The following is a 242287-nucleotide window of genomic DNA, read 5'->3' as shown; positions in this document are numbered from 1 at the left end:
TGGACGATGGGTGCACTGTCCTTTTTCAAATCGCCTGCTTCGTAATGACAGTAATTATCACAACTCGAGTCTTCAAACAAGGCGTTTTTGGCCAGCGCCGTCCATTTCACTCCCCAATCTAGAGCCTTGTCATTAGGTCCTTTGGACTTAAAGATGAAGTGTGTGTGTGTGTGTGTGTCTGTGTGTGTGTGTGTGAGCACATGAGCTTGGTCTGGGTCCCAGAGTGTGAACCAGAGAAGGCAGTCTGGAACAGTGCCAGGCTGTGAGATCTTATCGGCGGTGCCATGACCTCATGCTGTGTTGAAATATCTTCCCAGAAAATGTGTTTGTGTGTGCGTGTGTGTCTTCTTCAAGTGGATATACATATATGTGTGTGTGTGTGTGTGTGGAATAAGGGGGGGATGACAAATGTGGATTAGAGCTATGAGAGTGTTTGAGGTTCGGAGGATTGTTTTATGAAAGGAAGCTCTTGAAAAAGCTGAGAGGGGTTTTGTGACTGTGATATGCATTTGTACCTATGCACATTAATGCATGTCATTATTTCATCAGTATTTGTGATGTCATCTTTTATGTGTGTATCCCTGTGGGAAAACACACATACAACTGTACATACTGGTCTTTTGTTTCTATGTGTGCACACTTACATGAGTGTGTTTTCTAAGATATGACAGATAAAATAGAACCTTTTTCATCCTGAGGGAACTTTTTGTGCCAAAGATGCATTTCATAATAAATATTAAATGTACACACTATATATACTATCATAAAATGACATATATATATATATATATATATATATATGGTCAGATAAAATGAAAATAGTAAAAGAAATAAATGTATGTAGAACAAAGAGAGGTACAAATTACAAATGACTGTACAATCTATGAACCTGTTACTACGCTATAGATGATGATGCATTTTTAAAAATGTACATAGGCGCATTTTTTCTTACAATATGATAAGTTTTACAAATGTTACTATACTATTTGTATGTATAAATCTAACTGTATATTCCTTGTGTATATATACAGTAATATAGTTTTCTTTTTTAATCATTATTTCTGCTACTTTTATATACTTTGTTCTATTTTATTGCCAAACAGATTGTTTATTCTATTGTAATTTGAAATATTTTAATATTTGTAAATACATTGTCCATGTGTGTATTGTTGACGGGGCTACATCTGAATTCAGTTGTGCAACCCTGAATTTTATAATAACAATTAAAATAAACCTTGAGCCTTGAAATTAAGTTCGAAATCAAATAGCAGATATAATACAAAAAAATAGTAGGAATAACAGCAGTGGGTCGAGTAAATGATTACAGTCCATAATATTTATCAGTGTCCAGCAGCGCAAGAGGAGATTTACAGTCTGATTTATGCCCAAGTGCCCTTAAATATATGTGCTTTTGTGATTGCAGCATGTACAGAATGCATGTTGTGTAAGTACATAATAACAGGATATGTGTTTTCTCCACATATAAACACAGCACTCTGTACCGTTGGGTGTACCAGAAGTCCGGTGTCCAGCATGTAGCTGTTGCTGCTCTGAGCCCACCGCAGCAGGCTAATGGATCACTGTCAGTGTCTCCTGTAATTACTGAGATATGACTGTGTCTTTATAGAAACAGCGCCCCTCCTCCATCATTCCATAGCCATTAGAAGCATGTGTGTGCGTGCGTATGCACTGCACATACACATTAAACCGTGACTGTGTATCTGCACAGGTTTGTATCAGGCAGTAGAGTGTAATGTTATTGTGAATACAGATCTGCACACTAGGTTGTAAATGTATATTGGCTGCAGAGAGCTGCAGACTGACCCTCCTGCTAGCTAGTTTATGAAAAAAACCTGTTGAGTTAGAAGCTACTGGAACAGTTTGTTTTATCAACTCTGAAGGTTTCTGTCTGTATATCAACAAGTCCTCCTATTTATTTATTCACTCAGTCACCTGCTTTTTAAATCACCATCGCGTCTGTGTCTATATCTGTGGTGTTTTGATTGTGTTTTAATGTCTTACTGGCGTTTTTTTCATGTATTTTTGTCATCTATCATGGCTGCTATGACAATGCAATTTCCCTTCGGGGATTAATAAAGTTTTCTATCTATCTATCTATCCATATTAAAGGTGCAGTGTGTAGAATTTAGTGGAAGCTAGTGGAACGGGCTTAGCAGAAATGTAATTTCATATTCACAAGTATGTTTTAATGTGTGTATAATCACCTGTTACCTTAGAATGAGCCGTTTATATCTACATAGGGAGCAGGTCCTCTTCCACAGAGCCCACCATGTTGCACCGCCATGTTTCTACAGTAGCTCAGAATGGACAAACCAAACACTGGGTCTAGAGAGGGTCTTTCGCATTTTTTGTGTGTTTCGCCGCCACTGTAGGTTCTCCTACACGCTTGGAAGGGGAGGGGGAACCTCCTTCAGTGTTCGCATGGATACCTCACTATTTCATTTCATTTAACCATTTAATGCCCATCCAAGCCTTGGAAGACCTCTAAATGTCAGTTACCTAACACCATCATTTATATAGAAAATGACAGTGTATCATACCTGTGTGACAGGTATGATATGGCAGACTAAGTTAGAGGAAAATAACATCTTGTGGCAGTAATCTTGATATTTTAAGAATGTACAAAAACATCTCGTTGATTAAAATTATTGCTCCGTTGCCACACAAACATAAGGTTTCACTTTTAAAAAGTCCTCTCAACACATACCACACTCTCTATATCTCATTCCCCGTCCTCTCACACTCACTTACCTGCTAACCGAAAACACCACAAACACCCTCCCTATAATTAATGGACATGAACTAGCATTAGAGTGATTTATTGGGCTGTTATTGGCCTTTTATTAAATCCTGATTAATGGCTGTGACTACTTGGAAGTACTTGAATGAAAATGGAAAAAAAAAAATATATCAAGATGCTGAATATTTGCATGAAATATCAGCTATGAGCAGCGTCCAATGCAAAAGAAAACTGTTGTCATCAGTCTAAAGCTCTGATCTAACGGAAGTTCTTGTTCTTGTTTTGCAGTTTGCTGCTGTACTTTGCCACTGATGCTATTTCAGTCATGCTTGGCAGTTGTGAGTATGTTGTGCTTGCCAAGCATTTTATATTGTCTCCACTCCGAAGAATAGAAAGCACAGTAAAGAATACGAACACTAGAATCTCAATAAGGTTAACAACTGAACGCTGACTGTAATTTACCACCATCATTTTATTCTTACTCATCTCCTGAGATGCCGGCCTTAATCTGAGCGACTGTTGAAGTGATTTAACAGCAGATTCTCGACGAGGATGCGAACACTGACACTCGCAAACTAAATGGCTCTTGATTGCAAAGAGCAGAGCACAACAGGACGTTTCTTAAAGCACGCAGCCATAATGAATTACACTGCATTAGTACAGTGTGGTGAGCAATTAGTGAGCTCTTATAAGTGTCTGATAATCATATTTTTTATCTTTATTTAGCCGGGGAAGTTGTGCTGAACAAGCAAACTCTCATTAATTAGACACAGTTGCACCTGGGAGATAAAGTCTTCCGTTGTTTACCGCAGAGAAACATCCCCGCTCGCCTGAAATAAGATTTATTTGGGCGTTTTTGCCTTTATTTTATGGTTGAAAGTGCAGAGAGACAGGAAACAGATAGAGACATGCAACAAAGGTCAGCATCCAAATTCAAGCCATTGCGGTAAGGTGATAGGCGTACCCCTCCTAAAAAACAGTTTACAAGCTAACAAATTTAAATTTAAAGGTGTGATATATATATATTTTTTGTCAATTTTATCTTCCTATGTGATGGTCTACAATGTTGTTTCAAAGTCTCTCAACACTGCCAGGATATAATTTGGCTGTAGAGATACTACATCCCTGAAAAAAACATCTTATTTTTTTTGCATTAACAGCAAAATTTCAAGATAATTTGTCAAAAAATCTGTCAAAACAAGCTGTCAAAACTCACCATGTTTACTTCGTCATTAATTACTGAATGTAAACTCTTTGGCAGGTTATTAAAACTTCCAAATTTCCTCCTTGTCCTCAACATGGATGGTAGCCACGGCCCTGACCTCCACTTGAGCAACCAAAGTGCTTTGCTTAAGCAACGTCTGTTTTGTGTTTTATGTGATGTCACTTAAAGATCTAGTATTAACCAGTGGCCTCAGTGGAGTCTGATTGCAAAAAAAAAAAGGATTTGGTGATCCAAAAACCTTTAATCTAACCATGATGTCTTGTTGTCAGGGGCTGCCAGTTTCCACCAATGCCAACGATCACACATCCTAAATCTGTCATAGTAGCTCCAGTTTTAAGATACCAGTTTCTCGCCAACATTACCTTCAACTGATCAGAATTTAACGAAGAAAACAAAACATGATGTGTTTTTGGGTGACTGTTGCTCCTCATCACTATCAATATTGCTAAACCGACACGTGTGTATGCAACAAGTTCAGGCGTGTTCTCTGGTGGTTGGTGCAAGGCATTCAGGGAAATGAAGGAAATCGCTAGCTTCTGCAGATGAAGCATATTTAGGAACAAAATAACTCCTGTAATGCATTAAACATTACTATTCCTGACATTTATTTTATTATTTTTAAAATGCATGAAGTGCTTAATGTGTAATGCTACATGCTTACATACAAGACTGAACTAAAGGAAGAACTAAAAATACTTGATGAATGAATATTTTTTTAATAAATGAGCTCTTTGTCATCCAGTATATGATACTTCCTTGTGCAGCTCCCTCTCTGAACATGTTCATCCTTTTTAATATCCTATCATGTTAATGTGAATCTTAAGATAACCCAGTTCTCTCTAATCAGTATTCATCAATATGGCAGGAAGGCTTATTGATTCTTATTTAAGCTTATTTAAGATAAAAATAGGTAAGGTACGAAATCCATTAAGGGTCATTTAACATACTGAATGATGTCAGTTTTCAGGACTCTTCATACTTGAGGAGATCACTTTTCAATGTCTCAATCAGTCTGCATTGTGTGAGAGACACATTGAAGTCAAACATCCTTAGTTTGAATTTTGATTCATTTTATTCAAATGAGGTAAAATCGAAGAAAAATCAACCACATGTTTTCAAGTGTTCAGCCTGTATCTTTAACCTTTCTTGTACAAAATGTGCGTATTATCACAGGAACAAAGAGGGACAATTATGGATATATCTGACAAACGGTATGAATGAACAGATGTAGATCGCCAACGAAGCAACAAATAAATCTCTCCCTGATCTTTTGCTCCTTGTTTTTTTTTACACCGGACTCACCCAGCTATATGGACACTGCCCACACCTTGTACTAAACTCACATGCCAACGTGAGTTTGCGTGCGCAGTTTCCCCTTGCTCCAGCCCTGCATGCGTCGGGGGCGCACAGAGGGCGCACCGGTGTCAGTTTGCTCCAGCTCCTTGTAGCGGTCGGTCGCTGCTGGTTGCGCGCTGTGGCGTCTCGGAGCTGGAATTTTTTTTTTTAAGGGGGGGGGGAGTGGAAATTCCGCTGTTACTTTCACGGCTCGCGTCGTATTCCTGACATTTCTGCTGTGACGGTCAGCCAGTCGCTGCGAGAGAAGAGAGGCGGAGAAAGAGCTGAACTGAAATAAGGAGTAAAGATCTGGAGAGCCGCGTTCCGATGTTCCCCGCGGTTGGTTGTCACTGAATACCGGTTAACTATTGATTTCTTTTTTTGTGTGTGTAATCTTTAACTTGGAAGTACGTGTAACGTCGCTGTTTGGCATCAGAAGTGAGAGATTGATTAAGAATCGAGGGCGCACAGCTGCCACTTTTTGGCGAACGGATTTTTCCTCTTGAATCATCGTCTTGTTTCCTGCGTTTGGATTATTTTTTTTTCCAGGAGATGGCAAGTTGTTCTCTGACAGACGCGGGGATCTGGTGCTGAAGCTCATAGGATGCTGGGGAGCCTATAACAACCAGATCTTTTTACTTTGAGACAATTTTCGGTCATTTTTTCTCTTTGGACGTAAACTCCCTGGACATTTTCTCCCTCCGTTTGTTTTTATTTTTTTTTTCTTTTACAGAATGTCTGTGTTGTACAATCTAAGGATGCGTAGTGGATTGCTATTGTTCCTTTGCACCCAAGTCATCTTCGTTGCTTCGTTGACTCAGACTGGTAGGTGTTGACTGGTTGTATGAATACATGTGGCTTTACAACAGGCAGCCTGGCTGAATATTGATCCATTTTGCATCATTTTGCACCATTGTTGCCTCTCACCTGTTATACCTCGGCTTTCCCCGTGAGAGCACGTCTGCAGGGGTTCAAGTTAGACCATGTAGAATATATATGTTTTTACTGTAATGATCCTAATATGTTAAAGAACTAGAGATAATGTACAAAATACAGCAAAACAAGATTATTGTAGGAGTGCTTAGTGATACGAGAAGACGTGAAATAACACACAAAGTACGTTAGAATCAGTGGAAACTGCCAATTTATTCCCACAGACACAAGTCACTCTATTAAAATGCTCTCATTATTATACATATTGATGATTTTCTTCTTCCTCTTCGCGCTTCAGCCATTCAAAGACGCATTTTTTGAGCGTTTGCGCGTGTTGCCATTGAAGCCTGATATAAGCTGCGTAGCAATTTTTAATAAATCATTCATTGAGAAAATTAAATTCCATCATCTTGGCTGTTTTGCTTGAGACACGGCAGCCAGCGCACCTCACCTACATGGGCGTAATCACACCTCATGGTATGGATGCGAAAGAACCTTCCTCATTTTTACCACACCTTTTCTTAAATGTGGTAAATCAGTTTTTATCACCTTTTTAGGGTAGTAGGAAATTCTGTGGTATGAATTTATAGTTGCAGTGTTAGAACTGGTGCTTGGCGAAAGATTTAGTGCTTTTCTGTCAACATATTTTTTGCTCCAAGGGTGGATATTTGGATTTATGATGATCCCCAGCTGGAGGTCTTAGTATCCTCACTCCATCTCTGCTGATTCACTTATTTTTACAAAGGGGATGTGCTATCTGTCAGCATCTAAGCGCAGTTCAGTGCCCAGAAAGTCAATTTCTCTCCACTAACTGAACAACTTTCTTCTGCTTTTCTCTTGTGGTGCAGATAAATGCGGAGGGAACATAGAGATACACACCGCGGACTACCTGACCTCTCCGGGCTATCCCGGCGCTTACCTGCCCTCCCAGCAGTGCGTGTGGGTGATAACAGCCCCAGAACAGGGTCAGAAGATCCTCATCAACTTCAATCCGCATTTTGATCTGGAGGACAGAGACTGCAAGTAAGAGTTCACTCCTCTTTCTCTCTCTCTCTCTCTCTCTTTCTCTCTCCCCACTCTCTCTTTCTTCCACCCTCCCTCACTCTCTCCTCAATCCTGCCCGGATACAGCGTGAAACTCTGCCACCTATTGGTCAAGAAGTTATACATCTGCTCCCAGGGAACTGGGGGTATGAGGATGAGATATGGCACTGAGGCTGCTGGAAATTACTTCAGAGGAAATGGGGTTTGATGGGTTTTGTAATTCATACTTGATAAGGATGGAGGGTGTCGTATGGCATTTGTCTCTTGCTTGGGGTTTTTGGCAGGAATTTAGAGGAAAGTAAACCCGGCAAAACTCAGTGTGCACCGGCTTTTTTTTTTATTATTGATGGAGTTCAGTTTGCTTATTGCAGGAATGGAGAAATGGTGTTGACTTTTCATTTGGAGGCAGAGGTTTACCTGTTTGTATTTGAAGGGAGGAAATCGAGTTTACCTGACTTTTTTTGTTTGCAGGAACACAGCCTCAAGGACTTCATGATTGATTGTAATTCCTAAATCTGCAAATTATTATAAGTGCTGTCAGGTTTTTGCAAGTTAATGGATGTTGAAATATAAAACTAAATCTTCCTGCTCTTGTTCGTCTTAGTAAATAGTTTATATGGGTGTGGGACTGTTGGTTGGACTAAACGAGCAGTCTGATGATCAGCTTTAGCTCTGTGGACTTGCAATGGAGATTTTCACTGTATTCTGACATTTTATTGACCAAATGATTAATTTAAATTAACATTTCTTGCAGCCCTATTTCAACACTTGCTTTTATGGCTCTGCACTGGCCCGACAAGAGGCAATTTGGGTTATAGACATTCAAGAGGTTTTCTTACATGACTGCATGTTACACACAGGCACTCAAACATGCACCACAAAACATTCCTGCATGTGTCTGACGGATCTTTCCTGTGCGTAACCATACAAAACATATAAACAAGCAACCATCCACGGCACACACACACACACAACCCCCCGCCTCACCCCCCCCCCCCCCCCCCCCCCCCCCCCCTCCCTCCTTGACCCAGAGACACTCACTGGATTGTGTGCGTCCACACAACAGCCCATGTGTTTGCTGCTCTTCCATAAATAAGCCTGTTTTTATGTCGGCTCCTCTGTCTTTTTTAAAAGCTCCATAAACGGCTCCTGTGTAAATCACGACTGGCTGTCCAGCGCTGTCTCACAGATGGGGTCCTCCAATACTATTGGATCATGTTTCGCCACCAAGGGACTAATAAACCATTAGCGTTCTGGAGAGATAGTGGATATTGTGTGTCATTCACTGGATTACACACCTACTTCAGTGTTGCAAGCTAAAGTGCTGGAAAGCTTTCTTCAGGAAAATCTCATTTTGTAGTTACCTTATTTTGCGTAATAACCCAGGGAGCAGTATAAGTATGCAATAATGCTGTTTAAGTACTTAATGAAATGTTAATAAATCCAGGTGATAAAAGTTTCAGCGGTGGTTGGCACTGTGGTATGCCACCAACAGAGTATTATTGTCTGCTTAAATTACTTTTCCATAGGTTAATGTGCTGAAATAAGGTGCTTGTAAAGTAAAATATTACCTTTTCGCTGGTATTTCAGAGTTAACGTGAGCCAGTTGTTTTAGTTTTATGATCTTATCCAATGAGCAGACAAGGTTCCTGCATCTGACGATGAACCAGAAGAGGTTGCTCAGATAGAAAAGACATGTTTTATGTCTAAATGGTTGAAAAAGAATGTGTAAGTTATGTGTGTAGGTTATGCATCTGAGGAGTCTCTTCTAGTCCAAGTGTCCAAGCTATTTTTCCATGTGACTGTCAGTGTCACTTTGGCTGCAAGTCACTAATTTCACCTCTTGGTAAACCTTCAGTCAAAATAGCAAATATTTCCACATTAAGACTGAAACGCATTCACAGCTGCAGGACCCAAACCTGTGACTGCTCAACAGCCTGACCACCCTGCAGCCACTGTAACATGTCATTTGGCTGTTTTCTTAGGGGCGTCCGTTTTGCTCGATTGGTTTCATTATTTGTTGTGTGAGTTTATGTTGGATGATGATGGGGTGTAGCTCATAGCTCTCTGACTTGGCAGGAGCCGTGTTGTTTTTGGGCATGAGTCAAATGTTCGAAATATGCCCATTTAGGGGGGCCTTAAGCCTTTGGCGAGACCGCAGTCCCACTTAAAAATTTCCTGAGATGATATTTAAGAGTTTTATTTCACTGTTTGAAGCCGCCGGCTTCAACGTCGGCTCCAGAATGTGATACTGCTGTTAGCAAGGCCGTGATTGGAAACAGCACCTGAATTCAATGTCTTAAAGGTTGTGCATTAACCTCTACTGGTGGACTCAACTTGGACACTGGTGTCCAATAAGAGGACAACTGGAACAGTGAGCATGTCAGAATGTCTTTACCATTTCCAGATTTGACCACTGACCTCTGATGTCTCTGCAGGGAGGTGTAATAGAAATGAAACAATTAGTCGTAGAATTTGATGCTTTTCTTTGTTTCATATCATGGTAAACTGAAAATCTATGGGTTTGGGGTTGCTGATCAGATAAAACGAGCCATATGAGAGAGAACGTTTTGAAAATTATAGTAAGGAAAAAGCTTGTTTTCACTTTTTTCTGATATTTTCTGGGCCTAAAAATCTATTAATCAAGAATATATTGCACAGTGTGAGGTTTTGTGAGTAAAGATCATTAACTGAACCTAAATTCTCATCAACAGTTCATCACTGTTTAATTTACACAGTGATGAAATGTGAGATTTTAAACTAGAGCTGCAACAAAAGATTAATTTCACTAGTTTAATTTTCAATTAATCAATAATTTGTTTTCTCTATGATGTCAGGAAATTGTAAAGCAAGCACTAATAACAAATTCCCAGAGCTTTAGAAGATGCAAATTGCTTGTTTTGTCTAACCAAGCTGTTTCAATTCACAATCAGAGGAAAAGCAGCAAATCCTTACATTTCAGAGTCTGAAACCAGCAACAGTTTGGTATTCTGCTGCTTCTTTTGCCCGATAAATGACGTAAACGAGTAACTGATGATCACAATTGGTCTGTCGATCAACAAACCAATGAATTGTTGTTAAGCCACTTGCATTTAGGTTACAGGACAGTTTCTTTAATATCCTGCTGTCCCACTGCTTCACTTCAAACATACTCTCCTAATTGAAATGTATTGTTGGAATGGCACCCCCCCTCGCCTCCTTCATCAGATAACATGTGGCCACTTGCCCATTTCTCCCAGTCCCATAATTAAATTACTGGACCAAAATGGAACAAACATGTTCCATTGCTGTGAAACATGTCTGCAGTTAACTAGCCAAACAAAGAAGCCATAGCACAGGCGTCTGTGAGTAAATGCCGGCTTCATTTCCGACATCTGCGTCGCAAAATATCTTCCCCGTGCGCCCTCATGACCCAGGGTTTGTAATTATGTTCCCTAATTACAGCGTGTTTATAAATACATATTTGTTAGCCGGGAAATGCTTTTCTGCGTGTGTAATTCATGAAGAAAGCAACTGAGACATTGGAGGACTTCTGTACTGAAATTAGATTACTGACCATCCTAGAAACAATGTCACCTAAACACAAAAAACAACAATATTTAAATGATAGAGCTTTATGTAACAGAAATGTAATGGATCATAAACTTGCTGAAAATACAAAAATGATAGTGTAGCATCTTTAAAGATAAACTTGAGGGGTTAAATCGATTAATTTGTGAGTCACAAGGCCTGTAAAACAGTCAGTCTGGGTGATAATTCCAACGACGACCTTTTACTTCCACAAACTCTCAAGTGACAAAATCTGCGCTCAGTGAACAGACGGTGGTTTAGACGAGAACCAGTAACACTTTTGTTCAGACACACACTCAGATCTGACGGCTCTGCCTCCGTAGCCAATCTGGAGAGGCACCAGAACAAGCCTTGTCTCACGTCCACGTCTGAAATAGTGTGGCCGACAAAGTGAATCCCTGCGGAGCGCGGTAAAATAGAGCAGAGGCATTGGTAAGGAACATGCGTTGGTGGCGGTGTAATTTGGGACATCTTTTTAGGAGTTGGCTGAACTGTTTCCTCCTACATGAGGCTGTACTGGCATAGTCTGCTCCTCACACATACACACACACACACACACACAATCACACATAACACATACACACACACACAGGCAGCCCAAACTTTCTGTCACTTACAGTATGCTTCATGTGCACTCTTTGGTGCACACACAGCTACAGCGTGCACGCTCTGCAAGTTCTAATACCTACAGAACTCCTGTGCAGTATTTTTTGTAGAAACAGGGACACACAAAGAGACAAACACTGATACGCTCCAGGATAAAAAGAAGATAAAATCCACCTTATCTTCCTGATTTTGGTGATTTCATTGGCTTCATTGTTCCATTTTGTTCATCTTTTATCATTCTGCTGAATAAATGACATAATCACTTGTACAGTATATAGGTGATAAACAGGAAATGCCAAACAAATGACTGGAGGAACAAAACAAATTCAGATGTTCCCACACAGGTCAGGAGGGGCCATTGAATTGTTTCACAGTCACCTGATCTAAACCCAGCTGGGAGATTTTAGACACTAGCATCATCAAAGCCCCAAATGAGGAAATACACTGTATATTTTTGGAAGAATGGTGCTCATATCTCCTGTAGAGTTCAGAGACTTGGAAACTGTATGTCAAGGAGCACTGAGGTCATTCTGGAGCTTGTGATGGAATATCTTACTTCATGTTTTTCCTTGTCACCCATCTTTATATAAATAAGATGCATCTATCAGCCACAGGTTGATGGAGTTAAAAAGCTTTATGGTCATTTTGGAGGTTATAGTGCTGTTGAATTTTATTCTTATACAGACAGGTGTTTCTAATATTTAGACTATTTTGGGTCAACGTAAGTGTGGTGGCCAAAATATGGGAAACATTTTAACCTTCATGATTAACATTAGTTTTAGCTAGATGCACATAATAAACTGGTTACTGAGTGTAAAACCCACAAATTAACTCAAGTTCAGACCACTCCTGCATGAGGCTTGTTGAGGGAAAGTGGAAACAGCAACAAAGTTAATTACAGCACTTCATCACAGAATAACCGCAATGCTTTGACCACCACATGATGATAAATAACCGTGTAAAAGAATCTAAGAGGGAATTTTTTTTTTTCTTTAAGTCCTCTCCTCCCAGCGGACCATAAACTCAACAGATTCAACATTTGCTGCATCCTGACATTTCAGGGACATAAGCAACAAACCCTTCATTCCTTCCCAGAGAAGAGAGGCCGCAGGGGTTAAAGACAGAACAAGAAAGAGGCAGAGAGAGAAAAATGGAGGTAGATGCTATAAATTCCTCTGCAGTGCGTTGGAAGGACCAGTTGTTCCTCTGGTATGTCCCCAGGCAAAGTGCTCCATGATTAGTCAAAAGATGTTCCCTCAAGCAGAGACACAGGACCGACATCCCACAGCCTGGAGGTGTCACATGAGTGGAAACGCACACTTGGAAGGCATTTGTGTGTCTTATATGTGCCGGAGGTTGTAACAGTAGATGTTATTTTCAAATCACTTCCTTTTTTCAGTGTTTTCATTCTTAACTCATCAGTGTGGATTTAAAGAGATAACCAAGCATCTATGAAGTATTTCAGACATATTTCAGTAAAGGTTTGGTACAGAGATGGATGGATGGATGGATGGATGGATGGATGAAGGATGAATGGATTGTTCAATGATTATAGAAAGATGAATCAATAAACAATAATCAACAGATGGATGGAGGGAATACTAGGCTGGACTGATGGATCAGCTGATGGATAGATGACAGATGAATCAGTGGATGACTGGGTGGCTTGCTGGATGATGGATGGATGGATGGATGGATGGATGGATGGATGGATGGATGGATGGATGGATCAAATGTTAGATGGATGAATAGATGGACTGCTGGATGGATGGATGGATGGATGGATAAATAGATGGACTGCTGGATGATGGATGGATGGATGGATGGATGGATGGATGGATGGATGGATGGACGGACGGATCAAATGTTAGATGGATGAATAGATGGACTGCTGGATGGATGGATGGATGGATCAAATGTTAGATGGATGAATAGATGGACTGCTGGATGATGGATGGATATATGAACAGATGGATTGATGAAATATAAATGATGAATGACAAAATGGGTTTTTAGGTTATGGATGGCTGGATGTCAGGATGAATGGATGAATCAATGGATGGATAGATTGATGGATGGCAAACGGAAGACTGGCTGGAAAGATGCATAATTAACAAGTGGCTGACTGGCAGAATGGATGGATCAGTGGATGAATGAATGGATGGATGTTGGATTGTTGAATGAGAATGGAAAGATGGCATGATGGATAGATGAATCAACAGAGGGATCAATGGATGAATTGGTTGATTTGTGTAGAGGTGCAACAGTCAATTAACCGATTAGTTGATCAACAGAAAATAAATCGCCTATTTCGATAATTGATTCATCTTTTTTAGTCATCAGTCAAGAAAAATATGAAAATTCTTAAATTAATATAATACAAATCATATTTTCTGGTTTCTTTACTCTTCACCAATAGTAAACCGAATTTGCTGGGACAAAACAAAACATTTGAGGACGTCACCTTGGGCTTATGGGAACAGTGATATTTATGATTTCCCACAATTTGATGACATTTTATGGACCAAACCACTAATTGATCAATTGATATGAAAATAACTGTTAAATGCAGCCCTAGATGTGTGGATATATTGATTGTTAGATGGACTGCTGACTGATGGATGTGAATGGATTGCTAGGTAATGGAAGGATGGCAGGATTTATGAACGAATTGATGGATTGATTTTATAAAACCGGATGGATGATTGGACGGATAAATTAGTTTTTGGATGATGGATAGAAGGATGGCAGAATGGATGGATGAATCAAGAGATAGATCAATGGCTGAGCTGATGGAGGAGATGATGGAAGAATGGCAGGACAGATAAATGAATCAACAGATGGCTGGAAGGACAGCGGGGTGTGAGGACAGATTGCTGAATAGATAAATATACAGTTGAATAAACTTTATTTCTCTGCACATTCTTGATGACCTCCTACTGTCACGGTGTCAGCGACTCTGCCATCAGTTGTTCAAGTCTTGTGTTTGTGCCACAGCACAAAAATTCTCCACATCACAAACACTCTCTTAAATCTCAGCTTTTTTATGTGGCTTTTTACCGAGATGTTGTTTCACCAGTGGTCATGTGCGCAGCATTCAGTCTGACTTTGCCAGTTTCAAAGAAAAATAAAATCGTCCCTTCCAGATGGTTGTATTTTTCAGTTCTACAGCGACCAACAAAACAGGAAGACTAAATGCACTGCTGTCACAGAACGGTTTAGCCTATGGCATTCTTCCAAGGAAATTTGAGGCATGAGCCTTCAAAAATAATTTGGTTGGTTGTTCTGTGTTGTGCAGCGACGTGATACTTACATTTGTTACTTTGACGTAGAAAGGAGCTGTGAGAATTGGGTCAATGAAAGATGGATATTTGTGTTGTTTTCCTGTTTGTAGTCTGAATGAGCAATTGTCCTGTTTTATGTAATCTTATTCCCATTTATTCGTCTATATTGCACTGATGTATTTGTAATTTCTCATGAACATTTATTTTAAAATGGAAAACATTCACAAAGCCTTGAGAATATACCAACTGTAGATTTCAATTAGGACCTCTTAAAGACTAATCTTTTATTTCCCTTTTTAGCTTTGTTTGGTTTGGTTTGGTTCAGATACACAGCAATTAAACAATAGAAGCATTAACAAATCTGTGCAAGAGAAATTTAAATACTCAAAGGGTTTTAACTGGTGAAAAGCATGATAATAAGATGTACAGATACATTTCTCAAGCCATTTCTGGTTTCTAAAACATCCATTTTTCCCAGGTGGCAATGGGGTAGTTTGAGGTTCCCTGTTGTTGAGCTAAAACTTAGGATTTTATCAGAAAATCATCCTGGTGATTAAATGTGAACATCTTCACAGAACTGGAACTATTAAACTGCTAAGTGGACACCAAAGAGACAAATATACAGAAGGAAAAAGAAGACAAGAACAGAAAAGAGAGGTGGCAAATAATGTGCTATATAAGAAAGAGTAGGGTGTGTGATCACTGAGATGATAAGCAAAGGGCAGAGAAGATGAAGAGAAAATAGAAAAAGAGGGATGAAAAGGGGGAGTAGAATGGTACAGACAGAGAGCTTTAGGCTGGTTGGCATGGTCTGTCTAATCTTGACCTCAGTGACAGACCTCTCGCTGCCTCTTCTCCTCCTCCGGCCTCAGGCTGTTTTGTTGCTTTTTTCATCCCATCACCTCCTCCTTCATCACGTTCTCTCGCTCTCAGTCTTGTGTCATACTCTCTCCTCTCCTCACTCCTCCTCTGAACTCCATGTGCATTCATCATGTTCCTGTTTTCATCCCATTTTCTCCTCTAGTCTCCATATGCTCTCCCTCTTTCAGTCTTCCTCTCAGTTTTTAGATAAATGATGGCGAACTTTAAACTTTTGTGTGCAACCTGAACTCTTGGTTGTGAACACTGTGTCTACAGCTGCCATTGTGGTTAATCTCTGAACCACATCATCAGCAAAATCTGTTTGCAACATTACTGGTGTAAAGATCCACTTGGTAAAGAGTAGCTTAAGGTACTCAGTAAAGTTACTCATAAGTACTCCACAAAAACCACAAAAACAAAAACATCACTAACACACTGGCTAGCTATATGGCTAACGTGTTAGCAAACTGACACCTATTTCAAGCAGAGAGGGACATAAACATTCATCTGTTTCTGGTGACCTCATGAATGAAAGGCCATAATTCACTCTTCTTTTAACTGTTTTAGTCTCCACCAACTCCTGAGAAATTTAACTGTGTCTTTAGCTGCTTAAATCTCCACTGTTCACCAGCTAGTCTTTCATTTTGTTAGCCATTTGGTGCTAGGTATGTTTACAGAGCTTTTTCACTGCTATTTACTTACGGTTGATGAAAGCCTGAACCAAAACACTGTTTTTACCTTTCCTGAACTAAAACTTCATGGTTCATCTGGCTATTTAATCTGTGAATAAATTCACCAGTTAGCTACTAGCTGTGAGACTAGCTAGCAAAGTTAAACCAGCTAGCTAGTCAACAACCAGGCTGTTTAGATACTTTTTACTTTGTATTCCTACTATGAGAAATACATTTTAGCATTTAATATTATTTTTTAGCTAACTTAATGTTTCCACTATATGCCCATGCAGGTATGGTAAACACCTCAGGCAAAGTTATCATAATGTTACAGCCTTACATATATCCTGTATTTATTTAAAGAACAAAACATCACAGTGCTTTGCAGTCTGTGTCCATTAATACTGCTTCATGTAGAGATGAATATTATGTCTGGTTTTGACCTTTGGAAATCATAAATCAGAAGAGAAAACTGTTGAAAAGAGCAGACTTTCACCAGCTGACTCTTTCTTTTAGTAGCAAATATTTGTCTAATGGAAAGAAGGGTGAACTTTGAATCATGCTATTGTTGCTCTTATACCACTGCACGGTGTTTGGATTTGCTTTTCTAAACAATTATAGCCACAAACTATCCGTTTCATATGAATCAGCTCACACATAGGGAACACACAGATGCACACAAAGACAGAATAAATAACACGTATACAAACACACACTCAAGCACTCGCACACAATGAAACCAACAAATAGCTGTGAACATAATCAAACCTATTGTGGGTTCATTACTCATCAGTGAACCGCACACAAACACACACACACTTACACACACAAATGAAAACACATGTCAGATTAGATCCTTAACGAGCAGATTAACGAGGAGAGAGTTTGGCAGGGGGAGAGAGGGGGAAACCCTGTCAGCAACGTCACACACACACAAACACACGCACAGCTGCAATCCCAGGATTTACAGGATGCACTCGCTGATACGTTCCAGATGTCCTGAAAGCAACTCACACTCCTGTGCACAATAACGGGGCTCCTATCAAAGTGAACGGTTGGATTTTACTGAGACGATAAAGCTTGTTTTGAACTATTTTTGCGCTCAGCTTCTATTGGCTGTTATTTAATCTTGTATTAAAGCTCAACATATTTAGACCCACTGTGAATATTTAATATGAAGTAAGCATGAAAATGACAAAGATGTCAGTAAACGGGCGGCTAGATAGACTGCTGGATTTGTCGGTTGAATAAGTTTCAAGAATTTATCCAACGAGGCGTAGGCATCACATTTGAGAGGATATTTCTTGTGATCATGGTCGGACGTGGCTACTTTTAAATCTTCAAGTCTTAGGGAGTTTTTTCGGGCTTTGGCTCAGGCTTCATCCATCCTGCAAATCTTTTTTTCACACACATGAATCCTTCAGAAACATAGATTGCAACATATATTTGTGACAACATTATCACATCCCTGGAAGAAAATATACTTTTTTTTTTTGGTAAACACAAGTCGCTTCTCTTTATTTTACCGTCACTTTGGTCCTGATTCCACATAAAAGCAAGGAAAAATCAGTCATGCCTCGGTGTGTGGCATGTCATAATGCAGCAGCAACTTCAAAGGGAGAAATCCATAACAATGCAGGCATTCATCAGATGAGCTCTTTCAGCGCGCACATTTGCAGTAGGTGAAATGATTGCCGTAATCAGTCCCATCGAAGAGTGTTCTTAATGCATTTTTATACATGTGCATGCTGTATTTTTATGACAAATGATGCTAATGTGACACTAATCATGTTATTCAACTTCTAGTTTGTGAAGAAATCTGCAAGCAGTCCCTGAGATTCTACTATAGACTGTTTTTTCTGGACTGCAGTCCAGCTAGAGCAGCTTTAACACCTCAGCAAACGTACCGAGCTCTCAAGGAAAACAGCCTCAGGTCCAGAAAAACCTGTCCAATTGGCCCTAGTGTGAAAATGGCCTTGCATAAACATTAAAGTGATTATTTTTAAAGGGACTGCATCAAAGGAATTGCAAATGTCTGAGGCTTTATTGCAGTTTTTAATCAAGGCACTTAGCAAAATCAAAGAATAAAGACAGATAGACACATAAATAAACCTTTTATGAAGCGTGTAAAAAATTTAATTGACCTTCATATTTCTGAGTTTCCCAAAAGTCACAAGACACCAGTCAAAATCTTAGTGATTCACCAAATATAAACGACTGTGACTTCACTCCATTCATGTGATTCGGCCGTTCCGCTCAAATCTGGCTTCTTGTGGACTTAAAAGGCCCGTGAAAACACGATGTCACGGTCGGGACAGGTCACCGCCGGGATACGAGGGTCGCAGGTCAGTCTGCGGGTGAAACTGTTTTTTTGAGCTTCTCCGGGGAGGACGAGCAGATGGGGAAGCTTTGTCCGTTTAAGTACGTACGACAGGAACCCGCCCCCCCCAGTAGAGTCAAGATGGTCGTTCACCAGCAGCATGAACAATAAAGTCTTTTCTTTCTCAGCTTGTAGAGGAATGTGTTGTATCTGTCTGGGTAGAAACGCCCCAGGATGACCTCCACCATGTAGGTAGAAGATACAATCACATGTTGTGGGCAGATGATAAACAGATTAAAACGTGTGGGAGGCACACACACACACACACAGAGATATATGCATACACAACAGAGGAAACAAATAAATAAATAGATGTAACAGACAAGAAATCTATTCTGTCTCGTGACCCGAAGACGCTCTAAAAGTCTGTCATCTGGTTTTATGAGCAGAGGGGCGTGGTCATGTGTGTTTTCGTATTGTCGACTGTCTGCTTGTCTCAGTCTGTGGAGCTTAATTGGATTGTATTTACTTTGTAAGGAGTACAGTGAACATCTAAGTGACTCAGTGTTCATCTGTGTCATGAGCTCTCAGTTATTTTGAATCAGACTGCTGACTAAAGGAACAAAACAGGTTTCAAGGAAATGGCTCCATGAAGCAAGAGATGGGAATTTGTTCTAGTATTATACGCCAACACTTGAGTGTATTGTACCCTAAGCTGAGCGATTTAAACAGTAGTAGTAAGGCTGCTGTTTAGGTCCTTTATCCAGGTAAAAGTAGCAGTACCACAATACTTTCCATGCATTAGACTTTTATATTAGCAGAAAACTGCAGGGTCTTGATTGTGAGAAATGGTCAAAGTATTGATTCATTAATATATAGCCGTAATTAATGTGTCAGCAGGTCCTTGTGGATCTATGCCCAACCATATTACGATGATGTTGGGAAGTTAAATCAATGAAAATGCATCATAACTTTTGAGTTCAGCATATATGTGAGATGCAAAATCGGTAACCTGTGAAGTAAGTACAGCTGTTGTTTAAATGGTAAAAAAAAAAATTACATTTCTCTGTGAAATATAGTGGAGGGAAAGTATAAAAAAAAACTGCTGACTGAAGTACAATAAGTGCCTTATATTTTAACTTCAGTGAACACTATATCTAAACTAAGTAAAGTGAACATTCAGCAATAAAACATCATGTTGTGTTTTATTTCATTGCCTGTACATTCAAAAATATTACAAGAGAAAGTCAATATAGTAGATACAGTATAGATGTGTTCAAGTGTATAACCTCATATTCTTCAGCTGTGGTTTTTAGCCACTCCCTGTAAAAGCAGGTTAGTTAATTAAAAACAGGGTAATTCCTGTTTGGTATTTAGTATTAACTAAAACTTGGCAGACGCTGCTGCAAGTTCTTGTTGATATAGCTTCTATTACTCATCACGCTAAAGTGTTAGCATGGAGCTCCAGAAGCAGTGATCCACAAAGAACACAAGGATAATTTTAATGTTGTCATTACTGAAAAGCTAATTTGGCAAATGGGTTTATCTCCCCTATAACTTTAATTCTCAAATGCTATTCGTTAATTCACAACACCAGCAGGCATTTCTGCTCAATAACATTTTTTTTTTTGTCAGAACGAGGGCTGTTTCACAACGTCCAACTGTTTGCTCTTTATCTCTCTTATCTGTCTGTCAACTAGACTCTCTCATTGCCAAACTGAAGCAATCCCCGCTGAGGTTTCTATATGTGTGTCTGAATAAGAGTGAGCTAATTAATGTCACATGTTTTTGGGGAACAAGAGAGGTGGATGGTATAATCAAGTCAGGCCTCTCCGTGAATGCAGATGAACTTGTCGAGGGTAAACGCATGTCAAAGTGCAGTGGAAGTGACACAGTGTTTATTGCTTTGCCCTTAACTCACTTTAGGGAGGTGTGGATTGAGTGTCGGTTGACAAAGGGCCTTTTTCCTCTCAAATCTCTCAGGTACAGACAAAGACGTTTAGCCTTACTCTGCATTCAGACTCAGAAAACGCCCTTCTGTGTTTGTTTAAGTCTAAAGTTACCACGACCGACTCCATGTAGTGACAAACTATATTTGTCTGATTCGACTTTTAGTCATTTCCTGTGCAAAATCTCATTTGCACCTTGGTTTCTTTTATTTTGTACCCGAGACATGAAGGAATTCAATCTCAATTTGACTCAAAAGTTGCAACTCTTTGACCTCTCAGTGCAACTTTTTCGACTCCCAAAAACCGTCGACTTTGACTTTCATTCTTTTCAGCTTTTCCACATTAAACCCCAATGAGTTGGCACCAAATCTCATTTCATCCTTCGGGGTCCCCAAACAGTCTAAGAGAAGAAGGGGGAGAAAAAAAAAAAACGGCGTTCTCCTTCCCTCTTCTGTGGGATTAAGGCTTCCTAAATGAGAACAAATTCCACCACCTCCTCCGTCTCCGTTTTAATTTCCCAGCAGGATTGCGCTGCCGTGGCTTTGTATCAGCGCGGTCGAGGTGAAGGATGAGGATATTCATACTTTGGCTGCTTGGCCCAATTTATTTTTTGGGCAGAGGAGTGTTTTGTGAGAACATGTGATCTGACTGGTTTTAATAGGAATTTCTTCAATACGTGTTCTCAGTTTTCTGTTATTCCATCAATACTTGAATAAACAAACTTGTTTTTGTTTGTTTTTGAAATTTGTGTTTATTCCCCCTGATAAACAGTCATGCTCATAAAATGAAATTGAATGCATGTGTGTGGGTGGATGGGTGGCATGAGTTAAAGTGATTATCTCTGTAAATATTTCTGGATATGTGTTTGTTGTATTTGTGTGTGTATAGTTTGTAGTTGATGTGAATGAGGAAATAACATCTAGTGAGTATGTCTTCCACCAGTTTGTTTGTCTATGTGTGTGTGTGTGTGTGTGTGTGTGCTCTTCTGTCTTTGTGAGGACCGATTTTAGACCCTCATAGCGAGGACCTTTTTGGAAAGTGGTCGGTCTTCGCTTCTTCAAAGGTCTGTTTGGCTTAACAGTGAAAATATTTCAACTCTGGACGCCTACCTTCCTCACATCAGTAAATCATAAGCCACCTGCTCTCCCACAATGCCTTGGGAAGTGATTCACTCACATCCCATAGAATATGAATGCGAGCAGACATCCTCTCTGATCACACTCAGTGGGTCTCTATCACCGGGAAGTGTAGTTGTGATGATTAAGGTTTGAGTTAGGGGTGAAGGAATGTTTTTTGCGTCGATGAGAATTCCCACAAGTAGAAATGTGTGCGCATGTGGGATAATTATTGTTTGTGTACTATGAGTAAGAGTAAGAGTGAACGTGGGGAGATGACAAGAGTGAGTGAGTGAGTGAGAGAGTGGGAAATGATGTAGATAGATTTTGTGGTGAACACAAAGGAGGTGAGAAATGGGGAGGGATGGACTGGTGTGTGTGTGTGTGTGTGTGTGTGTGTGTGTGATGGCAGGTGGCATCGTAGTGTGTTTTTTCTGCTCACACACTCTGATACAACACACACACACACACATCATGTGCCATCTGTAGCCTCCCAGCAGAGCTCAGAACGACTGGTTAGACTGGGTTTATCCACACTAAAACACAGAAACCACTCATGTCTTCTAAAATCTGTACATTCTGGCCTACAGCATCCCGTCTGTGTATGTGTGTGCGTGTGTATGTGTGTGTGTGTGTGTGTGTATGTGTGTGTGTATTAGAGTGGATTAATTCACAAGACTTTCACACCAAACGTGCAGCATTGTGCAGAGGAAATAGTTTTGATTGGATAATGTGGCTGCTCTCTTTTAAACAGATTATTAAACTCATTCGTTCTAGTAAGGCACACTGTATCCTACTATTAAAAGAGACTTTTTAAGTCCCAGTATAACAGTAATTCACACAAAATCGTGCAAAAAGAGTCATAAGCATGTATCCAAGAGGACATGGACACCAAAATAGACATTTGATATTTTGTTTCACATTTCTCTCCTTCCAAATGAAGCTTAGATGGCATCTGAATGTGGGTGATTAAGCTTGCCTTGTGTAAATTTAAGGCCTGAAGGTATAAACCTAGCACATTATTCATATCACTAGAGTAAAATCCTCGTGTAATGCACACATGCATCAAACTATGTATGTGCTCAGCTATTTCTGATGTGAGAGCCCCTTTCAGGTTGCACCTGTAATGACTAATAACAGGAAACAGGAAGTAACAGAAGAGAAAAAAAAATGACCTCATTGGCAACGGTTTTTGCATTTTTTTCCATGTTTTTTTTTATTTGGTGCAGTTTCTCGTTTTCATGCATAAAGGACAAAATCAATGCACACTGAGAAATTCCCAAGGCGTCTTCCAGGACAAGTGATCTGATAGCAGAAAACGTTTCAGCAATTCAAAACATCGACAGTTAACTTGAGGTTTGGTTGCAGTTCCTCTTTTGCACTGACTTTCAACAATCACACAGGTAGAACGCATTTTGGCTGTTTCTTCATAACAGGAACACTACATACTCTCGATTGTGCAGTCACACTCTGTCTGCAACAAGTTCACACCTTTTTCAAGAGAGAAGTGATTCTGCTTAACACAGGAAATCACTACATGAAGTAGAACTGAAGCGAGATCTGTTGGATAAGCATGCCTTAAAGCTTATTGCAGTACTTGATCAAAGGAAGATTCAGTTTATCGAGAAATGCGAAGGTTTTTGGAAGAATATGTGAATGTCTGGAGAGGAAGTTGGAGAGCAGACAGCGTTTGCACACACAGATCCAGATGAAGGGAAAGAGAGGTGGATGGAACAAATGAAAGACAGGGAAAGATGTGGGACACTGTTCTGCAGAAACCCTGAGTCATTCCCGGCTTCGGCTGAGCTTTGCAGGAGGTGAATTTAACAACAGCTTAAACTTCTCTCCATAAATGCTCTCATGATACCTTCCAGATGTGTGTGAAGAATTTAACCGTCGGGGGGAACGCAACACAGCATAACACCGCGAGCATGTTAATGAGCTTTAGTGTATGAGTGGAGTAGGGCGAGCGTGTCTGCTTATAGCTCGGTACACCAGTAGCTTGGGAAAGAGGCAGAAAGGAATGCGGGGCTGTGTGAAAATTCCTGTTCACCGTCTAGATCTTATTTATTTAAAGAGGTAATCTGCCACATCCTCATTTGCTTTAAATTTGGCAATAGTGTCGGTGCTAAACCATCACCGCTGTGGTCAGTTTGTGTGGTAGTGTTTATCAGAGATTACTTATCCAACAGTGTGAGCGATACACTGATATTATTGATTTTTTTTAAAAATTTGCTTTTCTTTTGAAGATTATGGAAATTGCTGCTCATTCCACCAGTTGTTATTTCTATCATACCAAATAAAACACTGGTGCTGTTGCTTCAGGGGTAAGGTCATGAATTAAGTTGTTTTCAGAAGTCCTTGGTTCTCGAAAAAAAAACCCCTGAAATGATCTGAATGCTGTTGGCAAAACAATCTCAAGAGCAGTCAAGAGCTTTTGACTCTATAACACAGTCTGCCATGGAACTGAAGATTTCAACTCTTCACTATTATGAGCATGTTTAGGACTTCTTGTGTATGTTGGCCTTAAAGTTGAGCTTCAGTGCATTTTCTGCTTTTATAATGATTTACATCAACCTTGAAAATAACAGATTATGAGGAATTTTGGTTATTGTGCCTTCCATAATAATAGAAATGCTGCATAAGCTCCTGTTTTATTAATGCTGTAAACTCCTCTAAAATGGTTTACATTGCACTTGCCAATAGATTATGTTGCATTAACATTAGAGCTGCAACTAATGATTTTCATTATTTATTAATCTTACGATTATTTTTTCAATCATTTAATCGTTTTGTCTATAAAATAGTGAAAAATGTCAATTAGAATATCTTAAAGTTCATTGTGACGTCTTCAAATGTCTTCAATTTGTCCAATTAACAGTCCAAAAGCAAAATATATTCTGTTTACTGTGTATGTATGACACAAAAAAAGCCTCAAATAAATCCTCACATTTGGGAAGCTGCAACCAACAAATGTTTTTGCTTAAAAAATGATTATTCAATTATCAAAACAGTTGCCAATTAATTTTCTGTCAATCAATTCATTGACCAATAATTGCAGCTCTAATTAGCATCTCTAACATAACATCAGTTCTTGTACCAAAAGTAATGATGTTTTTTTTTCAACCTTAATAGTAGAAGAAGTCATGTTTAGTTTTTTCAGCCCTGAATATTATATGAAGAGCTGCTTCATGTCAGGCTGCGTAAATACAGTCTATAATTCGACCACAACAAGCTCCACCAATCAGATGGTCAGGGCAGCCTGCGAGGCAAAACAAAGGGCACAAAAAGTCTTTGTTCGTTGGCTGATCTGCATTTTTATCAACTCGCTTCTTTCATGTGCGGTGAGACAGAAAAAAGACATTTATGGCAGCTATAAAGTTCGAAAACCCACATTTGTTCAATGATTATTCAGTTTAACCAGAACTTCTTGAACACCCAGACCTTTTGACACTTGAACCTTCCGCTACTGGTTGCTTATTAAGCTTGACATTTAGCCCACTTGCACTTACTGTACCGTACATCATTGTGAGCTAGTTAATAGCAAAAAAATGTTCATTTAAAAGTCTGCTGTTGGGCCCCCAGATGGTATGGTGACTATTTTGCCCTAGAGCAAGGCATTTGTTATGGACAGCTGCATTTCGAGGGCATGAATAGCTGGTGTGGTTAATGAGAGATGTGAGGGGATGGTGGAGGCTGCGGGGTTGCAGACTGAGAGGCTCTCCTTAACTAGAGTGTGAAGAGACAGACCCACTTCATTAAACGGGCTGCCTCTGTAAACACCGACTGCCTCCAGGACTGGTTGGAGTGAGCGAGTTTGTGTTGCCATCTGCATGCAGTCAGAAAACACACTCTCTTTCTTTCTCGCAGTCTGTCTCTCCCTATGGTTCTTACTTTATGAGCCTTTGTAAGACATGGCAGGGAGAGGGTGGGGGGGGGGGGTGGTTGTGTTGAAGTTTGACGCTATGAATAAAAATGCCATCACCTAAACATCACCGTCGGCACTAAGACTTTTTACAAGTGAGCAATTGAATCCATTCTCACGGGGCACGTAAAGCCTTCCGCAAACACATCGAGTATAAGATCGAGAGACAGACAGGAAAAATAAAACCAGAGAGAGAGAACAGATTTTGTATACCTCCGGCTCAAATACCTCGACTTAAACATGAAAACATTGTTTATGCCCTGAGCTCTCGGCACTGCTGATACATAATATGTGTAAACAGACTTTCCTGAGAATAACTGTATGTTTGACAGTGTGGCAAGTTAACAAATTTTTTTTTGCTAATTGGTAATGCAGTTTATTCATCTTTTTTTTTATTATTATTACGTATAATATGCATTTGAGTAAGTAAATAACTTGCAGGATGTTAGTTTACCTCAGGATTTTCAGACAGTCGGAGAATTGAGCTTGAAATGTTTCAGAAGATATTTTTAGGTTTGCGCTCCGCTGCTGCTGCTGGTGAATTGAATTGTTATGGATCACTTATGCTGTTTTGATTGTACTTTTGCATGTAGATACATTTATTACCTGTAACCACTTCTATATTTTGTCGTAGACTCTGCTTTGATCGTGACTCTCAAAGGGAAACATCTTATTGCTTGTGCCTGGTGAAAGTGAATCAGCTTTAAAAGGGCAACGGTTTGCCTATATAAAGCTTTAATCTTTAAAAGGGGACGTATCACTCTTTTTGTGACTTTTATACTGTTATGATGTCAGTTGTCTGTGTTAAACATGGACAAGCTCCAAAACTTGAGGTGAACATACGTAAAACAAATGATGCCTTCAAGTCAAAAGTCAGGGTTTCAGCCTGTTGTGAACTCTCCGTTTGTAATGTTACCTCTACTTCCCATCGCCCTGATGTCAGACAGACAGTTGTTTGTTGGCAGCCTTTGTTGGCAACGTTGTCCCCCAGGTTGTTCGCTTGTTTGCATATTTCGGATCAGATTCGGGCTCGAACATGTACAGATGTATTTCAGACGTTTCCATTTTGAGTAAAGAACAAGAAAAAGAAGCGAAATCCTGCTGGCCAATCAGAAGAAAGTGGGCTCATCAGGTCTTAAAGAGACAGGAGCTAAAACAACCTGTTTCAGACAGAGGATCAACTGATGGGCTCCTTAAAGGGCCAGTATAAGATAAATAAGGAGTTTTATGAATTGTAAGTCATGCAACAATATTCCAGTACATCCCCAGAATATAAATGTAAACCTTGAAAAGTGCATGATACGTCCCCTTTAAAGAATTTATGTAAGAATTATTTTAAGAATTTAAGATTTCTAAAGAGATTCAGACGGTCGTGACATCTGCTCCATCTGCTCGAGACCTTGGAAATCTTAAAGCTGCTATGTAGGATTTGAAAAGTCATTACTTTGGCACCTCAGACCTTCATGGACTCAAGCGAGGACACAGAATGAATGGGCTAAAAGCAACACATAGACTGCAATATTCACCTTTTTTTAACCAAGAATGGATAATTTTTCTATAAACAAAACTAACTTGAAAGATTCTATAATCACATAAAAATCCTACGCATAATAACTTAAAAGCTCAAGTTTAAGAAGCATGAAAATCTGCCAAATTAGATGTACAAAATACTGTAATGATATACAGATACATTAAAGGACAAACCGGTGCAGGCCTGAATGCTTGGCTCTGTTATGCTGTGGGAGGTATTTTTTGCTGGCATGGATTGGGTCCACTTGTCCCCTTAGAGGGAAGGGTCACTGCAAATCAATACAGAGTTCTTCTGAGTCATCCCTTTTATCCTGTGATGATACATTTCTATCCTTATAGGAGCGGTCTCTTCCAGGATGACAATGCCCCAATCCATAGGGCACGAGGGGTCACTGACCAAAACCTTTAAATCAAGATGTCTGTAAGAGATTTAGTATAAACACATTTCCCATGTCAGACTCATGAAGAGACTTTTGTCTCTGAAAATCAGAAACCAACAAGCTTTTTGTCTGTCCGCTAACGTTGTTAGCCATGAGAAAAATCTGCAGTCAACAGTGTAATTCGATGAGACTGAGACAAGCCGACTCTCTGAGCTTCAGTCCAAACCTGCCGGAGAAGTTTTGCACCATTTAGAAACGCTTTAGCTGTTTGTAGATTTCAGCTTTTATGGTTCAGCTGTAGCAAATACATTAATATGCATTAGCACTGGTCACTAGCATTGTTCAGGGGTTGTTTTTGAATCTGTTTTTCTCTTGGGAAGGGTCTCATTAGACATGCATTCCTGTGACTCCACACATTCTTACCTGGGAGCTACTACTGCTCTGTATTTTGATACCCTACCCAGCTTCCTTAGGGAAACTCTCTGTTCTCTCTTGTCCGAGAGGTCAGAAGTCGGGTTCAGCTTCAACACTGAGACCACAAGGCTGGAATAGATTTTCTGTCTTGTTCAAGGACACCAGAGTTGATATGGACACTCAGCTCGGTTTTTCAAATTTACCCTTTTCAGCTTTAGGTACTCACAAAGCAAAGCTGTTTCTACAGTTTGCTGCAAAAGAAGAGGAATGTTATATCATATATTAAGTTCCCTATAATATGCTATATGTGTAGTACTTATAAAATGGTTACAAAGTGCTTTCAGGTTGTCTTGCAATAACAAAAGACAGACAAACATGAAAATCATGGTATATGAATGTCAGCAAAACACTTAAAACCAATAGAGGTGATTTGCTGTAAATCTTGATTTTCCCACCCTACATGTTCAGGGATCCTACAGCTAGATTGTTTTTCACCTGGAGAATGAAAATATGGAGGCTGGGTCCAGACTGATGGTCAGCACAGATTATCTGTTGGGAATCGTTACAGTCTGATCTTACATGTCCTGATAACAGCAAACATGTCTGATGTGTGCGACCTGGAATGCAAACTCCTGAACAAATTATGTAATGTCGAGGGACGCAGACAACCAAAATTTATAAGGTTTACAGGGAAATGGGTCTGCTATTTTGATTGATTTTCCATTGTAGAGGTCCAGACAACAGAAGTCAGCCTGCTAATCGCAATAATCATCTCAGGCAGATAGATCGACTCAAAACACAGCATGTTATCTAGCTGCATTGCATTCTGGTCTATTGATGTTACTGTCAGAAGAAAAATTAGGTCTTTATTTTTTTTCAATGGTGAATTTTTCATTGTACAATTTTACAACGAACGCCAACACAGATTGCAGCTGTGTCCAACTTTTATTGTATATTAATCCTGGTTAAGGCTGCTAGAAATACTTGGACATGACATCTACCATACACTTTTGCCCTTCCAAAATGTTTAAAACACACAAGCAACTAATAAAATGCACCTAGAAATTCAAGATATGTGATCCTTAACAGTTTTAAAACACATTTTGTGCCTTTACTTCTTTCCTCTTTGTTTAGTTTTCAGACTTTTCTCAAATTTTATCTTTTTTTCCTGGTGAAAACTGGAGAATTTAACATCTTCAGAACTTTAAAAACTATGAAAATGAAACTATATGAGAGGGGAACATCCCTCTTTGATTGAACTGCTCACAGTTCTCAGACATCAGGAACCTGTGACGAGGAGTCATTAGTTGGCATTACTTGGCTGTAAAGGGTTACAAGAGTCAAAAAAGTTTGGGAGCCAATGGACAAGTGTAAAAATTTACAACTGAGACACAATTTACTGAATGCAAAATGCTGATTTTTACTCTTCTGTTCACGAAGGCCTGGTCACCTTTGATATCTGCACTCTGAATCCTACATATCAGTGCTGCACAGAGAGAGAATGGCTGGTGTTTATCAAGACACTTACGGTACATACATATACATATAGACACAAATACCTTCTTTTGAGTTACTCACGCACTGAAAAATGCACTTGGACGCATGTGAATTCTATATATATACATAGCACAAACACATCCTACGGAGAAACATTTGCTCATGCTGTGCGCGGTACACATTTTACAGCAGTCGTACATTAACAGCATGCACTTCCATGTACAAAACATACACCACACACTCACACACATACACTTGAGATGTTGTGAAGCGGACAGTGGGTGGACAGAGGGGTGTCGGCTTGTAAAGGATGAGGTCCTGCAGCGGTGGTGGGAGGTCCACACGGACAACAGAGACTGATGAAGTCTCACAGTGCGCTCAGTGGGATCCACAGAGCTTCCTTTGCCTCATACCGTCATGTGTTCATATTTCTGTCATCACAGCCTCCCTCTCTTCCTGCTTGTCCCTTTCTTATTCCTAGAAAGAGGTAGCCTCTGTCCAGTCTCACAGACTCTCTGACTCCCTTCACACCCCAGTTTTCTAAATCAGATTTTTTCCCCTCCACATGCTTGAGACTGAACTTTCTCTTATCAGCATGAACAGAAGCAGCAGAAGGTTATTCTGGGCAGAAGGTGATTTTTCACTTCAGATTTAGACCAGTGGATATGTAGAACAAAATATCTATTCACATGTCTGACTTGTACTTGTGGGAGAAAACGTGATTTTCTCAGAATGTGCAGGCAGTCGGGATTCACAAGAAGTCAGCTCACATGTTCCCTACACTATTTCTTTGGGATTGAAAGTACATTACATCATGGTATGTCACAAGCTATCTATGATATGAATCTGCTCAGATAACTGACTATAAATATTCATCTTTTCACCATGCAAAGGAAAGGAGAATACACAAACAGATGTTGACGTTGAATAATTGACTATACAGTTCCCGTCTATCTTCACAGTGAGATTTGCTGCTGCAACGTGGAAATCTCCCGTCATTCACTTGAGACAGCTGTCATTATTTAGCAGCTTGGCTTAACCAGCATCAGCTATAAGGATGAGAAGACAAAACATTGCAAACAAAGCCAACCGGCTGGCCCGACTCACTTTGGGGTATTTGCGGAAATGCCTCAAATTCAGTCACAATAGGGAAAGCACTTAGTGTCAGCAAAACATGTTGTTTGAGAAAAACAGATATGACATCCTTTGTTGGGGTTTTCACAGTGTGGGTGTGTCTTTGAAGCTTCACTAGCAGTGAAATGTGCAAAAGCGTGTAGCAGGAAAAGTTGAAAGTACATGACACGATGTCAGTGTGATTACAGTAAGACCTCACATGGAGCCGAGACGGTCTTTCGCCTTTACACCAAGACTGTTACACCAATAACTCACCGAGTACTCCATTGGTTTAGTATTGTAGTGAGATTAACAACATAATGGTCAAAATCCAAGCAGCAGAGGCAGAGATATGCTGAATTTTAGTCCCTAGTATGGGTCCAAAAATGCCAAATCCTACCATATACAGAGATCAGACCATCACTGCCTGGTAAAAGTTCCTGTTTTTTAAACTCCACCATCAGTTTGTAATACACGCTTTTTTGTTAAGAATTTGAAAACTCGAGCACAAACCGAGATTACTTTAGTGCTGCCACTTGAGTAATTTTCTTGACAAAGCTCCTCCAGAGGCACAGGCTGCGTGGTACTCCCTCTGACAAGTAAATTGACCCTCTTGAGTAAAATCAGCAGAATGGCCCTTAAATTTGCATTACCAGCAATCAGAGAATAACTAATCAACTTTTGATTGCCTTCAATAGCTTTTTGGAGGGATAAATTAGGATCAGGCACAACAATTACTCACACATATGCTCAGCAGCTGTGTGCATTCAAGCAAAAAGGCACAACATTTTTTCATTATTTTTGCAACAACATGAAGCTAAACTGTATCTCCTCTGTCTTCACAGATACGACTATGTGGAGGTTTACAACGGCGGGGACGAGCTTTCGCCCATGTTGGGAAAGTTTTGCGGGAAGATCGCACCGTCCCCGATCATCTCCAGCGGCACCCAGCTCCTCATCAAGTTCGTCTCCGACTACGAGACCCACGGGGCGGGATTCTCTGTTCGCTATGAGGTCTTCAAAACAGGTGTGTGGTTGTTCTTTAGATTTTACACCAGACACAGCGAGTTTCTGTCCATCAGCTGACTTTTTGAAATGTCCTCAAACGCTGAACTAACACACTATTCTTGTAGATGCTTGTTTCTGACAGCAGCATCCGCTACAAGCCTAAACTAAAACAGAAGCGGAGCTGCAATTGCTCTGTTGTTTTCTATACACACCACTGAATGTGATGAATGACCTCATGGAAAACAGCCAATTTGAATTCAATTGTTGTAAAGCCAAGTTTCCACAGAACTCTGTCGTTTGTTTTGTTGCTTTTAGATCAATGTCATGCATCACCTTGCTACACCTGATGAAAAACAATCAATAAGTACTTCTTTGCCCTTTAAAATACTTCAGGCTGGCAGACTATTCAGGGGCAGCAAGTGATGATAATACATTCAATAGACTAAAGCTTTAATAGGAAAAAGGGGAAATAGGGAAATCTGATGTCACACAAATTGGTTCTTGTTTGCAGAATTTTGGCAATGTACTCTCCAAGAAGAGGTCCAGGAACACAGCAACATTGCTAAAACGATCAGACAGCTTGTAAACAAACCCCAAACTTATTTTGAAGAGAAAACAAAGGTAAACTATTTCCATAGCTGCAGAAACATGTTTGTATTAGGAGGAGAAAACAGACACATGACTAGATTATTGCACAACGCAAATTATATCAGCATAATAGTACATCATGGGGTCCATACATTGTAAATCACATCTTAACAGTGCTGTGTGATGTTAAGTAGGTCTAACAGTAATTGGATGTTAAGACATGTAATAGTAATCACGCAGAATAATATTATAGGACACTATACACCATGTTTTAGGAGATAATTCAATATTTAAGGGCTGCTGCCCCCTCACTAAGATTATTCCCAGAGTTGTTGTAGACATCCATTATTGTTTATAGATCGACTTTCTAGATAAAACGTAAACCTGCCATATCTGGCCGTAGCTGTGCAAGAAGGGATTTTGACATTACAGGTGCTCTCGCTTTCAGTTTTATCTCCAAATAAAGTGGTTTAGATAATCTGTCTGACCTGTTGGCTAAAACCTGTCTGACAGCTTGTTTCTTGGCCTGCTGGACTTTATTGCAGAGATGTTGTCATTGTTTCCAGATCTCAACAATCACTCTGTTGTTTACAGTGTTATCATAACCGATTGAAATGATAGCCTAAATAGGCCGAGTTAAAAATTAGAACGACCCTTTATACTACTCGCATTTTGCACGCATTTTGCATCTGTTTTCCCAGATGTATGATGCACCCTAAGATAACCTTTTGGGAGAAAATAGTTAAAACTGTATCCCCAGTCACGTCCGAGGACCAAATGTTGTCCAAGGTTGTCCAAACAGCCTGAGCTGAACCTCTGGTACACTGACCTCTAAGCTGCAAGCCAAATAATCTCAAAGACCCAGAGTTCCATTGGAGGAACAGTGAGTCCTAGCTGGGGCAGGATGCTAGCAGGATAGACCTACATAAACACTGCCTGTCAAGGAAGGAACCTTGCTCCCGTGTCCTACATTTGTATGTGCTCTTCCCTCTTGGGTCCACTTGAGAAGCCGCCAAACAGGGAGTCTCCTGCGACCACTTCAGTATCCACCAGTGGGGACCAGAGATAAATCAGATAAAAAGGGAACATGCGTTTACCTAAGATTCCTCTTCTGTTTTTTTTTTGTTTTTTTTGTTTGCACCCCTGAGAGCAATAACCATTCACAGAATCACGGGATCCAGAAATAACAATCCCCAGGTGTGCTTATGTTAAAAAATACAATGAAAAATGGATAAGCAAGTGCTTTTTGTACTCAAATGAGGAGCATGGCAGTAATACGAACAGGGTTAGGGGCCCCAATTCATACTGGAGCTCCTCCAGGCTCTGCACTTGCTTTACTGGGAGCCGTCTGTTCTCTGAACTACAAAGTACAGCTCTAATTCTTCTGATCTCGAAACTTTCAAATCCGCTTGTATTGACTTTAATTTCAAGGTGCAAAGTGAAGCTGTGAATGATGAATGACAGGAATATTATTGTCAGTGTAATAAATCTTTAGAAGTGGGTCAGCGACGTATCAGCTTAGAAGGAAGGTTCGTCCTGAACATTTTCCTGATGGGATTTTTTTGAAAAGATGTTGTGATGATTTATATTTGAGCTTTGATCTATAATATAATGATCCGATCGGGATTCATAGACTAGAATCAAGGTCAGCTTGCCTTTTACTTTCAGAAAAGGTACAACTTTATTGATTTTTCTTCAATTTCTCTGATTCTACACAATGCTAGAACAGCAATAAACTATTCATTTAAGTGTGTAAATGTAATATAATTTAAAGAGTATCTAATTCTAATACTATCTAGCCACACAAATAAAACCAAAATTATCTGCAAAGCTGGAGGTAAGAAAGAAAAATATGTTATCTTTGTTATTTGAATGAAGCAATCCTTTCAGCCACCAGCGCCTGATGATGATTTTGAAGTTCGAAGTTCTTTCGTGACTTTGAAAACAGCAATTAAGAAAACAATCTCACCACAAGATCAATCTGGTAATTGTCCTGGAGCTTTTGACTCTTATCGCATGATCTTTTTCTGAAGAAGGAGTTTGCCCATGTCGTCATGGAATGCCCTGTCGTGTTTCAGATTTCCTTTTTTTTTAAGCACTTTAAGGACTTATTGTCTTTGTTTGCGTAATACGTGAAGAATAGCTCTTACTGGATAAACAGCTCCTGTTGATAAGGATCATGTGATATAATCAAAAATTCCAGATCAGCTGAAATAGACTGTGGACAATGGACATCATGATGAGATTGTTTGACCGTCTGAAAGCCGAGATATTTCATTTAAAAAAAATTCAAATCAGCTCTAAGTTGAACAGAGCGTTGACTTTTCCTTTTTTAAAGTAGTTTGTGAATTAATAAAGTTTGATTCTGGTCTGATGATTGATTAAGATGTCAGGTTTGTGAGTGTCTGCACGCTGTACCTCCTTGTGTTTGTCAAAAAAAAAAACAGAGCAACTGTTTTCCTGTTGTTGTTGAGCACATCCGGGCTGCTGTCTCCTCTCTGCCGGCTACCGTTCAGCTGCACGGACGAGTCGGGAATTTTCCACTTGTGTGCTTGCGTGTGTGTGGCGGTCAATCATTCTAGTATTTACACAGATTATCAGTCCCTCTGTGCACGTGTCTTTTCCGTGTCTTCTGTTTGTCAATATGTGTCTATACTGTATATGTCCATAGTTGCAATTCAGTGTATAAATATATATATATGTGTGTGTATGTATCTCAATTCCTTTGTGTGTGTGTGTGTGTGTGCGTGCGTGCAGCAGACAGGTGCATGGGACCCCAGGCTCATTTAGCTAATGGGCTGTTTGTCCTTGAAGGCAACAGGGGTGACCTGCAGATGAGATGGATGCTGTGGCATAGAAGAGGGGCTCTGAAACTAGGACAGCATGTGCATTGGTGTGTATATATGCGTGTGTGGGTGTGGATGTGTGTGTGTGTGGGTGTGGGTGTGTGTGTGTGTGTGTGGGTGGGTTGGGAGGAGGGGGGATTGTAGTGGTATGTGTTGGCCTCAATATGGGTCCTCTACCCTCTAACAAGTTAAAAACAGCACTTGTACTCACTCAGGTAATCCCCCTGTCATGTTGCTGCCTTCCTTCTCGCCACATTTAAAATCCATTACAGTCAGAGCAGCATATTGAAACTCGCTGCTAAATGGAGCCACTGCTCTGGTTACAAACAGGCTTCATATTCTATCGAGACCTCCCTCTTTGTCTCTGTGGATCTCTCTCTCTCTATATCTCTCTCTCTGTTTATATGCTTTGATCGCAGCAGAATGTTTTTTTTGCATCTCATAATGTGTCAAATTGTAATGCTTGAAGTATCAGAGCAATACAATTTGATAACAATTACACATTTTTAGATGTCAGACTTGTAGCTTTTTAAAGTAAGTTTGCACTCATAACAAAACAATCAAATAGTTGGTAGTGAACAAGCACAAACATTTGCAAAGAGGCAGGAGCACTGACTTTATTCTTCTTCAGGGTTTAAAAGACAGAACTCAGATTTTATGCTTGTCGTTGTTGTGGTTGTTCTGTGGGTTGCGTATGTTGTCCACTCGCATATTTCGGATCGGATTCAGGCTCAAACATGTACGGACATATTTGATAAGTTTATATTTGGAGTAAAGAACCAGAAAAAGAAGCAAAATCCTACTATTATTGTTTACGTAGCTGAGGGGCAACTTCTGGAAGCTGGCCAATCAGAACAGAGTGGGCTCATCGGGAGGCGGGCCTTAAATAGACAGGAGCTAAAACAGCCTGTTTCAGAGGCGCTGCGTAAATGGCCAATATAAGATAAATAAGGAGTTTTTTTTTCACCTGTAAATCATGCAAAAATATTTCAGTAGAGTCCCAGAATATAAATATAGACCTGGAAATGTGCATGATACATCCATTTTAAGCTCTGAAGAAGTCACACTGTTGCCGAAACATCAGCTTAAGGAATGAAATCAACACCGCGTAACCGTTTAAGTCCTCCTGCCTCGTTCCAAGTCGTTATGCTTGTTTGCTGCCTACAGTTATCATGACATCTTGTGTGGTCGAACACACCTCCCTGCAGGTTTGAGCGTGGAAACCACACAAAAAAACCCACAAAACACTTGTAGCAGTGGAGGCTGCAGATCAGAACATGCTCATACTATTTTTCTATATGAGTCATATTTGAAGGTACTGACAAACGATCTGTTTTGCTATTTAGGAGACTTGTTTCTTGTTTTTTTTATTGCAACATTCCATAAGTCTGTGTAAAATCTGGTTGATGCCTGTCTTCTCCCTCCCATGTCCGTGCCTTTCTTCCATGTCTGTCATTACGATGAGAAAACCCCGAAACACCACCACAAAAATCAGTAGCCCTCATTCAGAGGACAAGCTCTGTTTAGCCTTAAAGATCTAAAGATAGCGTTTGGCTATAGTGGGGAGATCTCTTGACTAATGAGCGTCGGGCTGTTAAAGCTCCGGCTCGACCGCTTCTCATAACCATAACCATCACCATAACTCCACCCGAGCGAGCCCTCTTCAATGTCCCGGATCTATATTTGCTCCGACTCTCTCGTTTTATTGCAGGTTTCCAAACCAGAGACATATGTGTCTGTGGTTTAGTCAATGCGGGTTTTTTTTGAGGCGACTTCAAGCCTCAATGCAGTTGATTGAAGGGTCGTTGATTAAAAAAAAAAACGATGAATGAAAGAAAGATTGATGACACAAGATGAGCCGATGAGAGATGAGAGAAATGTACTATGTTGTTTGATGAAAGTATATCCTCATGTTGGTGACATCACACAATAACAAGAGACAATATATGCAACCTTTTACTCTCGTTTGATGTTCTTTGAGGCAATTTTGTCTTTTTTGACACATTTAAACTGTGAAAACCTGGATTATATTAATATTGCTGATGCAGTATAAGTAATGCATCATCAATATTGGTCGAGCTGGAGCCAATTTTTACTTAACAGTATACTGTTGGTTAGTTTAATCTATTGAGGTGCATGATACAGAATATAAGAATATTCTATATAATGTGAGAATTAGTAAAGTATGAAAATCTTGGTAACAGCTACAACTATAGCTGTAAAATAAATGTAGTGAGGTAAAAAAGTACAATATTTCCCTCTGTTGTAATGGCGTTGACGTGTAAAGTGGCATGAAATGGAAATACTTTAGTAAAGTACTTGTATGTAAAATAAAGAAGAGCACTTAATCAATTGTTACTTTCCACCACAGCTTGAATCACATTTAATCCAACAGACAATCAGTTTGAACCTCCAAGATTTGATTTGTCTTCTCCTCTTTTTTCTCTGCTGAGGAAGTGATGTTTTTGGCTTCAGCAACCTCTTTTTTTATAGATTTAAATACAATTCAGTGGGGAGTTTGGCCGTGGGAGAAGGAAAAAGTTTTGTATTTCTTTTTTGATATATATATTTTTTGTTCTTTCTCATGAAAGTACTGCACAAACTCGAATAAAACAAAGCTTTTTTTTTGGAGGTATATTGACTCTGAATGCTTTCTAGCTTATGTCATTGTTTGTTTTATCCTTTGTTGATGTGGCGGTTTGTGTGTAGTCAGAATTGTATTCCACTTTGTAGATGTTTACTTGCTTGTCTTCTGATCAAAAACTGCTCCGTAGCTCTCATCCGCAGCGCTCTGCAATGAATCATCAAGTTACAAGCTAAAGTGGCTCATGAGGCTCAGCACATCAATGCATGACAACAAAAAATGTGTTCAATGTGTGTGTCATTTATTTGTATTTACCAGACATTATACAGTATGAACATTTAAGGATATTTTTGCCCCAAGCTCACATTAATATCTTACCTTCATAGATGGCATAGATATCTCATGAAACACAACCCATCTGCACATTTGACACACATACACACACACACACACACACACATACATATACTCGAAAGTGTGCCAGCTGAGCAGGATTGAAGCCTGCCTCATCCCTCGCTGCTCATCCTTCCACATCGTTCATCATGTTGCCCTTTTAATGACACCACCTGTGTCAACAGCAAGGGGTCCACTGGAGTGTGTGTCTCTCTTTGTGCTTCAGCATGTGTGTGTGTGTGTGTGTCGGGGGTGTGGGTGAGAGTGGGGGGGAAATTCATGTTTACAGGCATGCTCAAATAACATGCAGGTCACATCTGGCCTGGCAATATGAGAACCCCCCCCCCGTTCAACACACACACATAAACACAGACACACACACACACATCATCATGCCTCCGAGGGATGCTTGACCCTCGTCCGCGCCTCGTGTCGTCTTCCACCCACAGAGATCAGTCACCGTCTTGTAACCTCGTGTCCTCATGTCACTGTACAACAAGCGAGGTGTGAACTGCCAGCGGGGGCTGACGGATGCGAGACGACGCACAGATTTTTTTCACGGAGCGGTATCGACAGCGTCAATGTGACCGTAGACAAAACAGCTTGTGTACAAAGACGACAATGACATAACATCTGCTGTGTTAGCCAGCCGCTCCGTCTGCACTTTTATCAGGAGACATCTGTGTCACATGTTGTTTTGACTGAGTGAAATCGTAATTATTTTCAACTTTTTTTGTGCGTTGAAAACACTAAACCCAACCCTTTCATTATCCTATGATTTAGAGGAGCGTGTGGTGCTTGAGAGGAGGATTTATTGTGAATGTTGTGGGTGCAATTGGGTTTTGTGTTATGTAGAAGAAAAGAATCGAGTGCAGTTGTAAAGAAACAAAGCATTTACTGCGTCTCTTTTGCGAAATCTCTATCTTTGTAACATCATGAGAAAAGTCAATAAATACCCCACAACATGGTCTCCACATGGGAACACTGTCACATACATTCTTGAACAAAATCCTCTCATATATAATGAATTTATGCATGAAAACAAATAAATATAGCTCCAAAATATAAAATGTCAATATCATCACTTAACATATGTAGCATTTAGCAAAGAAAATGCACACCTTCCTTGTAATCCAAGAACAAAAGATGAATTAAAGCTAGCAGAGACAATTCTAAAAACACAGAACATTACTTTAATGGAAAGGTCTTATTTAAATAAGCAAGCTTAAACCTGTAACTTTCATAATAAAAGTCCTTTTCATAACCAGCACAACAAGATCACACTACTACCCAACAATGGTGAGAATAATATGGTCTCCACACTGTCACATACATTCTTAAACAAAATCCTCTCATATATAATGAATTTATGCACGAAAACAAACAAATATAGCTCCAAAATATAAAATGTCAATATCATCACTTAACATATGTAGCATTGAGCAAAGAAAATGTACACCTTCCTTGTAATCCAGGAACAAAAGATGAATTAAAGCTAGCAGAGACGACACTAAAAACACAGAACATTACCTTAATGGAAAGGTCTCTGAATATATGTACCAATGAAAACAATAACATATCTTATTTAAATAAGCAAGCTTAAACCTGTAACTTTCATAATAAAAGTCCTTTTCATAACCAGCACAACAAGATCACACTACTACCCAACAATGGTGAGAATAATATAAAAAAAAAAAAGGGGGAGTCATGTAAACACAACACAGCTGACGATTTCAACACTAGAAGGTGTTACAAGCATGAATGAAAATGTGAAAATATGAACATCATTGTCAAAAAGGTGCAAAATAACAGCAGACAAATACGCCGCACCGTTTGCTCGTACACGTCAATCAAAGAACAGCAGGAGCATAAATGAAAACCACATCAATAAAACACCTCAGAGAAAACACAGATCTTCAGATGAGATCGAAAGAGATGAACAAAGTAATAAAGTGGATCCACGAAGTACAAAATAAAATGGATATTTGACTGCACACTGTATGAGATTGTGGTTGACTGATTATGTAGGTTAGTGTGTGTGTGTGTTAGTGTGTGTGTGTGTGTGTGTGCGTGCTGTTTGTTAAGCTTGATCAGTCTCTGTAAACAGCCTCGGAGTGTCCGGGATAGTCAATAAATACCACTCGAACACCTCAGTCACAACACAGACACAGACGGCTCCGACAGGGGAGGGGGACCAATCACGGCAGAGTTTGTCTTGATTGGATGGAGATGACATGTTGTGGTTGTGTGCAGCGTCTTAACGAGCCTCACAAATTGCTCTGGGATTATTTTACTTGCTGTTTAATACAGTTTTGTTAATGTATTATATGTTATTATCTGTATTCAGTGATGTAATTTTTCTTATTCGGGATAAAGTCGTGTTTCTTCTTAAAACCAGTTCAGAAACATTAAAAAAAAAGGAAAGTTTCCTGTCTGATTGAGCTGTTTTTCTCTGAATTTCATCATTGTTTCAAAGAATATCTGGGTCTTTACAGCTGGGTCACAGCTGTAAAAGTGTTTGAGGCTGCCAGTGTTTGAGACACACACAAAAGCCAAAAACTAAGGGCATTTCAGTTTATTCTCTAAAAAGCCTTTATCCTTTTTTGCAGCAGCAGGAAAGACAAAAAAGGTCAAAATTTTTTAAAAGACAGAGGACACAGTTTAAACTAACAACCTAAACAGACATATTCTGGCACGGCGGTGATTCCTATTTTAAAACAGATTATGAAACTGTTTTGAAGTGCTGCATGAAAGAGGTGTAGATAAAGACGTGTAGCTAAAGACATTTTCTCAGCTTTTATGCAACCTTGAATTTCTGGCAGGGAAGACACACACACAGTATTTTTTTCTGTTTCATAGTTCCACAGATGGCTCATTTTGCAATAAGAAAAACAAATGCAAAAATGATTGGAAGTCATAATCAAAGTGACAGTTATATGAGATCATGTTATGACCCCTCTCTGCGCTCTGACCTCAGAGAGTTAACACTTCTGTCCGAGTGAGTATTAATTACACTGTCCAAACATGCTTTGACACTTTAAAAACTCATTTGTATCTTCTCCTCACAGGTCCAGAATGTTCCAGGAACTTCACGGCTCCCAGTGGCACCATCAAGACGCCGGGCTTCCCCGAGAAGTATCCCAACAACCTGGACTGCACCTTCATGATCTTTGCCCCCAAGATGTCGGAGATCGTGGTGGAGTTTGACAGCTTCGACATGGAGCCCGACACCACGCCGCCGCCGGGCGCCCTCTGCCGATACGACTGGCTGGAGATCTGGGATGGCTTCCCTGCAGGTAAGGAGGAGAGAGATTAGATTAGAACTTGTGGGAGAGAAACCAGTGAAGGGTGGGAAGGTAAAACAAAAGAAATATTTCTATTCAAAGCACCGGATATGCAAAAATACGATCTTACAACTTGAAATTCTTCATGTTTTTTTCACTTGTTTAGACTTACACATTAAATATGGTGATCATAAAAACTTTTCCTAACTAGCTAGCATTAAAAAGACAACAATAAGCTATTTTTTGCTGTTAAATTATAATTTCTAAGCATTTTGTGAACTTTTCAAGGCTTTTTTTTTGAGCTTTTGCTTGTATGTCCAAAGTAAAAAATACAAAACCAAGGAAAGTACACTAAGCAAATAGTGGAGAAAAAAGAAAATGTCCAAAAGATAAAGGTTCAAAGCATTGAAGGAGAAACAAGATTACAGTCTGCAGCCATGCTAGCAGCTCAGTGAAGCTGTATATAGGGAGTTTTGAGCTAAATGCTAACCTTAGAATGCTAGCGTGCTCACTATGGCAACGCTGACACACTGATGCTAACCAGATGTAATGTTTACCATGATCACCCTCTGTGTGTTAGCATGCTAACTTATGCTAATTAGCACTAAACTCAACAGCTGAGACTGATGGGAATGTTATTAGTAGTTTTGCAGATATTTGGCCAAAGTCCAAATACAATTCATCCTGAGGGCGACATGAATATCTGAAGATAGATAGAAGATGTGAGCAGAAAAAATGGGATGCAGAGGTGGATGTAGGAGAGGATGAGGAGGAAGGTGGTGGAGGTGAAGGGGTGGAGGAGGGGGAGGGGAAGGGGATAAATATGCGAAGCTGTGCGACAGCGGAGAGGAGAGAAGGATGAGAAGAGCTCGGGACGGCTTCCCCCTGCAGATGTTGACAGAAAACAGACAGAGATACAGACAGGGACATGTGGAGGTGAAAGAGAGGAGGAGGCAGGACAACAGAGGATGGATGGCCTCCCTGCAGGTGTGACGAGCTCGGATTGAGCGATGGAGGCGAAGGAGAAAGCAGAGGAGAAAAATAAGTTGATAGATGAGAGGAAAACAGGACGGAGTAGGGGAGTAGGGAAAGCAAGACGGGATAGATATGTAATTTCACTTTAAAATTCTTGCGTTTATGTCTACAATAACAAGATAAATCTTTAAACAGGATGCATGTATCACTTTCAAAATAACTTTATCCAGCTTGATCTCTTTAGTACCTGGAGTCTTGTATTTAACATTTGTGAACAATCGTCAAAAGGATTTACAGGCTGTTTCAGGAATTTGGCACATGAGGATAATACGGTGATTAATACAGTAATTCTCTGTCCTGATTGGCTGGATGAATAAAGTGTGATTGATTCTTAACACCAGAGCCAAATCTAAATGGTAAAAAGGGATTATTTTTACTTCTTTACATCTCAAGAGTATGAAAAAAAGGATTGCTCTGCACCTTTAAGACCTTAAAAAAATGATGATTTAGAAAGTGTTTTAAAGGTTTATGAAAATGCAAGAGGAGAGATTTTAGATAAACCAAAACTCTAAAGGTGATAAGCGGGTCAGCTCTCTGCGGAAACGTCTGTGGTTTCTGTTGATATGTCAGAACTTCCTAAATGATTTCACCAGAACGTCTTGATCTGTAAGATCAAATGCAAAAAAAAAAAAGAAAAGAGGAAGCCTCATTCTGACAAGAGTCAACAAAACACAGAACATGCTTATGTTCTCTAATTCTAACCAACTAAATCTTCAAAAGACACTGAAAAATGGTTGAATTCGAAGCCCAAATTGAGACACGCCAAATGAAAGATCACTTGCTTCTCATCAGGCGCCTGTGGCAGAAGATCCGTGCTCCGTCTCCTCAGAAGATGAACTCATTTTCACCTTATGCTTCACAGCGAAAACATTTAACTACGTTGGAACGCTATAAATCACATTCTTCCACCGCAACAACCAGCCAAGCCAAATAAAGGCACTGAAACATTACTAGCATAGAGAGGTTTAAAGTAAATAATAATCGTTAGATCTGATTATTTCAGTCTTGAAACACTTCCTCCTGTGCACACATGGAGGCTAAGTGAGTAAAAGAGAGACCCCTTCAAGCAAACATTTGGTTCACAGCTCATTGTTCCTTCACCAGCCACATTTGGAAAATTGTCTCTCTGAACACATGAATGACAGAGACGCAACCTGCTCTACCCCCTGTTCACACCCCTCCCCTCGTTTGGAACGCCGTTTCTCAGCCTCCATTGTTTGTCTAATTAGCCGTACAGCGTGCAGATAATGGCGGGAGCTACATACCTTAGACAGGCCTACGGAGGCTGCCAGGATGCCCACAATACTCGCCGCTGTGCCCAAAGCTTTGCCTGATATTGCCAGGGAGGAGACTGGCATGGGAATATGAGGGACACAAAGACTGGCACAGGTATACAGACAGTGACATACACTTTAAAGCTGTGCCAGTATACATAACATGCCAGGGCTCCTCCTGTCAAATGATCTGTGTGTGTGTGTGTGTTTGTGTGAATTCAGGTGTGTGTTTTTGCATGAACGCCTGTGTGTGTGTGTGTGTGTGTGTGTGTGTGTGTGTTGGTGTACTATGTTGGTGTGTGATGCTAAAGCCCCCCGTACTCCTGTGTTTGCTAAGTGAACATGTGTGTCAGCGCAGATAACAAAGCATCCCCGTAGCAGGGTGAAGACCAGGATGTAATTTTTCATCTCATCAAACGCATCCGCAGCGGTAACACAAACACAAAAACCTTCCCATCATGCACTGCTGTTTTCTTTTGAGAGCAGCAAATCTGTTCTTCAAAAGGAGAATAGAGTTTCTTCTCCCGAGGATGATACTTGTGCTGAGATTGAATCAGACAAATTAATATCAAGGGCTAGTTTTTTATTTTTTATTTTTTATTTTATTAGCAATAATATTTTTTTTGGTTTTAAGTTTGTTTAGAAAAATAATTCACCAAAAATTATTAATATAAATTGCTTTATAGATATTCCAATCAGCCTGTTTTGAGCATCTTCTAGACATCTTTTATCTTCTTATCACAAGGTCCACGTATTCATTTTTTCTGCAGCTTTCACCCACATCTCATGGCCTTCATTAGCGGATGAATTTTGCTTAGTTATCATATACATGATGAAGGCTACAGATCTGAAAAAGTAGGCTGAAAAACAAGAAAGTAGAGCTTGTGATAAGATGTTTTTGTCAAACTGCTATTTTCAAGGTCAATAACGAAGCTTCAGGCTATTTTTTTTTTATCTTGGTTGTGTGGCTTTGATACTCTAACATGCTGATTGTTTATGATGTTGAGAATGCTGGAATCGAATCTTCTTCCGTGTCTTCCCTCGTTGTTTACTTCAGATTTGATCATTTCCTAAATAAATGTAAATGTAGCAATATTGCCTTGTAGGATTTCTCCGTTTCAGAGGCGATTGCATCAACAACAACACAGTTTTACAGCGTAAACCATTCCACACTAGCTCAGATAAAGCTGAAACGACTCCAAATATAATCCGTCACAGATTGTCGACTACCTGCTTCAAACTGAAACTGATAAACATAATCCGCCTGATAACCGAAACTCGGCGCTGCAGCGTGGTCGCCTACTTTAGTTATTTTGTTTGGACAAGATGAAGGAAATTCGCTAGAAAAGTATAATTTTTGTAGCATGTATGATTTCATCCTGGACTCAACGTTCGCTCATTGAGTCCTTGAGAGGCTGCAGATACAGTATCTCCACCAAACAGGAGGCACCACAAGTCTGGCATTGTTTCTCACAGATGAGAACAGGATGAAATAGCCAGCAAACTGTGAGGGACATCAGCACCCACAGCGTTTAGACACGAGAGAGTCTGTCGCTGTGTACTGCACGTATATATATATCAAAATCATGTTGTCACAGTAGATGTTAGCCTCAGTTTGTGCATCATTGTATTCAAGTCACAGAGCGATGAACATCTGTTTTTATGAAATACGTAACTACTTTAACAGTTAATGATTGTTTTTAAATATTTTCCAGAATCTTGTAACAATCTGGACCAAAAATAATCCCTCAGCTGCACAATAAAAAAAAGGTTTTTAACAAGACAGATGTAGCCTGAAGTGACATCCTGTATCATGTCTATTGGATTTGTGCAAGTTTTACTAAGAGGTATACTGTATTGTATACTGTACTGTACTGATATTTATTGTAGTCATTTAATTTATGCCTTTTTTAAAGTAGATTGATGACAGTGAGTAAAGGGAGAGAGAGAGAGAGAGAGAACCACACACAAGTTGCTTATGCATATTAATATTGTTTTGCATAATAATACATTTTCATACATAATAACAAGTTTCTATTTGTCTTGTCATACAAAACGAGCAGGGAGACGTGTCACTTACTGCTGCATTTTATGCCAAGAGAAGCGAGAGATGGGGAGTGACATGCAGCAAAGCCAGAATCGAACCACAAATGTTGTGGTTACATGGCACATATGAGCTACCGACGTGTGTGCTGCATTTCTCCTTTTTTTTTGGATTAGGAAATAGAGTTGCAGTTTGGGAAAATGGTTAAAAATCATTTTTATTGTGCGACAGATGGATTTTTTTTTTTTTTTAAATCCAGGTGGGCAGAGGAGTCTTGGTGGATTCTGGACGTACCTTCAGATCTGTGCTAACTGTTGGATTACTTTCTGGGTTTTTGAAAGATCTACAGGGATTTATCTTTCAGAAAAACTGATGCACAGCTCCGTGACTTGAACGTATTAATACTTGAGGCATGAAAATATGTTTTTTTTGGCTGGACTGCAACAGCGAGACCAGCCCTATAGACCGAATCACTGTGACGTAGCGCTAACAACAACCATCACTTCCTCCGTAGATGAACTGGCAGTCGATGTGAATTGCGCAAATATGTCATTTTCAGCCTTAACTGTAATGTTTAAAGATATGTAGCTTCGATATATCTGACGTTTCCACTGTGATAAACCAAATCTACCCAACAGTGACACCTCACCACTGGGTCGGACTAACTGGTGGCTGCCTTTGTTATAATGGGAAGCCGCCTTACCACTGCTTTACACATTTATACTTACTCATACACATACTTACCTTTACTTACTTTTACTACTTACTGCTTACACTTACTTATACTCATTTGTATACACTTGTTTGTTTTCTTCTTTACTTGCTTAAACTGACTATTATTTTTGCTCTTTTTACTCTTGTTTCAATTTAAAAGCCTTCATAAACAGTCCAGCCATATACAAGGTTTTGACCTAGTCTTGTTTAATCCATCTGCAGCATTTTCCTCATCTTACAACACTGCGTCTGATAATCTGAGGACTAATCTTTTCATTTTCAAAAAGTAATATTATATCATTGTTGTAATTGGATCACAGTCATTCTGCTACATGTAGTCTAGAGTCGTGAATATGAGAGATAACAGGATGACAAAACATGCAGATTTAACACATTTAACATCCTACAAGTGATATTGTGTCTTAAAATAGAAGGGTTGCTCTTCTTCTCTACCTGATGTGATCTTATATATACAGTTTATATATAGCGTTTGGATAATAAGTGCCAACGTGGAGACGAGTGTTGCTGCTACCTGCCGTCTCAACCTTTATTCTTGATTATTCTTTATCATTGAAACGTGTCACGTCACTCATGAGAAGGTGAGAGATTGGAGCTGACAGGAGATCAAGCTGCTCGCTGTGTTTGTCTGAAGGCTTTGAACAGAGCAGATTAAACAAACTGAAAGTTTTTTGTTTTTTTTTTAAATCTAAATTGGACATTTATAGACTTCTGAGAAGATATAACAGATTTAAAAAGCGAGTCTCAAGCGTGCGTGTTTCGCTTGAAGTCACGAAACATTTCCCAGAATAGTGAGGGCAGGAAAGGACTAAGTGAATAGTAAAAGCTCTCAAGCAGTTGATGAACGATGAAGCTGATGTTCTTCTTTTTTTTTCACCTCCTCTTCTCGTCTCTCCTATCACAACTTTTATTTTTCTCTTCTCTCTCCCCCACCTCACCTCCTTCTGGCTTCATCTCTCCTTCTCTCTTTCCCTCGCCTCCTTCCTCGTTTCCTACCTTGAATCACCTTCCTTCCTCTCACCTTTTTCTCCCTCTCTCTCTTTTTCAGTGGGTCCCCACATTGGCCGCTACTGTGGCCAGACCTCTCCGGGCCGTGTGATCTCCTACACGGGCATCTTGTCCATGACCATCACCACTGACAACGCCATCGCCAGAGAGGGATTCTCCGCCAACTACACCATCCGCGAGAGGAGCGTCCCTCCGGGACACACAGATGAGGGTGAGCAGCTAAAATGAATTCAAAAAATGAGGGGGTGATGGGTGTGATGTGGTGGCTAGAGATGTCATTTGGCGTTAGAAAGGACCGGGGTGCATTTCCTGGCTATTTCTTTGTCTCACTCGCCTTGTTTAAAGTGCAGAAATGCTTCAAAATTCCCACACTGACTGTTGATACTGCTCACAGTAAACGAGAACTGAAAACGAGTAAATAAGCAGTTTGTCCATCAACTCCACTTCCACCAAAAGTGTCCTTAAGCAAGAATCTGTTCCAGCTCTACAGGAGCTCATCTCTATCTGACCTTTGACCCTGTGAGTTGGAATGAAGGAGAACCGAAAGAGAATTTCTCCTGAAGGGTTTAATAGCGTGCAGCAAAGGGAAAAAAAAAAACTGACTATTTCTGGATTTAGAGAACATTTTACTTCATTGTGACACCATGTGATTGCTTCACGTAAGCAACTGTGTACTGACTTTTTGATTTAAGAGGAAGAGAAAGACATGATACCTAACCATCAATTAAGGAGTGCTACTAGAATTGCGGTTATTGATTGTTGATTCATCTTTGAAGCTGTAAAAGGACAGTAAATCAAGGTAAAAACCCGAGGTGATGTCTCAACATTGCATGTTTTGTCTGCTCCATAAACCAAAGATATTACACCTAAAATCACGTAAAGCAGAGAAAACAAGCAATTCCTCACATCTGAGAGGCTGAAACCAGAGAATGTTTTGTATTTTTGCTCAATTAAGTGACTTGAAACAAATAGATTCTTAAAATTGTTTTGCATTAATTTTCTCGTGACCAACTAATACAATAATCCACTTACGGTTTCTACTTGCTACAACGTCTAGAGTCTATTTGTTTTGTTTCCTAACCGTTTTGGGCTTGTATCCCTTTAGAGCTCTTTAGAGTCACAGTTTAATCAAAGACTGATGTTCCCTTTAACATAGTTTCAAGAGTCCCCAAGAGATAAAACTCCCCAGGTTTTGGGAAAAATTAGAAAAGATTATATTATATAGCAGTAATTCTGTCCTTACTTGTTAATCAACCATCATGGCGACTGTTACAATTTATCTGCTGACCCCCTTTGGATGGTTGAGGTTAGTTATTTGCTGAGTGACAAGAAGTGTAGCTACATGGGCCTTTCCAATCTTGCATACTTTTTCTATAATTAGTACCTTTACTGACACTGTCTGACATGATCCTGAGATGCGTTACCCCAACATCTGCTGAATTTCACTAAAGCAAAGTGAAGATTTAATCTTATCTCATCGATTTAACTTTGGATTTGAATTATGATTTGGTTCTTGATAAAGACTGCTTACATTTTTGTCCTACTTTTAACTCTCATCTCGTCCTGTTGAACAATGCATCAGGCTATCAATGTTATGACAAGTCGAAGAGTTTCTCAAGCTCGGTTATAGCTCCTGTTCTTGTTCATTGTTTTGTGTGTCTCCGTGTCCACATGTTCTTTAAAACAAGCCGTTCGTCTGCGTCAGTTGACTGTATGACCTTGTTGGAATGTCTGTAGAGATTTCAGTCGTGTCGGCTCGTATGGTTTCTTGCACTCCGGTAACCTCGACCTCAGTCAGCCGTTTAGGGAATGTGCGTGTGTGTACAGAGGTGAGTTTATACAAGGTCCCGCCGTGGTTTACACGGGCACTTTGGGAGAAATTAAGTTAATATTCTATGTGTTGGTCTTCTAAATTAAATCAGCTGACTGTGAATGTATTTGTTGTTTTGGAAAGGAGGATCTGTTCACATGTTGCAGCTGCACAAAGCGGTCAGTCAAGCTGTTTGAATTGTTGTCTTTTCCTCATTTAAAATGGTAAAAATCAAAAAAGCTGTCTAGGTTTGAGAACTTAATCATGTTTTTTGGGGTGTGCTGTGCTACTTGTAGAGGTTGCTACCTTGTGCTTTTATTGTGTTTTTTAAGTTGAGGATCTTTTTTTAAACTTGTTGTGTAAGGCTTCTTTGAGTATCTTGAAAAGTGCTTGATAAATAAATTAACAGATAACTTAGACAGCCTTTAAAACTCTGACACATGCCATAAAATAGCACAAACAATATCCAGTTACTGACAAACCAATCTCACCTCACAGGCCATGATATTTCTTTCCTCTTGTCTCTTGGTATTGAAGTAATCCAAAAGTAACGGAAAGTAATCGAGTTACCTTACTTTAATATTGTGATATATGGATTAAGTTACTGACTACATTTTTTAACAGATAATTAGTAATTGTATCTGTATATATTTTTAAAGTAACCCTCCTGACATCCCTCCTACACCATCCCAGCTCTCCTCCTTCTATATTATCCATTAAATCCATAATTTTGTTGGCATGGTCTTTGTTAGAGACCTTTCTGTTGATCCTCTAATCAATTAATTGCTGCAGTTCTAGATCCTTATAAACAAAAATTGAATATCTAGTTAAGATGCACATATAAGTATTTGGATTTTCACAATCTAAACTAAAAAATGACAAATGACAAGTTAAAGGAAATGTGTACGTGATATTCACACACCATTCAATCAGACTGCAACACGCTGTGTTAGGGAAGTGTTTCTGAATCACGTGTGTATGATGACTTTTCTCCAAAGGGGTCACAGCAATTACAGTATCTTCACTTTCAGTTTGTTTTTGCCGTGGGCAGAAGATGTGGGTGCTGCTGTGTGGTATGTTGTGTGTGTGTATGTGTGTGTGTGTGTTTGCTATCTGATGTTGATGGTGAACATTTGTGACAATGTGATAATATGTGGAGGTAATCTACATGTATCAAACATGTCCGTGCTGTATGTGTGTGTGTGTGTGTGTTAGAGATAAATCTGTCCCTCTAGTCTTAACTGGGATGGCTGATAGCAGCACTGGTGTTAAACAAAGCTCTAATTAGTTGAGTTTAAAGGACCAGTGTGTAAGATTTAGTGGCATCTAGCTGAATCCCCCTTCCCTTCCGAGCATGTAGGAGAACTTACGATGGCCACAAAAAACTTGCAAAAAAGGCATAAAGTCCTCTCTAGAGCCAGTGTTTGGTTTGTCTGTTCTGGGCTACTGTAGAAACATGGCGGTGCAACATGGTGGGCTCCGTGGAAGAGGACCTGTTCCCTATATAGATATAAAGATCACAAAAACACAACAACTCATATTTTCTTGGGATTATATACTAATTAAAACATACTTGTGAATATTATATTCCATTTCTGCCAAGTCTGCTCTGCTAGATGCCGCTAAATTCTATACACTGCACCTTTAAATAACACATCTTGCTCAGTAGATTGAATTAAACACTCTTAACAAACCAAATTACATTGTCTTTTTTCTAAATTTTACAGCCAGTCTGATGTTATGAACGTGTTCTGTTTAAACAGATTTTTTACACCAATATTCTTTAGCCTCTAAAATCCTGCTTGTGTCCATTCAGTCTTTGCTACCAGCCACACAGGAATCAAATTCTGACATGAAAACCCTCCTGTGGTGAATTTACGCTTTTTCTCTCCCTCCGTCGACTCAAGAAACGGCCTCCAGCTGGGCCTTTGATCAGCCGAACTCGTCGGTGGGGCGTCGGTTTACGTCCCGTCTTTCATTTTTTTTGGATGGAGAGGTGGAGAGGGACGGGGTTGAAGTTTGTCCCTCACGCCTGCTGTGAGGGAGACGAGGGAGGTCATCTCATGAATAAAAATGAGAAAAGAGCAAAAAAGACAGGTTTTTGGACATGGGAGCAGAGGAAAAACAGAGAAAGAGAGAGAATTTGAGGCAGATGTTCACTGTCTAACTGTAGTTTCAGAACATTTTCAAGAATACTCTCTGGGAAACGTCTGGATTGGAAGATTCGGGCCTGAAAATTGTCAAGTTAACAAATACTGATGATGAGCACAGCTTTCCGCAGGCTTTTGGTGATGTCGCAAGCAAACTTTCACCCTTATTTATTTATGGAACTTGGAATGATGTAGTGTGTTTGTGTCACTCTGGCAGACCCTGTGTCTCCAGACAGCTCTCCCACATACAAAGACACAACACACACACACACACACACACACATTTCCTCTCTGTCCTCCCTCCCTCTTCCTTCCCCAGGCTCCCCTGCTGTTACAGCAGAGTGGACACTGCTGCATCAGAGACTCAGGCATGTAGTTTGAGTTTGTCCAGATGCCGTTTTGAAATGGTTTCGTGTGTCCAAAGTATTATAAAATTATCCAAGGAGGAGTGTATCCCATTTACTTAATACGAAAAGAAAGATGGAGTCTTCAAGAGCAACAAGTGTCGTCGTGGATTCAATGTATTCGTATACATACAGAATTAATAAACTGCTGAAGCTAATTGACACATAATCAACAGTTCATCGTTTAAAGAACATCTGGCTCCAGCTTCTGAAATGTAAATATTTGCTGGGTTTCTCAGTTTTATGTCAATGCAACTTGAATATTGTCATCGGTCAGACAAAAGGAGCAGTTTAGGTTTGTGAGTGTATGATTTCTCATGAATTCTTGTGCTTTTGTGTTTGTGTTTGGTGGGTGGCGACCCGGCTCCGACCCTTAATGTAAAGGGAAGGTTGCCAAACAGTCTCTAACGGTGTTTTTAAATGACCCCTTTACTGCTGCGGCTGACTGCCCAGCAGGGAGCAGGGACAGACGGTTTACAACGTCTGGGCGACACTCCAATGTCACTGCTCGCTGCATGTGCAGGGGGAGGGGGGTTATACAGCTCCACAACAATAACCTGATGATTATTTACACATTTGTTGATATTTTGGACTTTAAAACTTAATTTCCAACATGAGACGTATGAAACATTTCCTGATGGACGATTCAAGACACATCCGCTGTCCTTTCAGTATTTAGTTTGATTATATCTTGATTTTTTTTATCTAGATTTTTTCTGTTGGATACTTTTTTCTAACTGTGTCCTAAAAGTTTTGCCCTTTAAGACCGATATGGTGTCCTTCACAGCAGCTGAAAGAGAGTGACTTGTCACATGATTGACATCTATGAAGTTAGTCAGCGTTAGGAATTTGCTCCAGCTGGGTTTGTTGTGTTGCAGCATCTAAATAGTTTTGAGTCATGTCGTTAGCTATGACAAAGACTGGATGTTGTCATTTTAATGGTTTTCAGTAAAAAATTTAAGTAATCTTGGCAACATTTTTGACTCTTCATCTTTCTTTTACCAAAACATCACTGGCTGTTTGTCTGCAAAAACATATTTTGAGATAATTTTGTGGTTTTAAATAAAATTTCTACCTTTTAACATTTGTTAATAATGTTTCCTTTCTGCGTCTGACAGATTTCGCTTGTATGGAGCCACTGGGTATGCAGTCCGGTGAAATTCCCTCAGACCACATCACCGCCTCCTCCCAGTACAACTCCAACTGGTCCCCAGAACGCTCCCGCCTCAACTACCATGAGAACGGCTGGACGCCTTCAGACGACACCGTCAGGGAGTGGATACAGGTCAGAAAATGTTTGGTTATGTTAAGAGTTAAAGAGATGACTTCCTGTGGAGAGTTCTTCAAGTCCTGAAGGATTAGAAAAGCTGAAATTATGTCACATCGGTCTCATTTTCAAGTCTGATCTCAAAATGAACATATGCTCATTCGCTCGTGGAGAAACGTAGTGTTCCTCAGTTTGAACTCGACTGCACCGTTGAGATCTTGCTCACATCTGGTCAGAATATTGTTCACTCATTTGTACCACTTCTCTGCACGTTATGGGGACACAGGATGAAAAAAAAAAAAAGTCAACATGCATTTTTTATTAAACCTGCCTCTTCAGCACAGTTGAGATTTCTCATCTTCCTTGTTAAACCTTTACAAAACAGTGTTTAATCTCAAAATGCGGAGCTGGAGCAGGTTTTCGACAGGTTACAAGAGAGGCCTGCACACTTGAGAGCGGCGAGGTTGCAGGTATTGAAGTAATTATACGATCTGACTGTTTCAGATTTATCCCTGCTGTGTTTCCTCTTGTTCATATTGAATATTGTATTTATTTTCTCTGGTTCTGGGTTCGTATTAAGATGATAATTTATTCAGATATTACTTTTATTTGGATAAACCTGAGAGACTGATGTGGGGAGTGTAGGGTGATGGGAGCAACTCAGTGAGGAGCACAGATCACAGATCTTTTGTTTTGAAGAAAAAAATTGCTGCCCAATAAATAATAAACACAAATTAGCAAAAAGAAAAAGTCTTACGAAAAAGGTGTCGGTTCATAAGGTCAGAGAGAGGTCGAGTGGGTCAATTTACCACGAGTAATGCTCATTTTATTATGCACAAAAATAAGTACTACTAAAATACCCCAAGCACCCCCCCACCCTCCGGGAACAAATCTCACTCCAAGTTCATTGTGACTAAATTAGCTACTGCCTTATTTAGCTATGTTGAATAACAAACTGAATTACAAAGATGTCGGCCCATCAAAATGGATGTTTTTTTAATTATAGAGGCGAGGAAAGTTATTTGTATACCACATTTCAACAACAAGGAGATTCAAAGTGCTGCACACAAAACATAAAAGGCAGCAAGACAGAATGTAAAAGCAAAATAAGATAATAAAAAAAAACATTTAAATACAATTGAAAAGAGTTATGTAGAGAATAAAAGTAAGCTAAATTAGAATAAGACAGAAAAAACAAGATGATAAAAGTTACAGTGCAGTTTAAGATATTAATCAAAAAGCCTCAAATTTGATTTAATAAAAGGCAGCGGATCCATGTGTCAATGTGTCGTCTCATACATGATCCAGATATGTGGAGCATAAAAACTGAAAGCTGCTTCTTCATGTTTAGTTTTGACTCCGGGGACAGAAAGTAGACTTGTCCCAGACGATAGAGAGCGCTAGAGGGGGAGGAAAGCAAACTTATCATTAGGGAATGCTAACCGTGGCTATCTCACCAGCTAGCTTTAACTTAGCTGCCTTGGTGTTAGCATGTGTGTTAGCTCTGTTTTGTAGTTTTCTAGCAAATTTAACATGCCGTTTTCACAGATATAACTCAATTTTGACCAAATACAGCATGCAGCTATTGCGTTTTGGCTTTTGTATGACCAGACTGTTGGTAGTAATGACTTTTGAAAAGCTGCAAATATATGTCATCTATGGACAAAGTCGTACCACAGTCTGACCAGTGCTCACATGCAACTGTTTTTTCCTGTGAACCCCTGAAGAAAGCGTGCAGTCCATCACGTTTGACTAAAATTACAGGAACTTGAATCAGATATGTTTGGATTCCTCATGGCGCCAAAATATCAGACCTGACAGGATGACAAATCCTGGTTCAGTTATCACTTTCCTTTGTAACCCTGAAAAAAAAAAAAAAAAAAAAATCTACTATGGTTTGGACCAAGAAACACAAATTTTGGGTGAGATCTCCCCCTCAGATAGACCCGGTATTAAGGTGCGGCTGGTGTGCAGGACTGTCCCATTGTGCAGGGCAGGAACTCATAGAGGAAGACTCACAATGCCCCTCGCAGTAAAAACCGACCCTCACTTCCTTCCTGTGGAGGTAGAAGCAGGAAGTAGACAGGAAGACAGCCTCGGTGCTACATTAGTAATAGTGGCTCTCTATTGTCTGTCTGGGGACGTCTTTTAGCTACTGGGCCACAGCCGAGCCCTCTGGGATATAATGATATAATGACAGTGTTTTAATAGAGGTTAATGGGTTAATACAATATGGGGAGAGCTTAAATTTACCTGAAGGCTATTCAGCACACCTAAAATATACTAAATTAATCGTCCAATCTGTTTTAATTATCACATATACCTTTTAAAAGTGACATTATTTTGTGTTAACTTGTGTATTTTTGTAAGTGTTGATAAAGGGACAAAACTCTTTCTATTACAATTTATTAAACAATAAATGGGCTAACATTACATATTATAATGTTGCTATTAAATGTAGCTATCAAGCTAGCAAGATGATGAACACGACGTTATTGGCTTGATTCTGCTGTCATTATTTCATACGTTTTTGTTGTAGCGGAAATCCTGTAAAGTCAAGTAAAGACAGCCAATTTAGCAGTTTCTATACACACATATATATATATATATAGTCATACTAATGGATTGGATACCAAAGTAACAGCTATATAATCTTATTTATTTGCATTACAGACTGCTCTGTGCTGTCAGAAGGTAATTGTATTGTCCAAGTCGAGCTCGGGAGAGGAGGAAACTCGTCATTGAGTAGAGCTATTTTTAGCTTGTGTGATGTGTATCTTTTTATTTAAGTAAGAATTAAAACAACAATAGAGGAAGTCATACTGTGATGTTCCCCAGAGTGACATTTGAACATTACATCTTTATCAGGTATAGTTTTCTCTTTATTGCCAACTTTTGTCTACTGCCAACGTATCTGATACAACATTAGGATGTGCATAAAATATGTTGTAGCTTTATTTTGAACTTGGAGCTTGTATATTTTTTTAGATCCTTCAGTAAATCTTTCTGTTTTAACACCCTTGATTGCAGTTTAAAATGAGCAGATGTGCTGTATGCTTTAAAAAATGAACTATACCATTAACTTCTGATTTACCTGCACCATGAACATCTTTTGTCTCCTACCCTACTAACCTTGAAACCAAATCAAAGTCGCAATATCAAAAGGTACAGAAACTTTCAAACCTCTCAGGTTTAACTGCCCCGAGGCCTGAAATTAAAAGCTAGCAAATCTTTTAACTTTCCCACTCTCCACTTTTTGATTACAGCAACCACAAAAATTACAGTAAAAGCAGATGGATGCTCATTTGTCATGATGTATTATGTTAAAAAAAAAAAAAAAGAAACGGAAAAGTAAAACACCTGGTAGAGTCTGCTGAACATGTCTGCGCCTTCTCAACAACACCGTGCTAGTGATTCTCCGCACAGAACTCCAGCTGTTGACCTCTGACCTACACCGTTTTCCATAAGGATTCACATAAACTGACTGTAGATACCGCGGGAGGTGACGACACTCCTCGCTTCAGTCTCCCTCGCCAATTTCTGCTCACAAGTCATGAGATTTTGCACCAGCGACCTCTCGGTCACACGCTCACTCTTCCAGCCCCAAAGCTAGAAGCTACAGGGTGTGTGTGTGTGTGTGTGTGTACAGATTTCCATGTGTGTGTGTGTGTTCTGTTGTTCAAGTAAAGCCTTGTTGGCAGTCCCTCCTGAAGTAGCAGCAGACCATCCCCCTGCCACATTGATTTATAGCCTCAGAATCAGTACTGCCGCTTGCCCCCCCCCGCCTCCCGACTCCGTGAAGCGTTTGAGTTATGACTGGTGGATTTTGTCAAGAGAAGTTTCCATTTTATTTGATTAAGTGTGGTGCGTGGCCGGCTCCGCGCGGCGTGGTTTTGCCTTACGGCTTTCCATTCATCTTACTTGAGAAGAAAATTATGACTTAGTTAATTCTTGCATGCTCGCCTCCCCCACTGCAAACACCTCTATTATTCATTTAAAAGCATTTATATTTTATTGATGCTATTTTCAGGTTACTATTCATAACGTTGTTGGGGTGATGTCACCCAGTGGCAATTTGGATGGCGGCAGACACTGAGCTCATTATCTAGCTTTATGATGAATCTGTAATCATAGTTTGCACTGTAGAGACTCGTTTCATCATCATGCTGGATGTAGTAGTAGTTGTAGTAGTAATAGTAGTCGTTTATATCAGTCGTTAACAGTTTTTCAGAAAGAATGCACATACGTAGAAGTAAATAAATAACAATAAGCTATTAAATTAAAAGGACAACAATAAAAAATATTGACCGAAAAGGTGTAGACTGACGATTTATCTTATTGTATCTCCCCTTTTTACATTCTAATAGGCGACTCTTTCACTACTAGGTTTAGTCTATAGAAAAATAAAGAATAAAAACCAAAGTTCCAGATGTTTCATACACAATAACGATCATACCTCAGTTTTATGTGTCTATATCTGCAATGAAATGGAAAACCTCCATATCTGTAAACCACATTTTATCCAAGTGAGGATTGAAAGTGGAATTAACTGTCGTGTTCAAGGAGAAATACTAAAAATTTGAACTGAAACTTGAACTAACAGTAGCTGAAAATAAAAGATTGATCGTTTCCTTTTAATGAGAAAAAGTAATGAAAAAGAGAGTTCAGAGTATCAGTTAGTTAGGTTGGTAGTTTTAATTAATTACTCAATTAAAAAACTAATTGAAATGCACAAACAGAGTTAAGCATCCAATTCAAGCAGCATGACTGCATTTGGACATTTCACACACACACGCTAGTAGAATTAATGTCTTTAAAAAATGCTGAGCAGATAGAAAAACTGCATTCAGGCTCCATTTATATGAATGCGGCTCATACATGGTCAATAGGTGCAGCTTTACAGGTCGTAGTAAATTGACTTGTTATTGAAAACCATGATGTAAGCCCAGGAAAGGCTTCCTTCCCCTCCTGGCTACAGGTATTTATAGACGCCCCTGCCGTTTGTCTTCAGGATCTCTTTGACGCCACCAGGAAGAAGTTGGCGGTGTGCATCTGGAGAACACATTTGGGCCTCGTGTGAGCGAGGTGTGTTGTGGAAGCCGGGGCAGGGGGAAAACCGAAAGACAAAAGATCCTCCGGAGAGCGTTAAAGCGTCTCGCTATCCAGAGCAGGCCTCCAGAGGAAAGCCCCGTTGAACTTCCAAACCCGGGAAACGTCAATAACCGAGACATACCTCAACACAAATCAGACTTAGTTACACGGAAACTTATAATATATGAGGCTTTGTCTGAGTTTAGTGGTTGTGGTGGAAGAAGTCAAGGGGCTTTGTATGCTAATCATACAGCTGGTTTCTTAATTAATAAGAGAGGAGAGACAAAAAAAAAAAAAAAATGATGAAATAGGAGTTATGTCATTCATCAAAGAAAATAATGCCCTAAAACCAAGTAGATCTCATTAGTCTGTTCATTTTGGATTGAAAGCTCCAGGCTGCAAAAAGAAAGTATTTCAGAGATGAGAAACAGTCTTTAAGAAATGCTGTTATGACATTTTACAGGCCCAGTGGTTATAAAAGTCACTCAGCAGATACATAATCATGTAAAACTTTCAAACAGAAACATCATCATGTGATTTTCCAGCGAGGATTTAAAGTTCCAAACGTGTTTTTGCAGGTTTTAGCTCTTTAACTACAAACCGTATACACATGCAAGTTTGGCTGACCATTTTCCTGCATGCATGTTGTACAATCTGAGATATTTAGATGTATTTTTCCAACTGTTCCTGACAGCTATTGCTCTCAATTCACTTCTGGAAAGCATGAAAACCAATTGACAGACTCATAAAGCTTGCTTGAGTTGTGTAATCCAAAACCATGTTTGCTAATGTGAATTATATGATATATCATACAGTGAACATCATTTTTCTTGGAGACAGTGTTGTCTATAATTGTATAGTGCTCATTTAGTGCTGTTTTGGCTGTGTGGTTGGAGAAACAATTGACCAAACAGAGCCTATAATACACAGGAACGTCATCTTCGTCCTTTATCTACTGAGCTACATCCATGAAAAATAGTGACAAAGAAAGGCAACAAACGTGGATTGACGCAGGTTTAAAAGTGGTTGTAAGTCCATTTACATTCTTTAACTCTCCTAAATGGACATATTTCTTTTAATAGTATGAAAAATGTTAAATGAACCACCAACACAGCTTCCATTTTAACCGAAAATGACGTCAGCAGGACAGATACAATACGTCGATTGTCACTGATGGTTTTTCCACTCTGCCAACAAGAAAACATCCAACATGAACACAATGTGAGGCTGAATAAATGCGACCTCCAAAACAGCGATTGAATCCTTTCTTCTGTGAAGACCAAAGCATTTAGTTGTTGTAATTAGTAAAGAAAACCTTGTGCATGTAGCGAAAACATTTTCTCTCTACATGCCATCCGCTGCATCGACAACAGGACACAGTACCTTCTTAAGAAAACTGTAAAACCTCAGATGAGAATTAAGTAATAGAGGCTCATTCTTTCACTATCACTGTTAAAGCAGTATCCTGTTTTGGCAGGAAGTAGCGGTGTTTTTGTTCAGTCTCATTTAGCCACACTTCTACTGAATTATGCCCCCTTCCTGCATTTTGTTCCCTTCATTAAAAAGCTCTAAGTGTGACTATTTACTGTGGCATCCATGTAGGCACTGCCAAGTGCTGAGTAATTAGAATATGGAAGAACAATTAGTCTTAGTCATTTGATAGAGGAAGTCTGGAGAATGGAGCTTAGACCGACCGATACAGAAGACATGAAACGACTGCAGCGGCGGGCCAGAGGAGTACTGTAAATGCTGAGGCTTTTCCTGTTTAAACTGGGACAAAACCATCAACTCTATTTCAGTTAAACTGCGGAAAACTGTCTGTTTTTTCACTTTAAACCTTTGAAGCTGCGCACCTGAATGTGTATCTGTGCAAAGATGTCGGTCAAGTTACAATATGCATTTATTTATATCTGCACAGATGTAACAGTGAAGGGGGAAAATCCCTTTTTAAAAGACATCTTGAAGGTAGTTTTTAAATGTGAGAGAAGCTTTTGTCTTATTTTTTTCTCCATCCAGATTTTTTAAGCTAAACTTCAGGCCCAGTTTTCCAAAAGCTAAGCTGAAGTTCAGCATTATATAATTTAAAAACACTAGTATCCAGTCAGCATCAATTATTTAATTCAAGAGAAATAATCCACCCTGGATACCAGAAAGGCTGCAACCAATGACTCCTTTTAACTGTTTAACCTCTCAGTTAGTTGAATGTTTTGTCTATAAAATGTCAAAACATCGTGACGCCCTCGTCTCCAAAACAGATATGCAGTTAAATATCACAAAGCAGCAAAGTGAGAAGCTGGTATTTGGCATTTTTACTTGAAAAGTGACACGAATCAGTGATTGAAATAGTTGGAGATTCATTTTCTGTCATTCAAATAATCGGTCCCTGCAGTTTTCCATGATTTCTTACATTATATTCTGATCTACTGAGGCAAATATCTTCAAGTCTCTGTTGATGGATGACTCCTTGTATGGTTGTTGAATGTCAAAAATGCAGCTCCAGAGAGAAATCTTTGCTCTTTGAATTTCAGAGGACTGATACAGAAACTCGGTGTTTACAATAAACTACTATTTCTCAAACTGGAGTCGGGATCAAGGTGAATCGTAGGGGGTCACGAGATGATTCAGAAGATAAGAAAGAAAAACTATTTCTCTTACAAAACGTCATATTGATTTTTTTCTGACTTTCTTGTAGTTTTTGCTTTTTTTCTCGTGAAATACTGGATATTTTTTTTATCTTTCAAGGCCTCAAAAAGCCTTCAAATCAAACAATTCAAGAGAGAAATTGCTTCATTTTAAGAGGTCGCAAAATGGTCAGAAAACACCGGTAGAAGCTTTAGAAACATTTTTGACTCTAAAATTCTCTTTTCTGTTAGAAATATCTTTACATGACACCATAATTCATCATTTTTAACCCACCTTTGGATGATGTAATGAACAACAGACATGATGTAGTAGCTTCTTTATCTCATTTCACAACAAAACCTACTTATGCAGAGTGTCTTTGTGACATATAGTATGCGTAGCGTGTTGTGGATACCATCTCATGGGAATTCAGATGAGAGCGCAGCTGGGAACGCCGGTGAACAATCCCACGAAACAGCGTTTCCCAGGGGTCTTCCTGTCAGTCACAGAGCCCACACAGACCCACGGGAAGCTATTTTCCTCCCTTTTCCTGAAAAAGCAACAGTGGGAGAAGTTAAATAATGGCCTCTGGTGCTTTCCCATGTACAGTATCGCAGTGGAAACGTCTGTTTGGTAATATAATTACACACCATATATTACAAGCATCCCACATACTGAAATGTTGAGTGTACTTTGGTATGCATTTTGGTCGTTTCCTAACTCAACAAACAAGAGATTTTGTTTAGTCTTAGTGGAATGAAAATGGGAAGTTAAATGGAGTGTCCTCACTTAATACATAGCTGTAAAAATAAATTGATTTAATGTCATGCATTATTATTATGGTTGGAAGGAAGATTATATGATAATACAAAGGACAAGATGGAGCTACAGTCTGACTTTGTGAAGTATTCTTAATTTTAGATAAGTTTCAGTATTTGTGAAACACTTAAAAAAAAAGACCACTGTAAGGCTTTCTGTTATCACCGCCGCTCTCTTTTTGATGATAACTATCTCTTCTCTTAATAATATTTCCCTATCTTTTTCTTTTCAAGCATTTTGAAGAGCCTCGTTCTTGAACGTTGCTTCTCCTGCAGTCAGATAAAATGTCTCAGCCATCTGAACAAGTCTTTTTTTTTTATCTGTTATTTAGCCCTTAGATCATAATTTCATAAGAAAACTGGAGGGGGGAGGGGGGAGTGTAGCCATGAGATGTGATAATGTCACTGTAATTTCACTTGGGAGTTACTTGTAATAATTTCTTTAAGCGAGTAAAAACATTTTGAAAGCGAGATTAAATCACTCTCTGATATGGACATTTTACAAGGTGGAATTCGGTTTATTTTAAGGATGTCTGGTGAGTGTGTCCTGGGACTTGTTTTGCTACTCTAACTCAATCAGACACAAGACAATAAGTTTAGTCAGTCTAGCCTTACAGTCAAACTGGGAAATTACCCTTGACCGCCAGACAAATGTTGTCTATTTTAAGCCGTGACAGTTAAATCGCCTTAATTTAAGAAAAAGAACAGCCGTAGTCTGTTATTAGGAAAAGAAAGAAAATATACAAGCAGATAGCAACGATAGTTTAAGATAAATTAGCATTCTGGCTAATTAGCTAGCTAAAAGTGTGTTTTTCTTTTAAATATGTTTGTTTGCTATTATCAATCAGATTAGAGGATTTATATCAGCGTCACCACTGTGTGTTCAGTACAGATGTTTAGCCAATCATAGCACAGACTGGAAGCAGGAGGAAACTGTTCACCTTTCTCCGCCAAAAGTAAAACAATACACTTCCAACAACCTCAAAACTGTCTTAACTATTCAAAACTATAAGTGATTAGCAAGGTAGCCTCTAATAAATCCAAGGCTGTTTTGTTCATGTGTGACAGTCTGCTTCTTCCGTACCTCAAATTCAATCTTTATGTTTATTTAGCTTGTTTATTGTAATGTAATTTTCATGTTATTTGGGATTATTTGGGATTAAGGTCCGTGCATGAAGTGTCATTTATTTTCAGTTGTCAACATGGTATTTCCTAACTTCATTGTCCTCAACAAGACTATTTATGTATTGTGTAAAGTACCTTTATTTGTAATACTTATGCTTCATATTGTAGTAGATACTCTCTTATCTATACTATGCTGTTTTTTTACTTCCTTTTGCTGTCATGACAGAATGAAAAGCATGAGGAACAGATAGTTTTGTAGATAATAAGAATACACTGTATACGCACATACATGCGTAATGCAGTAAGAAGAGGAAGTGAGCTTGAAAACCCTTTGAATCATTTTCAGTCCATACCTACAGTGTTTACAGATTTCACATCATATAGTGTTTTCTCTCTTTTTACTGTAAATCTTAAATCATAACGGAAGCTAAAATGGTCGAGATGATTTTAAATTTTTAGCTAAATTTGCAGCTGCTGGTGGAGCATAATGTTCCTGTAAAGGTCTTTATTGTGTGGTAGAGACGGGGGCTGCCCTTCTCTCTAGTGTCCTGCTCTGATTTTTCACTGTCTACTTATGGACAGATCATGGTATAATTAATGAGATCTGAGCCTTTTGTTTTCCCCATATGCTTCAAGTGAAACATCATCCAGCACAGTGTTTTATTTGTAGGATGATGTTTTGCCTGTTTATGTTTAAGGTTTAAGTACTAAGCAACATATTCAAACCTTAAATTGACATTTAGCTTGCAATGCTCAAGACAAAAATCTCAAAAAAGTGCTTCTTTTCATCAAAAAATTAGCTTCTTTTTGATGAAGTTAGACACTTTGACACTTTAGTTTCTGCCCTAGAACAAATGATGATCATTTGCTTGAGCAGAGTGGTCTTAAATCAGGACTAAAAGCTCAGAACTTTTGCATCCTCAGGCTTTCATTCCCGTGCTTAAGTGCTTTTTGACATTAAGTGTTGTTAGAGGGGAAAGCTCGTTCTCATTTGCTGCTTTTCGTCACATAACCTCCAAGCGACCTCACCTTTAATCCTATCTGAATCTTTCCATTGACCTGTCCTTGTATTTCCTGTGTTTCCAGGTGGATTTGGGGTTTCTCAGATTCGTCACAGCCATCGGGACGCAGGGCGCCATCTCAAAAGAGACCAAGAAGCACTACTACGTTCGCTCCTACAAAGTGGACCTGAGCTCCAACGGAGAGGACTGGGTCACCATGAAAGAGGGCTCAAAGCAGAAGGTAATGATGAGCAATTTATGCCGTAACAGCCTTTATCTCTATCTAACATCGATGAGTAATGAAGGACTCTGCGTTCTAATCAATGGGGAGGACAGTGTGGATGGCTCAATCAATGCTTTCCAAGGTTGACAGCATTTCGCAGCAACGCTAATCTGAGCCATGATGGGAATCAGTTTACTGAAACACAGAATCAACACTCATCTTCTGGAAGTTGTCCTTATAGTAACATTGGTGCAGAGAGAAACTGGCAGCTTCCAGAGTTTAATATTAGGCGGCGTATTGATAGATGTGATACAGATATGCCTTGTATCAAATAAATAATGCCAGTGTCTAAAATACTGCTTTAATAGAGCCTTTTTTGTTTACTGGAGAGCTAAATTTGGCTCCTGTGCCTCGTGTCATCTAACTCAATACTGTTTTTCTTCTGTCAAGTTGCTTAAAATAAAAGTTCAAGTCATGCGTCTTCGGTCACATGTCAAGGTCAAACACGATCTGATTCGGCTTAAATCTCAAAATACCAACAGTTTTTAGTAGTAAATTTACAGTCAGCTGATTACTACGTGTGTGATAGATAGATAATAAAGTATCAGAACTTGAAACTAATTTGTATTTTTTTCTGTTTTTTCTTATCTTCAGATCTTTCAGGGAAATCACAACCCAACAGACGAGGTTCGCTCCTTCCTCCCCAAACAGACTCTGGCTCGTTACATCCGCATCCGCCCCATGTCTTGGGAGCAAGGCATCTGTATGCGCTTTGAGATCTACGGCTGCAGAATATCAGGTGATTGTTAGGAAACACACAAACTCACACATACAGTAAATGATATGATGCTGAACTCACTCGTTTGAATTCCTAATGCATCGATTTAGGTTTTACAGTAACTCCAGCAGAACCATGGTACTGCTGGAATCCACATATTTCATCATATTTTCATTTTCACATTTTATTCTTAATCAACTGTCCCTACAGGGATCATTAAAGTTTAATGTAATCAAAATCTTATCTAATCTGACACACATACAGTATGCTGTATACATAGTAGGCATTTTCTCACACCCACACTCATTTGATTTATCATTTTTACATCCATTTCCTGACATTGTAAAGCATGTAAACACAGCAGAGGGACATGATTTACAGTCTAACTTTTGTTGTAAAAATCATATCACACACACAAAAGAATAAATGCACTTACTGCTTACTATTTTTGGCAAACAGAAGACAATTACCAAGACTTAATTTCATCATATTTTATTAAAGATATGTATTAATTCTAGATACTTTCATATATGTCCCCTAACCTGTTTATTTTAACAGTTGATGAGCATTTTAATTCATCATTACACTTCCTTTTGTTGACCTCTGAAGTCATTCAATAACAATAGTGAACTTTGTCACTAAACCGTTTTACTTTTTTACCTTTTTTTTACACTAAACCTACTTTAACAAACTGCTGATGTACTTTTAGAAATGCAAAATCAACTTATTTACACATTTGATGCACTTTTACAGACAAAAGTGTCCATTTACAGACATTACATGCACCTCCTTCAACCTAGGAGACATTTTAATGCAAAATAAATAACACCTCATGCAAAAAGCCTTTAACTCTGGAGGAAGTGAGTGACAAGTTTAACCTGCTTCTGGCGTTGGGCCAGTGTTCATTTTGGACCATGCACTCACCAGTTAATAACATTTTCTCACTTTTGCACGTCGTGAATCAAACTAACATCCTTTTGGCTGTCGGATGAGAACCTCCTGCTGCTCTCTGTTGATTTAAAATAATCACTGCTTCCAAGGGGAGCACAAACTCCCACAGAAGGACACAGTTATTCATTACAGAGGAGCAGAGGAAAATCATGCTGCCTCATTACTCATCCTCTAACATTATATAAACCTCAGTCCTTCATGTGCTACAAGCAATTCTCAGTAGGAGAGCTCCATAAAGTAGATATTAGGCTCTTACTCATAGGAGAACAGGCTGTAGAGTGCTGGACAGGTGATTCAGGAAATATAATGACTCAAAAAGGGGGGGAAGCTGTGAGTTTGGGTATGTGTTTATGCAGGCATTGCACATGAAACAGAACTATAATTCACTCCAGAACGCATAACCTTAAAATTGACCCTAAATTTAATCCCAAACCTAAGTCGTAATCCAAACATGCCATGTAAAGAAGTAAATTGTGCATGAAACAAGCTCACTTTTTGCACATTTAACCTTTTTTTCTGTCCCCTGTGAGGACATTTTGTATCCATAATCACCGAAAAACACGAACACACACACAGACAGTACCGTAGGGAATTTCCATAAAGGACAGTGAAATGCTATAAATTCACGTTGTGGAGGAATTTACATCCTCGGGAGCTGTTGTTAAGTGCCAGATATAACTCTGGAAGCATTTGTCAAATATAAATATCACACTGAGAACACAACTGTTTCAGCCCGGATATTAGATCTAGCTTGTTTTGGATAATGGATTTCACTTGGCTGGTAATGACCAGATCATTGTTTCCATGTATTATTGAGTTCTCTAAAAGTTTTCTTATTCCAAGAAAATGAAAAGCACAGCCGAAGTCTCCCAATTATACGGTAATTATCCCAGTGTACTTCCTGACACCTAAAATAGCAACATCAGAGAAAGCAGACTGGCCTCGCTGTTCAACAGATTGTATTGTAGTCTTAAGGTCACGTACCCTGCAGCAAGCTGGGAGTCTGTCAGTGTCAAATACCCACAAAACAAGACTTTGAACTTCCAACATGTTACAGGGATTCGGCTACTGGCTGCCGCATGACCTCTAACCTCTGCGGTTGAAATGTGTACATGTATGCAAATCTCAGACAGACGAAGAAATAACACAAGTTCCAAAATGGTAGTAATTGGTTGTAATAGTAGCAGAAGTGGGCATGCAGATGGAAAATAGCAGATAATTCAAATATATGACCCATGAAATAGGAGTTTAAAGGCTTATCAGATGCCTTTGTGTAAGAAATGCATTCTACATATAACTATTCTTGCCTTGCCTATTGTTTTTTTTTTTAATTTATTTATTGTTACTGTGCTTTTTGTATTTACTATTTGTTTAAGTGCCGTCTGGCCATCAGGGACATTAAAGTTCTACTCAAGTCTAATTTAAAACATTACACAGTGGTGTATAAAACTATGAGACAGCATTTTACAGCTCTGAATCATTTTTATCCATCACAACCATCATAAAGTCTGCACAATTATGCCTTTCACCTCACAAATCTTAACAGGAGTATGCACTCGCATGTATTTGTTTGGCCAACAGCCAATGCAGTGTGTCATAAGATATACTGTATACATAAGCTTTATTTAATCAGGTAATCTCATTGGGATCAAGATCTCTTTCGCAAGAGAAAGAAAAACAAGCATAGCAACATTCAGTTTTTTTTAAATCCTCTGTAATTTATTTAATTTCACTCCCCACACGGACTGTTTACCTGCAGGCAACCAAAGCATGTTCCTGTAGAAATCGCTGGAACGGAAACGGAAACCAGAACACTTCTGATCCCAAAAATCTAGTCCCTTGCCCACAGATTCTGCATTCATATGCAGATATCTGTTTATTGAGATTACCCGAAGGGTAACTAGAATTAAACAGTCCTGAGATCTGCTCTGGTGAGAGATTTATAAAAATAAAAATGATAGAATGTAAGTACTGTTTCATATAGTAATGAAATGCAAAGCACATAAACTGCATCAAGTTGTGTTAAGGTAGATGGAAATGCTTTGGGTTGTAGCAAAAGTTGAGTCAGGTTCAACTTTTTCTCAGGACTACCCAGTGTTTTTTGGCCAGAGCCTTCTGTCTGAATCATATTTTCTGTAGCCACAAGTGTTTAAGAGACATAAATTGTCTTCTGTCCGTACATGCTGACAAACGTGTGAACACCCCTGTGCATCCAGACAGCTAATGTTGTAAAAACAGAAGAACTATGTGGGTGTCTGCTGTCTTTCTGGCACAGCAGTCGAGGCAGTATTAGTAATTGTATTGGTAATAATAGCAGTAGTTATAGCAGTTCTAGTAGTTATAGTGGTATTAATGGTAGTAAACAATACAATAAGAGTCCCTCCCCAAACAAACAAACTAGTATTACCTGGAGACCTTTAATAATTTGTAATAATTGCAGAGGTCGTCTGTGATCTTAATCCTGTGCAAATCTGCCATGTCCATAATGTGTAAAATAAAAATTCCACCGCAAATTACCTACCATATTTCGCCAAACACAGAGGTCATGTGATAATATTAGTCTCATGTGAATCGGCATCTCTGTGATTTGGGTTCGTATTTTTTATTTTAGTAAAGTTTTTTGTTTTCTCTGTACACCTCCCAAAAGTTTCTTATCCACCGCTCACTCTGTCTCTCTCCCTTTTTCTCTTTCTGAACAGACTACCCTTGTTCAGGGATGCTGGGGATGGTGTCAGGTCAGATCACAGATGCTCAGATCAGCGCCTCGTCTTACGCCGATCGAGGCTGGGTGGCTGAGAACGCCCGCTTATTGACGGGGAGGTCAGGCTGGACCGGACAGCAAACCAAGCAGCCCTTCAAAAACGAGTGGCTACAGGTGGGTGGTCTGCAGCATACACATCTGCTCTGTAAATCACATCAGGTTTTGTCTTTTGAGAAAAACTCAGGAAAAAAGGCAGGAAATTTATATTTTATATGTTTTGATTATGATAGCCTCCCCTATAGTTGCGTTATTTTGTGAGAATAATGTTAGTTCTCCATCTACGTAGATAAAACACAACTCTTATTAAAGAAAAAACATCATCTACAACATCACACATTAACACACATCTTGTCCTGCACCGTAGCTTGTTGAAGGAAACAAACATTCACAGTTTTAAAAATGTGCCGCTAACATCAGTTAGCAGGCTAGATAGCTAATTAGCTGCTCAGCTGCAGCACATTAAACAGCATGTAAACATACCTGCAGATGATGTCACTTTGGTCCAGTTAGAAGCTGGTGTGATTCTTACTCTTCAATACCGCTGCTAACAACACACTATCCATGGCTCATAAGCTACAGTACAAGTTTGTTTACTTTTTCATTTGTTCGCCTGTCAATCAAACACAGACACCAACACACATCTTAAGCTGCTGAGAAGAAAAGGAGCATTTTTCCAAACTACCTTTTTTTCTTCCTTTTGAAAATAAAAACTCTTGATAATAGATGAAATAGAAACTGACATTTTTTTTTACTACAAAAAGGGATGACTAAATGTGATTTAATTTGCAGCAGGGAGTCAAATCCGATGTTAGCAAACATCCACCGTACCTTCATATCTGTTTATGGAATAATGGTTTGATTTGATTCTATAATCTCATTGGATTTCTGCTGCAAGAAACAATTTATTTAACGGCAGCAATCAAATATCATTGACTGCAGTATTGTAACATCCCATCGTCTAGACAAATTCATGCTATTAATGTTGAACTATAATACAATTATTGAATTATTCTGAATTATTGAAGTAAGTTGGCTTCTCAGTCAGTTTGTGTGTTAACCAGCTGTTCACTTTCCTGTGTTCCTTGGTAGGTGGATCTGGGCCAGGACAAGTTCGTGACTGGTGTGTTGATCCAGGGGGGGAAACACCGTGACAGGAACGTCTTCATGAAGAGGTTCAAGATGGGCCACAGTATGGATGGAGAAGACTGGACCATTGTCAAGGAGGACAACACCACCAGACCCAAGGTCGGTTGACTGAGTTACACAAGGATGCAGGACACATGACACAGTACAACTAAACACATTTAACCACATTTGCTGTCACAGGTCACTTTTTTCCTCTTTTAGACAAGACAAGGACACAGTTAAATAACATATAAACCTTACTGTGATCTGTAATTCCTGGAAGCCATCAGACAGGCGCTCGAGTAACCACAACGCTGCTCTTGGAATGAAATGTTTAGCACTCAAATTACAGACTACTATTCATATGAACTCTGTTTGGTGGGATATGACTGCTGTGTTGTGGATGCTTTTGTGTCTGAAGTACTCAACAAAACCTTGACATAAGGAAAGATAAAGCTCACTAGGAAATAAATTCATTTATCTTATCACTTCACTTGCTGATCGATTGGTTGGGTCACTCGTACACTCGTACACTTCACAGCAGATCAGAGGTCCCATTATTCTCATTAACTTCTGCACTGGTGTTGCAAAGACACATTCAGTTGTATTAATCAAACTTGTCGATAGGTTTGGGTGTTCACACCTTAATGATATCCTTATCATCCTTCCTGTTGCTATGAGAATGACCAGCAATCACCTCTCTAATAGTGTCAAGCCTACATTCTTGTTCAAATTTTATTTTTTTGCGGAAACAGGTTCTGTCTCAGTCCAACAGTAGCAGAACAAAGTTGACACCAGTACTGTTACTCATGAACCCTTAATCCACCTGGGTCTTTTGATTGATAAGCCCTGCCCACTACCAGCCAGCAAAAAAAGAGCAAATTGATTATATGAGCCTTTTATTCAACCATACACCTGTATACTATATTTTACCTTAACGGCACTGCTAAAATACTCTGATATAGTATGTAAAAATACAAGTTTTTACCTGAATCAAATTGATTGAAATTGATTTTTTCAAATAAGAATACATTATTATTGTTATTTTATAACATAAAAATTTACTTTTAGCTTTTTGTCTCCTCATATGAAACCATTTTCACTACCTTTGAATGAACAGAAGAAGAACTGTCTCGTTAACACGAGTAATAATAGCCATCACTGACTGAACCAATGAAGAAAAAAGTTCCACCTGCAGAAACTTCACCAAAAGAAAAATGTGCTGCTCACATTGTTTGATTGACAGGTGTTATTTGGGCACAACAATGAGTGCTGAGTACAAAAGATGGAGACAAGATCAAAAGTCAAGAATGTCACTGACTACCACGGGAAATACAATGAAAAACAAGAGCTGACTTTTGATCTTCTCAGCTCTGGAAATATCAGAACCCACCACTCTCGGTTTCTAACCCTACTTGACGATTTGAGTGACTTTGATTCTGATCCTCCAAAGGAAATTCATGTCATTGCTTTCAAGAATCCACTTCCTGTCTTCAGCCAGCCCCATTGGTGCGACATCCTCCTCTATGTGTTCCAGATGGCAGGGCAGAGGACGAGATTAGCCATGTGACTCCTGCTGCTTTACTGCAGATGGAGATCTAGATGCTCTTCTGTCCCTTCACTCCGCCTCTTTGCTCTGTTTCCTGTGTCTTTTTATAAAACCTCTTCAAAAGACAAGGCAGGAAGCCTCAGAGAGGCCCGGCTGGTACATACATTTACAAATGCCTGGCACATAGACCCTGTCCATACAGTATGCTCATGCTTAAACATGAGTCCATATATAGAGTGGTAGACTGGCTGCTACCTAAACATAAAAATCATCAATATGCACCAAGAAAAGGGACATTTGTGTTTCATATAACATTTCATATAATATCATATTTTATGGTAAATAATAATTGCTAAAGTGAGGGGGAAAACCTTTTAGGAATTTAAACAGTGATCATACTGTAGTTTTTTCCTAAAATGTCAATATCATTAATGAAATGTAGCTGGTTTAATTTGGAAATTAATTGAGAGAGTCCTCATAGTCACCCACTGTATAGTAGGTCTCTCAAAGTAGACATTAATTATAAACACGTATGAAGTGCAATGACACTGCAAAATGACAAACTGAACTATACTTAAACTTGTCAGCTTAAAATCCGAATGTGCGGTGATGTAAAACTGTTGAAATGAAGGATCTAAGCATAGCTCAAAAGGTTTTTACTGCCAACATCTTATTTTACAAGTAAACAACATCCCAAAGATTTTGAAGAAAGTTTTGTTGAAAGTAACTGTATACTTTGGTCCTATTGATGGGAAAAATAGGAATTTCCTTGAAAGAAAAGCTATTTAAGTCTATTTAAACCCAAGTAAATATTCATTTATTATTCAACTATTATTGGAAACTTCACTCTCCATATATGTCGAATAGTATACTGGCCTGAAGACAAATCTGTAATTTACAACAATTATGAGCTGAGAGTTAAAGACTCTCTAGTTACACTTGTAATTATTTTTGATGGATTGGAAGTGTACCAATTAAACACTGACCCAATTTTTCATATCATTAGTACTAAATTACGTAGTTCTTTCCAAGAAACTTCTTGGAAATCATTGGGAAATCATCCATAAAGACCTGTAAAATAAAACACTACCAAATGTGGACAGTGAGTAAATTCTTGGAAAACAAATCATTTTTGTACAGTTTTCAAATTTTTCGATCGGCAGACCCACAGTTGCAGTTTGATTGATGAGCATTTGTAACACTTCATGAGCTGTTAATATGAATCAAATAGTTCTGACCGCTATAATAAAGCAGTTCCCTGTCAACATTAGTGCATACAGATGGGTGACTAATTAAAGAAAAAAACCTGAATAAATGAGCGGAGAAACATAATGAATGCAGATGCTTCCACACAGGTGCGCTGCATGGTACAATCAAGCAATTAACATCCAATCATGCTCTGTGGCATGTATACAAATGCTGAACAGGCCCAGTTGATTCTGATTTTGTATCAAGATGGAAACAGGAAAAGATTTAAGTGACTCTGAAAGAGGGTTCATCGTTGGGGCAACGGATGGCGGGAGTTTCTGTCACAAATACTGCTCGACTGGCTGGTATTTCAATCGGAACAGTTGCTAAAGTGACATCTGCATTTAGATTTATGGGAAAGACATCAGTAAATAATGTCGGAAATTGCGGTCGACGGCGTGCATTTGATGACCGTGATGCTCGTACATTAGTGCGATATGTAAGGAAAAACACAAGAGCTGACTGAGAATGTCAATGCAGGACTGTGTCAGCAAGAACAGTCCATAATTACAATTACATAGAGAGGAATATTATAGTAGGGTTGCAGTGCATAAACCCCTCATTACAAAGATGAAAGGACATTTGAGAGTTCAGTGGCGCAAAAAACATAGGCACTGGTCTGCAGAGATGTGGAAAAAATTGATATGGACAGATGAGTCATCCTTCAGCATACTCTCGACAAATGGGCGAGTTTGTGTGTGGCGTACACCAAGAGAACGGTACAGGCCTGAATGCTTGACCCCTACAGTGAGGGGATCTGGGGGCTCTGTTATGCTTTGAGGGGCATTTTGCTGGCATGGTTTGTGTCCAGTTGTCCCCTTAGAGGGAAGGGTCACTGCAAATCAATACAAAGTTGTTCTGAGTCATCACCTTTATTCTGTGATGAAACATTTCTATCCTGATGGGAGTGGTCTCTTCCAGGATGACAATAGGTCAATAGGGCACGAGGGGTCACTGAATGGTTTGATGGTATGAAAATGATGTGTGGCCTTCACAGTCACCACATCTCAACCCAACTTATGGGAGATTTTGGAGATCTTGAAGCTGTTCTGGCAGTAAACGGTGGCCCAACACCTTAGTAAAACACTATGTTGGTTTTTCCTGTAATATATCACATAGATTTTGTTTATTTGGATGAAATATAGAAAAAATTGTAAATGAGCCAGAGTTCTCTTTGAAGTCTAATTCTGTCTTGTTTTTGGCCACATGTTGAAAAGCATCCTGCGCTTAGAGCAAAACAACATATCTCATAAAGTGAACATATTCAAAGGAGCATAAAAAAAACACCATCATGCAGAAGACAGTACAGCACACATGCACCAGTGAATAATGCAACAACAGAACAATTGTATCCTTCATATTATTAACATGTAGCATTTACCTGGGAGACAGCGTAGTTAATTTCAGCACCACTATCTTTCCTTGCAGGTCATTTTTTAACTAAAAAGGGAAACTAATCCTTTGCAACCCTTTTGAACAAAATGCATTTTTGTGGCACTTTTGTGTGGATTTTATGAATTTCTCAAAGAGAACTTCCAGGCTCAAACACATAATTTAGAGCTTAAAAGCTTCTACGATTATATACTACAATTATATACATGGTAAATGCTGAAGAGTTAGCATGGTGGTTAGCGTTACTCACATATAGTATTCTAAAGTGTTAACCTGCAGCCGTAGGTATCAATCTATTCCAGCAGAATGAGGATGATTTTGGAGTGGTTTTTTGCTCCGATAGAGAATCCACTATTCTTAAAAAGAGTGGAAACAAAAATTCCCTGCACTCTACATGCACACGGTCACATCATCACTGCATCTATAATGCCAGACTGCAGCTTTTGATGAATCAGACAAGAGGAAACCTCAGCAGTTCAGACAGCAGGGTTGCTTTTGGGTTTCGGTGTCCCACTACTTGGCTCCCAGTGTGACAGTAAGCATTTTCATCTGTGCTGCTTCCATGTTGGAAATATGAAAGGATTGCCTCTGGTTCTGGTTTCCTGGCTTTTGGTTTTTGTTTCCTCCTTTCATTTTGTTTCAGCTTCTTATCAAACTGACCGATGTTTGATCAGAAGCAGACTTGGATTCAAACAGTACATGTTATTGTTTGTCTTGTTCTGCACCAGATGGATGTGCTTTACCACCACAATGAGTGGTGGAGAGTTAGAACAATAGCAGGGAAGATCCAGGGGCTGATACAACTGAAACAATTTTGATGATCAAATACTCTTCTGAGTTATTTTTTAAGCAAAAAGGGTAATAATTCACTTGCTCCAGCTTCTCAGCTGTGAACATTTTCTGGTTTTCTTCATCTTCTACAACAGTAAACTTTTAGAGAAAACAAAACATGTAAAGAAGTGGACTCAAACTCTTTTTCTACACTTGCTGACATTTAATTTTAATTAAGAGAATAGTTAATAAATAATGAAAATAATGGAGTACAACTCTAGATAGAATAGTCAGATTTGTCCACTGTTCTTGCGTTACCTAATGACACTGATCTGATTTGTCCTGATAAAGCAGACTTTCCTTAAATCCTGAGAGAAGTTATCCAATTTCAAGGTCTAAGAATTCATTATGCTGTGTATAATATAGTCTACAATTACATTTAAGAAGCTTACCGATCCCTCCTCTGATAGACTTTTCCAGTTTTATGTTCATTTAATTTACAAAACTAGTCTCTCTAACCTACACTAGAAAGGTATTTGAACTTGCTTTGATTACATTTGCAGGCATCCTGTCAACTCCATTTGTCTTGTTCTCTGAGTTAAAATTAACACAAAGGATGTTTTGCTATTGCACCAGATTAGATCAGACAAGTATTTTGCAACTTAATGGCCTCTCATTAAATCTCATCCTCAAAATCCACAGACCATTCAGTTAATTGAACTTTTTATAATAGAATTATCGCTCATGTTGAGGATTTTAACTGGTGAACTCTTCCCCCTCCCCTCTTCTCTCCTCCTTTAGGTATTCATCGGGAATCAGAACCATGACACCCCGGAGCTCAGGTCCATGGGTAGGTTACTGAGCCGCTTCATCAGGATCTACCCAGAGAGAGCCACCGCCGAGGGCCTGGGCCTCCGACTAGAACTGCTGGGCTGTGAACTGGACGGTGAGTGACTGAGCTGACTTAAATGTACTTAAGGCTTAAAATGACTCAAAATTACTGCAAGTGTCTGCAATATTCACATCAATATCTTCTGATATGACTTAAAGTGAATATAAAAGCCTTGAGATACAGTACAGTGAATCCTTCCATGTATTTATTACCAACGTCGCACAAACAATAACAAGTAGAGAAAGCATGAATTGAATCAGGTTACTCTGGAAAACTTAACTGTCATCCCCAAGGCAATTTGTCTCAGCATATTACATATTTATATTGTGATATTAAAGTGAGGTTGATATTAAGCAGAACACTCCTGTGGTTTCTGGCTTTTGCAGAGTTGTTCTTGGTTGAGATTAACGCTCAGCTTTCACAAGACATAAAAAAAAATAAAAAAAAAATCAAACACAGGCAGCAGAATTACAGTAGGCGACACTACCCTGCAGATACAGTAGTCGAGTGACTCAGAGACAGACTGCTGTTCAGGAAGAAGGCAGTTACTGCAGCTGCATATGAGGCCGGTTGGTCTCAGTTTCTTAGCTGGCTAAAAAATCAAGAGAACAGCACAGTAGTAGACATTTGTGTGCCATGTGTCATTTCTCATCATATTCTGATTGGTATGTTTGTAGATGTGGGTCATAGCAGCTTAAATTTCTGACACTATCAGTATTTTGCTGCAGGTTGTCTTTGATTGCCAAAGCTCCCAGTTGGTCGTTGGTGGACATGTCTCACAGTGAGATCTAGGACCAGTGTCGTTTTGGAATCCAAAGATTTTACCAAACCAGAACAGCATGAGACCAGACACAGTCCAGAACCAGTATACTAACTAGTCATTCTGAAACACAGTCACCTGTTAAAACCACACAACCATATTAAAGTGATAACACGCGCTGCAGATGTGATGAAACCAGATGTATCATGACTTCATACCTCAGACTGCCAGTCCGCCATTCGTTTTAGGCTTCCAACTACAACATCTCTCACCAACAAAACATTCGGTACTCTCTCAAGTGGATAAATTTGAAAACTCAGGTCTTGCATAGACAGAGAAAACAGTACTTGTCAATATGATTTAGATATGATCAGCAGGTCATTGTCATGTGATCCATTTTTGCTGCTTTGCTCTCCTTTCTTTGTAAAACAGTATTTTTGTAAAGATCGGCTTCCCAGCTTTACCGTGCTTCACAAAAGCAGCTATGCTAGCGTGTTAACATCCCAGATACTTTGTCTATTTCTTCCGTCTGTACTGTCTTGTGTGTGCTGTAGACATGAAATGATGTGACACTATGTGGATGACATTTGTTGCCTGCATCCTTACTTACTTGTTGTTTCATAAAAATACCAAAAAAGTGCTGAAGAAAAAACATTCAACGTGCAAACAGTGTTTTCAGATGTTTTTGCATTAATGTGCACAGAGCCTCAGTCAGTCAGTCATTAAACAGTGAACTGCTTACACTTCAGGGTGCTTATCTACACTGTTTGGTGTAATGAGAGAGAGAGAGAGAGAGAGAGAGAAAAAGAGAGAGAGAGAGAGCGGAAAGAGGAGAGTGAGCAGATAAAAGGCTGACGCATGCCATGGCAGGCTACTATCTCTATTGCAGCAGTGGTCAGAGCTGGATGGTGTGTGAGTGAGAGAGAGAGAGAGAGAGAGAGGAGGGTTCGACCTCACACAGTAGGTGAGGGAGGAACAGAAAAAGGGAGAAGGGAGGCTGTCTGGTGGAGTTTGAGTATCTGGTTGCCCTGTAGGGAAAAGGATAAGAATCAGCCAGAGCGGCCGAGATTGCAGAGTAGACGAAGAGAAAGAGAAGAAGAGGATGAAATAAGAGCAGGGAAGGCATGAAGAGTAGTAATGGATAGAGAAGTTAAAGCAGTGTGCAAAATACAGAGGATCTCAGAGGGTTTTGGACCCTTTAATCAATACCTGAGACGCCCTGAAAACCTTAAAATCTAATTTTGGAGGAACCTCAAAAATTAAGCTAACTGTGGTTTACGTATTTATACTGTATATATTAATATTTTATGTAATATTTGATGATTCTGCATAAGCCCAGACTATGTTCAGTAACATCATGTTTTTGTTCTTTTCATCTAGTGCCAAAGTTTTTTGTTTCAGCGATATCTGCGCATGGAAACTACAGTATGGTTAAGGTTGGGGAAAGATTGTGGTGATTAAAAGGCAAACATTAAAGGATAGGGTTATAATCTTTCAAGTCTGTCCTAAAGCAATAATCAGGAGCCCAAACGGACATTGAAACATGTTTTTCTTGCTGTAATCATTCCACCAGTTCATATTGATCATTAAGAGATCCCTTCATACTGCACTTTTAATGTAAGTGATGGACAAACAATCTACAGCCCTCCTTCCATGCAGAAATGCATTTAAAAGTTTATTTGAAGCTAATATGAGGCTTATATGGATATAATTCCTTTACTTGGCTGGATAAATATACATCTGTCCATATAAGAAATTAAAGTCATTATTAATCCAAAGGAAAAATCAATGCAATCCTTCAACAGTCCTCGTATCACTTAACAAACAAATGTTAAAAATGAATAAGTAAATAAAACCACTACTCTCACTATTTTGCATACTGAGAAAGGGAATTTTAAAATGAATAGAGGGAGACTGTATGTAGAGAGAGGAGGTGAAAAGAAAGAGAGCAAAGGGGAAAAAAAAGGAGATGGAAAGAAGGGAGGAGAGAGAGAGAGAGTGCGGTATTTGAAGCAGGACGTCTGCGTTTCTCCCACAGTGAACACAGTTCAAAAGAAGAGAACAAAGACAACACGCACTCTGTCACAGGAGACGAGACACAGACTGAAAGACGTTAATCAGACCGCTCGAAGCACGGACACGCACATATGTACACATGCACATGCATGAAAACCATATGTGTTCACTGGAAAAGGCATACACGGTGTAGAGCCCACACACACACTCTCAGAGACATTAGCAATCACGCCCAATTATCCAAATCGCAGCTTTCTCGTACCTTGATGCTCACTGAGGCAGTTTATCTCCTAATTAATGTACATAATGATAAAGCTTTGACCTCAAGTGCTCTTAACAGCTAAACAAGCTGATTTCATGCTGTTAAATTATCAAAAAGTATTAATACCGTTATCACCAAAAGTCCTTTTCATATAAGGTGCTAGATATGTACAATTAATTAGCAGTTCATTTGGATTTATTGAACAACTCCTACTCAAAAAGTGTTTCTTTTAATTAATCTAAGATCCTACACAAGAGTCTCTTCCTGTTTTCACGAAAAACATAATCAGATCCAAATTTAAGCTCACACAAACCTGAGGAGGAGAATCTAACACACGTACAAAACGCCTGCAGATCGGTTATAGCAGTTTAATCAGCTGATGCTGCTTTAAGCTTTGAATCCAATCATTCATTCTCTACTTACAGCAAAACCTTCATCCCACTCAAAACACTGCAAATACATTTTCCCTACAAAGTTTAATTACATGCAGACCATCTGTGATTTTTTTTTTTTTTTTTACATACCCTACTTATGCTAATTCAAGTTCAGTTTTGCTTCATTTCCATAAAAACACATCACCAGACATGGACTGTATGGAAGAGTTTAACAAGATACAAGAGACTCTGTCGTTATTACTTTGGTCCTTGATGGGGAGTAAGAGTGCCAGCTCTCAACTTCAATCTTCAGAAAAATCGAGCAAATCGAGACACTTGAATTTCACAGGGTTGTTAATGAGAGAGTCTGGTATTCAACCTAATATATCTGTCTCTAAAGGATACACAATTCTCCTGCATGAATAAAGCGAAACCAAAAGGTCTTATTGAGTTTCTGATCTTATTACTATGCATAGATGCCTCCTGAATTAAGCAAAATTACACTCTTGTACATGTCTGCCTGTCTTTTGCCCTCTTCCTCATGCCCACTATGGGTCACAAATATAAATATACTCTATCTAATATATAGTTTCACGTTTCTTATATGGTAAATACATCCTGAAACAACTGGGTACTGTAATTTTTTAGTGCAAATTTTAAGGGCTATTTTAAGTGGTGGATTAATCCATGTTTCAAGCTGTAGCGAGTGTTTCTGGCAGCATGATGGTTTGTGTGGGACTGACTCAAAATAAACTACAGTGTGTGTTCGTGTTAATGAAGGAGCATGTCACCCAGTGCAACAGTGTGGCTCATTAATGTGTTCTGAATAACAATGGAGCTCTATGGCACAGAGGAATGAGATATATTAGGCAGGCAATACTAATGTTAATAGTAATTTATTGTTGGTTTTGGTCTTTTCTTGGGGTTTTTTGGGGTTTTTTTTGACAATACGAAAAATATAGAATATCAAAAGGCTTATTGATTGGCACTTTGAAGACCAAAAAGTCCCAGGAACTGAAAACAGGAACTAAATTAGGAAATAAGAAGAACAAGCCATGCAACAAGCCCTGATCTCTGTTCCTTCTATTTGTTTTTTTGTTTGTTTTTTTTCTTATGTTTCTGCTTCAGCACATGACTCTATTCTTCTACTTTTAGTTTGTAATTGCATTAAAACAGTCTGTAAAGAAAATGTTTGATCGGTCAGCAAGTTTTGGTACTGCAAACTCCACCCTGATAGTTCCTGGACTTTCAGAAAGTACTCCTCTCTCAGATGGGAGTTTTGGCGGGGCAGATACACTAAATTTAGACCCTTGTTCCTCCAGTTCAAAAGGGAAGTAAAGTTTCTGGGTTTTTAAAAAGATTTCTGAGCTCCTGGAAAAAATTTCTGCCTGCGTATAGAAAAAGGACACAAAAAGACTATAAAATAAGTTTGAACTGAGCCAAAACACACCTCACTGGGTGTATAGACGCACACTTTTACACACACACACACACACACTCAATACCACTGTGTATATACTGTATTCTATGTCTTATAATGTTTTAACTTTCTTTATCTATCTTTATTTCCCTACGTACCCTTCATCATCAACCTTTTCTTTCTATTTTATTTACTTACACATTGTCCCTTATCTTTCTATATATTCAGACATTACAACCGCGGCACCCCCCACCACGCCAGTCGCTTCTACATTTCCCATGACCACGTTTGGGGCGACCACCACCGCGCCAATCACCGTCCCCGGCACAACCATGACTACCGACTGCGATGAAGGACAACAGGACTGTGCCGACGAGACTGACGCACTTGAGGACTACAACACAGAGCTGGGTAAACCACCAAAACTTTCCTGTACTTTGCTCCCAACCCTTCTTCATCTCGCTTTCACTCCCCAAAGTTTCATAGTGTTTGTCAGGCGAAATAATGAAAAGTTAAATGTCAAGTAGAAAAAAACAACAAATTATGCATAAGAATAATTTATGTGAGTCAGCTTGCCTGTAGTGTTTTAAGAGGAGATTCAGAATAAAACACTTGTGAGTGCCTTTTTTCTTTTTCTTCCTGTAACTTAGTTGTGACAGAAGGAAAACATGTTGGATTTAAACCATGAAAAATTCTCCCTCATCTTCCCTCATATGGTTTAAGTTTTGACTGAATTGTGTCTTTTCCTGTTAGATTTATTTATTTTTTTTGCTCTTCTTTGTAAATGTAAAAAAAGATTTAACTGCTTTATCCACATTTAAAATTCTCCTTTATCTCCTTTACTGTCATACTTCATCAAATGCATCATCACTATTCCCTGAAATGTGAAAGCTTGAACGGAAAGATTTTCTCTGAAATACGTTTTCACTCAAAAACAAAAACTGAATCCTTTGTATTTGTAGAATTATTTTTGATTTTCTCTAAATTGATGTGCATCTGACAGGAGTTTGGTAATGATTTCAAGTAACGTGAGGTGTGTTGAGTATGTGTTGGCATCTGTGTGGGTGGGACCAACACACCTCTCTTTTGACCCCACTCTGACTGTACCGTCTGTCTATAGCAGGAGGCACCACAGCGGGCATTCCCATCATGGACTTACTACCAGGTGAGGATCTGCTTCCACCTTTGCAACCTCCTTTACTCGCTTATATTTTCATATGCTCTCGTGTCATCTGTTCCAATCATCTTTTCTCTGGTTTCTCATTTTTCATCTATCTTTCTTTTTTTTTTTATTTTCACATCTATTTTTTGTCACCTCTCATCTTGTTTTCGTATTTTCTTCTCGTCTCTTTTCAAATGGTTTCTTTTAAAAGTGAAGTCGAGCCGTTTCCCAGGCACATGTACAAATAAATGCACCACTGCAGGGTTGCCAGATCAGCGCATTAATTCAGCCAATAGTACCCATCATTCAGTGTCACCAACAGTACCGACTGCAGTCACAAAGAACAATGAAAGCCGACATCCATGGGAGTAAATGGCTTTTTCATCGCCCCAGTTCACAAATGAGACTCTGCATTTACTGCTTAGCCCTGACACGACTGGACTGCAGAGAGAGAGAGAGAGAGAGAGAGAGAGAGAGTTAGATGTTTTAGAAACAGGAGAGAAACACAGATGAAGAAAGATGGGAAAAAAGAAAGCGAAACAGGCAGTAAAAAGAGAGACAGAGAAGCAGAAATAAAGATAAATTTGCTCCTGGAGGCATTTGCAATATTGGTAATGTTGTGTCTGAGGGGTGGATGTTTGGGTGTAAAAAGTCCGTCTGATTTTTGACATTTGAGACTGAGGTTTGCATCCCGTCTCCTGCTAACGTCAGCGTTGGTTTGTGATCATGACTATGATCTTTCTCTAACCTTTAAGATCCCCTCCAGCCATGTTTTAGGACATAAAAAAACCCTCTTCATGTAACAATAATTTGTATCTGAAATGTTTTTCACAAAATTCTTGAAATTACATCTACTCCTTCTCCCTCATTGAAAAATCCAAAATCTGTGAATATGCAAATATTGTTAGAATTTAGATCAGAAAACATTAATACTCAGTTAATACCCACTTACTAGATTAGCATGAAGCTTTGAACCAAATACTTCTGCAGTGAATGGAGTTGTCATCTCATGTCATACAGCCGAACTGTCCCCACCCTCTTCATACATCGCATAGAAACCATGTATGTCTGTACAAAATTTTGTGCCGATCCATCAAGTAGAGAGATGTTTCACTGGATAAGCGAAAAACTTGACATGCGGGTGGTATATGAAAAGTTAGGGGGATCACCAACGTAATGGGATTCATCCCTCAGGGCCACAAATGTCTCTAAAAAGTTTCATGGCAATCCATCCCGTAATTGTTGAAATATTTCAGTCAGGACCAAAGACTGATATTGCCATCTACAGAACCGTGCCGCCAGCATGGCTGAAAAAAAAAATCAGTTGGTGAGCCTGCATTCACTGCAGCTTTCAAAGCCAAATGGAGTAGTTTGTTTTGGTCACCTAGCTGTTTTTCTGCTTGAACATCTTTGCACCCTGACACTGTTTATCATCCCTTGTGAATAGACCAAATTCAATACATTTGGAGTAGACTACCACCCCAAGAAGGGGAGGGATGAATAGGCAGAAAGGTAGAAAAATAGTAGCAGTGACAGAGAGACAAAGAAAGAAAGAAAGGGTGAGTTGGCAAGGGGAATGAATAGAGATGAGACAGAGAAAAGGGGAGGGTGAGAAGGATGAAGAGACAGGCGAAAGGAGAAAGAAGGAGGGAAGCAAAAAAAATAGAGACAAGGTAAAAGAACCGAGAGAGGTATAGTGAGAGCTGGAGAGAGAGAATAAAGGCCTCTTGGGTCTCAATTAGCTGAGCCAAAGCATCACATGAAGACAGCTTGGGGTTGGAGGGGGTTACCAGCTTCATGGTCATCTCTGCATCCTATTAGCCTCTCAGAAACAAAATGTCCAGTGTTCTGAGATTTCTGGATTCATTTGGATGCTGTGGTGAACCACTGCCGCCAGTCAAATGCTGGCACAGGGAGGAGAACAGGGCAGAAGATGTAGTTTTTTTTCTTCTGTTAGGGGTTTTTTTTTTTTTTATGGAGGGGGCCACATCCGCATGTTGGTGGCATCACGCCCTTCTCTGTGGAAGGTCTCTCCATTCCTTTCTGTCTCTCTCTCTCTCTTGATGTCCTGATCCCAAACATATGTACGAGTTGGCGCTGTTTTCTATCAGTGGTGACGTCTTAGTTCCTGTGTTTTAGTGAGGCTGTGGAGCAAAATGCCCTGCAGCACTGCACTGGGTGTACAATCACAACTGTCTCTCTGTTTTTCTCACCCCATTCCATCTGCACAAGGCTTTTGTTTGGTGCGACATGCTTTCCACAAGCTACACAATTTATACTGAGTGTACAATACAGCATGAACAGCTTTCTAATATTGATGTTACAAGACTCACAGTTCCTTCTTCAGGCTGTCTCCACTCCCCCATTCCAACTGAAGCAGATTAGTCTGTGAAAATAGTGGGTTAGTTATCATCTTTTTAAACCTTTTAAAACTCTATTAAGCTGGAATTATGCTCCTCTGCAAAAACATGTAAACAAGACGTTGGTAAATGGGTTACAGAGGCTCTCAGAGGAGCTGACACCCTCACCTCCCAAATCTCAACAAGCTGACTGGTTGATCTAATACCTGTCAGGAAGCAAGTTCAAAAAAAAGAAGAAAAAAATGTAATTATTTAACAAGTTGTATGTTCAAGTTTCTTTAAAAGAGGCATAAATGTCAAAGAAATACACCATGTATGTTGGCCCTATAGTAGCGTTCAGACCAATGTTAGTGCAGTGCAGTGGGGGTGCCAACATAGGGGGCTCCAGGAAAACAACACAGGATCATCCAGCAAAAAAGTTTAACCTGGTTCATATTTCACGGAAATGACAACGTCATCTGTCAAGGTGCAGAGTTGGCCAATCATCTACACGCAAGTGCACATTCCTGGTCGATGACTTTGTAACGTCAACGCTGTTTTTCTGCTGTTTACCTCGAGATCATTGTGACAAAAGACAAAATATTACATTTTGGTGTCTGATGAGCATTTAAACACATTAAACTGTAGCCCTAACTCAGCTTCCTGGATTGTATTTCATTGTCTCACCAGTATCTCTAACAACACCACCAACCTTGCTTTGTTTTAACGCAGGACTGTTTTCAGTCTGAATGCAACATACGTGTAGCCCATTGAAGCATGTAAAAAAAAGCTGTATGTAGTTGCTTTATCTTACGTGGAAATAAGAAACATATTTGACTGTATTTGCGGGTGGGAAGCCAGTGAGGGATCATGTTTTTAATGCTGCACTAGCTGTGCCGAAGAAGGCGGTAGGATCTTGTATGGAACATGACGATCTGCATGACAAAGCTCTTTGCCTTCAGGTGAAAAAAAGCCGCTAGTGACAATTAATCAATAACTGATTAATTGTTCCTGGCAATTTGTCAATTAAAAAGTTTTTGGTTCCAATTTCTTACGACTGTTGTTTTCTCTTTAATGCAGCGTTTGTGTGGTTTGCCTGTAACTTCGACTCCTCGTCGTTCTGCGGCTGGACCGGAGAGACCGATACGGGGGCTACGTGGCTCATCCAGATCAACGGGGCTCCTGCCGTCCACAGAGGACCAAACCTGGACCACACAGGTAACAGATGTGTGTTCACCTTCGTGTTCAAGAGTTTGTTTTGAACCAGCACCACTCAACAGATGCTTTGTAACAGCACTTTGTGGCTCTCAGTGTTACTATGCAGCTGTTGAAAGCCTGTCTAAACCTCTTTTGGTGGAAGTTGGAATATGTTTAGACAAAGCTTTGAATAACACACTGCAGGGAATTCAACAACCTTTCTGTTTTAAAAAATGAGGAAAAGATGCTTACGATGCAAAAAAAAAAAAAAAAAAAAAATTCCCATCAGACACTTTATTCCTGCTCTGAGGGACAATCCAGTGAGTTTGTGCAAGTTAAACAAGCCTGATCTGTGGTGTCACGCTCATGTAGACGCTGGAGCCGCTCAATTGGATATGCATTTTGAGACAGGCCAAAGACAAGAGCAGAAATTTCCATAAGTTGGTCCATATTGATGAGAACTTCCCCAGAAGAAATTGGTGACATTCATTCAGACTGAGCTGGTTACCAATGTAAATCTTTTTTTGACTGAAATACATCCTCGGATAATTAGATGCCCCTTCCTGACAAAAATAGGGTTTTATAGGAAGTTTCAAGTCAGAGTTCAAACTAAACTTCAATACTTTTTCCTGGCACTGATAAAGCAAGAACAACAGGAGCCAGCGTTGCAAAGACATGCAACAAAACAGAGCTCTACTCACAACTTACTGTGAATACTGTTGCTGTATATTCAGCACTGAATAGAACAGAACACACTTTGCAGAAAATATTTTTGAAATGAATGGATGGCCTTCAAACATTTGACTTTTTAAAAAGAAAAAAAGTAGCGCTCGCATTCATCAGTATGCTTCAGCTCTCTGGCCTTCTCTACATTCATACATCCTGTGATGAATGTTTTCATAGAGACGGCAGCAGCAGCTCTAAAATGAATGATTTCATGACTTAACCAGATCACAAGTTAAAAAAAATGTTCACGCAAAAATGTTCACGCAAAACCTTGTAAGGTCCTTGTAAGGTCCTTGAATTTGATGTTTAAGTGTGTGTGGGAAGAGGGAAGATGGTGAAACACTTCAAAGTGCATATATCACTATAGGTTTTAATATTAAGTATTCAATTGAATATAATAAAAGGAATGTATAATGAACCCCTGAGAGTTTTGAGAACCATTCATTGTCATAATAGAGCCTGATATAAAGCAGAATAAGGCTTGTGTTCATTGAGAATCCACAGAAAATTGGATTGCTGAGTGTCTATTTACCTCTCTCTAAGTCCTATTTTGAAAATATAGTAAAATAGGATTTCAAAGAGGTAAAATATCTGAAATGATGTGTTTACATACCATCAGGAGCCCTTTATCCCGCTACACAGTCACTTCTTACCTTGTCTTATGCTGTCCTCTGCAGGAAGACCAGGGAACTTCATCTACATGCAACTGAGTGACACAGACACACCAAGTAAAACCGGTGAAGGCGAGGACCAAGAGGAGAAAGTGGCGAGATTGGCCAGCCCGCTTGTCACAGAGCCGGACGCTGACCTGTGCATGTCCTTCTGGTATCACATGTTCGGCGAACACGCCGGAGCGCTTCACATCAAGCAGAGGAAGGAGGTGGTGGAAGGGGAGCAGATCCTGTGGACGGTCAGCGGTCATCAGGGCAGCCGGTGGAGGGAGGGACGAGTGTTACTGCCGCGCTCGAGTATCCCCTATCAGGTAATACAGAGTCCTGGCAATAACACTCTAAAAAAGGGCTTATCACGTAACTGCAGCACTGTGGCTTTGAATCTATTCTGTGACAAATATAATAGCGGTGAAATAATGTTTTTAAAGCAGTTCCTTTCATTTTGGTTGCGAACTTATATTGCTAAAAGTAATTTGCTGCTTACGACAATTGAGGTAACCAGCATCTGTAAAAACCCCTACATGCATAAAAGAAAAAGAAAAACCAGGAAATCATAATGTCTGTTTCCTCAGGCTGCTCCAAGTTTCCTCCCATAGTCTAAAATCATGCAGGTTAGATGGAACTGGAAAACCAGAAATTCATATTTGCTTTGTAATACACCGGTGACCTGCCTTGGGTGTTCCTTTCCTCTTGCACAATGCATGCTTGGATATTCTCCAGCCTGCTTTACCCTGAACAGATTAGCTTGTGTAGAAAACTGATGAATGGATATAAATCCTCACCTATTTTTTTATCAGGTCATGTCCGATGCAAGTTTAGCTTCACTTCCCATAGCTTAGTTTTCCCTCCCAGTTGAAACAAAAAAGTATGAATAATGTTTTCAGGTAAAGAAGCAGAGTTGTGCATATCAATAATAAACAATAAAACAGGGGTTCCCAACCTTTTTTGGCCTACTATGTCTACTCATAACCATCTCCACAGTTCCTGTATGTCTGTACATCGTGAGCAGTTCAGACAAAAAGTATTTTCTTGCATTGTCTCATTTTAATACATTTTTGAAGCCTGAAGAGGTAAGCTAGTAGCTAGTAAGCTACTAGTAAGCTAGTAGACGAAATGTATTTTCATGGTAACCCTTCAGGCTGGGAACCACTGATGTAAAAGTGGGTTTATTATTGTAATTTAAAGAAAATATGCCTTTAAATTACAGTTTTGGTTGGCTGGTTGATTCTATTCTATTTATCTTAAAACAGAAACCACATCATTGAGTACCAATGACTTTAAGATGACTTAATTGAGCTATGAATAATTATAAAGCTCCGATTTAAATGAATTCATTTGACTGACTGTGTGTTTTTTATTTGCAGGTGGTGGTGGAAGGTGTTGCAGACAGACGTAGCACAGGCCACATAGCTGTGGACAACATCCAGATCATCGATGGAATCAACATTGAAGAGTGCAAGGGTGAGTAATATATGGTCAGATGTCATTTAGGACAATTATTTTTACAGTTGTTTCAAAGACAATCCACTAATATGCTGGCAAACAAATAAAATGTCAGGGTTCATTGTTCTATATGTTAATGTTCTATAATGTTCTTTGCTATGTTAAACTTTCCTTACTTTTTCTGTTAAGTTCAGTTCTGTGCTGTTTAGTCACTGTCACTAATGAAAGGTGTTTTTCCTTCCTCCAGATCCAGAAGCTTCTACATCTCCGCCCACTGAGATCTTCATCCTACGTACGTGTCTTGCTGATTCCCGTTTTGTAATGATAGTGTCAATATTTGAATTTTGATAGAACATTATCAGTATCAGCAGCCACTTGAGCAACAACATTCAACATTTTTTTTTTATCTTCCTTTACACAATGAAAGTGGTGTGTGTTGCAAAAACTAAACATTTTTTTCTTATTACAACACATATAATTAACACCAGGGTACAACTCAAAGGGTCACACTTGTAATAGCTTTCTACTGGCTTATTTCTCTCTCGCAAACTATGCAAAAGTTGACCTGTCTACTTCACACATATTTCTGTTTTCATTCTGAACAGCTTAGGAAAATGTGTGTGTTACTCATCTGATACAACATGACAACCTGCTCAGAACCAATTAAGAAAGATTTAACTACATTCTCTCTTCCCAGCTGATGAAAATGCATCTAGTGGCATCTTTTTTTTTTTTGCACATTGAAGCAAATGCAAATTTAACATTAGTGCTGGTCATATTTGCCAATACAATAAGTTTTACCATTGATTTTCTTCCTCTCAGTCAACCACTGGTTTCCATTTGTTTAACTGTTCATTTCAGCTGGTACAGGCTTGAAACATATATTCATCTTTCTGTAAAAGTTATATCATCATTCATGGGAAGGCAGGATGAGGGTGTGTGTTGAAAACTTCAAGGAAGATCTGACATTCATGATTTAAGAGTCTGCTGCCAAAATGAAATGAAAAATATTCACATCCAGCAGACAAACAACATGTCAACGAGGGATCAGCTGAATTTGGTCATTTTTCATGAAGCCTGTCCTTTCGTAGTTAATGGTCCAGAACATGCAACATCACCAGAATGATCTTTCAAGCCTGCAATTAAAATTTGTCATGTTTCTCCCCCTCTTGCAGCGATGGACTCCCTCTCACAGGAGACTAGCGAGCTCGGGGGTCCAGGCAACATGCTGAAGACCCTGGACCCCATCCTCATCACCATCATCGCCATGTCCGCGCTGGGCGTCTTCCTGGGCGCCATCTGCGGCGTCGTGCTCTACTGCGCTTGCTCACAGGGCAGCATGACGGACAGGAACTTATCTGCCCTGGAAAACTATAACTTTGAGCTGGTGGACGGCGTGAAGCTAAAGAAGGACAAGATGAACGGACAGACTAACTACTCAGAGGCGTGAGGGGCAAAGAGGGACGGAGCTGCGATGCTCCGCTTAAGGACATGAGATGCAGTCAATCAAGCGGGAGGAAACATGGGGCTGAAGCCACCAATGGGACAGCAGAGTGGGCTGACAGTGAGCCGATGTAATTTTTTTCTCAGGAGCGGCAGTGGAAAGGACTGACCTGCAGGGGGCACTGTGTATAAAGAATCTGTACAGCAAAAAAAAAAAAAAAGAAGAAAACTAAGGATTCTATTTGTTTTTTGGCGTGCTTTGTTGATTTCATGTAATCACATGCTGGTGTTGAGACCAATTCAGATGAAAGTATTTGTTTGTGTACTTTTATGGAAAGCTAAGTTTTTTTGTTTTGTTCTGTTCTTGTTGTTTTTTCTTGTCTTTTTCTCCAGATGTCATTGTTTCACACAGAGAGAGAGCAGAGATTGTGAAATTTGCTGTTCTGATATCTGGCTCTTTAACTTGGCCATGATAGTGTGTGTGTGTGTCCGTGTGTGTGAGTGTACATGTGTCACATTCATATACATCTGCATTTAAGGTGTGTGTGTGTGTGTGTGTGTTTGTGTGTTTGTGTGTGTGTGTGTGTGTGTGTGTGAAGCGGGCACCGTCCCGTCAACCTGTGTCTAGTTCCGACAGTGCCTTTTTTTTCCTCCAATTTTTCTGTTGCCTTGTTTTTTCGGCTGGTTGTTTTTCTCATCGGCTGGCGTTTCATCCAGGGCTCCTACATAAAACCTGGAAACGTCCAGAAAATGAATTTCAAGCTTTCTGATTAGTGATTATATTTTGGATTTGCAGTATAAATGTATGACTTTACATTTTAGTGACATAGTCTTCTGTCAAATATCAAATTTGTCTGGAAAGCTTTGGAAAAAAATTAAGGAATCTCAAAATGTAAAATGTTGTAGGAGCCCTGCAAGTCTTGTTTTCATGGCACATGACACATCCAACATATTGTACATAGGTTTTAATATATTTGAGCGCCCTTTTCTATAGAAAAAGACACCAGTGCCGCAGTATCCTTTCTATGTTGGAATCAAGCTCACCCTAATCCTAAAATTCAGAAAGTGTACAGAAAATATTTTAACAGACGGAGGCACAAACTTGTCATTTGTGTTTCTTTTGCAAATGTGATCTGGTTGCCATTTTGTGAATCTTGTTGTCGTTTGGTTTCTGTTTGTGTTCTGGGAAAAAGGATGGTTTTTGTGTCGATGGAGACGGCTTTGAGATTACGGAGAAACGCCTCGTGGGAAGTGATGTTTTTCGTACAGGGTAAAACGGACAGCCTCAGCACCCGCTAAGATGAAGATGCTGACAGCATGTCACGGATGGATCCGTCTGGCACAGAAAATGACTGCTAAACCTTTAACCTAAAGTGTGGCCGGCGGGTTCAAGAGAGCCAAGACCTCAAGTATCTCTTTTCTGATCCATCAGCCGGTGGAGTGTGCGAGATCCTGAATGTTAATGCTGACTGTCTTGGCTGAAAACCAAGAATTACTGTTTGCCGTGACAATGCTGTACTTTCTGGCAGTGTATTTGTAATGTTGACTATCAGAAGAAAAATCTTTGAAGGATCTTTAAAGGAGTAAGATGATGTTTAGCGAATTAAGACTCAGAACTGCAGCAACGCTAATTAAACACACATATTTCACTGTCCTCCTCCCTTGAGCTAAATTGGCTTGTAATTAACACACACATTTGAAGTTTCAAAGACAAGTTCACTAGTGAATCAGAGGAGAGCAAAGATCCAACAGACATGCGAAGTAAAACCTAATATAGGGTTCATTATTCTCACTTTTATTTAAAAAGAATCTGGGTGTCAGTGTGTTCATTTTGATTACTAAGACTGGGTGAAAATTGGATTTTTAGTAAATCAATAACACAAAAATCTGAGTGAAAATTGGATTTAGAAAATGTTATTTGCAGTACCAGCACTCTGAGTTTTTTTTTTTTTTTCTGTGCAATTCCGCCACATAATCAGCACCTCATTTGCATTGTATCCCCATTTTACTCATTACTCTGTATTTGCAGTAGCATTTTCTAGCTTATCAGCTTTGCAAACTGGCCTTATTTGTAAACCATTGTGATCAGGAAACTCAACAACTTTGGGATCTATGAGGATCAGTTTTAAAATGATCGGCTCCTCTTAAAGAAAAACTGAAAATGTTGAGCCTCGTGCTAATAATACTGCTTTGTTGTGTTTTATCTTTTGTAGCTAAATGTGTTGTGATACTGGTCGCTTGTTCATAGCACTGTTTAAAAAAAAAAGAAAAAAGAAAAGTCAGTTTAGGTGGGAGGATTGAGTCTTGGGAAGCCAGAAATCTCACCGGTCACTAACTCATCAATATCAATTAACAATCTATCATCTCCGACAGATGTTTTATGTTCAGTCTGTGACATTAAACAGGGCGATTCCTACGTTATGGTTTTTCAAATTTACAGATTATTCATTTACAAAGATTAAAAAGCCATTAAAACAGGTACAGCATGATTGATGATGATTATTATGTTTGTCTTAGTGTCTGTACACTGCACTGTGGAATTTAAATCTGCCATTTTTTTATGTAGCATTACGTGGCATCTCGTGAGTTCAAAATGTGAAGAGAAAGCGTCGAGACAGCGGTCGATTTAGCGTCAATTCTCTGTTTTGTCTTTTAAGGTGAGACGTTTAGAGAAATTGTAAAGAAAATCCACAACTGAGCAAACGTTTCTTATCAAATGAAGGTGCTCTGACTGTTGAGAAGTTCACTATTAGCATCTTTGTTTTCTCAGTAACATATCAACTGCATTCGTTTACAGTTAAAGAACCAGACAAGACAATGGCTCATCAAAATGTAACTTCAGTCCGACTTTACAGACAAGAATGTGTGTTTCTGACGTTTCAGCAGACGTTGATAAAGCTCCTTCCCCTTTAAACAAGAAAGGATGCTGCAGCACTAGACGTGAAAACAATGTTGCACTGAAATATTTAAAAAATCTATGTGTTTATGATGTTGATTTATGAAAAGAGAGAGAAGGAAGGAAGGAGAGGACAGTGTTATTGTTGATTCTTTTTAACACAGTTTCAGATGACAATGTTATAATTCTGAAATGTACAATTTACAGAGATGTTTTTCATTCTTGAAAAAGCTTATATGCGTCTCTTTGAAACGTAACAATTTTATTTACTTGGTATAATATCACCTTGTGTTTTTGTACTGTCACTGATGTACGTGCCATTGTTTTATTTGTTTTGTTTTTTCTTTGTATGACAAGATTTGTTTTTGTTTTTTTTATTTTCAATACTGCTTCTGTAATTTTGCTGTCTCAGATCCAGAAAAAAAAAACAAGAAATGAAATATGGAAGTAAAAAAATGGAAAAGCAGTGAGGCCTTAAGTGACTAAAAGTATTGTTTGTACTTTGACTTTCTGGTCAGCAACCATCATCCGTCTCTGTTGTCTCAGACTGATCATTGACTATTACATTCCAAAGAATTGGATCAAATAAATGTTTTAATTAAAAACTGCTCTTGTGTTTGTTTTCTTTTTCTTTTAGACAGAATGGCTTTTAAAGGGTTGATTCATCCAAATTACAAAAAAAACAACCATTGTCTTGCTTATCTCTAGCGCAGATAGCTTTGGTCTGATTTGCCCAGGTTTTCCTTGGAACTACTTTGTACAGATCAGGGCCGCAACTAACGATTGTTTTCATTATCAGTTAATTGTTTTGTCTATAAAATGACAGAAAATTACGGAAAAATGGCTGTAATGATTTCTTACAGCCCAAGGCGACGTCTTCAAATATCTTGTTTTGTCTGATCAACAGTCAAACAGCCAAAGATATTCAGTTTATTATCATGTATGACACAAAAAAAAGTCTAAAATCCTCACATTTGAGAGGCTACAACCAGCAAATTTCTGTCATTTTTCCTTTAAAAATTACTTAAACAATTAATTGATTATGAAGCTACAGCCAAGAAACACTTAGCTCAGCTTAGCTTAGTGGAGAAACAGATGACTAGACTGTCCAAATATTAATCTTGTTTGTTAAATCCATTCAATAAACCAACATGAAGTTGTGGTTTTACAGGCAAGTTTATGTGCTGAATTATTTCTTGGTGAATTTTGCTTTAATCTTTCTTATTCATTACTAAGCTACTGCATATTCACCATGACACTAAAACTATGAGATTAAAAATAGTTAAACTTCTAAATAAAGTTAAAGATGGATTTACTTTCATATGACATGCATGGAAATTACATTCCTGGCATGTGTCGTATCATGCTTTGACCACAGAGTGGCTCTATTGTCCCTCGAAACATTTACACATAGCTGCAGTATGTGCCTGAGACTAAAACTAAATGCATTACTTTTCTCATAAAACTGTCCGCCTCAGCTCTGTGAATATGTTTTATGAGATACATTAGATGGTTTCGCCCCCGCTCAGCTCAGCTCAGTCTGATCTCATGTGAAAATTAGTTTTGCGGCTGTGGTTTAGATGAGGTTTCATACCCACATTGGCGCCACAGTACCACCTCCCCATATCCTGGTAGTTTCAGTTTCGCTTGTTTACCTTCTCATGGTTGCAAAGGATTGTGCAGTTATGCTTTAGGCGGCAGTGACTTATTGTTAGTGCAGCAGGCATGTTTCTCAATCTGACTCCACAACTTCATGAGAGAATGCTGTAAAGTGTGAGAGGCTAATACTTGTGGTTTTGATCATTTAGATCATGAGATATGTGGCCTTATGTGGCCTTAACTGCAAACACAACATTGTAAATGCACGCTAAACATAGAAAACAATATGGTTTCTCCAACCAATCACCTCTGCTGCCCCTGGACTCTTCACAACACCAGCTATTAATTGAATATATCAGGGCTTTTTCTCATTATGCATAATCAGTTTTAAATTTTGAGAAACACTAACACTAATTACTCCAGTGGCAACAAGGCTGGATTATCAACTGGTTGGTTTGACACTCTACTTTAAGTTCCCCTATTTAGCATTTAGAAGCAGTACATTAACAGTTAATACATTGTTGTAACGCACTATCATGTAGTTTTAAGCAGATATAACTGTTTATTAATGTCTTTGTCAACAAATAACCCCTCTGGACATCCATAATTGGAGGCTGGTGTATAAACAGATAATCAATGACAGTTATAATGATATAAAATATGTCATTATAGGAGACGATTATAATTGTTGACATATACTGTACATATAAAATGCACTTTAAAATGTATTTAAATATATAAAACAATTTTTAAATGTGCATTTACTGCTTAGAGATGCTAAATAAAAGTGTTAATCGCAAATTTGTACCACTAAAGTAAACTATCAACAGACAAGATGGGTCACACACAGTCTTGTAGAGGGTTTCTGTGCTAAAACTAACTTTCATGGTAAATATTCCTAAATAAGCTTATAACTAAAACATAACATAACATACGATTGGAGATAAATTAGATGACAGACAAGCACTATAGCCATCAGTTCAAGTCCAGACTGATTCAGAATACCTTTAAAGAGAAAAGCAGCAAATACTTTCCCCCACCTCACCATGTCCTTATGATGTGTGCTTGGGCCAAACAACAATTTTCAATGGGTTGTGGGTGCGTTTGGGTTTTTCCCAGATATAAATGTGTGTGAAAGCGATATCGAAAAAGAGCACAAAGGCAGTAGCAAAACTCTCTCTGGATGGATTATCAGAAGTATGTGGCTGGATGAGTGTGTGGTGAAGTAAAGATGTGAAACGGGAATGGCAACTTCATGTGTCATTTGGCCAGCTGAAGGCATCAGCTGTTACATTCTCATCATGATTAGAGAAGCTGAATGTGGGAAGCTGAGTGTGAACTCTTAGTTCCCTCACTGCTTCACTGTAAAACAGAGAAGTGACGTTTTATGTATATATACATATATTAAACATCACTTCTCTGTGACTTATATAGGCCTATATATAAACATAAAATGTCACTTCTCTGTTTTACAGTAAAGCAGTGAGGTTTCAGAAACATTTAAAAACACCAGAAGTTATGACATGTGAAATGAAGAGGAAATATTTAAGATTCTGCGCTATTTCTAGGTCAGCAATCTAATTTCAGCAAATTTGTGGCATTAAAGATTGAAGATGACATTAGGTGGATTTGATCTGCTCATCAGAGGCTTGTTTAAGTAATTCAACTTGCAACCAGTGATCACCTGTTATAAATATGGCTTTGACTTGAGTTTCCAGAAGATCATTGCTTACTGTAAGCCCCTTTCACACATGCATCCCTGAAATGTTCAGGAACATTTCCTGCATGGAGTCATGTGTGAACGGGATCAGGAATGGATGGGCGGGGCTTGGTTTTGGCCTTTCTGTTTTCAACATGGCGGCCGCGTGATAAAGTTTCTCATATTACGGCTAAACAGTACAGTGAAAACATTTGAGGCGAGAAATATGCAATGTAGTAATATAATCTTGATTCTTATGTTTAGGTTTATTGCGGCTGGCATCCATAAGTGTTGCATTACCACCATCTGCTGGACTATTCCTCGCCCCAGCTATTCCGGCATTGCCATGGCATGTGTGAAAAGGCGCAATACGGAAATGTTCCTGAATGTAGCTGCATGTGTGAATAGTGACAATCACTTACAGTGCCTGAAAGGTTATGCCAGTAATTTACTGGGAACTATGTGCAAAAAAGACTTAAGTAACATTGGGATAATAGGAAACATGGCATCAGATGAGTAACTTTATTTTAATACTTTAACTACATGTTGCTGCTAATATTTATGCACTTTTACTTAAGTAGGGTTTTCCATGCTGTACTTTTATAAAGACTCTGAATATTATTTTCACCTGTGTGTGTAGGCGTGTAGGTGTGTAGGTGTGTGTTTGGGTGCGAATAAGGACTGTTCACCACATCCTAGGTTAGGGCAGGTTCACAGCTCTCCGGTGTGTTTGTTCCTTTGCCCTGTTCGTGCCGCACACTTCCTGTGTAGGCGGGGACTAACTTAGAAGAAGAGGAGGTTTGTGGGAGTAAGGCATAAAAAAACCACTTACCAGCAGCACCAAAGCCGCAGCTGTAACGTGTTCGGGCGAGCCGGGGACTCCTCGTCCCTTATCTGATTTGTAATAAAGCCTCTGTTAATAAAGTTTAAAGTCAAAGATAGCCCAAGCCGCGTTTTAATCGGAAACGTTACGTGGGTGGCACGCTGAAGCCGTGCGGTTTATTAGCTAAAACAAAGCGGACCCTCAGACCAGTCTTAGCTAGCAGTCTTCGCCTCAGTAACGGTCTTAGTTCGTTAAAAGAGGACACTTTTCGGAGGCAAATGTCAGTCTGAATCAACGGAACAACATTAAATCATCAGTATAAGGTGAGTGTTGTTGTTTTTTTAACATACATTTGTCACGTTTAACCAGTCTGCCATGTTTAGGGCGACTGAATACACAATGTAAACGACAAAAGGGGAGAAGGAAGGAATGCTTGTCTTCAGGGGAAAAACTTTGGGTGTGGATTAACGTTAACTAACGGTCGCAAGACAGTTTCATTTGTTGTACTCATAGAGCGTATTGTGCGGTTTTCTAGAAACTTGACATGTGAAAATGTTGGTTTATTTTCAGTCTAAACCTCAAGTCTGTCTCTCAATATATTTTAATTTGGGCTTTGTACAGAAAGTAGGCCACTGAGCCGCTTCATGACCAAAGAGGGCAGTAGGGGTAGTTAAAATTGTGTGATTCATTACTGGTAAAACAGTTAGTCATCATGTTGACCCTCAGTCTGAAGGCAAAACTAATGAGGAGACTTTTACAGACCTTACTTGTTAAAAACTTGGGGGACATATATAATATTTAAACAGACTCACATCTTTCTGTGGCTTTCAATAGTGATTTTTCTTCCTAACAGTGCTTTTGTCATCTACTTTAGCATAAATAGTATATTCCTGTTGTCCTACATCCCTAAATGACACATTTACAGACATACTAGTCAGTAATTAATGCTGCAGGATTTATTTGGAATATCTTTTAACATATAAGTGTCTAGCTGCTTCATTTTCTGAAGTTTTACTGTCATATGTTTCTCTTTCAAGATAATTTCTGTATTTTCCTTTTAGTGAAAAGCTTTTAAATTGTGGAGACATGTTGAATAGTGCATCAACTTAACAAGACAGGAAAATGAGCACTTTGTTGGTGTCCACAGGGTTGCTTTTTTAAACTCTGAATTGGTTAAAATAATGAGTAATGGTTTCAAAATTGGTTTGGATTTCTTTCTCTCCCTTCCTGGAAAGTGAAGATTGTATTTCCAAGCATTTGGATCCATTTGTCCAACCAGACTTTTGTCAAAAAGTCTTAGCAGCTGTCTTTAACATTAGCGGTTGTAATTGTAGTACATTCAATTTATAACATAATACTTTTTTACTAAAACAAACAAGAAGAACAAAACCAAATTACATCCGTTTGTAAACCAAAACATTCAAGCACAGTTCGACTTGTAAAGAATATCCCACAGCTGGACCCCAGACCGGTCGAACTCTGTTACGTGCCACATAAACTGTGGTTGAGGATACAGAAAGACTAAGACGCCTTTAGAGCAGCAAGGCCAGATTGGTTAACCAGAATCTACAGTCTCTTGTTCAGCCGTGCTCACGTTGATTCACGACTGTTGACTGTGCAGTATGTATGTTAGACAAGATTGGTCTTGCCTGCCTCATTCACTTCCAGTAAAGGAATTATAGCCTGAGGGGTTGTTTTTTTTTTTTTCTTTTCCCCCTTCTCCATAGTGAATCTCAGGCAGAAGCTTGAGTTAAAGTAGTAATATGTGCTCACCAACTTCTTGCTGCAAGACCTACTTTAGTGACATGGGAATAAAATGCCTTGACTTAATTACTAGCCTGGTTTGGCTTATAGACAGCATCGTAATGACATAGCAACGGTGCCGTATCGAGGTGTGAACACATATGTCTTTGATCTCGTACAGAGTGTACAGATCACATGGATGCAGATAATATATACCAGGCTTGGTAATTGTAGACATGAGAGGAGAACACGTCTGAGGGACTGGAGCTGGCTCCCCTGTAGATCACTGAGTCACTTCCCTTAGTTACATTGTTGTGACATATAAACACAGTGAGCAGTGCTCGGGTAGGAGTCAGGAGTGTCCAGGGCGGTAGGAAGGGTCATTCGGCATTACTCAACACCAAGTCTTTAACCTTACTTGTCAGATATGAGTCATGGATGACGGGCCGTTCAGCGACTGCCAGACAGGGATTATGTTCGAAGATATATGATCCTGAGTCAATCATTGTCCCTGTGTGTCTCCATCCCTTATATCAAAGCGGGACGTTGTAATAATAAAATGTGGGAAGTTCCTCGCAGCAGGATAGTGTGGAACTACTTGAGAAGAAGTGGCAGGAAGCATGAGATGCATGAAAACACACAGATTTAGGAACAGAATGTAGCCGGTGTTGGGTTTTGCTCTTCAGGAAAGGTCCTATTTACAAATGAGTTCAGTTGTTAGGAATGAAGAATCAGGCTGTGAAATTTTCATGAAAATGTCTAGGACTGCAACAAACAACTATTTTTGTTCCTGATTATTCTGTTGATTATTTTCGATATTAATTGATAAATTGTTTGGTTCATAAAATGTCAGAAAATAGTAAAAAAATCACTGTTTCCCAAAGCCCAAGGTGACGTCATCAAATGTGTTTTTTCCTGACCAACAGTCCACAATCCAAAGAAATTTATTTTACTATATAGAGGACTAAATAAACCAGAAAATATTCACATTTGAGAAGCTGGAATTTGGACATTTTTTATAATAATTTCTTTTTTTTTTTTCTTAAGGATATGGCTGTAAGGCAAACGCCACTATATATGTGCCATAATGCTGTTCTGTTTACAGAACTTCACCAACTTCCTGTGCTGCATATCACAACCTCTTGACTTGGTACTGAAGCTGTTTGAAATATTTACATTGTCTGGGTCAGAGTCTGATCAATATGACGAGTATGAATATACATCTGATGCACGAGATGTGCATTCCTGCGCGTGTGCAGTGGCGTCTGCCTCACCCAGAACAACCGTCCAGAGACTGAAAACGTGATCGCTGTTATTAGTCTTTGGAGCCGTTTCTAAACAAACTAATGTGCCCAAACTTTCCGCAATGATGTCATCCAGTACCGCAGTGGCTCCCTGACATGTTTTTAATAGTTTGTGGAGAACAACAGTGGTCCACAGTACAGTGGAATAAGATATATCCAGCTTTGGACACACACACAATACTTGTAAGTAGGATCAGTTCATTGTTGGTTTGGATCTGCACATGTAATAAAATATAGAAAGTCACCAGCCATATCCCCGAAGAGAGACCAGAGTACAAGAAAACATGCATGAAAATGACAAAAAAGATGGAAAACAAGAGATTTATGAATCAGAATATCAAAATAAATGACTTAAAATCTGTTTTTGATTCAGTTACATAGAAAAGACACGGTAAAATAAATAATTTAAAACAACCAAAGTGAGCAGGAGATCTAATTCCAAAGCCCTTTGTCATTTATAGGGTGCATACTGATGAAATCCAGCTTCAGTGAGTTCTGACTTAATGCAAACAAACCAGTCTTACAGTTTTAGAAAGCAAGCAGAGGGGAAGGTCTCATTTTCAGGGCCAAGACTGTCATCAAACTCAGTCAACATCTAACTGACCGAGTGAACTCTGGGTTCAAGTTAGCGAGAAATGGAAATTTCAGTTAGGTACTTTTTCCACAGTATGGTATGGCGCTCGTTAAGATGGAATGCGTTATCTCATCTCTCCGACGAGGGTGGGGAGTTTGAGATCCTCTCCTTATGACAGATAAACCCCTAACAGGGCCAGTTTCCTCTGCAAGGGTAAAAAAAATATTACAGCAGTCATGATTTAACTCTTATCGGAATCAGTTCGCTGTATTTGCTGAGTCCGTAACATAGATAAGAGTTTGATTTGTTTGATTTGAACATGGATCTCAGACTTTAACACATGTGTTAAACGTATGTATGCATGTGTATGTCAGAATTATGACATAAGTCAACTTAAGTTCTTGCTTTGCTTTTTGTCACTGAAAGGTTTGGGCTATGTGGTTTTGATACTGTCACTCTTTTTTTTGTTTTAGCCTATTGTTAGTATCGAAACTAGGGATGTGACCGTTAGACGGTTAACCACAGAATATTTTTGACAGGGTATACATGTCGGTCTATAGGTTAATTTGCATGCACACTCCACTAACAGCTGAACAACTACGTGTTCACAACATCTATTCTTTTTAAGTGGATTAAGTACTGATGTAAAACCAACTTCTACACAGAGTGTTGCACTGTGGGTTGTTTGTAGCATTAATGTTGCTAGGTTAGCGAGTGTCTTTAAGTCTGTTTATAGTGGTAGGTGTTTTTCTGCCACAGAGGAAATTCATGATGAGTGAAAACAAGTCCAAAGCATCTTCCCACATCTCCACTGCAGAAACAGAATATGTCAAGCTGCCTAATACAACTGACATAGATGATTGGGGGGGAGGGCTCCTCGTCTTATAATCAGGGTTGCCTTGTATACGTATTATTATTCATATTCGTACCTTGAGTCCGAGTACATTATGCCATTGAGAGCTACTGTGACTTAACACATTGAAAAACACTATTAGGAGAAGAAGGATGAGCTAAAAGTCAAGCTAAGCAGGGCAGACTAGCTAGCTCTGACCACCGACTGCTGGACAGCTCTAACCAATGAAAGCTACATCACACAACTTTTCTTAAAAATTAACCGGTTCGTTATTGGTTAATGGGTGTCACTCTGTTGAAAGCAAAATAAATCAAAACTGACATCCTTAATAGAAACTAGCACCCTAATGATTAATTAATAACTGATTTATCACCCTTAATAAGCAAGGTTGCAACAAATATAAATGTTTGCTTTCATTTTAAAGCTAAATATAATCATTTAAAGCTTTTCCTTTATAGTCAGCCGGATGTCTAAAATGTAAAATGTGAATTTGAAGTCAAAACACTTCTTTCTACTCCCTTGTCTGATCTCAAAAACATGGATCAAGAGCCAGACTTCACCTGTTAAATCTCATCTCTCTGGACAGTGCTGGATAAAGGAGGCCACTCTTTTAAATGTGGGTTTGGTTTCCTTCAAACATGCTGTTTGCAGTCAGAAGCGAGGAGTTCTTCCTGATCCTTCAACAGCCTGTTATGGAGAAAAGTGGTGCCTGGGTGTGGTTTAATTAAGGAAATGGATGCAGAGTCGTGCTGAGTTGTTTGGGGACCTCAGGGACTGAGAGTGGTCTGTGACTTTCAGCAGCAGGTGGGGCATGCTGGCTGACCGGGTGGCAAACAGAGCTGGGGGTGGGGGATGGGAACCCAACTCATTTTGTGGACTAATGACTCACCCAGCATGAACAATGCTGACTTGTGTTAAACACTACCTTTCACTTTGCATGTTTTTCATAGATTTCCTAGCTTTTAGTGCACTAGAACACACTAAGTGACTGATCCGGGGCACACTATGCCGTTAGATCTTAAGACCTAAACACGGAGACGATCAGGTTTACATCAGTAACTGAATTATATGTAGCTTTGGCACAGTCCAGTCACAACAAACAACAGTGTAAACAGTTAGAGAGGGAGAACAAAGAGAGTGGACACAAGTAAAGTAAAAGGAAAGCAAATTAAAAGTGGTACAGCTTGAGGAGGTGTGGAAGAGCAATTTCACACCTATACAGGAAATGAATTTCAGTACCAATACCTCAACATCACATTTACCAATACCTTGCTTTGAAGAATACTTTATACAAAAACCATTATGCATTTAACACATGAAAATACTTGTCAAATGTTAAATGGCAAAAACACGATTTGAATATGGAAATCAAAGAATGATGTAATAAGACCAGACATTTGACGCCAGCATTTGGTCCAGTTTTCCACATTCAGTCATATTATAAAAGGTATTAAGGTTCAGTATACAGCCAGCCCTATGTGCAGCTGTCTAATCTCACAAAATCCAATTTCTAAAATCACATTGTAGATATATTAGTGAAAGGACAGATGTAAACATGGCCCTTTATGGACTTATCGTGCTTTTAATCAACCCTGAATAGAATTTTTAACTTTCTAGTTCTAGATATTTACATGTATCCAAGACTAGTTCTGAAATGATTAGTAAAATAATCGATTGGTTGATTGACCGAAAATGAATCACCAACAATTTTGATGATTTGTTGATCATTTAATTCAGTTATCAGGCAAAAGATGCCTTGTAGACATTTGCTGGTTCCAGCTTGTCAAGTTTGGCTGGTTTTGGTAAATTTTGAGTAAACAAGGCATTTGAAGACGTTACGTTGAGATTAATCCTAAATGTAATTGATGTTTATTGAAGCCCTGTTAAGCCTTGCCATGGTGGATATGTTAAGGCAATAAAACAGTGAATTGGCATTGTTGGTGCTATGTAGCTTGCTGAACAAAGCAAGGCACTAACACTGTGATGAGTGCGACTCGTTTGTGTTTTATTGCATAAAAAAATGTGCATAATGAAGTTTGAACACAGGAAAAATAAAACTTGGTGTGTTTCGGATTGTTCCTTAACCAGAATGTATCAAAGACTTATTGTGCAGAGATCCTCTTTTTTACCACACAACAATCCGCATAGAACACAAAACAAAAGAATCATGTAGTAATAAAAAAGAAAAACAAAGCCCAATAAATCATGAATATTTGTGGGAATATGTAGTATCAGTCGTGAATGTAATTTGCAGTTGGTTTTTGGGGCTTGTGTGGGATATTGTGCAAATGATACACTGGATTTAAGGAACAACATGCTATTTCACAGTTATGTGGCAGTCAATTGATGTGTGTTTCTCTTTTCATGAGAAAAACGTTTAGTGCTGCACAGTGTGGTGAACCACCAATCGCATGATACAGAGAACCACTGAGAAACCAACTGAAGTTGTGGTAGCTTTTGCAATCTGCTGAAGATGGTTTAGTCCAGTTCAGTTTGTCCGATGCATGCACATTAGTTGTGTTTTGTTTTTTACCTAAACAGATGATGGCTAATGCTTAGACTTTTTCACAATTGGTACACATGATTTCTTTTCGATTTTTCTTTTTTGCAGTCAAGAATGTAGTGAATTGTGAAACTTGCTTGTTTTCACACTGGTAAATATTTAACCTTTTAACTGATGATTCGGCTACCAGACACCTTGAAATAATCACATTTGTTTGGACATGTCTGTAATTTGTTTTTACCAGTGTGCAGTGGAGGAAGTCTTGCATCAGCAAAACATATTCAACAGGAAATGTTTTCTGTACTTGCTGTCTCTATGAAAATGTTAGTCGGGAGTGGAGGTTCAGAATAGTCACATTTTAATGACATTTAATGACATGTAATTTTTGACTGTGTTTTAATGTTTTGTAAGTTGTCATGTTGGCATTCAAAAAAGTTAAAAAATATAACTTTGCCGATCTGTACGGATCATGGATCAATTATGTTCCGTTACAACAGCAAATAGATTATAAAGTTAGCCGTGTGCAGATACATTATTAGGCCTATTTGTTGAACTGTGGTCACCCACAGTCTAAACATGCACGAATTGCATGCATGAATTACTAACCATTCACAGATGTGCTTTGCTCCACCTTTCCACAACATCAGGCTTATCTGTTTAAAGTCATACGAACTCCAGTAACAAGTCACCGTGGGGTCAGGAGATAGACAGAAAAATTGCACAGCCTGTAAACATATTTAGCTTTTAATCAGATAATACACTTCCTGTACTTGAATAACAGCAACATACTAGCCCAAAGACTAAGGAAGTCTCATTACCCGACCACTCCCCGGCTATGGACAATTTTGTGGTTTTATTAAATTTAACAATATATAATATAATATATATTATATAATATAAGTAAGTAATATTAGTAGTAATGTTAGAGAGTGGCCCTATCAAGCTCTCCCCAGCAGGAAACAGGAAGTCTGCCCTAGACTTGACTTAGCAGTGTTTCCCCTATATTCATACAGCAGCGGCGCACCGCTGCTGCAAAATTATGAGCGCCGCTGCTAAAATTTCAGACGATCATTAATATCAACAGGCTACTAATGATTTTCACTCGCACACTGTGCGAGCACAATAACACCCTACGTTATTGTGGATTTTCTTTGGTCATCCTCCTTCTCTTCGTTCTTTAAAGGACATCTACGTGAAAGGTACAAGAGTAGCGTAGCTCCGTTAAGGAATAAGGCAGTGCGTGTGTGTGTAAATGTCCGTGTGTAGTTGCGCGAGTGGCAGAAACATGACGTGAACACGAGCGGAGCAGAGGAAACGTTTAGCATTAAGTTGTCAATGTGGCAGTAAATGTACAGTACAGGCTGTGTGTCAGTAACTAAATGCAGCAGCTCCTCAAGACAAAGAAAATACTCACCTATCGAAGGGGCTTAGCCCCGAAGTTAGCAACAACACTACAAAGCAGTCAACCTTGGGGAAACACTGCTTAGTGAGTTTCCCTAGTTAATTACAGTCAGTCAAGCAATCTTACACCATCAGTGAACAAAGGAGGAAACAAAGAAGAAGTTATGACACATGTCTGCATAGAATGAGTCAAAGCCCTCTTGTTGACCTGTTTCTTAGTGTCACTGAAACTGTCTCTGACTGGGGAAAATCACAGCTCTGGTTAAGGTGAAGGATTAATCCTTTTTCTTTGGATATGGCTTTGCACCCAGTGGGTCATAAGGGTGACATGATTTTTGAGGGCTTTCTTTTGAGGAAACATCCCCAATGATATAAATGTGGTAGATAAGTTATTAGAAACAACCCAAAAGATTCCTCAGTAGAAATTGATTAGTGGATAACTCTCTGTCCAATCACAGTCATAGTGCAAACAACCAAAGATACGGATAAATTCCACCTCAGCATTATGAACTTTACACTAATGTGCAGACTAGGTATTTTGTTTACTTGGTAAAATGTTTGTCCAGCTAGGGATTATGAAAATAACTTCAACCTGGTGTCTGAATGGGGGTGGATTTTTTCTTACACACCCCACCTTGTGGCATTTGTTTTTACTTGTCTTTACAACTTTTGTTTCTTATATTTCAACATGCTACTTTGATAAATGGCGCAAATAGACATACCCAGGCACATGCAAACTGTTAAAACCTACTAAACTAAAACACTTTGAACAAAAACTGAACATTATAACCTTCATTAAGACAGGATTAAGATGGATTTTATTGCAGGGCTGTTGTTGTAGTGAATTTAACATTAATTGTAGCTAATAAACTGGCAACTGAGTGCATATGCATATATCAGTTTGTCCTCATATAGTAAAGTTTCTGGAAATTCAATTAAAGACCCTTTACAAACAAAATAGCAAGATGCCGATGTCTGTTTTTGGCTAATCCTGTGACTCAAATACCTTAAACATTAAGAAATCAAAGTACTGCATCACATAAATGTACATATCCATACCGCAGCCCTGCTCATAATGTGCAACATTGCCAATAATGGCATATCAAACCCATAAATATTAAAGAGATAGTTATCTCAGTATTGTATTGAAAAACCCCTGAGGGTTGACAAATTTCCATATCTCAGGATTTCTCATATTGCGTAATCATTATTCTGAATCATCGTTCTTGCACATTCTCGATTCATACCGGTTGTTACTGAAATTGCACTTTGTCAATAATGTGGATACTTAAGACCCTCAAACATCCTCTCCCAAACTGTCCATCAGATTCGATGTTCCGCTTGTTCTCTGACCGCTGCCTCTCCATCACGACAGAGACGTCACCGAAGGAATGCCACTGTCAAGTAGGCGGAGATGTCAGACAGGGAGTCGATTCTTTTGCGAGACAAACTAGATGTGTGAGCCGAGAAATGCTCTCTGTGAATTTACATCAGAGAAAGCGTGACACCCGTCGTCCCTGAGGCGTAGTTAGAGACTGCAGATTGAATCAGAACACCTCTGACCTGTCTGAACCTGATGGCAGGCAGTGGACCATAATGAGGAGCGCTGCGGAGGATTGAGTTTCAGTTGGCTCTTACCAGCGGCTGTTGGGAGAAACTCTCGATAAAACATTCGTCTGGCCCCGTGAATGACCCCTACTGCTCGTGTGTAGAGCTGGGCTATGCTCTGGATTGAGTTGTTCACTGCTTTTGAGGAAAGTGAATCACACCTTTCCACACGTTTTGATTTACTATTTTGCACAAAACGTCTTGCCTGTGACCATACGTAAAACCAGAATTTGGGGAAAAAGCATCAATCTCTGTTTTCTGACATACTGGGGAAAACATGGTCTCTCTTAAGCCCAGAACACACTACATTGTATAAAGCCAGATTTTAAAACATTAACCTTCCTTTTTTGACACTTGCAAGAGCATGTACATGTACTCTGCTTTGTTTATTACAGTCTCACACATCCATACTTGAGAAATGCCAGACAAAATCACTGTCCTGGTTACTGTACTTGTATAGGAAAGGGCCGAGCAGCCCACGGCTATTATTAACAGTGGTGTAATTGTAAATGAAAAATCGTGACACTGACATCGAGCACCACAAACACAGCATTTGCCGCCTCTGTCCTCTGTAGCCTGACCATACAAAGTCATGATTCGACACAGTTTACTCCTGTTACTGTAAATATTAGGCTCTCAGTTCTGTCATCTCGACTACTCATAGGCCATAGTTTCTGCTTGACGATAGGGAGAGTGAGAGGGGGTCAGACACTGCGAGCAAGACCTTGTGTGAATTTGAAAACATGGTGACGACTCAGCGGTTCCTTTTTTGTTCACGATTTAATACTGAGGTCATCTGCCACTTAGAGTCATTTGGCCATCAGGTTTGTTTCCCATAACTGATTCACAGCCCCCCCCCACACACAACAAGCCAGGAAGTGACATGGCCTCACATGTGTAGTCAACTGATTTCCCCAACTGATATGTGGGACAGTTATAGTAGCTTCATGTGTTTCATGGTTTGGGTTAAAAACAGAACATTAACGAGATGCAGCTGATACACGCTGCTGTACTTATCTGTTCAGGAGTTGTACGAATGCAGATTTCTGGCAATAATTAACCAGAACTGCAACGACGGTCTGATTAATTGATGAGAATACAACTATTTTGATTATGAATGACTCATTTTAGTCATTTTTCCAAGCAAAAATGCTGGGTCCATCTTCCCAAATGTGAAGGTTTGACGTCTTTTTACCGTCCTCTTATAAAGGAACGGCAGTTTGCTACATCTAGCTCCTCGTAGGATTTTTGTAAAAGTTCTTGGAACAAAACTTGAGCTTGTTAGCTTTCAGACAGAAGAGGAAATTTGCTCATAAACTGTCAGGATAATTGTACATGTGATGAGGGAACATTTAACTGTCTTCTAGGTCATTTCAAAAGATGCCAGACAGACTCTCTTACGTTAGTTCGACCTATCTCACTAGGCTCTTTGAGGAGGCACTTAGTGGTTGAGTGAACAACCCAGACACACTACTTTTACTGGAAGACCTCATTCAATGCATAAAAGGGGCCATTGATTAGAATTGCAAAGTTATGTGTTCAACACTGACGAGTAGGTACATTTGTTACCCAAGGCTAACTGACTGAGATGGTTTCTTTGACCTCTTTCTTCCTGCTGAATTTACCACATACCAACTGTCCTCTTTTTTTTATCATGTTGAACAGAGGAGCAGTTTTACCACAGTCTGTTTATGGATTTCGGCCTCTTCACACTATCTGCTTGAAGTTGCTATCAGCTCTTATCAGCTGTGACGTTGGCAGGGTGGAACCGACTATAATGTCCCGCCATTCAGCTACCCCTGTCGATTTGCTCTCAGCTGTTCCTCATGCTTTGAAGTCGAAAAGGCAGTGAGAATTCACGTAAGCCACATTCATGAAAGTCACTACTCATAGACGGATAAAGGAAGATTTTTTTTAATTTTGAGATGGTCAAAATGTAGGTTAGGCTCAACTTTTACTGAGACTATTTCATTCGGGGACAAATATAAAAGCAAGCCTCAAAATAATCATCCCTCAAGATGATTACCAGAAATGCCTCTCTAGTGCCGTTATGTGGCACACAGGCACCGGAGACCCTGAATGCTTTCCAATCTGTCAACTCTCTGCAATTTGCAGCCCTGTGCAGGATGAGCCCCAGCGCAGCAAACAAAGCTGGTCTTCAGGAATGTTTGGGAGGGGCCTTAATGGTGTAGAAAGTCTTTTGCAGTTGGTGTTGACTTGAATTATTAAGGGTCCTGCTGGGTATGTTGCATTTTGAACATTTTGTTCGTCTCGCCACGAGTTCTGCCTTGTGTCAGGTTTTAGTTAGTAAGTATATTTTAAAGTAGTGAAGCAGATTGACAAACAAAAATAATTTCCATCTGGTGTCTTTTGCTTTAGGCACTTGTTTGTCTGTTCTTTTTTCAATCTCACTCACAGCAGTATGATAACTATCACCAAAGCGCTTATGAGAAACTCACTAACGTGATCGATAGACCTCATTTCACAGGATGTGGTTGTTTTGTTGATGCCTATACCCTCTGACCCACAGCACGGCATCTACAGAAGAACGTGAAGCCACCAGCTTAGCATCTGCATCACTCACAGTCACACTCACTCACCCATCCTTTTCTTGTGGGGTGTAAATTTTAACACATTTGACTTAAACGAGTTCAGTATTACACAGGGATAGTCTATTTTGGGGCAGGGCTGTTGACTTTGCTACAGTCAACACAGCCTTATTTCCTGTGTGTATCTTACTGTGGCAAATAGAAAGTTGGCCTGAGTTTCTAAGTTTGAGGATTGGGCAGACAGTCAAGGAAGTGTGTCACTGGAGTTGCGGGGAATGGCAGTGATTCAGGAGGAGGCATGAAACAGTCTGACCAAATATGGGAACACACACACACACACACACACACTTCTCTCTGTTTTCTGGTATAGATTTGTGACCATGGCTGCAGTTTCTTTTCCTGCATAGAACACGCTGATTAAAGTCTATTTTTAGCTGTGTTTTTGATGTTGTGGCTGGTTGGACTTTACCGGGCAGCTCAGCTCACTGCGGTAGAGCAGCATCAGAGGACTGCTTAATAAAGCCTCAGTTATTCCTTCCCAGTGTGCATTCTGCACTGTGGCGGCTTGAAATGTTGGCCATCTTGGTATTAAATCTACTGCTGCTGTTCTGTTAGAGTCATTACAAGTCTGCTGCTAGACTCATTATGAGTCACTCTGGACAAGGCTAGACACCTCAAGTGTAAAAATGACTATTCACTCCTTGACATCACTTTTTTATTATGTCTCTTCAAGCTTCTCTCTGTCGTCCTCTGTCTCTTTTGTCGAGACTTATCTGAAATGCCCTGTTGAGATAACCAACTACCTTTTTACGCAGGCCTGTAACAGCATGAAAGCTTCCAAATCACAATCAGGAAGCAAGTATGAGGAATTGCGGTTTGTGGTAGTTCTGATGAACTGGCAGCTGATTCCACCTAAGTGTGGGATAATAATTCCTCCATATTTGGAATAGGCAAAAAGAGAGCTGCTCCTCCCCACTGCTGCCTAACAGTAACGGAGGTATTTCTCCTCAACGTCTGGGTAGATTCTTTGCAACGCACGGCATGATAGACGTTAGAAAGACAGTATTTTTGAATTTTTTTTTCATCGTGGTGCAGTTGTATCACACGGGGACACGAGGTGTGTTAGTCAGTGGCATCAGTAGGGAAAATGTGGATCACGGCTGCAACTGACGATTATATTTTCTATGATATGTCAGAAAATAGTGAAAAAATCCCTGTTTATAATATCTTAGAGCCCAAGGTGAAGTCTTCAAATGTCTTGTTTTGTTCAATCAACAGTCCAAAATCAAAAGATATTCAGTTTACTATCATGTACGATACCACAAAAAAAAGCTTAAAATCGTGGCTTTTGAGAAGCTGCAACCAGAAGATTTTTGTAAAGTGGTGCATAAAAACAAAACAAAAGCCAAACACAAGAAAAAGGCTGCAGACACAGGTGGGAAAGGGAGAGAGAGACTTGCTGAATGCAGTGAAAACAAGTGAGTGTTACCCACAATTTGAGAATTTACTTGTCGTTTGTGGTGCAGGACGTGACTGATAAGCATGCAGGCAGACACATGCAGTTTGGAGGGAGAGAGTGTAACCCAGGTTATTGTATGTAGCTACAATTTACACATGTCCTCTAAAAGCCTTACATGTAGACTATCGGTAGATGCTAGCTAGGTGGCTATGTACAGAGAAGCCTCTAGTCCCCACTCAGTTACTGCAGCATGCAACTCAGACATATTTTATCTATCTGGGCAGGTCTTGATGTACCTGGATGGGCCGCTCCAAGTAGAGCCTATTTATGGGAAACGCTGGGTTTTTATATCTTATAGAGCTCTGGGTCCCAGGTGCTCCACATCTGGCTGCAGTGTAGCTGCGGTCACGCTCCTCGGGTACCTTAAAGACAAGACAGGTGAATTCATACTGAGAGGCAGCACACACACGACGTTGTCTGGAGCTGTCACAAATGTTAACTCTGGATCAATCAGCTAAAAAACAAACTTTTTATGCACACTTGGTTCACACTTCTTAGATTATACCTCAGTATGGATCTCATTGGAAAAAAAAACGTCTTGTGTGACATTAAATCTCTACAACGAAAAACAAAATGCATGATTGTCTCTCACACACACACACACACACACACACACACACACACACACACACACACACACGCTGTTTGTCTGTCTGACACTAGTGACAAAAGTCTGACCATACTACACATTTCCTGTACAGCTGCGTGAGAAATGTACGTGTGATTATTGAATCTTATTTGACTGTAGATTCTCTTGGAAGGAATAACAAATACTGCCATGTTAGAAACTGTAATGATCCCTGCAATGTTTTATTTATTTTTAATAAGTTTATTTTATTCTTCTTGTTTCTAGATGGATATACGGTTACTTTTGATAGCAACGTTATCGGCGGTCCTCTGTGGCAGCAGAGCACAGCAAGGTAAGAGCCTGCAAATCTCATGAATATGTTCAAATTCCTCTTTATCTTGACTGTTAAATATTAGCTAACGTACGATGTGGCATATTTTCAGCTCTGTTACAGACGCACTAGTGCAACCCAGTCACCACAGTGTTCATTATTACACTTAAAGAGTCCACTGATTAACATGTTTTGACTTTCAGCTGTCATTCTCTCTGCATTGGGTCAAATATTTCCTTTTTTTTTTTTTTTTTTTTTTTTTTAGACATGACAAGTTTTAAAGCATACTGTAATCCTTTACAGTGGTAGAATAGATTAAAACTTCCCTGCTTTCATCTATTTTATTCTTCAAATCTTATTTATTCATGGTTTGATGACAGTGTGGGTCCTGTTGGGTAATGGTGGGAGAGTTTTTAAAAAATTTTTAACGAGGTGAAGTCATCATTTGGTTAAATGCCTAGAGCTTTTCACAGCATGACTCAGTTTTCTGAACCGGGAACGGGTCGTGTTTAGCAGCCAAAAACTAAAGCTGATCAGAGTTGGTGAACTAATGGAAATACTGCTTTGTCTTCTTGACTAAAATGAACCGATGGTTGTCTCTTGCAGAGGGAAGCATATGCATCAGAGCAAACGCGCAGTCATGCGGGGAATGCATCCAGGTTGCCGAGACATGTGGATGGTGCGCAGATGAAGTAAGTAAAGTCTCTAAAGTCTGCTGCCAAAGTATTTTATCATATGAATCAACATCCTATCTAGAAGATCTTAAACTGTGGGAGTGGTATACTCTTGAGTTTCCTCTGTGGTTTTGTTTGGCAGCATTGCATAATAGTTGAATTGCACACAGGACAGCTAACAAACACAGCTGCTACTCATCATCATGTGGAGAGATGAATACAATCTCTAATAAATATTATGACTTATTCTTTAACAATGTCACTTCTTAACAATTCAAATATATCAAAAAGCGTGTGTACAACAGAATGGGGTCATAGTTATATATATGTATATTTCAAACAGATAAATACAGTCCAAAGATACTCTGATTCAGGTGACAAAATTTCATGCCATATGTTTATGATTATTCATGAATTTCATGATCATCATTTAGAAACTAAGGCAGAGTTCAAAAAGTTTTGTTTCTTCACATTCATTTTGTCATTATTTATACGATTGGATACATATACTGTAGATACACATGCACATATATAAATGCAAGATAACGTTATATATGGCGTTAAGAGATTAAAGAGACTCACTCTGTCTCCCTCTGTGCTACTGCCTCTTATCTTTTAGTGGAAACTATGGTTTCATAATCTTCTTAAATGAAATGTTTTATATACCCAAGGCAAGTATACGTGAGGTATATGAGGTTGCTCTACACAGCTGTGTTAGCAGATCTCAGAGATTGCCAGAGCATGAACTTCAGGTTAAAATGAAATGTTTTTCCATTCCCTCACAGCTAGAACATATCAGTAGCTTGCAAGACAAACAATGTGACAGAAATCAAAGTAATTGCACCATGTGACAGTCTTATCTGGGCTCAAAATGAAGAGCCCGTATGGCTTAAATTTGTATTTTCTTGACCTTTTAAAAGCTGAAATACAGTGAAATGACAAACATTTCTGCTCGACTGTTGTCAAAAAGTGAAAAGAACGGTGAGTGCCTCAACTTAGTTTGTCATGGTATCTACATCAATTACGTTTTAAGATCTTAAAATGTTGTGTTTTAACATCTGAACATCATTAGTCATCTCCAAAATGCTGTTTCGTTATACTAATGTAGACTTATTTGTTGAAAACAAAGGGTTATTTGATTGTCCAGCGAGTCTCAGAAGTCAGTACTTTGAAACTGAGGTGAGTCTCTCGGTGAATAACTGAAAATATATCTCAGGGTTGGGTGTGTTTGTCGATTTGGCATATGTCAAGACAAAGCTGCATTCCTGTTAAATCTTGCCTGTACTTCTCCATCAGACTGCTGACTGATATCCACCCTCTACGAAATCACAATATGATCAGAACTCAGCCGCGTTTGGTTGCAGCCCATTTTACCAGATAAGGTCATTTCGAGCAAAAACATATTTAAAAGTTTACCTGAAGCTAATATGAGGCTTCAGACGTCAATATCTTTCAAAGTTATACTTCTTAGTGCCAAATTCCCTCTTTTTGTTATGATCGTTCCACTGCAGCTGAACAGGAAAACGCTGTCCGTTGAGACACAAAGAGGGAATTTATTTTTTACAAAAAGGACAAACTGTGGAAGATATCCACTTTATTTGGCTAACTCAGACGGCTGAAGCCTCATATTATATTCAGATAAACTTTTAAAAACATTTCTCTTCATGACAATGACTGCAGATTTGGTTCCCCGTTAATGTTGCAATCACTTCTCTTTAAAGGCCAGTATGAACAGGAGGAATGATGACAACAAGAAAAACATGTTTCAACAGCAACTAATTGTTTTAAGACAGGTTTGAAAAATTGTGACTCTACATTGAGTTAATCCTCCCATACTCACAGTTTATCATCATCTCAGAGGGTATTAATGTTTAGCTCGACCCAAAATTACTCATCAATCACATCAGTATGAAACAACATAGATCATGCAGACCCAACATGAAAACTGTGAGTGTCGTGTATAATTTCCACTGCTGAGAACTGGAAGTTTCTCTCTCTGTACGTCAGCTCCTCTTTTCTGCACTCGCCCTGCAAACTGAGCGTTCCTCAGAACAATAGGAGTCTTACATCTCGCATATCTGTGGTTTTTTAAACTTCTGAATGAATCTTATCTGATGTGTACACTCTAATGCAGGGGAGGAAAAAAAGGCTTCTGTGTGTGTCATGTGGTTTTGAAAGAATTAGGTCAAAGGTCTATTTTTGTTTTGACTGAGTTCATTGTCTCAAGTTCTCCGATTCTATTGCCTTGTGGGATATCATGTGCATCCAATCTATATTCTTAGCTGAGCCTCCTGGTCATCTGTTTCTCCTTGTCTCCTCCTGCTTAAAAACAATGGCCTACAAACCAGACAAAAAGCAGTTTTTACATAAATTGGATTGATTTCAGGTACCTCATTAGTTGAGAACGTTTTTTTGACCTCATCATAGATTCCATTAGATACTTAATCATGTCAGAGATCCTGGAAATTGCATCTGCAGCGTTGCATAAACTGTTACTTTTGGCATCAAGATCAGTTTTTAAAAAAAAATCTCATTTTGTCGTAAGTTCAGTGAAAATGCAGATATGAAAATGACAGATTTAAGGTTTTATTGTTATTGTTTTTAAGTCCTGTTGTTCCTGTTGCATGTTTGTCTGAATGCAATGTTACTTTGCAAGTTGTCAACATGTTTCTTCATGCCAGTCCCGCTGATACAAATTCCTGCACATTTACAGCACCTTTCCAGATGTTTCTGCACGTTTATCGCCAATGAAAATTACCTCATAATCTTCGTCCATGGGAAGTTTGTGTCAGTTAGTGATCGCACCACAACGCTGCGGTTACCTGCACACACTGACAAATATCTCTTGCATGGCTGTTTTTATGTGGCCTTGATGCCTATAAGACCATCTTTGTCACAGGTTAGATCCCCACAATAGCAAGGTTTCCATCTTTTCAGAGTGACTTTAAACAAAGCTAAAGCCAAAGGAACAGCGTTTAGGAAATCAGTCAGGTGTGTTGTACAGATTTCACTTAAAATAATTCTCACAACAACCTCTTTTTTTTTTTTTCTATTTTGCAGAAGTTCCTCACTGTCGGTCAGTCCAAGTCGGCCCGCTGTGATGATCTTGAGTCCCTGAAGACCAGAAAGTGTGATATGTCCAAAATCGAGAACCCCCGCGGAAGCACCACCATAATCAAGGACAAGCCCGTCACCAACCGCAAGAAGGACGTGGCTGAGAAACTGAATCCTGAGCAGATCACACAGATCCAGCCCCAGAAACTCAGCCTGAAACTCAGATCTGGTAAATACTCAACACCTGTAGCAGAATCTTTTGAGTGCTCGGGCCAATTCAGGAGAACAGTCTGGTTGAAACTGCTGTCATGTGGGGAAAGTTTTCTTTGAGAGTACTATATCTCAGTATACATTTCTTTGTGAAACATTTTTGGAAAAGGGTAGTCTGTCTCGTCACTGCTCTTGATCATGAAATGATGTATGGAAGAAAAAAAGTATTACACAAGTTCACAATTTATCATAGCTCTGCAAAAGCACAGACTAAAGGGATGATTCCTTGTTATATTTCAAATAATGTTATAGTCACACTGTCAAAATGATAAATAACTTAATTAAAATTAATTGTGATGATTTTTAGGGATGATAGTTTGACAACTGCAAAATTTAGAGATGTTTTAATCTAGAACTTTATTGTACAGTGTTTTGGAAATTCCCTGTTTTATATCTTAGTTGTTGTATCTGTGATTCATCTCAACCTGGTCAAGTAGTAACACTAAACTGTGAGGTACAGGCAGGTCTAATCTAATAAAATGTGTCTGCTGTGGTCACAATCCCTCAAGTTTTCCTAAAAAAAAGTGTGATCTTTGTCTCTCAGGTGAGCCCCAGACTTTCGATCTGAAATTCAAGCGTGCTGAGGACTACCCCATCGACCTGTATTACCTTATGGACCTCTCATTCTCCATGAAAGATGATTTGGAAAATGTCAAGAACCTTGGCACCGACCTCATGAGGGAAATGCAGGAGATTACCTCAGATTTCAGGATCGGTGAGGAAAATTTGACTCCCTCTAAAAGGATTACAATCAACAGAAAAACTGTGGTGTTGCAAATATTTTTTTAACAAAACACATTCTCCATTTTTTATCCTTTAGGGTTCGGTTCCTTTGTGGAGAAGACAGTCATGCCTTACATCAGCACCACACCCGCCAGGCTCCTCAACCCCTGCACAGGGAACCAGAACTGTACGAGCCCCTTCAGCTACAAGAACGTCCTGAAGCTGACAGACAAGGGAGATGAGTTCAATCGGCTGGTCAGTCAGCAGCAGATCTCAGGAAACCTGGACTCTCCAGAGGGGGGTTTCGATGCCATCATGCAGGTGGCAGTCTGTGAGGTGAGGAGGTTTTTTTTGTGGTATTAGGAAATTTAGATTTATTTTTCCATTACACTGTATCCAGGAGGCAAGAGTGTTTTCAAAATATGTAAAATATTAACGATAAGACTCTCTTTGTCTTGGTCTTCCCAGGAGCAAATCGGCTGGAGGAACGTGACTCGTCTGCTGGTGTTTTCCACTGATGCTGGTTTCCACTTCGCTGGAGATGGCAAACTGGGCGGCATCGTCCTGCCCAATGATGGAAAGTGCCATCTGGAGAACAACATGTACACCATGAGCCACTATTATGTATGAAGTTTATCATTTATTTAAGATGCATAATGTATCCAGGGATGTGTGCTGTTTTCAGCTTGACCTTTCACTAATGGTCTCAGTATTACTCATTAGTCCTGTTGGTGTTAAAAGTAGGGCTGCAACTAGCGAATATCTACAGTATTTATCCGTCTTTTGATTATTTTCTTGATTAATTGATTAGCTTTTTGGTCTATAAAATATAAGAATATGTTCAAAAATGTTGATCGCTGTTTCCCAAAACCCAGAATGCAATCTAAAACGTCTTGTTTATCATTTATTTAAGATGCATAATGTATCCAGAGTTGAGTGAGCATGTGTGCTGTTTTCAGCTTGACCTTTCACTAATGGTCTCAGTATTACTCAGTAGTCCTATTGGTGTTAAAAGTAGGGCTGCAACTAGCGAATATATATATATATATATATATATATATATATATATATATATATATATATATATATATATATATATATATATATATATATATATATATATATATATATATATATATATATAATATACAGTATTTATTCATCTGTTGGTTCATTTTTCTTGATTAATTGATTAGTTGTTTGGTCTATTAAATATAAGAAAATGGTGAAAAATGAATCAATCACTGTTTCCCAAAACCCAAAATTCAACCTAAAATGTCTTGTTTTGTCTGGACCAGCAGTCTACAACCCAAAGATATTCAGTTTACTGTCATAAAGGGCTAAAAAATATAGAAAATATTTCAATGTAAGAAGCTGGAACAAGAGAATTTGGGCATTTTTGGGGGGCATCAATTGTCAAAATAGTAATTTCCTTTCAATCAACTGATTAAACGACTAATTATTGCAGCTCTAATTAACAGTCATCTTTTTCCAGACACTTATTGTCCACACAGTCTGGGATCTGACACGGTTGCTGATTTCTGCTTTTATTAATGATTGTTTGTTTGTTTGTTTGTGCCTGTGTTGATTCATCCTTTGATAGGACTACCCCTCCATCGCCCATTTGGTCCAGAAACTGAGTGACCACAACATCCAGACCATCTTTGCAGTCACTGAGGAATTCCAGCCTGTTTACAAGGTAAAGTTTGTGTATTCTGAGCTGTAGTCACTGTCATCAAAGTGTTTGTTTCAAATTCTTTCAAAACTAAGATGCATATTTAATATTTGTACATTATTATCTTACCCTGAACCTTTGTGTCTCTTACAGGAGTTGAAAAATCTAATTCCCAAATCAGCTGTCGGCACGCTGTCGTCCAACTCCAGCAACGTGATCAAACTCATTATTGATGCCTATAATGTGAGTCAAACGACACCACCTTCACAGCTGTTATGAGTAGATGACTTATGATTTCAATTTGTTTGCTTTATTTATAATATACTTTCTATATTTTATATTTATACAAACCATTTTAAACCTATTTTAAAAGTAAAAGACCCTGAGCTCATCACTTTTCTTTGTTTCAGTGAGGATAATACTACTACAATTCTCTGACTAAATAAAGATTACAGTGATTGAAACAACACAAGAATGTAGTTGTAATTGTCTTTGCAAATCAAAGTCAAAACTGAAAAAACTAAAGGCAGTATCAACAGTGCCTCCTTTCTACTGATGTTAAATAAGCCCAAGAGAATAAAACAGCCAGGTGTCCTAAATTCTCCAGCTGCCCAGTAGCAGCTGGGTTTCCACATGGAAAAAGGCTTGTGTGCACAGGTTGAATAATTGACAGGTTTTCCCGCAAATGCACAGCTTGTATTGAATTTACTTTCTTTTCTTTTGGACAGTCTTTGTCATCTGAAGTCATTCTGGAGAACAGCAGGCTGCCAGAGGGAGTTTCAATCACCTACAAGTCCATCTGTAAGAACGGTGTGGAGGGAACCGGGGAGAACGGCAGGAAGTGCTCCAACATCTCCATCGGAGATGAGGTTAGATATAATTATTCTTAAGCAATTTGTTCACATAGGCAAAAATGAAAATAAAAGAAGACATTTAGGTACCAGATGGAAAAATAAAAACTTGTAAAGCAACATTATACAACTATTTTACTTAAAAATAACAGCTTCAAAACCATTTTGATGGTACACTTACTTGCTATAGGGAGAATGGCGCTTCTTTCATTCCCACTATGCTCCCCGAACACCTGTTCTGGTGTTGAGCAGGTACGATCAGGTGTGAAATAGTAGTTACCTGAATGTAACACTAATTCCTGCCGCTACTTCATATTAAAAGCTTTTTTACTGACAAACTAATGGAAGGCTTTTATTGTGAAGAACTCGCAGGAAATGAAATGTGTTTATCGCTGAGTTAGCAGAGCTTTGTAAGCGGAGCTTCGTTAGCTTTGCTATTCTTCAATAAAAAAACAAGTCGACACATCAAGATTTGGAGATATTCGGAGCTATTTATTCAGCAGATGAGTTATAAATACAAGCAGAAACTGACACAGTGATGATGATGATGTTTGATGCATTTTCAGCAAACAGCATATCTCTAACAGGTAGCCTGAACAGCTTATTTTACCTTGCAGTGAGGGTACCTCACTATTGTAACGTGAGAGAACAAACTTCAACACCTCCTGTTGTGACATCCCTCACTGACTGACCTTATTTGCGTGATCGTCAAATTCTGAACCCACAGCAGCTGTGTGCTACTGACTGACTTCCGTTACGATCCACATCATCTTCACACACCATGGACAATACAGTCTGGTGGCTGCTAGTATGTATTTTAGTTCTGTTGATAACAATATAGTTACATATCGGCGAGATAACAAGTGATTGTAATACATTGAAGGGCTCAAAAGTCAGCTGCTGCTTATTGCGCACATATTTTTAGAAATGTTTTCATCAGCAGTAACAACACGGCTCCTATACGGCTGAAAAGGTTCAGGAAACAGTCAAATAAGGCTGATATCTGAAAGTATAAACAGGAAATTACAAACATCTGTTAGCATCCTGTAATTACGGCTTGTGGCAGCAGAGGCCGCTGTTGCTGCTGCTCAGCAGATGTTACATTGTCTTGCTTTAACATCTCAAATCAAACTGTGGGGAAAGCACCACAGAAACCAGTGATGTGAGTGCTCTCTCACTGGTAGCAGTAATTTCATATAGCTTGAATGCCCTGTATGAAAGTGGGAGAAAAAGACAGAAAAGTCACATCAAAACAAATGAGATGAAAAACGCATCACAAGCTAACAGTCATGTCTGGAAAACGGCACAGTAAGCTTCAAGGCATCCTCCTGATTAGGTTTAATGACCCTATAAACTCTCTTCTGGTTCCCAGGTGTCCTTTAAGATTTCCATTGAATCCCAGAAATGTCCATCAAATGGCAAGTCTGAGGTCATTAAAATCAAACCGCTGGGCTTCACTGAGGAGGTGGAGGTAGTTCTGGAGTTCATCTGCGACTGTGAGTGCTCTATAGAAGGCAAACCTAACAGTGAGAAGTGCCATTTCGGCAACGGGACCTTCGAGTGTGGAGCCTGCAAGTAAGTATTAAGCCAGGGAGATTCACTAGGTCAGTGCTGGTGAACTATGTACCATAGAGCCTAATGGGTTTGTGGGTTTTCAGTTTCCGAACACAACTGCACATCTTCAACCTGAGAAGGGAACTTCCTATTAATAAAATACCACTTATTTTAATTAAATGAGGAGGGAATAATGTCTTTTTTACCTCCCTGACTCAAATAATCACACCAGTGTTCTTCACTTAAAGTTTGCCAAACATTTAGTACACTTTTATTGTCTTGTTGAATTACTCTCCGCTCCTTATAGTTAACCTCTTAAATTGTGTTTCAGGTGTAATGAGGGACGCATCGGGCGTCTTTGTGAGTGCAGCAAAGATGAAGTACGAACAGAGGATCTGGATGCCAACTGCAGAAAAGACAACGGTACAGATATCTGCAGCAATAACGGCGACTGTGTCTGCGGCACCTGCGAATGCAAGAAGAGGGAGAACCCCGCAGAGATCTACAGCGGCAAGTACTGCGAATGCGACAACTTCAACTGCGATCGCTCCAACAACAAGCTCTGTGGAGGTGAGGATTGTAGAAATGACATCATTTGAACGACAAATAATGTTTTTTATTTAACTATGTGGTAACCAATGCCTTTGTTCTAAACAGGACATGGACGCTGTGAATGCAGGGTGTGCATCTGCGACGCTAACTACACAGGCAGTGCCTGCGACTGCTCCCTGGACACGTCCACCTGCCTTGCCAAGAACGGACAGATCTGCAACGGCCGTGGTACTTGCGACTGCGGCATCTGCAAATGTACCAATCCCAAATTCCAAGGTCCAACCTGCGAGATCTGTCCGACCTGCCCCGGCGTCTGCGCGGAACACAAGTAAGTCTGAAGCCATGTTCTTCCTTTTCCTGTGGTTCCTCCTGGGTCTTCAGTTTAGTTGTAGTTTAGTTTTATTGCTCGGTAGTTGCAGTGTTGGTGGGTGTCAGTCTGTAAGTTCTGTTTGTCTGACCGGTGACTCGTTGTGGTTGTTTCACGGCCCTCACAAACGCATGCTTGGATTGTATGGAGAGTTGAGTCAACATTCGCTGTGTCGTGTTTACGCAGAGAGTGCGTGCAGTGCCGAGCATTCCAGGCTGGTGAGAAGAAGGACACCTGTGAGCGGGACTGCAGCTACTTCCAGCTGATCAAGGTGAAGGACCGCGACAAGCTGCCCCAGCCCACAGACCAGAGCTTCCCACTGACCCACTGCAAAGAGCGAGACGCCAACGACTGCTGGTTCTACTACACCTACGCCATCAGGAACGACACCAAGGAGGTCTACGTGGTGGAGAATCTGGGTACGATTGAACTGCTAAAGTAGAGTATACTGGCATTTTATCAAAAAAGTAAAACTGGACAGTATGTTTCATCATTCTCTGATATGTTGAATATAATGCTGTTTGGTTTATTGCATAGTTATTTTACAAGTTATCTTCGCTGTAGTATCAGTTGTGTCTGAAGGCTTTAACCTGAATTTATCAGACACTTGGTAGCCCTTTTTGGATAAATATGTTTGTAAAAAAATGGATTGTTGGGCACATAGGGCAGAAAAATCTTGCCCCCTCATTTGAACAATTAATTTCAGAGTTACGATAAGGCTATAATCTGCATGAAATCTGCAATCCATTAATTTGCTCGTTCCCCCCATAACCAATTTAGTTTTGACAGTTAAGACGTCATTGTTTCCACATGGTCATAATGTTTCTTAGAAAGAGTACATCAATCTAATTCTGTAAGCCACCCGTTCACTGTAAACATGCGAGAGAAAGATACAAATTTGCGATGTTGAAACTTGCATTTCGTGTCATTTAAGATGTATGAACCTCATGAACCTCAGCAGTGGCTTTCATTTGGGGTCTTGTCTGTGTTTCAGAGTGCCCAGCAGGACCTGACATCATCCCCATTGTAGCTGGCGTGGTAGCAGGCATTGTGCTGATCGGCCTCGCCCTGCTCCTTATTTGGAAACTGCTCATGATCATCCACGACCGCCGAGAGTTTGCCAAGTTTGAGAAGGAGAAGATGAACGCCAAGTGGGACACGGTGAGTCAGTCACACCACAGGACCCGGAGGAATAAGTCATCTGACCCTGTGCAAGTGTGGAGGCTATATTCTTTTCCCTGGGTCAAAAAATCGATACCTGAAGAAGCATTATGGTGTATAGTCGCACCAAGATTAGTAACATTTACTTGAGGAAATAATCTCTGGCTAATCTAAACTTTTAAAGGATGGAATGAGAATAATTTAAGTAATTTCCAGCTCTTAACATGTATGAAAAAGCACCATAGTGGAAAAAAAATCTAGTACTGTGGTCAAATATGTCAAATAATGAACATCAGAGGAGTAGAGAGAGAATAGAGATTTAAAATGAAGTGAGATGGGGGATCCCTGATGTATAACATAACGTTGAGAGAGAATCTCCAGCTCTGCGGCTCTAACTCATGTCCTTGATCAACCTCAGCTTCATACTGCTTTGTTTAGTCTCTATTCGCTGAGGGAGCAGCCTTCCCTCAGCTGACAGTGCTGCCTCTCACTGTCCGCATGGTACAACTGCAGGACCATAAAAGGCAATGAAGCAGGGAAAGAGGAGGACTGCTGGGTGACTCTGATGGAAAGCTCCACTGCTGCTCGCTATTATGTGTTAGTCACAGCAGCAGTGTTTATGTCTTGATGGGAAGAAGCATTAATTATAGCCAGTGTTTGGGAGACACTACTTACTTGTACTTCACTTAAGTAGAAGCAAGTAAATACTTTTCAAAGTTATTCTTTGGCAAAAGGTAACTTGTCAATTATTTTTGTATTTCCTCTGAATAAACAAAAACCCATAGTGTAGCAAGAAAGCTTATGCTGTGAGGGATATTTTCAGTATTTTTTTTGTTTTATTTTTCATTAGAAGTCTCTTATTTACAGCACTCCATTTGTATCACTTATTCGGTGTTTAAAAAGAGAGAGAGATCCTACTGAAATGTGACAAAACAGATTACAGGAAGCTAGAAACAACATACTACTACAGCGGGAAAGGAATCTGAATAATGCTTATAATTGCCATCACATGAGAACATATCTATCAGGGTCCAAAATAAAAATGGAAACATTATAAACTCTGGAAAACTGTAGCAACACAAAAATGATGTTCTTCTTGCTTCACATTTTCTGCTCTGAACATTTTTTTCTGTCATACTTTTGTGCTTATCCTTTCCACTGCCTTTTTCCTGCTTCTCTTAATTTCTTTTTCCTCTGTTCTGCTGTTCTTCCTCTTTTCCTTCTCCATGTTAGCAAGGGAACCCAATTTACAAGAGCCCCATTAACCAGTTCCAGAATCCCAGTTATGGGAATAAAGGCGCCGCACTTTAGGTCAAAGTTTGTATCAGCTGTTGGCTTCTTGCATGTTCTTCCTCCTCTGTGCAGAGTGCAGTGTGACATCTTGTATAACTTTATTAACCACAGCTGGTAGTATGTGTGAATTGCTTGTTACTAAGGTTCATTGGTTTAATATTTGCATTTTTTCTTATTGTGGGTGGTTACAGGTTTTTCCGTAACGAAACCTGCTAATATGAACAGACAAGATAACTTCATGAATATGCATGTTAAGTTTATGCAGTATACATCGCTGTCCGGTGAAGACCATGTATCTCCAAATTTGGTGATATCTGAATTTTTCTGATAAAATGATTAAATTAAATTAAATTAAATTAAATTAAATTAAATTAAATTAGATTAGATTAAATGTTCTTGTATATGTTGAGAATATTCTCCCACTTCTTAAGCTCAGTAAACAATTTCAAAACCAGTTAAATTATGTAAAAACACATGGTCACAAGCTGAAAATAGGGCAGTTTTCCATGAAATGTCAAATTCACAGGACTGTGACAATATGCTTGGAATATATATGTAAGAAAACTTAATATTTAAATATTTAGAGGACAATCTCTTATTTTCTAATTAAACCAGAGAAAACTGAATTTAACCTTCAGATTTTTTATGGGCTGGCTGATATATTTGACTGGTCAAAGTTTTTAAGAATTTCTACATGATGTGTTTACACTACTTTTATGGAAAACATTTAAGGAAGTAAACAAGCCATTGTAACTGACCCATAAAGTCAAAACGCCTCACTTTCAAGTTCTTTACCCAATGATTATGGTGACCTGTGGTGCTGCCAACAGTTCTTGGCTGTGTTTTGTACCTACTGCATCACCATGGTGCCCATAATCACTGTAAGCAGCAAACTCTTATATAATAGGGTATTACATTACCCTGTTATCATTAGAAGGTGATAACCACTACTTACAGGATGGCGTTTTGACTCTGTGAACTGAAGATTACTGATTTGTGTTGGCTTTGTTTTACTAAAATATTGTTCAACTGAAATATAAATGTAAAATGGACTTGTAGCTCAGTTGTTATTGTTTCAGTTGTTTCAAATGTGTTCTGCAACAAAAAAATGAATAATATCTGTGTCACATCACCAGGGCAGGTACACAATACTATACAGAGTAGTTAAAGGGAAACTTCGCTATCTTTTCGTGGCTAAGTGACTAATGAGGACAACAATTTTTGAAGTTGGTCCAGTTTGTAATCCTTTGGGGCAATTGTGCAGCATCGATGTATATCCACTAAAAGTTCTGGTTTTGCCACTGACAGGCTCAGATTGTTATTATAAGTGTCTGACAGCATTATGGAAAGAATCCCTACAGAGAAATTCAACTTTTTTTCTTTACCTTTCGCTTGATCCGGTCTGTTTGTTATTTCTGTCTCACCAAGTCTCCCTCACGGAGAAGTCTCGCTCTGAAATCTCACAAGAGGTGACTTGTTGTTGGAAGACAACAATGGAAACATGAGTGAGAGTTGGAGAGAGGAGTGGCGGGACGAGTTTGTTGTGTTGGAGCAAAATCAAGGCTGAATATTTAGTTATCTTCCTCCAACAACTCAACTCTCATCTCTTTGAGCAAGACTTGGTTAGACACAATAACTAAACGGACCAGATCAAGCGAAAGGTAAAGAAATCGTGTTGTTTCTCTGTATGGTCCTTTCCGTAATGTTGTCAGACACTTATAAGAACAATCTGAGCCTCAGTGGCAAAAACAAGAACTTTTAGTAGACATACATTGACGCGGTGCAATTGCCCCGTCAGATTACATTACAGCCTGTTTTGCTGCTGCTGGCTGAAGAGCTCTTGCTCAATACTGGACCAGTTTCAAAAACTGTTGTCCCCATTAGTCACTTAAACACAAAAAGATGGGGAAAAAAGGGCCCTGGTTGAGAAATACTGAAGTTTCCCTTTAAGGATTAAAATAGACAGAAGTAGCAGTCTCACACTTGACAGTTGAATGCAGCAGTCAGACTCAAGCTGCTAAAACCGCATATTTAAACCATTCACTGCTAAACCTGTGTTAGATGTTCATGCCACATGTTCAACCAAAGTGTTGGTGGATGGTGAAACATGTGAACAATGTGGGCACTGGTTCCTTGGTGGGTTTTCTTGTTTGCCATGATACCGTTTTACTTAACCTTGATCTGTTGAGCTTTCTGGTGTCAAAATTCTGTCACTGTGACAAAACAATTTAACCACACGAAGGTTTGACTTTGCTGTGATTTTGTCGACTTGTTAACCGTTTCACTCACCCTTCTCTTCTCTTCTCTCTCCCTCAGGGTGAGAATCCAATCTACAAAAGTGCCGTAACAACTGTCGTCAATCCAAAGTACGAAGGCAAATGATGGAGCTTTGCCTTCACTGTGACATCACTGTATGGAGAACATGGGCTGGGGTGAAGGGAGGGGCGGGTTTTTATAATGCTCTCACTGTTTGTTGTTGTTTTTATTGTTGTAGTCACAAAAAAATAGCATTGCATTTTGCCACTATTTCAGATTGTTTTACTAACTTGTTGTATTTTCTATGCATCTGGAATCTTCTTGTACAGTCTGTATGAATGTGGGGTTTTATTTTTTGTTTTGTTTTTTTTTTATTTTTTTGCCTCTGCGGAGTTTGAGAGAATATGTTGAACTGATTTGTAGTTATTCCGCAACAGGCCTGGTGGGAACAAGGTAACGTTAGCAAGCGTACCTGTTCCTTTTTTATTTTATTTTATTTTATTTTTTTTTTATATAGAACCATTAAGCCATCAGTGTTGTGTTGAGGGTTGTATTGGATGTTGATAATGGATAACAAATGAAGGGTTCCAGTCCAAATAACTATGTGTACAAAGTGTACGTAGTTACTGCCAGTACTTCATCAATGTTTCAAAAACGATGGTGAGCAAAGGTGTTCAGATCTGTTTGCCATCTGAACAAAGGTCTTATTCTGTCTGTAATCATTTTGAGTAGATGTCACTTTTTTTTAAAATGTCTCTTTGGATTGAAACTCTTCAAATGTAGCGCAACGCGGCTATGTCTGGCCGCCATGAATTGTGTATAGTATGTTTGGGTTCTGTGTAAAGCCATATATGTATTCACAGAACAGGGATGAAGGCGACAGTATGTTTTGTTTTTTTTGTTTTTTTTTTCTGAGTGACTTACTACATCTGAACAATCAATTGAAATGTATCTTTGTCTAGAAGAAGAATCCCCAGTCATGGGCTGCTTTTCTAGATGAAAGGACATTAGTGTACAGTACAGTAGTGTACTATATGGCTCCAGGTTTTACTTGCTTAATTTAAAAGCCAACTCAGGTCCTTTTAATTCTTCATAGAAATGCCAAATACACATAAACCTGCCTTATTTCTAACTAAATTTGCTTATATCGCAATGCCTTGTTGTACTTGTAGGATATGAATTGGAGAATGCTCACATGTTTTCTAATGTCAGCAATTCCACGTAACTCCTTTAGTGCCTCGATCAAACTTTTTTTCTTTTTTTTTATTAAAAAGAAGCAGAAATGGTTTTTAAAGATTAGTGGTAAGGGAAGAGTCTAGTAATGTCTAGACATTCTTTTTTTTTACGTTAAGAAAAAAGGTTACACGTTTCACCATTGTTTTTAAGTGCCTTTTTAAATTTCATCAACACATTCACATTTGCAATTCTGTATTTCAAAAATTATTTATTGAATAAAGATTCCAAACAATGTACCCCTATATTGTTAAAGTATTATTATTGTACATTTATTATTTTGTGACTGTTGTGTTCAGTGTGTCTCTGTAGCCAGAATTAGATTTTATGCTTCTTACCAGGTCTGTGATTGTGCAAGAAGCTGATGGGGATGTTTGTTGAGCAGGGATGTGAACAAATGATCAGCCTCAACAAAATCAGAACCAAGGACAAAGGAGGTTATTGATTCATGCCTTGTAGATAATACTGACAAATGGAAGCACTGAGAACTGTGAGCTGGTTAAAATGAGGTCGCCAGATGAATTGTTAGTTAAATGTTTCATTTTATCTGATAAAATCTGGCACAAAACTCAGATTTTGTATCCCTCAGTTTTCAGTGCAGTTGCTCCATAGATCCTGTGATGTAGAAAGTATTGATTGGGAATGTAGCATGTTTCTAACTGATCACAGTCTATGAAAAATGGACTTTTGAAACAACATTGAATTCCTATTCACATTTCGAAATGTGTGTCAGTTTACTGTACACCTTCAGGATGAAAAGCATGAAATATGGCTTTTTATGGGTTAATGTTCCTGGTTTTACATAAACTTTGAGAAAACACTGTCATGAAGTAAAATAAAGTTAATTTGGCTACCATTTCTTCTACCCCAAATGAATCTACATAAATAAAATGTGATTGGTTCATTTGAGATGAGTATTTTATAGCAAAATGTTGTGTGTTGGGTCTTTTAATTAAATGACATGACATGAGATTTGCTTCAAAAAAAAAGTTTAGAGTGCGTGGTGATCTGTGCAGCCTGAGTTCAACTGTTTAATGCTTTGAAATAATACTCAAAAAGTTTGTTGAAAAATACTTGTCATTCACATTGGTGAGGTGGTCTATGGATGTGTCTTACACGCCCATCTTTTTTTTTTTTATTGTAAAACAGACGTTATTTCACATAAGGAGGCAATAATCGATAGTAAAATGAGTTTTTAAATAAATGAGGAGCACGTCTGCAGCGAAGATTGAGGCTAAAAAACTAGAAACAAATAAAAGTGGGACATAAAAAAATCCAGCCATGAGCTAAGGATCAGACTTCATCGTGACACTGTCAGCCAATCACGTTTCGTTCCATCCCCTGTGGAGCGTGACGCCACCAGCCGAGGGCTCTCCACAGGTGATTGGTGGCTTCGTTCGTCCAATCAGGAGCCGTCTTTTACAGCAAAGTTGTTAACCCCCAACAGTAGCACTTTGGTGTCCACCTCTCTAGTTTCAGCCTGCTTTACATCGACAGGGAAATACAGACTTTTCATCGACCGAAAAACGGTGTTTGACGCGGTGGACAGAAAGCGGACAGCGGCTCTTCCTGCCGAGATACCGGCTTGTCGTTTGGTTTTTATTATGAAGCCAACTAGGAGAAGTAGCTGTGGCTAACGTTAATGTTAGTTGGCTCCCTCTCTGGCTAGCTGCGTCGTGTTGCCTGTTTTTTTTTTTTCTTGTTGTTGTTTTTTTTTTTTTTTTTTTTACTTCTGACTTGCAGAAATGTTACCCATCTGTCTCAAAGTCCCCGACGTGTGCCGAAATATCGACTTGGTGAGTATTTTTTAATAATGTTTTTAACTTGAATCGATGGTCGCTTAAAAAAAGGCCCATCGTGAATAGTGTTTCTGGCATCAGATGATTTCATACACGCAATCAAATTCCTAGCTGGTCAGCTGGATGCAATTCAGCACTAAAACCACAAGTTCCTAATCACTTTGCCAGCTCCCGAATTGAGCAGCTTGTAATATCGAGCGATCCAGGCGAATGAAATGTATTTCAATGTGTAAAACAAAATTTAGTTCATTATTCGTTATATTAATGGCTAAAATACAAGGTCGGAAACGTGATCTGGCTAATAGAGTGGAAAAAAAAAACATCAGTAGGAAGATGGAGGTGAAGAGTCCATTAGAGCTTCAGATACAATTTTTTTGACATAATTTCACATTAGGGATTTTTCATCATCTTGGTTGGAAATGTTACATTGTTGGATCACAGGCTTGGGGTGTGTGGCTAAACAGTGCCAGACAGCTCCTGTGGTCTGCCAGGGAACTGCTTGGCCCTGGCCTGCATGGGTCCTGATCCCTCATATCCCCCTCTGCATTATCTAACCCACAGTAGCTCCCTTCCTTAAACTCGCCTCTCCCTACATGGACTGAAAAAAAAAGAGGGGGAAGACTTTTGTAACTAATTCAGCCACCTTGTAAAAAGATGGAAGTTAGGAAAACCTGCATCCAGTCGAGGATAGAGCTGCCTCATGGTGACTAGCAATGACAGCAGCACTATCAATACTTCAGATTTATTGATAAAGCTGCTTAGAATACTAGATAGATAGAGTTTACTACATCAGGCCAACCAGGTAAGTTCTCAACCAGAAAAGTACAATAACTTGGGTTTCCTGTGCTTTCCTGTGATTGTGTAAACTCTGTGGGTATTGTGGGACAAACCCCACCCACATGACACTTTTGTAGGCTAACACAAAGAATGCAAGGCATGAAAGTATTGTATGTAAGGTTGAAATGGTCTGCTAGTGTGATCACACGTATCGATAAGTTTAAACCTCTGTAATGTCAAGGTCACCAACACTACGAAACGTAAAATATGTTCATTTATTATTCTTTGCTCTTTTATTTTGCTTTGTCACTTAAAATGATCACATGACAGGACACAAAGGACCTTAGACTCTTTTCATTTGACGTGTAATGTTTCTAACTAGGGCTGATAGTTATCTGGAAGTCAAAGAATATTTAAGGGCATTCTTCTATAATACAATAGTATATCTGTGAAACTTGAAGGGGAACCATACCTCCTAAAGCAGGAATCAATCACACTATATTCTCTTCATCGTCTCCTTGCTTCCAACTTCTAATTTCAGCCTTTTAAACACACTGGAACACACACACACACACACACCACCGTCCAAATGTCAAATAACCATAAACTAATGGAAAAAGGCTCAACTGCCGTACAGCAACTAAACATCTCAGTACTTCAAGAGAATGCATCACAATTTTATTTATCGATAATGTATCTAGAGCTGCAACAATGAGTTGATTGATCAATTAATTGCCAAGTTACTATTTAATTAATTGCCAACTTCCTTGATGATCAATTCATTGTTTTGAGTCGTTTTCTTTAAGAAAAAATGTCCAAATGATCTGATTCCAGCTTTTCAAATGTGAATATTTTCTGGTTTATTGAGTCCTCTATGACAGTAAATTGAATAACTTTGGGTTGGTGACAAAACAAAAAATGCGAGGACAACACCCTGGGCTTTGGAAAACAACTAAAAGATGAATCAAGAAAATAATCGACAGATTAACCCATAATGAAAATAATTGTTAGTCGCCATCGTAAATGTATCACAGGTAGAGCTAGGATGATTAGAAATGTTGAAGAATGAATAAGTAAGGATGGAAAAATTAATAAATATAAATATTTTTATCTTTAAAGGTACCCTTTGGAATTTTTTACCGTTAGTATTGCCATGGAGCGATGTTCGATGAGTGGGTTCCTATTTTCTCTGTTCACATGAGGACGCGTATTTGTGTTCACACACATATAGGCAACAAGATCCACATTTCTGCCAGTGGTTTTCCACTTTTCCACTGATCCACAGGTGGCGGTAATCCACCCAGAAACACAGCAGTGTGCAAACAAAGCCAGGGAAGAAGAAAACTGCTAGCTAGTGAACATGGATGTAAGCAACGCAGGTTTCAAAATGATTTGTGATGAAGGAAAAGCCTACAGTGCGTTTTTTTGACAATGCGTTTTGGTGAGAGGCGCTGAATGTAAACCAAAAGTTTGTTCACAAGAAAAACTCAGTGAGGCGCCTTTAATTGACAACATATAGCTATGTATATCCAACAGATCAATATTCAAATATATGTTCACACCCTGTAGTTTCATCTGCCACCGTGCTGATGATGACAATGCTGCTTTGCGTAACAAAACACCTTCCTGGTAGTTAATGTACATGAAATGATGTTAAGGTGAGTGCAGAGTTGGGTTGGGTCACTATCAGGGACTTCTTTAAGATTACAGGTCCTTTGACCCAGTGTTAACATAACAAGAGACACAGTCTACAGTCATGCTAGCAGCTCTGTGAGGCTGTACTTAGGCACAGCGCTTATTTTCATGACTAATGGATTAAATGTTTTATAAAATGTCAGAAAATTGTAAAAAACCATAACGATGTTCTAAAGCTTCTCTCCAAGTGCGTTTTTTTGCCCAACAAACCACCAGTCCACCACCACATAAGACAGAGAAAAGCAGCAAAACTTCATAACTGAAAAGCTGGAACCACAAAATGTTTGACTTGCACAATTAATTGATTATCAAAATGGTAGCCTATTAAGCTTCTGTCGATTTGACTAATCAATTATTTAATTAATCATTTTAGCTCTAATAATAGCAGGTATTATATTTACTTTCGTCACCATCTTGGGTGTTTGTGTGCTAACATTTGTGAAGTAATACTAAACACAAAGTACAGCTGAGGTTGATGGGAATGTCATTAGTTTTAGGTGATAAACCAAAGAATTGGACTAAGTGAAATTTTGACCTGCGGGTGGCGCTATGTGAAAAGCCAAGGGGATCACCAAAGTCAGTGTCAGAAAGTAACTTTTTGCCAAGAGGACTTGTAGATGACGAAATTCTCCAAACCTCCATTTCTCACAAAACTTTTTTTTTTTTTTTGTGCTTCGTTCTCCTTTGCGTCTGTGGGTTTTCATTTCAAAGGTTGGCTTACTCCTTGTAAATGTCGCCACGTTATAGTTATTTAATCAACGTATTACATATGTCTACACTGTAAAGGGACAAACATGAGTGATTTCCTTCTGAGATTTACTTACCAAACAGAAAATCTACCTGCGTTTAGCGCTTGGCAGGTGTTAATTTCGGACCCTGATCGCAGTCATTAGGATTAGTCCTCTGGGGACCATAATCGTATCAAATTTCATGGAAATCCAATAGATCTCGAGACATTTCACACAAAACCAAAACTCTCAACACCAGAGTAGCCCTAAAACCACCAGAGTCTGTAAGATTTGTCCTCTGGAGACAATGAATTTGTGTACAAAATTTCATGGCAATGCATCCGACGTTTGTGGAGTCATTTCAGTCTGGACCACAGTGGTGGACTGACAAACCAACATTGCCAGTGTGGTAATAAAATATTGATTAGCAGACCTTTTTTGATGGGATATTTTATACAAAGTATCGACTTCACTGTCATCCAAAACTTGTATCTTAACAGACAACACATTTCACCTGATCCTCTCATATTTTGCTATATTGTAGAGAGAATAGGGGTTTGGTTCATCCCTAATGTCCCCTCTTAAGTCCTAAGCCCTGAGCCCTCACGGACTTGATTGACGTCACCTGGTAGGCGCTGTAGTGCGAGAGGCTGCAAGGGTTTGAGATGGTATATAACTGTGTTGTTTTGTTCTTTTTTTAAACGCTTCCGGGCCTCCACTGGTAACCCTGTATTTAACGTCACACAAGATTTGACAGTGGGACAGCCCTGAGTCCTCGTGGACTTAGTGGGGACACACCTCAAAGTCCGCGAGTCTGTGAGTGTGGACATTGGGATTGGGCCTGACTCTCTCAGCTTTTAGTGCTCACTAAATCTGCTGCATGAATGTTGTAAAGACCAAGGAGAAAGTTTGTGCGACTATGGAAACTGCAAACTAGATAAATCAACTTTAGGGGGGGGCTTCACTTTACACAATATTGCTTTCATTTGGACTCTGGAATGACTGACACAGGAAGCCTCGGACACAGCCAGGTGTGGTCGTTGGGGGGGGGGGGGGGCCAGACCAGGCAGCATTGCTGAAAATTGAGACCAGGTGGTGGACAAACTTTTTGTCTTTGCTCCACTCAGACAACCCTTTTTCTAGATCTGTTTTACTTGAGAAGCAAAAAAAAAAAAAACTTAATTGGTTTTCTTTTTAAATCTCACTTGCACAGCACCTCATTGTTTTTTTTTCTCTGCTCTTGTGAATTTGTTTTCAGGTCCTCATGATGCAGTCAGTGGATTTAATGGATTTAATGATGAAAAGAAAACGTGAGATTCCCTGGGTGGACCCTGGCTAAACCTAATGTCATCAATGGGTAAGTTGTTTTATTGATTGCAAAGTATTATTCTGACCTTGATAGACGTTAGTTGTTAACATCCTACACGTCTTCGGCTCTGGTTGTCTAGCAACCTGTTGTTAGGAGATGGAAAAACCTTATCTGAAATCACCCTTGAAGTACAGAATTACAGCCTTCAGTTCATGGAGATAAGAATGGTACTAACATTATGAGGGTTAAGGTGTTGACTCCTCTGGACTCATTCAGACTGAATGGTGCACTTGCAGTGCTGAAGTGGTTTAGATGTAAATATTTATGGTGTGTGTGCAGTGTGTGTTTGTACTCCATACAAACATCATGTGGGTGTCCTTAAAATCAGATTGATCCTTTGCCTCTCAGGCCAGAAGAGGGCGACATTGTTCACACGGTGAAAATGAAGCATCTCACCTGGTATAAACATTTTTCTTTACTGTGGACTGTTACAGGATAGATGATAATCAGTGGGTTGGAGTTGTTGTTTCAGTTCAGTTAGCAGAAGCAGTCACGTCTTTGGTATTTAAGGTGTTTGCATGTGTTGGATAATGTGGAATTTGTGTCCCATTAAGGATTTTTGTCCCCCAAATTTTACACCGATTCATAAAACTTCCACAAAAGAAAACTTTATAGGATATAATAGAGTTTTAATAAAACAAGTAATTGTTTTGATTTAAAAAATTAGCTTGGAATCGTGTGTATTGTTTAAGGCATTTAAGGATAGTTATATTTCCTAAGAGTAGCCTTTAATGGAAACAGAAGACACCCCTATTGGTCCTTTGATAATAATAATAATGCATTACTAAAGTTATAGGACAGAATATCCAAATAAACTGACTTTAATTTGGATTTGAGAGATGTAGATTTAATATCAAATCGTAAACATATTTAATTGAATGAATATTTAATATTTAAAAGGGCTTTGTTGTATAAATAATGCTCAAAACACTTGAATAAATAATGGATTTTTATTGGTAGAAATTGCACATTTATTAAAAATGTGTGACTTTAATTTATTTTCCTTATATATTTCGTTGATTTATAAATTAATTTGATACTTCTCTTTATTTGGTTTCAATTGGCTCTTCTTCCATCCAGTAATTATAATATATGTTGTTTATCAATTTTTTACTTTTTTGTGTATTTATTTTATTTAAGATATTCTGCACTTTTGATATCTACGTATTTTATTTAGATTTGTTTTCATTTAAAATGCAATCCATTATTTAGTTATTATATTTGCCAAATATATATTTCGGTCATGCCTAATGTTTATTTCAATAATTTATGTGTGGAGAGGAGTTAGTTTGCAAGAAATGCCCCCTTCCCCCCACCCCCGCAACGCGCAAGCGCTCGGGACCGTGTGGGAATGGTCGGTCCGCGAACTGGGGGTTGGACCGCTCCGAGCGAAACAGAGCAAAAGAGTTTTAAATGTCCGCCATGTTGTCCATGGCGCACTGAACCAACGATAGGGAGCGGAGCGTCGGAAAAAAACAGTCCGAGAGAGAGCGACCAAGATCCGGGCCTTCCCCCGGCTCCGTTGGCGACGCCCTAAATACAAGCTACAACCATTCGAACGTTAGAATAGAGATTAACCGCACAGAAACATCCATGAAAGCTCCACTCGTTACCGTGGTGAATATTAGGAGATCGGATAGATTTATATTGCATCTCGAATTGTGAAAAATGAGTAAATTGTCGTTTCGGGCACGGGCGCTGGACGCTACCAAGCCACTACCCGTCTTCCGTTGTGAGGATTTACCCGACCTACACGAATATGCATCCATTAACCGGGCAGTGCCGCAGATGCCTACGGGGATGGAGAAAGAAGAGGAATCGGTATGCTTTTACCATTCGAAAAATGTGAAAATATACGCTGTGGTTTATTTTTTATTTTTACATGATCAGAGGCGTCCCTCTTTTTTTTTTTCCTCCTGCGCAAGCTTTCACAAAATGGCCGCCAATTTTCTCAGGAGAAACACGACGGATTTCTGTTGCAAACGGCGTATATGAGGCACTTGGACTATTGTTTGGGTAAAGCGGGGATGCATTGTGTCATTATTGGGCAAAATTGCCCGGTTTGGCCGGCTTATTTGTGTGTGAGGTGATTTTCTGAGTACAAAGGAGTCATGTGACTTCAGCAATTCCGACATTTTGTCTTGTCTGTCAGGATGGGGGCCTTGTGTTGGCGTAATTGCGAAGGACCAGGGCAAGGGGGAGCTAGTGATTTCAGATTGTGTGGCATCAGTGCCACTACCAGACAGAAATGTCAACATTGCTGCCATGCATCGGAGAAAAACACAGTCTTTTGTCATGTTGTCCCGGGATAATAGTATATGCACGTGTGTCTTGTCTGTGTTTACATTATTCGCTTCGGTGCAGGTTCTCACAGTTAAACTACAGTTGGTTACTAGCACATTTTCATGCCATGTACCTTGATGTTCATTTACATGGAGGCTGTAGTTTGTTATCATACATTGTGTCTTGTGTTTTTTGTGTGTAAATATATGTAAAATGCAGCTGATGTCATTCAGTTATCGCAGCACTGCTCAAACAGTAAAGACAGTAGACTAAACATCCAGCGTGTGTACCTGTCAGCCAGGTGTATTTTTATTTCCTTGTCTGACACCACTAACCTGAAGGGATTTGATGTATTTCCCTATTTGTACCTGTCAGAGCAGGATAGCTGTGGTGACTGTAAAAAAAAAAAAAAAAAAAAAAAAAGAAAAAGCATGTCTCTGGGTTTTCTGGTTTTGATATTTTGAATTTTGGACTACATTTATGTTGTAGCGCCTTTCTAGTCAAAGAGCTTTTGCACTACACGCCAACGTTCACCCCCTTCACACACACATTCATACACCGATGGCAGAAGCTGTCATGCGAGGTGCCAACCTGCTCATCCGAAGGAGCTCGTTCACACACTGACGGCACAGCCATTTAGAGCAATTTAGGGGGGGTTCAGTATCTTTGCCCAAGGACACTTAGACATGCAGCCTGGAGGAGCCGGGTATCGAACCGCTCTACCTCTGAGCCACAACAACATTAAACCCAGCTAAAAACCCAATTCTCCACAGCCTCTATTCGCCAGATAATTATCCATCCTCTGGTGCGCTCCTCTTATAGTATATTTACAATTCAATGGACAGCAGAGAAGCTGTGATATTTTAAGGTGAAGTCTGCTGAGACAGGTAGATAAACAAAGTCTGCTCCCTTATCTGGGTTATGTAGCATCCCGCAGGGGTGTTGTGGTTATCTGTAGGATGTAAGGGGGGGGTTGTTTGGTAAACTACATGCACCCCATGGGATTCTCACTGTGTTTTCCTCCGTTCTATTCATGTCATTTTTCAGATAACAGTGTGATGGAGCGAGACCCTTATTCTGGGTCCCTTAAGCGATACACATATCAGCTTCATACCTTCTCTAAAGGTGCCGTCTCGTAGCTGACCCAGCAGTCTTGATTTAATATGTAAATAAAGGGGCGTGTAAATCAGTCACAGGTATTGTTGTTGTTCAGTGTATGCATGTTGGAGCCGGTCTGCCTCCTTGCTCTTGTGGAAGACTTGGTGTCAGGGGTTCAGTGTGTCAGATGGCACAGCAGGCTGGCAGACCAGCGGCACGTGGCGCTCAGGAGGAGATCAGGGCAGCAGAAGCGGCGGCAGCAGGAGGAGGGAGGAGGGGAAGGGGAAGGAGGAGGGGGGCTTGCTGTCACTTCAAAGTCTGTGCTCCGCTCAGCTGGAGTACTTGGTTATGTAACAGTCATATTATCATAAGAGGTAGGCCAAGGCCTGCTGCATGCCGACGGCTCAGCGTTCGCAGCGGTCTGTTTTGAATTTGGAAGTCAGATGTTAAACGGTAAAAAGAGATCATTGTTTGGTAGATAAACTGTAGCTCATGCCCTTGATTTGTTGTACTGCAAGTGTCATGGATTTAGTCTTTTAGTGAAGTGCAGCCAAAGGGAGTAGAGACCTTTTTAGACCTGACAATTTTTTTGGAGCCGTACATGACCCGCGGAGCAAAATTTCCCTTTTTCAGTGGTTTTCTGTGAAAGCATCGGCTTTGCATGTCTCCCTCGCAACATCCTCGACCACATTGCCAACCCACACCGTGTTCAGTGGTCTGCAGGGTGAAACGTGCGGTGTCCCCGTGCTTCCTGACTGTCTGCTAATAGAGAGCTTTTAACAGTGAGCTCGTTGAACTGCGACCGCAGCGAAGTAGTAGGTTTTTAGACCTCCTCTCTCTGCACGTTACATATAGCCGTACTCGTTTTTAAGCAATTAGCGAGCACAAGACTCGAGCGTGCCTTTTTTTTCTTTTGCTGCAGCTGTTCAAAAAAAAAAAAAAAACCATAGTTCAGTCCAGCATGTGGTTTTGTAATTTACAGGCCGTGTGTATGTAGCGTGGCTCGACTAAAGAGCTGTCATCACCGAAACTCCCTCAGCACGTGTGGCGTGTTTGTTTTGGACCAGACACTTTGTCTTGTGTTTACGTTTGGGTGAAAGTGAGGTCAGTGTCTGCGGCCCTGGTGGGAATCCACAGGCATCTGTTGTGTTTGCCTTTTTGCCAGACACAGTTCTTGTACACACACACACACACACACACACACACACACACAGACATACACTTGAACACACACACACACACACACTCATATTCTGGCAGGCAACCAGTTTCTCACTATGTGACCTTGCTGGAGTTGGAATGTGGGGCATGTCACCTGTCCAAAGTCTCTGCAGCTTTGACGTTTTTGAAGTCGCCTGTGTCGGCTGTCTCACTTCCCCTTTTTTTTTCTCTCTCTCTCTCTCTCTCTCTCTCTCTCTGTTACTGTTGACAGTTTTGTATTGACGGGTATGTGGGTAGTGTGGGAAATTAACAACAGCCTCTAGGCAGGTTCTTGGGCCAGTTTACCAGCTGGGGAAACTCCTGAGAATGACTCTTGAATTTAGGGCACTGACACACGGGTAAGACTGGTTACACCTGTTTGTGATTAATTGGTTTCACTGCATTATTATGCAATAGTGGGCCTAGTTTAAAAGTCGTCTGTTGCCTCATACACACACGGCCCATATTTATTTCTGAATGGAGACTGAGCTGTGAATTCAGTTATTTTCCAGTTATTGACCCCTAGATTGAAGACTATGTGCATTACTTTGACAGCAACATTATGCATTAATGGGCCTGTATTCAAGCCTCGTAAACACAGCATTATATCAATTTCACAAACCGTATTTATTTGTGGAACGGAAAGTTTCTCAATTCATGGCCCGGCAGAGTTAAAATCTTAACAGCCACGGGGCAAAAAAACGCAGACCCGATGGCCGCCGTTAATTTCCCCACCCCGCTTGCACCGGGGGGCGTAAGAAATCATCCTCTCCCACGCAGCAGCATAAAACCCGGCCGTGTACTGTAGATTCGCATCCTTCGACAGCCCCCGCCAGACCTTCTCCTGTGACTGTCCATCACGTTAAGTGGCATTTACTGCGTCTGGGACAGTAGCTGTCAAGAGGTGAGACTGGAGAAGGTGGAGGGAGGCTCCGGCTGCCTCGGCGGACCCGACAGTGATCGATGCGGTCATTTTAGAAGGCTATTTCTGGACTCTTGTGTGTATGTGTGAGAAAAGCGAGACTAAGAAAAGGGGGGGGGGGGGGGGGGAGGAAAAAAAAAAAAGTGTGTCGGTGAGGGCACCAGCTAATGTTATGTATTTCACCTCAATCTACGTCTATTTATTCTCAGGCAAATAGCCATGGCCCGGAAAGTAAACAAACACATTGTTTGATTAGGTTTGGCAGCTGACGGTGTTTTGGCTCAAGGCTGTTTTCTCATTTTTTATGAGTTTTTTTTCCCTCATTGCGGAGGGGCCCGAGGATGTTGATGCGGAGGTTTAGCGTTCACTAGGGGAATGATTCAGTGGGAATCGGATAGCAACATGGAGGTTATGCAAGCGTACATGCACGGGGTGGAGGGAGGGAGGGGAGAGTCACAACAAATGCTTACAGATAGATTTTTATTTGTATGTTTTTTTTCAAGTTTCATGTTCAAATGCCTTTAGGGAAGCTCTGAGAATAAAACTGAAAGGCTCGTCCACCACAGCGGCTTCTCCAACTAAGGGAGTAGCTCCATCCTCAGAACAGATCAGCGGAGCACATGGCACAGTTAAATGTAAAATACAAGTGATCGCCTCGGGTACAGCAGACTGTGTAGAGCGTGTGTTAGCTCCAGAAGTCTAAAATATAATTGATGAACAGGGAGCTTTGGGACACAATAAAAACGGCTTTAATACAGCAGACTGAGAACGTTACAGATGACTATTAACAACACGGTGGTGTACTGAAGGTCACGAGTTATTAAGTTTACTTTTCTGCCTCTTTGCCAGATAGCAGCTTGTCACTAAGATGAGAATAGCCGGTCCACCTTAAGTGAGGCTGGGCTGAAGTTGTGGTTAACGTCAAGGCTAACTCTCGTCACTTCAGCTGGGTGGCAAGACACAGGAACTTGGTTTGGGTCTTGAGTCGTAGTATTTATTCACCAGCAAACAGCCTAAACTGTACACACCCTGCACTGCTATGTTCACGGCTATAATGTTACTGCTTCCTCCCTCTCTCTCTCTCTCTCTCTCTAAAACTACACACTGAGCAATTCCTTAAAGCAGTGGTTCTCAAAGTGGGGTTTTTATACTATAATTTCATCCATAAGTAACACAATGACAACATGTTTGACTATTTTGGACACGTGATTCTGTAATAAAACATCTAAAAGCTTATCAGATGTGGGACAAAGTCTTATCAAGTCGGGGTCTGTGGTCTAAATTTGTGTCAGTTTAGGGATCTTTTGATGTGAAAAGTTTGAGAACAACTGCCTTTAAAGGTGCTACGCTACTTATGTAACACATTTTAGTTCAATAAATACATTTTTTAAAAAAAGTCCCTGATGCTCAGGGCCGCTGGGTTTGCAATAGACTGGCTGAAAACCGTGTGGAAAGTGTCATGGACCATCTGGTTAGAGACCCTGTAGGATTGTAAAGCTTGCATGTTTGCGCTGTAACAACAAAAAAAATCAAATTGATCTGTGCTCTGCAGAGCTCATCTTCAATGTTGCTGGATGTCTTCCTGAGAAGCAGCACGCTCACTACCTGATTTTTAACCCAGTGAAACCAGTTTGCAGCCATCTTCCTATAGAGTCAGACTTTTCCTCCTGCAGTCATGTCATACCAAGGGCAGCATACATTAAAATATAATCTAGTTGACATTAAGCACTAAGCTGAAGAAATGACCTACAAAACCACCTTTTTATATAAACGTTAAAGAAGAAAATTCCATACTGATATAACTGGGCTGCTCAAGTCAAATCCCAGCACTGCCAGACTCATCTCAAATGCAAAAAAAAAAAATAAATAAATAGGAGTCTTGGGTGACATACAGACAATTTTGTAGCAGGCACTGAACCACACGAACAGCAAAGCGTCTAACACAGTGTAGTATGGAAAAAGTAAAACCATATAATAGTCATTTGGGTATCCATCCACGTAATTTCCCTCCTTCTAGCATCTGCATGGAAATACAGCTGTAAGCAGAGACGACTGAAAAACGCAGACGCAGTTGGTTAAACGATGAGATAAACAGCAACACCAGGGTCCCAAATTAACACTCGCCATTCGCCAAACGTGGTTAAATTTAGTCTTTTTGGCGAGTTAATTATGGAGACCACCTGCCACTCTGGCTGGTAGGGGAAAACATGAATTTCCTGCATGAGCTGGAGAAATCTGCTGGTTCTGTTTGTTTGATTGATTGTTTGTTTGTTTGTTTGTTTATGGGGGTGGATAACTCTGGTTCACACTCCAGCATAGTAGGTGGCGGTAATTCACCTTAACGCTGGTTGCCACCCACCACAAAATGGAGAAAAAAAAAAAAGAAGGTAGTGCTGCACACTCATGGATGTGCACACCCAACGGCAGGCCGAGGAGACGGCTGCCGACCCGTATCAGAGTCTGAGGAGTAAACGTTCTGCCTTCTACTGAGAAGCGGTGTATTTACAGCTCACAGCAACTTTAATACGAAATAATCTCCGGCTTGTGTTTTGATATCTAAAAAAAATGTTTGTTGCACATTTCCAATCCGTCGTTAGCATAGTTGGCACGCATTAGCTTGGAGGGCTAACTTGGCTTGTTTGCTGTATTGCGTGAATGTCGCTGCTAAACGTCCCGCAGAACCCTGTTTTAAATAATCTGGCAGTTCAGTAAAGCCTTGCTAGTTGCCACATATATAATGTACAAGTAGTAAATAATTTAAAGGATTTTGCTAATCATGATCCTTCTGATGAATTGGGCTTTCAGTTGAGATGCAAAATAGTTTTTAATTAAATTATCAGTGATTCTCTGACTGCTTGTGCTGCTGCTTGTGACGGCGTTTAATTCCAATTTTAGCACATTTACATCCTGAAGTTCATGTTTGCACACTGCTATGATATTGATTGAGAATGGCATGAGGCTAAGATGTCATGCTAAACACTTATAATAGCAAATTGCAATAGAAAAAAAAAAGCAATTTTATTGGTTGGTAATGTTTTTCCATCACCAGCTACCTTGGCAGGAAAGCCAAAAAGTTAATTTTGGACCCTGAGCGACACAATAGAAACTGTCAGATTTTACCATCCAGTTTATAAGAAGGTATTAAAGTCTCATATTTCTTGTTTTATTAGATCATCAAGAGGTTTTTTTGTGTTTTTGGCATCGATATGACTGATGTTCCCAACTAGTCGTCTATGTGGGGGTCGTCAAGTGTCATTGTATCCATATCACTCACCCCTACTTGTGACTTTGTGCAGATGCAAAGTGTTTAATGCAACTCCTGTGATAACAAATTACACCTCATCTTCATCTGAAACACACACACACACACACACACACCAGCCCGTCACACGCCGGGGCTGACCTCATGTATATCGGAGAGACGCTTGCATATGAACCAGTAGAGCTTGAAGCACAGCCAGTATGAAAGGGGTCTTATCATCTATGAATAAGAAGCAGTGACTTTTTAAATCTTTCGCTGCAGAGTCGAGTAGACTGAAGTGTGTCTGCTCGGGGAACGCCGCAAACATCATGGCGTTTTAGAAACAAAGCTGAATCTCTGCCCTGTGTGAACGTCTCCTTCACAGAGCTGTCTGATATGTGGCTAATGTAATACAGCTTCCTCTTGGGCTTTGCTCATATATATATACTGTAACGGTGACTAGGTCGTGATGGTGCAAAGTCACACGGTTTTCTTGGTTTAAAAATAAAAAAGAAAGTGTACCATAACAGACCAGTTGCACACACACACTCGCTTTCTTTCTGACTCATTCACTTACTCTGTTTTACTTCTCTAGGCACTGATATTCTCTCCCCTGCCCTCCCTCCTTCCCTCCCTCCCCTCCCTACCTACACTTATGTCTCCGACAGCCGCAGGGAAAACAATAAACACACACTTCTCTACAGAGAGCTGCTGTACGATGCCGGCAGCACGCTGCCTTGTTGACAGACTGCTTGCCAGTGGCTCAGTGCCCAGCTCCGGGCCAAAGGCTCTTCTACTACTACGACTGACTGGGACTGTTAAGACAAGCAGCCTGCCAGCAAACCAGTTAGTCAGCCATCCATCCATCCAGCCAGCCAGCCAGCCTGCCTGTCTGCCTTCCTTCCGGCACATTCCCCCTAAGCAGGGCTTGGCAGCGTCAGGCTCTCATCGCACTTGTGGCGGGGTAGATAAGACCAACTGACAGAGCACCGGAGACAAAAACAGTGTCAAGTTTCCCTTCTTGTTTGTGCTTTTAGAGATGTTAGTGATTGGAAGTCAGGCTCATGTTTGTCCCCTGTTCAGTCGGTAATTTCCTGCACTTGTTTAAACTGAAATATTGAATATTAAAAAAAAAAAAAAACTTCAGATGTTTTGTTATGGTTGTGTTTGTGCTGGCGGTTGTGTTTGTTCCTGTACGGGGTGTTTTTCAGAGATCGTCACAGGGTCTGGATGCCAAATGTTGCCCATTGCGTAACTGGATAATCGTCCGTTTCCTCCCGTTTGCAGGTGTACGTTTGGCTTGTATCTACATGAGTTGGCGTGTTGTTTTTTTTTCCCCCTCCTCAGCATGACAAAGTTTACTTGGCTCGATATTGTGTTTTAGTTGGGTAACGTTTTGTTTTTGTGGTGATTAACTTAAAAATCTGTCTTAAGTTGTGAGCTGTTTGAACTGATTCTTGTTTTGAAGATTCAGCTTTTTGCTTTGTTTTGTAAAACCTCCTTTTTTATTATTGGTGTTGTGACAGGAAAAATGAACGTCAAGCTAGGACGGTTCTGGCTGTCATTGTGTTTATAACTAAAGTGGAGAATAACTGCTAGCAAAACTTCCAACAAAAGTTTGAAATCTTCTACAGATTTCTGTAGAAATCAGTAACTTGTACGCAGTTTTAACGGCTGGAGCACGGAGGTCAAATGAACCGTATCATTAGTTCAGGCAAAGCTGTGAAGCTGCTCTTTTGATTAACATCAGCTTTGTTTTTCATGCTTAACGATCACTCGCTCATTCAGCGGTAGCATCCAATCATCTTCATGCACAGCACGGCCGTTAGAACCTGACACTTCCTGCTTCTTCTTTGCGTGCTATATTTTGGTATTGTTTAACGTCCATGTATGTGATAGAGGTGGGATCGGTTTTCGAGACTTTCCAGCAAGTCTAACTGGTCAATTCCTTGTCCTAAGTGTGTGATTGAACTAAATAAATCTGTTTAAGACAGTTGTTGTTAAATTATTTTAAGATCTTTCAATGTTTCAGTTGTGAAGCACCAGCCTTTTTTTTTATCCAATATGCTTGTCATGCAAACTGTAAAACATCTTCTGTTGCGTTTTAAATTTTGTGTTTTAGCCCTACAATATATGTATGGAATATCAGCTCGCCATGGCACCGGTGCTACACAGTGTTTTGGTGTACAACATCAAATGAAAAGACTCTTTAGTGGTAAAATACTAAGCTTGTTATCAATATTTAGTTTGTCGACGGAAGCTACAGTTATAAACTGAAAGTGTAAAAGCATCTATTTGGTAATATTTTGGATTTAAAGCCAGTGCTAAAAGGGAACCTGATGAGGATTTGTCTGATTTAAAGATGGCAACACATCTCATCTACACACTCACACCTTTTAAGCAGAGTGAGGCTGCCAAAATGGGCCCCACAGCGAAAGCTCATCAAAAATATGAATTAAAAAAAAAAAAACGAACCAATCCTCTTAAGTATGTGTTGTTCAAAGTAAGGGAAAGATCTAACGTTACAAATCAAAGTAAGTGCTGGCATCACTGACCAGTATTTTATCTTGTAAAACATCTGGTGTAACTGGTAACACCGGTGTCGTCTTCCTCACCGTGGCATCCCTGATGACGTAATCTCTAGTAAAAACACATCTATTCCTTTTTTTTTTAAGTTTCTCACCTGCATCTGTGTCTCCATAGGAACACCATCTCCAGCGGGCCATCTCAGCGCAGCAGGTCTATGGCGAGAAGCGGGACAACATGGTCATCCCGGTCCCCGAGGCGGAGAGCAACATCACCTACTACGACTCCCTCTACCCTGGGGACTACAAGATGCCAAAGCAGCTAATTCACATACAGCGTAAGCGAGCTTTACTAATGACAAATACGTGATGCGAGAGAGAGAAAATGAGTTTGATATGGAAGATTAGAGACCTCGGTTGTATCATTAAGTTATAACTAATAGTGTTTCTCTCAGTTATATTGTGTTAAATGACACTTCTGGGCTGTTTTAAAAACATAAGGAGCAAAGAGTATAATATTCCACATTAGTTTACTGTTAGAAAGCTTCGTAAACATCATTATAAACCTGCATCATTTCATTAGATTATACTCAGTTTTATTGTCCAAATGTTGGACTGAAAGAAGCAGAAGTACCATTTTTTAAACCCCACGCAACATTAAAAGTGAAACAGTTGATAAAGATCTTCTCTGGCAACAGGAACTTTTGCTCAGTTTGCTGTTAAAAGTGACCGCTATTTATCTATTTAATGGCATCAAGCCATGTTTTTCACGAGTCCTTACCGAGTTGTCATATTTGTCAAAGTGAATGAATTTGTGAAATCGCCCGGTTCGGTAATGATATCAAAGAAAATGAGTTTTCTAGATCGCTCAGCTCAGGAACTGTGTCACTACTGGTCGCCGTGATTGTTTCTCAAAGAAAAGCAATTTGCCGCACCCCCGAAAACTCACAACGCCGCTATCAGTCGAAGCTGAAATGACAAATGTTTTGTCCTGACAAATTGCTGTCGGGACTAATTTCAGGGTTTTCCTCAGTGGTCTAGACAGGCTGAAATGTGAGGAAAAAAAAGTTCAGTTTTTGCATCGTTCCCAGGTTTTAAAGTGTAGTGTTTGTACAAAAATCTAAATACAGGACATGTGTGTTATTTAAGTTGTGACTAAGCAATTTATGTTGTTGTCATAGTCGACTAAACCAAAAGTAAAATCCAATGTAGAAACACGTGTCTGCACAAAGATATTGACTTTAATATCTTTTTTAAAACTGGACACACTCCTGAAGACGTACACGATTCCCCCTCGTCGTCGGTGAGCTCGCCGTTTGTCACGTCAATACCCATAAATCCCATCTGTTGTTCTCCGTCGCCTTGATGGCAGCTTTAAGATGAAAGCAATCTGCCTTAATTAAAATCTGAAACGAGGTTGAAACAGCGAACGCTTCGGCGTGTATGTACACTGTTGTTGCTCTATAATTGCAAGTACAGTAGCTGTGCATGTTCGGTGGCGGCTAGTTTTAATTTAATTTCAACAGATGTGGTCGTGTTCATGCTGAGGTGTTACACCGCTGCTAAACTAAAACACAGAAGAAGGAAAAAAAAAAACTAGTGGCTGTGAGTTTTGAGGCAGTCATTCACAGTTAGAAAGGAAGGACATTGATTTTTACTCGGCCAGACGTGATTGTCTCATCCTTCACTGAGGCTTAAGCCCCGCTAGCAGACCTGAAAAGCTAAACTGTAGTGAGTGGATTGTTTTTTTTTTATATATATATATTTTTCTGCCTCAGGAGTCAGGAGAAATATACTCAACCTAAACCAATAGGAAAAAGGCAGAGTCACATTTTACAGTTAAAGAAAAATGAAACTCATGTATCTTCGGCGTAAATAAATAAATGATTGTGCGCTATTAATCTGTCATATATGTGTCCAAATGTTTGACTGCTACTGTATATCTCATGTTATTGCAGACTCCATTAATGTGTTGGGTTACTGGGTTTAGTGTGACTGAATGTGTCAACACAACAAAACAGCCAGATAATCTTGTAGACGAGTCACCAATCTGTATTTTAATGTGATTTAAGCCTGAATATCATCAAGTGTGTCTCTAACGTTAGAATTTACTGACTTTACTGCCATTTATTTCAGTTAACTGAGTCCTGTGTAGCTCAGTCGGTGTTAAACCTGCTGATGAAAGGATCTTCATCAGGCTCATATGAACAGAGACTATTTGATTAAACTATTTGATGTGCATGTATTCAAAGTTGAGGGCATAATTTGCCTGTCTGTAGTAGGAGGAGAGTTTGCTAAATGTTTATGGTTGGACTTGTAATCTCATGTTGTAGATTGGTATTTTTATTTCCAAATTAGACCAAATAATCTAGATTTTGACTGAAGCTGCTGTGGTTTATTATTTCATCCTTTTCCTAGTTTCCTGTGTCAGTAGTTTAAAAAGCTTTGAACAGATCCGTGAGCCTATAAATGTTAATCTCCTTAACTCATCCGTTCTGTATCACTTGGATAAACATACAAGTTAAAAGCCATAATGATCAACTTTAATTAATACTGAAAACATCAGTGCTTATTAGTATGAGGATTACAATGGAGAGAAACTCAAGCAGAGCATGCATTAAATAAATAAGAGCAAGAGAGAATCAAAAAACGCACAAAGTATAAAAAATTTTGCAGATGAAAATTCAAAAGAAAGCTAAAATATATTTATCATTCACAGCTTTACTTCGTCTGTACCTCAGTTTTCTTGCATCTATTACAAATCTGTAATATTTCATCAGTGCGTAGAACCATCTGTACGTGTCTGAAGTCCGTCTCCTCTCCTCTCCTCTCTGCAGCTTTCAGCTTGGACACAGAGCAGCCCGACTACGACCTGGACTCGGACGACGACGCGTTTGTCAACAAGTTGAAAAAGAAGATGGAGATCAGCTTCCTGCAGTTTGAGGAGATGATCGACCGGCTGGAGAAAGGCAGCGGACAGCAGGTCGGTACAACCCCATGAAACACCTCACAGACCAATGCACAATCAGCTTTGTTGCAAAGTCAGACCCACCATTTGAAAAACCAGTGATGCATGCATTAAATAGTTGGTAATACAAAACTGAAGACAGCCTCAATGTTAAAGTCCCTCACCACAGCGGTGTAAGTACATCTTGTTTATCAGTCTTAACTCCTGTCCGTACCGCCCATCAGCTGGTGAGCCTTCCCGAGGCCAAACTGCTTCTGAAGGAGGACGACGAGCTCATCAAGGAGGTCTTCGACTACTGGAGCCGCAAGAGGAAAAACAGCAAGGCCAACTCGCTCATCCCCAACGTCAAGCAGGAGAAACGGGACGGCTCCAGCACCAGTGACCCCTACGTGGCCTTCCGACGGCGCACCGAGAAGATGCAAACCAGGAAGGTCGGTGATCTCGCTCAAGCAGAGTTATTGGTGCCTAACTTGTTTGGAAACGTGTATTTCTAGCTTAAAAAAAACACCTTATTCTCAGAAAATATAAGCTATCAAACATTTATCCTAAAGGACAAGTTATTTTGTAGATTCCTTTTTAGTTAAAAGATAAAATGACACGTTCTCCGTCCTGCTAGGCTCAAGCTGAATGTTAGCTGCCATAGTTTGACGTGCTGTTAGTTGATTCCATTACGATACGAGTGTCGCCTCGGGGGAAATATATATATACGATGCATTCTTGCACCTTGTTGCAGGAAATATTTAGTTAAACAGGCTTCCTCCTCGCATGAAACTTACACAGCGGTTACATTTTGCTGTGTTGTTATCTTAAGCCTGGACACATCAGCTAGATCCGGTTTGCCGTATTGTAAACGCTGTTGATATGTCACTGAAGCATACTGAACATGTGACAGATTCTCAATACTTGAACTTGACGGGCCGACAAAAGAAGAATGCTGTCAGGCTCCTCTACTTGACTGACAGTGTGTAGTGTTGGTACATAACTTTGTGTTATAAAAGTCACAGTCTGAGAATATATAATGATGTTAATTTCCCATTAACTCCCCTTTTTTCCTGTGAGTGATGTCACACTGCTGAACACAGTGGAAACACAGTGTGGGTTCATGCATTGTGTTGTTTTAACCTGCTTATAAAGGATGTAGGTGCCACCATGTGGTCACTGAAGAATTTGCCATAGATGTTTGTTTTATGATCTCAGTTTGCTTTTACTCAAGTAAACATTTTAACGTTAGTAACGCATCAAAATCTCATCAAAATCCATCAAATTATTATAGCTTACAAGTTTTGATATTATTCAGTATCGTTTATACTTTTTTTTTTTTTTTCCCCCACCCTTCAACAATCAGAACCGTAAGAACGATGAGGCGTCCTACGAGAAGATGCTGAAGCTACGCAGGGATCTCAGCCGAGCCGTCACCATCCTGGAGATGATCAAGAGGAGGGAGAAGAGCAAGAGAGAGCTGCTGCACCTCACACTGGAGATCTTTGAGAAGAGGTGAGGGACTGCACACATCGTGCATTAGTACAGAAATAAAACGGCAGGCTGGAGAGAAAAAGATGTCCTTTTAAAAACGGAAACTGAGAGGTTTTTTTTCACATTTGTAGCACACTGAGCTGTTTGGCATCACTTCCAAATGAATTTTCATTGATGTAGTTTTAAGGGAGAAGCGTACCACTGTGCCAAATTCTGTTGTTTGAAATGTAGACAGTTTATCAGTGGGGAGACTGTTTGGGCTGACAATCCTTCCCTTCCCCTCCTCCCCCCTCCAGAAACGTCATGTCAGACTACGGTGGTGAGGTGATGGCAGAGGTGCTGGCTGAACGGGCACTGGTGAGGCCACAGATAATCCCCCTGGTCCCCCTCACTAACCAGTACCGACACCAGGACCACATGGACCTCAAGGACTACAAGTCCAAGGTGAGGACCGCTATTAGAAACACAAGTCAGGATCATTTGGAGGATGTGTGAGAAGTTAAATGTGTATATTGTCAATACAAACACACATTCTCTCACCAGAATCTTAAAAAAATGCCGTCTAGAAGTTGAAGTGAAAATGAGGCGTTTTTGAAATGGTAATGTTAGGAATATTTTAGGAGAGCGGTGTTGAATAAAAGATCGCTCAGGGGAGACGCTCTCTAAAGGTGTTCTTCAGCGGGGCGCTGCAGCACAGTATCATGACGTGTCTCTTCTTTCCCCCCCCCTCTAGCCTGAGAAGACGGAAGTTCCCCGACAGAAGAGGAAGTACGAGAAGAAGCAGAAGGTGCTGCCTCTGTCGTCGGGCACCCCACACCATCCGGGTCCGGTGGTCTTCAACGCCAAGGACCTCAACCAGTACGACTTCCCCAGTTCAGATGACGAGCCCTTGCCCCAGGTACACACGCACCCAAACAAACGCAGAGCTAAGCTAATTAGCTAATCATAGAGAAGCAGCACAAGTTTACTTTTTGTGCGCAAGTGTGTATTTGTTTTATTCTTTTTTACATTTGCTTTGTTTTTTGCAAATTACTTTTATGTGTAGAAATACTGTAATGTTAAGTATTATTCTCTTAAGTATCTTCTGACTGTCTCTGTAACCATTTGGCAATCTTACTGGTCTGCAGCCGGACCAGTTACCTCCCACTGTGAAAGCGATTTTTTAAAGACAACGAGTTCTTCCGCTGTCACTGCACTCTGCTCTCTCTCCTCATATATAGCCGCTCAAAATTTGCAAAACCACATGAGACGTGTGGGTGAGAAATGTATGTTATAAATTTCTGCACTCCCCACTGACCCCTTAGACTGACCTCTGACCTCTGTGTCCACAGCTGCACTCGGGCTCATCAGAAGCAGAGGAGGAGAACGACCCAGATGGTGCCTACGCCTTTCGCAGGAAGGCAGGCTGCCAGTACTATGCTGTAAGTGCCGTTATCATCCACGTAGTTTACAACCAAGCATATGGTGGCGTGTTTAAAGGGGCATAATGTCCCCCCCCCCCGCCCCCCCCCCTCAGCGGTGGCCTGAGGTTGTAAGTGGGTTTTAATGCCCCTTGCAAGCACTGGCTAGAATATGAACAATTATCCACACTGAATTCTTGTAAAATGCGATGTAGCATGATGGAGCAACAGATACATTATGTGGTTCAGAATTAATATTTGACGGTTTACAGATTTCATACAGTAGGTTTATCTCAATATTCAAGGCATTTAGTTTAGTCACAGAGATACCGTACCCCGACAATATGAATGAAAGGGTTTAAAGTTCAGCGTTTGTCTGTTTCCAGGCTCGTCAGGACCGTGTGGGTAGCTGGCCGTGGTGTGCAGCCTGGGACGGCGGTCTGGCAGAAGCTCGCTATCGCTACAGTCTCACTACGCTCACCGTGCCGCGGCGCTGCCTGGGCATGGCTCGACGCCGCGTGGGACGAGGCGGAAGGTCAGTTTGCCTTTTTTTTTTTTTTTTCAGGGTTTAGGGTTTGTTTTTACTTTGTTTTCAGAACATCTTTCTTTCTTTCCAAAGAAATACTCAAATATTCTTATCGATTACTTGTCAGGATAATCGGTAGAATGTTTGATCATATAAATACTTCATAGTGACAGTCCTAGTATGAAGACCTCCTAAGAATAAGGCCTGATATATATACAGCTGATAAACAACCCTGTCTTTATAAGAATACTTGACGAATGAAGCCAGTCGTCTTCGCTGACACGTCCCAGTGCACAAGATCTGACCTTTCCCTCCTCTCTCTCTCTCTCTCTCTCTCTTTCTTTCTCTCTCAGGGTGCTGCTGGACAGGGCGTACACGGACTATGACGAAGTTTTCCACGGACTGGATCCAGAAATGCTCGACCTGCCTCTTCCCCCCTCTCCTCCTCCTCCTCCTCCTCCTACAACTACTTCACGCACGCCGGCCACCGACAAGTTTGCCAGTACCTCAGAAACAAATACCTCGGACGGAAGTTCCTACTCCTTCAACTCCTCTCTTTCCTCTTCCTCTCCCTCTTCCACGGACCTCAGTCAGATACTGTTGAATATAAAGTCGTGCCGATGGAGGCACTTTAGACCACGGACACTACCACTACACGAGCTGGACAATGCCCACCCTCTATTCAGGAGGTTGAGCCGAGGCCTGAAGCGCCCGGTCTCCGCCTCCACAGCTGGGGGACAGCCCTCGCACCGCCCGGGGAGGGTTGTCCCAGCACCCGCACCCATTGCTGGTAAGTCTGCTGGTTTCAAACATTCACAGTATGGATTTACTCTGTCAGGCACCGTTGTTGTGATTGCTTTGAGCTCATGGCGGCTTTGGGTTGCAGACCACACACACCATTAGCACCATCTTCTAGCTATGAGTGTGTTTTTTAAAGGGTCAGTCCCCTTATTATTCAACCCTAGTGGTATCTAGTGATGCCAGTAGTTTATTTGCCCAGGTGTTGAGATATCCACTACTTGAGATTTCTTCCGTCACTCTTCTACTATGGAGAGGAATGAAATTTTGTTTTGTCACCTGAAAAACCCTTAAAAGTCATTTTAAAGTCTTTTTTCCCCAGAAACTATGTCTAAATTACTCTGGATAATCAGTTTCCATATGGGTCTTTCATATCACATTAGCTCCTTTTATTTCCCACTGTCTTTTTTTTTTTTTTTTTTTTTTTTTTTTAACCCCCTACGTTGTGATCATTTGAATGCTGTGTTTGCTGGGAGTGTTTGAATTGCAGGACCAGTGTCTGTCTTGTCCACCAGCTTCATTTTTAAAGTTTTTTGGGGTTTTTTTTTTTTGGCCAGCTGCTGTTTGGCATTCACACTGCATCACCTCCCACCCCCCACCCCAGTCCTCAAGGTGTCAATTAAAACTGTGTTTGATAAATAAATTCATGAGATGTACATGATTTGTTTGGGTGCGTGGATAAAGAGGTGCGGAGTGTTGAATACAAAGTAAACGGTATCCTGGTTGGTGTCTTGATGCCCTCACAAGTAGTTTACAGGTGGGAAACAAATGCTTCTTGTTTTCTTCTGCAAAACCTGGTCTGGTCTGCTTGAGTTTATCAATAGAGTAATATTATGGTAATAGGTTTTTTTTTGGTGGTGTTGGGGGTTGTTTTTTGCCAACGCCCTTTGGTGTCAGTGACCTCACAGACACCAAAGGACGACGGTATAACGGCGAGTTTTTTTTCAAGAAACCCATTTAATGCCGCAGTGTGTCAAAGTATTATGACTGTCTGCAGTCTTCAGAGAGGTAGACGGAGTTAAAAGAAGGTTATATGCAGCGCCGAATAAACGGGTGTAGAATTTTGATTAAACCAGACGATGAAAAGGCCACGAAGCGCTTTCCAGATAGAAGCGGCGGCGGCGGCGCCAGAGGGGACGAGCTGTGACTCAAAGATGCAGAGTGATGAGAAGTCCCGGATCCTGTGAAGTGCTGAACTGAAAAGGCTTTGAGAGAATAAGTAAATCAATAATGCACTAAAGGCGCAAGACCACGTAATACCTTGAAATGTGGGAACAGGACTTCATAATCAATAGAAAGCCAGTGGGGGGAGAAAAAAAAGACGATAGCTCTGCGTTGTTTACAGTTTGATGCAAATGAGACTGTGAAAGAACTTAAAATAGATGTAAATGTGTCTGGGAGAGATGCATTTACAATACCTAGACTGGAGCGATGCGGTTACTGCAACAACAATAAAACACTTTTTGTTTGCAGCTTGATAATCAGATTTCTAGGGCTGTAGTCTGTGGGTCGACCAGTCGATTAGTTGGTCGATATGCTCTCGTCCGACTAAATTCTCATTGGTCGAAGAATCTCCATGTTGTTTTCATAAGGAGAAAAGTGCTACATCAATAGCTTTCCAGGATTAATCCATTATTTCCTGCGCCGGGAGGGACAGACTAACAAATTACCTATATCCGAATGAATATCCATTCATTCAGAAATCGACAGAGTTTGGGAGTCTCTGTGCAGCGCTGTTGGGGAAACCACTGGTAGCGTGGCTCCGTTAAGTAGTATGTTTGCGTAGCAAGGGGCAGAGAAGTGACGGTGGATGCGAGTGGGGGCAGAGGGAAAAGGTTAGTAGTAAGTTGTCAGTCTGGCAGTAAATGTACAGTACAGACTACAGCGTGTCAGTTAATAAATGCTAAAAAGTCACGTCTGTTGCTTCCCCAAATGCTGGAAAAGTAAAGGGGGTTAGCTCAAACATTAGCAACAATGGGCTAGCCTGACCTCAAGACGCTAAACAGAGAAATACAGAACAGAGAAACGTGTGGCTGCTGAGTTTACTGTGTCCTAATGTGTGGTACAAAGGAGTCAGAGTAGGGAAGCTGACAAATATGAAAGTCGTGGTGATAATTTGCTTTGTAAACACGTATCATCGGTCAGCACCTTCACAGTATCTCGTCTGGTCTAACGGTGCGGAGACTATCAGAGGTTTTAGGTTCTGCTAGGCTGAGGGGGAGACTCTTTGGATCCAGTCTTTTTCTTTGCCTCGCTGCCCTTATTTTCTTGGCTTCCACCTTATCAAACAAGACAGTATCGGGCGGGTGTCGGTCGGTTTTAGATGCTGTTGTGCCTTTTGCGTGACTGCACGAATTACCAAGTGGGCGCACGGCTGTAGAATCGCCAAGAGCCTCGAAGAAAAACAATCAGAAAATGGTTTATGTGGTTTCATACTGAAACATGATTTCACTCCAAAAAAGAAATTGAAAACAAATATTTATGACCATTTTTGTATCGTCTAGGGACCTTTTTAAATGGTGTTTTTGAGTGTGTGAGTGTGTGTGTGTGTGTGTCAGTAAGAGAAATTTGCGGATCAGTGATGAGATTTTTTGTGAAGTTAAGCTTTTCTGGGATTTAATGTGAGGCTGATGTTCTCTTATAAACCCCTGGAGTTGGCAAAATTGTGAGCAGGTGTGGCCAACCAGTCAGACAATAAGAGCCAAAAAAAAAAAAAAAAAGGCACACACATGAAAGAGCCATGTCGCATCACACACACACACACACACACACACACACACACCCTTGAAGGTCATGTACAGTGGCTCAACGTGTCCCTCTTGACCCTCATCCCAGCTTTGGTCAAACGCCAGTCCAACACACCTGTCATGTTTCTTAGAAGAGTCGTTTTGGTTTCCAGAAGTATTTAAAAAATCTCTCGCCAGCAAATAAATTTGCATATCGTAGAAACGTATCAGGTGTACTCCAACGAAGTCCACGCCAGGCACGTCGCATGTTTTCTTTACGACCGAACGGTGATTTATAGAGATGAAACCGGCCGCGTGTGTCTTCGTCTCGGGGTTTAGCAATAAAATGTAGAACCCGTGATTATAAAGCACGATTTTTTTTTAAAAACGTACTCTTGTCTCTCTCAGCTTTCACAGCCGAACAGTACCAGCAGCATCAGGAGCAGCTGGCCCTGATGCAGAAACAGCAGCTGGAGCAAATCCAGCTCCAACAGCAAGCCAACAGCACCGCCACTGCCAACAGCACACAGGTCAGTATCCTGTCGGTTCAGCCAGCCAGCCGGCGGCAGCAGACGGCTCAAGTCTTTCAGTTTGCTGCTCTTTGCCTTTCAGGTCTTTTTTTTTCCTCCTTCATCTCTCACTCAAGCGTTCTCCTCTCTGCTTGACAGGGCCTGGCGAACACGTTGGACCAGAGCAGCGCCCAGTTCGCTGCCTCGGCCGTCGTCACCGCCGACCAACTACTGGCTCTCCAAACAAAGGAGGAGCTAGGCCTGGGAGGCGGAGTCAATGGTGTCCTCTCCCCCTCAGGTATGATGATAAACCCCCTTAAGAGATTTTGCTCAATAATTATGCATTTTTCTTTTATATTTTTAGCTTTTTGATTATCTCCGACTAGAAGCAGCGCTGCATGAATTGTGTATTTTTTGTGATTATTAGTGCCTCTAATATGCTGTTTCTTTTGGAAAATAACACAACCGCACTTCTGTTAGAAAAACTAAAAGCACTTCAAATTTAAAGTGCACTTCACCCAAATGTTCCAATGCAGTGACACTGAACAGACAAAGCAAACAATGAGGGTAGTGTAATTACAGTCCTGAAAAACTAATGGAGTACACCAAATAGCACAAAAAAAAAAAAAAACCCCCAAAAACACCAGACTGAACAAAACCTGCAGCGGTTCCCTCCAACAACCGCTGCCATTTCAGACAGCAGGATTTAGTCAGATAACTGAGAAAAGTGACATTCAGTTGAGGTGATTCTGCAGATGAAAATGTTGCACCAAGGATCTGTCCTTTTTTTTTATTTTGTAGATAAAACTACTGAAAACTCAGATTATCATTGTAAGAGTTTTTTACTTTCTTTTATGCATGACCTCTCTGATGAAAGAGTAATCCAGCCCATAAATGATGTTTGGCCTTCAGTAGACATTTAATCTTTTGCCCATTGACGTGGCATTTTCTAAACCTGTGTGCACTTTTTCCAACTTGTTTTTTTTTTGCTGTAAATTAGAAAGGATTAACAGTCTCTCTTTGAAAATTTAAGACTCTTTTTTTTTTTATTTATTTGAATAGTGATGTGAACCTGTATGGTACAGTGTATTTTTAATGCTTCAAGTTTCCAATTAAAATAGTTTCTTCAAAGAACAGTTGATAATTAAATCCTTTCATTTCCAAATCTCAAACCCCCCCCCCACCCCTAACACAAACCATTCCCCAACCCCCCTCACCCCCACCCCCCCTCCCATCCCCCTCCCCACCCCCTCCCACTACCCGACTCTCTGACCCCCTTCAGGTGTCTACAAGGGCTTGCACCTCTCGAGCACAGTGTCCCCATCCCCCGCCGCCACGGCCCCCTCCACCACTACCCCGAGCCCCGCCTCGCTCCACCCTTGCACCACCAGCTCCACCTCCGCTACCAGTAACAACAACGGCACCGCCCACCCCGCCAACACCACTACCACTAACACCGCCACCACTCAGGTCCTGCTGGGAAACAATAACAACAGCCTCCGTCTGGGTGTTCCCACTGGCAAGCGTGTCCACGCCCCGCGGAGCGCTACCATGTCAACATCCGCCTTAAAGCTCGCCCACGCAGCCGCCGCAACCGCCAACTGTCAGAAACCCAAGGTCACCACGGCCTCGGCATCGCCACTCGACATAGTGCCCAGGTAAGGAAAAAAACCGTGCGACAGGTGTGAGGACTTAAAGAAGGAAAAAAGACCGAGCTAGCTTTGGAAATCTGACTTATTCTAGCTTAAATATTAGAAACACCACATATATCTGGGTTCATTTCTGTCAGATGTAATCAGTCTGACAAACACACTGGTGCTGAATAATATAAGAAATCAACAACAGGCATAAATAGAAAAGATATGTTCAGCACTGTCTAGTATTATCAGTTTACTGTTGTGCTTTTGTACTAAAGCAATCTGTACCAGATGGTAAAAATCACCTTAAGTGGTAGAGAAGTTGTTGTAAATGACAGTGGCAGAGTGGCTTCTCTTTCCAAACATCTCTTTGGTTTAATTCAACTTGGTCAGTCAGATACTCCAGAAACATAAATTGGAAAGGCTGTTTAAAAGATTTAAAGCCTTTGATCATATTATGAAAACTTAAACCTAATGTGTTTTAAAAAAAAAAAAAAAGAATGAAATTTATCTCAAAATAAGGCAGTTTTTTGTTCTTGATGTTTACAAAAAGATGTTTTCTTTCAAACAAGAACATCTGATTTTCTAGGGTCCTTTTTTATTCATGTCTTGCCTTGATTATATCAGTAAAGAGTAGCAAGAGAAACACTTTTCCACTGCAGGAATTTAAGGAGATGTAACGGGTTTTGCTTTTTGTTTTCATTGTTTTCTTGCTTTGGAGCTTCAGTTTCTGGTAAATGCAGTTGTCGGGTACTTTAAGGGATTGCCAGCAGCGCTGTTGATCGTAACTGGTCAAGCAGATGTGTCATCACATCACAAAACCAAACGAACAAAGACTTTATGTCTGTTTAAATTGGGGATACAACACACAGCCAAGCAGTCCAGGGGAAAAATTATGAGCACCACTTTCTCTATTGTCTAACAACCACTTCTATCGCTGGCCTATTTTATTTTATTTACGTCATGTTTATCTTTTTATAGTATATAGCATGGACCAGTGCCACATTTATACCTAGTTTGCAGTGCCTGTCCCAAGTTGGGTCTTTACACGATGTCACAAAACTGGACAAGACACATGCATACAAAAGTCACCTTTTCAGACTGAGCCTGGACACTTTACTCGCAACATAGCATTCATAACATGGTTTTAACTGTTTATTTTGGAGTGGGGGGGGGGCGCTTTTGATGACATCTACCCCTTCTTGGATCCACTTATTGTATGTAAGTGAAGAGGTTGGTGCTGCTGTTGCCTTTTTTTAATTGCGTTATATCCAAAACATCGCAGTTTTTAAAAGTGGAAATGTAAGGAAGTACCTCGTACCAAAGCCTCACAAGACTCCTCAAGAGTTCAAATTATGGGCGTATGTTCCTGCAGTGGAAAAAGGCCATTATTACATGAATGAAAATGCCTCAAATACTTACTGGTTTATGCTAACTTTATGTCTAACTGTGTCTTTTGTCTTTTTTTTTTATCATCCTCAGGGAGAATCACGAACAAGACAAGCCAGCACTGAACAGTCTGTCAGAGAACACAATGGCCATGGAAGTTACGTAGCCTCCTGTACGCAGCACGGGGGAAACGTAACTCCTTATGTTTTGTTTTTTTTTGTTTTGTTTTTTTGTTGTTTTTTTTTTTTTTTTTTTTTAGGTGCTATGCATCGTTTGTTAGTCGTGAATGCAAGTGGTGGCGGAATGAGCACGGCAAGGCTGGGTTTCCATGGCAACTGTTTTGGGACTTAATTGCAATGCTCGTCTCGTACAACTTTTTTTTTTTTTTTTTTTTCTCCCCCCTCTCCCCCCACATTTCCCTATTTGTTACTGTTAATAAGAGATCGTCTGTAAATTCTTAATATGGCAATTATATGTACAGTACTGCATATTTGTAATACCCCCTCCTCCCCTCCCCGCCCCCCCCCCCTCGCCCCCTTGTTCTTGTATATAACATTACTTGAATACAGAATTGTTCATTTGTGATGTTTTGCACTCGAGATATTAAAAAAGAAAAAGAAAAAAAAAATCAAAATTAAAAAGAGAAAACGACAAACTGCAACTGGTGCGAGTATGAGGTGTGAAAGTTGTACCACAGAAAAATGTATGTCATCACATGCATGGTGCGGAACCTGCTGTTTGATCTATTTATTGTGCCGTGTTTACAAAGTTTTTTTTTTTTTTTTTTTTTTTTCTCCGTTCATTTTTTTTTTTTTCCTCCTCAGTTCTTTTTTTTTATACACTGTACCCCTCACCGGTTCCCCGTGCTGTAGTCAGTGTTTAGCTAGATTTAAAAAGAACTCTCTGTAATTTTTTTGGATGTTGTGAACATGGCCGGGAGCTCGCCTGTTTTTTTTTATTTTTTTGTTTTTGTTTTTGTTTTTTTTTTCTCGATGGGCGTTCTTCCACAATGTTCCCATGTGTCATGTTGAATCCATGGAGACATGCATTCATACAGATTCAAGCGCAGGGCAGTAGAAGAAGACAGGTGTGAATTTGTTTGTTGTAGGCATCAGTTTGTCAGTGGGTTAATCAGTTTCCACAAAGCTCTTCCATACATATATTATTCCTGAGACAAGTAACAAAACAATGGGGATGAAGACTCTTTCCCAGAAGACTTTGCTGCTTCTGACTTATCTAAGCACTATATAATTTGTTTTTAATTGATTGATTGCTGCTTTTGTATGATTTTGGCTTCTGGTTTGCATCAGATGGCCTTATTCACTTTTTTGTGTTCTCTAAAAGATAATCCCCCCCCACCACCCTCCCCCCTTATCATTTTCTAAAATAAATATTTTTGTATCTCCCTCTTTTTTTAAATTTTAATTTTCCTCACGAAAGACTTCATTCTTTTGTTACTTGTTGATCTAAAAAAAAAAAAAAAAAAAACTATAAGGGAGTAAAAAAAAAAAAATGCAGTAACTGACATTTATTATCATTCCAGCTTCTACATAATAAGGAAGAAAACATGTATTAATTGAAAAAAAATAATAAAAGAAGAAACAGTTTTCTCTACTTTTAAAACTCTCCAGAAGGCTGAAAGGCCATGAACCACAAGTTATCGGGTGCCTTCATTTGGGAAAAAAGAAAAAAAAACCTTTAAAAAAAAAAAAACAAAAAAAAAAACCAACAAAAAAAACACTCTCTTCTGTGAAGAGTTTGGTACTGAACAAGGCTACTTGTAGTTTTTCTTTGTCTGTACCACAATCCCAATGCCCATTCCAATGGCCCAGTTGATTCATGAGTTTTTTGTTTTGTTTTTTTTTTTTCTTTTGTTTTTGTAGACCCTTCCACCACACACACATGGGAAAGACTAAGAATCCTCTTGAATTGTCACAAAATGAAATAAAAATCCAGGGCATTATGTGTTTGGACCAGCATGTCTCATTTTGTTTTTGTTGTCTGTGTTTTTTTAATGTGTCCTGAGGTGAACAAATCTGAATCCAATATAATATATCTGGGGTGGCAAATGACCACCAACCACCAGCAACATTTTGTTTCAATTTAAGCCGTGAATGTTTAGTGCGTCATAGCTAACCAGTCCTCTATTATTTGGAAGGCTTTCTTGCCTAAAAATGGTGGGAAAACTGATAAATTTGAGGTTAATCACTTGCTGTATAGAAAAGTTTCCACATCTAAGTAACTTTAAATAGGCAGAGAAAAGTCAAGGGTCATTCATGGGAATCTACATTTGTTTGACCACCAGCAACAATTTGTTGCAACTTAAGCCGTGAATGTTTAGTGTGTCGCAGCTAACCAGTCCTCTATTTGGAAGGTTTCCTTGCTTAAAAATGGTGGGAAATCTGATAAATTTGAGGTTAATCACTAGAAAAGTGTCCACATCTAAGTAACTTTCAATAAGCAGAAAAAAGTCAAGGGTCATTCATGTGAATCTGCATTTGTTTGACCAATGATGACGACTAGTATCCATTCTAAAAGATGAAAAATACCTGCACGTTGCTCTCCTTCGATGCCGTGCGTGTTGACTTTACTGGTTATGTTTGAGCATAAATCTGTAGTCAAAGAATTATCTGTCATATCCTTTTTAACAGAAGACAGCAGTGCGACAATGTTTCTTCTGTCCAGCACGTGCAAAGACTTCATGGATGCACATGCGCTTCCTGGCGATTATACTCGGTTTCCATTCCGCTGTAATGTTTTCGTCTTGTGCTCTTAATAATTAGACAAAGATGTGGCTTTCTCTAAAATGTAGGAATTTAATTTTAGAGCTTATTTTCTCTCGTCAAAGGCAGCTGCTGCACCTATTAAGGGTGATGCTACAGTATATGCCCTGTATTGCACGGGTAATTTATGTAATGTCAGTGGTTTATAACAAAAATTCTAGTGTATGAGCTCTAGAGCTTGAATCCAGACACAGTAAATGAAGTCTGCACACAGCAGCTACAAAGTATTTAATGTGATTGGGCATTTTAGACTGGGCCCTTCTGCAGTGTGCTTGATGTCACCAGACACAGATGGCAGCAATATATAAGAACTGACATGATAAACCACCGAGACGCATCTGGTGCTATAAACGGCAATAGAAACAGTAAAGAAACTTGGAGTAAAAGCCTCAAATGTAAGAAAATAAACAACATACATATGATAAACAATGAAGTCTCACAGTGGTCCTGGATCTCTAATGTCGAGTATTCAATTAAATTCTTCTTTGTCTTGACAGATCACAGTGTGCAGACTTTTCAGTTGCCTTTAGTCAGTGGTTTATACATGGAAACACTGGAAGAGAACCGTTGTACCCATGAAATGTGACCTCAGTCATAAATCAGACACTGGAAGCCGAGAAGAGGTCATGTGAGTCCACAGCACCAGTGTACACGGGGTGCAGGAGTATAATTCAAAAGCTGCAAGCACACATTAACCAGAGCAGTCACCTTTACTGGCCTCTCAGGAGAGTTTAATAAGATCTGTTTATAGGCACAATTACATTGTCTGTTGTTTTTTTTTTTTTTTTTATCTGGCTTCTCAGTCCTCTGAGGGAGGCAGCTTCAGATATAAAACACAATCTCAGACACTGTCTCCTTGCCAAAATGATTACAGTGGTGAAGTTGAGACAAGTCACGAAGAGTATGCTGTGTTGTTTTTGCTCCAATTTAATACATATATTTATTTATTTTCTTTAAAACTGTTTGTTTTTTTTAGAAAGATGCAGGTGACGTTATTTAAAGTAGAAAGATGAAGGAAATCAAACACTTTCACAGTCATTAACAGGATTTAGTGTCCATATCTTCATCCAGAACAATTAAAAATGGTCACCACATCATCCAGACATTGTTCAAAAGCAGGCAGACAAACTGATTTCCATCTCTGCAAGAGAGTCTTTTGGCTGTGACCGTCCCACATATAACAGCTTTCTGTTCTTTATGTAAAAGTCAGCAACAAAGCACCTTCTTAGCAGCATGTGTAAAGGAAATCAAGTGGAAAATCTCCTTCCAATATTACAAAGAGGGGTTTTGTGTTTTGCTGTTGATGTGTAATGTAAATTTTGTTCCTGTACTTATGTCAAATGCCTACCTTTCACCCTTTTAATTCACTGAAATGACCTTCAAAGTGAATTAAGATGCTGCGTTTGGCTGTTGAAGGTCAGCGTTAGGCATGAGAGTGAGATTAGGGTTAGGATAAGAATATCTGAGTAAGCCAATCAGAGGCAGAGTAGGATGGGTCGTGACTTCACCATCCTAGGAAAAAAATACCTCCCTTCCAAGCATGTAGGAGGCTGTGAAAAACATGAAATACCCTCTCTAGAGCTGGTGTTTGGTTTGTCTGTTCTGGGCTACTGTAGAAACATGGCGGGCTCCGTGGAAGAGGACCCGCTCCCTATGTAGATATAAAGGGCTCGTTCTAAGGTGACAAAAACACGATTCTTACTTTCAGGTGATTATACACCAATTAAAACATACTTATGAATATTATATTCCATTTCTGCTAAGTTGGTTCCACTAGATGCAACTAAATTCTACACACTGGACCTTTAAATCAAGAAAACGACAAACTATTTGTGTTTAAGGCTGTGTTGACAACATGTCCATGAATAAATCAAGCTGTGTATGTAGGTGTAGTTAGTGTAGGTCATGAGATTATTAAAAGACCATAAAAAAATTCACAGATTTTACTGTAATACACATTTTGCAGACACCACGGTGGTTTGGGATCAAACAGAGGCACTGCCATCCATACAAAAGGCAACCTAAGAATCTCGAGCTTTCAAAGAACACTGCTGTATTGCAGCATAACCTTGACTTTATTAAAAACAAGTTTAGAAAATATAAATTTGTTCTCACTTCTCTCTGTGCCCGAAAAAGGCCAGCCAGGAATACTGTAGCTGTTTACCTGTGGCTCTTATTCACCACAGTAAACACAAATTGGGTGGGATAAGAGATGACATTTAAATGTAAATTCTACTTCTTAGAGGAGGAAAAAAGGCAAGTCGATAAGAGCCGGAAAATAAATGAGCAGAGCGGAGTCCAACTCCCAGAGAGAGATTGCCTTTGCCGTGCGTCTGACTTGATCATATTTGGATATTTGCCTGTAATTGCTTGTTCCAAAAAAAAAGGTAGAAAAGGAGGAAAAGTGTAAATGGAAAAAAAAAGTTTGAAGAGATGTGAGAGAGGCTGATATAAACAGTTCTTTGTGTACATCTAAAGGTAGCAAAGTAGTGCAAGACCCTATAGTCTGAAAGCAATAAATCTGTCTACAGTTTTAATGCAGTGATGCAGCAAGATGTACATTTTAGATAAAATAATAAATGAATAAAACTGACTGGAGGGGGTATAAAACAGTGTGTGTGTGTCAAACTATAATTATCTAGGTGTTTTATGTCAATTTACACACTGTAAAAAAGTTTTAATGAGTGACCAGGAGGGCTGAAGATACTGAACTAGAAGTGAATAGGTAGTTAAAGCTGCAGCTCAAGTTAAGTGTTTCCATCCACCAGTTTTTATGCATATTTTCCATTTGTGCATAAAAAAAAAAAGTAGAAATGCAAGGAATTTGGAAAAAAAAAAAAGTGCAAATAAGTTCTTACGCTTGTCTGAGGTGGAAAATTTGGTTTAGACTTAGCACATAAATCATAACGTATCCGTACATGAAGCATGTGACTTAAACATCACTCAAGCTTCCACTGAAGAGACGAAAGGATCAGATGTGTGTGGAGCGTTGAGGAGACTGTAGTATCGAATTCCAGCAGAGATTTCATGCCACCACCTGTTTATCTTGATGAACCCAACTCCTAATATTAGTACAGTAAACAGTCGTGGGTGGAAACATGTATTAATACTCATTGTTTTTTTTTGCAGATTTTCTGGAAATTCGGTTACAATTTGCTGAAACTTAGCAATTATGAGCATGTTAGCATTTAGCTCAAAGCACAGTGTGTGCCTGCGTATAGTCTCACAGAGCTGCTTAGCATCTGGTTTCCAATTACGTGTGACAGTATGAGAAAAATGTCCATACACCAAGTTAACCCTTTGTTGCAGTGTCAGCAGCTACTTTCTCAAACTCAAAGTTTAACAGGAAATTTAAAAAAGAAAGGGGAAAAGAGTTATATAACCCTAAATGTTTGCTTGAGAAGTGATCTGTTAGAAGATACCTGCAAAAAACAACCACAGCACAGCATCAGATATGTCTCAAACATGTTTTTTAAAGACTTACTAAATGGCCATTAAAATAAACAGTTTTCCCACCACTGCAGACGGGTTTTTTGTCAAACTTTAGTCATATTCGGAGTTCTCTACTGCTGACCACTGAGCAGTTTGGGATTTTGGGTTAAAGGGCATTTTTGCCAGTGTTGTCAACACTTTCTTATTCACTGCCCACTACGATATTTCACCAGATGGTTTACGATTCAAACTGTGTGTAAAACAGAATTTAAAAGCTTGTGATGTATTTGACCTTCAGACGTGCGGTGCTGTCACAGCACCTGAGATAAGAACAGAACTGAGGAAGTGCATGAAACACCTGTAGCTGCAATTTTGACATTTTCCTTTAAACTCTTAACATCCACTGGGTTTGCCAGCGACCCACTTAAGCCGGTTGTAAGCGGTAGCATCACGCAGTAAAGAGTAAAAGCAATTGGTACAATTTGGCCAATTGGAGATGATTGGAGAGGTTCAGGGACACCAGTGACACAAGAAACAAAAAACTCCCGAGCTCACATAAGGTTAGGCCTAGAGGTCTAGAATTTTATAGAGGTCAAAATGTAGAAGGTTTATGGTGTTTTGCATAGTTCTGGCATAAAGCATGTCCTTGTTAGTGTTGTTCAAATATGACTCATTACAGACGAGGACCAAAAACACTTTTTTGAGCCTTATTTGAACTGATGTAGTTCTGTTTGTGTTTTAGCTACGTGCTAAACAAGCACATTTCCAGAAACTAGAAGGTGTCACTTGTCAAATGAAGCCTAATACATTCGCATCGTGGCCTTACAGTTCTGCTATAAGCTTTTCCATTTGAGTGGGCCAAATAGGTGAAAATTCTATAAAAAGGGTGGATGTTAAGGGGTTAAAGAATAAAATTTGTTGATATGCAACGCTTCTTTTTTCAACAAATTCCATGAAAAGACTGAATGAATTAATCCTACTAACAGGCCTAATAACAAGTAACTGGTGATATATCTTATTCATCTGCGCCATAAACCTCCATTGTTGTCCACCAAATTTGGATTCATCCGTTGCTGAAAATAGTTCCCGACAAATGCACTATTTCCTCCTGTTTGAGTAACATTTGATAAAAACTGCTGTTTCCAGCTGTTTTAGGACATTACTGAGCCTTTTTTTATAAATGAAACTATATATTTGTGAGCTGGTTTTAAAGAAGGAACCAGTGGGTTTAAGACGGAAAGCCACAGACAGGGAAGTCAAAGTACAGAGAAATGGACAGATGCATTGTTGTTCCTAGTGTTTTCATGGCATTTAGTGACAATAAGAAAAACGTTAAATAACACCAATTTTATCCTTTACAAAACTGTTTTTATGTTTTTTCCTCCAAACTTGATCATTCCCATGTAGACTATTAAAAAGCATAGGTATTAATCTGTCATTGTTTTGAAAAACTTGCATTTTTTGATATAGATAAGTCCAATCAACACCAGTGACTTGCTGTAAGCTCAGCTGCTGGAGTAGAAGAGAGTTGTGCGATGCTGCTAGAGAGGATATTTTCTATAGAGCACAATCAAAGCGGAAGCGAGCGGGGCACAAAGACGCTCTCACACCCCGGCCTCATTATCTGTGCTCTTGGCTCGCATGTATACTGACTTAATCTCTCCCAGCCACCATCATATCTTCATCTACACTCGCTGCTTTCAATTACCAGGGAGAGCCCTAATGAACAGCAGACATGCTCAGTGGAGACATTGTGGACTGGCAGGCTCATTAAGGCTGATGAGTCAGAGGGCAAGCAGGGATGATCAAGGTTGTCTGCAAAAAGCCTGACCACTTTGTTCAGTCCCCACTAACAGTTTTACTGTCCATCAGCTTCGATGTATTTTGTCAGCGTATCTTTAAGCAAGACCCTGAAACCCTGAAAAGGCCTGAGTATGCTTTTAACGAACTATTTGAGACGTCTTCTGAAGGCACAAGTGTTTATACTTGTTTCGAATGTAGACACTCAAAGGCAGGATGAAAAGACTACTATCATGGCTTCCTCCTGGCTTCATCCCACCAGCTCCCCAATCGCTCTCCAAGAAGTTTTTTGTGTGGCTCTGCGTTTTCCATGCGATGAATTGTACAAATAAAGATAACAGTGCACTTTTGTACAGTCTCCTTTCAAAGGCATTCATGGTGTTTTTGCTCGATTGTTCACACAAAAAGTGAAAATAATAGTTGTGTGAAGAATCTTAAAAAGAGCTTCAGAGAGACGTTCAAATCATGCACACGTCCACATGCAACCTTCAGTAACGGCTCTGTGAGTTTGAGAGCTTATCAGATGCCAAAACCCTGCACAGAAATTTATAATACTATATTTTACAACTTAGGAAAGTTTTATCTTCCATCACAATGATTGCCAGGTCAACAGTAGAAATACGGCATTCACCTAAAAGAATAATCTAACAGGAATATAAACAGACTGCTTTCCTAGTCTACCTACTCATTGTCTTCTTATTTGATTGGCCAACACAGTGCCTTGCTGGATTTTGCATGTTGTGGCTGGACCACAACATGCAAAATCCAGCAAGGCACTGTGTTGATCCAGGTTCAACTTTTTTGAAGTTCAATCCCTCTGTGTTGACGGACCGGCCTTATTCAAACGGATGATGGGGCTAGGTTTTTTTTTTTTAATTCAGGGATTACTGTTGGACTGAATGTTGCCTTAGATGAACAAGCACTTTGTTTGAAGCATATTGAGGTATTTAAAATGATGAGAGAGGGAACTTCAATAATCCTTGTGGGCAAACTGGGCCATTGTGTCAGCCAATGAAACAATACCCTAAAGAGGAAATTTAAATTTAATGACAATGGAACAAATGGTGTGAGGTTTATGATAATTTTAATAAAAATATAATTGGAAGAGCACCAGGAGTAGCACCTAAAAGCTCTTTCTAAAAAATAAAAATAAGAATTCACGTGTAGCCTGGAGGCAGGGCGGCATGGCGTCAGTGCTAATTTGTATATAACCGGCAGTTTTGTGTCAGACCGGTCTGACTGGGACATAACTGAACCTCTGCAACACGTGTCATGTTGTAAAGTCACATTAATGTGCGTCTCTGGTCCCAAATAAGACTTGCGGACGTGTTCAAAAGTCACTATGTACCATTTGAGAGCATCATGATTCAGCATATGACCGCACACAGAGAACATTAGCCGTTTTCTAGAGTGTCAATGCGACCACAGAACAGAAGTCAGTTACGAGTTTTGGATTGTGTCAGCAGAAAACCAGCTCTGTGGTGAGGGAATCCTAATTTCACAGCCGCCCACGTGCTCCAGTTCTGTACATCTCATATTCCCCCAGTTCCCTGGAGGGGAACATGATGAAGACAGGATTATTGGTTACATGATTGCATTATGTCTCTGTGAATGTGTGTGTGTGTGTATGTGAGGGAAGGTGAGACAGAAAGGGTGACAAGGGAGATATTTTTATGCAAACTTGTTAATTCAAGGTGTGAGAGATGAGAGAAAGCGTGACTGTGTGTGAGAGAGAAGTGAGAGCATTATTCATGTATGAGTTTGCTTATTCAAGTTATGTGTGTGTGTGTGTGTGTGTGTGTGTGTGTTATTGCTAGTCATTTTTGGAAGGACATTTTGTGTTACAGAAGGATTATGGGAGGTCAGGTTGTCCTCACTTCATCTCTGTAATGTTTTTTTCCCCACTATTTTGCACACACACACATACACACACACACACACGCCATTTTAAAAACATTATTTGAATTATAGATTTTTTCATATCAGAAATAGAAAAAAGTATATAAAAGCCAGTAGCTACTTTTATGTATATTCTTGACACATATAACCTCTATATAGCTCTGTTACATGTTATATATACTGTTTTTTTCAATTTTTACTTGTTTTTTAATAACCTAATAATGTAACCAGACCTCATAACATTGTGTATATCATTTCATTTATTTATTTATAAGGACAACACACATTAATTAACATTTCTGGAAATTTGCCAGTGTTAGCCAGCTGCAGTCCTCTGGCGAGATGTTTTGAAACCAATGAAGTGAAATGTTAAAAATTACAGACAGAACCTGAGCTCAGAGAGAGTCTGTGTCAAACTTACTCAGATTTGTTTGGGTGCATCACACCACCAAACTGAAACATGTATTACAACTGCAATTCATTATGAGATTGAAACTGAATGCCCTGACTGTTTTGGTTTCCACTGGAGCAGCCTGGCTGACATGTCTTTCCCCCGGTGGTGTAAAGCATAAAAAAAGTGTAAATGACCTCATCAATGAAGATAATAATGTGTTCTGTATATTTTAACCACAACAGCATTTTACAACCAGTTGATCTGTATGTTATGTCAAAGGATTTGGCTCATATCTCTGCCTGGAGCCAGCTTCCAACTATAGACACTATACCATGTTTGTGGAATATTCAGAGACACCTTGGCAAGCACGGGCAGTTTTAGTAGTGGGCATCAAAGCTGCCGCTTCTCAGCAGCATCAGTAGCTTCCTGAATTATAGGATTTTAATCCTGGAGGATTACATAATCCCACTTGTGTTCAGAGATAAAAGAAACCCCCCAATTGAATTATTCCTCTGTGGAAACAGTGTGAAGTAGGAAGGCAACGGCAAGCGTGGAAAATCCTCTTTTAGCCCAAATGTGTGTGTGTGTGTGTGTGTGTGTGTGTGTGTGTGTGTGTGTGTGTGTGTGTGTGTGTGTTTTAAGGTTTTCAAATATTGAGAAGCTCAGCAGACGTTCAACTGTCTATCTGCAATTAACTTAATATCTGGCGCCACCTGGTGGTTAAATGAATTCTGTGCAGTCAGTTTTCAATATGAAATACTAAGTCACAAATTCCTATTTTTAAGCAAAAATGCATGATTGCTGTATTCTGTGAGAATGTTTTTGAGTCACACACTGGCATAAAGCATTTCAACTGATCAACAGATTTGTAATTCTCATTAAAAGCATATGAATACTGAACATTTTCCATGTCCAGTATGTATGTAGAAGTCAATATGATGTCTGATGTTGGTCGGTTTTCTTGATATTTGGTGTTTTGCACAAGTAGTGTCTTAAACATCTCCATTAAAAATCTATTAGGAACAATTAGAATGAAACATTTGTCCTTCAATAACAATCCTCACTGTTTGCATCAGAGCTGTAGACTTGAGACTTGAACTCAAATTAGGTTTAAATCACAAAAATGAAGACTTGAGACTTGATTTGGACTCAATTTTTGACTTGGTAAACTCCCAGAATAATAGAAAAATAATCAGACAGAAACTGACTTTGCACAGCCACATTTACATATTTAATTATTAGACATATACAGTACATTAAAAGAACTGGGTCTCAGCTATGTAAGAAAACCACACTGGCTCTGAAAGTGTCCAAAAGCTGTGTCACACTTACAATCAGTTTTGAGAGACATTAATAATAATAATAATAATACAATTTATTTATAGAGTGCTTTTCAAGGTACTCAAAGATGCTTTACATAAGTTAAAAGGATAATAAAAAAACAAACAAAAACACATTAAAAGACTCTGTACTGACTTTCAGTTTGCCTATGAAGACTTGTGATTTTGCTTGGATTTCCACCAAAAGTCAAAATACACAAAAACATAAAGCATTTTACTGGAACATACACACTGATTTTTTTCAGTATAAGGAATGGCATACTGTTGCTAGCAAACAGAAAACAAAAGGACAGTCACCAATCATTTTATTTAACCTTTATTCACTCGGGGTGGAGAAATGAAGCGTCTATCTGGAAGTTTCTCACTAAAACTCTGCTCCACGCTTCTACTGTCGTGCCCTTGAGTAACCGGTCATTGTTTCAGAACAGCCGCAGTCATGGTTTGTTAGATATTGAGCAAAACTGAACTGAAATATTTAGAGGTTTGGTGTCTTGCTCAAAGGGGACAAAACCAATGCTGCACTTCAAAGATGTTGCTTTTAACGATAAGCAGTTTTTACTTCCTCTTCTCTGTTTTTAGCTTTTATTGATGATACATAATCATTATGACTTGTTATACCAGTGAAGTGTCTGTGACAGCAAGTGGGAAAATCAGCTACTGGTTCATGTTGTGAATGCTTTCATTGGATTTAAGAGATCATTATTCAGATAAAACGGAGAAGTATACTATTGGGGGGTTTCCTAAAACATTTAATAGTCACATTATTTTCAATGCTTTGTTGTAATGACCAATTAATTTTTATAATTCCTTAAAACACAAAAAAACTTCAGCCAGATGATTTAGATAACTTAACTTTCCCCCTGAAACTGACTGAATTCAAAACAAAATAAATAAAATATGGTGTTTTAAAATAAGGCTGACCAGGATTTTGTCACTTTTTTGTCTTGAAAAAGCTTTAAAATGTTTAAATATTGATGTTAGTCTTGTATATGGCTGAATATGATGAAAACATGTTCACATGATGGTTTCTGCTGTTCACAGTAACATGTAGTGGATGAGAAGAAAGATTTCATAGTCAAAAATGCTTGCCATTGGCAATACATTCAAACAACCACAGTATCAAAAGGCCAGTTTCTGTCATAGCAATACAAAAAAAAAATAAAATCAGTACATCACAAGCATTTTAAAACAGATATTAAAAATACCTCCATATTCACTGAAGACGTGTGACTTAAATTGTGAACATACAATATTAAAAAAACTCTTGTTTGTGGCAGACGGGTACAAACAACAACCAAAAAAGTGTGAATTATAGATATCATGGTCATGCACTGTCATTGAAATAAGTAAACATCTGTTTTAAAACCCCCGAATTACACATGTAAAACACACTGTACATTAAAACCTGCCTACATCACTTTGCAGATAGATTCTTTTGAAAACAATGAATCTCTGGTCCAAAAGTTAGACAAATGTAATCAAATCAGTGTCAAAATACATTTTACTGCCACACAGTGTCAGTCTTTGTATCAAGAACTCTGTCAGATAGTGAGTGATTAAAATTAAACAGAGTAACAAAAACAAAGAAACGGTTGACAATGTCTGAAATCACAGAATAAATCAGGTAGTGATGCTGAAAACTAATAGCAGCCTTTGAGACAGAGGTTACAAAACCACCTTCAGGCAGGATACTTAAGAATTTAAAGGGTCAGTTCACCAAAACCACAAAAACAATTTTCCTACCTAATCATACTGGTATCCAGCCATTCAGACAGTTTCCATTTCATTTGGTGAGGTTTTCTATTATTTTCTTCCAAGGTACGATTGCCAGCTGTCTACGTCTGCATCTATCTCAACAGTGATGTAACTCTCAGAAACAATGTCCAAAATACTTGAGTTACTTAAGATAGTTTGCAGACGTCACTATCATCAATTTTCAGTGTTTTCACATTGAGAAATAATAATAATAATAATAATAATAATAAGGAACTGTTTCTGGAAAGACATGTAGCTGTCAAGTTTTTTCTGTGATTTTTTTGAGCCTCACAAGCCAAACTCATCTTCATTATATTGGAGAAACAGCAGAAAGTCTGTTGTTGAAAGACATTTCAAACTAAAACAAACTATCTGCTTGGCTGTGTGAGAAAGTATGAATTTGTGATTTCTGAGTGGACTGGCCTTTTAAATTTTAAACAAAAAGTAGGACTGTTGGTGTCACCTCAGATCCCGAATTTCAGATCAGATCTTTGACAGTACATATGCTACATGTATGACCAGAATTACCAGAGGTTTTCAGACCCCAACCCCCCACCCCCAATTACACACACACCAAATTGAGACAACTGCCTCTGTCCCAGTTAGTTATCTGTGGGCTACAATCTGAGCCCAGCTGAGTTTTTTTTTTTTTTTTATCTTAGTTTAGTTTACATATTTTGGCAAATTGGCACAATTAAAAGTATGCCGAATGACCTATTTGCAGTTCCTGTTTGACATGTGTCCCCATTGAGGGTCAGATAACTATCACTGGATTACTTTGATACTGAAGAACAGTTAGAGTGTAAATCACACTGAATCTAAAAATGTATTTATCATGTCTGTGTGTTCAGATTTGACTGAGTTATGACCCTGAGAAGGAGTTCAAATTAATTAATTGCCTCCATGAGCTGCAGCTACGACTGCTGACTGTGTAGATAAGCGGCCAAATCAGCAGCCAAACTACAATAACTAACTTCCTGTTGTTTGTACAACACTTGCATGCACATCTCTTTCACCTCAGGCAGTATTTTTGCCTCGCGTCTGTCCCTCCCCGCCCTCCCCTTCAACTCTCACTAGGGGGAGCGCCTCACAGTCTGAAAACCTCTGGTCGATACTGTAAATGACATCACATATGACAGTAATGTTTCAGAATAATAAAAAAATCACCTGTTTTGACTTGAATAAGAAGCAAATGAAAACCAGTGGTAGGACATGTTTTACATGAGTTCTTGAAAGAGGTTCACTTCAGCTAAACCTAGAGGAATTAACCATCTTTAACTAATTTTCACCAGTTTGCAGAAGGTGTAAAAATGTAAAAACAAAACATTTTTAAAGTCTGACATTCATCTCTTGGCTAAAAATGTTCACCCATCTGCATCAGATCCGATTGGACATCATCCTGGTGTTCAGTTTCAGAAAGAACGACTTCAGCTTGCACAGCCGGCACTTCTTCTTCTTCCTCTTCTTCTTATTGTTCTTACCCTTCTTGTAGACCCCGTTATATTTTCCCTCCTCGTCCTCCTCTTCATCCACCCAGGGGACCCAGGCTCCACCGTGCTCGCTTGGATTGGCTCGCGGGTCGTCGGGCGGAAAGTAAACCGGCACAGCTGTTTGGTTGTAGTAGGCGAGCCGTGCCAGCAGCCGTTGGACCACGTCGGGCCTCTGATCTGCCAGGTCCTGCCGCTCGTACGGGTCGCCTGTGATGTTGAACAGCCAGACATTTTTGTGGATGGAGGATTTGTAGAACGTCGAGAAGCCGCGTTCAAGATTCCACCAGCGACCAGGGAGAGTGGGAAGAATCTGGGGATCAAAATGTTATTTATAATCTTCATAATCATGATCTCATGTAGTGTAGGCACTTGTTTTTTCCTTTTACCTTCTAGTTTTTGACTTTTATGCACTAACCACAACACTGAGGCAAATTCCTTATATGTGCAAACTTACTTGGCAATAGTCAGACTAAAATGTGTTATTAGTTGTGCTGATGGATCTGAACCACAGAATGGGTTTAAATGAGTTTAAAATGACTATTAATACTATTCATAAATAACATTCTAATCATTATGTCAATGTTCATTCTATGCAGATGACAGTTTTATATTATGTTCCTGATTCCACTCCAACTTAGGCTCTTACTCATCTTCACTCCACCTTCGATACTTTCCAGATATCCCTTTTTAATAATAGACGCCTTAAAGTAATATTTCAACATTCTGGGAAATCATTTGCTTTATTACAGAGTGTTAAATGATTGATTCCCCTCCCTTGTCTGTACTTAGCACAACGACTGGAAAAGGGAAAAAAGCTAGCATGGCTCTCTCCAATGGTAACAATCCACTTACCAGAACCGCTCAAGCTGACTTATCTTATTTGTTAATTCCGTACAAAAACCAAGGAGACCTGAAATCAGCATTTTATGGGGGTTATGCGCCAGACTATTTCTTGGCTGGGACCTGTAACTTCCTGGAGTTTCGGTTGGTTGCCAGGCTAGCCGTTTCCTTCTGTTTCCAGTCTTTGTGCTAAGCTAAGCTACCTGACAGCTGGCAGTAGCTTCGTATTTACTGTACCGACATTAGAGTGGTATCAATCTTCTCATCAAACTCTCGGTAAGAAAAGAAATAAGTGTATTTCCCAGAATGTTGAAACATTCCTTTGAATGCAGATCAGACCTAGTAAATTGTATTCCCTTAATATTTCTGTGGCCTTGACTTTCTTGCCATTAAAACTTTAAATGGTACCCATAACACACTTCCTGAATTTGGTTTTCCAGCAGACTGCCATTAGAGATTTATATTAAACACTTAGCCTCAAAACTGAGTAAAGTAGGCTTCCTGTATAGAATTAAAGGCTGTGTGTCTTTTCTAAACTGTAAAACTATTGGTCGGTCAACTTTTAGGTCTGCACTTGATTACAGAGATATTCTGTACTATTTATTGTAGGACATTGTGTGAATTTCACACTCATCACTGCTCTTTGTTATCACCTTTTTGTCAATAATAATATAATATGAATTCATATAAATATATACTATAAATCTCTTCTCTTAGTGAAATATTGTTACTAAAGTACATGATTATTTGATACTTATCCTTAGATATTCCGTTTCAGGTATCATGCACCTTATACATGGAATGAACTGAAATCTTCATGCAAGATAGACTCTTTCATTTATCTTGGACATTTGAAAGTTTCACTATTTGATGTTTTTTATGACTATATTTTTGTTGCTTGTTTGTTAGTTATCTGTCTGTGTGGTTGTGTGATTATTACACTATGAATGTTTCTTGTACTCAGCTCTCTTGAAAAAGTGGTCTGATCTCAATGAGACTAATTGAGTAAATAAAGTCCCTAAAATGCAGTACCAGTACCTGTGGAGGGACCCAGTCTCCGTGGCCTGGGTCTCCTGTTAGCAGCTTCCAGTCTCCAACTCTGATGGCAGCCTGAACTGATGTGTCCCACACTGGCTGGGATGGCTGAAACTTAAGCTCGGGCGTTGGATGAGTTGGGGGCAGGGTTGTTTCCGGCTGGGACATGTTCTGGTATTGGGATAATGTCCTCCTAGACTTGGACTTTAAATGTAATTTCAGCTGTGTCTTAGATTTTAACTGAGGTGGTGCTGACTGTGACAGTTTCTGGTTTTGGGATATGGTCTGCCAGGATTTTGACTTGAAATGTGATTGGATATCACGCTGAGATTTGGGGCGAGATGTTCCTGACACTGACGGGTTCTGGTGGCCGTATGGAGTACCACTGGAGTGAACCTTCAGACGTGGTTTGTAACTGGACTGCTTGACCAAGACTTTGGTCTTGGGTTTGGGTTTGAGCTTTGATTTTGGGAGGGACTTGTGCTTCAGTTTGGGTATGGGCTTGGATTTAAGTTTGGGTTTAGGTTTAGCAGCATGGTGGGAGAACGTCTGAGGTTTCTTGGTGGTCTTTAACTTGAACCCTGACTTCTGCTTTGGTTGCTGTTTCAGAACCTTCTTCTTCTTCTTCTTGGGCTTCTTAAAGGCGGGGCCCTTTGATGTGCTCACTGCCAAATCAAAGAAAACACACAAGTAAATGAGGAATATGAAGTAAACACTCCTTTAACCTTTGCTTTTAGCTTTGCTGATGCTGTGTAAAATCCCCTTGTGGATAAAATAACTTTTTATATCGTGCAGTTATCTATAAGGGATACTGGTGCTTACGTGTCTATCTGCTTTGTCTTCCCTGCATACATCCTCCTTCGCATGTTATCTTAATTTCTGTCTTCCCTTCTTTCCTGTTTTTCCAAGTTGTGTTTACTTCTTTTCTTGATTCCTTCCTCTCTGTTTTTATCTTCCCATTCTTCAAACCTGATTTGAAAATACACCAAACTGTGGTGTATGCAAGTATTAACAAGAAAAGTCTGCAGCTACAGTAGCAGTGCTGTGAGGCTGAACGGTAATGCTTCGAGCTAAATGCTAACATCTGTATGCTAACATGTTCACAGTAACAATGCTAACATGCTGATGATTAGCAGGTATATTTATCATGTTCACCGGCAACACAAAAAACAAACAAACACAAAGTACAGTACAGTTAGACATTTTCAACCCTAAATTGACGCTGCTAGCTTAAAACTGAATATACTGTTGTAACACAAAAAACTCAAGGTCCACTTACTAGCTTTTTCCAGAGTTTTTACCTGCATCTTATGATCGTCATCAGGAGATTGGAGTTTGCTCAATTGTCATGAAGAGGAAATTATGACAATACGACTATAAAATTACTTTATTATTTAGTAGGTATGTACCAGATATCTTATTAATATTCATGACCACTGAGCAAACCATAGGATGTGGTTGAAAGCTTAATCTTGACTTATGAGTTTTTTCCAAGGTCAAGAATTCTCACTTAAAAATATACTGTACTTTTCAGTGACATAAAACGTCTCACTAACCATGCTCTTACCGTTAAATTTAATATTCATTATGACAAATACTATGTTAATCACAATCAACACAAACTTCATGCATTGGCAGTTGACAACCCATTACGATATGTGTGCATTTTAATAATTCATCTCACACTGAATAAAAAGTTGGATTTGTAATGACTTCAAGTAGCGTCTGAGTACAACAACTTTTTTTTTTACATTATTCTCTTTATTTTGGTTACCTGAGACTCCCTCTGCGCTGGTAGCGTCCCAGGTCATGGTTGGAGCAGGAGGTTTGTGCAACGGGTCAATGTTGTGAAGGATCTCCTGACGAGGTGACTCCCTCCCTTCACTGAGGGTGGGCCAAACATCAAAACCATCCAGACCCTGGCTCTAAGAGGGACACAAGCACATAAAACACAAAGAATACAAAAAAAAGTTATACGTAGGTTAATGAGAGGTCCCAGGAGGTACTGTGAAACCATAAAAACTGTCTACATGTTTCGTGCATTGATGTTGCCAGAAGAAATACTTGTACACTGACCACACAGGAATAATAAATAATAACAGATTTCCTTTGGTAATAGAGGTTATTGAGTTGCTATATTAGTCAGATATTGTTGTGATTGCAGCCAAAATATCCGTGCTTATCTTTTTTGGCAGTGGAACCCGTGAGCATAACAAGCCAACAAAGCTTTTTGGGAGCTGTGCACAGACTTGGACATGAAAGTAATTCATGTCTGAACTAAATTATTCTGTCTGTATGCAAAGTTTAGAAAACGTGCACTCATCAAAACAGGTCAAAAGCACATTTATCTACATGATGGTAAAATAAGGACAGTTTTACAGTAGCAATGTAACTTGAACTTTAGTAAAGTCTGAGGCCAAAACAATTATTCATGTAGATGGAGGTCCACATGCAACTCTGTGACAACAAATAAATTCATTCATTAATATAAAATAAGTGGGAGACACAGAGCGAGTCAGGGTAGCACAGAACGGATTGTAACAGAGTAAAATGTTTGGCGAGACAACTAGAAAAATGTACAGAACCAAAATCCAGTGGAAAAGCCTTGCATCTTTATGTCTGCTCTGTTTTGCAGCACAATAAAATAGTCAGTAATGCACTCAGTGAGAGTGCCTTTTCCACTGTATTTAATCGTTACTATCCTGTAGCCAATGTGAGACAACAATTTACTTTAGGAGAGGCCTGGCTAAGAGAGCAACAAACATGCAACCAAATACAAATCAAAAAAGCAATTAAAAGTGCTAAAAAGGGGCAGGAAATAGCAAAAATTCACTACCTTTGTTGTTCTGAGAAAGTACTGAGTTCTACTGACCTGGCTGATGTTTCCCCCGGCCAGGCCCACCAGTGTGGGGAACCAATCAGTGATGTGGAGAAGATCTTTAGAGACCCGTCTCCTGCGTTTCAGCAAAGGACTGTGTACAAACGCCACCCCACGGACTCCTCCCTCCCAATATGTACCCTGAAAAAACAGAACAAGTTTAATTGCAGCCTTCTTTATCCATGTTTTTTTTTTTTTTAATCCATTTTCATCTTTTTCTTAAGCCAGTAGATACTACAATGTTCATACTGGCCATTAGACAATCGCCTTTCTAATGCACTTCCAATGTAAGAGATGGGGGACGAATCCAATCCAGTCCTCTTCTTTGCAAAAACGTATTCAAAAGTTTATATGAAGCTAATACGAAGCTTCTGCATCCTGAGTTAATCAGATGAAGCAGATATCTTCCAAAGTTACAGTCCTTTTAGTATGAAATTACCTCTTTGTTATTACCAATGCACAGCAGCTGAACAAGAAAAGTCTGTGGAAATACAAAGAGGTAATTTCTAAGTCACAGCCGCCACAGGGAATCACCAAAGTTAGTAGGATTCATCCTGAGGAGAGCATGAATGTCTAGCAAATTTCATGGCAATCCATTCAATAGTTGTTGAGACATTTCACTGAAAACCACAAATGACAACCTGGTGACAGTAGAGGAAAAGTCAGGGGATCACCAAAGTCATTAGGATTCATCATCTGGAACCATGAATGTCTTTATTAAATGTCATAACTATCCATCCATTAGTTGTTGAGATATTTCAGTCTGAACTAAAATAGTGGAGTGACTGAACGACCAACTGACACGCTGCTAACATGGACTAAAATTACATGAACATAAAAAGTGACACAAAATACAATGAATTACTGATACCTTGCGGCCTCGTAGCGGCCAGTTGCTCCCGCCTGTGAACGGCTGGGCACCGTTGTCGGTGGAGTAGATGATAACACTGTTCCGGTAGTATCCATACTTCCTGAGGGCGTAGGTGATATTGCGAACCGCCTCGTCCACTGTAGAAACCATGGCGGCAAACTTTCTCCTGGCGACGTTGGCCATGTCACGGTAGGGGTAGATGTAGGACTTTGGGGGCTGTAGTGGAGTGTGAACCGCCTGGTGGAAAACATTTACACAATTCATTTACATGTGATTATTTTTTAAAGTTTAAACGGTAATATGTGTACTGTCTAGTTTAGTTGAAAGTGTAACAACCTTTTATCATGATGGTATGATCAGCTACATTAGAAGGAAAATTTCTTATTATATATGCGGACACTGTGTGTTAAACAGTATATATGTAATACTCATTATAATACTCACTCAAGAAAATCACTACCGACATCTTATAGCAACAATATTTTTGGATAAAATTCTCTCATGTATTTTTCCTCTCCCTTCTCATGTACCTCTACATCAATGAGTGATTTCCAACATTTCCCAGAATGCCCCTCAACACTTATGGCACACCTCACACACACTTTCAGACAGTCTCTCCTGGAAGGCATTACTTGTCTGTACACATTAAAAGTGACAGAAACAGTTGTTTAAATAATTAAAAGGGAGAGCTAGAGAGAACACACCTGGCCAATCACTGCATGAAGTGAGTCTGAATGTGAGATTGTCAGTTTTGGAAACTTATAAAAATTGTCAAACACAGCCCCCCCCTCATCCCTCCCCGCCAATTCGTATATTGGAATTGTGTGGTGGAAGGTGGTTTCTAAAGCTGTGAGTCCATCCAACTAGCATTTTTGGTGAAGCTTTATTCATTGTGCATGAGTTAGAACTCTGTGTTCCTATTTTCTACTGGGAAAATCAATTATCTTGCTGTTCCATGTCAGGACATTGTATTCATTTTCTCAAACCCTTTAACCCCAACCAACCTGAGATCAAATGAACATAACAGCCCACAAAAAACAACAATAGACAAATATTGCCCCCTTGAGTTAAAAAACAAGTTTTCTGTGTGGGATGTTTTTAATTAAAAAGTTATGGTTCACATGGGTCAAACAGTGTGTCTAAATAAATTTCTGGTGCTCATAGACAGTCGAACAAACAAACACTTCAATGTGGCCTCCATGTGTTTCCAACTTTGTTTACTTCCCACAAGCAGACATAAACTAATGCAGCATCAAGACACATGTCTTCAGGCTGCATTGTACTGTGGAATATGTTTTGCATCTTTGGTGGTTCTTAAAACAAGCGCCAGATCTTTATGATTCTGAGGGGCAACGTCAGTGTGATACCTGAAGGGACAGCAGCAGGAAGAGCGGTTTCTCTGTTGGGTCGTAACTCTCGAGGATCTTGCGAGCTCTCTGTGTGAAGAGCGCGGTAGAGTACTTTCCTTCCTGGCCCCACGCCACGCCCTCGTCGTCATGGAGATCGTACCCACACAAACCCGGGCCATCACAGGACCCATAACTAGAGACAGATGGAAAAATGCAGTATGAGTTATAGAGATGCAAGAGAAGTGGAATGAGCTTGTGATAAGACTGATTATAACGCTGGAAATGAATCCACCAACGTTGAGTGACTACGTCCCAATTGGCAAATTAAATTCTTCCGTCCTTGTGTCTTTTCCTTGCATCTCTCTCTTGCATCCCCAATGGGAGGAGACGTGAAGACGTGAGGAAGAGGCACAAGTGAAGGAAGAGTGCCACGTTAGCTAATGGAAACACCCATTATCTGGATAGTGACTTTCGATCTACAGGCCTTTGCCTTTACACTTGATATTAATACGCACTTTTGTTATCGCCATTCTGTCCGCACCATGATCAGATCTTAATATGCTCATTAGTAAGGCAGGGCTGGCAGACAGGTCAAGGGAAGCAATGCCATGGTCAGGCATCATATATTATTTTGGAGGGAACCATATAGATACTGCTACTACTTATATCTTTTGTAGCTCTTGCTTAAGCCAGCAGGAAGGATGTGGTTTTCACCAGGTGACTTTTCAACTTGAAAGGATGTGGTCACACTGTACAGAATGCACAATGTGAACCAGACCACCTCCAGATGCGGTTATTCTGATCACAATGTGTTCTGTGCGCATTTACACTTCATTTTAACATGCGTTTTTCCTGATCCAGATGGGATATCCAGAAACATATCACATGTTAAGGCCAGGTGTAAATGGAGTAAGAAAGACAGGCAGTGAACATGCAAATCAGTCTGTAGATAGTTCAAGTCTATGCACTGCTAACTTGTTTATTCCAATAATAATTCTCATACCTGTAGTAATCCACACTTCCTGTTAAAGAACCAAAGAAGCTGTCAAAACCCTTTCTGGTGGGCAGGCATGCCTTCCTGGAAGAAAAGATAAGAGAAAGAAAACTGAGCATCAGATTTCCAACATTCTGTTAGATAAAAGCTGCTAACAATGGTATTTACATACATAACAGACAAAAAGAAACGTAATTGCACCACTATATAGAGTATTTTGTATTTTATAAATCCATGTATTACTTCTTTTTGAGCAGAGTTGGGAATTTAACTTGCAAAATGCTTTATTAGGCTCAACTTAATTCAATTTAAACTTCTAACACCCAACCTCTTTTTTGGTGTAACCTGATGCACCAGACTGTTTGTTACACAGAACCATCTGAGAAGTCGTCCTTGGAAACTGTTTGGAAAGGGGACTTTCAAAAAATACTTGGCACCATCTTACCTTGCGAGGCAACTGGATTCATGAGATCACGCGAAAATCTTCATAGGACGCTGATTGGTCAGAACCACTGGTGGTTTAGACACAAGCGCATAACTTGAAGCCTAACAAGATGGATTCTCACATGATCTCGTGATGTCGTGATCTTGCAAATCAAGCTGCCTCATGAGGTCATTTTTGATGGTGGTCCAGCCTAAATTTATTGAACCACCAGACTGTTTAGATAGTAGGGAGACTTCATATTCATAAGATTTCAGTGGTAAACTCTGCTGTGCTTTTTTACCTATATTATTAAATGATAAAATGTCAAGACATTCAGCTTTGTTCAGAATTAATAGATATAAAGCTGAGTAGTTGTCAATAAGCAGTAATAACCACCTTGGGATCTAAAATAATCTCGTCTCATTAGCAAAGTTTTTTAAATGGGTTAATAACTCTGTAGTCATTAAAGTGTTTGTTACTACTCCTGGTAACAGGTTATATTCTGCACAGTCTCCATCTTACCTATAGAAGCCCAGGTGCCACTTGCCGACCATATGTGTGGTGTACCCGGCCTCGCGGAGCCTCTCAGGCAGCGTGTCCATGTGTGAAGGCAGACAGCTGGGCTGGCTGGGTCTGATAATGGAGTGCTGTAGTCCTGTGTGGATCTGATATCTGGAAGAAAAAGACTTGTTATTGTCATTTAACCAGAGTACAGATAAGCTGCTGCAGGGCCTCATAACAGAATCAGGGATTCATTTGTTCCCAATGCTAAGGATGGGGGTTGGATCCTCTCTGCAACCTGCAGTTAGCTTGACTAATCAATAATCACATTATTCAGAACAGCTAGCTCATTTACACCAGAGCCTTAGACTCAAAATAAATCAATACTGCTTTAACTAAAGTCATTAAAAAATCTGATTGACAAACAGTTTAAGTTGGAAATAAAAGTTGCTCCCGATAAACATCATTTTCCTGAGAGTTGTCATATTCCGATAGGCAACGTTCAAAGTATTGTGTGTGTCAGACAGACAAGCAGATGCACAAACTGCCTAAATTTCATGCAGGAGGCCGGTGAAGAGGCGTCTGTACCTGCCGGTGATGAGCTGGCTGCGTGACGGCGTGCAGATGGGCTGAACGTAATAGTTCTCCAGCTTCACGCCCTCCGCCGCCAGCTTGTCCAGAGTAGGGGTCTTGATGCTCGGGTTATGGTAACCAATGTCGTTGAAGCCCTGTTATAGAGTAATGGAGGCATAAAAGAGTTCAGTTGTATGTTTCAGATTCAGATTACTTACATTTAATAACAGAATTAACTTAAACAGAGATGGACCTTTGTAATCGTTGTCAATACAAAGATTACAGACCCTTTATATCTTTCTGAACGTAGGAGCCATTTACAGCTCTATGTGTATTTATGTTTAAACCTCCGACCACCCGACAGAGTATCCTTCTTTTCAGATAACTGATAAAGATGTTAATTTAAGATTTGAGGCATACAGTTTTTGACCATGCTCATGTCATGCTGAGTTCCCAGCATTTGTTTATGCCCAGTTTTTGGTTTCTTCCTATCTTGGAGCATTTTGAGTTATTTCATGTGAGAAGGAAACAAACGGACAACGTTAAAACAACAATTCAGGAGCTGTAAAGAACAATATAAACTTGTCATTTCAGGCACGAGTCATTACTAAACCTCACAGCAGCAGCCCCTCAGTGGCTTCTTAAGGCAGCAAATAGTCACTTTTTGGATGCTGGTGTTGCAAACCCCGAAGCTACAAATAATGTCTCTGTGATATCTGTTTTCATCAGAGTCAGACTGGCCATCCGGAGCACCGGGAGAAATCCCAGTGGGCCGGTCGCCCTGAAACTGATCCTTCAGTCAGTTTATAGTACATATTTGTGATTTAGTTTTTTCTTCCGTCATAAGAAAGAAAAACACTGATGTTTGTGTGGGAGAGTTTTATTTGTTTTACTGCAAATTTTTAATTACTTTTGACTTGGTCTACTTTTCCAATTTTATCCCATAATAAAACTGTTAAATTACAAATGTTATGTTTTTGCCCCGCACCTAAATTACATTATACATAAACACACATACATATATTATACACACATTAAACACAACACTTTAAAAAAAAAAAAAATTGTGCATTTTTTTTTGTTAATTTGTAATATATACATGTAAAAAATATTTCATGTTCTAAAAGCTGAGTAGGCAGCTTGAAACTGGATCCCGAAAAACTGACTAAAATGAGAAAATTGCATCACAGTTGTACTGCATTGTATGAGATGCGGGAGTTCAAATAAAATAATTTTTAAAAAAAGTAATACCCCATAATTTGTAGAGTAAAATACATAAGAAATCATTTATTCTTATATAAATGTTATCATATATTTGATGTTTTGGGATTATTTGTAAAATCCTTTATTAAGTGTACTACTGTTGTAGTCAGATTAACAGCTTGTTATATATAATATTATTGCTGCTGGAGACATCATCCTAGTGTCTCCTTTAGGAAAATACACACTCATACAAATTCTTTAATACACACCTGGTCATCTGTGAGAATGAATATGATGTGCGGCTGGTTCTTCTGCTTCGGTGCCGTCTCGTCATTTTGAGTATTTCCGTCACTCTGGTGCTGTATTTGGTTTGGTTTGGACCAGTGAGCGGACAGGCAGTCCAGGCTGAAGACAGCACTCAGTACAGTCAGAGCGACAGCAGCAGCCTGCATCTTTTCCTACCAGAGCCCTGTAAGGAACAAAGAAAACAAAACAGAGAGATTTTCTATGAATAAACTACCAGGAAAGTAGAGCTCAAAAATGTCGGCAGTGACTCGGCATAAACTCACACTAGCATGCAATCACTGGAGGGCGAACTGTAGATCACAGAACCACATTTGAGGTGGACTTGCCAACTTGGCTGTAACTGCAATCTGAAACACATCCATGTGTCGGAAAGAGCTAAAACTCAGAGGAGGGCTCTTTAACCATTTATAGTCTTTTGGAAAGGAATAATAAGTGATGAAAATATTAGTACCCATGAGAGCAGAGACAGAACATTTTGAATGTACACGGTGCAGGACGAGATGAGGACATTTTTTCTGTGAGCATTTGCAGCTGCATTTTATGGATTGTTTTACATGATATAATTCAGGAGAGAGCGCTCCTGTATCATGGTAAATGTCATTTTATATATTGTGACAATGACATACAGACGTGGCCAAAAATATTGGTACCCTTACACCTTTTTTTAAAAAAAAGTTTTCTCCGTATTAAATTGAAACTAACAGAAGAAAATGGTTTCCATCATTCTTTATTTCCCATTGAATATAACTGAAACTTTTGATTTACAACTTAACATATTATTTAATACAATAAAACAAATGAAAATGGCATGGCCAAAATTATTGGTACCCTTAACTTTATATTTTGTAGCACAGACTTTGGAGGTAATAACTGCAGTCAAGCATTTTCTGTAACTCTGAATAAGTTTTCTACACTTCTCCACTGGTAGTTCAGCCCACTCTTGTTGAGAAAACTGCTCCGGTTCTCTCAGGTTTGATGAGTGCCGTCTCCCAACTGCAAGTTTCAGCTCTTTCCACGGATGTTCAATGGGATTCAGATCAGGACTCATAGTAGGCCACTTCAGAACGGTCCAACGATTTCTTCCCATCCACTCTTGGGTGCTTTTTGATGTATGTTTGGGGTCATTATCCTGCTGGAAGACCCGTGACCTGGAACTAAGACACAGCTTTCTGACACTGGGCTCTATGTTTTGCTCCAAAATGCCTTGATAGTTTTCTGATTTCATTGTGCCCTGCAGAGATTCAAGGCACTCAGTGCCTGAGGCAGCAAAGCAACCCCAAAACATCACTGAGCCTCCTCCATGTTTCACAGTAGGCATGATGTTCTTTTCTTTGAAGGCTTCATGTTTTCCTCTGTGAACTTAGGGTTCATGTGATTTACCAAAAAGCTCTAATTTTGTTTTATCTGTCCAAAGCACATTCTCCCAGAAGGACTGTGGCTTGTCAACATGTATTTTGGCAAAGTCAAGTCTGGCTTTTTTGTATCTCCCTCTTAGAAGTGGGGTCCTCCTGGGTCTTCAACCATGGAGCCCAATTTCATTCAGACAGCAACGCATGGTGCCACTTTAAACTATTGTACCTTGAACTTGAAGATCAGCTTGGATCTGTATTGAAGTTTTCCTTGGTTCTTTCTTGACCATTCGAGCAATCCTTCTGTTCAATCTCGGGCCAATTTTCCTCTTGTGACCACATCCAGAGATGTTGGCCACAGTTCCATGGACCTTAAACTTCTTAATAATATTGGCAACAGTGGTCACAGGAACATCAGGCTCTTTGGAGATGGTCTTGTAACCTTTATGTTGACCATGCTTGTCTATTACCTTTTTCTCTAATGTCTTCAGACCACTCTCTAGTTTTCCTTCTGTTTTCCATGTTCATTGTGATGTCAGTGGCACAAAACAGCAGAGTGAGTAATTTTTCTCCTTTTAAACTGACTGCATGAGTGATTATGAGATTGAAAAAACCTGTGCTACTAATTAAAACACAATAGTCTGCTTAAAGTATCACTACAAATCAATTATTTCTTACAACTTCTAAAGGGTACCAATATTTTTTTTTTCCAAGCTATTTTAGAATATCTTTGTAGAATAAGCATGAATTCAGTTATTTTCACAACTTTTTTGTTCTGTTCCACTGCAAACCAAACATAGACATACATTGATAATAAAATATCAATTTCAACACTGATCAGGGTGAATGGTGTATTATTTTAATAAAATGCAAGGGTACCAATAATTTTTGCCACATCTGTATATTGTGATACTGCTGGATTTTTTTCTGATTAAGAAGCAGTTTATGTATCAAACAGCCAAACAGGAATGTCTGATTTTGCCTTATCCAACAAATTACACACCTGACAAATCAAAGCACCTCAACAAATTTATGCAAATTGAAAATAAGACCTACCATATTTTAAAGGGTATAGGAAAATCTCTGTTGGGTGACAATTTCATATTATCTTAAAGTATATGTTGTCAAATCACCCAGTCCTAATACACATACAAAACACAAACCAGGCTCTTTTTGCTTGATCATAATATGTACAATACATTCAGAAATCAACTCCTGGAAGATTATTAGTAATCTACTATTAATCATAGTCTGTTACTTAAGTTTTATTTATTCTTAAATAATAAAATAAAATAGAATAATATCTATTTTGCAAGAGTGTTTGACTTACTTTGCACCCAAAATAAATCTCATAGTAAATTGATTATTCTGTCTGAAAAATATGAAAAAGAAAGTGAAAAAACATAATTTAAAAGTTCTGACAACCCCCGGCTGACATCATGTTTTATTTTGTCCGACAACGGTAAAAAAACCCAAAGATATTCAATGCGCAATGATATAAAACAGACAAAAGCAGTAAATCGTGTCATATTTTGGAGGACGGAGCCAGATGACTTCTCCGTTGGAGAAAACGTAGACTATATCTTTCTTGCAGATTGACTGATCAACTAATCCCAGCACTAAAACGTTTGTCATACACCTTACGCTAATACAATGTAATTAAATATAACAACGAAACAAACTACTCCCTAAAAGTTACCATAGAGTTTCTTTGAAGGATAGGTTCACAATGTTTCAAGTCTGTCTTGAAACGACAGGCAGGTGCCCAAATGAAATATTAATAATATCTGAAGAAAAATATGAGGCTTCAGCTGTCTGAGTTACTCAAAAAGAGTGTATATCTTACACAGTTAAAGTCTTTTTAGTTAAAAAAAAATTACCTCTTTGAGTCTCGACGGACAGTGTTTTCCTGTTCAGCTGCAGTGGAAGAATCATAACAAAAAAAGAGGGAGTTGGGCACTAAAAAAACTGAAACTATAAAGATATCTACTTGATTTGACTAAATTGGATAACCGAAGCTTCATATTAGCTTCAGATAAACTTTTAAATACATTTTTGCACAGAGGGAGGGAGGGCTGTGGATTTTGGCCCCCATCACTTGTCCAGTATGAACAGGAGGAATGACTGAAAAAAACACGTGTCAATGTTCATTGGCACACCTGATTTTCAGACTTGAAAGATTGTGAACCCATCCTTTAACGCTTCTGTGATACTGTCAACTAAACCACAAAATTAAACTCCTCGAAAGTAGTGCCGCACTGCATTGCATTAAGACTGTACAGGTAATTTTAAGGTCTTCACACTGTATTTTCTCAGTGTGACATGTTGTAAAATGAACTGAAGCCTCAGGGAAGAGGCAGATTGTATACTTGTTACATGTTTATAAACTTTGAAGCCAAGCAGCAGCATCCAATGTTGATTTTATGTCTAAGACATGACTAAAAACAGCTGTCTCTTGACTGGTCACAAAGCTGGAGACCATTACTGCTGCTGTCTGAACTGGTTTCCCACCAGATGAGATACTGGTGTTGATGGAAACAGCACTGGACACACACCTTTCCATCTACTTTTATGTGTGTGTGCTGGACTTTCCTGTGAAAAGCCTTGAGTGTGTTACTTCAAACGGTGCAAGCACAGACTGGTACTGAATAAAATTAGTTTTGATGAAGCCTTTAGCTTGTATGAAGGTTAAAAAGAAAGGTCTGGACTCTATTAAAAATACAGTAGCCTACATGTCATTATAAGTGTTAATTTGGATTTTAAGTCTGACATCTCTGCGTATCCAGGTGTAAACTATCCAGACAGTTCTAGGTTGTGTTTAAAATCAGCACATTTTCTAATTCAACACACCTCTATTCCTCGGAACAGCTGTATTATTTCACAGCCAGGCCTAAATCAATACCTCGATAAAGGATCAATGGGAGTGAACGGCTTCTTCTTCTCCCTCCTCTCCTCTCCTCTCCTCTCCTCTTCCTCTCCGTCACTTCAGTTCATTCTTCACACTTCGGGTCTTTCTTCAGCTCGGAGCGAGTTTGGTTTGCGGAAAGTTTGTAGAAGACGCCGCATGTCCTCAAGTTTCAACAGAACCTTCCTTCTTTCAGTCTGAGCGTCCACACTCCCGATGAAATACGACCGGAGTCAAGCAGCCGCAATAACACGCCCAGTCTACCGGTCTGACCTGCCGAAGTAAAACACTCAGGAGCAGAGTGTGGTACGGATTCCTCCGTGTCAGTCCGTTTATTGCTGGTACGGAATTATTACGCATGCGCATTGGTATTGATTGCTCGATATCACGTGATCAAGTTCAAATTGTTTTAAAACGGAGGAACGTTTTTACTTGCAGGTGACATGCCAATCCTTATCAAGTCTGGGTTCAAACGGTTAGGTTTAAGCACTTGAACCACTTGGTTAGGGGTTAGGGAAAGTTCGTGGCTTGGGTTAAAACAGTAAAATATGGTTAAAAAAAATAAAAAAAAAAAAGCCAAACATGGCGGTAAAAAATGTCCAGTTAGTGGCCCACAAGAGGTCTGGTAATAATTCCGGAAACCCTTTCCGTACCAATAGCAAAAATCAGCATGGAAAACCAGTCCGGACCAACAGCCTGTGGACTACTAGCACAGAATCCCATTCCGTGTCAAAAGTCAGTAAATTATTAAATTATTGAACTGGTTCCATAGCCGTAGCCAGTACCTATGAAAAACGTGGGTGTAAATTGTACTTTTGCTTTCTCCAAAACCATAACTTTTCAAAAATTAGCTTTACTTGGTGACAGTTATAGTGACCTAAGCTATACATGATGCCAAATTAACCATTGGATTACCATCACACGTCAAATACTTTTCATTTCGCTAGTTTATGAGTGCAGGCTAGCCCATGTTTTTGCCTCAGTCTGCATTTTTTATATTTAAAACTAGCATTATATCATGCATGATGCATAATTTTTATAATATAATATATAATATAATATGATTATGACACCAGAGACATAACTTAGACTCTGGGCTTAACTGTCAACTAAGCTAAAGTTATCTAGTGACCTTGATGTTACATGTAAGCTAACGCTAGAATGAAACTAGCTAACTAACTGCTGTTTATAGGTAACTTTGGATTTTGTATTCCCCTAGTTACATATAGCTAAATCTCATAATAATATCTTACTTCTCTCTTTTCATATTTTTTATTCTTTAGCTACGACTTTGCCCCAGGTTAACATTAATATCAGTTAAAAGTATACTATGCAGGATTTGTCATTGGTGTTTGTAAACACAGCATTCAAAGTTGGCCCCTCCTCCCTGGGTTGACCAGAGCAAGCTGAGAACAGAGAGAGCGAAAGAGAGAGAGAGCAGCGGTGGTTGAGCGAGCTAGAGAATGAATAGGGAGAGGGAGTGGCGGAAGCAAGAACAAAGCCGTGAATCAGATCAATAAAACATTATTTTTCAGATTGTTTCATGCAGTTATGTTGTAAAGCACAAATAAACACACCTACACCTCCACACAGCCCTGCAGGAAGGTGCCACATTGTGGGATTTTGTGTGAATGTGGAGCTTCATTCTGTCCGCTGTGGCCTCTCTGCTCTGCGTGTGTGTAGCTCAGTCCTGCCCTCGGTCAAGCAGATACACAGACCTGCAGCTCTTTACACATCCGTCACACACAGACAAAGAGCAGAGAGGAGCAGAGGAGAGAAACAGAGACAGCAATGTAACCTGGTCGCTACGAGTCCTGACCTCACACCCTGTACGCTGTTATTTGTTATTGGCTGGGGGCTACACACCCACTGCCCAAATGTTGACAGCCAGAAACATCCCGAACACAGCAAAATATATAACAAGAAAATAAGAAAACACAGGCAGAGGCCAGAGTCTCTGCAGATAAATACACTGCCACACACTTCTATTGATGATTGAGAGGGATTACTTTTGTATGAGTCTACACATTGTTTTTCAGGAAAATCTTGCATAGTATATCTTTAACTAACAGAGAAAGAAGACACGTTGCTAAAATTATTCCTGCTTCCAGTGTTCGTAACTGGCATACGTTTAGTTTTTCCTTTGGCACTTTTATTTTGAAGGATGAATTGCTTAACATCCGCTGTCATTGGTTTTAATTGTGTTACTTGACGCAGGGGAAAAAAACGGCAATAAAGCCCCCTTAACACCATTTATTTAGCGGCTATACGTTACTTTAATGTCTTTCTGTACTTTCTGCTGACAGTCATTATAACAGACTGGCCTGTTTATAGCGAACAGTTCATCAGCCGAGCGGTATGACCGCAGGAAGAGGAGCCAGCTGGCACTCCAAAGAAAACCAGGAATTTCTGTCTTAACGAAACGCACTATACAGATGCAAAACCGCATCCAGTCATCCAGAGATAACCGGAAATAAGTCACATTAATCAAGAAATAAAACATCAAATAAACACTCAGGGGATAAAGGATATGATGCAGCAATGAGGGATAGTTAAATAATTATACAGACATGAGCAAGAAAACGTTCAGAGCTTATTAGTGCTGTTGCCTAAGATAAGATAATATTAGTTAGTTGATTTCTGTGGAAAAATGGCCACGTTTGGTGGGAAAATTATGCATTTTTGGCACATGTGGCATTTTCAAAAGGCCTACTGCAGGGGTCAGCAATGAGGTTCAACCATGGGCCAGATTTTTTTTCAGCACTGTTTATTTTGGGGCCAACGTTGCACAGGCATGGTGAAAACACATGTTTTTTTTAATGTTTTTGTTCATATAAAACAGTTTTAGGGTTGTTTTAGGGCAAATGTCATAATCCCCATTATTAATCCACACACAATAAATAGCAGCCTGCTTCATCCACGGTTGAAGCTGAAGTACTGTTATTGAAATAAATGTCTGTATAATAGTATAAAAGGATACAAACTCATGTTTATAAGGATTTAGGTGAGTCTTAGTTTATATTGTTATGAAGAGTCTTGTAAAAGATTTGATGTAATCTATAAAAGAAGAAAAAAATTCAGCTTTCATTAGTGGTTCAAATATTTTTGTTGGAGGCCAGATTTGGCCCACGAGCCGCTATTTGCCTACCACTGGCCTAGTATATATGGCTCACATGGTAAACAAGAAGCAAAGGAAAAGTATAGAGGGGGAAACATAACATTAAGGGCCCAGAGTAATATTTTCCACATGTCTTTGTTTGAGCTGCACAAAAGCTTTGCACAACTCAAGGCATGTTGCAGCTGGTTCAAACGTCAGTTTTGAAAGTTATAAACAATAATCAATGGAGGATGGATAGATGATTGATAGCAATTGTTTATGGTTCAAAGTTTCTTCGTTAGTACCCATGGGTAAATTTGTTGTGCAAACGGGAAATTCAGAGTTCAGAATCCAGAGTTAAAAACAAGACAGTAACACAGATTCAAAAAGACATTAAAACAAAATACATTATGACAAGTATCATCATAGTATCAAAAACAGTATCAGAATATAAGAACTCCTAAGGTCACGACTGAGTGCTTCTACACACAAACACGCACACTCACTCTCTCACTAACTCAAAAGCTTAAAATGTCATGCGTGGGTGAAGTGCATCATGTCGTGCTAGCCTTGTTTAGTAGTGCAACGGCTGCAGGAACAAAAGCATTTCTGTATCATTTTGTTCTCTACTCAGGGGCCACAAACCGACAGCTGGAGCGAAGGAGCTGGAATTCACTATGTAAGGGAAGGGGGGGGGGGCACAGTCCTGAAGAACAGAGCTCATCTTACGCTGCAGCTGTGAGGAGTAAAGAACTCATAGGTTGAGTTGAGACTCACCTATAAGCTTACTAGCTCGCTTGACAATTTGGTTTAGAGAATTTTTTGTTTTTCAGAGAGAGTTCACCAAACCGTGACGCAAGGGAAAAAGACAAGATTGATTCAATAAAAAGCCCAATAAAAGATGGTCATTATGATTTTAATCAATATGGACAGTTTTCAGAGACAAAACAAACGCTGATGTCCCTTTTTTTACACATTGCTTCACAATTCTTCAAAGGTCAATTTAGAGTCTTTGACTGTCCCAAGATACTTGAAGCTTATTAAACAGTCCACAGTCTTTAATGATCGTAGTCTTGAACCTTGAGTTCTGAAATCTATGATCATATCCTTCGTCTTGGATATGTTTAGCTCCAAGAAAGATTCATCGCACCAGGGGACGAACCTATCAATGACCGGGACATGGCTGGAATCACAATGACTGAATTAAATCAAATTTCAATATGGCCCTTTTCTCATGCTTACTTTGGCACATGTTTGTACACAGAATATAAAGTATAAGTGAGAGAACTCATCCCTTGGGTGCAGGGGATATGTTCCAGTAGAGGAACATAATGAATCTGATAAAGACGCCGTTCACTTTCAACCTTTGTTTGTCAAAAAATCCATTACTCAAAGTTTGTGACTCAACTCGAAATGCTCTGTCAACCTCATGGCTAAGATGTGGGTTTGGATAGTATTAAAGGCTGAAGAAAAATCAATAAATAGCAATCTAGCATTGGTTTTATTCCCCTCTAGGTGTTTAAACAAAAGGTTAAGTAGGGTGATTGTAGCATCTGCGACTCCTCCGTGTGCCCTATAGGCAGATTGCACGCTCGGTTTCCCTTGCAAGCTCCGTCTTCACAAGGTTTTCAAAGGTTTTCATTACAAGAGAAGTGAGGGCTTGGACTGGCCTGAAATGATTAAAAGCTTTTGGGCTGCTTCCACAGGTCAGGCACATGTTGAAGGTTCAGAGACGTGTTGAGAATATCATAAGAGATAGAACTTAATTGAATTTTAAAACACCTACATGTAAATTAGGCAGAAAAACCAAAAGAATGAAGGTAAAGTCACTTTGGTCCCCTTGAAGAACTTCTATCAACATCTTTTAAAGTCTACTGTATTTCCTTTGACTTCTCTTGACTTATTTCAAACAATTGCTCCTTATTTGAATAGTACAAACAATCTGGACTTGAGTGGGGCACTTTGACTCTGCTGGAGAGCTGGCAGTACGTCCCACTCCAAGTTTCCAGCAAACCAAGTGGTGAAAGAGTTGGTGTGTGGATTATTAAAGCCTGATTCACTGGCAGGGAGCAGTACATGGAGGACTGTTGCCAGACATTGTTGTGGCTCCTTTAGAGGAGAAACAGTTGTCCATCCACGCTTAAAACACATCATTTTAGACCTTAAATGTCCCGAATTTCTCAATAAAACCAATATTAATTATTCATTAAAATGATATGGCTTTAAAAACACATTGTTATTATCATGGGCCTTTAACCCTTACACACTGTTCAGGTCAAATTTGACCAATTTTTAGATTTGGGAGCAGTAAAAACACTCAACATCATTATTTAAGCCTGAAATTTTTATGACTTTTCCAAAGTGACCCAGAATATGAAAAAAAAGGAAAAATTTCAACTTGTAAATTGTTTGTGTAAGCGATACACATTTTTGTATATAGAAAGTGTTCCAGGTTAAATTTGACCCGTAGTTATTAAAAAAATAAAAAATCACTATTCAAAAATGTTGTTGTAATTGTAAATTTGATTACAATTTTATTACAGTTGCAAATTGTTGTTGTTATTTTAAAACAAATGTGTCCTCTTTCATCAGGAAGAGGATACGTAACAAACTAAAGTCATTTTAAGGTGGTTAATTACGGAGAAATGAATTTCAACGCATGTTTTTAATAAACTTGGCTTGCAGTATTAATACAACAATCGTAGAAACTATGATTCTTCCAATGTTTTATCTATTATATGTACACACAGCCTACAGTTATGTTTTGACAATTTTATAGACACAATTTTCTTCTTAAATGCGTCATATGTCCATTTTTGTGAGGTAAAGATGCTTTTGTAGTCGTCTCAACGCTGCTCCTAAAAAAAAGACTCCACTTCCCATGCTGCATTTCGAGGTGGGCGTCGTCAGCGCGCATGGGCGCACGCTGAATAGCGAGCATGAACTGAACTGTTAATAACTGGTCAATAATATTCTACATTTCATCCACTTTCCCAGTCGTGTCAGCCGGTCCTGTCGGGCAGCATGGCCTCTGAGGAGGACGACGCTCTGCTGTTTCTCATTTACCAGCATCTGAAGGTGAACGGCTACCAGAAAGCTGCCAAGGTGCTGGAAAAACACGTTACTCAGGTAAGAAGTTTGGCCTGATTCTTCAACGTTTGCAGCCTTTTTGAGTGTTGAACCAACCTGACTGGGTTTTACTTGACTAATTTTTGTTAAATCTGGTCAAATTGGTCATTTTATTGCGATTTCTTGTGCCGAAACACGCGTCTTGCATGTTTTATAAGATCCTGAATTAATTATAAGTGTGAATTGAAGATGATTTTTGCCTCAGTGTTACAGTCAGTAAGCTGCAGGTCAGTCCTGTGTGTGTTTAAAAGCACATGGCTGCTCGTCCAGGCCTGCTGGAAGAAAAGAACATTATGTTACAGGAGCCTGCTGCAGGCCTGCTGCTGCACACTGACCCCCTATTCAAAACCTCCTCACATTTTTAAAGTATTTAGTGAGAAAAGTCGTTGTTTTTTTAGTAAAATGCTCTAGAGCTGCAACAATTAATCGATTAACCGATTAGTTGATTGATATAAAATTAATCAACAATTATTTTGATAGCTGATTTATCATTTAGGTAATTTAGGTCAACATTTCATAGGTTCTCAAATGTGAGAATTTGATGCTTTTCCTTGATTTACATGAAAGAAAATGGAATATTTTGGGATTTTTGCTGAAACTTTAGCAATCACTTTGAGCTGTAGGAAATTGTAATGGATGATAAAAAAAAAATAGCTGTGAATTGGAGCCCACAATGTCCAGTCAGTGCACTTATGCATAGTCATGATTCAATCAGATTAAAGTCTTTTCATATATCGATAAACTCTGCAAAAAACAAAGTCAAAATCAAACCTGTAAGTGAAGTCACAGTGTTTTGTTTACTCATTCTTCGAGCTATAATACAGGTTGTTCTCCCCACGTGTCACCACTTTTATTGTTTTTTTTTTTGTACTCACTGTACAGAACATGCACAAAGATTACAAATGTGCTGTTTCTTATGTCTGCCATGGAGAAACCTGAGCTTGGTCAGTCAGTTTCTGGTGTCAGGCTGTTTGGCTAAAAATATCCCTAAATGTTGCTGACAAGAGTTTTTGGAAGACCACAATAGATAAAAATGGTCTCAAGAATGCTTAAAATCTGAAACCTACCTATACTTAAAGGGAGTTTCTCCAACAGAGACCACGTTATTTCAGTATTTTGAGCATCAATTCCCATCTGGTCTTTGAATCCCTCACACACTTTATTGATAACTTTGCGTGGATTCATTTCCGGAAGCATGTGGCATCAAAGTGGTAGCATTCCTGAACCACAGGAAATATGCTATTTCCCTTTTAACCCTTTTCTTTCTGTCTATATGATCATAGTTGGAATATTTGGCCAGCCAAATGGTTGTAGATGTAAAGATGTATGACATGAATGTTGAGGGAATTGGTCCAAAGTGGTAAAATATGCTTAAAGCACTGCTCTTCATGTGATGCTGTGTTTGTGTGTGTTTAGGTGGAGACACCTGAGGAAAGCTCCAATCTACATGATATCTACACAGGCTGGATGAAGTAAGTCAGAAATGTTACCCAGTGCTGGAAGTTTGTATTACTTTACTTGCAACAGTTGATGTGTTGTTGACAGATTGTTAGCTGGAGGCTCAGTTTGTAAAGAGTCAGCTAAACAAGAGTAATGCTTTTCCGGAGATGCACATAAACATCTTTGCAAACTTATACAGAGAAGAAGGGTGTTATGGGTAACTGTAGGTCACAAAGACTTACAGAGGAGCTGCATGCATGCCTCAAACCTTAGTCTGAAACTGAGACAAAACAATGTAAACAAACACATGTAAGTATAAGAAGTTTTCAAGAAACAGCCATGCGAACGTCTCAGAGCAAAACTGGTATATGTTCACTTACAGTACGTGCAGCTCAGAGAAGCATGATTCCAGCTTTACAGGTTTAAATAAGGGGCGACTTTATCAATCTTATAGTATCATTTAACCAGTTTTGAGGAGAGAACTTATCTGTAAATGGTATCTGAGAATCTAATGCGATTGTGTCGTTCCCCAAGAAGAACCTCAAAGAATTAGAGCTGCAACAATTAGTCGATAGACTTAATATAATTGGTAATCATTTTGTGTAATTTTGTAAGAAAAAAAGCCTAAATTTTCTAGTTCCAGCTTCTTAAATGTGAATATTTTCTGGGTTTTTTTTTTTAGTCCTCAATGATAGTAAACTGAAAGCGTTTGGGTTGTGGACTGTTGGACTGTTTCAACATTTTCTGACATTTTTTAGACCAAACAACTAATTGATTAATTGAGAAAATAATGGTTAGTTGCAGCCCTACAAAGAATGTTTGATCCTGTTCAGTAAACGTGATGATGGTTATCAGAAGGTTGATCATTTAAACTGGGCTTAAACCAAATGCAGAGCATAAAGTAGTTTGTATTTGCTCCAAACTTGTGACTAGTGAGCTCTTTTAGGGTTTTCACTTGACTCACATTGTCTCACTCATCATCTCTTACTCCTGTTTTTGCTTTTGTCACTGGATTTTTACAACTTTGCTTTTTGGAATCATGTCAGCTCAGCAGGTAACGCAGTCCAAAGACACACAGCTTAGATGGATTGGAGACTCTAAATTGAGCATATGAACAGGATGTGATTAGTGTTGTGTGTGTGTGTGTGTGTGTGTGTGTGTGTGTGTGCGTGTGCGTGCGCTCGCTCTCCCTGTGAATGACTGTCTGGCCTTCTGCCCAGTGCATTCTGGGATTGGCTTCAAATCCCTGCTACCGTGAAAAGGATTAAATGGGCAGCAGATGAGTGACTGAATGAATGACATCACTTCATGTCTATGATTTTCCTCTATGAATTCTACGCTAAAATATTCAAATCTGAGCCAGTCAATGAAAATACTTTGACTTTTTTTTTTTTTTTTTCTTTTGAGGCAAAGAAACACAGTGTTAGATTAGTCCTGTTAGGAAAGTTTCCCCAAGATACTAGTAGTATCACATATAGTGAAACTCAAAGTGCTACAGTATTAATAATATAGAATACACAACATAAAGAAAATAATAATTATAAGAGTTCCTGAATAGAAAGTTTTTTAGGCCTGTTTTTAAAGAGACTAGCCTCTGTGTTTCCCTCAGATGGTAATGAAGGCTGTTCCATATGCGTGGTGCAGCAGAGCAGAAGGCTCGATCCGCCATGGTGCGGAGCTTAGTACTGGGGGCCCGGAGGAGCGAGCTGCTGACAGATCTGAGGGTGCAGGTAGAGGTTTGTGGTGTGATCAGTTCCTATAGGTAGGGAGGTGGATGTCCATTGAAGGAGACAGGGAGCCAGTGCAATGAAAACAGAATTAGTGTCATGTGTTTGTGTTTTTACACTCTCATCAGGATCCTGGCAGCGCTGTTCTGAATGTACTGGAGCTTGTGGATGCTCCTGCCAGGGATCCCTGTGAAGAGCACATTGGCCGCACATGGACAAGTTTCTCTCCATCTGACAGGCTGAGAGAGAGGTGGAGTTTAGAAATGTTTTTGAGATGGTAGAAAGAGGTTTTGCATAGATGTCTTATGGTCATCAAAAGTCAGCTGAGGGTCAAACCTAATACCCAGATTAGTGACTGAGGAGGAAAGGGGGACGTCCTGGCCGTCAAAGGTGAGATGACTGAATCTGGTGTGGAGTGGCGATAAGGAGAGCTTCAGTTTTGCTGCTGTTTATTTGGAGGGAATTTGTGCTCATCCAGGCCTTTATCTCCTTAAGACAAGTGCTAAGGCTTGATTGCTGCAGAGGGGCTTTGATGTACAGCTGGGTATCATCAGCATAGCAATGAAAAGATATCCCATGTCTGCTGATGACACATCCAAGGGGAAGCATGTAAACAGGCTGGGGCCGAGAACTGATCCTTGTGGAACACCACAGGTGACGGGGAGCGATCTAGACCTGCATCCTCCCAGTGAGACATACTCAGTCCTACCAGAAAGGCTGAGGTAGTGAGGTAGCTGCCAGCTACAAATCAAGCGCCAGCGCTTCAATCTGCTATCAACTCTTAGTTTGCAAAGTTACCTTTACTTCCCCATTGAACTGACGTCAGATTGTTCGTGCATGCCCGCAAATGGCCGTCCATCCTGTAGCCTTTTTTGCTAAGGTTGATCCCTAGGGTTGTTCGTGTTGTCCACACACATATTTTGGATTGAATTTGGGCTCAAAAATGCACTTATGTATTTGAGAAGTTGACATTTTGAGTAAAGAACGAATATAAGAAGAGAAAGAAATCCCAATAATACTGTTTGTTTACAAAGCCTCCAGAGCTACCGGAAGTTTGCCAAGATGAAGCTTTCAGGAGTTAACCAATCAGAACAGAGTAGGCTCATCGGGAGGGGGGCCTTAAAGAGACAGGAGCTAAAACAGCCTGTTTCAGACAGAGGCTGACCTGAGGGGCTGCATAAAGGACCAGTATAAGATAAATAAGCAGTTTTTTGAACTGTAAAGATATTCCAGCAGAGCCCCAGAATATAAATATAGACCCTGGAAATGTGTATGATATGTCCCCTTTAGGTTAAAGGTGTCCTGTGGAGTTTTGTTTACACTGAGTGTTACTCACCACTTTTCTTCGTCCCTGCCTTTGCTTGTTCTTGGCACATTACAGCCACTTGTAGATCATTAGAATAATGTGACACAATTAGCATGACTGTGTATCATGTCACCAGTGTGCATGTGAGTCCTCATGTACATGCATGAAGACAAACAAAATCACAAATTGACCCAATTATATATATAAAAAAAACCAAAACTGCTCCATAGCGCTACTAGAGGTCAGAAACTCCACAGGGTGCTTTTTAAGCTAATTCTTCATTCTGCCTGTCAGTCACATACTTACACATTCCCCTGTCAAGATGATTATTTTCTAGCTGTTTTCATTTTTTCAGACCATCTTTAAGCTCCTCATCATGACTTAAAGGGACAGCTGTAATTCTTGGCTGCTTGACAGAGGACTCTGTCCCCGGTCAGTTTCTGCAGTGAAGATGTCAGGAGACGCTGTCGACTTGTTTTCACTCGCCAGGAATTTATTTCCTCCAAAACATGTTAAACAAGTTGTCAGAAGCTCCTGTAGGTTAAATTTGGCTTCTTAAACATATTATACATGTATTTCAGCTCACTAGAGTATCAACATTAGGCTATAACTAACTGGGACTTGCTCCAGTCAGAGTGAAAATGCGCTGTTGCAAATATATAAATGTCTAGGTGACCTCCACAGTATTTCTAGTCTGTCTAAATCACTTAAGGTGTTTCCAAATTAGTGAGAAATATGATTTACACGTCTGTGTGTTTGTGTGTGTGTGTAGGCTGTGCTCACTAGCCCAGGATGCCAAGCAGGAGACCGAGGACTCCATCACTTTGAAGAAGAAGAGCATCAAACCAGAACCAGCCACCAGTGAAGAAGAAGAGGGTGTGGAAACTAAGCTCTCCAACATCACAGAAGAAGATAATGTAGATGCCAAACCTACACTTGGTAAGTTGTTTTTTTTGGGTGTGTTTGTTCTCTTTACAGTACATATGTTGCACCTGCTGATTGATTATTCTACATTCTGCTTTTATTTAACAATTTGTCAAAAATTTCTTAAATACAAGTTTTTTTTTTCAGCTGTTCAGGTGGTTGTGGTTTAGTTTTACCCAATTTTGTATAATTTTAACATTAATCATTATATACTGTTGCCTCAGAGTCCATGACAGATGTTGCCGAGTCATCCCATGCAGAGCTCCCCTGTGTGGGGAAAGACAGCGAGACTGTCTCTGAGCAGCTGCTGGATCCTGCAAGTACAACCAAACCAACAAACTTGGATAAGAAGAAATCCAAATCCTCTGGCGATGAAGAGGAAAAAGAAAAGACAGAGGAGGAGGGAACAAAAGTGGGGCAAGAGGTGAGGAGTTTTCGGGTGTCAAACAAAAATTTTAGGCACATTACTGTATTGACAGATACATAAATACATGCAAACAGTAGCGTAGAAGTGAGAGAAGCAAGTAATGATTGGAAGATCACCAGTTTGAACCCCTGAACCATCTGAGAAATTGAGGCTAGAGAAAGGAACCTTAAACTAAAACCTGCATTTTCTCTAATGGACATCAGGGGGCGACTCCACTGGCTCCAAAAAGAAGTCCAATTGTATGGAAGTCAATGAGAAAATGACGCTACTTCTCACTTGATTTATTGCCTCAGTAAACTGTTTCCTGATGAGTTTATGGTCTTAATCGCTTCAATATAACATGATGTTTATTTTGTAAATTATGGTCGCATTTAGAGTAAAATAGACGATATAGCAGGTTATGCTTTAGGGTGTGGCTACCTTGTGATTGACAAGTTGCTACCATGGCGACAACATTGGTTAGGTAAAGTAATCATGGTGTAACCCCAGCTTCACAGAGTATAGGCGTTGTCGCTATTTCAGCGTGTTTACAGTTCAGTCAAGTTAATTGTAACATTTTGGTCATCTGAAAAAGTCCTAAAATTAGTCTGAAAATTAGCATTAGCATTATCACAGTTAATGCTAAGTCACAGTTATCACTGTTAACCATAGACTGTAAATACACTGTGCATTTTGGTAATCTAAAAAAGTCTGAAAATTAGCATTAGCATCATCACAGTTAACCATAGACTGTAAATACACTGTGCTAACCAAGCTAGCAGCTAGCGTTAGGGTTAGCGCAACCCTCTCGTCCAAATATGGTCACTTCTGGCTCCAAAATTCCAAGATGGTGACTGTCAAAATGACTCGCTTCAAAACAGGAGTCTTCAAACCAACGGGTGACGTCACAGTGGCTAAGTCCATTATTTTTTTTTACAGTTTATGGAAAGGGGAAAGCATGACATTAAACACTCTGCTGCTGCCATGGAGCCGCTCAGCTGGAAGCCAAGTTTTACCTCAGGATGTTTTCACACTGGGTTTGAGTTTAAAGCACAGTTTGATTACATTCCCCTCCCTCTAATCCCCCCTAACTGGTTCTGGCTTTCACACTTTTTTATTATTCTCTATCCGTGTGCTGCTTGCGTAGTCCCTACGTCAACAAGGTCCAGCTGTTAACCACCGTCTCCAAGGAGATGAGACTGGCACACGTATTGAAAAAAAAGGAAAACAGTGAAAGGGCAGTCGTGGCCATATCTACAAAAGGAAAACTTAGTACTCCTCATTCACTATCTGCATCAGAAAAAACGTCATCAAGTCAGGCTTGAGTGTAAAATGTAGTTTTTTTATCTCTTCTTTCACCATAAATAAAATACTATCCCTCATATGTCATCACAACATGACTTAGCTTCTTGTGGGAGTACACATTGCATGTTGTTTGTATAACTTTGGACCATCTCTTTGCCAGGAGCAGTTTCCAGGCAACCAGTGGCAACTCCAGGAAGTTACAAGAAATAGTCCAGCACATAACCCCCCCACCCCCCTCTCTCTCTTTAGTCATACAAAAACCCAAAGTGTTTGGTTTTTGTATGATTAAACAAGTGATATATAATATGTTAATCGGTTAGCTTAAGAGATGCTTATGCTAAGCTAACTGGCTGCAGATAGACATGAGAGTGGCATCAAGCTTTTCATCTAACTCTCAGCAAAAAAAGTGAACAAGTGTGTTTCCTGTTTGACTAATGTGTATTCTACAGCCAGCTGTCAGTTAGCGTAGCATAAAGACTAGAAAAAAAGGGGAAACAGTTAGCCTAACAAATCCCCATGCTGGTTGTAGCCTTGTATTTAACAGACAGACTTCTCATCTAACTTACTACAAGAAAACAAAAAAAAATATTCCCCAAAAAGTCAAACTATCACTGTAATTGCTTAATTATAGTGTTGTATTACTTCAGCAGTGATGACATGCAGAATGTAATTTTGTTATGAGGTAGTTTCTTTTATTTATGCATCATTTATATCTGATTTTTATCTATATATTAACGGCACAAACAAGATAATGATAATGAAATGTAGTGGTAAGATTTTAAAAGTGGTACGTAAGCTTTTTAATCTATTAAATTCAAACTAAAAGTAACTAGTCCTGAACATTTCAGAGCAGCAAGAAACAGCCGCCATCATAACGCACACAGAGACACACATAACTGTTGTCCAGTGACTGTAATAATGTGTGAATGGATGGACAGTAGCTCCAGTGTTGTTCTACGCTTCTGAAATACACACAGGCACATTTCACGTCTACTCGTCTGTCCTGTATCTGTTAGTTTGTGTTAGTTTGCTCGGGTGTTATTTCAAGTGTGTGTGTGTGTGTGTGTCTGTGTGTGTGACTTTAACTCTGTATGTGTGTGTGTGTGTATGTATGTGTGTGTCTTTGTGTGTGTATTCAAGTCTTGTCTCTGTTCTTTTATGTTGGCCCAGTGATGCAGTGAATAATGCTGTTTGGACAGAAACTGTGTGTGTGACAGAATGATAATCTTCTGAGACAAATTGTGTGTGTGTGTGTGTGTGTGCGCGCGTGCGTGTGCGTCTGTTCGTGTGTTAATGGCTCATTGTAGTTCTGTCTACAACAGTGGGAGGCCCTGATTACTTGGCTTTGTGTCTGACAGCGAAAATTGTTGCGGTTTATACTGCGTCTTTATGCCTCCGCGCCGGCGACAGTCGTGGTCGGAGGCGTTATGTTTTCAGATCGCCTGTCCATCCATCCGTGTGTCCGTTCATCCCGTCCTCGTGAACGCGATATCTCAGGAACGCCTGGATTTCATCACATCTGGCACAAACGTCCACTTGGCATCAATGATGAACTGATTTTTGGCCATAACTCAAGAATTCAAACGCTAATTATGACAAAGTTTCACACAAATATCTAATAGGATGAACATCATAATGTTCTGCAAAAACACTTTTTTCTGGCTGTTATTCAACACCATAACTCAGGGACAGAAGGAAAGATTGTGACTATCGAATACTGAAACTCACCTTGAAACTGTGGTGATTGTAAAGATCTTCATCTCATCCACGTTTTACAACTTGTAGCATCTTCGCCGCAACATCATATATCTGATTCATCGTCCGCTGTCATGGCTACAACTCTGTGTTCTAACAGGATCGGCTTCATCGGCCAAGCATGTGAACACATACAAGGAAAATAGACTTAATAACCGTTTTTTATTAAATTTCCTCAAAGTCCTCACTATAAATATTATGAGTTTGGACAGACATGGATGTAAACTTGACTGTTTGGCGGAGGCATACAACAGCGAGGCAGAGTATTTCTAGTCTTTCTCTGCTTACAGACTTCTAATAGAACAAAGATGTTTCTACTGAACAGAATTAAAAGCAGACACTTTTGTTTTTAGTTTCTTTTGTTCCCCCGACCTCCAGCTGGTCAAATTAAATGTAGCCAGCATGCAGAAGACAACACTAATACAATCTGCCAAACATATTTCACATCATGTGTCTAAAACGTTTAATTTTCATGAAACCTTTTCCTTATATTTTCTGATTTGTAGTCCAGACCGAGGTCTAGCTCCGACGTGTCGGACTCTGAGGAAGCGGTTGAACCCACCCAGGTCGACCCCGACCAAGCTGCTCCTGAGCTCAAGGTCCCCGATGCAGCTGAGGCCTCCGGCTCAGATGGCAAGAGCAGCGAGGAACGCAAAGAGGACGACGATGAGCCGAAGCAGGTTAGTGACCCGAGGCTGAATCCCAAGTATGTAGTTGTGTGAGTTCCTTCTTCCCAGCAACACGAGAACATTTTTTTACTTAAAAGTGCTGCCTGGATTTTCATAGTTTTATCAGCTCTCAGCTCTGATATCTGCAGGTATCATGAACCAGTAATTATAACAGTTAGATCATGCTTTTCTTATCAGAACATACTTTGCTTATCACTTAAAAAAAAAACACCCAAATTGCTGATGTCCACACTTTAATCTGACCTGCTTTCCATCCACCTAACAGCTCGTAGTCCAACAAACACTTGTATGTGTACAGTACGTTTTCTTCCTGCTCCAGTAAACTGCGCTGAAGTGTGAAGAAATGAACAGATATGTTAATCGGGGGTTTAACCACAACCCCCTTTTAAAAAACAGGAGTAGCTGTGGATTTCTGGCACAGCCGAGCCTCTTCTCCCTCAGCTCACCCGCCACACATCTGAAACTTATTTTTGCAGCATTGTGAGCGGCTGAGGTGGATTGTTTGTGCTGTTTAGCTTCCAGTAGGTAACGCCGAAAGCTGAGTCACAAGGGTTTTTAAGAATATTCTGGCACGTTGAAGTTTTGGGATTAAATGTCACTAGAGATTAGTAAACTAATCAAGAAGATTGACAGAAGATGAATAATAATTTTTTTTTTTTTAAACAACGCCAGCGCCAAAATTTCTTCTCATGCATGACAGTGAACTGAATATCTTTTTGGGTTTTGGACTGTTTGGCCAGACAAATCAAGACATTTGAAGATGTCACGTTAGGCTGGAGACATTTTTCACTGTTGTTTGACACTTTATAGAAAAAAATGATGAATCTGTAGTTGAGAAAATAATCATTAGTTGCAGCCCTTAATGTCACCAAACCTTTTATTGGAGGTATTTTTTAAAATAGCTTTTGACAATAAGTGAATATTAATGAACAAGCTGCGATGGACATAAATGAACAAAATATTAATATCATCTCTTTCTATTAGTCTGCTTATGGTTACCTTTTTAAAAAAATAAAATAAAACAACACAAAAGTAAAAAATTTGCAACCATCAGCTGCAGAGGGCCTGACTTTAAGTTGAAAAATCACAATTGTTTTTGCACTTTCCAAGAATTGTGCACAAGATTGTTTTTTTTTGTCTCAGTCACTTGTCTAAATATTTTATTCTAGCATCTTTAATGATTTTACTGAATCAACAGCAGATCTATTTTAATAACATAAGTGCCGAAACTGCCTGTTTTAATCTCAGTAGCACAAAAACTGAAAACCAAAAAAATGAGAAACTGCACATTGTTGTTTTTGTTTGTTTCAGCCTCGAGTGATCTTCACTCTCTTCTTCTCTTTTTCTTTCTCTCCAGGAGCCAGAAGCTGCCACGGACGCCTCCGAGGTCGCGGATGAAACCTCTGCATCATCATCGGAGCAGACAGCCGTCGATCAAACAGAAGCCACGTCTGCCGGTACTCAAGAGGCCAGCGAGGTTGAGACTGAGGAAGGCGGCGCTGCAGAGGTGCAGTATGGAAAACAGAGGGGGGGGGGGGGGGTGGCAGATATGGCAGACTGAACCTGTTTATTATTTTTGGTCGGCTGTATCCTAAAATCCACTTTAGATGAGTGATATAAGACGTAATTAACCACTGCAATGCCAGCAAAATGTTCTAGTCCTGCTGGTATGCATCTCTGGTTCTCATTTTGTAGCTCATGTCCACATCTTTCAAATCAAAACATGAAAAAAAAAAAAAAACGCTGCAGCTTGTTGTTGTTTCAACTGATTAGAAAACATTAAAAAAAAAAAAAAAAAAATCAGGGGAAACTTTGTGTCTGGTGTCGGAGACTGTTGTTGACCTGTAATCTCTCTCCCGCAGAAGCCCGGCCAAGCCGAGCCTCAGGAGACCAATGAGCAGCCGGCGGAGAGCGAAGCCCCGCCCCCTGCAGGTACGAACGACCAATAGTCGTGTGAAAACTAACCGGGGTTGTTCTTTACATGTTATGCATGGCATCTTTCCTGTGTCTTTCTCACCGCGCTGACAAGACTCACAAGCTGTTGTGAAGAAAGTGTTGAGAGGCCGCTGTCAGGGTTCAATGCTGCGTTTTTGTTTTTTTTTTTTTTTTCATCGAAGCCTCTGCAGCAGATTTCAAAGCTGCAGATGAAAAGACCACATGATCTTTTTTTTTTTTTATTATGTATTATGAAGAAGAAAAGTTTCCAGAGTTAAATTAGATCTTTTTAAATGTTATTACATGTATTTGCAAGAATAAAAACAATTAGGAAAGTGAACGTTTGGCATCATCGTCATTCATCAGCACGTCACTTCACATCCAGAGGAAAAGGATTCCATCTCTTTATTGATTAAAGGACCAGTGGTAGGGTTTAGTGGTATAATCATAGAGTCATAGAGTATAATCATCTATGACACTAATCATCATCAAAAAAAAAAAAAACGCACAGTATTTTCCAGAAGAATCAGAGAAAATCGTGTCCCTGTTCGTTTTTGGAAAAATCCAGCGGATGTGCAGCAGTACTTGGAGGGACTATTTCCTCAGTCGAAAAGTGGTTCCAGTGAAAAGGTTTCTGGATAATCCTGCGTGACTGGGACTCGGTTTCTGGAAAGACTCATAGCTGTAGAGTTTTCTAAATGTGTTTCAATGCTGCAAGCACCAAAATTCCTTTCACCTCCATTGTGTCTGGGTGGAGGCGGAAACCTCACCTCAGCACGTGAAATTAAAATTATCTGCATGGCTAGACATCATTAGTGATATGTAAGAAAACATGTTTTTTTTTTGTGTGTGTGTGTGATTTGGATGTAAGTTTCCTACTCCCACCTTTCTTCGTTTTACAACAGACATATTTCTTTAAGTACCTCTTGAGGAAAAAGAAGCGTAGTTCCTTTTTTTTGTTGGCAGCACCTCGTCTCTAGCTGTTTTAGTGTCTAACGTTTGGATCATTTTTATTTGAAGCAAAAGAAATTAAGTCATAAAGTTTCAGATTTTACCTTGAGATACTTGGATTCAACACCACTTGTAAAGAGTTTGAAGGATTGCTGCCAAAGCCCAGAGAAGCAGCTCCGTTCAGAGGAGTTTTCCACATCAGTCACGTCTTTAACTTCTCTAAAGGTTTTGTTAAGCTTGTCAGAGCTTGTTAAGAGAAGTGAAGCGATGGCTAGTCAAGAGAATTGATGTCATCTGGAGCACACTCACCTTATTTACCAAGTATTATAAATTATGAAATAATTGATGTAGGTGAAGAGATGCAGGAATCTGACACAAAATGAGGGTGACAGGACATTACTGAGTGGAAAGTAGATTTGGATACCAGCATCCTGTATCTTAATTCTGATCTAACGCAGTAAATCCTGCCTTTGTGAAAATTATAATTGAGAAAAAGGTTGATTCTTTGGTGCTGGAGGTTGTTAGTGTTGGCTTTGTATTGAACCGTATTACAGTACAGTTATTTTGTCATATTTCCAGCTCGTGTAAAATGTGTTTACGTTGGATTTCTGAGACCAAGAAGCATCCTAATTTAAGTTATTTTGATGAAGGATGAATTGAAAGAATAGTCCAACATTAGTAGTGACTTCCTGGTGTCTCTGCTGGTTGCCTGGCAACCTTACAGTGATGATCAGACTCCAGAAAGTTATTGCACCCCGGGCCAAGAAATAGTAGAAAAGGTAGTTTATAGCATATGTTGAAATTGTTGTAGAGCAAACTCCACTACATTAACAGGCTGGCTCGACACTTTTCACAGCTGATATGGTGAGTACAGTTTGTAAACGTAGGCGGGAAATCACACGCACAGACACGCAATCATTTCTCATGTAAGCTCTTTTTACAGTTCATTTCAGCTGAAAGCAGGTTAACTACTCTGTGATTTAAACATCTATTACAAACACAGCAAGTTGTTTCATGTGTGTTCTCTGTGACTAACAGCGTGTCCAGGTATATGTGTTGTTTTTTAAGGAGGTTTTCCAGCTGCAGGCTATCTGTCTGTTCAGCTCAGGTCGGGTCGGTCTCTCCCACCGCTCAGCACACGGCCCTTTTACCGTTATCCACTTTCGTCGTCTTAAAGGCTCAGTTTTTCGGTTCAGCAGCTTATAAAAGCTTAGTTCTGGGTTCTTTACCGTGTTGGTAGTGCATCTCACCACACAGCAGCTTTTAGGCCTTTTTTCTGTTTGGTAGCAGGAGACACCTTCACACAGTACAATACGTCCAGGGTAGGCGGGACTTAACCGCGCTTTATCTCTATGGGAGTGGTGTCGAACCTCTTGCTGAACAACTTAAGAGAGCAGAAAGAGGTGGAGTTGGGTGATGTTTTCTTTGCATTTATTTTCTTCAGAATGTAGTTTGTTTTTTTAAATTTAATTACATTTTCTGTTTATTTGCTTACTGTCTCATTTCTGCAGTTGCATTTGTAGGATCATTGAGCAAATTTTTAAAAAAAAAAGTTGAAAAAAGCATTTTTCCATATGCAGGCAAGATCTCCAGACACACAGTCACACTTTCATACCATGTGTAAATGGGGTCTAAACGCCTGCTCTCATCTTGTCTAGACCCTGATGGTGACTCCACATCTGAGAATTTAAAAGAAGAAGAAGAAGAAGAAGAGGACAAATCTAAGGTACTAAAACAAAAGATGGGATTGATTTTTGTGGGCTGGTTGTTGACTGACAAAAAAAATCTACATTTCTCTCAGACTTTTGTTGTGATCAGGGCGAAATGTACAGAAACAGTGAAGAGTCTTTTTATGTTTGTTCACTTAGAGGACAGAGGACGGTGACCTCACATCCCCGCTGAAGCCTGAGGACCAGACGGAGACGCCAACAACCCCAGAAGAGCAAGACGGCACTGATGCTGGTAAAACAGGATTCTTTCAGAGTTCTTTCTCAGAGACGACACTGTAAATTTGTCCAAGACCTTTTTTATATTATTCATGATTATTTTTTATTTAAACTCATATAGGAAGTTTATATATAGGAAGGAAAAGAATCCTCAATGTGTTCACTTCTCTTCTTTTACAGAAAAGGCGGCGACGGCGGCGGATGCGGAGGAACCAGCAGACCCGGACGCCTCCATCATCCTCAACATCCAAGTGGAAGACGGTGAAGCGGCAGAGCGAAAAACCAGCCAGCTGCTCCCCGAGGAGACTGCTGACTCCTGCAAAACTGCCAAGAAGAAGAAAAAGAAGAACAAAAAGGACGCGGATACGCCAACCACAGACACGACCAGCACAGACACATCTGCCGTAGACACACCCAGCGATGCTCCTCTCTCCACCAAGACTGGCAAGAAGAAAAAGAGAGACAAAAAGAGACAGCAGCAGCAGCAGCAGGAGGAGGAGGAGGAGCAGCAGGAGGAGGAAGAAGTGGTGGTTGAGGATCAGAAGAAAGAAGAGGAAGAGGATGTTTCTCAGGCCACTCCATCAGAGAAGAAGAAGAAAGCTAAGAAGAGGAAAAGGGAGAGAGCTGAAGTGGAGGAGAAAGACGAGGAGACTCCAGTTACACCTTCTGAAATTAAAACCAAGAAGAAAAAGAAGGTTGTAGATGTAGAAGAGGAGGCTGTAGGAGCGGTGGAGGAAGAGGAGGAGGAGGAGAAACAGGCGGAGGATGTTGTGTGTCCAGTAGAGACGGTGGAGGAGAAAAAGAAGAAGAAAAAAAAGAGAAAGAAGGAAGGTCAGGAGAAAGAGGAGCTGCAGTCTGACGAAAGACCAGCAGAGGGCGACGAAGACGAAGAAAAGACACTGGAGACCACAGGTAGAGAAAAAAAAATGAAAGATTCTTACTCATCTTTAAGTGGTCTTGACTCTTCATCACTGGTAGCAGTTGATTATAAGGAAGACACCAATAATTGTCTCACTGGTTTCTCTCTCTGTCTCATGGTGTTATTATTATTATTATAAATCAGTTAACTGATATTTTCTCTCATCTCCTGCAGATGGAAACTCCTCTCAGCTCTCCTCGGCCAAAAAGAAACACCGTCTCAGGAAGAAACTCAGCCTGAGGAAGAGGTTAAGGCTCCAGAAGAGAGACCTCACAGGCAGAAAGAAGTCAGTGCAGTTTTATCATTTCATTAGTGCAGTATCTTTGTTTAAAACTTCACATTATTTACATCTAAATTACTACTTTGACATTTGTTTTAACTGGGGATGTCCTGATCCAACCTGATACTTATTTATACCTTTTAATGAAACAACTTCCCAGAGCAAACTCAAATGAGATACATCTAAATTCACCCTGAAAGATATTTTGTGCCAAGGATGCTCAGTATACACAGCTGCAGAAGATATGCAATACTGATTAAATATTTATTATTAAGTAAAAAAAAAAAAAAATAAAACATTACGGTCAACCAAAGTCAAAATTCAAAGCACAAAACAAGGTTTCACACACCCAAATCACTGAAATTGTTCCTTTTAATCACACTGAAGAAGGCAAAGCAGACATTTTTTCGCCCCTGCGCTCAAGTTTGATGAAGAAACTCACATAAAAGGACCAGTCTTATGGGTGTGTTAAGCTTTTTATTGTGCTTTTGAATATTTATTCAACAAATCAAACAAAGGTGTAGCCTACTAATTTTGTACCTAATTTAAAATATACCTTTTATATATTTTCACATCCTGAAGGTCAAAGCTAATAAACAACATTTGAACCAGTGAATGTAGCAGTCGGCGCCGGCTAAAAATGAGAAGCTGCTACTTGAATGTTTGTTCACTGAGAGAGGAGGGATGAATTATGTGATAACTGATTCGTTAGCATTGGATCATAGTAAATCATTTTATTTTTCCAGCCTGGATATCAGAACTCAGTCACTCGCACCGACACACTCATTTTTTCTCTTGCATATGCAACGAAATGTTTGCACCGAAGAGCCCAAATGTCATGAAGGAGAGTAGCTTTGCAACACTGGCAAGCTGAGGAGGACAAACCACAGTACAATGTAAAAAAAAAAAGCATCCACATTTGATCGGGTTGATTTTAGCCAATACTGAAGCATTAAAATATGCTCAGATCTGCCCCAATACCAGTCCTTAGGATGAGCTCAGAACATCTCAAGCTATAACAGTTCTTAAGATGAATGAAATAACAGAAAAGCAGCTACAAGCGACAGACAGTGCAGAAGAAAACTATACAACAACTCATCACAATGTTCTACAAACAGAGCAGGTGAAGGCTAAAGCTACAGATCAGTATATCTACTGTTTTCAATAAACAACTTACTGTGTCAAAGGTTACAGTAAAAGTTATTATATACTTACTGTACTAAGGCTTTGTTGCTCATTTTGATTGTACGTAGAAAAAATATGGAAAGACATGCACGCTCTGTATATAGTGAAAATGTACCAGTATGAAGGTGGAAGTGTAGAGTATGTTCAGTCTGCAGGATTTGCAACAATGCAGGAAGAAAAACAGAGGAAACAAATATATTTTGGCAATGAATTCACTCACAGAAAAAAATTCAATGTTGCTGTTTTGTCAAAATACAAAAGTTGAAAAGGCTTTATTGCAGTGGCTACAATATAAAAACCAACGCATATCAACTGCATACTGGTCTTCCTCAGGGTCAAACATCAGTAATAATAAATGACACGTAAAAGGATAATGCCCATAAAATATGACTGTTTAACAAAGTCTCTGCATGTGAATACTTTATGAGGTTTAATGAAAAAAAAATTAACATTTTAACATTTTTCAGACAAAAACAGATTCAAGACAAAGCGGAGGAGACTCCTCGACCAAAACCATCCAAAAGACCCCAGTCTGATCTGGAACCTGCTCCGGAGGAGGACGACACACCAAAGAAGAAGAAGAAAAAGATCAAAATGAACACTGAACAAGAAGAGAATTCCTCAAAAGAAAACCAACCTCCAAAGACAAAGAAGAAGAAAAAGAGCAGCTTGGAGACGACGGAGGAGGAGGAGGAGAAGGAAGGAGGCACGGTGAGTGACCAGAACGACGTTGAGCTTCCTGAAGCCGTCTCGTCTCCGCCTTCAAAGGAGGGGAAGAAGAAGAAGAAGAAAAAAACGAAGCCTGCTAAAGTCGAGGAGACGATGGAAAACTCAGCTCCCATCACACCAAGCCATGACGTACCTGCTAAGAAAAAAAGTAAGACTTCATGTTACTAAATTTGTGACTTTTTAAATTTAAATTTTACAATTTATTAAGTTTGCAACTATTTCAGAAGTGTTTGTGTTATTATTTGGAGTCACAAGCAAGTAAAGTTTCCTTATTGTCACTGAGAGAAGAGAAACAAGTGTCTTCAGGGTATCTTGTACCAAATAACGGCCATATTGTTTATGAGTAGTAACTAAAGATGCTGTGAAAGAAGCACAACACTTCCTTCAAATGATTTCTGACTTGATGATGTGCTGATATTCATGTGATGCTGTTTGCAGAAAAGAACAGACTAAAGGAGAAACTGGAGGAGACAGAAGCTGCTCCAGACGGAGACACTCCGACAACAACTGCCTCTACGGTACGACACCGACCGGAAACAAAGACAGAAATGTGTTTGATTATCGGTTCGTAGTTTACACTCCTAAACGTCTTCTGCTTACAAGAAATCAAGACTTTCATTCACAATAGTTACGTGATTCAGATAGTAATAATAACAGTTTGTTATTCTCGTTTGGTCGAATTTAAAAGAAACTAGCCGTGATGTCATGCTCGAAGCTGATGACTCAACACAGTATCGACCTCTCAATGCGAACACGGAAACATAGTTCGACGCCTCACTTAATCACGCCAATACAATCATGTGACCACCCCAAACGAGTAACACTCATATCAGACAGGTGCCGCGCTGGTTTTGAATACGAGGTGCACTTAATCCATCACAGTATCTTTTAAAAGTATAGACTTTATTGAACAAAATCACAATAATAAAAGCAGTAAGACCACTTATATTCTAGCTAATTAAATTCATCCGTATAAGTGAACATGATATAGTTTCGTATTGATTTAGTGCTTCAGAAAGCTTCATTTCTCCCGTCGCTACAGTTATGAAGTGGGAAAAAAAACCCTGTTGGATGTCAGAACATGAACCAAAACCTCTTTTTATTATTATTATTTTCTTTTATTTCCAGAAAAAGAAGTCTCCCAAAAAGAAAATCGTCTTTGAATAGATTTGGGTAAGTAGCGATTTGTGGTTTTCACCTAAATTTGACGTATGAAGCTCAGTTCAGTGTTGGTTTCATCACATTATTAGATCCATTTGCACAATCCAGTATTTTCTTCGCGGGATGAAGTGTTATTCCTGCTTTTACAGACTCTTCAGGACTGTTCCTCATGAATCATCTCACTTATGATTAAAAACATTTGCTGAGACGGACGTTTATCTCGGTTCAGCTCAAACTTTTACAGGACCCTCAGGGTGTGCTGCTTTATGGTTTACCATGAAAACAAAGTCATAAAATGCATAAAATCACAGTAAAACATAATGAAAAACATTACTGATGGCCCCGAAAGTCAAATAAAATGTTAATATAGTGCAACTAAGGCAAAATATAAAGTTTCTGTGCACAGCAGGCGTGTGATAAAGCTTCCCTCTCTGTTCAATTTAAACATTTTAACTTTAATAATCAGGTTTTTCTTCTTTTCTCAGTGTTTTCTCTGATCTGACATCAGTGGAGGATGATTGTAACTTGGACCTGAAAGACCATAAATGACAAGACAATCTGGATAATGTTAGTGCCTTTTTACTCCCGATGTGTCTGCGTTGAGAGGAAAGGATTTCCCTCCTCGGATACAGATTTTCTGAGGGATCGTCAGGTTTCGATGTCCTTTTTTTGTTCTAAAACTGTGAAAACAATACAAGTCGCATCCATATACCTGCAGTTTGTACGTTTACATTTTTAATAGTTACTAGTTTACAGCTTGTTTTTTTTAAAAGGCAGAGCTTCTCCGGAGGCGAAATAATAACAAATAGTCCAATTCTGAAAAAGAAAAAAATCAATTGATTACAACTTCTAGACAGCGTGAAGCTTTAGCTTGGTTAGCATAGCACAGTGCTAACTAATGAGCTGCTGACAATTTGCCTTTCTAACTGGCGTTTTAATTGATTTAAATGTATCACATCCATTTTAAGGCTGATTATAGTTTGAAATTACATCTGAAGATTTCTTGTTTTATCTGACAAACAGTCCGAAACTCAAAGATGTTCAGTTTGCAACAAAATACAAGCAGCAAATCTCCACAAGTTGGAAGTTTTGCTCAATTAATTACTTGTTGGTGATTGAAAGAAAATTAATTGTCTCAGGTCTTAAAATGAATCAGGCCCGACATTCAATGATTAGTCAATCAGAAAATTAATTGCCAACTATTTTGATTAATCGTCTTTTTTCTTTAAGAATAAAAAAAACAATTCTCTTGTTACAGCTTCTTGAATGTGAATTTTTTTTGGTCCTTTATCATAATAAACTAAATATCTTTGTGTCGTGGACTGTCGGTCGGGACTGAACAAGACATTTGATAAAACAAATGTCTAAAATCAATCAAATAAACAGATTAATTGATAGTTGCAACCCTAATCCAGTGCCACAATTCAGTCAGAGCGGAATAAAGATTAGTGAGTATTAATGCTCGATATCCAGCTCTAATTATTTCTGCTACGGAGCAGCGCTGCCTCGGAGACACGTTTGCATCATCAAAGCTGAAATCTGCATCTCATGAAAAGTGAAAATGGGAAACGTTCATAAAATTTAAATTCAGTCGTCTTTTCTGGAAATATAATTCAGTAACACTGAATGTTTTCCTTTTCTTCCTCACATTTATAGTTGAACCTCTGTTTTCATAATGTGATTCGGGTACAACAGATTACTTCGGCACACAGTGTCGAGAACTCAGCATCTCATTTAGTTACGTTAAACTCCTGAAATGAGCTTCAAGGGAACAAGCTGTGAAAGTGAAATATTTCAGAACAGGTCATGTTTGAGCAATAAATTCTGAGGGTTTTTACTGTTTTCTGTCACTACAGTGTTAATTATAGTTGGTTTTTTTTCTGTGTTTGAGCTTTAAAAAAAAAAAAAAAAAAAAAAGGTAGAAAACATAGTTGGTCTGTTTTTGTTTGGACATTTTCTTTGTCTTTACTTTTCTATCAGTTGTAAAGCTGTGAAATGGTTGTTTACAGTGTTCTGTTGTTTGCCCTGTTTTTTTTCTTAATAAAAACAAACATTAATAATCCTGTTGCTGATAGGGAGGAAATGTTTCACTACTATATTTGTTTGCTGTTCCTGAGGACCAACATGTGTTAGAGTCTGTAGGATTAGAAAATAAATCTTTGTAGCAGCTTTAATTCTTTTAGTAGCACTTGATTGTGTTGTTTTACTTTCATACTGTCACATTGATGTCATATAAGAGGTTCCATAATTAGTTGTTTTTGTTCAAATCCACGTTAGAATTATAACATGTGAGAAGAGACCTGGCGCTAAATCTGAATGCCTCACATCAACCAAAGTGTTTAAAAGGTAATTAACCCTACGTTTAATGATAATACATGTGCTATGTAGTCAAAGCACACAACCACAACTCTACAGTTAAACAACCATCTGGACTCGTCTCATGACATGAATGTTCTTTACTAACCATCTCATATGACGTGAACTCCTTCAGAAGACGAAGACGCACGACACAAACTCTTGAACTATGCATCTGACTTCACTCTGCATTAAAGACTATGCATGTAAAAAAAAAAAAACAGTCTGCTCATGTTACAGATGTGCACCAGAATTTGAGGCTCAGGGATGTGAACTTTAAATGGATCGAAATTCCAAACACTTTTTTTTTTTTTTTTGTTTTGCTGTAATTCCAACTTCGAATTTATGTTTAACACAGTTATAGTAGATATTTTATGCTACTAATAAAATATCTTTCCGAGAGATAGTCGAGCTTAACGTTTGGATTATTATGTTTGAACTCTTAAACGAGTTACACATTTACATAAATGACATAGTAATTTATGCAACTAGTCTACCCCCGCTAAAAAAAAACAATCTGGACAATTATGTATTTTTGTAAAAAAGATATTAAGTAAAACTAGCGTAATAGACATATTCAATACATTGATCAGTCAATTAATTTTGATGCAGCTGTCAAATTCAATGCAATTATTTTAAATTAAAGGTTTTTTTTTTAGTTCCATTCTTTCGGAAACAAACTAATCTGCACACATGCAATTAAATCTCCCATTTTTAAGTTTTTAAATTTCCTGTTTCAAGAAAGCAACATGTTAACAACATGTAAATTGATTATGACATTAAAAACTGGTTGTAGTTGGCAGTTTGGACTTGATGCTGATATTGATTCATAAAGCAAACTGTAAAGAGATACAAGGTTTTCCCAGCGTCTGTGGTGACTCACCAGTGGTATCAGTTGTCTCTCTCACATCAAACATGGCTTCTACCTGAAACAGAAAACTATAGCGTCACTATGTTGGACAGTTTTAAGTGTTTTTGAGCACAACAAGTTGTCTCTTGAACTTTTAAACGACTACTGTAAAGAAGCTGGTTCAAATCTGGTTTGTCATGAAATAAAATAGCGGAGTTCATATGACAGCAGAGTAGAGCGCAACAATTTCTCATCTATGACTGTAACTGTTACTGACTTTTAATTATGACTATTCACTGTTACAAAAACCATTTAAACTGTTACAGATTTTAATTACAGATGTAAAAACTGTTTCAGGTTTGATGCATCGTTCTCAATGTTTACTTGAGTCTAAACTGTTGTCTGTTTCGTCCAATAAAAGATTTTCTCTTGAAACGGAGTCTTGTTCTGTCTACACATCCAGCGAATGACATCACTGTTAACATGCAGACTGTATAAATGTAACTTGATCTGCAACTAGAATTAAGTTTGTTAGCTCTTTTGGCAGATCTAGTCATTTTTTTGTCTGTCATGTAGTCTTTATACCTGCAATAGCTGATTTTCTGGCCACTTGGGGGCAGCAGAAACAATTTGTGAACAAACAGTTGCTTATTTACACAGTTTTTGGTCTGCACCATCTCCTGAGGGAAACATCTGGCTCTTTAACTGTTAAATGCTCCACTATGTTCACCAGCTAGCTAGTCCACAGCTAACTGTGTCTGTTTGCAGTTTGGTGCTGAGCAGGTAGTGTACAGTGACTTTTTAAAGCTTTTTCTCTGAAAACTCAAAGGAGGAGTGAATCAATTATTTCAGCCCTTTTATACAATGAACATATAAACCGCCAAATAGTTCAGACATACTTAATTATAATATTTAAAATGAAAAATACCTTTATGTGTACCATCTTTTTCCTCTGTGAGACATCTTCCTGCTGAGAACAGCGGTGCAGTTTCTCCTGTCAGTAAAGAAAAAGAGAAGTTTTAGTGAAACAAAGTGAGTCATATTTGCTCTGAAGTAATTGATCATCAGAAGGTTAATAATCACCAACATGAGCAACACACATATCATAACATCATTGTGTGTTTTCCCCTAAATTTAAACATAAATGTTCACTGAGTTTAACTCACAGGCTTGATCTCACTTTACATAACGCTCACATCTTCGTTCTAAATTAAAAAGAGAAAAAAAAAAACTTGTCACAAACTTTCTATCAAACTGAATTTTTTCCGTACAGAAAAAAAAAAAAAAAACACCCACACAGACACAAAGTCCAACACAATTACAGAGTGACACTCTGTAATTGGATCTGTCTGGATTTGATGTAGGAATGATAGCAGCAGACAGGATGTTCTTGACTGTAATTATATATAATTACAGAGCTGATGCAGCCACCGTGTATGTGGCACATTATCTTTCTTTTACACAACCGTGTTCACTTTCTGGAGAAGAAACTTTTCTTCAAAGCATCACACCTAAATGAGAATAAAAGCTGAGAGAGAAAATCTACTGAAACTACTGAAACTAAAAGGTTTGAAAATTAAAGTTGACATTTCTTTTGCTGTTGTTGCTCTTTGACTTTGGAACATAGTTTTCTTTGGCTTTTTCTCCTTCTTGTAACTTTACTATTTTGTGGATTGTAAACTTCTTAGTCATGTTTTTATATATTAGCTTGTCAATCTCTTCTATTTCTTTTCTCTCTACTGTAAAGAACTTTGTAACTACTGATATATAATTAAAGTTTTCTCTTTAATTGACATTATTAGAGCTGAAACAACAAGTTGATTAGTCAAGTGACTTAATTTAATCAGCAGCTACTTTCATATCGACCAAACATCTGGTTCTAGTCTCTCAGATTAGAATATTTGCTGGTTATTTTTGCCTTTCGTGGCAATAAGTTGGATATTTTTGGTGTTTGGAGTATTGGTTGTGTTATGGAATTTTCCATCTTTAGGGGTTACACATTGGGTTACACTGGGTGAAGTCTGGGCCTTGAGGTCACACTGTAATTCTTACGCAGGAAGGGGACATATTCTCCTCTCCTTGAGACTCCAGCTGTCTGTGATGTTTTGGGGAAAGCAGAAACATCTCTGATAGAGGGTAAATCAGCATTGCCATGGTCACCAAGGTCAGAGGAGGCTTTCCTAGACAACACAGATAGGTGGATGCGTAGATTCTATTGACACAGTCAGACATTCAAACCAAAACTGCTGAAGTTCCACGCAACGTGACCTAAACTGACATGGGTAAAATGCAGTTCCTTGTTTAGAAACTTGTGAACCAATTAGACTAATTTTTCAGATCGTAGGCTGATAAAGACTAGGACTCACTAGGACCTTCAGAGGACAGAATGGAAAGAGTCAGCATCCGAGTTGCAGATGACTTCGATGTTCACTATTTCAGTTCTCCTTGATCAAGAACTTCAATAAACTTTTTCAGCTTTAAGACATCAAAGGCTTGTGTCCGCTTTTCTCCACTGAGGTGCTGACCATCGCTCACAATATCCACAACAGGTTGGACAAAATAAGCAATTTAAAGACTTCACCTTGTTCGTTGGGAAACTGTGATGGACATGTTTCACTAGACTAATGGTTCAACCAATTAATTGAGAAAATAATTGGCAGAATAATCGATAATAAAAACAATCATTAGTTGCAGCCTTAGGCCTACTTATCATAGGATTTTAAAGCATTGCATTTGATTTAAAACCTGGTTGATAACAGTTCTGATATCTGTTCCTTTTTGCTGTTTGAACACATGAAATCAGCATCATTACAGTCTGACAGTGAACTTATAAACCTCACACACATCTGCTGAACTCTCAGTTATTTCCACAGTCAACAAACTTTTGTATCAGAACTTTTGCACAGTTTAGTTCTCATGAAAAACATATAAATATGAAAACAGCAGCACATCAGCACCATCTGACCTCTCCGAGTCTACGAGATGTTGCACATCCTGTCCTGAACATTTCAAAAAAGACTCCAGATCTGCAAGCAGCAAATTGCCTTTTCAGCACCACTTAACACACATTTCAAACGCTGCTCCAAACAGCCTTGAAAAAAAAAACCTCAAAAAGTCTTCTTTCCTTAAAAGACAGCTGCTTGATTTCACTTTTTCTTTTTTTTTATCATGTCAGAACTGTCAGTGTTTCCATTAAAGGGATGGGAAATACAAAAAAAAAAAAGAGCAACCATCTGTGTTGCCAAACCTTTCAGGGTCATTCAACTTCTATCTTTTTGCTAAAAAGTTTCAACCACAAGCTCTCACTTCTGTCACCACTCAGGCCAAAACCATAAACCACAACATGACCCTGATAGTCTCAATTACTCAGAGCCCACAGTGATGTCTTCAAATTGTTTGTTTCGTCAAACCGACAGTCCAAAAACTTAAGACATTCAATTTACTATCAGGAACCACAGAACCGTTTGGGATTTTTGCTTGAGACTGAAATGATGAATCGATTTCTTTTCTTTCGGTCGACTAATCGTTGCAGCTCTTCTTGCTTTCACACAAATGCAGCTTAAAACTTTGTTGCAAAACAGTTAAGATTAAGATGACAGCATGTCTGTAAAAGCTGGGAAATGATCTACAGTGATGTGAATCAATACAGGACTGAAGGAAATGACCAGAAATGTCATTTGCAAACCTCGACCTTAATTAAAATACATTGTTTACCCAAACAAACAATTATTTGCAGTCAATTTGTATTCCTTACCTAGAAGTTTAGTAAAACTTTAAGGCTACACTAAGTAGTTTGTGAAATGTCCAAAATGTTTTTGAGCCTGAATGAATAAAAAGGCAAAAACTGGAAGTCTGGAAGGATTTTGAGATTTTCTTTTATTTTTTTTTTACTGTGGAGTTTCTGTTCTCTGCCTCCTAGTCGCTTCAAATAGTGATTTATTGGATATGTGATTAGTTTTGAATCATTTAGAAAACACTAAACCATTTTTGCAGAAAGTGAAGACAGCAGCGTGAATGTGGCATGTGTGTACTGGGAAAAGTGTGCCAAGCTCCATTAAAGTGTAATCTAACATTCATTTTTCTCACTGAGACAAATGAAAGATTATCTGCATGAACGAGTTTTGGTGCAGAAAACCAATTATGTGTTATTACAGGGGGAAAAAAAAAAAAAAAAATCAGTGATGAGATAGGGAGGTGGGAGAGTGAGAAGCAGCCAGCAGAGATAACAGCACCAAGAAAAAAAAACGACGTTGTATATAAACCAGGAGAAACGACTGTGCAATCCAGCAATACTTTTACTTTAAATCAGTGCTTAAGAACTAATATACAAAGAAATGTATTTATTCATTTGAGCAACTATTCCCTGAAGTGACTGGAAAGAGCACAAGTAGTTTTTTTTACTCCTATTGTAATGTTCAGGTAATGAAATATGCGCTCATAATGCACCACGGCTGCTTTTACCCAAAGCTAACCGCAGCACAATAAAAAGCATAAATATGTAGTGTGGGTGTTTTTGTGCAAATCGACTACTTTCTACAGTTATTATGAATATTCATAATGAACCGTTTTGCTGACAGCTTTCTCCAAAGCAAACTACATTATGTGCATTTAAGCGGAAACCTGAACACATTCATTGTTTTATGTTGAAGTAAAAGAAGCTGCAGGCAGCATGATGGGATTCTGCTTGTAAAAGCTGCTCTGAATGATCTGACAGTACAATAAAATAATACATTTTCCTACTTTAAATCATGTGTCCACTGCTTTACATCTCTTTTGTGTATTAATATAAAGATTCCTCTCTTTTTTTCTTCCCATAAAACATTAAAATATATGAAGTTCAGAATGTCTTCTGATGGAAAGATGTCAGGACGCCAACTACACCGCTTCTTCAAACAATTGAGCTTAAAGTTTGAACTTTAGATCCCCTTTTAACTGCATTTGCCTCTGGAAAAAAAAATCTCTGGTCACTGTTATGTCAGTTAAGCTCCGCGGAGGAAAAATGAACCCCGGGGATCACTTGAAGAAATGATCAGAGGAGGAAATTTCACCTGCATTCGACAACAAACTGAAGCCGATGCAAGGGGAGTTATACAAGTTGGATCTTACAATAAAAAGAAAGCAAAAGTGGAAGATTTCAAAATGTTATGGAGGAACATACGTCCCCATTGGAAAAAGCTAACACTGCGCATCATTAAAAGATAAGGCTGGTGACTTTCTATGTTTTTCCTTACTGTGAACAAATGTGCAGAGCCAAACCAACAATGAACTCACAGGTATTAAAAGCCTTATTTATCTTATTCCTCTGTGCTGTAGACCTCCGTTGTTGTCCAAAAACTATTAAAAACACATCAGTGAGTCACATTATTGTACTGGGTGACATGTTCCTTCACCACAGAGAGCTTTGGGCAGGTTAGTTTGTTTAAAAACAGCTCCAAAGACAGAGCTTCGCTAGCTTGTTGTGCTACATACTGTATCACAACCTCTTGACTCTCTCAAAGAACAAGTTGAGAGGTTGTGCAGCTGGCAGAGCAATAATATAGTAGGAGGAGTATGTTTGGATCTGAGTCTGCATAAACTGTGTTTATATTCTCAAAAAAATGTGGTTGAGGTCTAATATAATAATTTCTGCCCCAACCTCCTCCTGATAATACAGGTGATGGATGTGTGGCTGGATGCCAACAGTCCTCGCGCTGTATTCTCAAAGCTAGTCCCACTTTGAGCGATCTAATCCAATCTGAATGATTTGATTGTTCTTACATCCCACCTGCATATTCTGTTTCACTCTGAAATACATCAAATTACACATGATAAAGATTCTAACGGCTGTTTTGCTGAAACTTTAAGAGCCAATGCTTTTGTTTCTTAACAAAAACACTAAATTCTGACCAGAAGCCTTTATCACAAAACTCTGAAGTCTGACTCTCTTTGAACTACCAGGCTTCACTAAGCCTAACATTTCTGATCCTGGATAACTTGTATCATGAGGCTGGTTATTAACAAGCTCTCTTAATCCTGGATTTTCTAAACCCAATATCACATTAAAACCCAAGTGGAGTTCTGAATTACAAGCATTGGTAAAATAATCAGATCAAAAGCTTAGTGTCTAATGTGATGAGATGAAACAGTGATATACAATATAATCACACATATATAATAGAATAAGAGGTGTAAAGCTGACGTTATTACCTTGTAATTCAGGGTTGTGGTGTACAAGACAATTTCACAGATTTCTCACTGATTTTTTTTCTCTTTTGGTCTAAAAGACAGAATTACTGGTGCAGTTAATACTGTTCACTGGGACCAGAGTCAATTAATAGCAAAATACAGTCAATGCACATATAATTTACAAACTAAAGTTTCAAGTTTCAAAGTCTCTGACACGTCGCTGTTCTGTCCTGATCAAGATATTGATGAATTAAGTCCTGAGGATACATTTAGTTAAACATCTAATTAAACAATTGAAATTTATCATTGTGTTTTATTCAGTCTGTCAGGGGTCAAAACACTAACTGTCTGTCAGTAGAGCTGCAACAATTAGTCGATCAATCGATCAGTTAATTGACAGAAAATTAATCAGCAACTATTTTAACAATTGAATAATAATTTTAGTGACTTTTTAAGGTAAATATGCCCAAAATTAACTGGTTTCAGCTTCTCAAATGTGATGATTTGCTTTCATACGTGGTTTTTGGACTGTTGGTTGGACAAAATAAGACATTTAAAGACGTCAGCTTTGACTGTGGGGCATTTTTCACTATTTCCTGACATTTAATAGACAAAACAATTAACTAATTAATCTATAATGAAATGAATCATTAGTTGCAGCCATAACTGTCATTCAGCAGAGTATTGGACTTGAAATGTTTGAATATTCCAGCAGTATTATAACTTTTTTTGTGTTAGTTAGATATGCAGCGTTCAGCCAGGTAGCATGAAATAATTACCGCCACACTAAAAATAAAAGATATATAAAATGATAACTTTGGTGTTTCCCTGCGTGAATTGAAAGTTTACAATATCACTTTTGTGTGTTTAGTGAGTTTCATGGCTCTCGGGACCTTGGGCCTGTTATTTAATTTTAAAAACACGGGCCCCTGATGATTAAATAAGCATAATTTTCTTAATTCCTGCTGGAATTAATCAAATCTAGTGACAGTTTAATGAAGCTTTAACAAAGTGTTCATTGTGTTCAGATCAGAGAGGCTAATTACCGGATCTGACAGCAAACACACCCACTTAAAAGCTCTAAACTCATGCAGACATCTAACGTGTAATTATAAGTCTTTGCTGCCGTTACTTTAGAGAGATAAATTCAGATTTCTACTCATCTGATCCTGATTGGTCTGTGTCTTACAGATAAAGCTTACTCATAAATAAAAAGGCATAAATAAATGTATCACTTTTTACGGATCAGATATGGAAAACACTAAAGATCAAGCATGTGCTCTGTACTATAACTGATGCATCTACACACACACACGTTACACAGATGTTTAGAGATGTTCCACGTTCAAAAAAAAACAACAGAAACATATTCAACTCATCTACAAACCAAACGAGTCGGTGTCTGCCGGAGCGAAACAAAGCACAAACAACGTCAGAGCTGTAATAACTGTGGGTAATTAAAGCTCATTTCACGCCGCTGCAGTTTGTGATGCTGCACACAACGGAGCTATTTGTCAAAATTAGTTGGGATGCTCAGACGCACATCACACCTGTCAATCAACGCACAACCTTTCTGACGCAACGCTGACGCTGATGAAGGCTGAAACAAGTTTACTGTGACGGCTGCTTAGTTTCCATGACAGAGATTAATTCTTAATCTTTATTCCAAGCGATCTGGGTGACATTTATATGTGTAATGAACTACATGAATAAGCTTTGAATTGATATGAGAGTTTTCACTAACTTTGTCCCCATGTCATGGAGAAATAATCATATACTGTATTTATTAGGCTGCCACATTCTTCATTTAAAAGTGGAATTGTTGATATCTTTAAATGTAAAATTAAAACCTATGTCTTATGCCTGGTTTATGATTAAATTAGCCATTATTTATTCTCTTTAATCATTTATTGTGTTCATGTTTTTAAATTTTTTTTTGTTGTCCTGTTTGTTTTTATCCAGTTCTTATTTTATTTTAATCTATTTTACTGGTTTTATTACATTTTTGTTTTCATTAGTCTCAAATTTGTTTACATTTATTCTCTTATTAACAGTTTGTCAGTCATCTGTAAAGCACTTTTAATTGCAGTAACCTGTACGAAAAAACAAAGTAAAAACCTACAGTATGATCACAAGCATCAATATTTTAATCATATTTCTTACCATACAATAAGGCAATGGAGTGTATAACTCCTTTTGACAACTGGCTCATCATCAAACTCCAGGTTTGAAGTTGTTGTCCATATGTTGTCCTTTCCTATTGCCTCCTTCTACCTGAATATTATATCAGAAATATGTGAAGATATGTCGACATCTCCCCCCTTTGGCAGTGAGAGTAATTACACAAACACTGTCAATGCATCGCCGCTGACCCCTGATGCTTTTTATGTAAACTGGAGCTCGCCCCAGCGACATGACGCAGTGGGAGGGCACTGAGGACAGTCCACCCTGGTCGACAGTCACAAACCAATCATTGCTGGTTGACGTAAAATGCATCACTACCAGTGCGCCAGCACGGGAAAGTCACCACAGACACCAGATTTAAAAACTACTGCAAAATACAGAGAGATTTACCTGGCGGTGATAGGCTTAATCAGCTTTGTGTGAACTTGTTTGGCAAGGGCTTGAATGTAACAAAGGTTTATTTATATGTAAAAGTCCCGCACTCCAGCTTTAAAATCTGATTTATGGCACAGAGGGAAAGGCGTTTGTGCCTGAATAACAGATAGTGCAAAGTTATGGCAAGAAGTACCTGTAGGCTTATTTTTTTTTATTAATTGGCAGCAAAAACAATGAGAAAATCTCCCGCACACTGTCTCACTTACCGCTGAAATATTTATTACATTGTGACATTGTGGGTGTATGTGATGTGACATTGTGTGTAGCTTTGTATTTTGTGTAGTGTGTCCTGTGTGTTTGTTATTGTGCTGTTATATGTTTTAATTGTAAGGGACTGCAGATGAAAATTAGCTTGAAGCTAAATCTGGTACAGTGCATCATTTATGTAAAAAACTGTACACTGTCCTGATAAAAAAAAATACAATACAAAACAATTAGTTCATGTTTTTTACACCTTCATACATCTTACACCCAACTGTTCAAAAATCGGACAGACCAAAACGTTGTGAGATTTCCTGATAGTTTTGGACTGCACTTGGTAAATGGACTACACTTATATAGCGCCTTTCTAGTCTTCCGACCACTCAAAGCGCTTTTCCACTATAAGTCACATTCACCCATCCACACACACATTGATACGCTGACGGCAGGGGCTGCCATGCAAGGTGCCAACCTGCTCATCAGGAGGATCTAATCATTCAAACACACATCCACACACCAATGGTGCAGCCAACAGGAGCAATTTGGGGTTCAGTATCTTGCCCGAGGACACTTCGACTCACTCTACCACCTGGGCCACAGCCGCCCCCGTTTTCAAGTTACTTTCCTCCGACGCACCTGTTGCATAATCAGGTGTGCAGAGATTTTTTTCCAATTATTGATTGGCTGTAAAACACTGTCAACTAACTTACTGAGGAAACAATTAACAAACATAAATGAGATGTTGATAACTCTGTTGTGATGTAACACTAAACACATGACAAAACACAAATTTTAAGAACAGCAAAAATTCAATACAGGTTGAACACTTTCAGTTAGCTACAATTACAATAAGTCATCTCATGAGTATAACTGCCTGCCGCAAGCTAATGTTAGTTATCTCAAGTTAGCATGGCGTGCTAGCATCAGCAGCCATAAAACAGCAATTTGTAGCTAAAATCTACGACTTATGTAAGCTTGGTACATCAACCATATTTACTTTCATATTTATAGTTTTCATACTGTAGTTGGGAGATCTTTTCAGGCTAATTCAGCTTTTTGTTTGCAGCTGCTAACATGACAGACACAACGTCCATCATAAGCTAACTCTTAAACTCACTTTCACTTTAGTGGCACCTTTTAACCTACTTACAGACTTGTTAATTACAAAAAAAGTAGGTGGTACTTAAAAATGCAATTGTACAACAGTTTCAGGCAATACACTATGATATTTTAGGTTTAGCTTTTGTGGTAGCTAAATATTAGCGCTGCCATGATTCAGCGTTAGATGATCCTAATTGATTAGTTGATCGACAGAAAATTTTAAGGAAAAATGACAAACGTTGCTGCTTCTTAAATGTGAGGTGATGTCATGTTTGGATTTTGGACTGAAGACGTTACCTTGGGCTTGAGGAAATCATGAAATCACGGGCATTTTTCTCTGTTTCATTTTATAGACAAAACTATTAATCGATAATGAAAATAACTGTTAGGTGCAGCCCTATTACCGCCTGAGTCTACTGAAGTCTTTTCTTAAAATTGAATAACTCATTCTAAAAAAATAAACATTGATAAAATCTGTGACTATCTTGTTTATGAATTTTGCTTGGCCAAAGTGGCAACACCCTTGTTATCTAACTAAATCTTTTTCTACACCATCCTCTAATAAAGACCAGTCATTAACTTACCAAGTGACTTTAAAGTGCTTTCAGTGATTATTGGTTTCCATCTGCCTGGCTACCGACTGTTTGCCTGTGTTTATCACCCCTGCTGTGTGGCTTCATTTGATTTGTTTGGTGAAAAACTCATTCAATCCAATAAACCATAAAAGCTAAATTTCATCCTGAAAGAGACCTGAAAGGTGTATTGATTGAATGTACATTAGAGGAGAAGAAAAAAAACCTTTTCCCTCGTTCATTTTCTCTTATTTTCTTTACCTATGAACCACTGACTTTTCCACACAAGCAGACAAACCCTTCAGTTTTTATATGTGTGCAGGTTTTTTTTCCCCCACTTGAAGACCCCAGCAGAGTTATAGATTTTCCAGCAGGGAGCAGTGTTTGTGTGTGTTAGTGTGTGTGTGTGTGTGATGGCAGATGCCTGCAGAGGTTTGTCCCAGTGATTTGTTTGTCCTGCTGAATGAGTTTGCTGGCTGTCATTAAAGCAGCCAAGCAGGGAGAAACAGTGTGTCTGTCATGAGCCCCTCTGTGGCTGCACTGAGTTCAGCGTTCCCCCGGCTCGCTCTCTGTCGGCCTCCGTCTATATCTGTCTGTGTTTGTCTCCATCTGTCGCTCTCTAGTCGCCTCGTCCATCACTTCGCAGACAGGATCTCTCCATCTACATTTCAGGCATTTAGCTGATGCTGTCATCCAGAGCAGCTCAGAGCAGTGTTTGCAACATTGGAATAAGCGTTAAAGTTGCTTGTACTTTTCCAATATCATAAGCAGTAAAGAGCGCTTTAAACACAGTATTTAAAAGCAAAATATTTTAACTATCTCGCAGAAAAAAATTGTTTGAGGTTAACTGGTTGTTGATCTGTAAGTTCAATAAATCAATAAAGTTTCCATCAAGTGGCAGCCACCACAGCTTGAGGCTCGACGGACAAGTATCTTAAAGTACAGCACCACCGACAGCCAAATCCCAAAAATCCCAGTAGACTCCCATTCAAAAACCATCATCACTCATCAACCTCTCTCTAGAAGTACTAAGTCTTATGTTCTCAATCACTAAATTCGGGCCCTCTAATAAGTTTGCTCATGGTCATTTTGGTAATATTTGCTCCATTAATAAGATTTGAAGACTTATAGTAGCTTTGATGTCTGCTGTGTAGGTGTTGACTGACAGCTGTGATTGACACCCGCTGCTCTCCCCGGCAAGGGACTCGCACTGAGTCAGACTATTGTTGCAATATTTTATTCACATGTGCTGGCTTGGCTTGAATCAGTTTGACTCAGCGCGTCAGCCCAGCGTGGCAGGGATTTATATCTCCATTACAACAGGGCTACCTGTTTGAAGGTGTGTCTTTAACTGATGACGCACCTATCTTGAATCAATGATGTTTGAAAGCAGCGTCCTCTTTAACACTATTTCCCCAAGAAGTGCACCGTGGGCTTGAGTAAATAGCCCCCCCTGCACTTCCTGGCCGCTCCTAGTGTTGAAAAGAGCAGCTGTAAAACTCATTTCACTATCAGAAGTTGATCCATTTGGTCTGATAACATTTGTAAAGTCTAGAAGAGCCACACTGTTCAATTATTTTATCCCATACAAGTTAGCGAAGGGCTAAACGGGAAGTTAGCCGGCTCATCCCTGAATGACAAAGCCCATCTAAGCCCCCAACCCACTTGGAGGCGGGTCGTGCATGCTTTGACCCGACTTCATTGAAAGGTACATCTCAGGCACGACTCAGCACATTTAAACTGGTAATGGAAACACAAATGAACATGGCATGGTTTGACTCAATGCCGACAAAAGTGCCAATGGAAAAAGGCTACATGATATCTTCCCTGCTCAGTGTTCCCAGTAAGCTAGTGTTCGCTTCAGTCTGAGGTGGCATGGCGTGTTTCCAGATCGTGAAAGGCAACACCCCGCACTCCTTATTTGGAAGTTCCTCGCTCCAAATGGAAAAGATGGCACCAAACATAAGCTGCAACTCTGGGCTTCAAACTGGCTCCAATGCAAACCAACCAGTGACATCACACCTCCAATCTTCCATCCAATGTAGACCTGCTTTTTAAAAAAGCAACTTAACACCAGCAGTAGTTGAGACTGGTAACAGGTGGCTTCGGTAACCAGCAGAGGACTGTTTCACTGACCTGTACTAGTTGATAGTTTTACATCTGTTGCACCTTTGACACACTTCTGAGTGAGGTCACAAGAGTGCTCCATGTCTGAGCTCTATTCGGGCGTTGCAGCTTTTTACGATGTGACGAGGGCACAGAACCCCAGTTGAACGGAGTACAGACGGCAGACGACTCTCTGTCAGCTGATAATCACACAGCAGCAGGTGGTAGAGATGCTGTGTAAACTCTTAATTTCATCTTTTCACGGCTTTTAAGTGTCGGCAAAGACGCTGTCACAACAAGCCATAAAATATAGGATTTGTTTATTACTAGTCTGATTTCTTTACAATTTTGATGGCACTCCCGGTATTTTGTTTACATGTCACACAGAGCTGTTGATTCAAGTTGACATAAACAGCATGTGCTGTTTTTTTGTGCTGAACTGAAATGGAGTGGAAATCTGAGCAATAATGATAAGTAATTACTAGTTCAAGTCTCTCTAATGTGACAGTTTGTGCTGTTTTTTCTCAGTTTTACATCATTGTTAATTGAAGATTTTAGAGTATTTAATTGCTGGTCAGACTAATTAAGTAATGTGATAACATAACCTTAGACTCTGGGAAATTGTGCATGTATCTTTTTTAAACTGATTAAAATCAAGGAAAACAGAATCCATAGTTGCAGCCCTAAATGAATGATCAATTTTCAGATTACTTTTATTCCTTTACTGGTTGAGTTTGAAATATGAAAATAATTTATCTGCAAAATTAAAGACAATTTAGATCAGAGATAACATTTTTTTTTAATATTCTATAAATCCTCTGGTGAGCTGATCCTTTGCTGAAACTCAAACCAACAGGACTTCAATCAAGAAGATGCAACTCATCTCTGCAGCGTGAGATTATCATGAAGCTGTTTGGTGGGAATCATTCAAGCGGAGAGAGGCTGTCTGACTGTTTAGCTTTATCTTCAGTATATATTCTGCCACATAAAAACATTGTATAGGGATATTCAGCGCGGTCATCATTCAAATGGGCAGATAGTACAGTAACCATATCATGAGATTACAATAGCACACAGCATTCCCTTCAGACTGTGATATATTACACATGTTGGTTTGGAAATATGTTTTTTTTTTTTTTTGCATTTTTATGCATCTGTAGCCATGTGTGAATGTGAGTATATATGTGTGTTATTACCCTTTATCAGAACCTCCCAGCCCTCCAGATATTTCATTTACAGTATATAGGGATCGTTGTCTGACAGCCCGGTCTGTTTATTTCCATCCATCCCTCTGAATAATCCCTGAGCTGCAGCCGTGCCCTCCTCTCTGCTAATGTGAGACTCTCAGGTCTCTTCTCCCCAAACATTTCCAATGAAGTGATCCTTTCTTTTACAGATGAGATCTGGGAGCCTGTCTGCCTTCGTGGGAAGCTAATCAACCTATCATTCTGACCGCTAGCTTGCCTGCCTTTGCATCGTTGTTCAGCAGTCTAAAATCAATTTTGCAACAACTGCAGCAGGACAATGAAAACAGCAGTAGATTGTCTTGCACCTAACACCACAAAAATGAAATTCATACAATATCACAGTCAGTCGTCAGGGTTGCACTCTTCTAGATGAAAGAGAAAGCAGGGAGAAACAGTGGTCGATGCACCAAAAATGCAACTGTGCAATTACAGAAACACTACAGGACAGTGACTTCACCATGCATGCACCACTGTCAGCGATGGTTCGTCTTTGTCCTTCGCCAAGGACATAGTGAAGATGTTTTTTTACATTACAGAATAGTGAAAACATTTGCAGAGGTATATCTATTTGGCTACAGTCTTGTGGAAAAATCAATATGTCAGTTGTATTTTGCAGAAGGAGGGATTAAACAAGGGAAAGAGACAGAGCTGTTATAAAAGCTGGATTTGGCCACAGAAACAAAGTTTTTGTTTTTTTTGTTGTTGTAGAGAAGGATGGTCTGACCAAAAAAATGAATGGATTTCTACTGTGACACATCAGGCCAGCCCTTTGTACAGTTTAATACTAAAACTTAAGAATCTTGGAGGGTCAAAGACTCCAGAGGAAAAATCCCTACAGGAAGTGAGGCTGAGGAAAACAGATCTACCAGGACAGCAACAGATTAATCTAAAAATAAATAAAGATCTACTGTAAGTAGAAAGACACACGACCACATAGTTAGGGTGACAAGAGCAAACACATACATACATGATACATGTTGTAGGTACTGTTAAAACCGGACTGATAGTTGGAGCACTTTAAGGATTGGATGAAGGTTTGATAAAAAGGCAAAAAGATACAAATTCTGTTGTGTTGTTTACCGCGAGCTGAAGCTCAAGCTAAAGATTATACATTATAGAAAGTGGATAAAAACATCAGCAGGTACAATCAAGTTACTTTTAGAGGCACCCTGGTTGCCAAACGGTTACAGTGCAACGTATAACAGCAGCTATAATGCTCCACAGTTCAATTCTACCCTTATTTCCTGTCTGCCTCTTCACTGTTGACTTCAATAAAAGGCAACAATGCAATTTCTGGATTATAGAACATCATTTTACTTTTGGATTGGGTCAATTTTAAATGAATTCAGTCTGACGTTGTGTTCCCAACTGCAACAACAATGTCCACCTTTGACTGGCGTCTTTTCCATATTTGAACAGCTGCTGAGGCTCATGGGTATCATAGTATTTAATCAGTCACCACACTAGACACAAAAATAACATGACTATTCATCACTAAATAATACTCCTGGTTTTTTTTTTCCATGTTGAGGAACATTTGGAAAATGATTACAAAGAGGACTTTGAAATGAGAATTTACACCGGTGGGAAAAATACTTGAGAAACTGGCATCTGCTCCCACTTCACAGCTCAGTTAGGAGTGTTACACTGCCCCCAACCTGGCAAGTAAATTAGAAAAACCTAATTGAAGAGGGTTTATTTTTGCAGATGGAGCTTTGGTCCAGTGGTGCAGCGAAACAGACGATGGGAGCGTTTTAATATCTCAGGTGGGTACTCCTGCCACTACAGGGAGACTTTGAACATCAACATTTATTTTCACCTGGGAGGAAAGCTGATTAGAACCCAACTGTGCTAACAGCACTTTCACACCAACTTTATGACCAGTTTGAGCATTAAAAGGCTGAGATTTTTTCTTTTTTTTTTTAAAGTTAGGTTTTTCCACTGTTGTAACAATATTTAACTGGCTGGATAACAAACACAAAAGGTGAAAATGTTCCTTTGAATTTGTCTACCTGCTGAACACTAAACACCTGAACATCACTAATAATGTTTATAAGCTACTAGAAAACATGTGGCTGCTGTTGGGCCAAAATAATATTAGTTGGTCATTAAATGAGGAAGATTTTAAAGTCTCTGACTTTTGCGACTCTGCAAACATTATCCCAGTATGAATTGTGTTCCCTCTCTTTTTTGTGTGTGTTTTACAAGCATATTGAATACATGTTGGAAACTAATTTAGATGTGGAAACAGATGCTTTGTGGGTGCACTAATTTGGTTAATTATTGCACAACCCCACGCTGTCTGTATTCCCTTAATATTGTTTATTAGCAGCAGGAAAACCATCCCTCTCCTCGCCCTCCCACTGTCCCCTTCTCTCTCTCCTTATTCCTTCTTTCTCTACACTCATTGCTTACTTACAAAAAAGAAAAGATGGTTAAGAAAAAGCCAGTAACAAATGAAATGCAGCATTTAATGTTACTTTCGAGTCAATTGTTGACAACTATAGGAATTTATATACAATCATAAGTGAATTTAAAGGGGATGTACAGTATCATGCAGTAGAAGAAGAATTTCACTATTTTTTAATGTTCTTTCCTCGAAATGTCAACTTCTCAAATACATCTCTACACATTCAAGCCCAAATCTGATCTGAAATATGCGAGCGGACAACGCAAACAACCTTAGCAACACTCCTAGCAACACAACAAAGGCTACAGAACGGACATGCACGAACAATCTGACGTCATCATGAGGAGGAAGTAGAGGTAACATTGCAAACAAAGCGATCAAAGCAGACCTGACTTTTAACTTGCAGGGAACATTTTTACATATGTTCATCTCAAGCTTTGGAACTTTGACTATGTTTAACATAGACATCCAACATCATAACACAATAAAAATGACTGAAAATCACAAATGATATGTCCCCTTTCAGCGAGGCAGCAATAATAGATCTGGGGGTCCTTTTCACAAAAGTGATGTTTGAGCAGCGCTCACACAAAGATCGCAAACAGAGTCAGACCTACGTTTCACCAAAGATTGCAGCTCACAAATTGCAGAACCTAAAGAACACTCAATCATACACCGGTTGCAGCTGTGGCATTTGTTTTTAGTGAAATTTGTCAATATGAGAAATTATCTCATGTTGCAAATTTAGTGAAACGGGCCTCTGGTAATCATCAGAGAACAAAGAAAAGAGCCAGAAGTGAAAAACTCCAGTCACGTTTCCAGTGAACATCAGCAGCAGATCGTATCCAGCGGATGTTGAGGGGGAACGCAACCACTACTACTGCACAACAACCGGTCAAAGCAGATGGCCGTCCACCAAGAGCTGGCTTCTGCTTGAGGTTTCTACCTGTTAAAGGGGAGTTTTTCCTTACCGCTGTCACCGAGTGCTGCTCATGGGGGAACTGTTGGGTCTCTGTAAATTAAAGAGTACGGTCTTGAACTGCTCTATGTGAAAAGTGCCCTGAGATGACTTTTGTTGTGATTTGGCGCTATATAAATAAATTGATCGATTGATTGATATTTGGTGTCTTTGACGAATGAAAAGGCTGCTCTTACAGGATATGTTCAAGGTTTTTTAAGCCAGTCTTGAAAAAAATCGCCACATACCCTAATAAACATTGAAACAGGTTTTGCTGACTGTAATCTTTCCTCTGGTTCATACTGACCATTAGAATATCTCCAAATGTGCTTGCAATGTATGTGATGGGGGACAAAATCCACTGTCCTCGTTTTGAGCAAAAATTTATGTTAAAGTTCATCTGAAGATAATATGAGGCTTCAGCCATCTGAGTTATTCAAATAAAGTGGAGTTACAGTGTTTTTAGTACAAAATTCCCTCTTTGTGTCTCGACGGACAGTGTTTTCCTGTGCAGCTGCAGCGGAAGGATCATTACAAAAAGAGGGAATTTGGCACTAAAAAGCCAGTAACTCTGAAAGAGATTGACTTGATTTGACTAATCTAGACAACTGAAGTCTCATATTACCTGCAAGTAAATGTTTAAATACATACATGTGCATTATGAAGGGATCATCTAATGGTCAGTATAAACAGGAGGAATGATTACAGCAAGAAAAAGTGTTCAATTGGGCACCTAATTTTTGTTTTAGGACAGACTTGAACCTATTCTTCAAATAATTTATGATTAACAAAAAAAAATTGTTTGTAAAACTGTTAAATAGTTTTCTATAGATCTGCATCATTTAATGAAATTGCGACTTAACTATCTTACGTTGCGGTCCATCAAATACTCGCTGAGCTCTGTAATCTCTTCCTCTTTATCCTTCATTTCATTCAATCATTTCCTCGTGTGGCCTCCTCACCACTGCGATGGGAGCCTCTTATTTCCTCCAACAGAATGATGATGATGATGATGATGATGATGATGATGATGTGTTGGCTCAACTCCATCCTGTTTTTGCCAGTCACTCCTGTAAAGCAGTCAGTTGGGTGTTACAGACTAATCCCAGCTGCCGGTGTTCACTGTCAGGGTTTTATTTTAGAAAAATGCATCATAATATTCCCTTATCGCTTTCTCAATTAGTCGTGTAACTTCTGGGATCTTGGGACTTGTACCTTAGAGGAAAAGACTGATTTTGAATTAAATAATCCAGCGTTTACTGTTTTTAACTCGCACTGAGCTACTGGAGTATTGAATTATTGAAGTAATCACTGTCTTATCTTGTCTTGTGACCAGAGGCAAAGTTTAGATTTTAGTACAGAGCGTTGAATATTATAATGCACCCCGAGGTGAAAGGAGACAAAAGAGGAAGAAAGACAGATGGGTGCAGTTTTAGACTTATAGTAACACTCAGCTCACCAAGCAGCACTGACAACTAGCTGACAAACGGAGTGAAAAATTATACAGCTGAACAATGTTTTTGACTTATTGGATTCTAGCAAACATGTATTTCAAAAGTGGAGTAAGCAGCGCAGACACAGCCTGCCACGGAGGTTATTAAACCGAAGAATTAGAGAGAAGCAGACAGAAAATCTTCTTCATCACAAGAAGTCTGACCTCTGCTCACCCTTCACAGCTCTGTTTGGGATCTCATGACCTCTCCGGGTTATGAAGGACAGAAGATGAAACTTTTTAGGAGGACGGCCGACATACCTGACAGCATGTCAAAAGTTCAGGCTCCTCTACAGTGTAAACAGAAAGTAAAGTTCCTCACAAGGCCAAACACACAAAAATATGACATTGTGGATACAGACAGAGGGCTGCTGTCATTTCATAAAGCCCAAACTCAGGGTTAAACTGGTCCAGAAGAGGGACGCTGACCTGGCTTTAGAAATACTTAATGGATTTGGAGAGAAATGAGCAGAAATAAACCTAGTGTTCCCTTCTCTAAGAAAAAAATCAATGTGTGTTTGGATTTCTCTTTTTGGATTTCTCTAAGTACTAAAATGCAGCCATCATCAGTTCAATATAAACATTTACATGGCTTCATCACAAGAGTAAAATGAGAAGCAAAAACACTGTACCTGTCTTTGTTTCCTGATTGTGCTTCATGTCATGCAGGTGTTCTTCCTCATCTTCTTCCTCTTTTCATTCTTTAGTCTGTATTGCATGCTACATACCAGATTAAAGGTGCATGCCGCCGCCTACTGGACCGGAGGGTGAAACATTCAACTTTATGTTGTGTTGACACCTACATGAATCTTTTCCTACATCTCAATGTTTGTCCCTTTTCAACACACATTTTATATTTAATCCTTTGCAAATTCTGCGACCACATTAAACATTTTATACAGAACCTTTTACATTCTGTTAGTGCATGCTCAACAATTTCCTCAAACTTCACTTTTATCTGATACTTTTTTATTCTTTAATGTTGTATTAGATCATATATGTTGTCTTAGTGTAAGAGATGTTTGTATTCTACAATAATCCATCGCTTTATTGACTTTATCCCACATTTCCTGCCAAGATTCTTCTTTCTACATAAGATATTTTCAGCAACCTCATTTCCTTCAACTCCCACATGTCCTGGAATCCAACAGAAATGTATGTTTGTTCCCATTTGTTCAAGATTTAATAATAACATTTACATTTAAGTCAAAGGTCTTGTCTTTTGGAATTTCCTCACCCAGGTTAGTTAATGGTGTCATCATCAAAGTGACTGACCAAAGCAAGTAGGTCTATCTGCGGACTCGCTGTATCTACATGACACACCCACTTTATTACATGATGCACCCACTTGGTCAGGTTTAGGCGTGAGCAGTGAGACGGTTAGGGTTAGGGGTCAGGAAGGTGTGTCGTGTAGTAAACTGGGTGTGTCGTGTAGACTGTAGATAGACCCTTCTCGACCAAAGAGAGTCTAGGGAAATGTAGGGAAATTCACCACAGTGGCGTCTGTTCTCTTAAAAGGGTCAGTTCACCCAAATTACAAAACATATAAAAAAAAATATCTGTCTGTACCTGTTTTCTGCTTTCACTTTAGTAGAATAGGATTTCATGTGCGACAGATGCCTTTATTCACTTTTGTTTTTGAAAATACTTGTTGTTTTTCAATTTTTTTTTGCAATTTTTGCTATTATTTGATGCTGAAAGTGCAGATAGAGGCAGGAAACATGGGTAGAGCAGCCAGAATATCTGCAGCCAGAATCAAAGTGCAGACATTACTGTTCTGTGGTTTGGGTCTTAACCAGTAGGCTACTGGGGAGCCGTCAGATACCATCTTTAAAGGAGCACCACAAACACAATTTGTTCAGCTTTTCCCAGCGCTTCCCAAACATTTCCTGCAGTCATCTTTTGCCACCGTGGCCGAGCCTCCTGCAATTCTTCCTGGATTTCTTTTGCAAATCTGAATCTTCTCCCTTTCAGTCCCAATTTTCATTTCCCCAAGCTGTGGGCAAACTCTACCTAGCAGCAAATCTGATAGCTACACCCTACTCCTGTGCTATCCACGACTGCTATGGGAAATTTTGGGTCCCCCTTGTATATAGCACCTGATGTAACAAAATGCTTCATATGAGAAGAGATAGATATCTCAAAACCTCAAAAAAAAAAAAAAAAAACCTGAAGAAAACCAAACAAAACAAAACAAAACTATCTGCAAGGTTAGATACCACTGGCCTTTCCTGGCTCCAGATCCAGCCCTCTGGCCAACCTCCAGGCCTGATCCTTAGCCTCAGACCCCTGCACCTTCCTGGTCACCAAACAAACCTCGTCACCGGTCCTCACCTTCTGCCCGGCCTCCTGCTTCAGTCTGAGCTGCGTCTCTTACCCTCAAACTGTCAATCACCTACAGCAGCAGCAGCAGTCGTGGATCCAGCAGACCGGTCGCTCTGTTTTTCACCTCAGGCTGCAAAACCAATCAGTGTCTCAGACAGTCGGCTGCAGAGCTGCTCCTCAAGTTTTCAAACTCTGTTTTAATTTTCTTCTCCCTTTGACCACAAAACAATCTCGTTCATTGATCCGTGTCAGCGCAGGTCAGGCAGAGAGCAGACGCTGCAGGAAACCTCAGTGTTGCTGTGATTCATTTGTCCCCCGACTGTCCAAATCAGATCGTGTTCGTCCTTGTTTGTGTTTCCAGAGGAGCTGTTTGGATTCTCTGATGTGGTTCATCGTCACCCTGAGAGCAGTTTTTTTTTTGCATATTCTGACTTACTTCTCACACCGAAGAAATCCCAGAGAGGATGTAACAATCACAACGAAATTACCAACAGAGTTTATGTGAGCTTCCTAAATTGAGATGAGACCAGACACAAATGACCCTTTTGAAACTGTTAATTGCCTTTAACAGCATGTGGCTGTTTTATTTGCATATGAAATGTGTTTCATTGTTCTCCGATGAGACATTCAGCTGTGTGGCATTTTGAAAACACACATTTCCACTTTTGATTCCATTTGGCAAGCGCAACAGGAGTAGTTAGTGTGATTGTTTCAACTAGAGAAGACAGCATGACTAAACATAGCGTGTTTGTCTTGTTTTAACAAAGACAATGTGGGTAGCGACAGTAAAATATCACAGGATTTGTTGTCTTTTCTTTGAAACAACTCATCAGCAATTCCTACATCTGTAATTGTTGGCAAAGCCAGTAATTCAATTAAATCTTCATCAGTGATCTATTGAAGATTTCTACTAACAAAGATAAGGGAAGGATTTAATAATTCAAATAAGCCACCAGAAAAAACAGAAAAAATAAAGATGAAACTCAAGTAATCTCAAGAAATAATCTGCAATATTTTTAGATAAATATCAGTTTTGCTACTAATTGATTGTCAGATGTTTTCATTTGCAGATTTTAATTTTGAATCAGTTGTGAAGTTGGCTTTACAGTATGTCTCTCTGTCTTGTGAGAGTATAAGCTGTTGCACTGGGTGATTAAATGCTTTCCTCTCTGATCACTTTTCACGACCCCCCTGTGTCTGCAGCACAAGCTTGGTGATTCTTACTGAAGATGTAAATCTTTAAAAGCATCTCACAAATATATAGTTTCCCCCATTTTTTTTTTGAAGGGCTCAGTAATTTCTTAAAACAGCCGGGCTCTTTAGCTTTTAGCATGTGACTCACACGGGAGGAAATAGTGCAATTATTGTGAACTACTTTCAAGATGAATATACACATTTCCGACAGCAGGACAGTGTATGTTGGATTGAGTTTAAATAAAGCACAGTGTGTGTGTGTGTTCATGGTAATAAAGGAACATGTCACCCAGTGACTCACTGATGTGTTTTTAATGTGTTTTGGGACAACAAGGAGGCTCTTTCGTGCCATCAGCCATCAGAGCACCCAGTACCTCCTCCCTCCACTGATGGAGACTCAAAACCAAACACCACTCACTGTCAACATGTACATATATACGAATATTGCACATGTAGATCTATTTTATTGTATCTATTATTCCTATTTTATCTTATTTTATTTTATTATTTATTATCTTTTACTTACTTTTTTGATGTACAGGTATTCATTCTTTCTTTGATGTGATTACATTCCCTTGTGCTGCTGTGTCAAATTGAATTTCCCCTACAGGAGATCAGTAAAGGTACATCTCATCTTAACAACGGAGCTCTATGGCTCAATGGAATAAGATATATATCACAGACAATACTTGTTAGATCAATTAATTGTTGGTTTTGGCCTGGAGTTTGTTGAAATAAAAAGCCTTGTCCTTTAAAAGTTCATAATGAAAGGTAGAATAAGACAGAATACAATAAAAGGAAAGAAGGAGAGCATCAGTGAGGTCCAACATATAAGTTGGCTAAGGCCTTGCTCGCATTTAGTGTTGGATGGGATGGAGGGCAGGACTCTGTGCAGGCCAGTCAAGTAGTTCCACACCAAACTGGGAAACTTCATGGACCTGGTTTTGTGCACAAAAGCATTGTCATGTTGAAAAATGGATGGATCTTCTTCCCCAAACAGAAAATATAAACTAAAACGTTATTGTTTGCTGTAATTAAGGAATTAATCATGACAAACAGCCCCGGACCAAATGTGTGCGATAGTAAAAGTGTATATAGAATTAAACGGGGTCTGATGTAAGTCTGTGCTATTTTGAGCTAACTCAAGACATTCATCGTTATGGCAGGTCAGAGCAGGATTTGTTGCTTTAACAGGCAATAACAAGGTCCTGTTTCTGGAGTTTAAAAGCCATGATGGACAGGTGAGTCACACTGCCTGAGGACGTTTATTTCACTGAGGACAGTCTATCTGCGACTCCAAATCCACAGGAGGGATGGATCGGCATAAAAAGAGAATGAAAAAGAGAGAGATTGATGCATCTGGCTGTGGGCGTATTGCCCCTAAAGTTTGCAGATTGGTCTCTCTGATTGGATTGTACACAAGCAGGAGATGAGAAAGAGAAGAAAAAATGTCAGAAAAGGACAGAAGGGATTGAAAGACAAGGGAAAAGAGATAATGACAGGAAGCACAAACAGAAGAAGACAGCTCAGGGTAAAGTGAAAGTTGCAGATTTCCCAGCATCTCCGCGGGCTTAAAATAAATGCCAAATGACTTGGAGAGAATCAGGAGGTGGAAACGCCACCAGGGAATCTCTATTTGATGCTCAGAAAAGTGAGAGAGGACGAGAGATAAATGGAGATGCTCTGGGGAGCTTCACAAAGGGAAAAAGTAAAACAGTTCCTCTCCTTCACCTTGACAGCCTTTCTCTGCCGTTCTCCCCCTCTGTCAGTTTCCTCTCTCTCCCTTTCCTCTCTGACGTCCACTTTCTTGCATCAGCCTTTACTCACTTTTTTTTTTTTTTGCTTGTTCTTCCTCCTCACCCGTCTCCACTGTCTTGTCCTTTTTTCAGTTGCTGCAAAATCATTTCTCCTCCTTTTTTTATTTCCATCTTTCTGGCAGAATACTCCAGCAGGCTTATTTATCATTTACACATCATCTCGCTGTACCGGCAATAACATTTACGATACAGAACTCAGAACTCAGTATGTGTGTTTTTTGTCAAATCTGTTTGTGGATGTTCATTCCTATGTGTGTGTGTGTGTGTGTGTGTGTGTGTGTGTGAAAACCTGGTGGTCTGCAGGTTCTTAAACACTCAAGTTATAAATGAAAACTGGCAACTTGAGGCCAGTTGTAAAACTTTCCAACACATTTAAGGAAATTTTCCTCTTCGGCTCATAAAATCATTTTAAAAAAACAACAGATCATCTCCCAACTGTATTGAGAGCAGTCATGTTTACCTTCTGAAAAGTTGTAATTTTCCAGATATTTTCACCAGACTGCAACAATGTAAACAGATTTTTATGATTAAAAATCTGGTCTATCGACAAAACGTCAGACCAGTTGGACCCCACGTGGCCAAAAGTGTTGATTATTTAGGCGAATCTGGACAAATCTGAAGATGATGCAGTGATTTGAGCTGGTTCACAACGGATATCCTAATGAATCAGTCTTCAAAAGTTAGTTGTTAATGTCAAGTGCTTTTCTCTCTTTTTGCAATTGGTTAAGATTTCAAACATCTTGTGTTCTTGGATTTATTGATGTAAATCAGAGCTCAGGAATTCAGTAGACTTTGGTTTTAAGCTTGTTGAAGATGCTGAAGTGTGATTTGGTCCAGTCTTATCTTTTTTTTCTCTTCAGCAAAACTACTTAAAAACCCCCAAAGGTTTGTGTGTTTTAGACTGTGAGTGTGTGAAGTAAAATCAACCAGCTAATGAGCAGAAACAGCAGCTTTAGGCCATTAAACAAAACATTAATATGAACATAAATAAACACATTCTCTGATCCTAATGAGACTCTACAACATTTCTCTGCTTACAACTTTGTGGAAACAGTTTGGGGAGGGTCCCTTCCTGCTTGAACATGACCTGAGACCCATAAAGGAACGGTTTTCTCTAGTGCTGCAACTAAGGCTTATTTTCATAATCAGTTAATCTGCAGATAATTTTTCTGATTAATCATTTGGTCTAAGTCCAAAATGTCTAAAATAGTGAAAAATGTCCATATAATTTCTCAGAGTCAAAGGTGACGTCTTCAAATGTCTTGTTTTGTCCAACCAACAGTACAAAACCCACAATACATAGTTTAAATTATATCAAATCATATCATATCATGGTCTTTAAAGTGTCACATTTTAGAAGAGAAAACAAGCAAACTTTTGGCATTCTTGCATGAAAAAAATCAGCTAATTGATTAAACGGTTAATTGTTGGAGGGACTTGGGAGCAAATCTTTGCAGCCAAGTTCCAACAGTATCTGTGCAGGAGTGTAAGGACTGGAGGCTGTTACAGCAGCAGATTAATGCCAGATGTTTGGAAATGACATCAACAATCAAATATGGATCATGTTCAGGTGTCCACACACTCTTGTATTTTTTCACCGGCACTATTTAGTTTGTGTGTTCACTGAAACAGACATCTGGTGAGCTAATGATCAGACAAACTGCTTGAGGCGGTTGAACAGCAGCAGTTCTGCTCTCTGCGTCAACAGCAGTTTCTAGCTGAACTCCCACTGAGGAGAAAAACCATCGCGCCACCCAAACACCATCAGAGTCCAAACCTCATCAGCCGCTCAAGAACTGATACCTGAACAGGACGATCGACTCCGAGATGATTGATGCGACGCTGCTGTTTTCACATGGAAATGTCTCACAGTTGCATAAAACACACAACTAGAAAGTCAAAGGGGTTGATAGAGGAATAAAAGACATTCTGTGAGTGACAACAGTTTATATAAGAGCAGGAAAGTGATAAGAAGAGAGAACAACACAAAGGGAAGGCCTGACAGAAGATGGGATGAGAAGGTGAGAGGGCAGAGTGGTGAGGAGGAGGAGGAGG

The 242287-nt window shown here is 39.4% G+C and overlaps 5 protein-coding genes and 1 long non-coding RNA gene across 21 annotated transcripts; 4 read left to right on the top strand and 2 right to left on the bottom strand.

The window, feature by feature from the left end:
- Window positions 1-5154: 5154 nt before the first annotated feature.
- LOC122993658 (neuropilin-1a-like) lies at window positions 5155-92623 on the top strand. Of its 2 annotated transcripts, none has more exons than XM_044368005.1 (18): window positions 5155-6146; window positions 7103-7277; window positions 31378-31559; window positions 41020-41247; window positions 47369-47539; window positions 52811-52977; window positions 63702-63857; window positions 64494-64638; window positions 68268-68443; window positions 69419-69574; window positions 75216-75360; window positions 80367-80549; window positions 81262-81303; window positions 84720-84857; window positions 86240-86544; window positions 87598-87694; window positions 87924-87968; window positions 88852-92623. In XM_044368005.1, exons 1-18 carry the CDS (start codon window positions 6056-6058, stop codon window positions 89124-89126), a joined length of 2877 nt encoding a protein of 958 aa, XP_044223940.1. In that variant the 5' UTR covers window positions 5155-6055; the 3' UTR covers window positions 89127-92623. The 2 variants fall into 2 exon arrangements, with proteins under 2 accessions (XP_044223940.1, XP_044223939.1); XM_044368004.1 differs by having other exon boundaries at window positions 5156-6146; window positions 81259-81303.
- Window positions 92624-95544: 2921 nt separating this feature from the next.
- LOC122993563 (integrin beta-1-like) lies at window positions 95545-126995 on the top strand. 2 transcript variants are annotated; one of them, XM_044367845.1, is made up of 17 exons: window positions 95545-96459; window positions 111044-111110; window positions 111696-111781; window positions 114824-115046; window positions 115632-115802; window positions 115908-116146; window positions 116279-116434; window positions 117414-117509; window positions 117639-117728; window positions 118214-118354; window positions 119709-119911; window positions 120222-120460; window positions 120548-120770; window positions 120996-121228; window positions 121804-121970; window positions 123204-123287; window positions 125580-126995. In XM_044367845.1, the coding sequence occupies exons 2-16, from the start codon at window positions 111044-111046 to the stop codon at window positions 123279-123281; spliced, it is 2412 nt and encodes an 803-aa protein (XP_044223780.1). In that variant the 5' UTR covers window positions 95545-96459; the 3' UTR covers window positions 123282-123287; window positions 125580-126995. The 2 variants fall into 2 exon arrangements, with proteins under 2 accessions (XP_044223780.1, XP_044223781.1); XM_044367846.1 differs by lacking the exon at window positions 123204-123287 and having other exon boundaries at window positions 95551-96459.
- Window positions 126996-128190: 1195 nt separating this feature from the next.
- On the top strand, window positions 128191-159778 carry LOC122994288 (enhancer of polycomb homolog 1-like). Of its 3 annotated transcripts, none has more exons than XM_044368898.1 (15): window positions 128191-128548; window positions 133010-133108; window positions 144568-144727; window positions 147227-147372; window positions 147582-147788; window positions 148703-148851; window positions 149127-149274; window positions 149564-149728; window positions 150162-150251; window positions 150617-150765; window positions 151110-151546; window positions 154689-154810; window positions 154949-155087; window positions 156072-156447; window positions 157909-159778. In XM_044368898.1, exons 3-15 carry the CDS (start codon window positions 144628-144630, stop codon window positions 157979-157981), a joined length of 2301 nt encoding a protein of 766 aa, XP_044224833.1. In that variant the 5' UTR covers window positions 128191-128548; window positions 133010-133108; window positions 144568-144627; the 3' UTR covers window positions 157982-159778. The 3 variants fall into 3 exon arrangements, with proteins under 3 accessions (XP_044224833.1, XP_044224834.1, XP_044224832.1); XM_044368899.1 differs by lacking the exon at window positions 128191-128548 and adding an exon at window positions 132531-132843; XM_044368897.1 differs by lacking the exons at window positions 128191-128548; window positions 133010-133108 and adding an exon at window positions 134403-134941.
- Window positions 159779-170575: 10797 nt separating this feature from the next.
- LOC122994289 (arylsulfatase I-like) lies at window positions 170576-188364 on the bottom strand. The gene is made up of 11 exons (XM_044368900.1): window positions 187934-188364; window positions 183646-183845; window positions 182189-182328; window positions 181622-181771; window positions 180685-180759; window positions 179700-179874; window positions 178333-178569; window positions 177456-177602; window positions 176358-176508; window positions 174587-175248; window positions 170576-173018 (listed from the first exon to the last, which is right to left on the bottom strand). The coding sequence occupies exons 2-11, from the start codon at window positions 183826-183828 to the stop codon at window positions 172596-172598; spliced, it is 2343 nt and encodes a 780-aa protein (XP_044224835.1). The 5' UTR covers window positions 183829-183845; window positions 187934-188364; the 3' UTR covers window positions 170576-172595.
- A 139-nt stretch (window positions 188365-188503) lies between these two features.
- LOC122994287 (enolase-phosphatase E1-like) lies at window positions 188504-215678 on the top strand. Of its 3 annotated transcripts, none has more exons than XM_044368893.1 (16): window positions 188504-188671; window positions 194031-194162; window positions 195579-195634; window positions 199408-199574; window positions 199784-199983; window positions 203532-203705; window positions 205072-205221; window positions 205577-205646; window positions 208259-208326; window positions 208469-208562; window positions 208727-209458; window positions 209640-209751; window positions 211398-211807; window positions 212098-212177; window positions 212788-212832; window positions 213306-215678. In XM_044368893.1, exons 1-15 carry the CDS (start codon window positions 188519-188521, stop codon window positions 212824-212826), a joined length of 2637 nt encoding a protein of 878 aa, XP_044224828.1. In that variant the 5' UTR covers window positions 188504-188518; the 3' UTR covers window positions 212827-212832; window positions 213306-215678. The 3 variants fall into 3 exon arrangements, with proteins under 3 accessions (XP_044224828.1, XP_044224829.1, XP_044224831.1); XM_044368896.1 differs by lacking the exon at window positions 188504-188671 and adding an exon at window positions 193900-193929; XM_044368894.1 differs by lacking the exons at window positions 212788-212832; window positions 213306-215678 and adding an exon at window positions 211884-211885.
- LOC122994290 lies at window positions 211387-235633 on the bottom strand. Of its 10 annotated transcripts, none has more exons than XR_006406557.1 (7): window positions 235529-235630; window positions 235062-235186; window positions 234367-234474; window positions 217192-217230; window positions 216954-217019; window positions 216059-216101; window positions 211387-211474 (listed from the first exon to the last, which is right to left on the bottom strand). It is a non-coding gene; the product is annotated as an uncharacterized LOC122994290 (long non-coding RNA). The 10 variants fall into 10 exon arrangements; XR_006406554.1 differs by having other exon boundaries at window positions 235072-235186; window positions 235529-235628; XR_006406560.1 differs by having other exon boundaries at window positions 235158-235186; window positions 235529-235624.
- Window positions 235634-242287: the final 6654 nt, after the last annotated feature.

The sequence above is a fragment of the Thunnus albacares genome, chromosome 12 (genome assembly GCF_914725855.1).
Source record: "Thunnus albacares chromosome 12, fThuAlb1.1, whole genome shotgun sequence".
Lineage (NCBI taxonomy): Eukaryota > Metazoa > Chordata > Actinopteri > Scombriformes > Scombridae > Thunnus > Thunnus albacares.
The sequence above is the reverse complement of the archived record's forward strand: the minus strand, read 5'-3'. Positions and strand labels throughout refer to the sequence as shown.

What these genes read in the sequence shown, in the direction of transcription:
- LOC122993658 (XM_044368004.1), top strand. Translation starts at nt 6,056, where the DNA reads ATGTCTGTGTTGTACAATCTAAGGATGCGTAGTGGATTGCTATTGTTC. An exon ending in CCGTCAGGGAGTGGATACAG is followed by an intron (nt 52,978 to 63,701) that starts GTCAGAAAATGT and finishes CTGTGTTTCCAG; the next exon opens with GTGGATTTGGGGTTTCTCAG. An exon ending in ACAACACCACCAGACCCAAG is followed by an intron (nt 69,575 to 75,215) that starts GTCGGTTGACTG and finishes CTCCTCCTTTAG; the next exon opens with GTATTCATCGGGAATCAGAA.
- LOC122993563 (XM_044367845.1), top strand. Translation starts at nt 111,044, where the DNA reads ATGGATATACGGTTACTTTTGATAGCAACGTTATCGGCGGTCCTCTGT. An exon ending in ACACCATGAGCCACTATTAT is followed by an intron (nt 116,435 to 117,413) that starts GTATGAAGTTTA and finishes ATCCTTTGATAG; the next exon opens with GACTACCCCTCCATCGCCCA. An exon ending in GGCGTCTGCGCGGAACACAA is followed by an intron (nt 120,771 to 120,995) that starts GTAAGTCTGAAG and finishes GTGTTTACGCAG; the next exon opens with AGAGTGCGTGCAGTGCCGAG.
- LOC122994288 (XM_044368897.1), top strand. Translation starts at nt 134,789, where the DNA reads ATGAGTAAATTGTCGTTTCGGGCACGGGCGCTGGACGCTACCAAGCCA. An exon ending in CGCGTGGGACGAGGCGGAAG is followed by an intron (nt 150,766 to 151,109) that starts GTCAGTTTGCCT and finishes TTTCTCTCTCAG; the next exon opens with GGTGCTGCTGGACAGGGCGT. An exon ending in CCACTGCCAACAGCACACAG is followed by an intron (nt 154,811 to 154,948) that starts GTCAGTATCCTG and finishes TCTGCTTGACAG; the next exon opens with GGCCTGGCGAACACGTTGGA.
- LOC122994289 (XM_044368900.1), bottom strand. Translation starts at nt 183,828, where the DNA reads ATGCAGGCTGCTGCTGTCGCTCTGACTGTACTGAGTGCTGTCTTCAGC. An exon ending in TGGCACCTGGGCTTCTATAG is followed by an intron (nt 180,760 to 181,621) that starts GTAAGATGGAGA and finishes CTTTTCTTCCAG; the next exon opens with GAAGGCATGCCTGCCCACCA. An exon ending in GGCCGCTACGAGGCCGCAAG is followed by an intron (nt 177,603 to 178,332) that starts GTATCAGTAATT and finishes CTGTTTTTTCAG; the next exon opens with GGTACATATTGGGAGGGAGG.
- LOC122994287 (XM_044368893.1), top strand. Translation starts at nt 188,519, where the DNA reads ATGGCGGTAAAAAATGTCCAGTTAGTGGCCCACAAGAGGTCTGGTAAT. An exon ending in GAACAAAAGTGGGGCAAGAG is followed by an intron (nt 199,984 to 203,531) that starts GTGAGGAGTTTT and finishes TCTGATTTGTAG; the next exon opens with TCCAGACCGAGGTCTAGCTC. An exon ending in GCAAGACGGCACTGATGCTG is followed by an intron (nt 208,563 to 208,726) that starts GTAAAACAGGAT and finishes CTTCTTTTACAG; the next exon opens with AAAAGGCGGCGACGGCGGCG.